Source organism: Colossoma macropomum, unplaced genomic scaffold (genome assembly GCF_904425465.1).
Source record: "Colossoma macropomum unplaced genomic scaffold, Colossoma_macropomum, whole genome shotgun sequence".
In the NCBI taxonomy this organism is placed as follows: Eukaryota; Metazoa; Chordata; class Actinopteri; order Characiformes; family Serrasalmidae; genus Colossoma; species Colossoma macropomum.
This window is the reverse complement of record NW_023494790.1, coordinates 16,807,024-17,095,381: the sequence shown is the minus strand read 5'-3', so window position 1 is coordinate 17,095,381 and position 288,358 is coordinate 16,807,024. Positions and strand designations below refer to the sequence as shown.

Genomic DNA, 288,358 nt, shown 5'->3' with positions numbered 1-288,358 from the left:
GTTAGTGTCACTGCAGTGCTGAGAAAGATCCACCACCCAAATAATACTTACTCTATGGTGGTCCTGTGGTGGTCCTGACAGGGTAAAGTATGCAGGAAACAGATGGATTACAGTCTATAACTGTAGAACTACAAAGTGCTCCCATATGGTAAGCAGAGCTGATAAAATGGACAATGAGTGTAGATACAAGGAAGGATACAAGTGCTCAGTAAGTGTATATATGTAAATGATCTCCACTCTGATTGGCTGTGCTCTATTGTGCCTCATTCAAAAAGCAGTCCAGGTTGAAACACTATTTATAACTTCAGCATGAATAGGTAGAGCTAAACTGCTGTAGCATTAGTTTTTGTGACATCACAAAAACAGTTACTTTGACTGACTACAATGACTGTTTTGCAATTTAGTTTACATACATCATATATTTTTTTACATATATATATATATTGTCCAAATTCTTCAAAGCTGCATTAAAGAGAATGCAGATTTAACCACCTTTAATGATATACAAACTACTTTGTGTCTGATTCGTGAAACTTTCATATGATGTGGAAACAAGCAGAGATTTGAGCGCAAATGATGAATCAGTTTTGGTGCATGAAATCAAGTGCCGGCATTTATATATCATTTACAGGAAGCCAATGTTTCAGTAGGGAGCCAATCAAACGACAGCATTCAGCACCTCATGAGCCAATGGCTGTGCTCATAGGCGGAGTTTGAGGTCAAGCAGTAAGTGCCCTGCTCCCCCTATTGACCAAACTTTATGATGTTAAATCACAATGATAGAAAAGAATAAAATGTGAACTTTTATTTTATTTATTTTTTATTGTGTTTTAGGATGGTGAAATGATGTGATTGTGTAGTCTAGATTATTTCACTAAAATAACATTTAAATACTGTATTATTGCAGTGTTTGAGATGTTTCTGCAGTAGCTGTTTTGTATTTGTTATATTTTTTTGGTTAGTGTCAGTAGTATAACTTAAAGCACAGTGGAATATGTCTTTAAATTGAAGATGTAATAGTTGAAGTGGTTGTCTATACCAATGTGAATTTAAAATATGTACATCATTTTTGTACTAGATTGCCATGTGCACAAATGATTAGTGTTATTGTTATTTTCTATTTTAGGTTGCTGATGCCTGAAGCACATGCACAGGGTATTTAAAGGCAAGTCAAGTGAGCTGAAGACTGAAAACTACCGCTAGAAAGTATTCATCAGCTTTTAACACTGTTAGCCAAACACAAGTTTACGTAACTTGTTAAGGCCTAAAGTCATCCATATGATCAATGAGATTATTAAAAGGAGCTTACAAATGTTTATAGATTACTCAAACATAATGTTCAAATATTAAAATATATTTAAAGATCTTTACTAAGGAATTTCTAATTTTATTCAGTTACTAATTTGCCAGAATATAACTGCAATGGAACTTAGTCATTCTTAATTACCAAAACCTAACTGTTCTTAAATGTTTACAAATGACCTAAAAACAGCTTCCAAAGAACTGGGTACTAATAAAAGGTCTTTAGTAATGAGTTTATAAGACCATAACTAAAGTAGAACCTTTTCATTTGTAATAACTGCTGTCTTACCCTCTTTCCCAAAATCCAATAAAATAGTGAAATTTAAGGAACCATGTTATTGTAAATTGTATTTTAAGTTACTATAACATTGTTCAAGTATCTGCAATTTATGAAACCTGATAGTTTAATAGTACCTTAACAACATTTCTATCTGCTTTTGACTGAAATATTACAATTGATTAACATTTAGTTCATATTTAACTCAGTAACTACTTCTATTTATTATGACATTATTAATTGCTTGATAACAGTTAATAAATTGTTTAGAAGCAGAGCTTAAAGTTTGAGTTAGTTAACCACAAATCAAGCATTTTTTTTAACTCTTACGCTGAAATGTACACACACTCTTACCAGATGTGAGTTTGATCATACAGATGCAGCAAGATGAAACTGATGAACAACAAAACTAAAATTTGTTTGCACTCATTTTATGATCAGATTTGGCCATACACAACTAAGGGTCATTGACTGTATGGACTGGGCAGTGAATAGCATGTTTTCATACCATTTTATTTCTTTTGAAAAGTGAGGAGATTTCAGTTTTCCATGATATGGGCCCTTTAACTGCAATATTCGAATGAACACTTCCCCTAAAGGATGAGGAGAGTGAGTTAAAAGGAAAGTGCACACAGAGTTTCACAGGACAGTCATGATTAGTAGCTACAAGACAGCCATTATCTCATTCCCTCGCTCTGTTGGGGTAATAATCAAATCACATTTCAAAGCCAGCAGATGATGCCCCTTTAAAAGTTGCTCGGTGTCAACTCCCTGGGCATGAGTAGAAATGAAGCAGAAGAGAAAGCACCCTCTGCTTGTGCCAGGGAGAAATGTCAAGGTTAAAGAATCCGTAATGACATGAGCATTTAATGTGAAGGCACAGCACAGTGCAGTGTGCAGCCGTGAACTGCTCTCATCTAGATCCTCATATGTGAAGCACAGCTCTTTCCATGCCTCACAGCTTTCCAAAAAATGTCAACGACTCCCTGCAGACTGCATTTCACTGCAAACATTAAGACTTTTCAACGACCTTGAAATTAGCCACACAATAGATCACTAGACCTGAAGAGCAGAGTGTTTAATGCAAAAAGCAAATGTATATGTTAAAAATGTATGACATACCTTTCTGCTTGTCTCCTGTCTCTGTGGGCTTCATAAGGCAATCAGTTTTGGGATTTTCACAAGCACTGATGTGATCACTGAAATGATTTGAAGCATTTGATGTCTTAATCCACCACACTACACTTTGATACTGTTAAACAAAAAAGTCTGGCCATGGATTGTGTAGGTGATGCAAAGCCTGCCCATTGATTCTTCACGCACCTTCATTAAAATTCCACACCTGCTTTGTGATGCTCACAGCAAAAAGACTCAGGGAGAGCAGCGAGCCCCCAGAGGAGTCATTTTTATTCTGGTGCATGAATGCCTCTGCCAAGGTGTCACCTAATCGGGAAGAAACAGAGAAAACAACTGGCTGAGAATCCGCAGACTTCCGTGGCCCAAGCATCCCAATTAATCTCATAATGATGATAAAACCTCCCTTTTCAGCTTGCTGGCTCATTTATGCTGGGCATGTTCAGGAACGCACAGTGTCAGGGTGTTCTGCCATAGGCAGCTATATTAAAGTCTCTATCCTTACTGTCTGAAAGCTGTCTACTGTCCATGAGCGTCTGACTTCTTTTTAATGCTCTCTGCATCAGAGGATGCAATTGGAGCTCAAACTCATAACAAAATCTTTTTGATGGCATTTCACTGTACAGACAGAGACGCATTTCTGCGTAATGCTTTGCCTTCCATTCTGAAGCCGAAAAGTTCTATTTTATTTTCAAGCTCTCTTACCATGTTCTCTGAACTCTTGCGTAGTTCTTCATTTCTCTTTGCTGGATATTCTTCATGGCTTTTGAAAGCTTGTTGAACTAAGGGCTTTGGTGCTTTCATCTGAATGTTGTCTAATTTCTCTGTGTAATATGCTCTGTGCTCTAAGTACAGACAAACCAAAGTATTACAGAGAATAATTGTGCTTTTAATTAATGTTGAACCCTTTTAATCCATTAATTCATCTCTCAATTAACATATGCACTTTTAACCACAGGCGTTTTAATGCAGCCATATGTTATCATGACTTTATTATTGTGTGCAACCATGTGTTATTATGACTTTAATACTGTGATTTTTTTCAAACTTTCTGCTTAATTCGATTGTTAAGATGTAAACAGAGTCATTCTGAGTGGTTTGAAGATGAATGTTCATTCTGGAGTCAGAACTGTTCACAATGGTGGTGAAAGGAACCAGACATCAAAAGTGAATATGCTGCCTGCTGTCTGCCGTCTGCTGTCTGACAATAGTTTTGAGGTAAGATTTTGGCCTAGAATGTGTTTTTTAAAATCCATTCATGGTGGAGGGGTAAATCTAAGGTGCTGTATGACAAAATAGCCCCCAATGAAAACTTATTTTTTCAGATTTACCACTATTTTACAATTGTCAACATTCCATATAAATTCATAAGTCGTAATAAAAGGGCTATATTTGTTTAATAGATATTGTGACTCCTAGTTCCTGTCAGGGCAGCACGGTGGCATAGTGGGTCACGCTGTCACCTCACAGCAAGAAGGGCTTGGGTTTAATTTCCATCCAGAGTCCAGGGTCCTTTCTGTATGGAGTTTGCATGTTCTCCCCGTGTCTGTGTGGGCTTCCTCCGGTTGTTTCGGTTTCCTTCCACAGTCCGAAGACATATAGTCAGGCCAATTGGCGACTCTAAATTGCCCCTAGGTGTGAATGTGCATGTCTGTGTGTCTGCCCTGCAATGGATGTGATCTGTCCAGGGTGTTTCCTGCTTTTGGCCCAATAAATCCTGGGATAGGCTCCAGCGCCCTTCATGACCTGGGAGCTAATAAGCTGCTTAGAACATGAATAAATGGTTCTTATCACTGTTAAGAAATCTGAGTCTGTGAGTTTCTCTACAATGAACCATTTCACATCGAACCACTCTGAATGACTCTAGTTTCCATCTCAACCACTGAGTTATGCAGACATTTTTGAAGAAAAAAACAGGTGAAATCCCTTTTTTTTCTGCCATTCTTCACTTAGACTTGCCTCAGTTTCATACTTAGCCTTGATCTTCATGCTCACATTGACTCACTTTAACTTCTTAAAATCTGTCACCAGAGGAGTCATTATGTATGTATGTTTGTATGGTGTATGCATGTTTTACATTAAAATATAATAGCTCAGCATGTGGAAATGGAGTGTTCTGTGTTTTTCCATGTTTTCAATTATCATATAAAAGAAGCGCTAAGCTGCCGTTATTGGTGGACGTATTGTGACTGTTTCTGAGCCAGCATACGTGCGCATTTAGACTGCAATTGAATATTTGCCAAAAAATGATGACACAGCTCTCAGTCAATCACAATTGTCTCTTCTTCTGTCAAGCTAAGACAGACTTACTCAAAACAAACCTGCGGTGAGAACAACAGTGGTTGTATTAGTCTGAAATACAAGACTAATGGATGGTGAAATGGATGGTGTTACTGTGGAACCTGTAAGTCAGACACAAGCTATCCTGGTCATCTGTAGGACAATGCTGACAAGCGCACCATGGCCCTCTACTTTGAGCTCTACCTTCAGGAGGTGTTGGATTGGTTTAGAAATTTCACTTTCAGTTTGTTTCCTCCCACACTTAGCCCAAAATTTCTCACTGTTGTCCCCAAACGTTAAAAAATCACATATGGCCCTGAAGGATGATGCGTTTTCTTGTCCTAAAAGGTAGTTGATGACACAAACAAAATAAATCAAAATCTGGCATGTAACTAGACACACATTAAACATACATTCTAAAAGACTGTGTGTATCAAACCCCAGCTAACAGAAAAGTTAGCTACACATACAGTTAAAGAGACAAAATTCAGTCTAACGTATCTGCTGATTTCTTAATAATGTTGGCTACTTTACCATCAATATACAGGTTAACAGTGAATGTTCTCATTACAATTGTAGTATGTTATGTATAGGTAACAAAAAACAGCTTTAATTTCTCATCTAATCATTAATACAGCCAACTATGGAGGCTGTAGCCTAAACTGAGCAGCTACTGTAACTAGATTAAAGCATGCTGATTTAGCTAGCAACAATGTGAGTGCTCCAAATAAAAAAAAAGAATAATGGAGTTTGCATTTTACAAACATAATATGTAAATTATGCTTATAAACTCTTACATTTTTACCATAGCAATGTTATATAGTTGCCTATAGCATGTGTGCTGCATACCTGAACATCTCAAGAAGTCAATGTTACTCTGGTACTCTAGGCAGTGGAGCATCTCCTACAGAGATGAACAGTGCAGGAAGTTAAGTCTAAGGTGGATCCACAGCTATTATGAGGTCAGTTGAGAACCTGTCACTGCTCACTGTGTAGTTTCATCGCTTTTTGAATCTCTCACTGAATCTCATAAAAACCTTCCAAAAGACCTCGATCTCCCAATGCTAGTCAGAAACATGATGGGTGCGGATAATGTACTGAAGAAATTGTGCATAGCAACGGTTGCTAAGCAATGATTGGAGCGTTGAGGAGCTTGGCAGATTTTGATTGGCCATAACACAGTCTCATGAATGGAGGAAAGTGAAAACTCTTCTGAAACAAGATCTGGACCTCGGTGTCCTCATAGTTAGTTATTGCCATGATCATAACAGAAATCTGATATTCAGATAGATCTTTACATATCAAATATGTTCAAACATCACTGAGAAATCGTGTTCATGCAGAAACAAATGCTTTTTGGCATTGGCCTTAAAGGGTTAATGGGACATAAATGAGTGTATATATCATCCATAAAGCATTTTTAAATACATCTGCCTTCCATTGTAAAAAAAATGACAGGGCCAGTGTGTTTTACTGGTTAAATATGAATGAGTGAATGAATTAGTAGACTTGCATATTGCCATCGCAGATTTCCAGGATGAAAGCCATCGAACAGACAAACACTGGCCTACTGTTTCTGAGCCTCTGGCGTTGCCCCTGGTCCTGCCACAGCATATATAATTCAAAGTATCACAGTACTCTGCTATCACACTTCAGTGAGTAGAGAAGACAGTGTTTGCTCACTTCAAGCAATCACAAATATTGATAGTGAAGCATCTGTGCAAGGAGGTTGTGTCCTCATCAAACACGCACGCACACTCACGTCACGCATTCAGAAACAAACGAACTGGAAGCCGAGGTGGTACTCCTTGGTTGCAACAAATCCAAGGCCCTAGTAAGGAGACAAGAGAAGAGCTGTGCGGTGCAATACAAAAGAGCTTTTAAACTCGGCACATTGAGAGAACAAAGCCCAGTGCTGAGATCAAATAGCCTCTAATGAGGACTCATTCAGGGTTGTTTTGAGTCAGATTGCGACAACACCTGCAAAGCAATTACGGGAAGTGCTATGCTGTCAGACTCCATCACCCTGTGCACCTAGCCTCAGTAACAGAGATGGAAGCTTGAGCTGGGGCGTCTTTAAGGGCTCATCATTAATTTATATTCATGCATTCAAATATTCCCTCTTTTCCAGCTAGTGGTGCATACTGATCTTGTGGCAGAAGTGATAGTTTCATAATGAAAAATCCAGCTCAGGACCGTGATATTAGGGTGCACTGAGTGCATTGTCTAGATTAAGCTCTGCACAAAAATCATACAGTTTTGATCTAGAGGATGCAGTCTTACTATGGAGCCCATTACAGAGGCTAGAATAATAAAATGTAGTATAGATATGAGCCACAAAAAGGAACTGGATATAAAGTTACTATGGTTTGTATGTGCAGAGTGAATGTACTTCCCACATGTACTTCCTAAAACATCCCAAAACAAGATAATGTTTGACTAATCCTATGTTATAAACAGAGGCAGAGCCAAGAGGGCGACTGAGGAGGTGATTTCCCCAGTCCTGGCCCTTGAAGAGGCCCACAGACTAAACCATTAGTAAAAATGATCAGTAATAAAATGTATAAAATATTCTTAACAGAATTCTGATAGGAGCTAATAAAACGGTAATATAAATGAGAGAAAAAGGCCCAATTCCATTTTTTATTCTTACCCCTACCCCTTGTTTTCAAGTGTCATCCGTCCCTTGGAACTAAGTTACAACAGGTAGTGTTGAAACCTTCTGCAATGAAATGGGATCCTCAAATGAAAAGGACATTACTTCATTAACAGGCCACTAGTGGTGCTCTGTAGGCAACCCTGCCGGTCTGCAGTGACAGCAGAGGAGGGTAAAGTTTAGCAACCTATCTGCTGGGTTCTAGTTACATTTAGGGCATCATATGCCTTCAAAGGGGGTGGGGGGTATGACAGTTATTTATTATCGCCCAGCCCCAATTCTTCGGTCATATGTAGCTGAAGTCAGCTATCCTCCAGCTTCTTGTTCGAATATTCAGCAGTTCTGATGCCTGAGGCACCAGAATGTAACTGCTGTAACATTTAAGGTGGAACGGGAAATTTAGCTAGCTAGCTTCCTGAGACATCAGCAAAGTACAAGCAATTTTTATGCTTGTTATGAAGAAAAGGACCATATTACATTGAAATGACATTAAACTAAAATAATGTAATGGTTATCATTTCTTTGGTGGCTTGCACAGCCATCTAGCCGTTTTTTCTTTTTTTCTCATAACGTTTGGAGTGTGCCTCTGAAAAACCTCCATCTGGAGGGCCACATAGCCCTAACACTTCGCCCTAGCCGTCTATCTCAACAAAAATCAGGACACCTACCCCTAGACGTGGATGCGCAAAACGGAGGGATAAGGGCTAAGTGGTAGGGGCAAGGGGTGAAATGAGATTGGGCCTACTAATAGTGTGTGCTCAGCAAATCTGAGGTCCAGTCCAGAACACATGGCAGTGTAATGAGGGAACCAGGCTGCTGTAATACTCATGTGGAGCAGCAAAAAATGATTAAAAACCAGACGGGAAGTTGAGCGAGCATTTCGGACTACAGTTACATGTTGGCTGACTTGTGACTCAAGTCGCGTGTTGACTGACTCATGCCTCAACTGAGACATTCCCTTAATTGATCATGACTTGACTTGGACTCTAGACTTAAATTTCAGCAAAAGAAAAACCACAAACAAAACAGTTTAAATTAGTAGTGCCAACATTAATGCTGTTAATAAATGAAACCATTTGTTTCCAGTCTTAGGTGAGTGATTGTATTGTACCTGGCAGGTTTGATGTGGTTTTGTGCAGTCATTCCTGCAAAGCTGTTCTCCTGCAGCTTGCAGTGGGGGAATTGCATGAAATGGCTTCAAATAAGGAGCCTTTCATTACAGAAAAACCTTCAGTCTGATCGACAGAATCGCTGAAGTGCTGCATGCAGTAAATGCTATGTTTAAAGGAAAGAGGCAAAACAACCTGAAATAGCTTGGCTAGATGTAGTTAGGATGGCAAATATTCTAGCTAGTGCAACAGCTAATACAGCTGAAGTTCTCAGATCATGAAGTTTTAGTAAGTTACAGAATGTCATCTAGACTGACTATTATTCTAGCCAGTAAGTGTAGTTGCTGTACAAATTACAGTCTAACCAACCACTTCAAGCTGTTTTGCCTGTTTCCTTTAAGCACTGCATTTCTTGCATGTAAATGCTTCAGTTCTGTCCTTGAAAGGTTTAAAAAACATGTTAAACCTGACAGGTTTAAGTACGAATTTGCTTTAGTACAGTGCTGTGCCTGCAACTACTAACAGCACAATCCAGACGAAGGACTTAACCTAAAACACGGTCACAGGTCAGAGACTCAAGACTTGTCTTGAACTTGCATGAAGTGACTCTGGGTTAAATGCAAATTAGCAGTGCTGAAGAGAAAAAAATTAGAAAAAGCTCACCTAACATCACTCACTATTTCTTTGAATCAACCAATAATTTCAACAGCTTCGAATTCCAGTGAGCAAAAGGAAAGTGACCAAGATGAAGGGGCAGATGTAGCGTTGGCCTTATCATCAGGAGTTCGCAAGTTCAATCCTCAGTGATGCTAAAGCCATCCCAGGGGACTGCGCTCTCTTGGACTCCTGGTCATGGTTGGCCTCAGTTGGCCTTGATCTCTCTGGGAGGGTAGAATGATCCTCCCTCTTCCCCCATCACTCAGCACAATGCTAGCCAGTGCAAATGTCTGTTATCTGATGTAACAGAACTGGCAGTTAGCATTCTCCCTTCAAGCATGTTCAGCTGTCCAATTGTTCAGCTGATATTTGGATGGGAAGCTTGTGCTAGCCTTCATTCTCCCAGTGTTGGTGGTATCGTGTGATTGGAGGAGACCTACGTAGTGGGAGGGGTTGGACCTGACCAAATTAGGAAGAAATTTGGAAAAAATGCCAAAAAGAAACAAAAGATAGAGTTTGACAGATGAGAAAATGACCACGAATTAAGTGAAAGAAGTGAGAAAGGAGATGAATACAGCTTAGAGGGAGGCATAATGAGGACGACCTAAAAATGAACTTTAATAGCGAAAAAATTTTAAGATTAAGATAAATTTCAATGAGATTGATGAGTTTTGTTCACTGTTTTTGCACATATGGCTCCTTTTGTTTATGCGACCTGGGTAGCAGTCTTTCTGCACAGCGCACTCAGTTAAATCTACTTGAAGCTGTCACTGCCTGCATTAGAAAACAGCTATTATAAGACTTTAAAGTGTCACGTTGTCAATGACATGATTTATTGTTGTTTATAAAAAGTATCACATTAAGAAAACACACCGAGAAAATCTTGATCAAATCAAATAAACACCAGTGTTTAAAATCTAAACGGATTAAAGTGATTATTTCTAAATAATAGTGTTTTTCTCTTTAACATTGATGTTTATTTGATTTTACTGACAAACCTTCCCGATTTCTAAACACTAACTCATTTAAAGTGTTACTGATATGTGTTTCAAACCTGATATTTTACCATTGTCATAATTAATAATTACACAAGTGTAATTAAAAGTGCTTGGTTATGAAAGCAAGCATGATAATAATAACTCTTAATATTTGTGTAGGTATTGTAATGTGAACAGTTTTTCTTCTTACCTGCCCTGCATGCAGAGAAGCTTTGTATTTAGATTAGCTTGTGAGCAGTGTGATTTGTCAGAATGCTTGCAGAGTACTCAACCAGAACATCAGAGATTTATTCATTCATTCAGGCTTTTATTTAAGGAGGGGAACCCAGAGGAGACCAAAGGCTTATTTGTAAAATGCATTGCTGCAAAAAAAAAAGAGTATTTATCCCGTTGAGGTTCAAAAGGAGGAAAATTTGCGTGGGTTTCCATTTTGTCAGTTTATTGTTTTAATTTTTTAATCTGCAGCCCCAATTGAACTGTGTGCAAAGCTCACTCATGCATTGTACATGTCAGTTTTCAGAGCTTTATATTGGTTTTCAGTGCTGTTTCAATTTGAATGCAGTAATTGGCCTTTCTCAGATAACTAATTGGATAGGGCAAAGCAGTGATTATGATGAATATAAAATTTCACAGCCCTAAGTTTGATAGCATTGCCACATACTCCAGTTGACTGATGAGGAAGAGCCATCATTAGCACAGTACAGTGTGTGAGAGAGCTTCATGTCCAAGGTTAAATGAGTAGGATAAAGTTCTACTGTTATGCTTCTGCAAGGCACTGATATTCAAATACTTATAAGGAAGTTCTTAAGGAAGTTAAGGAAAATCTCTAATTGTATCTATTTTAAATTAGATTCAGTTTAAGTCATTGTGCAGTGGAACTATTTTGTTGTTTAGGGTTTCTGCTACAGCATATTGGATTTGAAATTAAACATTTATTACTATGAGGCTAAAGCCTTAACTGAAGCGTATTTACATCCATTTAGGGGCAGAAAGTACTATATACTCGAGTATTGTTTAGGAACATTTATATGCTATTGGATCTAAATACTTCTACTTGTCTTCAGTTTTGACTCCTTTCATTTTTTATTCAGACCCTCTAAATACTCATTATAAATCTCAAAGACTAGGAGAAAATGATCTTTTTTTTTTCTTTTGCTAGTTGAATTCTGGCACATTTAAGTTTTTTTAACTTCAGTGTGAAATGAAACTGCCCACATTTGCAATAATTTGCAAGGACCAGTACCACACATTTTTAATACTTTTACTTCAGTGTGGGTTGAAACTACTCTACCCACATCTGCAACAGACAAAAATCAAGAAAATATTTGCTGAAGGTAAACAACACAACGTCCATTATTTCTAAAAACAATCTGAAAGTTTGACTCATCAGACCACAATATGTGTTTCCACTGTGCATTAGTCTTTTTAAGATTAGCTCGAGCCCAGAGAAGTTGGCAGCATTTCAGGACGTTGTTGACATCTGACTTCCACTATGCATAGTAAAGTCTTAACTTTCATTTGTGGATGTATAGACATACTGTGTGTATTGATAACAGTTTGGCAAAGTATCCCAGAGCCCATGTGGTGCAATCCATCACAAAAGCATACAAATTTTTAATGTAGTGGCATCTGAAGGATCAAAGGTTACAGACATTCTGTTGTGGTTTTCAGCCTTGCATTTGCAGATTCCTTCAGATTTCCTGAATCTTTTGATGTTATTGTGAGCTGTAGAGGATGAAATAACCAAAATCCTTGCAATTGATCACTGAGGAATATTATTGTTAAACTGCTGGCTTTTTTGCTGATGTCTTTTGGTGAGCCTCGACCTGTCCTTGCTTGTAAAGGACTAGACCTTCCCTGGAACATTTTACATGTTCCTAATTGCTCCTCTCACAACTTTTTGAAATGTGTTGCAGGCATTAATTTCAAAATGTGTGTTTGTTTACAAAAAAAATGAAGTTGATCAAATAAAACATTATACATCTTTTCTTTGCAGTCATTTAATTCAAATACAGGACAAAAGAAATTCATAAATCACTGCTTTCTGTTTTTATTTGCATTTTACCTACAATCCCAACTTTTTAAGAATTTGCTTAGTAAGTTTTTAGTTAAAATTCTGTGACAGTTTCAGTGGTTGCTGGCTGATGTTACTTCGCAATGTTGCGGCAGAGTGTCTTATATGATTGGCTTACAACTTAACAAGGTCTGATATGATTGGCTGAGCTGGGGGTTACACTTTTCCCCAACGCTGAACAGCAGAGGATTGTCTTTTCCTCTTATATTATGTTAGAAAATCGGTGGTAGCACAGCTGATGCAAAGCTGGACAGCAGCATCCTCCAATTCGCAGTCTGCCATCATGGTATATTGTGAATTTGGAGACACGATGGCACAGTTGAATAATGAAGAATGAATGAGAAAAACTATTGATGATTTGATAATGTACATTTGGAGAGAGGCTTAATAACATTTAGTCTGAGCTAAAGCCCCCCTGAAACTGTATTTGTGTTGCCCCAGAGCTACAGTAAAGCAGAATCCTTATTTGGGATTGGGAATGATCAGCTTGCACTTAGCGTTAAAGCCTCAAAAGAAAGCTCTGACTCTCAGTTTTACATGTTGAACCATTTACTTAATTCATTTTGATGTATTTAATTATGTTTAAATGTCTATATTTTTTATTTTCACTCAAGTATCTTTTTGGCTGTACTTTTATTTAAGTAAAGTTTTGACTCACTCTATCATTTTTCCTTCCCTGAATCTGTTTACATTGGATGATACAGGAATAACAGGTGTTTTATTACATAGTACCCAGGTTTCGTGGAAAACCAAAAAACTGCCAAGATCAGTAGCGCAAAGCATCATGAGGCTAAATAAACACAAACTTAGCAAACAACCTGGTACAACCTGACAGACCAAGGCCACGGTAGCGGATAGCTAAAGACTAACTGAGAGGAAATAAATAAATAAACATTGCAGAATGGATAAAAAACACAGTGGATGTAGATGCATGAAAGGATTTTATACACCTGCATCAACCTCAGAGGGTTTATCACAAACCACTGGCAAGTTATCGTTTGCTGCAAAGCACAGGCAAATGTTGAATATTTGGGAAAAATTCCTTATATCTAGTAGAGAGTGAAAAAATGCCTCTTAAAGCAAACACGGTGTTCATACTGGTGCCAGCTGACAGGCTTCAAGCCAGTCCAGATTGCTAGCTCTAAATTATTCATTCTTTTCATTCAATTTAATTAACCTCTTTCTGCATGATTGGAATCTGCATGGTCAGGTTTTGCACACCTTCCTGTAAGTGACCATTTATCCAGTTCAATCAGGGTTAAGGAATTTGCTTTCCTTGTAGTATGGATGGACCATGAGATGCAGCAGATACAGGCCCTCAGAATGCCCCAAAAAAGATCAAGAGCCATGTGCTAACATACTAAAGCCTACAGTGCAATGTATCTTATCCTCTCTGAGCACAGCTGGAAGTCATCCCCCTTCTCATTACTCAAACTGTCCAAGAAGGCCCTGAAAACCCTGCACAGTGTATTGGAGGAGACACACAAACATACACACACACTAGCCCCATTGCGGAGGGCACTGACCTCATTTCTAAAGGCACAATGCTGTGTTTAGCAAAGTTAGCTTCTTCTGTCCTGATTTCAAAAGATGTGATAGGCACCTTATTTGATATGCTTTGATTTTCTTAACACAGTTAACTAACAGTTTTTTCCTTATCAGTGTTCATTTTAGCAGTAACCCCTACTTCAGCACTTTCACCCTTAGTAGTCAAGAATTGTAATTTTTTATGTTGCTATAATATTCAAAAATAATTATGTAATTAGATACTTAATTGGCCGTTTGCAGAGTTCTGGGAAAGTCCCATCTCCCTTAGTTATCTATGCTACATCCACCAAACTTCAGCTCAGACTGCCTGGTAGGATATATAACATTGTACTAACAAATGTAAAAGTTCAATATTACAATAATTCTGAAACGTTTTGCGTTCAAAAATGAACTGGCTTTATAAGATGTTCAGTGTAGACATACATGTTTGAGAATCAATAAAATATGCATGTAGGCTAGATGGATTCTGGAAACCATGCTTACATTAATCAAACGAGGGAAACCGTTTAGTAACTCAATATTAAAGCTGTCGAGTTTCATATCTAAGAATGAGAAGGTTTCAGATGACCTGATGCTAAAGCTAACACCAGAGCTAGTCAACAGTGTTGCTGCAGCTGTCATATTTTAAATGAGGTCTTTCAGCAACATGAAACAATGCAAAGAATGGCATGTGTACAAGGGCATTGACACTTATCTTAAAATTGATGTTTATCCTTTATCCATCCTGTTTAATGTGACTGCTTTATCAAGATAGCAGTCAGCAGCTAGGTTAAGACATGCTCAATAGTTAGCTGACTGATTTTTCTACAACATAATTTATTTAGACATCTTATTAAATGACTATTTTTAGCAAATACAGTAACCGAGATGAAGTTTGTCATGCTTTTGACCCGGTTTAAGTCTGTCTGTTAATAGTTTTGTCAATGAGCTGTGAGTTTAGCCTTCCACAATTTAATCACAGTTTAATCCAAAACTATTTCAGCTTCACAAAGGAAACAAAAACAACACCATCTTCCAGATAACCAGTACAATGTGTGTCAGGCATTATACGCTCCTCAGTAACAGCTTTCCACCATTTCTTAGTCTAAAAATTCTGATGCATTTACTGCCACAGACGTTCTCGCTGCAGGTTTGTTTTGGGGAAGTCTGTCAAAGCAAGGAACTTTTAGAAACGATTCATTTACAGTTCCATTTACATTTTATATCAACTGGTTCAGGTCTGCACTTTCAGTATTTCTTCTGCTTGCTTTCAATGTCATGAACTAAAAAAAAATGATAAAAATATAAAAGTTGTTCTTTTTTCCTCAAAACTGGTCTGTAAACTCAATAAAATTTTTTTTTCAAATTCATCATAATAAAACATCTTTTCTGTGAATTGAAATCTGCACTTCTGACAAAAAATTCTCTGCTTGTTTCAGTGAGCTCCGAGTGAGGAATAATTAAGACTGAATTTCTCCATGCTTTTGTCATTGTCAAAAATGGAGGATGCCCAAATTGCTTTTAGAACAAATATTTGTTCCCCACTTCTACAACAAAGGCCAGATATTGTGTTTCATGAAGAGGAAGAGACTCTGCCGGTGCTGCGTGCTATGACTCAGATGTCTCCTCTGATTGATGGCGAGCACTTAGCATTCCCACAAGGGGGCCGTGAGCACCTGAGAGCAGTGAGGTGGCGAGACAAGACTGATGCCTCATCCGAGCGGATGGATTGACCACTTCTCCGTCGACGCCCCCTCTCTCACTTCTCTGTGGACATGTAGAGCAGGGCAGGGTAAGGAAAATACGCCCCCTTTGACATTGCTTCTGATTCCAGTGAGGCTATCAAACTCCCATCTGTCAGTGGTAAGATAACACTTTGCGATGGCCTTGATTTACTGGAGGGTGTTGATGCATTGATTTATATCTCATCCCCTGTCTGTAGATCATCCATTAATGTATCAGAGGTACATTATCTCTATGCATGTCTGCACTGTAGACAGCAGCAGGAAATAAGATGGCATCTGCTTCACACATTTGCCTCTCACTGCCCCCTCTACTTTTTTCACTTTCCAAACTTGCGCACAAAAAAAAGCTCCCATGCGAAGGAAGCAGAACACTGCCTAGCATATCAACACGGAAAACTGTAACCTTTCGATGACCCATCTTTAATGAGTTTTAACTCGCATCTGTCATGGAATATGTTGACAATGACAAATCTGAGAAGCTTACACTGAGAGGAATCCTAAACAGTCTAGAGGACCAGCCATCAAACATCCATGTGTTGGTTATGCACAAGGGTTAAACTGGGATTTTGGAAGAGGGCAAGCTTTTCTTCTTTCACGAGTGCCAACAAAATGGAACAAAACTAGTTCCCAATGTATCTAACTATATCTATATTTGTATCTATGTCTATATCTACAGTCTTAAAAATAAAGGGGCCAAAAGGGCAAAAATATTCAGGCAATAAAATTTCCTGAAAGTCCATTTACCTTTTAACTACCTTTTTATCGACAATTATATCTGGTTATACAAGCTAACCTTATGCAAATTAATGGTTGACATGCCCCTCAGCCAACTGCAAACATGTTTAAGTGTTACTTCCTCTATCAAGCGAAGGAAAAACTCAAAGCTCCTCAGAACAAAACAGAATGAGGTGGGCAATAAATTAATCTAGAATTACTACACCAAAATATGGTGAAAAGGTATTTCTGATAAACATATAATTCAGACACATGCACGTGTTTTTATTTCATTCCTGAAGCTATTTTTGGATTAAATCATGTGGCAGATCATGCTCACAGTTTAATGTCAAAACATTGCTCTAAGGTAAGCTAAACTATATCAACATTACTGTAATTGTTAGTGCTCATATTAATAGGATATCTGACAATAAATAAGATTACAGAAGAGTGTTAAAACTAGTTCAGTTAGCTATATAATTTAGCTTTTTCGTAACTTAACTGTTGACAGTTTGCTTGAAAAAGTAACCAATATACATGTACAAAGTATGTCCTGTGCCCAGTAAATGGTCATAAATGGTCAAAATTCTCTTTTGAATTAAATTGATTTCATGAAGATTACATTACAAATGATTTATATTTCATCAAATTATAGTAGGCTATATTCATGAAAATAAAGGTTCCTAAATGGTTCTTGTCTTGAATGTATGGTTGTAGGAAAAATAATGATTGCTGTAGAACCTTTACTTTGTGTGGAGTTTTTTATAACTTTAAAATATTCCACAATTTACAAAAATAACTCTTAAAAAAAAAAGTTTTATTCTATGGCATCTCTCCAAAGAACCCTCTCTTTATTTTAAGAGTTTTGTAGATTTCAACTCTATTTGTTGCACGTATATAACATGCTTTAGCATTAGATACATACTGATATGATTCTCACAGTCACACAGAAATTTGGGTCACACTCTTGCAGCACAATGTCAGTCCTGAGGAAGAGGCAGGGGGATCTATTAACCCATATTTCTTATGTCAAGTAAACAAGGTGTTCATGGCACAGAGTGCAGTATTTAAGTGTCAGTAGTGAGTCTTTAGAGTGTTCTATGTCATGCCTTTGGCAGATGCTGTATTGGGATGATGCGACTGGCTTGTGCTGAGTTACCCTCCTGTCATACTGGGGGCTGGCCACTGCGTGCTAGAGACTGAATCCTTAAGTAGGTGTTGTTCAGCTGAGTTAGAGTAAAAGAGCTCAGGAGATGAAGAGTAATCTCTTGAGCATTTTAGGCATTGTAACAGAGAGATCCTGAAAGGGGTATAATTATGTCTTGCATGATTTAGTGGTGTGTTAAGAGGCCTTTGCAGCTTATGATGAGATATACCTAATCTAAGAATATCCAAATTACAAGTGCTTTTTATTCACAATTAAATTAATCAGATGAATGATGTTGTATATTTAATGCAGGGCTTGATTTCAGGGGGCTACAAGGGGATGCCTCATGCCTGGTCCAAAGAAAAATAAGAAAGGAAAGCAATTATTCCACTTGTAAAACCTCCACCCCCTTTGGTTCAATATCCTTATGTGATAACACATTAGAAGTTCATCTCAAACCAAGTTATGTCCATGGCAAAGCACATATGCACTGAGTAAAGAGGCGAGTTTATGAAATGCACACTTTTCACTGGTCACTTGGATCCACCATCCCTCTTAAAATGTTGTTAACATATTATTTACAGGCTAGTTACATAAGGATTTCATAACAGCTGCATAAGCTTTGAATAACATGTAAAAAGCAATACATGAGTATTCATCAACAGCTAGTAACTGCATGATAGCATAAGCTGTTTTATATAAAAATAAAGTGTATTGACATAAGGGGCCCTAAACTAAAGTGATAGACATTGTTCCATTTATAACACTGTTATGATGCATCATTCTAAAGTCATGGAGCTTAGAAGAAGAAGCCTAGTTAAGAACAACATAGATCAGTTCTATGAGGAACTGTAATGCCCTAAAACGTAAGTGATAATTTTCATACTAATTTTGCTTTGTGTAACTATTAGTGGTGAACAAAGTACAAAGATTATGTACTTGAATGAAACTTGAAATACGTTTGGTAAATATCTCAATTTCAATTTTGAAATCTATTTTTTTTTGTCATTTGCATTATTTGAAACTTCCAGTTACCCTTTGCATTGTCCTAAAATTTAACTGACCAACAGAAATTGTCCAATAATTATTTTGAAAAAATCTTGTTACATTAACCTACATTAAAAGTGAGATTGTTTTTCCTTCTCCTGCAAAGTTACTATTTTGGAGATCAAGTTTTGTTCCAACAGCGACAATGTATGTATTATCAGTCCAGGTACTGAGTTACAGTTTTTATGTCATATTATTTGGATGAATAGTTTCTATTAAGGAGGCCAATATAGTCTGCACACAGGTTTCCTTCTCAGAAGTTATACTTTTCTACTTTGTCTCAAGTACAAATATATAAAACTGCTAAATCATTAGAACTGATAAAATGCCCCTTATAACAATACAGTGTCATGTGTCTTATGTCATCATGCAATTACTGGCATAAGCTTTGTAAGTGTGGTAGAACAAAGCATAATTTGGAAACACCAGCAGACCTTTACATCGTATGAATTTTTTTTGATGAACAGACCAATTGAAATGATCTGAAATGACATGAAAGAAATCTTTTTACATTAACCTCCATTGTAAACTATAAATATGTTTTGTTTTGTTCTGTTTAATTCCAACAGCAACAACATGTTTTCAATGCTTACACACGTGTTATGAAGTTTCTATATAGTCAAGTTAAAGTTTACTTATATAGTGTTTTTACAGTTGTCACAAAGCAGCTTTACAGAAAATCCAGGTCCAAGCCTTAATGAGGAAGCCAAGGGCAACAGTGGTGAGAAAAACTCACTAAGAGCAAAAGGGAAACCCATCCCCCTCTGGTCAACACCAGATAGCAATACAATAAGACAACAAGAGCAATATGAACAGAGGATATGATTTTAAAATTAACATACAATTTTGAATGTAAAGAAGAAAAAAGAAAATCATTTTGAATCATCTAAATCTGAAGTGTTTAGATTTACCAGTGATAGTCATTGACTACTGTTAGAGGCCTATCAGAGTGACACTGAGAGATAAATCTGTGAAATCAGCCACTGTTACCAGTGAAAACCAGTGACTACTGTTAGGAGCGTACTGCAGTGAAAATGAGAGTTAAATCCATGAACATCGATGATTACCGTGAGAAGCTTATCATGATGATAAGGAATGAATATGGGAAAAGCTCAGTGTATTCTGAGGCAGGCAATGTCTATGATTAAGCAGTTTGAGTCTGTGCAGGCATAAGTATCATCAGGAGGGTGAGTGGCATGCAGGTAAGGCTTTCTGCACAGCACTGGACAGCAGACTGCTCTATGGTGGTCAAACTGGCCCAGAAGGCGAACAAGCAGGGGCATGCAATCAACGCAGATGAAGCAAAAGCATCAGACTCCACAGGATGAGCAGTTGTTCAGCTCAGCGAAGAAAAAGACATACAGTTAGTTCTGTTTGGGTTGACTGAAAACAATATATAGATAGCTTTAAAAAAAAAAAAAAAACTGTTACCTTTTTCTTTTTTTTCTTTTTGATTGTGTGTGTCAATAGTGCAATGTTGGTACATGCAAAAGGTAAATGTTCTCTTTCAATCTTTGTGTACAGGGCCTCATTTTGATAAACAAATTGATTTTCAGTGTCAATTTACATTCATCTGTCTTCTTACTTCTGTGGTGGGTCATTTTTTACTGCAGACTCTGACACTCCATTCTGTGCCGCTGTTTCCTTAGCGTCCTCCGGAGGCCCTGTTTCCACTTAAATTCACAGTGAAGATACCAATCTGCAATGGCTCCAGGTGTTTGCCCAAACCTCTCTCCTCTATCATGTGGACCTGTGCCACAGTTACCTACGACGCTGTCCAAAAACCAGTATGAGTTGAAGTCAGAAACATAGACTATGTCACGCAGTTTCAATAAACAGCCTATTGTGCTCCCAAATCAATAATGACTTATAAACAACCCAACAACCACAAAGTTAGTGGGGAGTTAACAGGGCATGAAAACTTTTACTGGGGGTCCAGTGAGAGGGGGAGAAGCCTTTGTGTAAAAGAATAATACAGTGTTGGGAGCTTGTTTTTCTGGTGTTAAATGTGCTGTTACTGCCACTGCAGAGCTCTATAATGCCTTTTTGTGTGCTCATGTGTCTTCACACAAGACAACTTAACTAGCTTTTTTCCAGCCCACATTTCACTTATAACTAGCTCATTCCTGAATTACGCTAAACACTTAAATATAAAATGCTGTTTCATAAGTAACTGGGCACTGGCTTTTTTTGTTAGCTTGGATTTGAAAATGAAATGAAACAATGACTGTGAGGTTAAACATCTACATTGAGTGAACTGCACTGGGGACAGTGTGTAATTAGTCATTTGGCTGCTCAGTTGTTTCTTTGCCAGATGTGTGTTGTTGCATCATTATTTCATATACAAGAGAGCCTGCTGAAGTTCTACAGTTGATTCTAGATGTGGTATTTCAAAATGAGGACCAAACACAGTGTCAGTGGTGGCTAATCAGAACAAAATAAATTAGTCACAGTCAAAACATTAGACATTTCAGAAACTGTTTAGTGCTTTGTTAAGAGGCAAGAATGTGTTGGTAAGCTTAGTGATAGTAAACAACCTGGTAAATCACTGAAGATTACATGTCATGCTTAGTTGATTTTTATTTCGTAGAATCTTCTTGCTTGTTGCATTTAAACTCTGTAAGTATTGTAGCACTACTGTTATATCACTGTTTTGATTGCAAACAATGTCTGTGATTAAATAGTTTGAGTCTGTGCAGGCACCAGTATCATCAAGAGGGTTAGTAGCATGCAGGTGAGGCTTTCCACACAGCCCTGGACAGCAGGATGCCCCATGGTGGTCAAACTGGTACAGAAGTTAGGCAAACAGGGGCACCCAATCAAAGCAGGTGAAGCAACAGCATCAGACTGCACAGTTACAATCAGACCTTGAAACCACTGTTGTACCTTTGAGGGTACGTTTACATTGTTTGTACCTTGATGAACCAAAAATGTACCTGCACAGAATCTTTATTTCTAACAGTGTAGGTGGACACAGCCAAACTAGCTCTCCCATTGGTTACAACAGGAGCTGGACATATCCCCACATCAGTCTAACTACTAACATAATTAGGAACTGACTGTGGAATCAAGCAAGTACTTGTGAGTTTTAATGGGTGAGACCAATTATGTGAGATAAAATGACACTTTAGGCTTTCTGGAAGTCCTGGACACATCAATGACTGTCAGTTCGAGTAGTCTAACCAATGCGTTTCAGTCAGTTGTTAGGAAAGGAAAATAGGAGCAGCTCTATGCCTGTGCAGTGCCAGTCCTGGTTTGCCACTGATTGCCACCAGAGGAGACCTGGTAGAATATCACTGTCTGGTGATGTCCATGGCTTTTAGATTTTAAGCAGTCATGAACTCCAAAGGACTTACAGTCAGATACTGATCAGAACAATTTTACTTTACATTATATTGATGTTCACAGTTACTTACGGTGTCCTGGGACTATGCTTAAAAACGTCTGTGGTTCCAATATTCGCCTTCTGTTTCCAAATCTGTGGATCTGCATTTTAATCCTTTAATCATTATTTAATTTTAAATCAAGTGTCCTGGAAGTACAGAGCCAAAGCAATAAAAATGGTGTCACTGTCTAATCATGGATGGACAGCAGTGTAATTTGCCAGTGGAATTTTAAAACTTTTGCTAGAAAGGAGAAAATAGAGACTTCTACAGTGATAGCGGAACACTAGAGCTGACATCTTCAGGCATCATTCCCTTAGAGGCCAACTAATGAAAGGAAATAGTGCTTGTTAATCTATAGGTGTGATTAACCTTCTCTGATTGGCCATGTTCACTCCAGTGTCAGGGTAGTTTCTGCAAGACATGGGCTTTGACTAGACACTCTTTAACATAAAAAAATGCTGGTAAAGAAAATCGATTACCTAAATGACAAGCTACAGGGAGCAGGAACAGACTTAGAATAGAAATGTGTGCATAACATTATGTGTAAGGCATGTAAGATGCAGAATCTTTACTTTTTTTTGTTCTAAAGTTATAATCAGGATTATTCCCTGGCCTTGATCTGTGTATTAAAATTCATCAAAAATCTACTTAGTTGACTTTTCTGTATTCCCTGAATCCTCTACCAGCTTGTCTACACTTGTGTTGTCTACTTAAGGTGTATTGACAGGTCTGCATGAAGCTAACCCAATGATTTCCCTTGGTGTGTAAGATTAATATGTGTCATGAATTGGCTATGGTCACTTAAGCTGGCAATTAGTAAACCTAAATGGGTAATTAATGCTGTTTTGGACACAGGAGACTTCGTAAACAGATTATAGCAGCACAACGGTAATTAGAGCTTTTCTTTGATGTCGTCCTAAGGTTCACTCCATCAGACATATCCATGCTAATTAAACGCAAAGTGCCTTTAATTGTGCTAAACAGCTTGAGTTCACCATCTTTTAGATCTGTATTGTAACTGAAGTAGAATTGGCTTAACGTTAGACAGCATGAATCAGACAGGCCACTTTCTAGTCCCTATCATGTGACACATGCTCCATGCCTCACCTCAAAGACTTCCTGCATATACAGCATAGGGTAGCTGCCAAGGTGAGTTTTAGTTTATAGTAGTCAATGCAGAACCAGGTACCTCCTCCTCTATTGTGTACCACAGGGGAAGCCCAAGGGGATGGTGATGGTTGGATTACCTTCTTTCAAGCATGGCCTTGTCCACCTTCTCAATTAGCCTCTTAAATAGCCAGGGACCAGAAGGCCCAAAGTTTTATTACACACTTCTATAACCTCAGAATAGCTCAACCAGTTTGCACTGTAGTTACTGAATAATAAGCCTTAGTACCTAATAAGCCTGGGATTTTAAGGGATTCACTGTCTTTCCTCTTGGGATACTCTGCATGGTTATTGTCTTATTGGCACTTCATCTGTGGTGGTAATTTGATGAGTGATGATGTGGTATCTTCCAGCTTGTTTGTACAAATAGATGGCCAACTAGATAGAATTTGCTTGTGTGTTTCAGCTCTGTCCACCAACCCTTTTGTCTGTAGCTGTATTTCTAGATCCCTTCCACATATAGCATCAAAGGCCAGATATAGTGTGTTTGAAGCAAACTATCTTGTTTCTTCCAAGCATCCTAAACAGCATTTCAGGAATTTAAACCATACATGCTTACTGCTAGTAAATAATCTGAAGCATTAAAAGCATTGGATACCATGACCTTCAATCAATCATGTTTTAACCAATCATGTGACAGGCAACAGTGTTTCCCCCTACACTAATTTTATTAGTGGCTGCCATTAGTTGTTGAGGAGGTGTAATAATACACCAAACACAACTTTACACTTCAAGACTATTTTCATTGCATGCTCTTGGTAAATGGACAACAATCAGTCTATCTGTTGTGGTTGCAGTGTGATTTCCATTGAGGAAAATATTTCCGCTGAGGAAAAGAAGAAGAATCAATTATAGGATTAATGGTGGGTGATCAAGGTTACTCAGTGACCCACCCACTAATTTCTATGGATGACAAAAACGGCCTAATAAGGTGTTAGAAATGTGTGGGGAAACCCTCAGGGGCTTCTAGGCCTTTAGACAAGTCCTAATGATTTCTGGAAAATGCTTGTAATTTTAGTTTTAATTTCAGTACAAAGATTGGAATAATGTTTTTGTCTCATCATTAAGTTTTGGTTGGAAACATAAGGGTTAAGGTCTTTAAATGGAACCAGGATTGTCCAGGATTTTTATGCTTGGGGTATCTAGGAGGATAAATCTCTTTTGCAAGCTTCAAATCAAAATGTGGAATATCTTAAGCTTCAGATGTCCAAATTTAATTAAGAATGACCAAAAAACTGTTTACACCAGCATTGAAATACTGCTAGCATACTATTAAAATCGCATAGAAGAACTGACAGAAATTAGTATTATCAAAGATTTGTTTTATTTTTTAATTTTTTTACCGAGTCTTGACATTTACAGCCGGGCACTAATAGTCACGGTTTATGATTCTTCTGGTATTACAGTTTGGTTCTAAATCATTACTTAACTTTCTGCATGAATACACATAGAGAGAGAAGCACAGAGATAGAGTGAGCCCTGAGGTTCATGGCCTTTAACAGAGGAAATGCAGATTGTTTGCAAGTGGCTGCTACTTCAGAGGAGTATTAGTGAGTCAGTGACTACGAGGCAGAGGAAGACTTTATTACACATTCCCAGGATACAACAAAAAGCATCTCCATAATCTTCACCTCAGAGCGGCACAGTGAACAGACTCATTTTCAATCATTTCTCGTGGCTCTATGCAAAACAGGCTGTCATGAATAAATGCATTTCAAAAGGGAGTTAAAACACACTGCCACACATGCAGCGATGGGATCTCACCAAGCTTTCCAAGAGAAGAAAATTGCTGGTGTATACACAGAGATAAAGGAGTGGGGGTTGGCTGGGGGGGGGCAGACAGTAGACGTTACCTACGCTGTTACACACGAGCACTGTCAAACAGGCATAGAACCATTAGCGATAGCGCTGCTTGTTGTGTGTTTTGCAAAGAAAAGGTTTGATGTCCACAAACGCATTGTTGGCATGTATGAGGTGTCTTCGGTTGAATGACTTCAGTGGCTGTTTTAGTGTTTTAGAGGAAATGTAGATGACTCATTACAAATGCAGGATGAAAAATGTCAGTGGATTCGTTCACAGCACTTTAGCACAGTTTCTAAAGCTGCTGAAAGACTTTGTAAATGATTTGCTAGATACCTTCAAGGAATTTAGTCTGAGAGGGTATAAAAGTGCCATACATAATTCAAATGACTGTCTACTGTTCCTTAAGAGATGGTAGGTTTTCATATTTGCATAATATAAAAACTCTACATCATCGCTTTTGTAACGAAAGCTTGTACCTTGAAAATGTTAACAAAAGAAAGAAGAAATGGTTTTAAGTTTAAGATAAGCTAATGTAAGATTTTACTCTAAGAAGAAAAAAAATAACAGCAATACAAAAAAATTGTGTTTTAAATGTAAGTGTTGTGCCAAGAATGATAAACAGAGATTATCCAAAAATTACTGCATTAAGTTATAATAAAATTAATATCCATAAGATGTTACATTTCAAAGGTGACAACCACATCACAAGCTAGATAAAAGATCTTCTATACTTGTATTGGAACTTGTTGTTCCAAAATACTTGAATTATTGAATAAAACATCTAAAAGTCCTTTTTGATTTATAATTTACAGTTTGTAAATGTATTGTTTTCTTTTGTTCCCTGTTCTTTTGAGCAGTAGTGTATAGTGCATGAATATTGTTTTTGCAGTGAGGTCCTTCATCCTTTTTCATGCCTTCACTTGAGTCAGTCAGTCAGCACCTCATGATTATGACAAAAGCAAAGTGACATGGACATGGACTAGATCTTTCTCCGTATGATTGCACCTTCTCTGTAGCGATGAAAGACCTCTAACAGGTCACATCTTAGTAAGACTTTTTCTCCCAGGAGTTAGAGCCACTCACTCAAAACACACTTTGCACACAAAAGGCAGTCTATGAAGAGATTGTGAGAAAAATCCAGGGCCAGCTAAAAAGACTATTCTAACAGAGGTTCCAAAAATGTTGTCTTTTTTTAAAAACTTTTCACACCAAATATTAGAAATTGGACCCACTGGAATGAAATCCATCATTTTCTAGATTCACACATTCTTTCAGTCTTTTTACATAACTTGCCAATCAAAACAAATGATTTAAACCTGATGTGCTTGGCAACCTCTAATGTGTATCTACAGAGACTGCTGCAGTCAAATGAGTGAGACTAAAGAACCATAATCATACAAGCAAGAGTGTCACTGACAATATAATGCAATTCAGAGATAATTTGTTGTTGTTTTTCTTCTTCTTCTTCTTCTTCTTCTTCTTCTTCTTCTTCTACTTCTTCTTCGTTTTCTGCTTTTTGTCTTCTCTTTATGCATTCTTCTTCTGCTGCTGCTTCTTCTTCTTCTTCTTCTTTGTTTTTTGATTCTACTTCTTCTTCTGTTCCTTTTGATTCTTTTTCTTCTGCTTTTTAAAATCTTTTTCTTCTTCTTCCTTTATCCTTCTTTCTCTTCTTCTTCTTCTGATTCTACTTCTTTTCCTGCTTTTTGTCTTCTCTGTATGCTTTCTTCCTCTGCTGCTTCTTCTTCTTCTTCTTTTGGTTCTTTGTCTCCTCCTTTTTAATCTTCTTCTTCTTCTTCTTCTTCTTCTTCTTCTTCTTCTTCTTCTTCTTCTCCATTTTCATCATCATCTTCCTCTTTATCTCCATTCATCATCATATCTTCTTCTTCTTCTTCTTCTTCTTCTTCCTTTGCTGCTGTTGCTGTCGCTGCTGCTTCTGTTTCTTCTTGTATAGCTCTTACTTCTTCTTCTTTTTCATATTCTTCTTCTGCTGCTGCTGCTTCTGCTTTTTTAATGCTAGTTTAAGTGCACTCAATCTGATATCTCTGTGCTAAACACAAACAAAGCAGTTTTAAATGTGTTGAACAGTCAAAATATTTTTTTCTTTGACCACAAATTCATACAAACTACAATGGAGATTTTTTGTTAATGTTGCCTTTAAAACAAATTGTAAAAAAAATGTTGTGCAATAAAAGAAAATCTCTGAATAAATCAGGGAGAAACATTTGTCTGAGGGCAGAAATGCTACGCCTGCAGAGACAGTGAGAGAGAGGGAGATGTGTGGGATAGTGAATGAATGGGGGACAGTGCTCAAGCATTAAGACTCAGGAGATGTCTGAGATGTGGATGAGAGTTGACACAGGTAGGGATGGGCTGGGGACCCAGCAAGCTCCTCAAATGGCTCTACTCCATCACCACAACAATCTCTTAACCTGTCAGGGTTCATCCACTCAGTGGGGCTGATCATGAATATTGTAGGGGCGAGTGGGGTAAGGCTGGAAACAGTGTGGCTGGGAGCTGCATGTTTAAACTCTGGCCTTGCAGTCTGCTGTTTCCTCTGCTCTGAGGACACAAAGGCCTCAAATGCTGCTTATCTGTTTAATTCAGAATTGAGAATTAGCTATTGCAACTGTTACAGCTGCGTAAGTACAAACAGTGTAATGGCATGCAGACTGCAGGCTGAATATTTTATAGGTACATAGTGTTTGCAGTGTTTTCTATGTCTTCAGGGCAGGGAGTGGGAACCTACTGGTCTTTTCTGGGAAACATTTTCCTACTTAAGCTGAATTAATATTATGTATAGAAACAAGGCTTTTGTAGACTCCACATAGAGATGACCATGTAATATACTGGTTATATTACATACATTGATTTTAAAAAAGCCCAAAGCACATTGCTAAGCATATTTATGTGGCCCTAAGCTGTTTTAATGAAGTGTAGAAGGCAAATGAAACCACTACCACATTACTCTCACAGTACCACGAGTTCCTCTTTATACATAACAGGCTCACTGTGCAAACCCTCACCTACAAGCATCTGCCAAGATATTTTTGGCGACGTTTGAAGAGCATGTTCTCAGGGCTTAAGAGTGATACATTTTAAAGCACAACTAAAAATGAAAAGGTAAATGAAGGATGTGGTTGCTTGTAACTGGAGCTCTACCTCCAAAAATCTTCCATAAAAAAGAAAGTACCTGGGTAGGTCAAGCGGATGATATGGAGTGGTCAGGAACCTGTGTGACTTCATACATTCCAGTGCTGCAGTGCAATTTTGTAAGAATGTAGGAAAATACTCAGTAGTTTATAAGTCACTAAAGTGCTGTTAGCTTGTGAGGAACTTTGTTGTGAGGAACTGAGCACAGATACAGACGGTGGTGTGGTGTCCGAGGATGCAGGGTATGCACTTTGTAGGTGGGGTGGGGGAGGGAGGGTGAATTGCCTCTGCTTCTAATGTTATCATTGAACAGTTGATCAATTCCAGGCTCCACTTCCTTTTCTTAAGGCTACACACATACTGGAGGCATCTGAAAATTTGAAATCATTATTTTTGTTCAATGTGCACACATCACCAATAACGCCACCATTCAGTGACTTTCAGTACTGCTGTGTTTCTCTGAGTGCCACAGTGCACCACTCAGCATTTTGCCATCAGTGCATTAAATGAAACCCAGAGAGCCATATGACTTAAATGTATATTGGCAGTCAGTGTAAGTTCTTTAAGATGAACAGACACATTGTCACAGTCAAGCAAAAACCTTGTATTGTAAAAGAAAAAAAAACTTTGTTCCATAATTTGAAAAGTTGCTTGTGCTAAAATTATGCAGAATTACAAGTTAAGAACTTTTTTTTTCTTTGGCTTGACAACAGCGAGTCTGTGAAGAGTTATTAGGTGAAACTAAATGTGATTAATTCACTACGATGTTGCAGGTTTTCTTCCATTAAATATGGAAGAAAAATATGGAAGAAAAATATGCAAAAAATGTTTTTCTCTTACATACAAGTAGAGGGTAAAATAAGCTCAAGTTTGATGTTTATGAGTGGTGCTACACTTCTCCTCTAGTGCGCTTCAGCCCCCAGATCACTGCTTAGCAACTATTGCTATCTGCCACTTTTTTGGTCAAGCTTTCAGTTCACAGCTACCAGGGGTTCTGTATATGGTCATTAGCCTTTCAGCAAACACAAGACATGTTTGCTGAAAGGCGAGTCATTGAGTCACTGAGGCTGTTTATGTTGTTTAACTTTGTTGCTATTATGGTTTTGTTAAATGCCTGCGCCCTTGTGTGTTTTGCAGTAGTGTTTTTTGTATAATAATGTGATGAATAGGAAAAGGCAGGAAATGACCTAAACTGGCTCGAAAAGAACTGGAATGAACTGTCCCTTATTGAACATAACTACTTTCATTGTTATGGTTCTGTTCTTTTTACCTGATGTGTAGTTGTTGAAGTGAGTTTGAAAAATGCTCGCAGCACAATGAGATTATGTGGGTGTGAAAGCTTTCCAGTGGAACTGATATATAATACAAAAAAAGTCTTGCTGGACTTGCCATGCAATTTTTTGTATCATGGATTTAAGGTGGGAGCAGTCCAAAAGATTTGTATATGGTCCCAGGATATGGGTGAATACAAAAATATAACTGGTTTTTGTACATGTAGTGTGGCCTACTGGTGCATTCAGGCATGGGGCAGGGATGCACCAATGACAATGGTCATTGCAAAATATACATATCTGTATTGTTGTAACAGCAGTCTGCAATGCCATAAGACACAGCAATGTTCCTGATCCAGGCACGGGACAGAAAAAAAAGTGCATAATGGCCATATATGCGTTATTGTTTATAGAATACAGAAAGATATGAAACTAATGATACTGCTAAAAACATCAATTTGGAATGTAAAAAAATCAAACTGGGAGTGTCCAGTGGAAGTGTACTGAATAAGTCCCATTTCTTTTATGACATGCTCTTGGCATGTAGCAACAATTATATTTTACTATTTTATATAAAACACAAAGCACCTAAACTGGTTTTACTTACACAAAAAAGAAACCTTAACTTCTTACAGACTGTCTACATTTTTTCTTAAAGCTGTATAAATATTGAATTATACATCAACTTTAAAAGTACTTCAAACATTATACCTCACCCAAATCTGTCTGTGAAAAAAGAAGTTGAGACAGCAAAAGGAAGAATTTTGTTAACATATAGCAACATCATACAGTTCCAAACTGACTTTTATATTGTAATTGGCCAAAAAAAATTAAAAGGAAGTGATTGTTGCCAAAAAGCAAAGTCATTGGTGAACGGTGATTATTAGAGCTAGGCCTTCAGTTTGAACCCTAAATGTCAAAACTCAAAATTAGCATATGATAATGCTAATTTCTGCTAGCGGCCCTATGGGATAACAATAGTGTGTTAGCGCTACGCTAATGGCAAATCACATTAATACATTAACATTCTAGTTTAAATGTAGACATTTAAAGCTCGTAAAAGACATTCTATGTTTTATTTTAGAGGCATATAACAGACATGTAAACATGTATTTTACCTGTTTTTCAGGGATTCATTCAGTAAAGAGACCAGGCATCGAGCTGCTGCTGTTTTCCATTTCCACCACTCATACTTGCAGTCAGTGACGTATGTTGGACTTTCAAAAAGACTAGAAGGACATTGTTCTCACAAAAGTAGTCCCACCCATTGGAAATCAAAAAGGAATTGGTTAGCTCCACCGTCAGTTCTTGATTTAGTTAGTGGTTAATCTGACATGTTAGGCCTTCACTTCAACTTGTAAAGACCTAACCAATGGGAAAGCTAGCTTGGCTCTACCTAGATAACAAAGAATAAAAAAAAATGATCTTCCAAAACTTAAGAATGCAGTGAGAGCACTACTACAATACTTGTCACAGACATATTTCAAAGAAATCATTAGACCTAAAAGGCTCTGAGGATTGACTTGACAGGCTACATTGTTTGCCAGCTTGGTCTGTTGAGTTTACCTGTTATCAGAGAACAAAATGGCTTGCTATACATCACAGTTCAGATAATATAATTTGCCTGAGTTTACCACTAAAACTTGCTCAGCTGTTTGCCATTTATTGCAGCTTCCTTGTGTTAAACTGTGTTTTCCTTGTAAGGAGTGAAGCATGCCACTCTTAAAAAGACAACTTTTCAAGGGTTCTTTGGTAAAGACAATGGTTAAATATAGAACCATGAATACTCAAATGATTTGCATACTGAAAACGTTTTTTGCATGGTGAAATTGTTCTGCAGGTTGACCGAGATTGTGTTGTATATGTTTCTATATAGAAGCAAAGAAACCTTTAAGCATTCAAATGGTTCTTTCAGTGTTCCTGGTTCTTTGTAGAACCATTGTCTTTACTAAAGAGCCCTTCACGAACTATTTTTTTAAGAGTGCGAGTAAGGGTAGTAAGACTGTCATCAGTACTTCATAAGTGGTCTGTGCACTGTAGAATTCTGAGCTTATAAGAATGAGACACTTACCAGCTCCTCATACAGGCTTTAAGAGTTCATTACAAGTTCGCTACCTTATTGTAGCCCACACTGGCATACAAATAGAATAATGACAAATCAGATGTCAGATCAAATTATTCTTGATTAATCATTATACAGAGCTGAAATTAAGTGTGGCTGAGATGACAGGAATACCACTACAGAGACCTGACCTCAGGTTTGGCCCTTAATAAGAAGACATTAAATAAAGTGTCGCTTCCCTCCTGCGAGCTGTGCTTTGCACATAAAGCTGGGTAATTGTATCGTTATTTGTCTCTTTCCCCTCTTGCTGGTTCCCAGTGTTTGAATTTTCCCTTAATTGAATATTGATTTGTTTGTTTCACTTTCTTTTAGATTGCATTAAATATTTTGCTCAGAAATTGAGCATGTATGTTCCAAATGTGTCATTTATCGTAACAGTGCCCGAGGGCTTCGGTTTCTGAATTCCACCATCAAAGAGATCAGATAGCATACTTAAGTGTAAATGAATCAATTCAGTAAAACTTAATATTAGAGTACACAAACACTCAATATTTTTTCCCCATAGTGTTTGTAAATGTTGTTTGAATGTTTGTTGGATACATGAATCAAATGAATACCATCCTTAGCTTTCTGTTTACTTGTTTGATTTGTTAAACACTGATCCCTTGACACTTCCCTTGATTGCAGTTTGAGCTCTGTGCCCAGATGGCCTTGCACTTGGGCGGTGGCAAATGACATGCCAGGAAATGTGGATGTGTCATGGCTGTGTGCCAGTTCTGATTGGCATCGTTCCCGTGGTGGACCCAGGTGTTACGGGCTGCGGTTTAAATTAAAACTGTTTGTAGCATTACGCAAGGACAAGTGGAACATATAGGTTCACATATTACAGGAACATGGCTCTTCAAACACATGTGCCCATGACCTTTTCAACATGCTTTGAGACCGGACAGTTGCATGGTTAGAGTCCTCCCATGAAGGCATCTCATCGACTAGGATGTGTGTGGACGGCTTAATGCAGAGATGGAGGCTTTAAAATATTCAGGCTTGGGACACTCCATATCAATTATTCAGAGATGCTGTTCTAAGACAAAGTGTCTGCCATATGTCAAAGATGAAATCTGTCTGCTCCAAATTTAACTTCACATCAACCTGCATAGGTTATCTGGAGGATTTTCTTTTGAGCTATTTTCTCTGTTACCTATTACCGTTGTTACCTCTTGCCTTCCTATAATTGATTTATTTGGTTTAAATTACTACTTGAATACAGAAATAGGTGCAAGCAAGGGTTCTTTGGTGTGAGACCCTAAAATACATGCTATGGTTGACACTTTTAATGAACAGATCCAAATGGTTCTCTAAAGAGCCATTTTATAAATGAGATGTGTGAGTGTAAAATGGAGCTTTAACCAGGCTTAAAATTTTGTCCAAACCTAGATTTAGCCTCATAATTTTCTGACCCAATCCAAACCACATCACTGAGTTTTGAGCTGGCACCTGACCCAAGCCAGACAAAATGTTGCCCAAACTGATCATACTTCAAGTCAAGAACCTTTTAGCAACCATTATTTTTAAATGTGTAGCCAATATTTTATCGAAAAATCCTTTAGAGCAGTGGTTCTCAAACCAGTCCTCGAGGACCCCCGAGCAGTCCACATTTTTGCTCTATCCCTATGCATTGTGAGTTGAGTTGAAGCAAAAACATGTTCATTCCATTGTAAGTACACTGGCGCAATATGGCTGCTGCTTTACACCAGTTTTTTATTTGTTTTTTGTTTTGTTTTGTATTGTATTGTTTGTGTGAATATTTTGATGTTTCCCTGCTTGCTGAGAAATTTGCCATCATTCCACCAAGATAGCAGCTGAGAGTGATTTTCCACCTGTGGCTCTGAGACTTCTCGGACTGACTGTTTGGGTGATGCTACATCACAGCTACAATGCGGCCCGGAGCAGTCTCTTGAATGACATTGTAATGGGGCTACAAGGCTGCCTGGTCCAGGGATCTGATCGACGTGACATCGCAGATACGTGGCTGCTGTGCTGGCTGCTTGGATGACGCTGCACTGCAGCTGTGGGGCTGCCTGGACCGGCAGTGTTCAGCTGTGTGAGCAGCACTACACTGCGGCTACAAGGCCTCTTGTGCCGGCTGTCTAAGCGACGCTACATTGTAATCCGCCCCTCGCTAGCTGTTGGAAATGTAGAGGTGTGTGTGTGTGTGTGTGTGTGTGTTGTTTTATTTATTGTTGATTACATATTTTGTTATTTTCTGATCTTTTTGTAAAGTGTCCTTGGGTTTGAGAAAGGTGCTATATAAATTGAAATTATTATTATTATTATTATTATTATTATTATTATTATAAAAAATCTTATGGTCACCAAGAACCAGCTTTAGAAAGTCCTTCACAGCTACAAAGAATGATCTCATGCAGATGAGTACTAGATGTTATAGATTCAGAGCTTGGCCAGAACTTAAGGAGGGTCTGATCAGACCAAATGTAGACTATAATTAGTGAAAGCAAGCAAAGATAATGCAGAAAAACACATATTGAATTTTCTCATTGCTCCCAGCTAATAATTACAACTGTTGGAAACAAATTAGATTTTCACTTGTAAATGTTTTGTGAGGTAGAACATCAAAATCTGTATCAACAAGGAAAATTGGGGAGAAATCAATTACTGTCATAGCTCCAAGCCCATTTTAGCTGCTCAGAAGAGAAGGCTTCAGTTTGGTCAAGCTGGTAATGAAGCCACAATCAGTTTCTGTGAATGACTCAGACAGTTTTGCTGCTCTGCAGTATTGGCTCTGTAAGTCGCTAATGGTTTCTTTGGGTGTTTCTCACACACTTATATTGGGTTCTCAAAATAGGATATTAACCTTCCTACCAGACTTAGGTGGCATTAACATGAAAATCCACAGAAAGAAACATACCCTCAAATTTGAGGGATGATTTTCATCCATATTTCCCTGCATGTACATATATACATATGCACAAATGGTGAAAGTAGAAATGAAGAGTCCCATTCCAAAATGTATTTTATAAAACAGATATTTCTGGTCCTGAAATCTGATTGGCTGATCAGATTTCAGCTGTATACAGAATACACAATATACGCAGACTGATGACAACCTCACAACTGAACTCTGTATTACTGTACCATGGCACAAAAAACCCTTGTGCTGTTAGTGTAATCTTTGACTCTGATGCTGCTCACAGTAACCACCGAGTGCACTGATGAAGTGAGAATCTATTTTTGTTTAAACTGAGGGGCTTAAAATATTTCCTTAACTAGAACTATAGACTGGTCAGCTAACAGCCTAAATAACCCCAACATTAATATCACAGGCTTGAATTAAAGTACTTTTGATATGATTCAGTGTGAAACTGCTATATAAAAGTCTAAATAACATCACTTTTATGGCTTACAGGCTTCAAATGTCTTGATTTTTAGTCAGAAGTTGCATCAAACCCAGGCTGAGTCCCAAACGCCTTACGTACTCCCTAAATAGTGTGCTACCTACAGATGTTTTGAAAGTCTAGCTTCTACTGCCAAATAGTGCACTATTTATTGAGTATGGCTGTGGCTGAATTCTAAACAACTACTTTTAAAGACTTATTTTGTAGCTATAATATTCATGGTTGGGGTGCAGAGCCAGTGTTTTAATTCCTACAGAGTGCACTATGCAAGTAGTGAGCAGGGTTCCATTTGAGATTCAGCCCCAGCACAAGAAGAGGGTGCAGTTGGATTGGAGCTATTTAAGAATCACGGTCGTAATTTGGTGACCAAAAAGCACTTATAAAGTGAAGGTTAAACCATGCTGTGTTATGATATGTTCATTAATATAAGACAAAAAGTTATAAAATTCATGAAATGACTGCAGTATACAGTGATGGGCAACCAAACATTCTTCTCTGCCTTCAGCAGTCCATGGTTGCTTGGCAATGAGACCACACACTAAAGGAACTACATTTCTTGGCAGAATACTTGTTTATGTTGATTATTATTAACGATAGCCTAAATTAATTACTAAAAATTGTGTATTTTAATCATAATTTATGTTGGCCACTAATTTATAAAAGCAATAAGCCACTTGAAGCTTATATAATTAAAAATTGCAGTAACGCACGACATCTCATGGCTTATTGCTTTAATAAGACATGAAGACATGAAAAACAGAGTTGATATTCGTAGCCACATAAGTCTCTTTATTAGATATTGCAAAATAATAGCAAGTAGATTTCAAGTAGAAATACATAGTGTACAATACAAACTGTGTTCTTAACTACACATCTGTCTTATGCTTTATTATTTAAGAATGGTGCTTCATGTTGAAAATGCTAGAAAAAAAAGACTGTCAGTTTGAGGGCCCTTATGTCATAAAGCCCTTTATGTTAATGCAAAATCATTAAAAAGTATGTGGTGTTGCGATTACTAGTATAAGCTGTTCAAAAATCGTAACCTTTTGTTTTATAAATGTATTATTTAATGTTTATGCATGTGTTATAAAGTCCCTTTGTAGGGAAAACACTAATGATGCCAGCATTCACATTGCCTAGAAAATAACAGCCATTATATTGACTCTTCTAATATATACGTCTTATTGACAGAACAAGAGAAATATTAACCTTCTATTTGATGTAATAATGTAAAAAGACAATCACCGCCACATGACCTAATAAAAAATAGATGTGCTGTTATTAAAGGCTTGCCATTTTAAGCAACAAATTACATTAGCTTATAACATGCAGTACATGTCCTTATACATTGTAAGGAATCTATAAGAAAAAAAGAATTGTTGAGGACATTGAGAAGGATTGATGACTGCAGTAAATACTTCAAGTAGCTGAATATTTAAACATTACACAGTAGTTCTGATGTTAGGTCTGTTCACAAGCAGAATGCAGTGTCCCAGTGACTTCTCTCCCTTTCCTTGCACTCACTCCAATACCAGCCTCTGAAATCACCAGAGTGTGATGAGGTCAGTCACCAGATCATCTAATGGCCATCCTGTGTACTTGGTTGACCTGACAGTGTGGGCGTCAGATACTATTGAGAATCACACCTCTGTCTGTGCCACTCTCTCATTTCCTCTGTATTAATCAAACGGCTGACAGAGAGGGGAAGCTTGAAGCTAGTGACTAATAAAATGTCACTGTGACTCTGATGGAGGTGCAAATCTGAAGAGATGGGATCTGAAGAGAAGTGTGAGGAAGAAACCAATGTAGGTTACATATACCGTACTCGCTTTAGTCCTCGTTTCAGATGTGATTCCCATAAATAGGTCACATATTTAAACATTTCATATTGCTTCTGGCTAATGTTTTTGTATAAATTATTATGAAATAATTGTAATGAACACAAAGATTTTGTAGTAACAATTTATGGGAGGTCTGCCTACCCAGGGAGTTTGTAAGACATGCATAAGCATATAGTAACGTATTTATAAAGCAATAATTGAACATTTACAAATAGCTTTTGCCAGTAATCTCAAAATGATATGAGAAGTTTGAAGAAATTACATGACATTATATTGACATAAGAGGCCTGAAACTAAAGTGACAAACATTTGTTCGATTTATAACAGTGTTACGAAGCATCATTCAGTTATGGAGCTTAAGAATAGAGGCCTAATTAAGAACGATATATATCAGTTCTGTGGAAGATTATAATTCCCATAAGCTTAAGTGATATTTTCATTTATATATACATGCAACAATCTGGTACTAGAGTAGAAGTAGAAGTTCCATCTCTGTGTTTCTAATTGAGTGCAAAAGCCTAGATGTGTTTGCTTTTAAAAGTATTTAAATGTCTAAAGCAAAAACAATATCAAAAATAAAACAAGAAAATTGGCAGAAATGAAGATGCAAGGTTTTGTCCTGACAGCCATAATATACATAACTCAAGACATACATAATACTGATATACATTGTCCTCTATGAATATTGGCAGCCTTCTAATCATGATCAAAATGAGCTGCAAAAAATATTTTAAGTTATTTATCCTTTCATTCAAAATACTAGCAAAAATTCTAACCTTTATTTAAGGTATGATGATTGAAAAAAAAAAACTAAATCTGGTCAGGAAAGAAATATTTTTCCTAAATCTATTTGTGACAGATATGATTATTAGAAATTCTTAATACTGAAATCTAAATGAAATATATTCCCATTCATATTTTATTTTTAGAAGTTCATCTGAGTGAATAGGAACACTTAAATGATGAGCCATGACTTCCTGATTCACTGGGAGATATATATGAAATGAAACACAGGCCAAATGCCCTCAGTCATCCATCACATGAGAAAGACTGGAGAATACAGCAGTGATGTGTGACTAAAGGTCATTGAGCTAAACAAATCAGGAAATGGCTACAAGAAAATACCTAAACAGTTGAAAATGCGCATTTCCACTATCAGAGCAATAAATAAGAAGTTTAAAACAACTAGAGATTTTAAGTATCTGCCAGGAAGAGGGCCTATAGTGACCCCGTGTACAGTGAGGAGGATGCATCGAGTGGACAAAGAATCTATAGGGATCACAGATGAGGAATTGTAAAAATTTGTTAGGTGTTGGGGTCAGAACGTCTCCCACACAACAATTAAACACCACTTATATAACCACAAGTTGTTTGGGGGGGTTGACAGAAGACGGCCTCTGGCTGAGTGCAAGCACAGTAACAGATATTTGACGACACTGCTGTATATCAAATTTAAGGTAAGAAATAAATCTGATGAATGTGTAGAGTCCCGTCTGACTGGAAGCCTCTCCACATTTCTTCCACGAGTCTTCATGAGTCATGAGGCTCAAGCCAGATTCAAAGTCTGAGTCATTGGTGTTCGAGTCAAAGTCAAGTCGCAAGTCCTTCTCGATTCTGAGTGACTCAGGTCCACACCTCTGCAAAACAGATCTGAGCCACTTTCATATGTGGATGCATATCGGATTTGTGACAATGTGACCTTAACGAGAACAGTCTGATCAGAATTCACGATTTTTCTTTACTGCACATGCACCTTCATTCAGTGTTATCATGGCAGCAGTGTCCTACCTGTAGTTAGTGCCAGTAAATGGTGCAAAAAATCTGACCTTGCTCTAATCATAAACAGCTGAGAGCTGTTCAGAGCAAATTATCTTTGTGGGAAGGCCTGCTTTGCTAGTTAGTTTGTTGTTAACACGTGGTTCATGTGATGTTACTGATTAGGCCGTGTGCATGCAGGTTGTTTCAAAACACAGGTGTGTTCACATTTATAACAGATTTGAGTCACATACCTACACAACTGTGAACCATCACGTTAGAAAGATCAAACAGTTGTCGCTCTTAAGACATGCCGCTAGCATCTAATGTTAAATGTTTATGTTAGACTATCATAGGGAATGAAGCATTCTTTACACTGGAATGTTTAAGAGCTATTTACTGTACTGTCATTCTTCATGGATGGATATCCTTTAGGTATGCTTTTTGGTATCACACAATACATATATACAGTTTAAAAAGTTGGAATCACTTATAAATAAATTATAATATTATCATATAATACTATTTTGCCAAAGTTTTAGGAATTGAGGAAAGTTACATGTAAAGCTATTCATCTGTGTAATAAGTGTTTATTTATTAAAAAAAACTCATATTGGAAATATACAAATAATCCATTTTAATTAACAAATTAAGTTAAAGCTCAGTAATACCTTTAATCGGCCCGAGCAAGATCTATGACTGTCAGTATGAATGCGCAGAAGTGTTACACATGATTGCAGACTGTTCTGTTGGGTTCTGTTCCTGTAAAATCATTTGTAAGCTGGGTATGCTAGAAAGCACAACTGGGGCTGTGTTTGTAAGCAAACACCAAACATGCCAATGTTATTGAATTCTGTTAGCAGACAGAGTCTGAAAATCAACCACAGAGGTTATCTCAGTCAGTGATGGATTAGTTTGATATTTTATGATAGAGGGAAACAGCCTACAGCAAAAGCTAACTACAGCTCCATGCTCTAGTTTAGTTCACCTTTAGTACAACTGGCCTAGACGTTCCAAATCTCCTGGTACCCCCAATGGGCAGTCTGAGCTTTGAGGGACTCACAGAAAAAAATGCTACTGATCACAAGGCCCCTTATGTTAATTCAGTGTTATTAATAAAAGATCCTATATGGTCATTATGTAAATACATTATCCAATGCTTATGCATGTGTTATAATGTCCTTATGAAGGTAGCCTTCAAATAAAGTATTACTAAACATTCTAGTGATGACTGTATACAGTGTGAAAAATACCCCCTGGTATCCGTGGGTCTCATGTTGGCTGGCTACTCCAGTGTTGGCTGGCTGCGAACTCACTCACCATAGCAGTGCTGATGCTAGCTTAACCCCTTAACATTCCAGGTTTATTTCCCACAAAGACTTATTATTCAGTAGATACAGGGACTTTAATACAAACTAATGGAGCTATTCTTAGGTTATAGAAGTGTGTAATAAAACTTTGGGCCCATCGATGAGCCCATAGCTTGTTTAGCTTAAATGACAACAAAAGATTTAATTTAACAATTCTTCTCTTGGAAATACTCTTTTCTAGTTTGGTAATGCTGTCTTCCACACATTCATTGAGATCTTACACGTCTCCTCTTTTGTCTTTGTTTTGAGAAATGAGAAAGAATTAATTCTTTCCACCAATCTCTTTTGAAATTGGGTAAGATTTCAGATTTAAAAATATGCTTCGGTGTAAAGTATTTTCAGAGGTAGCCTGGGCTTAGTTACAATTGCTAGACTATGAAGGACCAACTGAGTTAACTAATTTGCTACAGCACCACTCTAAGACAGACCAGTGCTGCATCTCTAGTTAGTTAAGAATACTGAAGACAGAAGCTCACAGACTGTGGGTGAAGCAAACTGACCATTCCCTAATTTGTATTTGAGCATCTATTTCTCCCCAGTGGACAACATAACATCATAATAAGTTTATTTTTAGAAACCCCCCAGAATTTTGATTTTGAGAGTTTCAGGGAGTCCAAGAGGTTAATTAGGGGGCTCCAGGCCCACGAGTACACCCTGTATTTTGTACCTTGAATGTATAGCTGGTAGCTTCTCTGTACAATGAAAATCTCTGTCACTTTAGTTTAAGGCCTCTTTGTCAATGATGTAATTTAATTCATAATACATCTTATGTCATCTTGCAGTTACTGACATAAGCCATTCATAAATTCTCAGGACTTGCTTTATTAATACACTATTCAATGTGTATGTACATGTTATAAAGTCCTTATGTGGCTAGCCTTCGAATAATCAATTTTACATATGGTTATTTGAACCTTATGTCATGCTCAGTAGATTAAAATGATTTAATCATGTACTCAACAAAAGTCAGCACAAATACTTCATTCTGCAGTGGAAGAAAGAACCTCCTGCTGAAGTTGCAGACAACTGGTTTCTTATATCTCTGGTTCCAAAACAGATTTACTGGATGCCTGTTATATAAACCTGTTGAGTCAGTTGTCCTGCACAATATCTGTTGCAGAGGATCTCCACCTCTGCTGCTACCTTAAACTCCTTCCAAAGACCTTTAAGCCTACTGGCCGTTTGAGCATACAAAAACAATTTGTAGACAAAATTGCTGTGTTTTTCTGATCTCTGCTGCCATGAAGTTGAAGGATCAGAGATGTGAGATTACACATCACTCAGTCAGATCAAAACTTGCTTCATTAATTTGCATTTCTCTCAGTGCCTTTGAAGTGTAAAAATCCATATTTTGTCAGTTGCTTTTGTTTTTATGTCAAATTTAGGAGAAATCAAAACAACATGTCCAGATTAAAAAGTGCAAATATTCATGAATATCTTAGTAAGAGAATCTAAAAGGAATATTTGCTGCATTGATTCTACCGTCATCCAAAGCATTAAGCCAATATATTATGTATTGACCAGTGTGAAGGTTGCCTGGATGAAATGATTTTGGTGAATGCATTTCTTTTTAAAGTGTCAGCCTGTTGCTCAGCTATCTTGTTAAGAGTAAGCTGTCCCTAATTTTTTAAAAGCAGACCTCTTGCTCACAGATGAGAATTCTCCACTAGGTAAATGAAAGGTAATGAAACATGTGGTAGAAGTTATCTTTAGCTAAGGGCAGAGAGGGGAACATACATCTGAGGCATTACTGAAATCTAGGACAGAGAGCAGGTCCTGTCCATTTGCTGATTAATCAAGATGACATTGTTTAATGGCACATAAAAGGTTCTGCAGAGTTTCAGTACTGGATTGTAATGAGAGAGCAAACAACATGGCCTCAGAGCACAGATGTTAATGTCCAGCCTGTTTATATTTAATGGTGTAGAGTTGATTTGGAAAGATGCATAAGCTCTGCTCTGTTTTTAGATGAAGTGGTCATGAAACAGCACTTAGAAAGGCCTAATAGTATATATAGAGCTCTTAAAGAATAGTAAGCAATGACACATTTCTTTTTGTTGCAGTCAAATAATAAACAGAGGGGGTTGTTTGACTTATAAACTAAAAATACAGTGGTATTAAATAAATGAATTGTGTTGTCTTTAAGTAACATGAAAGGCACAAAAATTAATGATATAAACTGACTCTACTCCATTTGTTTGTTGAATGTAAATGTGTGGCATAATTTAATTATGTTCATACAACAATTTATTTTTTTGAGTTAATGCTGTTCCTTGTACCTGATTCAAACAACTAGTTTCCAATAGTTTTACTTACAGATTTTTATTTCTCTATTGTATTTTGTAACTTCTCAGATTTGTGTTGACAGCTGCACCAGGAGAATTTCCTTGTACATCTTGTGGATTGTTATTGGATAGATTCTGTTTCTGATTCTGTCATGTTGAAAAGAAAGTCAAGGTCTCTTTCTTCCCATCGCAAAGCAAATCTGCTTGGTTAAGTTCACAGCTCAAGGACCATTTTCATAACACTTTTCAGCAAGAGAGCTGATCTAGGATCAGATTCCTGTCTTATTTACTGTGACTTTACTGACAAGAACAGATCCTAGAAGCAGAGGTGGGTAGAATAGACTAAACCCAAGTAAAAAATAGAGCTTGAGTAGATTTACAGAAGAAGAAGGTCAAAAAATCTTTTCAAGTACCAAATAACTTACAGAACTGCCACAAAACTTCAATCAGTGGACCATGTCGGGGGAAAAGTATCCACCCCTTTCCTGATTTTCTCTATTACTGCATTTTTGTCAGAGTTGATGGTCTTTGAACAAAATGTAATTAAGTTTGTTTAAAGATAACCTTAAAACACATTTTCAAATGACTATTTAGTTAAGGAGCAAAGATATCCAACATGTCTATCACCCGTGTGAAAGTAATTGCCCCTTAAACTTAGTAACTTGTTTCTTTAGCAGCAACATCTGCAACAAACATTTCCTATTTGATATCAGTTTTTCACACTGTTGTCATGGAATTTTAAGCCCACTCTTTTTCTTTGTAGAGTTGCTGTAATCCAGATATATTGGTAGGTTATTGAACATGAACTGCTCTCTTGAGGCCCTGCCAGAGCATATCTATAGAATTCAGCTCAGGGTCACTCCAGAACCTTACTTTTGTTACTATCCAGATGTGGATTTAGACCATTGTTTTGCTGTATAACCTTATTATGTTTCAGCTTCAGCTCATGGACAGATGAACAGACATTCTCCTTAATGATTCTCTGATACAGAGCAAGAATTATAGTTCCTTCAATAACAGCAAGTTGTCCAGGTTTCAAGGCAGAAAAACCTCCCCAAATCTTCCCACTATCACCACGATGTTTGAACACTGGTATGATGTTCTTGTTGTAAAATGCTAAACTTTACAACAGAACTTTATGGATCTGCTTTATAGCAGGTATAAAGGAACTTGTGCTGTCCAGAAAGTTGTAGTTCAGACAGGGCAGCCCTTAGAACAATATCCCAGAAGGTTGGTGTGTTGATGACTCACAAGAAGAAAAAACATTTCTTTCCTCATTAATATTGCTATTATTTGAATAGTAATATCATTTGAAATCCGACAAAATTTTACTTGAGTAGATGTAACTGAGCAAATTTAATTATTTACTACTGACCTCTGTTGAAAGGCAAGGACTGAATAATAAACCAAACTCTTTATAATAATAATCAAAATCTTTAAAATAAACAAGCTCCATGCCCATTGACTGATTTCGAAATAGCCAGCATTCTTAAAATCAGTTACACAGTTATTACAGTTAATGTGAGTATTATATATTTAACATCTGATATCAATTATATTCCTTAAAAAAATAAATCACTGTGGTCCAAGCACTATAAACAGGAGGAAAATGAATCAAGGAATGGATCAGTGTTTAGGGTTAGGATGTAACATACAAAGAAATTATTGGGAATATGTATTCAGAATACAGAAATCAAGCATCTGCATTCAGTCCTGGTTACATTTTGTAAATGCAGTATGCTGAATAAAACAGTGGTGAACATGTTCGTGGGCGATAAGCTTAGTAACAGCATTGTACTGGACTCATGCATGTGTTTCATAACTGAAAATTACATAGCTACATACTTTATATGGATATGTATAATTGTTGGCTTAGTTCTTAAGATAGCAGTGGGATTATTGGAGCAGCAGTGGACTAAAGCAGGCAAAAAGTAATGGTGAGAATTTTAAATAAGTGAATTTTTCACAGCAGTTTTTCCCCGTGTGCCTTTTGAACATGTATTCTGAATGTATTCTGAATATTTACTTTTTTATATATTATAATGGAATACTTTGCTGAATACATTTAGGATGGTGTATTCAGCCATCGCTACTTTTTCAAAGCATTCTGCCCAATCCTGTCAGTGTTCTATACTGATTTATCAAAGACATTTTTAACATTTTAGATTGTATAATAGCCCCTCAAGATAAAAGTCCCTTTGTAGGTAAAAGCTTGGACTCCTAAAAGGCTGCAATAGGAAATGTGATGGCAAATTCAAACCGCAGAGAGTCTCTGGTGTGTGATGATGCAGCACTCTCTCTGTCGTAGAGGTGGTAGTGTAAACATATTTCAGAGGAATGTCCCCCTTGAGGTCCACTAATTACATGTGAACGAGATTGCAATTCATCACTATCACACATTGGATATTGTATTACTCCTCTATGGGAACAAAATGTGAAACAATGTGGCATAAATTAGATGGAGGATTAGTGTTAAGTAATCGCATTAATGGGTAAATCTAGGGAAAACAATGGGGAAATGAATGTTTACTCAAATTGTCCTGACATTGTGGACCTTTGGTAGGAAAAAAAAAAAGAATTAATGGAAACCCAACCTGCCTTTGTACATTACATGATGCTCCCTGGGCCAATGTTGAGATTTCCACAAAATATATCTGCATCTCAGCAAAAATAAAATGATCAGTTATATGACACAGTTCAATATTATTCAAATTCAAAGTTCAAATTCAAGTACTATTTTGAAGTATTAATTGCTTTCGTTCCTTGTTTGCAGTGCGCCATTAGCTATTTTAATGAATCCTGGTTCTTCTGGTCTTTAGCACTTGTGTACGGTGTTTTACAGAGAGATCTGGACTGAAACATTTAAAAATATTCTTCCTTCAAACGACCTGCACACCATCTTATTCTATATTTTTTGCTAACTGCCCTCTATCATCAAGTCTGCCATCAATCAAGCAGTTGTCACCATGACAACTAAAGGCGACACATGACAGAGATCTTGTACATTGGCACAGTGATAAATCAATTTAAGCCCAGCCATAGCATATGGATGAAGAGTTAACTCTTTTCCCATGTGTTTACCAGATGAAGGACTTGCCATCTGAAATCACAGTGCTGAAAAACCCTTATAGAAATGTGAATTAAAACAGTCAGTGGTAATTGTAATTTTAGAAGGTTGCTTCTCTGAAGGAACACATAAAAGAATGTCCTTATGCTCACAGCAGGAGCGCAGTATTCACTGCCTATCACAAATACGAATAGAGCAACCCATAATGCAAGTAAAATGATGGAATTTTTCTTCCACATATATTCGAAGCATTGGCATTTTCACAATCTACATCTCAAATATCATTTGGAGATTAATGTGAAATGTCCGTTTGGAGGCATGGCTGTCTTATGTTATTGTTGGATTCACTTGAACAAAATTTCACTCTGAATATGGTTTCCTATGAGAGCAAACGCTTAAGAAAAAAGGTTTCTTTAGAGCAATGCCAAAGATTCTTTACTAAACTACACTTTGGATCCCTGAAGAACATTTAAATTGATAGTTTTTTAAAGAATCAATTGAGATATGTGAGTGTGAAGAGCAGTTTGTAAAAGAATCTACACAAAATGTAAATTTATGCTGTAAAATAAAATAATAACTCTAATTGTGGTTCTATTGGGTCCTTAACCACTTACTCCAGAAAACTCTGAAGATCTCTGCATTTTGTGCCATCATTTTATGCCCTAGGTCAGGACTCGGCAACCCAAATGTTAAGAGAAGCCATTTTGTCCTTTCAAGAAAAATCAAACCACCTTGGCAGCCACAACTAATACTAACGTGCTAATGTACTAGTATAGGCAAAAAAATATAATCTAATTGAAAATGCAGAGTTACTTTGCTCTGCTTTAAGCTTTTGTTCAGCACAGCCACTTTTCTCACATCTCTGGCAAGAAACTTTTCCTCAAACATAGGATAGTTTCTTGTAAAACGTCTCTCAACATTAGACTTTTTGCGAAGCTGAAGTCTTTCATTCGGATTTTGACTTCATCTTCATGACTTTTTAATGTTTGACAGTTTCTCCCTGCAGATTAAACGTATCAGGAAACCAGCTGGGCTGTTCATAAATAAAAATGAGTCTGTCTATTTGTCTTTAAATTATCAATGTTTGTCTTAAATCTTTCTCTTTTCCTTTTCGTTAGCTACTAGCTAGGCGAGATTGTTGTCTGCATTGCTACGTGACCAGTAGTTTCCGTGCCAACCTTCAGGGTTAAAGGGTGAATTAACAGATATAGACTACATTACCTTCAGCGTTTATGACCATTTATTGTTAAAACGGTGCTAGAATGATCAGCAGAGCTTTATTTTACTGCAAAGGAGGATTATTTTATTCTTACCTAAAAATTGAATTCTGCTTTGGAGCCACAACAGGACAGTAAAAGAGCTGCATGCGGCTCCAGAGCCACATGTTGCAGCCCCCTGCCCTAGGTACTTTCTGATTGTGTTTCTGATTTTTTTTCCAGCTTAAAGTGTAACATTACACTGAAATTAGATGTGTGTTTATACTAACCACTTTGTTCCTTAATAATTTTGAGATATACTGCTATGTCCTTTATCAGCTTAATAGCTAGAACCTGTTAGGAATTTCATGGTAGGTTAGTTCTACTGTACTGGTACATATCATCACTTTGTCACAAAATAATTACCCAGTACTGTATTAACTTACTCAGTTAATACATAGAACCTGATTGGCATTTCAGTGTACCTGAGCTTATTGGAATCATGTTACCCAAAATAATTAACTAGTACTTTAGAGTTTGTACATGCTACTTCTTTAGTTAATACATATAACTTGAAAGCAAGAGTGTTGCTGGTGTTGATTACCTGATGGTTGACATACACTCTATGGACAAAAGTATTGGGACACCTACACATTACACCTGCAGGAATTTGTATGACATCCCATTCTAAATCCATAGGCAGTAATACGGAGTTGGTCCTGCCTTTGCAGCTATACCAGCTTCCACTTTCCTAGGAAGCTTTCTACAAGATTTTTGAGTGTCTGTGGGAATTTTTGCTCATTCATCCAGAAGAGCATTTGTGACGTCAGACACTGATGTTGGACAAGAGGTCCTGGCTCGCAATGTCCGTTTTAATTTATGCCAAAGCTGTTCAATGGGGTTGAGGTCAGGGCTCTGTGAGGGACAGTCAAGTGCTCACCTAACTGTGCTTTTATGGACCTTGCCTTGTGCACTGGGGCTCAGTCATGCTGGAACAGAAAAGGGTCTTCCCCAAACTGTTCCCACAAAGTTGGAAGCACACAATTCCAAAATGTCTTGGTCAACTGAAGCATTAAGATTTCCCTTCGCTGGAACTAAAAGGGCTAGGCCAACCCCTGAAAAACAACCCCATAGCATTATCCCTCCTCCACCTAACTTTACAGTTGGCACAATGCAGTCAGGCAGGTAATGTTCTCCTGGCATTCGCTAAACCCAGACTCATCCATCAGACTTCTAGATAGAGAAGCGTGATTCATCACTCCACAGAATCTTAGGCTTGTGTGGAGCTGCTTGGCCATGAAAACCTATTTCATGAAGCTCCTAATGTGCAGTTCTTTGGCTGATGTTGCTTCCAGAGGCAATTTGGAACTCATTAACGAGTGATTCAACAGAGGATAGGCACTGTGCGCTTCAGCACTCAGCAGCCACACTCTGTGAGTTTCACAATATTTGCCCTTACAGTTGACAGTGGCAGATCTAGCAGAAATTTCACAAGCTGACTTGTGGCAGAGGTGGCATTCTATGACAGTGCCATGTTTAAAGTCACTGAGCTCATCAGTACCACCCATTCTACTGCCAGCATTTGTCTGTCAAGACTGGAAGGCTATGTGCTTAATTTTATCCACCTGTTAGCAATGAGTGTGGCTGAAACACCTGAACTCAATTATTAAGAGAGGTGTCTCAACACTTTTGTCCATATGATGTACACAACATTCCTTTATCATGAATTATTTAAAATTGGTTTTCCAGATAGAGATAGTAGTGCAGGTAGTCCAGATTTAGACTAAAAAATATTTTTCAAAAATATTGTTCAGTGGGTAATCCTCATTGGTATTTTTAATTTACTATGTTTTTAGCATCTGGAGAAAACAATAACCCATAGAACAAAAAATGTGACTCACAGCTGATGATGAGAAGCTAATGCATGATGATAAGAGCTAATGCATTCCTTTGTTATGTTCAAGCTCAGGTAATAGACAAAGCAGACCCTTGTTAAAAAAGTAAAATGGCTTGTTTTCAAATCTTTTGAGTCTCAATGGAACATCCCTGATACCCTGTTGTTATTAATAGCTTAGTGATCTGAATGTTTGGGATGATCTCTTCCGTGTGGTGCCAATAAAGCGTAAGTAATAGAAAGGGGAGTGAAATGTTTCAGTGTAGTGTAAAAGGCTGTTCTACTGTAGTTTGACATGTTCTGAGCAGAATGTTCTTGTTCTACTAAATATAGATTACTACTTAATATAATTAAATTCACTGCATGTCAATTAGGGCGTAACTCTTGCTTATGTTTCCCCAAACTGGCAAAATCATCTATCTCTCTAAAATATTAGCTCATGGGGAAAAATGTGTTTTGCCAGAAAACAACAACCAAAAAATGGTGCCTGTTATTGTCATGCAAAATATTGTGCTTACAGCATAATGTAATTCAAGATTGCTGTTCCCAGCTGAATCTGTGTGTATCAACGCAGATATTACTAAATATTATAATAATTTGAGTTGCAGTAAAAGCCCTTAAGCAGTCTGCTTAGCTGTCCACATATCTTGCGACTAACTGTGGCACACCATGTGTGCAGTACATATTTCATGGCTTTATAATAAACAATATAGTTGGCATTACCTGAAAACAAAGTTTGATATGGGCTTTATTAATGATATTAATGCACATTAATTATACAGTGTCAATGTTAGATACACATTGCAGTCCATTCCTAAATGTCTGATTCAGTGAGCCACCCTATTAGGCCACGTTCTGAGGTGCGTGAAACCCAGTGCTAGGAAATGATCCAGGCCAGTGGCTGAGATGCTGCCAACACCATGTCATAGTGAGGTTTGCTGCTTGTATTTATGTCTTGATAATTTAGAGTATTGTGCTCTCACTCACTGTCACCTCTATGCTCCATTATGTGCAGTGTCCTCTCTGTTTGAGTGTGGCAGGATTGAATCCCAAAAGTCATCTATATTCTACGTAATTGCCTTGTTTTGAATTGCAGATAAATCCAAATCCTGTATGTCAAGTGTTTCGGTTGGGTGGTGGGTGAGATGCAATCTATTTTCATCCTCCTGAAGTGTGAGGTCAATTTACACTCTAAGAAGAACACCAGGCTCTGAAGGCGCAATGTGCCACAAATAAAACAACACTGGAGTTTAGGGTGGGCTTTGGGGAACTAATTGCAAGAGCTAACATAAGAAAGCCATGCGTGTTTTCTTTCCCCCACAGGCTTAAAACAAACTGTTGAAGAAAAAATATAACACAGTATGTTTCAGTGATTTTGGTGTAACTAACATCTACACCATGTTTCTAGCATATTGTTGCTCTCGTAACAAAACGGCATCTCTCTAAAATGATAACCTTACCAGAGAAGGTGAAAAACATGGCTAAATTTAATGTACAGTTCTGTGCAAAAGTCAGAGACCACCCTTTATTTATTTAATTTACAGTCAAAACAGCCATTGAGTACAAGCTACTCATTTTTCAGCATCTCAGAAGCCTCAGAACTACATTTAATATCATGTTTTTTCAGTAGCGTGTCTGCCTTTTGCCTTTTTTAGCTTCTGTTGTTTTCAAGAGACACTTTCAGTTTTTCAAAGAAATCTGCAGGAACATTTTTCCACACTCCAAAGTTCAGTCTTAAATGTTGGTTGCATTTTTTGCTGCTCAGAATCCAAGTTATCCTGAACACATTCAATGATGTTAAGGTCTGAACTTCAGTTCATTGTTCTGAGAACACCAGCAGTTTCTTTGTTTGTCTGTTTCTTTTTCACACATCCTTTCAGACCCATAACGTTGAGTTGAGTCATCTCACAGTGGAAGCACGTACAGAAACATATGTGTTTTTTTCTGATCTGAAGCAAGAGTGAAGCTTGATTTTCTCCTCTTTTTCAAAGATAAAAGCTTTAAGTGCGGTTTTTCTGATGGTGACAGTTTTGGTGGTCTATCAGGTCTTGCATGGTTGTTAGTCCCATTTTCTTATATCTTTTATTATAATTTTAAGCTCCAGTTTTGGAAACTCTTTTTTTCTTTGACTTTCCTCTTCCTTTTACAAATGCATCGTCTTATATCTATCCTTCTCAGATAAATAAATAAAACCCAAGGGTTTCTATAAGGGTTTCTTATGACAGTGACAATATGCAAGTTAGCTTTATGTGTAGGCCTATGAGCACAGCAGTTCAGAGGAAAGCAAACACTGAGATTCCACATCTTCCCTCTCATGTGGTCCTGACAGTACCAAATCATAAACACCTGCCTGAACTGAACAACTTTGCTTCTCTTGCATCTTACATTGTCTTCAGCACTGCACAGAAAGGAAAAGGAAAGCTCAGCACCCCTTTAAGGCCAAGGACAGGGACGAGGCTAGATTTGTTGCTTCGACTTTTTATAGCTGCCTACATTTATGGCCAAGCCTGAGAAGAAGTGCTACACTCAGTGGCAAAAGCTGCATTGTCAAAAGTGATTGAGAGCACTCTGCAATACTTTGCAACTAAGTATGCTTTTTGGCTCTCTTATAGAAGCTGGCATACAAACTGCATGTCTGCAGAAAAGAGAAAATATCAGTGGGGAACCCTTTGCATGGTGCAGGGACTAAATTGTTTAGGTGTAATAGCTCAGATTTGGGCAGTATGACTAATGTAACACGAGAAGTAATTTGTTTTGAACACTTTTTAGTTCTGATCATTGTATGTCGTCATATTCAAAACCTTGGGACTCCAGCGCTCTTGTTTGAAAATCTAACCACATGAAACTAGCGTTCCACATAATTGCCACTTCCCGAGCTTCACGCAGAACTAATTAGCACCAAATTTAGATTACAGCCTCCTATCTTTATCTTTAGCTTTAGAAGGAGAGGTCAGTTTAATTGCTTGATCTTTCATTGGCCTTATGAAATATACAGCTAAAACAATTAGGTTGATCCTACGAGCATTCAGATCTTAAACTCAGCTTTAGCTTTGTGATATAACATGTCTTTTCTTATATCATGCTATTGACATCTGGAGTGGCATTTTCAGTAGAAGAAATGTCTGAGTCTGAAAAACGTTTATATTATGGACTTATTGATCCCAGATTTTCACTGCCTTCCTCAATTATTAAGGCAGTGATTTATATTTTAAACCTAATATGCCTCTGTGCAGTTTGTCTGGCCCTGTATCATTTACAGGTATATTAACTTTATGACTCTGTGCTCTATGCTTCGAGTTATGAAACTGAGCAGTGTTTTGGATGTCATTTGGTCACCACCTGTAGACGAGATGGATTATGCTGAGACTGAAAACTGACAGTCGTGGTAGGGTTGTTGTCAAAGGGCTGCATACAAACAAGCTATATGAAGAGTTTGGCATCTACATTATCTGGGTAACATATTCTTTTCTGTGCAATTAATGTCTCGATGCCTGTAATCACTCTTTTTCCATCGCCTAGAATCAAAAGCTCCCCTCTTTCTCGCTCTCTTTCTCTCTTGGGAGTTTTGGTTTTGAATTAATTTTGTCTGCTAAAGGGTATTATAGCACAGTTTTCCCTTGTGTTCTCACAAAGATCATTTGTGATCAAAAAAAGAAAAGGGGAGAAAAAACCCTAGTGCTAATCATGAACAGGGAAAGAAAATCTGATCCTTAGTGAATGTGTTGAATATGGTACCAATGACATAACTTCTTATGAAACGCTGGGTTTTAGGGGATCCATTATCCTTGTACGTATCCTTGAGTCGGATTCAGGTTGGGACAGAAAAAAAGTGTGAGCAGAAATCTATTTCGGGCCTGTAATTAAAAGCTTCAGAATATAAGCACTTGTCTGGGCTATTAAGTAAGATGTCTCTGTGGGACTCTTTTGTTGACAACCTTGCTTAACACATTTCTTTATACTGTGGGGTAATTACAGCCAGAGAAAGAAAACCTCTTTCTCCCTTATGTGTCACCAAAATAACCATGCCAGTCGTCATCAGACCACATGGGGTGGCGAGTGCATTCAGAGCAACTTCTTTCCCTCGACGTTCGCCGCACATCACCTGAGGTGTGACTTGATCAGAAAGTGAAGAACTTTTCCTTTAAAACACTTTATCTCACTTCATTAGAATGTAATTGTACAGCACCTGTTTAAGCCTTACAGCTATAATTAGTGCATGTGTCTTTTGCTGCCATCTGTTACATTAAATGGAGCTAAGGGGGGGGGAAAGGGAAAAAGGAAACAATCACCTCTCAGTGCTTGGTGTCTGAATGGTTCTCACTCTATACATCTTGATGTAGTTATGTCATAACTGAAGTTTTAGGGGGGAGGAGCATGCCTGAAACCCCTCCTTCTTCCTATCTAATGGCCTCTAAATACACATCCTCACCTTCCCGTGACGAAGGGCTCGCAATCCCCACTCCCACCCCATCTCCTCCCTGTTCCTCAGTCCTACATCAGTCCTACTACAGCTATGAGGGGGGGGTCTGGCCTTCTAACTACGGGTAGAAGCTGCCCAGACTTCCAGCTCAAGTTCTAAAAGTTCCCCCCCACTTCCTCAATCAGTCTTCCCTCATACCACCACCCTGAACTCACATACTAGCAGGTATCGCCTACAAATTGCAATGCAAATAAATACAGAATCTCAGCATTTGCACTCATCATGGCATTTCAGAGGCCTGCAATGGGCACATGCATGCATTTTGTAAAGATGCCAATTTTTTTGCTCCCTTGGTTTGACATTTGACAGTAAGACTGATTTAAATTACATTCGAACAAACAACATCAAATAACACAGAGAAAAAAATTCCATAATCATCTTAACCTTCATCCTTTTTCAAGAGTGTTTACAGGATATGACTACTTCTCTAGCTCATGGTTATGAAGTAATTAACATTGAAGGCTACGGGGACCAGGGAGGAAGGTCTGAGGGAGCTCTGAATAATGTTGATGCAACAGCCCATTAAATACTTGCATCTATTCCATTGTGAACTATTTCCATTTTTCCATCAGTGCTACACTAATAGATTTAGGACTGATAAATCATGGCTGTTTTTGAGTTTGAAAGGTTTATTCGTGTAAGAAATTTTATTTTGGCCCCGTTTATCATGCTGGACCATCATCAGATTCTTTGACATTATAGCATAAACCAAAGTCAACAAGTAGTGACATCATTTTTGAATTGTGAGGAAAAAAAGGAAATAAACTGCTATCACATTAGTCAACACGGCTCACACCTGCACCTACAGCATATGGATCAATGTATTGCTAAAGGGACAAAAGTTTAGAAGATTTGTTGAGTTCAATAAAGCAGTTTCCAGTATCGCAGGAGCCAGTATATGCTGGATAGGGTGGAAGTATCAATCTAAAACAAATGGTGCCACTTTTGACTCCATTATGGGCAGGAAGCCTGTGCTGGCAGCACCCACCTGGCGCTGAAGACCCAGACAGTGACTGCTTTAATCAGTGAAAACAAACCTGCCTCCTGACATTAGCTAGTAGACATGTTTCATAAGCCGGCAGCGAGGTCGAGCTGAAATGGAAGAGGAAAAGAGTGTCAGGCGGTGCCGTCTCAGAGAGGTAATTATGAAAGATAACAAGATTCAAGAACAAAAATGCCTTGCCATGATGGAAATGAAAACAAATGTACTTCTACCCCAGTTTTACAGCTACTGATATGGTAACTATACTGCTCTTGTAAATGAATCTGTTGACCACATGGTTAGCAGTTTTTCATTGATCTATTTATGCTGAGCCCATAGATGCATTCTTTTGTAGCAAGTGTTTCAAGGTTGATCAAGCTTTACAAAACATTGATAAATGTCCCATTTATACTAATGAGAAACTGAAGCGAACAACTCAGTTTTGGTAGTAATGCATACATCTATAGTGCACACAGCGTATATTGTATATACAGTGTATTTTTTACAGTTTTGTAATTGAGCTAACATTAGTATAGCAGCCAATTCATCATCATTTGTTCCTGCTTGGTTTCAGTTAGCTACAACAGTATATTTGGTAGCGCAGCATTCGCAGTTGTAAACAACAATCGCTGTTTAAAAACAAACTGAAAACTGATAACTTGAAGCCTGATTACTCATTTATTTGGGCAAAGTGTACAATTCATGTTTATTGTAATGTTTAAATCAAAATCAGCACAGACTGATGAAGATGTGTCCACTTCATCCATGGCACTATCTGCCTTTATGCTGTAACAAAGACTCAGCATTCCATGTCTGGGGGATAGTTTCACTTGGTGCAAATTTTGCTTGTGTTAGGAATTTCTAGCTGTCAAAGTCAGCATGATCCAGGCAGTCACCTAATGAAAATGACATATCCTGTTATATGTCATCAGTATATTCTGAAAAATAAATACTACATTACAATGTATTGAAAATATATTACTTTCTGTGTGGGTGTCAAACTGACAGACTGGCAAGCAAGTTAAAAAAAACACGTTTTTTTAGTCTATGGGAAAAATATCAGGATACTGAAACCACAACATTCAGGTTCCAACATATACAGTAAACCAGCAGTCTTCACCTCTAAACAGTCCTAGATTTTACATTTTTTATTTTTATTAATATAGAATATATTTGTTGATTTTCCACAATAACAGGCACATACATACACACTGTTACTGCAATAAAATAAAACAAACACATATAAACCTCACAGACGTTTATAATCAAGGTCTTTATGATCAGCCAGGTATTTACAGTCAGGTGCGTTAAGATTAGAACTGAAATTAAACCCTATATAGAGGAATTAGCCCTCTGTGTTTAATCCGTCCATGCAGTGAAACACCCACATACATGCACACTAGTGAACACGCACTATCCACAGCACCTGGGGAGCAGTTGGGGGTTATGTGCCTTGCTCAAGGTCACTTCAGTCATGTCCTGTCAGCTCAGGGGATCAAACGGGCAACCTTCCAGTGACAAGGCTGGTTCCCTAACCTCCACCCCTTGAGTGCCCCCACATGTACCCATAAACAAACCCTATATGTACCTATATACCGACACATGTAGTAACAATGATTTAAAATAGACAGAGAAGACATAGAAGTCAGTGTCTCACCAAGTGTCAACAAGGTATTTAGCAAAGGAAATAGCACTTTACCAAAACTCCTGCACAGATTAAAACATCTGGCTGTGGCCCACTCCTGCACAAATAGAAGACTTAAATTAAAGACTGGTACTTATGAACTGAACTATTGATGTAACTGATTGGCCACCTAGTGTCATACATTCCTATGACTGAAAAAATCCAAGACCATTACATGCTTTAGCATGAGCCACAGTATGGCACCTCTCAAATTCTGAAAGAGAAATGCTGCCTGTCAAGCCAGAAATCCACTCAGATTCCTCTGAATTATCACATCTTAATTAAAACCAGCAAGGTCCTCACAGGGTAAAATGGAGAGGTATGTGAAATGACATCTGGCTTCCTGGGCAGCAGTACTTACACAGCACAAACTGGGTCAATGATCTGAGTCCCGGGTTCTGTGTGACTGAACGTGGTAAAAATGCAAACATTCTGTGGAGCGCTTAAGGGCACTATTGATGTTACATACAAATCATAGATAAATAAATGGGAAAAATAGTTCATTTCTGCCTCTGTTTTGGAGAGTCAACTCTCAGAAAAAGATAAGTGCTGAAATGTGCAGTAGAATGTTTTGAGGTTTTTAAATATGTTCAGCTTCTTTGAACAACACAAGTTTGTTATGGATTATGCATGGCTTCCAGAGAGAGGCACTTTAGCTCAGGATGCATCCTCAAGTGCCTGTGTCCAAGTTGAGGACTTAAATGTCAAAATATGCTGGTTTTGTAGAGTTGTGGTACAGAGTGTTCTATAAACATTGGTGGACCAAGTTTGTAGTAGGAAAGTGTTACCTATAGATTAGTAGGACAACTGATTTGGGTGATCAAGCTCTTCATGATCAGCTGAATATTTTTAGGCAGGTGCATTAAGATTATGGCTGAAATCAAACTCTGCAGGGCATTGAATATTAATAGAATCAAAACTATACACATAACTATTGCTCTATTTTCTTATTTCTGGCAAGAACTGCAGTTTGAGTAAGCACCAGGAGCAACATGGCATGCTTCAGAGAACAAGCCATTAGCTGTGGTTGTGCTTTTCACAAGATGTAGACCACTGGTCACACAGTCTTATGTTGGAGATGACCATTAGCTTGACCATAAAGTGCTGTGAAAAAGTATTTGCCCTCTCCCAGATTTTCTCCATTGCATAATTGCCACCATCAATGCTTTTAAACAAAATGTAATATTAGACAAAGAGGACATTATCATAAAAAACATGATAATGCAAATCACTCATGTGTGAAAGTATTTGCCCCCTCAGTTACTCAAGCAGAAAATTAACCAAATTTAATAGATAATGAGATTTAGCTTGTATAACACAACCAGACATGAAAGCTGGCAACTTCTCTGAATGAAAACATCACTAATATAGATATTTACCATCAGAGTGTCACCACAAAGTTTTTTCACACTAGAACATGATCAAAAGAGAGATGAGAAAAAAAGCTGTTGAAATGTATCAGTCTGGAAAGGTTTACAAAAACATTTCTGAGATTCTAGGACATCATCAAGAGAGCAATTATCTACTAATTGAACACTGGTGAATCTTCCCAGGAGTGGCCGGCCTGCCAAAATTTCCCCAAAGGCACAGAGGCAATTCTTCTTGGAAGTCACCATAGGTTCCAGTAGAACGTCCAAGGAACTGCAGGTCTCTAGCCTAAGCTGAGGTCAGTGTCCATGACTTCACAGTAAAAAAAAGGACTGGGCATTCATGGAAGAGCAGCAAGGCAGAAACCAGTGCTAACCACAAAAAACATCATTTGCAAAAAACAGTGTCTGAACAAGCTTTAAGCCTTTTTGAATAATGTTCTATGGAAGGTGAGACTAAAGCGTCATTTTCTGGACAACACAAATAACTTTATATCTGCCATAAATTAAGTTGTGCATTTCACAACAGGAACATCGTAACAGCATTCAAACATTTTGGTGGTACTGGTGGTGCTCTTATTGAAGGAACCATGAATGCTGTTCTGTATCACATAATTCCTAAAGATATAAACCATAAGCTGAAGTTGAAACATAATCGGGTTATGCAGCAAGACAATGATCCAAAACAGAAAAGCAAATCCACATTGTATGAGACTTGAACCCAGTAAAGATCATTTGGTAAGGCCTCAAACAAGCAATTCATGCCCAAAAACCTACCAATATGTCTGAATTAATGCAGCACTGCAAAGAAAAGTGGGCTCAAGTTCTTCCACAACAATGTGGGATGTTGGTATCAATGATATCGCAAATATGCAGTAGTAGAGAAAATTAGGAAGGGGGCCATTTTTTTTCACAGCATGTAAAAGATTCACATGATTATTGCTGTGAAGCCCACTAACATGTTGGACGTGGATGCCACTTGCTTGTTGGCCAGAGATTTAGATAACAAGAACAGTACCTGTGAAAAGAATTACTTTCTTATTGATGTGAGTTCTGCTAGCTGGTCTAATATGAAGACCACTGGCTTGTTGGTCATACAGTTATGTTACAGAGATAATCATTTGGCCATAAATGAACAATTTACTTGTTGGCTATGAAGTCTGCTGCCATTGGGGAATTGAACACCCTGTTGGTTGTGCAAGGGGGAAAGTCTCAAGGTAGTGCGTATAAAACAGAATAGTAAAGTTAGATTGAAGCTTGGAGAAATGAGTGTTCAACTCTCCAACAGTACTTCTAAAGAGCTGCACTACTGCAGAGATAAGTGTTTTCCTGCTCCAACACACCTGGCTGAGCTAGTGAAGGGCCTAATGATTAGCCAATCACTGAATTAGGTGTGTTAGAGCATGGAAAATATTAATCAGTGCAATACCCAATCCACCTCTGGGGGCTAACTTCCATCTAGAAAAAGGTGACGCTAGGTCTGTGGGTCTCATGTAGAGATCTATTTAGAAAACCCCAAAGCTAGCTGCTCTTTGGGCTTACCTGAGGTATTCAAGATAGCCTTTGGTGATAGCTTCAATAGTGGTAAGACATCTTCAAATATGCCAAGAGGAGACCAATATTTCTTAACTTATAAAATATATATTATATCTGCCACGGAACCAAATACGCTGATCAGGCATAACATTATGACCACCTCCTTGTTTCTATGCTCATTGTCCATTTTATCAGCTCCACTTATTATATATGTAGTTCTACAATTACAGACTGTAGTCCATATGTTTCTCTGCATACTTTGTTAGCCCCCTTTTACCTTGTTCTTCAGTGGTCAGGACCCCCATGGACCCTCACAGAGCAGGTACTATTTGGGTGGTGGATTAGACACAGCAGTGCTGCTGGAGGTTTTAAACACCTCAGTGTAACTGCTGGACTGAGAATAGTTCACCAACCAAAAATATCCAGCCAACAGCGTCCTGTGGGCAGCGTCCTGTGACCACTGATGAAGGACTAGAGGATGACCAACACAAACTGTGCAGCAGCAGATGAGCTATCGTCTCTGACTTTACATCTACAAGGTAGACTGACAAGGTAGGAGTGTCTAATAGTGGACAGTGAGTGGACACAGTGTTTAAAAACTCCAGCAGCATTGCTGTGTCTGATCCACTCGTACCAGCACAACACCTATATAGTAAGTGGAGCTGATAAATGGACGATGAGTGTAGAAACAAGGAGGTGGTCATAATGTTATGCCTGATCGGTGTATATTTAGAAAAGTCTCTCTTTCTTGGTCAGGAGCACTGGTGCAAATTTAGTAGGAAGACAAGGGGGCATGTCCCTCCCATGTGAGATATTGGGTGTCGCAGGGTGGTTTTCAAAAAAGTACATAGTTAAGTTGCCAAAGAGCTGTCATAACAATTATGATATTGCTGTCAATTCAGTTACTTTCCAAAATTCTAATTGAAGCCACCTTTTTTAGCTATAGTTGGTGAAAAGACTGAAGAACTAACCTGTCCTTAAATCATTTTCAACATGCTATGATTGTATATTGACTATGCAATTACAGTTATTAATAGTCCTGCCGTTTTCTTCTTCGTTATCATCAAATTTATTATTATTGGGATTGGGATAAAAATATGTATAATTCAGATCAGACTAAGAATGTCACTGACACATTCTTAAGAGAAAATGACATTGTAATCGGCAACTAAATTGAATCTCTAAACTGAATGTTTACAGCATTCCTATTATTTGGGGGTTTAATAGTGACATATAAATCATCAGATATCAGTATCATCACTGTAATGGTAAGCATACTCTGTTCACCCATTTTTATGTTCGAAATGCTATTTGGACCATAGACTGCCAGCATTGCCCCCCACCCATGCACAAAAATTGTCAGACCAAATTTGCACTCCTTGTTAGGAGTGTGGAGCCAGAATGGCTATTCATAGGCATACTGTATGTACCCAAGAACATCCACAGTTTTATTCTACTCTGTTTCCTGTGACTCTACACTTGACATCCTCAGCATGAGAAACTTTTTGCATCTTTCAAAAGCTAAATACCTGCATCAACAAATTAGCATGTCTGTTGATTACACACTTAGCTGCCTCACCGCACATTAAACAGAGCTGACATCCTGGTATCCTGGTCAACAGCACGCAGCGCAGTTTCACAGCACACTGTCACCACTGCCACTGTGTTAGTGCTTATTGGAGTAACAATTGCTTTCTATTCTTAATGGTTATGTATGTAGCATGATTTCGTCCAAAAAATGGTTTATTTTTTATTTGTTCACAGCATCATTCATATGGAAATTTCATAATGAATGGACCAACAAAAATGCTGCAAAATAGCTTGAAATAAAATCTCTTTACACTAACTTACATTTAAAGTAAAGAACATTTTTGCTTTCTCTTGCAAAGTTACCTTTTTGGAGGTACTTTTTCATTGGACATTTTGGAATGTGGAATTTGCTTTCTCGTCTGAAAAAGCTGTCCTCATCAATGAAAGAGAAAAAAAGGGGTAGATAAATACTACTTTTTCATGTCTGTTACGACACTGATACCACAACCTTGAGCATCTGCAGATACTGATGTCAATCTGATACTGTCTTTTTCCCTCTCCTAAACAACTAAGCTGTTAATAATACATTAGTCTGGATGCACTTCGCTTAATCTAGCCATCTACAAAACATCATTCTCAAACTGTGAAACAAGTAGTCCATCGCAAACTGCAACAGTTTATTTAAGCATTTACATGATAGTTTAAGCTACTGGATCATATTGGATTATACTTTTTTCCCTTCTGATATCTGATCCAGTGATTTTGGCCAGTATTGGACCAATCCCAATACTGAGTGTCTTATCGGCTCACCCCTAGAAAAAAGTGACTGGAGGAGTTCTGATTGGTCAGAAGCCTGGCCTTGATTGGTCCAAGAGCTTTTTTATGATCAGAAATCCCAAACTTCACCCGCCTGCAGCCGGTGTGGTGTGCAACACAAGTTGCCATGGTGATGTGGCCCAGTAAAAAGTGATGCACCATCATGAAACAGAACATCCAAGGTTAGAATGAACTAAGCTAAGTTAGTTGACTGAGCAAAGGATCCTGCTTCATAAGAAAGAGCTGTATGCTCCATGTGATCAACCTCAAAGCAGTATGTTTTCTGCTTCTATGAAATCTGGAAAAATGATTACCTGTAAAATAAATAAATAAAAATACATTAAAATCAATTTAGTCTAAAAAATGAAAATGTAAATGTGTAAATACTACTACTACTACTACTACTACTACTACTAATAATAATAATAATAATAATAAAAAATATAATCTGCCTGAATTGATCTTATGTATAAATATGCCACAAAACACTTTTTAATTTTTTTTTTAACTTTACAAAGATTCTTCACAAAAAAAAAATCATTACAACAAACAAATTAAAAACAAACAAACAAATTAAAAACAACGAAAGGTTCTTTAGGGAACCAAAAAGTCTGTGTCTGTGTAATATCTGAGTGATGGTCCTGACTATGCACTTCATATTCTTCATCCGAGAAGAAGAAACAGTGTCATATATGACTAAAGGTAAATGCATGGTGAGTCATGAACCTTTGCCCTCATGCTTGTAGCCACTCTGGTCAGGCCAAAGGTAACAGCGTGTGTGAATTATATAGTTACCTGTAATCCTCCCTGTGTCCTTTCTGTCATGAGGTTAAAAGCAGATAATCTGCTCTCATCATTTAATCGGACAAAATGTTCAGAATTAAGGCAGGTGTCCCAGCTTAACGCCACTCTGTGTGAATTGCCAGCAGGAAATAGGTCAATGTCACCTTACCTACTTAACCAAACCCAGGCTTTTTGGGAACACTGATAATTGACTGTTTTGGGGACATTTCCTTTTGTCTGTCAGAGACATACATATAGCAGGTAGAGATGTGTGTTAATGTGCATGTTTAATGTAGCCATGGATGACCGCGCAGCATTTCTAGGCATGGAGACGACAACGGCAAGTGCCATTAAAATCTCTAAGAGCAGATTCAAGGGGCCACTGTATATCTCTCTTTAATGGAGATGTAACATAGAGCTCATTGTGTTTCTTGTTTTGAGAGACCAAATGGTGTGTGGGTGAAACACATTTTTATCTGTAGGTGTTAGAATTCTCTAAAAAGCAATGAGTATTAGGAGCCCTACAGGGCGAATAACTAAGGGAAAACTGCCCACAGTTTCCATGGTGCATAGAAAGAATACTCATAAAGAGTAATTGCGTAAATCATGCGACATTATGATTCACACTGTATATGTTTGCCATATGGAACTGCAATGAGTGTGTCAAGGTGTCACTTTATTTGCTTATCTGTTTTGTCATGTTTCAAGTCAATAAACAGTTGGTTGTATATTATCTTTGTATACTGTGTGACTCATAACCACGCTAGCCATTACTGGGGCTAATTTTCCAGACATAAGAGATAAAATATAACAGGTAAGATGAAATAAAATTGTCAATGTTGACAATTCTCAACCTCAATAATTCAGGACACGATGTTTGACCAAGAAACTGAGCACGTGAAATACTAATGAAAACAGAGAGCAGTGATTAGTAAATTTGGTTTGACCTGTATTAAACTGAAAACAATACAAAAACACAGAATTTGTTGTTTTACCGTTTAAACTTTAGTTCTTTTTTGTAAAAAAAAAGCAAAATGTTCCAAAAAAAAGGAGCATGTTTATCACCGTGTTGCATCACCTTTCCTTTTAACAACACTTAATAATCATTTGGGGACTGAAGACACAAACTGATCCAGTGTTGAAAGCGGATTTATTTAAATTCTTCCGTTATCCTTAAGCTGTGCAACTGCACAGAGCCTTCATTGATATATTTTTGCTTCATAATCCTCCACACATTTTCAATGGGAGACAGGTCTGGACTGCAGACAAGCCAGTCTAGCGCCTGCACTCTCTGATTACACAGTCATGCTGATGTAACACGTACAGTATGTGGATTGGTGTGATAAACACGGACATCCCTGAAAAAGACCCTAAAAGACATCAGCATGCAACATGCTCTGAAATGTGTTCTTTCATCATTGATGTTGTCTTCACAGATATGCAGGTTACCCATGCCATGAGCACTGATACACCCCAATACCACAACAGATGCTGGCTTTTTAACTTTATGCTGGTAACAATCTGGATGGTTGTTTTCTTCTTTGGCCCAGAGAACACAATGTCAAATATTTAATAACAATTGGAAAGGTTGACTCATCAGACCACAATATGTTTTCCACTGTACACCAGTCCATTTCAGGATGTTGTTGGCAAAGAGCTTCCACTTTGATGATATTATGCATCATAGAGCGTGAAATTTCTAAAGTCCTTGCAATTGCTCATTGAGGAATATTGTTTTTAAACAGTTGGATTATTCGCTTACGCATTTTTTGCTAAAGTGGTGAGCCGAGCCTTGATCCATCCTTGCTTATGAAGGACCAGGCTTTTGCTTGATGCTCCATTTATACCCAAGCTGCATTTTTATGAAGTTACTGGACATTTAACAATGTTCCTTCTCTCAAATTGCCCCTGTTCCAACTTTTTTAGGACGTGATGTAGGCATCGTTTGCAGAATGAATGTATATTTACAAAAAAAAAACAAATATATAGGTCAAATTGGGTTTACAAATCATTGTTTTTTTCTGTTTTTATTTGCATTTCACAAATTGTTCCAAATTGTATTGTAGTAGTTTGTAGGTTTTTACAAACAGTTACAAAATTTCATATGCTGTGAAATTAATAGTCATACTTGACCTGTATGCTTGACTTAAATATGCTATGGTATTGGTAATAGATTAAGTGGAAAACTTATAATACACACCTAAACACTTCTCAAGCGTACCGGGATATCAAGCAGAGCAAATAGCCATCATGATAAAGGATAATCAAAAACTGTTTGTTAGTCAACCATGTAATTGAGTAACCACATGCTTGCTTTCACTTCAGTTACTGAATGGTAGCCTTAAAAAAACTGTGCAAAACAAATGAGGCATTTGTGTGGATGAAACAATTCCCATTAGTGTAATCTGATGGGCATTAGGGCAGGGGCTATTTTTAAGCACGCTGCAATTTGTTGATTGATAGAAGAGCCTGTATTTATAGAGATTTTTTCTTCCTTTATTTGATCAACACTCAGTCATTGACAGTCAGCCCACAGGGGGCAAACGAACTGAAACCGTCTCCTGCAGAAAATAACAGTTCAGTCTTTCTTTGGGTTCAGTAAGGACACATTATAAATTCTGAGTTGAGTTTGTGTGCAGTACAAGTCAAAGAGGTTGAGGCGTGCAATCTTGACTATAAACCTTGTTGTGTCCTGCGATTACTCTCCCTTTGGAGGAAAAAATGACTTTCATTATTTCATTTAATTTTTAATATCTGTAAACCCACGAGAGGTGTCTCGACAAATACAACCTGCATTTTTATTATTCAACGCATTAACAGATAAGAGCAGTGCAGAATGTTTTTGATTTGCAGTCCATGCTCGTACTTTCCGTTTATAACCCTCACTCTCCAGCAAATAAGCGCAGCCGAATGAATGCAAACACATCCTATTATTGTGTATATCATGGGAGATGGAACGCTAAGAATGAGTGACACATTAGGTCTTGGATCCAGTGGGGAAAATATTAATCAAAACAGAACACAAATTGAGTCATCTGCATTTCTCACAGTGAGTTTTAATTATTAGTAATTTTATCTTCACACGCTGCACTTCTACAAATACAATTTCCTTTTCTTTACTTACTCCTATAGAGCACAAACTCATACAGAAATGCTGCTCTTATTGACACCTTCTGTTTTTACAAAACAATGTATGGACGTCAAATACTGTCTGAAGACACTTTGATCATTTTAGTTAAGAAAGTCAGTCCACTTCCAAAAAATACAGTACTGCGCAAATGTCAGAGATCACGCTTCATTTGTTTACTTTTCTAGTCAAAATGACCGTTAAGTACAAATGATTCATTTTAGTGTCAGGAAAAAAGAGCTGTTATCGACTCAGACAACAAAAATACACAGACACTTCAAAACTTAATACCATTTATAATTAAGTATAATTATACGGTGTGTCAACTCTTTGCCCTGCATTACAGCTTCCAAGGATATTTTTCCACACCTCCAAAGCTCAGTCTTAGATGTTTGGTGCACTTCATTCATATGCTCTGAGTGATCCCAAACACATTCAGTGAGGTTGAGGTTTGGACTCTGATGGTGACATTTTTGGTGGTCAGGTCTTGGCATGGTTGCTAGAAGTCCCAATTTCTCTATCTTTTTCTATCTAATCTCCTGAAGCATGAATGACTTGTACTTAATGGCTGCTTTGAATGGACATTAAATAAATGAAGGGTCAAAAAATACAGTGCAAAAACCAAGAAATTTGTAAAGCCATTAATTTGGGCAGTATTGATTTATTTATTAAAACAATTAAAAATACATAAAAACACTAACTTTAGACTAAACATGAGCAAATTAATTAAAATCTATTAGGATTATATGAGTGTGAGCATGCTAGCTTAACAATTTCCAAACTTCTCCTAGAGGAAGTTTAGTATTTACGGTTGCCATTCTATATCTAGCTTGGCTAATTAATTCTAAATGAGGTGAGCTGCTGATGGAATAACTCTATATTAATGTTTATAAATGCTTATTCCAATAGGCAGCATTTGCCATACAGGTTACGGTATCACTTTCTATGAATGTCACCTTTGTAAGCATCTATAAACACATTCATAACATCTTATAATGCATTCATAAGACATTATAAACATAGCTATAAATATTTATAAAAATGCATTATACATTATAGCCATGTTTATTATGCATTATGAATTGTTAACAATTAGCATTTTAAGTACTGTTCATAACAAATTATAAGAGCTCATAAGTCCTATTTGTCTGCTCTAAGTAAAGTGAAGCATATTGTGCTAAAGCCACCTCCAGTGTTAAGAGTGAGGCTTCAAGTTGAAGTATTTACTGAAGAATTTACTGAAACACTAAAACATACATAATAAAGCACTTTACAGGCTTCAAATGCCAGATTTTAAACTAGTGCTGCCATCAGTGTTTTACCCAATGTGGGAAAGTTAATGTACACCACCGTTAGCTTGGTATTTGTTTTTACTTTACGCTCTCCAAGCTGGGACTGACTTCTTTCGCACTGACATTATAACATGTTATTAACACTATTTATAATGCATTATTTTGACAATTCATAATGTATAATAAACATGGCTTTAAAGTGTAATTCAGTGTAATTCTTTTTTATAAATATTTATAACCATGTTTATAATGCCTTATGAATACATTATAACATGTTATAAATGTGTTTATAGATGCTTACAAATGCGACATTCATAGAAAGTGTGATGCCTTTTGAAATAAGCATTTCTAAACAATTATGTATGGCTAAGTCATGTCATGGTTAGCTTAAGTAGGTGACATGTAGCCTTATGTACAGCACCCTACCGTAAAGTGTTACCAAATATTGTTACATTTTACTGTACTAATGTTTAATTGTATTTATTGTAATGTATAGTGTTTTTACTGGCACACTCAGTACCAAGATAAATTGTTTTTAACAACTTTCAATTTGCACAATACTGTGTAGAATATTTTGACAAGAGAAATAATTAGAAATCTATTCACTTAATATTTCTTTTTCTGATGTTACTGTAAAGATGTTATAATTGTTCCTTCTTCTAGACTTCACAAAAAATACTTGATGTGGTAACAAGTGGTTGAACTAATTTTATTAAAATAAATAAACACTTTGATAAAGCCAAAGGTTCATTTACAGTATTTTACCAGTTAATTCACTTGTTACTACATGAAATAATGAATTTATCAGGTTGAATGGACAAACCATTTTTCACAGTGTTGTTTTATTTTTTCCAGTGTAAGTGTCTTATTCCATCTGCCAATAATTGTGCTTTTCATCTTGAAACAAACAAAATGACCTGCATTGTTTCTAGGTAAAATTATCTGCCAATACAATGAGATGATTTCCCAAGATAAAATTACTTAAAACAAGCAATAATGTCAAGCAATAAGCTGAATAATAAGAGAATGAATATTAATTAATAATATTCATGCTGCAATTTCATAATAAGAAATATGAGATATATTGACTAGAATGATTTCACTTGCCAGGTTTTTACTTCTTGCATTCTGCACTGGTTTGAAAAAATTCTCTATTCATGATTTATTGCAGTTGTCTCTCTCGCTGTTGTTTCACAGCTGCTAGATAAAGTCCACTTATCTTTGAGAGGATGAGGTAGGAATCAAATCATATGCCAGTCCTAATGTGTTTTGATTTTTCCATTAGAAGTTCAGTCGTTCTTGTCCACACAGGCACGATCGTAATTAGCGTCGTCCATCAGCGAAATCTCAGCCAACTGAATAGCTGAAGCAGTGAGCGTGGCTGCGTGCGACATGTTAAAAGACTGATCCATGTTGAAAGTCAGAGCTGGTTTATGAACCCTCAGTGTGTTAAACTTGCCTATGTCAGTGTCACTTCCCATTTGCAAGCGTTGTGTGCGTGCAACCTCGCCTTATGGCCGAATGGAGGATCAAGGCTGGCTTCTGATCAATCAGAGCTGTTGCTTTTTCCGGCTGCTGGTATACGTAGATGCCCTCATGCCACAACTCTGACCCTGGAAACCTGCCCCCAGCAAAGCAGCCGCTGAACTCAGAAAGGTCATCCTGCAAAGCCACCCTCTAAATAATGCTCTACCCCCTTTCTGTCACTCTTCACGTTTTCTGGGTCACCCACCAGTGATACAATGTGGCTCAAAGCCAGGAATCACTTTTGTCCTTAATAACAGACAGATGACAACAGCAGAAAAAAGACACCCTGACTTAAAGGAGCATGGTAAGAATGACTTAAGAGAGATATCATATCTAGATATCAGTTGCTTAGAGTTGCGAAAAAAGGAAACTTCCATCAGAGCTGCCAGGCTTTTCCTGATTAAAGCATATTAGTACTTGCAATATAGTAAAATTATAGGCCCATGTTGTACATTTTTGTTATATTCTTTAACCCTAAATTCCACTATGTAAATAAATGTCATATCTCCAAAATGATAACTTTTTGATTGTAACAATTATCACTTTACTTTTAATAAGGAAAATATTTTAATGGAATGAAATTTACAGACAAAAATGGAGACGAGGTTTTGTTCAGACAACAGCAATATATATATTTATATAGTCTATAAGGAGATATATATATATATATATATATTTATCTCCTTATAGACTATTTAGTCCTGCTCCTTCAGTGTGAATGAGCAGGGCTACATTGCTGTAGGCTGAATAGGTAGATGCTTGCAAATGCACTGGTAAATGCATTTAACTGTAACAATGTTCACAAACTATATAAAAGTCTTTTACGTCAACATAAAACAAAACAAAATAAATCAGTTCTCCATAATTGTCCTTAATAAATACTAGTATATATAAAGTCAAAATGTTTTCAACTAAGTAAATAAAAGTGGATATACAAATTCTAGGCTATCATAACAAATAAGCTAGTGAAATGTCTGATTATCTACTCAAATCTGATTGGTAGAACACAGACAGTGCATATTATTGAAAGTACAGAGATACTGTGGTGACAACAGCTATAAGGCTCTACAACGAGTCTCCTTACCGCAGAGACGGTACTGATCTCCTGCTGTGTGAACTGTGCTAAACCACATCACTATATCACCTCTCCAGTTAATACACACTACGCAATATATCATAACTGCTACTGTCATGAAACTTTCACTATGCACTTTACATTGTAATATTGCTGCAACTCCTAGTTATGTCTATACTCATTGTGCTTTTAGTTTACCTCATACCACTCAGTGCCTGCTATCATGTTAATACAACAAATCTGTCTCATATGCCATGTAAATATGCAAATAGATATACTTTATTTCTACTCTTATACTTAACTTATGTCTATTTTTATTTCTATTTTTTATTTGTATAATAGATCTATCTCTCTCTCTATCTCTCTCTCTCTCTCTCTCTCTCTCTCTCTCTCTCTATCTATCTATCTATCTATCTATCTACAAAGTTGACATGTTGAAAAAGATTGAATTATCAATGCAGCTAAACTTTAGGAGCTTTTATCATCTGCTTTATCAAAGCATACATTCATGTAAAGTCTTTCAACTACTTCTTCTGGCAAAAACTCCCTGTTCATGTATTTGTTTATTTATAATGCGTGTCCTTCTCTAGCTCTGCACAGCTCCACTCCATTTTTCTTCCTTTCATAAGAGGGAAGTGTACAGATTCATAAAAGGGAAGTGTACAGATGACACCTGTGTATTGCAGGCTCTTCTCAGACGAGACTCGTGGCTGTGAATCTATGGGAGCGTGTGGGAGGAACAGGCATTTTTCTTGCTCGTCTCTGCTCTGTCTCTAGAAAAAGGCCACAACAAAATACAGTTAACAAAAATCTTTAACGGAGACCATTACAGACACACTACAGATCCAGACCTGCTCATCCAATGTTTCTTCTGAAATCAGGGTTTTTAGAAAAGAGCTTGTCCTCCTTTTCTGCTGTAACAGTCTCCACTCTCCTTAGCAGGCTAAATGTTGGAAAACTGCTGTGAGGATTTGATTGTATTCAGCTCCAAGAGCATTACTGAGGTCAGGTACTGATGTTGGAGGATTAGTTCTGGATCACAAATGCCTTATCAGCTCATCCCATTGGTACTGGATGGAGTTTCATCACTCCAGAGAATGCATATCCACCGCTCCCCAGCCACTGCTCAGGAGCTTTATACCCCTCTAGCTGATGCTTGTCATTGGGCATGATGACTTTAGACTCATGTGCAGCAGCTCCAGAGCATCTTAATTCAACATATCAATGGCCCTGTAATGCTACTTTTCATTGTATCTGAAGTTAGAGCACTTCTATGCTTGTGCTTCAAGGCAGAGCTTGGAAGCGATATAAAAAACATTTAAACGCTTCTGTTCTCAAGGTTGTTATGATAGTGTAGAAAGCCTTAAATGCAATAATGTAACTACCTTCTTTTAGACATTCAGCTTTTGAGATGCTGCAATATGTGTAAAATGATCCAGTGAATAAAAGCATGTGAGACCTACTATTGAACCAAAGACATCTGAAAGTTGAACAGTTGAAAATTTCGACACCGACGCTACATTTCATAAATGCACTGCAAATTCAGAAAACACATGCAACTTCAGAAACACTGATAAGCCAGTCACAACACAACAGACATGTTTCTGACGGGCTCTCAAAGAGGACGGAGCCATTCACGCTTTTAAATTCTACAAACATTCACCTGCAAAAGTAAGTTAACTATTATTTGAGGAGATTACTGACATCACTGTATCGTAATGGGAATTAGCTGTAGAGTAACTGTAAAAGTTAAACTAGTAACACAAGATAACTCCCACAGTACAGCCTTGACACATCATATAGCAAATTAGCCAGCCAGGTTAACCATGAACTTGGGATGTGAGTGTCTGTGGTTTTATCTATTTCTGTCTGTGATTTTCCATCAAAGATATTCAAACCCCTTTGAGTCTTTCAGAAACATTTCCATTGTGTTGTGACTGGCGTTGCAGTGTTTCTGAAGTTGTGTGTGTTTTCTTTATTTGCAGTGCGTTTGTAAAATGTAGTTCCAATGTAGTCATTTTGAAAGTGTTTTCTGTATTTGCAGCACGTTTTGGAAATGCAGTTCAGGTGTAGTCATTTAGATGAAAGTATTTTCTGTGTTTGCAGTGCGTTTATGAGTTTGCCAAGTGTTTTAATTGTACTATGCATAGGGTCTTGTCAGCCACCTCAAACATGTAAACATTGTCAAAGTTTCAAACAATACTATTTACTACCCAGCTGATACACTCCATATATGCAAACAATGCTGTTTTTAACTCACAATACAATCATTTTAGTGATGTCACAAAAAGCAGCTATCCATCTATTTAGCCTACTGCACTTTAGCTCCACCCATTCATATAGAAGCTCAGCTCTGAGTGCTTTTTGAATGAGACGCAATACATGGCGACCAGAACAGAGCTCATTATCTTAGATCAGTTTAAAGGCACAACAACAAAAACAGCCTGTTTAGTTCTAAGGTATAAAGAGAGATCAGAAAATAGTCCATTATTATTTAAATATTATTTTTGACACATAAAATCACATAAATGTATAAGTGTGCCTCAAGAGAAAAAAAAATACAAACAAATATGTAGGATGTAAGTGAATGTTTCTGCTCTGGAACAGTTCAAAATGATTACATTTTCTTTTCTTTTTTTTCGTTTGTTTTGTTTTGTTTTTTTCCTAAAATAAAGTTCATATCTGGTCTGCATTTTTGTTCTTTGAACCAGTTAGGAGCCCTGCTGCTCTAAGGACAGCTATAGTATATGTGAGGCTGCAGTGTATAAAATCATTCACTGGTTTTATACCCTTCATTGTATTATGCCCCATTGATTTTTTTGTCTGTATTAATCTTTAGGTTAAGTCTGTAATATAAAGAAAAAGTGACCTCAATAAGAAATTCAAGTGACATGAAAGCTCACAAGTTATACCAGACAGTAGTGATAAACAGGGAAAGAACGGAAGTGCTACACAGAGAGGTTATGGGCTTCAAAATCTGTTTGGGTGCTAAGACACAGCTACAGTAGATCTGCCGGCATCTTATAGCTTTTCAAATCTCTGCCTTTAAGCAGTGTCCTATACTACAAAGGAATTTCAATAGAGAATGACTACCGAAGGAGGTCCAAGGCTTGGACTGTGTCTGGAAAACCAGCTTCAACTGTGCTATTTTGGGATTTGCCTAAATGTATATTCTGACATGAAAGGCCTCAGAAGCGCATGGCCTAGATCTACTATTATCATGTACACTAATAGAATAGCATCAATTTGCTTGCTACATTACTGCTGTGAGGTAACACACTATATGAAACAAATTTGCAGCATCTAACAGAGGCTCCTTGTACTCATTTTAGTTCAATCTTGAATCTTAACCACCTGAGACAGCAGAAGTGTTGTTATGGGAATATGAATAATGCTTTTTGGCTGTATCCTCAGCCACCCTACCATCTCTCTATTGTTTCATTTGTATAAGATGGTGAATGCAACTACTGCAAGCACCTGTGCTTTGGTACTGTGATCACTTGCTTGTTTCTGTTTTTTGTTTTTGTTTTTGTTGTTGCTGTTGTTTTTGTTCTTCTTGTTAGAGTGAATTTGGGTATTATAGGCAAACAGGTAGGAGACACTTTGAGAAACTTTATTTATTTATTCCTATTTTAGCTAATGTTTACTGATGTATGCACTGAAAATGAATAAAATGAAAAAGTGGTTCATGCTAATTACATTACAAAATAAAAAATGTCATTATCATTCAGGGTCAATGACATGCATGTCCCATATTACCTGCTACACTGTATTACTGTATAGGGCAAATTCACTGAATGTTCTGAATAATTGATCTCCACAATGGTCTGTGAATGTTGATAATGGTAAAATAGTGGTAAATCTGAAAATATGTTATAGTGTTAAATCTGAACTAATTTTTCTTTGGGTGCTATTTGTGCAAATACTATGTGTATTTGTATTTGTACAATGTACTATCAGCAGCTGTACTGTTTGTAAACTTTTCTTTGGGAACTACATGTACCTCCTCACCCTGTATGTGTTGTAAAAATGTGTTTTAGGTCAAAACTTTATTGCAAAACTAACATAAAAATGTCTCAGGCTTCTGGAACTCATAACCATTTCAAGTAATCACTTTCTGTGAAATAGCTTGTCATTAAAGGAACATTGTGTAACAATTTTACCTTAAAATAACAGCTTCAAAATCAGTTTGATGACACACTTACTAAAATAGGGGATAGTGATGTTTCTGTTATTGCCACTCTGGGCCAGGAATGGCTGCTATAGCACTATGTAACTTTGGAGGAGCGAGTGCAAAACCTCTCATGAGAGCTACGTAATGCTTTACACGACCAACAACAACTACTGAACTTTAGCTAGTTATAAGAAGGTTTAGTATTCCCAGCATGGACATCATGGCAGAGGCTGCGAAGAGACTGAAGAAGATGTTGTCAGAGGAAGCGAGGAATGCTTTCTGAACAACAGACTGGACAAGAGTAAAACTCAGGCTAGCTTCAACTCGTTGGCGAGAGCTAAAAGAGATAGAAGGATGCAAGACGAAACGGAAACCGACAGCAGAGTGTCAATCGCTGCCAATGTTATTCATGAAAGACTGTGTCATAAGCTGTAACCTTATCTGTGTCATCCCTGTCTTGTAGTTTTGTAGTTTTTCCGGATGCAAAAAGTCATTTAACCTCAATCCTGTTTCAGGCTAAGTTAGCATGTAAAGAAATAAATTTATCTCATGCCTTTGGTCAGTCTTTGTCAATCTCATGCCAAATAATCCCTGAAAGTTTACAATAAAATCCTGTAATATTACTCTGCCTTGTTGACGGATACAGAATCCGAATCCACTTCGCATGCATGCGTGTCATGCAGGCATATTGGCGCTACAGATTACACTTGCGATTTCGGTTATTTACACATAGAAACATCTGAAATTACGAGTGTAATCTGTAGTGTCCATAAGCCTACGTGATGTGCGTGCACGCGAAGGAGTGTTGGATTCTGTATCCCTCAGCTAGTCAACAAATACATGTGTACAGCTGTCCAAGCGGGGGGCTCACAGGGCGATCTTTATTTACAACAGTGGTGTACACGTGAAATACACTTTGCAACAATAGGGAGAGCCCAAGAGCAAAAAAAAAAAAAAAAATCTTGCATAATGCTGCTTTAAAGGCTTCACACTCCTATGACTCACACCTAAATTATGTAGAAATTGTGAAAAATTGGTGGAATTTCCCTAATGTAGGTGTTTTATTTGTTAATGACGTAAGCAGGCCAGGTAAGACACTCCTTCATTATATTACTGACAAACATGGCAATTACCTGGCCTCTTGTATTAGATATGAAAGTGATGGCTTACCCTTTATCTGTGCTTTGAACAGACTGCTGAAGGGGGTGTGAATTTGGTTTGGAGTTTGCGTTCAGTTCTCTTGGCTCTCCAGGCTGCATTAATCCCACTGCCCCTCTACAGCAGGGCACCATGAAGCAGTGCAGAGCAGGCTGCGCGCGCATTATGTCTCTGAGTGCGAGCGCCGGGGTGTGGGGCTCAGCGGCTCTGACATCAGCGCGCCCCCTAGCAGCTACAGCGAGGACTACATCACTGGTTAAAGCCCGCCTGAGTTATAACACGTCGCTCTCTCTCTTTCTATATCTCTCACTTCTACTATCTCTCTCTCCTTAGCCCTCTTCCTTTCTTTCTTTCTTTCTTTCTTTCTTTCTTTCTCTCACTTTCAACATTAACTCTCTCATTTTCAGCATTAATTAGCCTTCCAATCTTTCTCAAATAGTTCTTTCTAAATCCCTCAACCTTTCTAACTCTCCCATAGCTTTGTCTCTCTTTCTATATCTCTCACTCCTAAAATCAATCTCTCTCTCTCTCTCTCTCTCTCTCTCTCTCTCTCTCTCTCTACATCACATACCCTTTCTATCCTATTTCCTATTTCTATTCTCTCTCTCTCTCTCTTTCTCTCTCTCTCTCTCTCTCTCTCTCTCTCTCTCTCTCTCTCTCATACTCACGCTTTAGCCTCCCTCCCTCTCTCTCTCTCTCTCTCTCTCTCTCTCTCTCTCTCTCTCTCTCTCTCTCATACTCACTCACGCTTTTGCCTCTCTCTCTCTCTCTCCCTCTCTCTCTCTCTCTCTCTCTCTCTCTCTCTCTCTCTGTCTCTCTCTCCCTCCGTGTTGGATCAGATGAGCGGGTGCATCATGGCCGTGGCGCGCGGGCTGCGTCTCGCTTTCCCGGGAAGGTAAAGGCTCTGTGGGGAGCGCGCTGCTTTTTGTTTGAATCGCTTTTTTGGATGGAGGTTTCTGTGGGACGAGGCGAAGCGTCGTGTGAAGTGGCCGCGCTGAGGATTTCTGGTCGAAGTTTTGCAGTGTGTGGATTTTAGCCGTGGCTTCAGCAATGAGCCTGCCATGTGTGTGCTGAGGAGAGAGCCTGGAGGAAGGAGCGCGCGCCGCATCTGCCACTGATCACCCCGCCTCCCCGTTCCCGAGCGCGATGTACCTGGAATGAAGAGAAACCATGGATATTATCTGGGAACTATTTCTTATTCTGCAAGCCAATCTCATCGTGTGTACTACAGGTAAACTTCACACAGCACACGCATAAACCGCTTCTGTGTTTCTGTTAGAAAACTAAAAAAGTTCAAATGAACGTAAACAGAGTCCTAAATGCGTTTGAGAGGTTCGCACCTTCACAGTGGACTGCGGAGAAAACGCACCAACTGCTGCTATAATCGCAGATTAGGTGGGATTTTTGGGGGGATGCGTCAATCACTCACATGAACAGAGCAGAGGGAAATAATGGTGTCTTAAAAGCACCTCACAGCCTTAAACTAAGAGAATTATTATTTTTAAACCGTGTGTAATTAGATGAATAGACGCGTGTTTATGTGCTTTATTTACTTTGGCACGGTTTAAAAAAACTGAATCTACATGACATTATTTCTTCTGTGCTGTGACATAAAGTCGTTATTAGGGTCGCCCATATTCTGCATTAGACATTAGGAAGTTGGCTGAAGACTGTAATGCGTTCTGCCCACTCGGACACTAAATCTCCACAGAAGTTGCTTTATCGATTTTTATTTTTATGCTATAACCGTCAGTGGAGCTAAAAGCCAGACTTCCTCAGGCTTTTGAGAGCCTACTTTGTGTGAGCTCGTGCCGCATCACTCTTGCGGTCAGATGCTGTCCGGTCTGCCGGACCGCGCTGCACTGAAAACAAAGGCAGCTGCGGTCACTGAAACTACTTCATGTGTGGACAGAAGTCCAAACGCGCGCCACGAGGTCAGTAAACAGGACTAGGGAGCGACTTGCGTTTAATGAAATGAACTGAGACTCTCGGGGCTCGAGCGTGTGGAGAGAGAGGCGGTGGTGTTGGAGGGCAGATGGATGTGCTGCACGCCAACATTGGCACTGCCACTCTCTCACTCTCTCACTCTCAGCACGAGCGGCACTGCTAGGACTTTTTAATGGCTCTTGGAAGACGGTCGACTTTATCTTAATGTTGTCACAGGATTCGTGAGAAACGGAAAAAAACGGCAAAAAAGACAAATTAGCTGCGTGTGTTTTGATTTTTTTCCGTTTCTGATTGACGTCTGTTTTTGAGGGGGTTGCGTCACGCCACACGTAAGCTGCTGGCCAACCCGAAAAGGGCGAGATTTCATGGCGTCGTTAGTTTAGCCCAAAACGAATGGGCGGCTTGCTGTGTTTACAGACTGTCAGAATCACTGAAGATTCACATTCATGCCAAAGTTACACTCAGTGAATCACACGCGTGTGAGTACACCTGCGATTTTCTGCTTCATGTTCCATGGTTGTACACTGTTGGTTTACGCCTGTTAGATTACTGCAGGAAATTGCTCTTTCTAGCCTTGCTGAGAGTTTCTTTACTCCTCTGCTACTTGTCGAGAGGGTGGGCCTGCTGTGTGCTAAAGGCCTTCGTTTGTTTGTTTTTATTCACTTTTGACTTCTGGCATCTGAGAAGGCCAGAGTCTGATAGCAGCAGGGCAGGAAAGCCAAAAGCTGCCTAAATAAAGCATAAATCTTGGTTCTAAATTCTGTTCAGTTTGCAGATGGATGTGTAATGAATGATTAAAAACGCAGATGATCACTTTTTATGACTGCACACTAAACCTTTGGGGAAATTGTTAAGGAAGACAGATGTGCTGCAGATACCTGTGCTCATCCAGCGTTTCTTCTGAAGTCAGGGGTATTTGTGGGGAGTTTGTTTGCCCTCTGCTTTGCCGCAGTAACGGCCTTGACTCTTCTTGGATGGTTTTAGATTAGATGCTGGAACACTGAGGATTTGATTTATTCAGCCACAGGAGCATTAGTGAGGTTGGATGGGTAGTTCTCGATAACCCGCAGTACTCCAACTATTTCAAAGGCTCCGTCACTCTGGAGAACACAGTTCTGGGGGGGGGGCTTTAAACCCCTCTAGCAGACGCTTGGCATTGAGCCTTGGTGGCCTTGTGCAGCTGCTCCAGAGTAGCGGTTCCTTTCTAGGGAACAGCTGTGTGTGTGTGCATTTGAACACCATTGTCAGCAATGGGTTTACCTTCAAGTATGAATTCAGTTCTCTCATTCTAATGACTATTTCTCTTCAGATTGGTAGGAGAGACCAGGTTACCACTAGTATGCGAAACTAGTAGGTCTTACTGCATTTATATGTCAGAGAGGTCTATTAAAAAGAGTTATATTCCAACATGCCTTACGTGGTTAAGGCAGTTGTTCTACAGTTTATAGTGTAAAGCATTGCTCTATTTCAATGTGGTAGTCAGATTACTGACAGTCATTGCATGCGCAAGGTTTTTGTGATAAAGGCAAGCGATGTGTTAAATGGGCCTGATAGTGTTGGCTCTCTTGTGTCAGGGATTGTATTCTGAAGTGAGTCACTGTATAAGGCATCCTTGTCTAGTTAGTGGGAGTATCTCTCTCGTTAGCAAGTGTGGTCACTGAGGTTGTACATATGAGCTGTGTTAAGTTACTTCTCATGCATTTTCAGTGCACACATGTAATGGCCTCCCTAAAACCCAGCCAATCCCAACGAGGTCCATGATAAATATAAATAGATACTAATGCTGTGTGTCTTGTGATTTAGGCACAGTAAAGACATCACATTATTCAGGTATATTCTGAGTGCTGTCACACAGAAATGTCCTGCTAATGTCTTTAAGACTAGGAATGTCTTGACAGTGAGCTGATCATTTTTGTTCTCCGTCAGGTCCACGTCATCTCTAGAACAAAGCTGTTTGTCATGGCATCCACAGAGGTTTTTACACAGTTTTTTTCTGAATAGATTTTTTTATCGTTTCTGGGTCAAAGTAAAATTCTCGGATTTAAAAAATCCTATCTGTGTTGTTTTAATGCCAATGTTCAGTTCTTCTGTAAATAAGGGCTACACGATATCAGAGGCTGACATCTCACTGGCCGATAAATGGCAGATTCAATTATTATTATTGGTCCAATAATCAGCCAATTATCAAAATCAATAACTAGTGTCAACTATGTACTTTTCAGTTTTTGGCATAATTTAAAAGTGCCTGTTGCCCTTTACAATGTTTGTAAGCTTCATGATGAATGAACTAAAAGAAATGGCCCAAAATTACTTGGAAAAAGCTCTGGTTCCATTGACTTACATTAAAAGCAAAGTAGGTTTTTTCCTTCTCCTGTAAAGTTATCATTCTGGAGATACAAGGTTTTCTTCCGACAACAGTGATACACAGAACTGTGCAGAAGTCTTAGCCACCTAAGCACATTATTTAAACTGTTTGCCATGGCAATAAGTGTGTTTTTTTGTAGATATAATTAGAATAAATGCAAATAAGCCTGAAATATGCTAAAAGTAATAAGAATTTAATGGAATTTTATGTCTTTTAGGCTAGTTTGAAGAAAGTTTGATTCCAGATTTCTTATCAGTGCCCCCAGCTTTTGCATGGATTTGATCAAATCCATCACCAGCACACATGATTTAACTTAATGATGTTAAGACTAATTAAACCAGGTACTGAATGATAACTGCTGTTAGTACTGGGCTTCCTTGAGGAGAGCTTTGAACATGGTTAACCAAACACATTGACATACATAAAATCACTGGTGCCAGTTCTAGAGGGAGATGAGGGGTCATCCCTACTTTTTGAAATTATGTGAGAATTTTGGTGGTTGTGAGATGGTTGTTCAAAAAGATCATAGTTGAGTTGTAAAAGAGCTGTTAGATATCAGTTATTATGTAGACTAGCTGTTCATTACAGTTTAAAACGTTTTGCAACAATATTTATAACAATATGCAGATAAGACTAAGAATTTTAGTGACACAGTGCCAGTAGGCAACAAAACAAGAACTGTGTACTGAATATGTGTGATATTACTATTATTATTATGAATTGTTTTTGTGTTTTAATATTGACATATGAAGTATCAGATATCAGTAAGTATATGTAGATGTATTTTGTTTATGCATGAATTCCTGTAAGCTGTAACCTCCTGACATTGGTCCTCCCTGCTTGCCAGATCAAATTTGAATAAAACACTGCACTACTTTTTATATGTTTTTTTTTATTTATTTTATTATTTAGGCACCTAAAACTGAATTAATGTCTAAATCAGCTCTGTCAGACTGAAATTCTAAAATTCATCATTAATCCTCTAGAGTTTTAACCCTTCATGGACTCATTGCACTTCATGTATGGATTATAGTGTGAAATTGTTTTAAAATGCAAAATAACTACAGGTGTTGGTTATTAGTATTGGTATTGGCCATAACAAGATGTTAGTTATTGAGTATTGTTATTAGGCTAGGTATTCCACAGGTAAATCCCTAGTGTACATAGTTAATTCACTCACATTTATGTAATCAGTGTATTTTTGAAAAAACTAATCACATTGAATCAGATTGTGGTGAGATTTTATGATGCATTGAATTGTTTCCTAAGGAACAACAATCAAATTGAATCGTTGTGAGGAGAGCAATTTACACACCTAATAAATGCAATTTATATTGGCTTAGATAACACCTAGTACAGCTGAAACTGACTAAATAGAGTTTAAGACACACTAAAGCCTGTATAATTGATTGTGTTCATCAAGCATAAAAGAAGCAGACGGGGACTTTCTACCTAGTTATATCTCGCTGATTAATTGATTTGTGATTAAAAATAATCCCTACTTTTCATCGATAACTAGAAACAGTAACTGTGGCAGTAATTGCTCAACGGTGCTGCTCAGAGTTTAAGAAGTCAGACAGCTTGCTGTGACTGCAGAGGTCATGGATTGGACCTCAAATAATGACTGCTGCCACTGTGTCCTTGGCGACGTGAAAGAGCTCTTCTGCAGGCTCTACTGGATCAGATTACCTTTTCTGATTACTTTGGACTGTGCTTTCAACTAAATGTTATGTATTTAATAGTTTTGATCAGGCGTCTCCAACCCTGCTCTTCAAAAGCCACCCTGCAGAGTTTAGTTGCGGCCTTAATCTAGCTTTGCCAATCCAGCTAATCTACAGGAGCATCCTAGAGAGAGGCATGTTAGATAAATTTGAACTGCACTTTTTAAGACAGTCGCTCTCTAAGAGCATAGGTGGAATCTGAGAATGTCAATTGAGATTTTTACTTGTATATACAGCACAACGCAAAAGTCAGAGACTTTCCAGTTAAAACTGCCAGTAAATACAGGTTTTTCATTATTTAGCACCAGGAAAAAAGCAGAAAACATGTTTAACAGAAAAGTCTCAACAAATAAATGTAATGTTGGCAGCTCTTTGGCTTTCTTTCAGCTTCCATTCTTTTCAGGAGACTTGCTTTTAGTTTTGCAAAGAAATCTGCAGGGATATTTTTCTACACCTCCAAAATTCAGTCTTAGAAGTTGGTTGCATTTTCTGCTTCTCACAATCAAAGTAACCCCAAACACATTCAGTGATGTTGAAATCTGGACTCTGGGGTGGTCAGTCCATTTTTCTGAGAACACCAACAGATTCTTTGTTTGTCTATTCTCTTTACTCAGTAAAAGATTTGTGACAGCAACACATCCTTTCAGACTCATAGCGCTGGGATGTCTTCTAATAATGGAAGGACGGACAGAAACATCTCAGGATTTTTCAGATCTGAGGCAAAAGTGGAGCTTATTTTTCTCTTATCTATCGAAGATGAAAGCTTTATAGTGGCAGTTTGGGTGGTGTAGCAGGTCTTGCACAGTTATAAAGAGTCCCATATTCTCTGCATATTTTAATATTTATATTTTAATTAATTTATTTATTTATTTTGAAATCCAATTTTGGAAACTTCTGATTTTTTCCTACTTATTTTACTTTGACCTTTCCTTTATTTATGCAAATACATGAGATATTATATCTAATATTAGATATATCCAATATCTAACAACCCCTCAAAATTGTATAACTTGTCCTTAGTAGAGTTTTGACTGAAAATTAAATAAATGAAAGGTGGCCTCTAACTTTTGTACAGTACTGTACAGCCATACTTTTTATCTCATTTTTGCAAATATTGTTTACTGAATGTGACAGGTGAAGTTGCATGCTGAATGTAGGTTAAATTAAAATCGATGAGAAGAGAAGCCCCAGTATCATGCCTTCATTTAACTGGATGATGGACATGTTGTTTGTAAGTTGGTTTGTTGTAATGGTCTGGCATTTTGAGACAATTGAAAAGAAAATTGAACAGTAATCATTGACCAGTCAATCCATTACTCCTAGAGAACTTTATGAATTACAACTGAAAGCTTCCAAGCAAGTGCAATTACAGCACAATTCTGCAGTAGCAAACATTTAAACACAGACGGGCAAATTACATTTTTTGTTGATTTTGTAAGTGCATTAAAAAACCGTCCTCCACAGGGAACAAACTAAAATATGACATCTTTCTGCAAATGTTTGTGCGCAGTTTGCTGAGTTTAACATATTTGAAAATATATATATATATATATATATATATATATATATATATATATATATATATATATATATATTATAAAATGTGACATAACTTCTGCACAGGCCACATTTTATGTTTTATTTTGCCAACATGTTTAGTTCAGCAAATAAACAGTAATTGTGCATTAAAAAGTGCAGGAGTGTGTTCTCTGTAGAGGATGCGTTGCTTATTTTCCCTTAGAAAATCAACAAAATATGTCATTTGACTAAACCTTTGCATATGACTATGTATGTTTACATATACCATAAAATTGTTTTCCTTTGTATTTTTAAGTAGCTGTAGGTGATTTACTGAATCCTCCCTCTTATATTACACCTGTGTGGAGGCATATGAATGTTCTCATTACTTTGCAGGATTCTAGTGTGTTTTAGTGCCATGTAAAAGCAGAGGTAGTTTAACTTGCTGTACAAGTAAAATATATGAGCTGCTTTCCTCAGAAAGCCCTAAAGCAAAACTGCAAAACCATTCAACGGGAGTGTGAAGTAATGGCTTTATATTTTGCACTCGCTATGTATCAAATGACTTCTTTTACCTGGCTTTAATCCTGAACTTCTCAGAGTGAACATTTCATTACATTTAGGTTTTAGTGCCTGTTGATTAGAGAAGGTATTAAACTCACTGCAGCAAATTACTAGTAGCTGTCTACTGGTGTTGTTAGCAGTGTGCATGTTCTTAACTGGGACTGGGAACAGTTTTAATCAAGTTGCAGTTGTGTAAAGCTATGCGTAAGCTGTTGCTGGTAGTAGTGGTGGTTACCGGTATTAGATGTCTTACGCTGTGTCCACAGTCATTTGTATAAACTCTGCCATGTGCTGCGTGTCACATGCTCAGAGTAGCGCAACGCCATGACATGCTGGCACTGCCTCTCAGGCTCCCTGTAGCTTGTAGCAGCCGCTGCTGCGCGATTCCTCTGACCATGCTTACCTCACTGCAGCCTGACAGCCATTGAAACTCCATCTGGGAATCTGTGCAACTCCAGCTCACGTGACTTTCGGAGTCTGTTTGAAATGCCTAAGCAGAGTGTGGATGCGCTATACTAGAGGGTGAGACGTTAAGCTCATAAGCAAGCACTGATAGCTGCAGTATAGAGGCATTCACTGCAGCTGGACCAGACTGACCACTCGTGCTCATGCACACACAATCTCAGCCTACTAATCTGATAATCCTTTGCAGATGTGTGTGTGTGTGTGAGAGAGAGATAGAGAGACAGAGATAGGGAGGACCAAGAGAAGAAGAAACCAAATGCCTGATGCTGTAACCATGTTGGCAGTTGGTGCCACCACTCAAACACAATTACATAACAAGGGCTGACACTGTTATATATTATAATATAATGTTGTTATAGTCTAATTATTATTTCAACAGTTAACCAAGTAATCAAAGTTTTAAAAAGGTCAAACAGTAAAAATAGACTTAACTGAACAAAACAAACCATGCACAGCCTTTCAAATTCTACAATATTGCAAAAAAAGACATTTAAAATGTATACAGTACACTATTAAAAAGAAGGTTCTTCAAGGGTTCTTTAGTAAAGGGAATGGTTCTGTTTAATAAGTTTGAGTTCTAAATAGAACCATTTATTGCTTAAAATGATTAAAAGAAATGGAGAAAGTGGGACTCCTAGCAACCCTGCCAGACCTAGTAGACCATCAAGAGGAGAAAATAAGCTTCACTGTTGCTTTAAATCTGGAAAAATCCACAGGTTTTTCTGTCCATACTTCCACTGTGAGAAGAAAACTCAACACTGAGTTAAAAAAGGTGTGTAGTTCTCAAGAAAGCATTATAGAGAGAAGGAAATAGAACAACAAAGAAGATAATTTGTAAATCTAAAAGGTCTGCTGGTGTTATCAGAACAATGGACTGACCACCTCAGAGTCCAGACCTCAACATCACTGAATCTGTTTGGGGTTACTTAGGTTGTGAGAAGCAACCAGCTTCTAAGACTGAACTTTGGAGGTGTGGAAAAATATCCCTGCAGATTTCTTTAAAGAACTGAAAGCAAGTCTCCTGAAAACAATTGAAGCTGTACTAAAGAAATGCTGATCACTAGAAAAGTTGATAATATAATTCAATTGTCAAAGCGTCTGTGTAGTTTTCTGTTAAATATATGAATTCTGCTTTCCACACACTCATAAATTAAGGTTCCTAAATGGATCTTGGCTTATATGTATTGTTCTGGAAAACCCTTTAACTGCCATGGAACATTTACATTATGTGGAGAAAAAAAATCACATTCACTTCTTTATGAAATGATTCTTTTGAAAGTTGCAGAAAGTACAGAACCAGGTGATTCTTCTATAGCATCACTCCATAGAACCCTTTTTGGCACTTTTTTTTAAAGAGTGTTAGTGGGTCTGTGTATATCAGGCTCTGTTTCTTACTGTAAAAAAGATAAGGATGATATGAAATGAAGTACATTTTAATTATATATTTTTTAGTGAGTTACCATAAAGAGGCTGTATTTAGACTCTCATTATATAATGATGTGTCTGACTGTGTCCCACTATTAGGCTATGATATATTTCCAACACTTATGGTTTTTATATGTATAGACAGGCTTTATAGTAGTACAAATTCAATTTTCCCCAAGCAGTGCGTTACTCAATCAAGTAGCTGCAAAAAATGAGAAATGCTGCAGTATTATTCTTATTGAACTAATGCAAACTTTTATAATGTTGACAGGGCCATTTATTACCAAGAAGTAATAGGAATGCTGTAGACATTAGGCTGTTTTGCTAATGAAGGATCATTTGATCTGCTCTTCAAAAGTCACTGTGCAGAGTTTAGTTGCAGCTTTAATCCAGCTAATCTATAGCGTTCTAGAGTAAGGCACTTTAGCCAAAGCCTGAAACTAGGTTTTGAAAATGCAGTGATGCTATTCATCTCATTCTTATGAATACTGCTTATTGAATATGTGAGATTGAGCTGCATATTGAAAGTGGTTTTATGCAAAATAGATTGGAAAAGTTGAATTTAAGTGTGGTCACTTCAATTATGTGTGTGGATATAATGAAAGTCTGACTGTATCCCACTGACATTCTTCAGGACGTCATGGTTAATATTTTGTGCTTTAATATTTATAGACTAATGCTTTGTGATAGTGCAAACTTCATTTTTTCCAAGCAATCCAATACTCAAATAAGTAATGGGTGAAATGTTAGGAGTACTATACTTCATTACTGAAGCAGTACAAACTTTTATAATGTTAAGGGCCATTTGTTACCAAAAATGAATACGCTATAGACATTAGGCTGTTTTACAAGTAATGCATACGTTATGGGCAGAGGGTGAGGTTTAATGAAAAACTTTAGTTAAGTCTTTTTATTTATTTGTTTGTTTATTTATTTAAGAGTGGAACAACTCGCATCACATATCTAGCACCCCCTCTTTGCAGCTCAGTCCTGTTCTAAAAAATAATCTTGCTTAGATGACGTCCCTGCTGACAGATCTGAGAGTTGATCATATCAAGCTAAAAGGTTAGCTTTAGGGCTATCTAACTAGAAACGGTGTGTGATAGACGATCTGCTCTCGGCATACTGTCTGTCTCAGAGTGGTTCAGGATGCTTTGACTTGATTGAAAGAGTCCTGAGGGGATGAGGCCTGAAACATCACCCTGGTGCAGCTGCATCTATAATACGGTGACACAAACAGGGCCGGGTGAGAGATAATTATCTCATAAGTCAGTAAGCACAGCTGTTGGCAAGGTCAAGTTTCATTTATGGGCGGCATTTGCGCCGCTTTCTCTTTTCCCACTGCATGGATGAGCCACAGCATTGCTTCACTGCTGTAATGAATACTAATGGCCAACTCTGACAATTAGTTTTCAAACAACACCATTTTGTTTCTTGTGAAACTATAGTAAACCACAGTTTGAAACGCCCTAAAGGGTGGGAATGCTTAAAATGTTTACTTGGTAAATGCATGTTTATTTTCAAAGTAGTCAGTACTCCGAGAGGTCATTGTTATTGCCAAAAAAGAAAACATGTGTGATGCTGTTCCCTCTACGTTAAGTGGTCAACTAATCAGTCATAGCGGTTCTGGTCTAGTAAGATCCGGTGAGTCAACTAATTTCATTTATTTACTTGGCTATTTATTTATTTGTGTATATTTTTTAATAAGTGAATTTGAGTTAAAACTAGCTATTGGTAATATGCTAATGAAGTTTGGACCATGTAGTGAGTCTGTAGATATGTTTAAGCATTGTTTTATTTTACTGAATGTCTTGTTCATGTCAGTCAGTCAGGCAGTGCACTGGGTCCTGATGAGTAGAGCAGATACAACACTGAAAAGTCGTCAATGTGGTCACACTTCGAAATTTGTAAGAAGTCTAAAGTAAATTTTAAACTTTGCAAACACCATCAGAACACAACTTTGGATATGATGTTGACCTACCTAAGAGTGAGAGAAAAATATGATATTGACACTTCTATATTTTCACAATAAATATCATGATATTAAGTTTATCTAAAGTTTGATACAGTGGGAGGAAAACAAGCTTTTTTTCTTGTTATTTAACACATACATACATACATACATACATACATACACACACACACACACACACACACACACACACACACAGTGTGTGTGTGTGTGTGTGTTTGTATGTGTGTGTGAGTGTAAAGATATTCTAGGTATTCAAGGAAAAAAAAACGTTTTTAAGTGTATGTCTTCCGTGTTTGGCCGTCTTTAAGGAAAACTGGAGCTGAGCCAAGCTCTGTCTAATGTGTGTGGAATTTTATTCTACTGTCATCAAATACCTACCATCATAATACTAAAAACTAAAACTGAAACTAATTTAAAAAAAAAACTAAAACTATTACTTTTCAGAACATGCAAATAAAAAAAACTATTAATGCGCCCTTAACACGGAAACTAAACTGAAATCAAAAACAACAATGGAAAACTAAATAAAAATAGAAACTAATGAAAATTTTAAGCTATAAAAACCCTCGTGAGCATCATGATGTTGGGCTGCTTCTCACCAAATGTTACTGGGACATTACATGTCTTAGAACATGAAGCCTAAATGAAGTGATGTACGAGAATATATTAGAGGAGAATTTAATCTTACTGGCCAAGAACCTGAATCTGGGGAGAAGATGGATGCTGGTCATTCACAGATGATATCCACAATACACTGAGAAAACAATATTGTAGAGTTGTATGACAAAGTTATCGTGATAATGATAAATATTGTGATATTGCTCACCGTAGTCCTACTGTGGGAGATGTTCTCCTGGTAAGTTAGAGCTGGCCATGCTTAAAAGTGCAATAAAAACATTCTCAGTAACGTATATGGTGAAAGCAAGCTTCCATTTAAGATTCTATTTAAGATCCATTAAAGTTTTAAGTCTTAAAGTCCAATGTTTTCCAAACTGTGTTATTTATTTATTTGTCTGTGTGAGGAAGGGGATGATATGTCAGAGCTTTTGGTCTTTAAGTTGCAAATCTGGCCTTTTTCTCATGGACAGCTCTATCAATTCATTTATTTATTTAAATTTTAATTATTAGTACTAATGCTGCTGATACCTCCAGTATATATCTCTCCACCACAGCATATTTAGTATGTAATTGTGAAATGCTTGTTCCATGGTTTCTGCAAATTCTTCATTAAAGGCCGTGTAGATTAAGTAGGGAGTCTTTGCATGGAGTATGTTGATCTGAGAATGTGTGTTAATTAGTTTTTGATCTATTGACCTTCACTCTGCAGCCATTCAATAGGTTTGTTACCTCTGTGCTGTGAACCACTCTCATTTATTCATTTGATTACGTGCCCCTGAATAATGCACGGGTAAGCCAGCTGCCAGGAAGTCGCTCCATTTATAAAACATTCAGGTGGCAACAAACGGAGCATTCGATAATTGTAATCATCTTATTATCAGTCACTTTAATTATCTTATTAAGCTGGTTAATTCTTCCATTATTTCATTTTAGCCTTTTTTTATTTGGATGCAAGTCATTTCAGGCTTTTAAATCCAGCTAAGATCACAGATCATGGAAACTGATTGGATTTAATGCTAGGAGTGTGGGGTCATTGCTTCTTTGTGATTCACTCTTTGATTAGTTGTGTGACTGAGTGAATTTGATGCAGCTGTCAGCATCACATCCTGACTGCAGACTTTTGCTGATGCTTTCGCTTCCTTTACTGACTTTATGCTAATTGTTTGTTGTCAAATTTCTTGCCTCAGGCAGGTAAAATTAACGGCATTATAGCTATCCAGGGTGCCCTTATGCCCCCTGAGCCTGAGTTTTCACTTTATGGATTTGAGGTGCTCGGTTTTGCTGATGCTAGTAAGTCATGTTGGGCCGCAGCCAAGCTATGTGGGGAAATGGAAGAGGACGAAGTTGGCCTGCTTAAATTGATATTAGAATTAAATATGTGATGTCTTATTTCCATGCGATTCTCCATATTGGTCTCAGTTGTGCAAAATCTTTGCATGATAAGGGCAGCGAGAAGATAAACACTCTATTTTATCAGGTCCTCTTTCTGTGTAGGTGCACTTTTTAGTTGTAGTATCAAAGATTGAAGTTAAACTGTTTCTCTGCACAATTTGTTAATTTTTTAATATCTTTACCCTGTTCATCAAATATTGCTTAGTTTTAGTATTACAGATTGAAGTTAAGCTGTTTCTCTGTACAATTTGTTAATTTTTTAATATCTTTACCCTGTTCATCAGATATTGCTGGAGTTGTTTATAAAGGTCCAGCCAGCAGCACCTTGAGGGTCCTGACCACTGATGAACAGGGAAAGGTGGTGGTAACAAATTATGCAGAGAAACAGATTAACTACAGTCTGTAACTGTAGAACTGCAAAGTGCACCTTTATGGTAAGTGGAGCTGATAAAATGGACAGTGAGTGTAGATTAAGGTAAGTGTACCTAATAAAATTACTTTGTGAGTGTGTATATATAGGACAGCACATATAGCAGAACACCTATTCTGCCTTTTTATGCACATACCTGTGCACACTGTCTCTGATGTTTCCTGAAAATATCCATCACAACCTCCCTCAAAACCTTAAAAGTGAGTGTGCTGATATTGTTAAACAAGAAATGTATTATCTTGACAGAGTAAGGCTGGCTGTCTCAAAAATGATCAATTGATAGCACACGTTTCTATCTCGTCTCGATGTCAGCCCTACTAATGATTGTGACTTTAAACCGCAGGTATCGAGGCTTTGTTTTCCCCAGAGTGAGAGATGGCTTGATGTCTTTGTCTTGTCCCAGAGCTTCTCTAAAGCTCCCCTGCATTATTAGCCCCAAACCCCTCAGGAGAACACGGCTGATGAATTGTTATTGCCTCTCGCACCATGGGTTCTGCTCGGAGATACTTCCTGACAGAATACCTGAGAGATAGAGAAGACAAATATCATTCTCTTTAATAAAAAATGTTTTTACTTGTAATACAGGCAGGAAGGTTGTTCATCATTGTCTGTCTGGTGCTTGTGAAATCAATGCTATTTCAATTGCAGGTTTTACCCTGTGCTGTGGTTTTAGTTTGCTTCAGGCTTACATAAATGGAAAGAGGGGACATGGCAGATGAGTTTTCCAAAAGCCCTTCGCTTACACTGTGTGTATTGGAAAAGCTGCACAGTTTAATAGAAAGGCCAATTTGCATAGAAGTGCAGCCTCACACTTTAAACTCATTTATTTGAATTTTATTGGATGACGATATATTGAAGGGGAAAAAAATAGTGCTTTGAATTTGATTGATATACAAATATACATTGGTTCCACATAAATAAGCTGCTACATCGACACAATTATTGCCAAAAAGAAGTAAGCTTAGGAACCAATACAATAACTGATACACTCACTGAGCGCTTTACTAGGAACACTATACTATCTCAAAACAGCCTCAATTTTTGTGGCATTGACTCTACAAGATGTTGGCAACATTCCTTTGAGGTTCTGGTCCATGATTTTTCAGGTGCCCATTCCACCATGTACCAAAGGCGTTCTACTGGATTCACATCTGCTGACAGGGAAGGCTGCTGAGGAACACTGAACTCATTGTCCTGTTCGTGAAACTAGTTTGTGATGACTTTTGCTTTGTGACATTATCATGCTGGAAGTAGACATCAGAAGGAAATAAGTCTCTTGTAAGGGTAAATTGTGGCAATGAAGGGATGTACGTGGTCAGCAACAATACTCACTCACTGTGGCATTTAAGCGATTATTGATTGGTATTAACAGATCCAAAGTGTGCCAAGAAAACATTTCCCACACAGTTACACCTCGTCCATCATCCTGGACTGCTGACACAAGACAGGTTGAATGCATAGATTCATGCTGTAGGCACCAAGTTCTTATCCTACCATCTGAGTACCTCAGCAGAAATTGAGGTTCATCAGACCAGGCTACATTTTTCTCGTCTTCAGCGGTCCAGTTTTGGTGAGCCTGTGCCGACTGCAGCCCCAGCTGTCTGTTCTTAGCTTGACAGAAGTGGAACATGATGTGGTCTTCTGCTGTTGTAGCCCATCTTCCTCATGTTTCACCAGTCTGGCCTTTCTCTATTAACCTCTCTCATCAACAAGGCATTTCTGCCTGTGGAACTGCCGCTCACTGGATGTTTTTTCTTTATTGCACCATTATGAGTATGCTCTAGAAACTGTTGTATTGAAAATCCCAGGAGATCAGCAGTTATAGAAATACTCAAACCAGCCTGTCTGGCAACAACAATTATGCAACGACTAAAATCACTGAGATCACATTGTTTTCCCCAGTCTGATAGTTGAAGTGAATGTTACCTGAAGCTGCTGGCCAGTATCTGCATGATTTTATGCACTGCACAGCACATGTTTGGCTCATTATTTATATATACATATTCAAATCTTTCAAAAAATTTTTAGCACATGCTACAGAAAGTGATGTCACACTGTTTTCGTTCAGCAGATTATCACTGGCTCTGACTAAAATAGATGGCTGTTTGCATTTTAGGGCACTCTTTAATACATCGGCCATTTTTCTCTTAGTGTCTACATTCTAAAATGAAATTCCAAAGAAATTTTGAGTGAACTACAATCTCCCACAATGCACTTGTAATTTCTGTTGAACATGCCAGATCACTACATCAACTGAGTCTGTACTGAATGCATTACGATTGTTTTGTCACTGCGTAATGCACAGAGGAATATTGCTGAGCTTAAATCAAACTTACCAGACCCTTTTAGACCCTTTGGGAGAAAACAGCAGCACATGACCCTGCTGTGTTTACTGTGTACTGTTCTTCATATAGCAAAAACACTGAATGATAATTGCTGCAATCATGGGGCCAAGAATTCAGTGTATTAAGTAGTCAGGTTTTCTACTTTACTGTACTTTTTTCCTGGCCTTCTCCTCTGCTGTTTTCAAAAACTGTTGCGCCCAAGTCTGTGGCTAGGAAACCAACTTCAGCCTTGCTCAAGCTAATGTTGGTTTGCTAATGCGACTGGTGAAACCTGATGCAGGTAGAAGTGAACGTGTCTGAAGTCTTTTATAGTTTGATGCATCTTACTCCTTGTAAGCTAAACATAGCACAATAATTAAGAAGTCGGCATCCATTTCAGTTCCCAGCTATAGTTTCAGTAGCATCCTTTGAAGTCTTAAATATGTTTGAGTTTCTGTCAGGTCTACACAGATGATTGCCTGTACAAAAATACACAGATACTTTAATACACACCACAAGGTACAGACTTAAGATAGTTAAACCTTAAAGATGTTTATATATGATAATCATCAAGGTAAAGTAGATGGTGAAATCCTTTGTGCTCTTCACATTTAAGTGCTGTTTCCCTTAGCTGGTTTTCCAATAGATATCCTCAGTGGAGGTAGCATTTTTGCCCCTGTGTCCACCCCCTCTGTCCTTGTGAAATTGAACTGCTCTCCTACATTAGTCCTCGTCCTCGCTGGAAGGATTAACCCACCTCCACTTCCATTAAAAGGCTTCCATGCCACCTCTGGCCCTGCCATTAAGCCATGTTTTTCAGAGGCAGGGTTCAGGAAGTTCAGGTGTAAAAAAAAAATGCAATATCCCAAAACCTTGCCTTGTAATTCCAGGCTGTGACCCCCTTTAGTAGTGGGATCTTTACCCAGTCACCTCAATTATAAACTACATCCCTATTCTAATCAGCGATTTCTTGTCAAGTCTACCCAGTGCACTAGGATTCATTTCCATACTAATGCCTGAGGAAGAGTGGTGAATTTTCAATTCCAGCATTGTTTGTTCTGCATGTGTTCTTCTGTCCCTTTCCACACTCCTGTGTTAGTCTAGACCTCACTTTGAGGAGGTTACGATGATAGAGAAACCAGCAGAAATGGCCAATTCATTCTCTATACTTGGAAATGGTGTAGTTTGTCTGACATTGAGGCCAAATGATACCTATTTTCTTTTTTTCTTTGCCTTACAGCTCAGCCAAATCCAAAAATTCACGAGGGATGGTGGGCATACAAAGAGGTCGTACAAGGGAGCTTTGTTCCAGGTAATGCTTCTCACACATTCACATTTTTGCATTTTAATGTTAAATGGAATTCCCTGTTTTTGCCACAGGAATTTACCTTGACAGGTGCTATTATAAATATATATGTTAAGATATTCTGATGTTGAATTCATTTAAACATTTTCATAAGAACTTAGCAATTATGTAATTCAGTAATTTTGAAGTTGTGTTTTTATAATTCTAGAGTAAATGTAATGACGCTTAAACATATTGCAGGCACTCAAATAGAAAGTGACAGCTTGTGTAGTCACAGTGTATTATCTTCATTATTGTATTCAGGCCAGGGTTTGCTTTACTGTGCCTGAAAAAAAATAGAAATGGGTTAATTGTCCAGGTTATCATGTTGTTGCCTCATTTATCATGTGATGTTATTTGTAAGAACTGCTGAGCTAAGGACTCTGCACATGCAGGTGCATCATGCTTATAGCTGTTGAAATCACAGTTTGCTTTAAGTACACTTGGGCAGTTAGCGGATCTAGAAACCATAGTAACAGCTCTAGAAAATGCAGAATTTTATGTGAACTGCACGGTTCCTGAGCAAAGGTAGAATGTCCAGGCAGTTGATGACAGAGATATTGATTTACTTCAGTGCATATTCATCTTCTGCTTTTTGTTCTGCTTTCATTTTGAAAGTCAGTAACTTCAGAATACAATGAAATCACATAAGAGTTCAACTGCTTCTTTTTATAATGGAGACTTTTGCTTCTCAGCTATGTAGTTTTGCATTTTTGCTTTTCACTCATTACTGTCTGACATGTCAGTCGCATTGGCATTGGGGTAAGAAGTGACATGCACGGTTGACGTGAAATGGTTCATTTGCAGAGAAACTTAGACTTAGACTTAGACTTAGATTTCTATGCAGTGGTGGATCTCTACAGTGCAAATATAGCCATTTTATTTACTAACCAAAACCACCAGTGAACCTACGTGTGTCTTCTGACCTTTTACATGTAGTCAATGATTGTAAAATAATGGTCAACCTAGAAAAAAAAGTTTTTGTGTTACAACACCCTTCATGTATCCCTCCATGAATGGATTAAAAAAATGGATGTTAACTACTGTAAAACAGTATCTCAGACATCAGGCAGCGTATTCAACCGTTTCACGTAGTTTATCATGTTCTAGGAGGGAGCTTGTAGAGGTGTTAAACTCCTTAGACACCTGGTATCTATTACCACCACTGTGAACAGTTCTGACTGTGTAAGGTTCTCTAGCTACTAAACCACTCTGAATGATTCTGTTGACATGTTAACCATTTAATAATGCAGAAATGTTGAAAAATCAGTGAAGTTCCCCTTTAACATTATATCAGCTCTTTTTCTGATATTGTTGTTGTGTTATTATTAAAATAATGATGGTAATAAAAATATATTGTAATCTTTTCGTTAAATATGTACCCCAAGTAAGCTATAATGTCCCATAGGCTTTTATGGGGCATTATGGAAGATGGCAGAATTGCTTTATATATAGTGTAGAGGTGGTTGATATGGCAAGAATGTATCATGATACTTCAATACATTTTCATGACAGATGATATGCATCACAAAATGTATTTTTTTTTCTGGGAAGTTGTAATAGAGAGGAAAAAAAATGCATTAGTGCCACATTTAAAAACAAAAAGAATCAAAAACGGTGAATACAGTGATTTTTTTTTCATACTGCACTGTATTAAATCCAGTTAAACAGGCCTAATTGTTCTTATTCTAATGAAACATGCAGGTGGTTAGTATTCTTAAAGCACTGATGATATCCACAATATGCTTAGAAAAGCATAGTTTGAGATAACATTAATACAGTCACACAGTATTTATCCTCCAACAGTTGTCCAGTTATTTCCTTCTCAATATAGGACCTGATAATGAACAGAATACATGTAATTCATAACTAATATGAAACTATTTTATTGCTTTACGCTCCTTTCACTGCTGTGTTTCTATACATTTTTGCTTCCCGCTGCAGATGAACTTGGAACTTTTTATCTCTAAAGCAGAGGATTCAACTATTATGGCTAGAATACTTTCAATCTAATAGGTAAATGAGAAATTTAGGCAAATAAAATGTGTCAGTATTTTAAACAGGCTGCATTAGCAGTGCTGCAGTGAAGGATAGTGGAAACAGTGATGCTGAGTCATGGTGCTTAGATGGAATTTATTACCATGTCAGAGTCTAGGTCAGGTCATGGAGATTATTTCTCCTGCCATCTATGAGCAATCAGAAAATATACCATGCTTCTTTATATGGAATATATAAGCTCTTTATGGGACACCTGTGTGACCAGGGTCATTGTAGGTCAGCGACAGCGCATTAACTTTTATGATTACAGCAGGACGATGAGCTTATACTTTATTATACTTTATTTATTTTGGTTTTATCCTTTTTTTCCCCCCTAAGGATTATGTTGTCCAAAAATGGGTGGGCTAGGATGGGGAAAGATTTAGAGAGCAATAAAGTCAGTTTAAAAAAAAAAAAGAGAGAAGAAAGAAAATTCTTAAACCAGCATTTCTGACTCAGAGTCACATCCTGTGGGAGCTCATGCTGGGCATAGACGTGCACCATCTTGAGCTGCTAAGGAGGGTGTCGGAGATTGACAATCTGGCTCCCGCTTATTCACCAGTGGTGTGGCAATGAGCCCATGGTGAGGAGAGGATAGCTGTATTCCTCTGATTGTCTAGTGCTTTGTGCCCAGCAAACCCAAGCGGCTGTTATTTCCAAGCCCCACTGATCCTCTCCTTTCAAAAGCAGTGCTGTGTCTTGCATCAGGGCTGGATAGACTGTGCTCTAGGGGCCAAGTGACATGCATGGTGATCCCAGCTGGTGCCGTCTGATGATTCTTAGCATGTGGAGTTTTCTGCTGTGCTCTTCACTTGGCACCAACAATTGCGCGCAGCGCTGTTAATAAGCAGCTTTTGAAAAAGCGGTGGAGGAACAGAATAGTGTTAGTCCCCAGAGAGAAGAGAAAGCCATGCCTAAGAGTAAGGTCTTACAGTCTTGGAATAAAAGTGGCTTGCCTTCTGATAAGTGTAGATATGATGGCTTTTTGCATTAAATAGCAAATATAACTCAAGATGGTCGGCGTAACATATGGTTGTGCACATTCTGTGAGCAGTAGACCACTACACAAAAGCACAGCTGCTGCTTTACTGTTACTACTAGTGTGAAAAATACCCTCTGGTATTCGGGGGGGTCCCATGCTAACTCACTCACCATAGTGGTGCTGATGCAAGCTTCAGTGGCAAGAAATGTTTGATTTAACAAGTCTTCTCTTGGAAATGCTCCACACATTAATTGAGATTCGGTCTGAGCAGTGAGTAACAATTCACTCTTTCTACTAATCTCTTCAGAAATTAGGCAGGTTTATATATTTACAAATATGCTACGGTGTACTGTAAAGTTTTTCAGAGGTATCCTAAGCATAGTTTCAGTTGCTAGTCTGTGTGTCAGGGGGTCCAAGAGGTTAATTAGGGGGCCCCGGACCCCTCAGGCCCCTGTATTTCGCACATCGTGCATATTTCCAAAATGGTAACTTTGTAGAAGATGCATGAAATGTGCTTAATGTTAAAGTGTTCATATCATGAAAAACTAAATTTTACTTGCTTTTCTGAAATAAATGAGTTTGATATAGTATATAAACACAAAGTGTTCCACTGACACCTCAGACCAAGGAAGCCATATAAGCAAAGTGATATCATGAAAACCCAGTGTATTTAAATATATACAGCAGTTTGGCCTCACCCATTTGCACTAAAGTTATAAGGAGTGTTTCGACCTGGACTGCTTTTTGAATGAGGCACAACACAGGGCAGCCAATAAGAACAGAGCTCATTGACATACATCAGTCTTAAAGGTACGATAACAAAAAACATACTGTTTAATTTTAAGGGATCAAGAGAGGTTGGAAAAATGGTCATGTAAAAATGAATTACCACTATTTTTGGTACATAAAACCACAGAAGAATTATAAGTGGACCTGAGTAGAAAAAAAAATATATGAAAAATGTAGGATATGGGCCCTAAAATAATATCAATTGTGTGATGATATGATTTAATGTACATTAATTAGGGATGCACCAAGATTTCAGCCACCAACTGTTCTCAGCCAAAAATGGTCAAAAATAGTTGCTGAAAACTGTTGGTGGCTGAAATCTGTTCAGTTTGCAACCAGAAGAGAAAAATGACAGAAAATTTTGGCAGGAAAAAAAACATCAGTGTCCAAAACTAAGACTTTTTAAATACTAATGAAAATCAGAAATCGTGATTAAACAGTCTGGTCAGTACAGACGCGATCGAGCAGTTTGAGCAGCAGCAGAGTGGAGATGTCAGCTGGTATCTACAAGGGATGTTAGACAAATGATTTATAATCACTGTTCATGTCGAATATCAACAATTACAGGTTTGATTCCTCTTGAAAATATGACATCCTGCTCAATATGCCGAATACAGCAAAACAACAGAAGTGAAAAAGAACTTCTATGATAGCATGCTGATGTCATCTGTAGCCTCACAAATGACAGCACCAAACTGCAAAGTATAGCTAAAAAATAATGAAAGTAATTATCTTTGATCATGAGATGTTCACACAATATAAAGGGTATCTGGCATTTTTAACTGTATTTTTTTTTATTATTTATTTATTTTTTAAAGGCAACTGAAAAAATGGCTAAAATCAACACAACAGATTTTTTTTTATTTATATGGTTTTTAAAGAAACATTATTGCACTGGGTCCTGATACTTGCCAGTGTAGGTGTTGTTGTTGGAAAAGCAGTGCTCTGAAGTAGCTCAAAGCTTCCAATCAGTTTTAAGTTAAGCTCTTTAAAATCAATGGAGGATGCTAATGGGCAAGTACTTCCTGCATGTCGAGCAAGTACAAGCAGTTTACATACTGACAGTCATTGATCGAAACTTAATTAAGGAAACAGAGAAATGACTATAGGGGCACAGTGATTTGTGTCTAAAAGATTATTGGAACAGAATGGATGACCATTAGAGACTTGTCTGACTCTGCTTGTACACACTTGTCTTCTGGGAAGCCATGAAGCATAGATTTAATGTTGATGAGGCATTAGAGTGCCTGTTATACTGTGGGTGGGGTTTCTTTCTTTTGTTGATGCTCAAGGCATAAACCTCACATGCGGTATGTGTATGTTTTCTCTGTAGAGGTTTTGAGAGCTCGTACAAACGGCTGTTTCATTGTATATTGAATCTGAATATGAGCAAGTGTAACCGACAAAAGTGGAACAAACTATATTTCAGTTCTGGTTGTTTTGCTTTGTTTTGCACAGATCTCTTTTCATAGCCGAAATGATTTGTGTGCCAGTCAATTTGCTAAGCCTCCGCTTCCATCACACATCATCTGCGTCCCTAGTATGAAGTGTGCAATTGTCACAACTTCCCAAGGCAGCCAAAACAAATTGAGGGCACTGCCAAGAGGGACCGCAGATGGAGGAAATGGTGTTAAGCTTCTTTTTCTTCATGAATTACTGAAGGAAATCTCACTATCTGTGCATACAGTAAATCTGAGCCTCGTTACAGATTGTGTAATCTGATGGCTAATGCAGTGATTCAGACGGGTATGTAAACCGTAAAAATCATATTTTTCATATTGTGTAATACACTGTTTTACCTCATTCTGAAAGTACTGCAACATGTATGTTTTTTGCATGTATTCTAACAAACAAACTGGGATTAATGGCTGTTCTCTTTAAATTATGAATACTGAAATGACTTGTGTGCTAATAGTGCCCCCTGCTGGAGAAGCTTCAGACTGCTAGATGTGAGCAGTGAGCTCCAAAGACGCATGTCCACATGCTGTACCTTTAAAAAAATGAAGGGTTTTCGGCATTAATGCAAAGGGGTTTTGGAATTGAGCTGGACGTGCCTGTAGCGGGGGAAAAGGTATTATATTTTCCATAATTTTATACATACATTTTATACATAAATATTATATAACAGATTTAAGTCTACAATAATCCATTGTTTGATCGGTAAAAGGAAACATTAGTGTACATATTATTTGATATTAAGATGTTTAGAATTGAATTAGTCTTTTCTAGTTCTCATCAGTTCTCATACCCCAACACAGTGATTATTACCTTTTGAAGCATCGTCACTGGCTTACTTTTTAGTCCTTTTTGTTACAGGATTTCAGCTGCTCAACGGTTCGGGGTCTCTTTTGTACTTTTTGTTTCATATTGCACCAAATGTTTTCAAAGGGAGTACAGATCTGGACTGCAGGGCAGTTTTCTACCTGGACTCTCTTATTACAGAGCCATCGTGTTGTAATACGTGCAGAATGTGGTCTGGCATTGTCTTGCTGAAATAAGCAAGACAAAAAAATAAGGCCTTCCATGAAAAAGACATCATCTGGATGGCAGCATATGTTGCTCCAAAACCTGAATATATTGTTCAGCATTAATGTGCAGGTCATACATGCCATGTGGGTTAATGCACCCCCATACCATCACAGATGCTGGCTAATGAACTGTGTGCTGATAACTTACCGGATGGTCTTTCTCCTCTTTAGCCCAGAGGACACAGTGTCCAAGATTTTCGAAAAGAATTTTAAACTTTAATTTGTCGGATCACAGGACACTTTTCCACTTTGCCTCAGTCTGTCTTAAATGAGCTTGGGCCCAAAGAAGGCAGCGGCTTTTCTGGATCCTGTTTATATGTGATTTCTTCTTTGCATCATAGAGTTTTAGCTTGCATTTGTGAATGCAGCAACAAACTGTGTTCACAGACAGTGGTGTTCCTAAGCCCATGCAGTGATTTCCAGTACAGAATCATGTCTGTTTTTAATGCAGTGCCACCTGAGGGTCAGATCACGACCAGCCAATATTGATTTTTGGCCTTGTCTGTTGCATGAAATGGAGATTTCTTTGGATTCTGTAAATAAATAAAGTTCTTTGATATTTTGTGTTGAGAATTGTTGTTGTTGTTGAATTTTTGCACTAATTTTGCACCTGTGCAGTCAGTGATGAACCCCTCCCCACAGGGTTGGCGCCACACCTCCAAAAGTGGAAGTGGTGGAGCAAAACTAATTATTAACAAACAAACAAACAAAAAAGGCTGAGTGACAAAATACAATTAGGCCACTGATGAAAACTACTTCTCATGTTATGCTAACAGCATGTCTCCATAAATCATTTTATGATCAGAGCAGTGTTTGTTTTGACCCTGCACTTTAGTGTGTTCAGCCCCAGATACCAAACTCTGCTAGCTAACATCTCTGAAGAACATCAGGCTGTTTTCATGCCCAGTTCATTTTCTAAAGTCTGCACCAGTTTTACAGAGAAGGCAGGTGCTCTGTTACTGTCACAAACCAAAATCACACATCTTCGCTATTGTTTTATGCTCATCTTATGTTATTAACAGCAGCTCGAGCTGCAGAAAGGATATGAGCATCTGTAAAGAGTAAACTGTTAAAGCAGGCAGATTGTGCAGACAGTACAGCGCTGATGTGCACTGAGAAAAACACGCTCTGGTGTTGAATTCCCTTGTGAATTCAAGAAGTTCCATAGGTCTGCAGCAACCACGGTAGATCTGAAAGTGATTTTAGCTTAGCAGTGTAGCAGTAAGAAATATTCCAAGTGACATTTAATAAATCCACATAGTGTAGTAACATAAACTGTGACTGTGTATTAGTTTGTGTATCACAGTGAAAAACACTTTTATGAGCTCAGTGAGCTGCAGCTGCACTCGCTGAACATGATCTCACAAAGGCTTTACTGTTTGGGAAATGTCCTGCCTCTCAGCTGAAATGGAGATTCTGATTGGTTCTGCTAATACGTTTAGCTCTTAACATCCAGCTCAACGAAGTGCCTTTATATTGAATTATCATATTAACCATCATGATTATGTTGCATGAATAGGATAAAAATGCCCAGATTTTAGAAAAATCTGTTAGTGAATCTAATCTTTGTTAACTTAGCTGTCAGCTAGTTAAAGGTTAGATATTAGCAATTTTCAGGAATTTAAAAAAGGATATGTTGGATGCCCCCCCAACATAAAAGCTGCGATCATGACATGCTGCCGTGTGAACAGCAAAAACAAAAAAAAATGCACACTGAGTGATATTTAGTCAGACTTCAGAAATGTCCAGCATGAAGTTCTAATGCTGTTTTTTGCAGACTGAAATCGAAGTCCTCATTGAAGTTTGCTGTTATTGTTTTGTTGTGAATAGGATTCATCTGACTCAAGGCAGAAAAGAACCTAGTTTGATTACAACCAACAGAAGACAACAAACAACAGAGCAGTCATTATAGTAATTATAGTGCACCGCACTCCATATCTGAGGTCAGTTTGGCAATGCCAAATAGTCAGGTTTAGCGTTGAGGCAGGCAGTTAAAACAACTGTTTTTCCTTTAAAAAAAAACAATAAGCAATGTTTTTGCATTGGGTTCCATTTTCTTTATTCTTCTAATAAATGAATCAGTCATTTAAAGTCATTTTAGCAACCCACAGTAAGTGTTTTGATAGACTGCCAAGTACTGGCAGCGTGTCATTTTTGTTTTGCACAAAGCACAGGCAAGGTGTGCATAACAGAAAATCAAACAGCATATGCCAATTAAGAAGTCTCTAGAGAAAGATTCTTCATCATCATTTAATGCTCAATTGCCCATTTCCTTTGAACAGGATGGGCCATCAGCATTTCTGAACCATTCACTCATCATTATGACTGTTTAGTTTAAGACTGATGTCCAACATGTATTTTCAGGCACTGTTTACTAGGGCTGGGAGTTATTGGCCTTCTGATGCATCACAGCAGATGATGTTATTGTTTAGCTGGAATAAGAGACATACAGTTTAGTCTTACAGTGCTGTTTCTGAGTAGTTTCCTGGAAGCACTGCTGATCAGTCTTTGTGACAGATCAAGCTACAACAAACAACTTCCGCAAAAATTAGAAAGCTGTTTTTTATTGGTGCCTAACTTTGTAGTTGTCAAGTCCCAGTCAAGACAAAGGCTCTGTAGTTGTTGAGTACCAGTCAAGACTTGGACTTTGTCTTACAATGCCATTTCCAGGACTGGATGCACTACAAAACGGTCTTGCTGGAGATCAAGCTACAACAAACAAGTTCTGAAAAATTAGAAAGCTTTTTTAAATGGTACCTAATGAAGCAGCTGAGACACCAGCAATAATCAAGACATAGACGTTGTAGCGGTCCAGTCTCAATCAACGCTAAGACTTTTAGATATCGAGTCTGAGTCAAGAATAACACTTCGTAGTTGTTGAGTCTGAATCAAGGCTGAGCCTTTTTAGGATGCTGAGACCGGGACAAGACTGATGCCATTAATTTGCAGTCTTGTGAATAATATCAAGATCAAGACCAAGCTGGAGTACTACAACGCTCTTTGATCAGGTTAACCCTTGTGTGGTGTTGGGGTCTGTGGAACCCATTGTCAATGTTTACCAAAAGAAAAAATGTAGATTTTCAGTGACTTCACACTGCACACCCCCTACACATTTATATTGCACCTGTGGTGTTGGGGTGAACCCATGGGGAATAAAAGTGTGGAGGTGCTGTGTCCCTTCACTCTGTTCTTCTCCTACATGGCGTCTGCTAGTGTGTGTGTGTCCGTGTGTGTTTGTGGTTGTGTGTGTATATATATATATATGTATGTATGTATGTATGTATGTATGTATGTGTATGTGTATGTGTATGTGTATGTGTATGTGTGTGTGTGTGTGTGTGTGTGTGAGGGTGGACAACATGGACAGGCTGCTGACTGGCTACAGCTGCTAAAGGAGAACCCTATGCTGGCCACTTGTGATATTTTTAACATCTGATATTTTACATAAATTGTTATGGCTGTATTGATTAAAAAAAAAACAATAATGCGGTGGGTCCACCAGACCACTGAATAACAAAAACACCAACACCATACAAAGGTTAAAGATGATACTGCATATCTTTATTACATTTGTCTAATGTTTGCTTTGTAAAAATGTAACATCTACCTCACAGTAAACCATGTTAACAATGTAAGTATTACAGTATAACTTTTATCAAAAGGTGGCGGTGTTTGAGCACAGTAAAGGTAATGGGTCTGTTGATGGCACTTCTGCATTTTTTGTTGGAGAGGGTGATTAGCCAGGCCTAGTTTTTGGAGTGCTAGTGACCCTAATGCATGAACCAGCTAAATGTGAACAAGTCAGCGAGAGAGTTATAAATGAAGCTTCTGAAGTGTTTTGCATCCAAAAACTGCCAAATAACTGCGGTAGTCTTCTTCTGTGCTACCAGATCAGCCACCTCTGCCTTAGAAGTAGTTAGGTTGATTGCAGTACTAATTAACTGAGTGAATGAGTGTAGGCCTGGCAGTGTACACAGTGAGACATTTTTCACCCACTTAACCCTGTTTGCTCAATTAAGCAGCAAAGTTGGCCAGTCGTTGTCTTGGAGTAACAATAACATCATTGGTTTAAAGGCTGATCCATTCTATATTCCAATATTGACCAAGCCTGCTGTTTACCATCCCTAGTTTTAAGACAGAAGGATTTTTTGTGGATATGGGTAATAAACAAAAAGTCTATTGCTTTTTTCCCCGATGAATTTTCAGAACATTTTCCGAACCTGCAGAGCACACTTGAGGGGTAAACACCTTTGTCTCCATGTTACTGAATATTAGCTACAATATTGCAGCCATCTAGTCATCAAGCAAAAGATTTGCACATGCGCTGATAAAAGGACGCCCATAAGCGATGCAGTCGGTGCTCTTTGTTTGTCAATAGGAGGCAGAGCAATACATTGAGCTCCTGCTTTAATCTCTGGGTTTTGAAGAGGCCCTACAACAAAAAATCACCAGCATAGCTGAATGGTAATTCATCTCATTGACAGTCATCCCAGCTTTCCCCAGAGGCCCACAGGAATGCTAAGTTTAGGCAGCAAAACAGATCCAGAGTGGCTAATTTTCTCTTTGGTGGTGAAATACATCACGCAGCAGATCTGCTCTGAAGGGGTGACAGCTGTAGGTATTAAGAGACTGTGTGATGGATGGGGTTGCAGGAGGAAGCCTCTCATAACCTCCCCTTTATTTACCACCACTTGACTGACAGAGCAGAGAGACGGGAGTGGGAGGGGGTAGATAATGGGGGGGTGGGTAGAGAAGGGGGGGGGGTAGAGGGAGGGGATAGGGAGGTGAGTAGACAGGGAGAGGGGGGAGGTAGAGGGAGCAGAGAGAGAGGGAATAGAGAGAGGAGGAAGAGAAAGAAAGGATTGTAGAGAGAGAGGTAAACAGAGGGACGAGAGAGCAAGAAAGAATAGAGAGAAAGAGAGATATAAGAGGAATAGTGAGAAGTAGGAAGAGAAGAAGGGCAGGAGAAAGAAGAGAGTTAAAGAGGTAAAGAGAGAGAAAGAGGAGTGATATAAAAAGAGAGAGAGGAGGAAGAGAGAGAAAGGATTGTGGATAGAGATAAACAGGGACGAGAAAGAGAAAGGAGGAATAGAGAGAGGGGGAGAGAAGGTGGCATAGAGAGAAAGATGTGGAGAGAAGGAGAGATATAAGAGGAATAGTAAGAAGTAGGGAGAGAAGAAGGGCAGGAGAGAAAGAGAGGTAAAGAGGTAGAGAGAGAGGAGGAAGAGAGAAAGGATTGTGGAGAGAGAAAAACAGAGGGATGAGAAAAAGAAAGAAGGAATAGAGATATAGGAGGAGCATTGAGAAGTAGGGAGAGAAGAAGGGGAGGAGAAAGAATAGAGAAGGAAGAAAGAGAAAGGACTATGGAGAAAGAGAAACAGAGGGGCAAGAAAGAGGATGAACAGAGAGAGATATTGTGAGAGGGGAGAGAAGGTTTAGTGAGAGAGAGAGAGAAAGATATAGAAGAGGAATAATGAGAAGTAGGGGAGGAGAAAGAAGAGAGTTAAAGAGGTGAAGAAAGAGAGAGGGGTGTTGCAGCTTGCAAGGAATGAGAAAATACAGTTGGTTCCAGGATCGAGCTTTGATGGCTCTGTCACTTTCTAAAGGCCCTGAGGTTCAGTTATCAGCCATCAGTCAGGACAAGACCAGGACGGCCAAAGGGATTATCAGCAATGTCACTAAAATATTGAAAGCTCTCTGTTAAACGGACACCCTGGATGATAAAGTTTTAGAGACGCGTATCTCGTCCTGGTGTAATGCGATTAGTTAGTATCTGACACCTTTCATTTCCAGTAAGCAACACAAAATTGATCATTTCACAGAGGTGCAGTGGTTCTAACTGAGCCCTCTCGTGTACCACCACCTTGACACAATTTTATTAGATGTCATCTCCACAGACATTTTAACTCGGACGCCGAATTTACAGGAAATGGATTCTGCTCTATTACAGTGAAGTATTTACAATTTAGCAGGTAGATCAACAGCATCTACTCAAATCAGTTTATCTGGCGGGGGGCTGGGGGGGGTGGAAACCATGCTAACGTGTAAATTGCTTTCTGATGATTATAATAGTCTCTTTTGGAATGAAGAAATGATCGAGATTAGTCGCTCTGCTGTCTTTCATATTTGCACAGAGAAAAATGTAACCTTGCAGGGGTATTTAGAGCTTGGATAATTATTTCAAAATTTTGTGAGGCACACGTCTACACTTATGTTTCCACAAGTGTAGTTCATTACTGTGCTCAAAATTACAACAGCAGATTATTTTCACACATGTATTATTCATATGTATAGAAAATCAACTCTGTTATTGAAAAATGGTTAAACTTGCCAAATATAGAATCGTAGAGTTTTCTTTTACTTTTTCTTTTCCACAGAGTGTTTCAGTATCAGTGAGAAATTGGCCTAGAGTCTAGAAATTGTTCTTCTTATAAAATCTACATGTGACCTTGATGTGGGTGGAGCAGATTTGAGTGGTTTTGCTAAGCAGTTTGCTCCATTGAAAGCAGAAGGCATTTGAAAGTTGGTCTTTGTGATTCATGCAGGATCTTTATCTAGTTCAGATACGTAAAGGTAGGACATTATTGTTAAAAGCGAATACACAGTGTTTACCAAATATATCTTGGTAATCATAAAATTGTTTATACTGTTATTTAAGTGTTTATTAATGCTGTTAATGAGCAGATGCTTCTTGAGTACTTGTACCTTATTGTAGGGCCTTACAAATGCAAAATAGCTTGTTTTGATTTGGTTGTTTTGTTCTATTTCCTTCTCATAAAAATACAATATATGAAAACTTAAGTCAAATGATAAACATTAAGCAGAAAAAAATGATTTCCTGAAATGTGATTTTTATTTATTTGTTTTTTAATTTTATATATTTTGAGCTGTTCACAGCTATCGGAATCACTCAGCTAATTCTTTACCTTGCAGTTGAATGGCAGGTCCTAGATACTATGTGTAAAGAGCACAAAGTAGAGTTTAAAAAGTTGAAAGTAAACTGCTTTGCAACAGGGATTCTGTTATTTTATGGAATAAAATGTCATAATAGATCTAATGCTTGTTTGCTTATTACTGGGGGGACATTATTGAAATCAGTCGATTTTTGCTCCAAACAAGCAATTGAGCAAATTTATTATTTTATTTTGACTTATGTGTTGCTTCTGCTGTATTAACTACATTTGTACCAACATTTCTCAGCAAGATTATGCATGACTCTGTGTGCTAAATAACCGGTTGCTTTAATCCCTTTTATGCTGCACTTTATTTGATTTGTGTTTTTTAAAACAGCACTAAAGATTTGGGAATTTGGAGACCTCTCTGGTGAAATGTGTAATTGCATGCAGTGTGCAGAAGAGTGTTTTGTAATGTGAATTTTTCTTCACTGCCCTTCCCCAAATGGATGAACCTGATGATTGCGAATGTGTTAGAGTTTTCAAAGAGAACTTGGTGAAGGACATGTCTTCTCAGGATGTAAGTGAATTATCTTCTATCGTCATCATGTCTTCATCAGTATTTTGCATTTGAGACTGAAACATCAAGCCTTACCTTCTTTTTAATGACTCTTTCCATGTGACATTAATGTATAAAGATGTATGACGTGATTTGAAAAACTTTTCCAATACTGTCTGTGAGTAAAACTCACAACATGAATAACACTGGTTGTGCTTGAATGGGCCAAACCAGCATTTTATTTTATTATTTATCTATCGACCAAAATAAAAATAATACGTTTCATGTTTGGAGCAAAAACTGGCTGGTTCTGATAGCGGCTGTTATTTATTTTGCAACTTTGGCTGATAAAGTATGCTTTCAAACTGCCATAAACCATTTTATGATCTGTTGTTTGCTGCAGTAACAATTGTCTCATTTGCAACATAAGCACTGAATAAGCAAATGCTTAATAAGCAAATCTGTTGGTCCTTACCTTCAAGGCCTTGCTGCTATCCAGAGACATCATAATCCAAAACATGTGGTCTTGATAACATGGCAAAAGTCAGAGATCAGTTAAGAGATCTGTGAATCAAGTGAAAATGAACTCTAGCCCCTGTTACCCATTGTAAGTAATTCATACAGTTATTCTGACAGTTGGGGAAAAAACCTGAATGTTCCCTTTCAAATGAGGCCAAGATCATGGCTGTAGCCCAAAGTATGTGGGGAACAGTGCTCCTTTTACTTTGGGTGTGCCGTTTCAAGCAAAAATGGGGCAGTTAACCCACAAAAATCCAAAATAATCCAAAAAATCTGCCACTGGCTTATTAAGATGTAAAGAAATTCAATTCAGCCAAACAAATGAATTTTTGCATCTTTACTTGTTATTTATCAGTATCACAATGTGCAACCAATACTGATATACTGGTATTGGCAGTGTATCAGCCGGCACTACCTGAAGAATGAAGACCTCAAGGCTGGAGTTGTGGGAAGTCTGAGATTAAAGACCAGACTAGCCTTATTGCATTTCCTCCTTGGTGTTCACGTTAGAAACTCGGCAGCTTGGCAGTTTGTGGTGTCCACGGTGCCCTTGTGTAACTCAGAAGCCCTGCCCAATGTAAATATGTCTGGAGGATTATATTTGGTGGGGGAGCGTATAGGGAGTTCCATTAATGCCAGTCTTTTTGGATGTGCGACTGTTTTCCTGTTCAGTAGGGCTTCTTGTAGACACGAATGCTAATGAGTACCTTGCCTGGTGATGAAAAATGACCCCCACTGCTCAGGAAATCTTCCTGTCACATCTGAGAAGGACAAGATGATGGCTTCGCATGAATAAAGTTATTGGCTTTGACTGGGAGTGTTGATAATGGCAATTGTATTCAGTTTTCCCTGCACTCCGCTGTGACGGTCATGCCTAGCAGGGTAATGTGTGCAGATAAGAGGGAAGGTGTGTATAAGTAGTGTGTCTTAGAAATCTCAGGACTTCAAAGGGGAGCTGTGTTGAGAGGAGAAAAGTGAGGATACTGAAATGTCTGTATTATTACAAAAACTGCATTTACCTCCTCTGCTCTCTGGGCTGACCTTTTCCTTTCTCTGTGAGATCAAGCAGATATAATATTTCAATAGGACTTAAAAAAAAATAATAAAAAGTCCACCTCTTTGTGTGAAATGAGCAATTGAAAGGCTTTCACTCACCTTGACTTACAAAATAATGTCTTTCCAATAATTTGTCCGTTCATTTGAATATGAGCCATTTACTTTCAAAATCCAGTTATTGTAAAGGTCAAACAATAGCTGTCTTAACAATCTGACTCACAGCAGAAACAATCCAAACCTTTCACAATCCATCCATCTTCATTTCCCTTAGATAACAGGAGAGGTATGGTTTAATATCAGAAATTTGCCTTGTTAAAACTGGATTTCTGAAAATGTAATAATAATAATAAAAGTCTCTGTTGAAGTGTGCAGTAAAATCCATATCACTCCTGGGTGTGTGATATTACAAGATTACCTCAATATGAGGGAACAGTAATTGACTAATGTAATCAATCATGCAGAGCTCTGCAGTTTCATGTTCAGAGAAAAGTGTTCCGAGATTCCAAGTTTGGCAGTATTATAGAGGTTTATGGTTACTGGCGAGCGCACTTTGCTGATCTGGTATGTTCTATTTAATGACTTAACTAGTGCTTATGCACAATTATCAATGTAAAATTTCATTGTTGAGTACTGTAGAAAGAGAAGCACACCTTGCTAGTTTAAGCTATTCCGTGAATTAAAATGGAATTTAATTTAAGTTTCTACTCAATTTAACCATTAAGACATAAACAAAGACTTTCAGAGAGGATTGATGTGTAATGTTCCATAGTTCACAGTGAGTCAGAATAGTTCATAGTTAAATAGTTCAGAATAGTCAGAGCCAGTTTATAGTGAGTCAGAATAGTTCATAGTGGTGCTGAAAGGATCCAGGCATCCAAAGCATTTAATGCCTCTAAAAGCTCCCACACAGAGTTATTACATGACAAAGTAACAAACACGCTGCCTGTTAACCATAATTTTTTAGATAAGTGTTGATATTTAAACTACATTATCAGCGGAGAGGTACATGAGGAAGTTCTTTTCACATTTACTGCTATTTTACCTTTATTATCATTTTGGATAGTAAATAAAATGGATAGTAAATAAAATGGCTTTGTGTTATTGTGACCCCTGGTTCTTATCACCATCATTGTACATAAAATCCAACTTTCTGTGCAGTTCACCGTTTCACATCAAACCACTTAATAATAATAATAGTAACAATAATAATTTATTTATATTATTTATAGCACTTTTCAGTGATCACTTTAATGGTATGAAGACCAGCTGAAGATGACCTGAGAGATCTGATAGGTTTATAAGGGAGAAGAAAGTTAAACAGATACAGTGGTGCTTGAAAGTTTGTGAACCCTTTTGAATTTTCTTTATATCTGCATAAATTTGAATTAAAACCATCAGATTTTCACACAATTCCTAATAGTAGATAGAGAGAACCAAATTAAACAAATGAGACAAAAATATTAGACATGGTCATTTGTTTATTGAGGAAAATGATCCGGTATTGCATATCTGTGAGTGGCAAAGGTATGAGAACCTTGGCTTCCATTTTCTGGTGTGACCCCCTTGTGCAGCAATAACTGCAAATAAACATTTCCGGTAACTGCTGATTAGTCCAGCTTGGTGGAATTTTAGCCCATTCCTCCATACAAAACAGCTTCAACTCTGTTACGTTGGTGGGTTTCCTCTCATGAGCTGCTTACTTCAGGTCCTTCCACAACATTAATATGGGATTATGGTCAGGACTTTGACTTGACCATTCCAAAACATTAACTTTATTCATCTTTAACCAGTCTTTAGTAGAATCACTTGTGTGCTTAGGGTCATTGTCTTGCTGCATGAGCGACATTCTCTTGAGTTTCAGCTCACAGACAGATGTCCTGATGTTTTCCTTTACAATTTGCGGGTATACTTTCATTGTTCCATCAATGATGGCAAGACATCCTGTCCCATATGCAGCAAAACGGGTCCAAACCATGATACTACCACCATCGTGTTTCGCAGATCGAATAAGGTTTTTATGGTTGAATGCAGTGTTTTCCTTCCTTCCTTCCTTCCTTCCTTCTATCTGTCCACAAAACATTGTACCAATAGCATTTTGACTTGGCCATATGATCTTTAGCAAACTGCAGATGGGCAGCAATGTTCTTTTTGGAGAGCAGTGGTTTCTCCTTGCAACCCTGCCATGCACACCATTGTTGTTTAGTGTTCTCCTGATGGTGAACTCATGAACATTAACCACTGTGAGGCAGGTCTTTAGTTGCTTAGAAGTTACCCTGGGTTCCTTTGTGACCTCACAGACTATTAAACGTCTTGCTCTTGGTGTGATCTTTGTTGCTCGACCACTCCTGGGGAGTGTAACAATGGTCTTGAATTTCCTCCATTTGTACACAATCTGTCTGACTGTGGATGGTAGAATCCAAACTCTTTAGAGATGGTTTTGTAACCTTTTCCAGCCTGATGAGCATCAACAGCTCTTCTTCTGAGGTCCTCAGAATCTCATTTGTTCATGCCATGTTACACTTTCACAAACGTGCTCTGAAGATCAGACTGTGATAGATAAATGTTCTTTAAATAAAACAGGGTGGTCACTGACACCTCATTGCCATCTCATTGATTGAAAACACATGACTCTAGTTTCACCTTGAAATTATCTGCTAATGCTAAAGCTTCACATACTTTTGCCACTCACAGATATGTAATGGATCATCTTCCACAATAAATAAATGGCCAAGTCTGCAACTTTTGTCTCATTTGTTTAATTTGGTTCTCTTTATCTACTTTTAGGACTTTAGGAAAATCTGATGAAGTTTTAGGTCAAATTTGTGCACAAATATCAAATTCTAAAGGGTTCACAAACAGTCAAGCACCACTGTAAGTAGAAGCAAGGTGTATGGAGAGCTTTGAGTAGCGCTTGCTTTTACAGTCCTGTAAGCTTTAGCTGTTAACTGGGTAAGTGTGAAGTATGAACTCCAAACTACAAGGTAATTATTTTGGGCAACGTGATGGTCAGTTCCAAGACAACAGAATAAAATTACTCTGAAATTCCCAACTGGTTCTAGCTTAATTCTTAAGCAATGGTTGTCACTATGGATGTACTGGGTCCTTACATTTATTTACAGATATTTACTATTTACTTTATATTTAAACATGGCATTACAGTGGAATTTAGTGTGTGTTTTTATTTACCACATTGTTACTCCAAATAATTACTTAATTCACTTTGTCCTTCTTCACCTTAATATCTAGAACCTGTTAAAAATTACAGTGCAATCTAGTGAGGTTGTCATTTTACGTATCTTCATTTTAAACAAAATAATTACACACTATTTTGGAGTTTTTTGAGAATGTAGAGAATTTCTGTGTAATTTAGCTCAATTGTCTTTGAACTCATTATCATGTTCCTCCAAAATAATTACCTAGTACTTACCTCTAACTTAAAGCACTGTGGAAGGAAGTATTACTAAGCTTTGTACATGGTCAAAAGCAGTTTAAAGTGAATGTGATACTTTACAAGGAACTAATGAAGGTTTTGTAGAAGAGATGTAATGATGCCAGGACAGGCTGTTAGAGAAGAAGAGGAGAGGAACTAATGCCTACAAGAAGAGAATTACAACTGTTAAAATGACAACCGCTTGTCTGCAATTAAGATAACTAAAACATTGAATTATATCATATATTTTTTTAGTTAGTACTTAGCAAGCACATGGTCTTAAAAATGCAGAATAAATCCAAATATCATCAAATGTCATCGTTTTTCAGCTTAGTGATCATTTCTGCTTATTAAATACACTAATTTGTTCTCTCTTGATAGTGTTTTGGGCGAGAGGCCTAGTCGAGTGTTAATGGCTGAGACTAATGTAAATTCACAGAGCAGTTTTACCTTTTTTTTTCTCTCTTTTTTTAATGGGCGCTGGTGGAGATGGACATGTACTAGAGAGAGAAAGATGAGTGGTTTTGCTGAGCTCACGTCAGCAAACAAAGCAAAGATGGCTGCTCTGTATTGATTTATGTCACATTGTTAGAGCTGAAAGGACAGAGCAAACACCTCATTGCTGTGAGTACTCTTTGCATGTAAAGGTGTCAAGACTCTTCAGACTCTGAACATAGTGTGAATAGGCCTTTTTGGAAAATATGCACTGTTGTCTTTACATGCTGATGACTGGAATATGTCGGTAAAGAAATCACGTTGGTTCTGTGAAAGTATGCTTAAATGCATATGTGAAAGTATTCAATGAAAATCTGACCTTCACATTTTATCAAAAAAACTGACATAACTAACTCGCATAAAAGAAAATCCCCTGTTCCCTTTGCTTTGAGGTAGAATGCGATTCAGCAGTCCACCATTTGCATGTTTATAATACTCTCTGTCCCTGGAGGCCACAAATTACCAGCGGATGCGTATAATTAACGGAAGCTAATTCTCCTGTTTGTTCTCCCTGTTTCTAAAGAGAACTTTTGAACATAAATGACCATTCCTATACTAATGGTGCAAATCCAAAGGTGGCTTATTATGGCCCTTTTGAGCCTCGATAGAACCTATTTAGTCACTGTAGGTCCATTGAGCAGTCTTGCTTATTGATTGTTTGCTGGAAAGGTTTAATGTCTTCAAGGCTTTGGAAAAGAGAAGGCTGCTTAGTTCTCCAGTAGAAAGCACTTATACGTCTGTTGTTTACATGCGCGGTTACAAGCCAAAAGCACAAGCTCATCAGCTCTGTCAGTGTCAACAACTGATTAGCATGTTCAACTCTTGCTTTTGTTTTCCTTTGCAGCACAGCTTTCATTAATGGAATGCTTCAATGAACTGTTCTCCTGTGCTGCTGCTGCCTCATTTCACTGGTTGAGATAAAGGCGGCTGTAGTTTTTTGCTGTGCGGCTTTTCTGCTGGGATCGTTTTAAGGGGTTTGTCAGTGAACCAGTGCTCATAATTGCCTTATAAAAGGAAAATATCTCAAAGCCATCTTGGGTCTGTTAAATTCTGCATCAGCGTATCAAACAAGCAAGTGCTGTGGGTTGAAGGGGCGTCTAAACACACTCACAGAATCAGATTCGAGTGGATTTCTCTCTGTGTAGTGACACATGAGAGGGACATGGAATACTATCACAGCACAGCTTTCCACCGCATATCAGCAGTGCGTTTGATGCTCCGTGAGCTTTATCTTCCCTTTAAACTGCTGCCAAACCATGGGCCTCTAGAGGCCCAACTACAGCATATATCTTTGCCTCTGGCTCTGGATAGTGACTCACAGTCCACCTTCTGATAATCTTTGTGTGTCAGTCCAGATATTAATGCACCAAAGAGCCATAAACGTCTAATATTTTTTCAGAAATGTCTTCAGACCGTCAAAAGGAATGAGGACTTGAACTGTTGTAATGTTTCAAATTGAACATACAACTGCATATTTGTGAAACTGTGATATGTCTCTTCAGATGTAATGGTGAACAGTAGGTCATTTATAATATCTGGAGTTGTATAGTGAATTATAAATCCCTACTTTTGACAAACATATTGTTAACCTGGTGTTACTTTACTGTAGGGCAGTGTTCATAAGGCTACATGATGCCTACATAAGCTACGTCATCGTCATGACAAATGACGTAAACCTACATAAACATTTAAAAAGGCTTATTCCGAAATGCATAATCTGTCATAAAGGCTGATGTTAAATTGACATTTGTTGTGTTGTTTATTTTTAGTCGTCATGGCACAACTGACTTTGTGGCTTAGCGTGTATATAAGTGACAATGCTGCTTATGTGACATAGCTTACATATTTATAAATGGTAAAAATGAAAATAAAAAATTAAAATCACTTTATATAAAAAGTCACAAAAATATTTTTAGTGGGTTATACTATCATTCGTCAAGTCAAGACACAATCTAACATCAGAAATAAACCAGCATCACCTGACAAATGTCATGTTAACTGGACATTAGGGTGGCAACAAATGTTCACTAATATTTGATAAACTTGATGATTAAAATATTCATTCTCAGCATTTAGCTTGGCAACCTTAAGAAAGTGTTTAGTAGATGTGTTTGGTTGCTCAATTGGCCAATGAGAAGACTGCATATTATTTTGCTCTGCTAACCTCACTACAGAACATGAGCTTCTCCAGATTCCCAGCTAGCTAGCAGACGCTCAGTTGCATTTATTATGAGAATAAATGAGAGCGTGTCTGCTACCTAGCTGTTAGCCATCAAAGCTGCTGTAGCTGAGTTTAGTCCATGCTCCTGTATAAAGCAGTTTTGCATGGCTTAAAAACCTTCATCACTTCCCTGTTCATTGAGAAGAGTTCACCACTCACTGCTGTTTAAACCGAGCCAGCTCAGGGTTGCCAGGTTGGGCAGGATGCCCATTTAAAAAAATTAAATAAAATAAAATATAGTCAACGATAGGAGTCTGTTCAGTTATTAAAATGTACAATGTCTTATTGTTATAGAATATTCAAATGTTTGAGCTAATATTCTATAGAATATTTGAAAATGAAAATCTTTGATATTTGCAGCCTTACTTGACATCAAAGGTGGCAAATGCAACCTTGCCTTTGCCAGCTTTAATGCCAAGTGAGGCTGCAGCCATCAAATATTTTCATTTTTGAATATTCTAGCGAATATATACATAAATAAATAGGTGTCATTTGTCATAAAGTTTATGACAAGTTACACCTTTCAGAATAAGTGTTTATAAATATTTATGTAGGTCTGTTTCAGTTGTCATTAAGGGGTTTTGTAGGTGTCATGTAGCCTTATAAACACTGTAAAGTGTTACTGTTCAACTTGTCTTGTGGCTTCTTTGTTTAACATGGTGAACAGCTGAATATCATTATCGGTATCTTACCTGTGGGAGGTTTAAACTTGCTGCTCAAGTAATAAGACACTATAGCTGCATTTATTATTTTAATATTTTTTAGTTTGAAGTGGCCAATTATCTTGTTTTTTGCTGTTTTCTCAGTTTGCAGGGTGGCAGAGAAGCTCAAAACTTAAACTGGAATGCTTATTATAATGGTTATTCATTTATCATTTTCATTTAGTTTCTTCTAAGCTTTTAGCCATATGCTTTCTTATGACTGTGTACTATGCAGAATCTGTTTTCTGTTTGACCAGTATTTCTGTGGCAGAGTCATCTGCTCCAATATGTTTGCTACAGAATGTAGGAGTATAACATGATGAACTTTCACACTTTAATGAATGTAATCTTTGCACCCCGGCCATCTGGCTGATAAAGACACTGTTGTGGTGCATTAAGAATGGAAATATATAATTTCGTCCTGAAAAGTATGGGAATTTGGTTAAAGATGATTATTGAGGCCCATATCAGCCCACTCAAATGACCTGAAATTACCATCACTATCCAGTCACAGAGTCCTTAGGGATTTCACTGATGTGTCAGAAAGCCTTCAGATTCATAGAAAACAAACATATCATTAACCTTTAAGAACTAGTGGTTTTAGCCTTTTCACAAATAGCTGCATTATCATTTGAGTTATGGGAATGAAGTTTTAATGCATACTGCTTAGGGAGCAATGCAGTATAACTGCACTTAATGTGCATTAGAGTTTTTTACAACAAAAGTAACCTTAAGTTACTTTTTTTTTTCCTGCATTGTTACAAAATGTTGGAGGGATTCTAAAGACATGTCCTCCATATGTTAGAAGCTTTAAAAGATTATGTAAGGCTTATGTAGTGAGGCTCTTTGGGTAAAGGGACCTGTATTTCCACTGTACTTCAGTTTGTGAAACAAAATAAAAATAAAAAAAGTTATTTGTTTTACATATTAACATGATTATGACAGCACAATGCAAAGTTGATAACTCATCTTCAATCTAGTCAATGTGTCTAATATTTCTCAGTATGAGATTGTTGTAAGAATATTAGAAGTAGGGATGCAATGATGTGGGAACTGTGGGGTGATGCCGATGTACAAATGTACCGATGTGATTTTTCATGTACATGTTTGCTGATGCTGATACCAGTGCTGATGCATAAACATATATAAAATGTTAAAGTGTGTGTGTGTGTGTGTGTGTGTGTGTGTACATACACTATATACACTATACAGCCAAAAGTATGTACACACCCCTCCTGATTGTTGGGTTTGGGGATACACTAACAGGTGTATAAAATCAAGCACACTGCCTTGCTCTCTCCATAGGCAGTAGAATGAGTAATACTGAAGAGTACAGACTTTAAACGTGGTACTGTCATAGGATGCCACCTTTTCCACAAGTCAGTTTGTGAAATTTCTGCCCTGACATATCTGTCATGGTCACCTCTAAGTAATATTACTGTGAAATGGAAGTGTCTAGAATCAACAACAGCTCAGCTACAAAGCGATGGACCACACAAAGTGGGGCCACCAAGTGCTGCTGAAGCATGTAACAAAAAAAATCACTACAGAATTCAAAACTTCTGCTGGAAGCAACATCAGCACAAGAAGCTTCACAAAATGGGTTTACATGGCCGAGTAGCTGCACAGAAGCCTAAGACCACTATGTGCAGTGCCAAGCATTGGCTGGAGTGGTGTAAACAGGTGGTCACTTGACTCTGGAGCAGTGGAAACATGTTCTCTGGAGTGATGAATCACACTTCACTGGCTGGCAGTCTGATGGATGAATCTGGGTTTGGCAGATGCCAGGAGAACGCTGCCTACCAGAATGCATACTGCCAATAGTGAAGTTTGGTGGAGGAGGGATAATGGTCTGGGGGTTTTTCAGGGGTTGGACTAGCAACCTTTAGTTCCAGTGAAGGATGATGTTAATGCTACAGTACACAACGACATTTTAAACAATAACATACTTCCAACTGCCCCTGTGCACAAAGCAAGCTCCATAAAGACATGGTGATGAGTTTGGTGTGGAGGAATTCCAGTGGCCTGCACAGAGCCCTGACCTCAACCTCACTAAACATCCTTTAAGATAAATTAGAATGAGCCAGGCTTTCTTGTCCAACATAAGTGCCCAACCTCACATATGCAGTTTTGACTGAATGGGCACAAATTCCTACGGACACACTTCACAATTTAGCGAAAATCCTTCCCAAAAGAGTGGAGGCTGTTATAGCCGCATGGACATTATTATGGGCAACTCCATATCAATGCCCGTGCTTTTGAAATGTGATGTCCAGCGAGCTCATATTGGTGCGATGGTCGTATGTCTACATACATACTTTCGGGCGTATAGTGTATGTATGGGTGTGTGTTTTTATGTATGTTTTTTTATATTCTATTCTGTGGACAATTCTTTCAAATTAGTTCAAACTACAGTCCCAGTTAAAATATATATATATATTATATATATATATATATATATATATATATATATATATATATATATAATAAAATAAAAAACAATGATGTATTCAGACCTTAGAAATGTATAAGGATGATGATTATGGATTATTTGAACTTGTGAAAATATTTAACTTTTTTTGCATTTTTTTCCAATATGACTTTTTGCTTGTACAACTGCTCAGGCTAGAGTTTTTGGATTATTCTGAAAATTTGCTAAAATTGTCACTGACAAAACAGTCTTGTTCTGCTTAAACATTAGTTTTGGTAGTGTTATGATAATGAGAAAATGGAATTTTCAGTCATTTATTTTAAGAAAGTAATCATAATTAAGTTATAGTATTACTCAAAGCAAATGGATTTTAGTCTAGAGTCCAAATCAGCTAAAACTCTGAAACTCTGACTTTGAACCATTTTTTTCTAAAGCAAATATCTGCTGATACCTATGATTCTAGTATCATTCTGATATCTTAATGTCTAATTTTATCTAGTGACATTCTCTTACAATGTTGGCAGATGAGTCATTGCGTATGATTGCTGCCAAGTGGACATGCTAATTTGTGCAAAATAACAATGAGAATTCTAACCCCATAATATTGAAGTTGTGATGGAGGGAAATGTGACGAGTTTGAATATTTCAGGTTAAACTGGTCACCCACTCCCCCTAATCAAGGTTAGACCTCCTAAGATCAGTTTTCAGCAGTGAATTACGTGACATTTCTGTGAATATTAAAAAAAAAAAAACAGAAAAAAATGTCTGTTTTGTGTGATTAAAAAAAACAAACAAAAAAACAGCTGGGTGTATTATGCTTGATGCTTGATCCTTCTTACAAACATTAAAAAAATAACAAAAACTAAATGTCTTTTCCACTTGCAATAAAAACATTCATACACTATGTTAATGATGAACTTTGAATTCACATATTTAAGCTTAAAAAACTTTAACCCGAGATTTCTGTCTCTAATACAAGGTATCAAATGCTGTGGACTCAAAAGGCTCTCTTTTCCAGAATGACCCAGATAAGCATTATTTCTTGAAACATGTAAAATTATGTCTAATATGTCTTGGAAAAAGCAAAATTATCTACCAAAAGATAAGATGGTTTCACTAAACAAAATGATGTAAAACACGTAAAATATCTTAGAAGCTAAATAATCATCTTACAACAAGCTCAAAATGAGAAATATTAAATATATTGACTATATTTTAGATGTTTTCACTTGCTGAGATTTCGTTTTTGCAGTGCAGTGTTGAGAAATCACATCATTAAAAGAGCCCCTCCTAAGTACATACTGAGCACAGTCATGGTTCTAAAAATGTGTCCATTCTATAGCGTCTAGCTTTTCAAAATGCGTTCTTTGGCTGGCCTTTAAGGTTGTAGGTTCAGTAGAGAAAAAGTGGAGGACATGCATTATCAAAGTATCTGTTCTCACAGGAGTATGCCACTGCTTTCAGTAAGGCAAGGCAAGCTTATTTATATAGCACCTTTCATACGCTGTGGTCACTCAAAGTGCTTTACAAAAGATGAAATGCAAAGAAAATAATTCCATTTTAAAAAGTAACAAATTAAAGGAGAACAGAAATTGGAGTCAAGGGGACCACAGTTGTTTGTGGAGAGGGCCTAGTAGATCGGAGTATCATCTGCCTAGCTGTGATAAGATATCCCCTAATCTTGTAGTAAGAGGCAGCATATATAAATTAAATGAGAGTGGCCCATGAATTGAACCCTGGGGGACACCACATGTCACTGGGATTCTCTCAGAAATATTATTTTCTATTTCAACAAAGTAATCCCTTCCTAGCAGGTATGAACTGAACTGTTTTAGAGCAGTTCCTGAGAGACCAACCCAGTTCTCAAGTCTATCCATGAGAATTTTATGATCAATGGTATCAAAGGCAGTGCTGAGATCAAGCAGTAGTAGAACAGATATATTTCCAGAGTCTATATTTAAGTGAATGTCATTAATAACCTTAATTAGAGCAGTCTCAGTGCTGTGATTAGGCTGAAAACCTGACTGAAATTTGTCTAGACGGCTATTTATGGACAGAAAGCTAGTAAGTTGCTTGAAGACTATTTTCTCAATGATTTTTCCAATGAAAGGTAGATGTGAAATTGGTCTGTAATTACTCAATAGAGTGGCATCTGAGTTTTTCTTTTAAGAGAGGCTACACAACTGCAGTTTTTAATGTGCTGGAAAAAACATCTGACATGACTGAAGTGTTTACTATCTGAAGTATGTCCGCTGCTATTGAGTGAAACACATTCTTAGAAAAGTTGGCTGGTAACATGTCAAGACTACAAGTGGATGATTTGAAATGACTCACTGTATCGATTATAATTTCATTATTAATAGCACTAAAGTGGGACATTTTAACCATGATATCTTTACATGGTAGTGGAGAGGTCTTGGGTTCTTTGGTGGTTGTAGATGTATTCATGGCTTGCCTGATATTGTGGATTTTAAAGTATGCAAACTTACATCTCTGGGCTGATACTAGTTCAGAGCCCATATGTGTAGGTGACTTAGTTAGTTTGTCAGTCAGCTACACATACAGTGGTTGCTGCATCTGCTGCATTGTCTTGTAAAATAAACCTCAGCTGTTCCATTTTCAGCTCTTGGAGCCTGACTCCATAATCCGTCCAGTGCGTTGTTAGCCACAGAGAGCCCAACTGTCCCCTTCACAATTACTGCACTTCATACTGACACACTGTGCATACCACCCTGCGGGCATCTGTCAAGCCTTTCCCTCCTACATGTACAGTAATAGCCCTGCCACCAATGAGAGGTGCGTAATGAGAAATATGCTTCCTTTTGTTTCAGCCCTGCTCCGTCCCCCACGTTACACCGCGTTTTTGTGTTTTACTGACTCATTACCACACACATTAGGACAGACGCTGGAAACTGTAGTCATCATTTGTCTCCCACCAATTGATCCACTGAATAGCTGAATAGTGCTAACTCAGTGCATTTAGTTGAGTTTTCTGGTATGAACTGTGTGAATACCCTGTTTACAGTGTGTCTGTGTCAGAATTTGCACTTTCTGAGAGTAGTTGAATTTAGAAAGGAAGCTCAGACGACAGTTACAGAGAGAAACCCGGCTCTAAGCTAGGGTGCCAAGCACAAAGGTTGTGCTCAGTTTGTTCCATGTCGTACAGCATGGGGAATCCCTATTTACTTGTACATGGTCTCAGATACTCCACATGAGCATCTGTTCTCCAAATGTTGATTAATGCTAACTATAGAAGTACTGGATGCATAACTTGTGAAAATAAAGGAGTTTCAACATGCTTGGTGCCATGTTAGTGCTGGACTATGTTATCTGTACCAGTATTAGCAGTCATATCTGTCATTTGCTGGGTGCTTCAAATTAAATTTAAACAGTTCAAATTATACACTTAATTATAGTAAGTCTCTTGAAATCTGGTTTCTGTCTTATTTACATGTGGTAGTGACTCATTATCACACATTAGGACAGACGCTAGAAGCTGTAGTTATTTGTCTCCCACTAATTGCTTTACTGTACAACTAAATAGGGCTAACACTGTATTTTCTACTTTCTCATATTTGCTGTGTAAATGTTCTTCAACTGGTGTGTCTGACAGAATTTGCACTTTCTTAGAAATCCTAGTCCAGGAAACACTGATAGCACTTTAGAGAGAATAAAAACAGGCCCACAACATTAGCATGCTAAGCTAGAGTGCTAAGCACAAAGATCATACGGCAGAGCTGTAGTTATTGACATGGTCTTATTCCAGTATTATATATGTGGAATATAAAGGTGAATATGTATGAAACCCAACTGAAACTGAAAGGGGTGCTATAGACTCCATGTCTGTGCTTGGGAATATATCGTCTGTACCAGTATACAAGTATTAGTGTCACACAGTGGTATTCATGTAGTAATTTTGACTCTATTTATAGATAACAAAAACATTAGTAACCGCAGTGTATGGGTGTTTCAGAATGTTTTGAAAGAACAATTTAAAATACAAACTAAATTATTAGGCAGTTTCCTTTCTTGAAATCTGGTCTCTGTCTAATTAACACGTGGTAGTGACTCATTACCACACATTAAGACACATACTAGAAACTGTATTCATCATTTGTCTCCCACTAATTGATTTACTGCACAACTAAATAGTGCTTTAGCTTGGTTTTCTGACATTTGCTGTGTGAATATCCTGTAACTGGTGTGTTTATGTCCAAATTTGAGCTTTATATGAGTAGTTGAATTTAACTAAGAAGAAAAAAGGCCCTCGATATTAGCACACTAAGCTAGGGCACTAAGCATAAAAGTGAAATACTGTACTCAGTCTACTCTAAATGATACAGCATGGAGATCCATTTTTTTGGCTGTTTTTATTCCATTATGTATATTATATTGAATGCAAAATCGAAGGGAAAATAAAAGAATTTAAACATGCATTTGAAACTTAATTGAAACTAAAAGGGGTGCTATAGGCCTTGTGTTAGTGCTGGGTGCGAGATATTGTTTATACCAGTATGCTGGCATTGGTGTTGCACAACATTGTTTAATTGGCCTTATTGATGGATTATAAAAATACTGTAGATCATTTGCTGGGTGCTTCAAATTGCTTAAAAAATAAATTATAATAAGCTTCCTCTCTGAAATCTGGTTTCTGTCTGATTAACATGTGGTAGTGACTCATTAGAACAGACGCTGGATATCATTTCTCTCCCATTAAATGATTTACTGTACAGACAAATAGTGCTAACACTGTATATTAGTTTATTTTATTTTCTGTGTGAACATCCTGGAAAGTGGTGTGTCTGTGCTAGATTTTGCAGTTTCAAAGTAGTTTTATTTAGCAAGAAACCTCAAACTGAGGTTAAGAGAATAGAAAAACAGGCCCTCAGCATTAGCATGCTAAGCTAGGGCACTAAACAGCAAGGTGAAATATTGTGTTCAGTCTGCTCTCTTGTTATAAAGTTTGCTTTTTCCTGGCAATTTATCACTGAAAGGGCATTGCACATTTATTAAAGTAACAATAAAATAGTTCATTATTGTTAGAACACAGCTTTAGCACAAACATAATAATAAATTTTACTGTAAAAGTCGGTGGAAGCCAAGTGAATAATACCAGAATATATATTAAAAATTAAACCATAGGAGTGGGACACATTTAGAATGAATTATGTGTGTGCATTTATTCATATGTGCTTGTGTGTGTGTGTGTGTGTGTGTGTGCCTGTGTGTGTGAACAAGAGAGAAATAATGAATCACTTCAGGCAACTAAAGTCTTGTGAACTGGAACGGCCCAGGTTCAGTGATAAAGGAAGGGGGTTAAAGCCCCAGTGTGTGAGCGCCTAGATGTGCAGTGAGTTGGATTCGGGGCTGCTGGTGAACCCCTACTGCTCAGCTTGTTCCTGTGCTGTAAATTTCCCACTGTAGATGAAGCATTATTTCTATTGCACCCAAGCCAGCCCTCAGCCTCTGGGCTAATGTGCTGAAATGTGCGGGTAGAAGTTGGCCCTGGCTGCTGATCTTCGAGCAGTTTCTCAGATCCTTTTATAATGATGGAGGTTGGAATTTCAGTTTATGAAGCTGGTTCTATTATAAGACAAACACAGTATCCATGGGGAATGTCCTGCTGTTCACAGATTTGAAATGTTGTCAATAGTATATCTGAATAAATGGAGCATGCTGAATGTTACATTAATGCTCTAAAAGCTGAAATTAGATTTGTGCTCTAACAGTTTTGCTGCTTGCTCCCTGATATTTAGCAGAGGATTTGCCCTGGTTGTCAGTACTCAATAACTCAGTGACTAGTTTCTTACCGTTCAGGAAATTGAATTCCCTTAAAAAATATGTGGTATGGGGAGGGGGGGCAGAGCCCCTGCCCTTTTGCACTCAGACTGCCCTTTAAGTCAGTGTTTATAATAATTGTCTTTCTGAACGATCCGTTTTGGAAACAGAGCTCTGGGTCCACGAGATTCATCACTCTTGAGCACCCCCTCTGGTGCAGTACCGACTGCCTGTGGAGATTCACATTATTAACTCTAATCTGTTTTGGGTGCACGCATCACCACAACACTGGAAATCCCACCAATAAACCGCTGATCTACTGATAGTGAAGTATCACATTCCATATTGTGGTTATTTTGAAAAACAATCAAACAAACAGCAGTAAAGGCCACTAATAGTTAACTATACCATAACTACTATATGATATATAACTTATATTAGTTATGGTTTATGGTATATGCAAAATATAATAATACTATATCAAAATTGTCATCACAGAATTACTTCGGATTATAGTTGTAACTCTCTTGCTGTTAGTAATTCAGTAGCATAATGGGTAGGGGTGGGAATCTCTAGGCACCTCATGATTTGATTCGATTACGATTCAGAGGGCTGCGATGCGATTATAAAACGATTATCGATGCATCTCGATGCATCTTTTTTCTATAGAGCATTTATATTTTCTCACTGTGTGAGCTCAAGTTTCGAGTTCAAGTTTCAAGTTTATTTGTCATTTGCACAACATGTCAGGACATTTATGCATTGAAATGCTTGTGGTGAGGCTCAGCTAATCACTCTACAGAAAGTAAATAAGTAAAAATAAAAATACAAGAAAAACCAACTGAAATATATTAAATATACACAAAATATACACAGAATATACACAGAATATAGAGACAATATACATTTTAAAGTGACTAAGTTACTCGGTGTTATTGTTATTTAAAGTGACTTGGCAAAGCAAAGTATTTATAATGATCCATAATGAATTTACTTCCAATATCTTTTTTAATAAAAGAAATGGAAGTTATGTGGCAAGTGAACTAGAAGGCTCTCATTCAGTGCTCTTGTTTGGAGCACGAGAAGCTGCTGCTACTCATCTGCGATAAAATGCGCAGTTACGGTGAAATAAGATCCAGTGGTAATGGATGTCCACGCAGCACGTTACAGCTATTCTACTCGTTTTCTTTAGTGATTTTATAACTTCGGTTTTGGTCTCGTTGTAGAGACGGGGGGGTCGCTGTGTCAGTAAAGAATCTTTGAGACGGGACGTGAGCAACATAGCCCTGTTTCGCAACGACTGAGAACTGGTGTGCAGACTGCAGGTCACATAGCAGCGATGCGTTATTCGCATTTATAAGCAGCGCAGTTGGTTTCCTGGTACGTTAAATCTGCAACGAGAGACTGTCACACACTAAAAAGTGGCGAAGCTGAAGTCAGCTTCTCTTTCGAATTCTCCCGTTCCACCTTAAATGGTGCCACATTTACATTCGGCACCTCAGTTAGAATTTAAGGTGGAACGGGTAAATTCGAACAAGAAGCTGGAGAATAAGAAGCGACTTCAGCCTCGTAAAACAGTCGAACGCTGAGCGACATTTAACTGATGTACTTCTGAGGAAAAGTTTTCTGGCGGAGATGGAAGAAAAGCGGCTGTAGCTAAAGCTTAAAGCAGAGTGAAGTAAATCTGCGTTTTCGTTTATATTGTTTAGCCTAAACTAGGACATTATCACATACTGAGACATACTGGACATTAAATGTTGTGGCTCCCAAGGTGGTTTGATTTTTGTTGAAAGGACAAAATGGCTCTTCTTATCATTTGGGTTGTGACTCCTGACCTAACCTGGCTTTTAATGCAAAGGGAGCCGGTCGGATTTCTCGCTCATCCAGTGGTGTTTTTGTTATGTGCCGCCACAGACTGTCTGGGCGCTGCACTTCTGCACTTCCAAGTTCCGCCTTTTGCGTTCCGTCAACATTACGTTATAAATTAAATATTTAGAAAATCGATTTTTGACGTTTGTGAATCGATTCAGAATCGTTCACGTCCGCATCGCGATGCATTTAAGAATCGCTTTTTTCCTGCACCCCTAATAATGGGTAATGTTATATCCTTTTACACTGGACAACGGGGGTCAAACCCAGATAAAGATAGCAGTTTGCTTGCTGTTAGAATAACACTAAACACTTTGCTTCCATCTAAAACATGATTACACTGTCTCTCTTGATGAGAGTGGTTGCAATATGCTGTACATTTAATTACATTTAATTTACTTTCACGCTGCCCTTTATTTTTTTTAAAGTCCCTGCTTTCCAAAATGTGTATATCGGATGGGAAAAAAGTTCCATCTATAACAAGTCTAGCATGAAATATCACAGAACAGGGTTTCCTCTCATCCTGGAAAACCTGCAAAATGTGTCAATTATTTTTGAGGGGGGGATTTCCCCAAGTTTCTTGTGTCCAGTGTCACACAATACCACCAGCACTAGGAAGGCGAAGGACCTGTAAAGCGAGCCACTGCATTTTTTCAAACTGCTGCTAAATGCTGCTAATGCAACGTCATTGGAAAGATCTGTTATGTCAGCTAACAGACACCTGCGCTAACTAGCATCATACTGAGTGGTGGGGAGGAGAGGGGGCTGCCATCCTACCTACCCAGAGAGCAAGGTCAATTGTGCTGTCTGGCTGTAGCATCACCAGGGATCAAACTCGCGATCTCCTGATGATAGGGCCATCGCTGAGACGGTTGCGCCACTTGGGAGCGAAAACATATAAATGTTAAACTTTGTGTGCACACATCATGCAAGCATGTCTTAAGTTCAGCTACACAGTGAAGTTTTGTTCATTTTTAAATCTTACAGTAAGTCATATTGTGTCCTAAACCACATCACTAAGTCTGTGCGACCCTAATGAAAAGCTGGATGTGCTTTAAGTGGGTTAAAAGTTTTGAGCATGTATTTACAGAAAAGATTTGGGTAGCTATGGACTTGTAGCATTGGGTTAGGAGCATTAGCATTGTAGCCTAAACTAAAGAAGTTTATTTTGGGCACCAGACATGTCTTGGCTGATCAGCTACATTTGGGATAAGTGGAAAATTGTGCAAATTTTTGGAACCATACCTTAAAGCATGGTCATTCTTAGTACTGTTTAAGTGCTTTATATCCAAAATAGCTCTTTATATACAATATTAGCAGAACAAAAAGAGTACTGTCATGCCATCTCTAAGTATTGTCATGGTATTGGGCATCAAAAACTGCAGGGCACGTTGATTAAGACTAACTATTTTAACTGTAAAGACATTGTATGTAGAATGTCTGAAAGTAAATTTTATATTTAACATTTTAATTGAAGCTCATTTTAAACTGTTTTAAAAGGGGTGCTGTCAGCAAGTAACAGGGTAGATATTGGTAAAATAATGCCTCATACCCTGTTCCAAACTGCAGCCCCATCCCAGGACTGCAGTCTCAGTAAATACAAGTATGTCTAATCCTGCATTTGTGAAATAAAGCTGTTATAAAGACACTCAACCTTTGTGTACTGACAGCCATTGTTTCAATGTGCGCCTAAAGAAACATTCAAAGAAATCTGACAAGCACATGCAGCTCAGCACACTTATAAGCGGAATCAAGTCACTGCTCCCTGGTGTTTAAAGTGAGCCTAGTGTTCAGGGTCCCAGAGGTTTAATGAATGGAATAGTTTGCATATGATCTGTGCCCCGGCTCTACGAGCTGGGGAATAAAAGCTTTTCATTTCTAAGGTGGAAGGGAAGACATTCTGTTCCAATGTCATGTTATGTGGCCAGAGAGCTTATAATATGCAATTTAAAAGTGAAACCTGAAAAAGCTTATTGTATCTTTATGGTGGAAGTTAGAGGGAGAGTTTAATGCAGTTCAGAATGAAGGCAGTCTTGAATTGTTGCATTCAATATGCTCAAAATGCCTAAGAGTAGTGGTGCATGTTTCGGTAATGAGGAATAATGACCTCTTTTTTGAATAGTGGATGAGCATAATTACCATGTTTCCTAATCTCCTTAGTTCATAAAGGGATCAACATAAAATATGTTTCAAAATATCATAAGCTTTTTGTTAAAAGGCCTTGGCTTTTTTTTTCTTCATTACTCAGTGGATTAAAGGTACTGTGTTCAAGGCGTGTTGCAGGGGGGCTGAATCGTAGGAGGGCTCTGACGTGATTTCAGTTTATGGCAAGAGATTTTTAAATAAGAAAGTCCAACACACCACAGAGTTCTGCAACCTGCTTTTCAGAATCCTTAGGGCTGTATGTGTAAAGGAAAAGAGCTACTGTTTAAATGTGGCAGACAGTTTGTCTCTGCTAGAGGTGTGATATCCCACATATCTTCTCTAACACAGCTTGTGTGTGAAGAGATGCTGGAATGGATTCTTATGGAGATAAAAGAACACTGTATCTGCATTTGATGGTAGTTGGGGGCGTCATAGAATTCAGCCCTAAATACATTCAACTACTAATGAATATTTATTTGTAAATCCTCATGTTTAGAATATTTAAAAGTTTTAAACAAATGTGTCTTCAAATGGAAGTGGGAATGAATATATTTCACTTGGCAGAATCCGAAAGGGCGCATTTTGGTTTGCCGTTGTCTGCTGCGTTTGGGATTAGTTAGAAACTTTATTAATCCCAAAGGAAATCCCAGAGTTACAGACGCAACTAAATTAACAGTGCAAATCACATATCTATCACCATAACCCATAAAAATTTACTAGAAACTCTCATACATATGCTGTGCAAAAGTCAGAGACTGTCATTCATTTAGTTAATCAAAACATCTATTAAGTACAAGCTATTCACAAGACAAAAATATGAAACATATAACTAACATAAAATTATACAGAAGCCTCAACAAATACAGTTTCAGATTTGTCAGTATTCAGTATGTCCACTCTTTGCCTTTATTATAGCCTCTTTTATTTAAAACAAAATCCTCATCATTTTACATGCTTCTTGTGAACATCTCAAAAGTCCTAGAAGGTGGTTCTCATGTTCCGGTGATCCAAAACATAGTCAATGATGGGTGATGAATTAAGGTCCATAAGCCTGACTCCACATCTTGTGGTTCTACCAGATGTGGTTCTAGTGCAAATATTGTTTCCTTTTCTCTAACAGTTTCTTGAGAGCTACACATCCTTTGAGACCCATAGTGTTAAGTTGTCTTCTCACAGTGTAAGGATGGACAGAAACACCTGTGGATTTTTTTCAGATCTGAATCAAGAGTGGAGCTTGATTTTCTCCTCTCTCTCAAAGATGAAAACTTTAAGTGCTGTTTATCTGATGGTTACAGTTTTGGTGGGTCAGTCCTTCCCAGTTCTTAGCATGGTTGTTAGGGATCACATTTTCTTAGCTTTTTTAAGGCCAGTTTTGGAAACTCCTCCCACTTATTTTCCTTTGGCTTTGTCTTTCCTTATGCAAGTGGATTAACTGAGTCAAATGCAAGTTTGGGTACCCTGAGGTTGATTTTCTAAGTGAAAATAATTGAACACATTCCTTTACAGAGAACATACTTCTGCACATTTTTCGGTTTATATACTGTTTATTTTATTGTTTACAGTTTAACATATTGGAAAAAATGAAATAAAAATAAAATGTGGTTTGTGCAAAACTTGTAGCACATATTTTATGCTTTGTATGTTTTGTTTTGCAGTATGCAAAAAAAAATGATACGCTAAAATTTGCTCCCTGTAGAGAATGTGTATTTCTTTCTACTTAAAAAATCAACAAAACGTGTAATTTGACTGGAGGTGTTCAAACCTTTTGCATATGACTCTACACCTAATCTCCTCAGGAATATCTCTTAGCCTTTTTAAATGCTCGTGAGAAGAATTTGCAAGGCAGCCAAGATATGTTTCCTTTTTTTCTGACACAGGAAAGTGAATAACTCATACTTAATAACTGAAAATTAAATTAAAGGGTGCTCTCTGAATTTTGCACAGTGCTGTTTAATATAATTCTGTTAAAAAGTGCAATGCAATGAAAGACATGATTAAAATAATTTGATTCAAATCAGTTTAGCCATCAGGTATGGTCTTTTATATATCTTGCTAAGCTTACCTCTGTGTAAAAGATCATACCTTGTGCATTGTACACTGCTGGTTTGCCACCTAAGATGCACAAGCAGAATCCTCCCTCTGTGCTTAATACTAGTGTTGTACGTCATGCAGTGAAAAGATGTGAGGGAGGTTCTGGTGTCACTCTGTGCTGGTGACAGACTGAAAAAAGTTGTAATCCATTCTGGACAGTTTGTTCCGTACACATTTTCATTTTGTATCTGTATCTGAAGGTACATGTTTACAGAGTCTTCTACAGAGTCAGTATCCTGTTATAACACGTCTTATTCAGTCAAAGCAGACAGTAAAGGACCAGACTGCTAAATAAATGTCTTCGCCTTACATGGGACATGTATTTGATCAGGGGAACAGGTATCACATTGCATAACACTGCCTGTTGTGACAAATAAAGAAGGGACAAACATCCAGCATATGTCTGTCAACACTTAAAGAGCAAAAACAAACAAGTGGATGTTTTTTCCTTTTGGACTATGTGTAGATTCGAGTTTCAAGACCAGTCAGAAAAGTCATTTTGTTTTTTATAAAACTGGCAATTCGTATTTATATTGCTTGCATGACCGGAACAATAGTGTGTAATGCGTGTAGTGTGTGATGTTACAGTTCTCAATGTTTGTTGTACATTTTTACCACTACATCTCTGGAGCAAAAGATTGATCTGCTGACATTGTAATGATGAAATTGTAACTAGTCATTTCCAACATAAAAGCTTTTACTCTTGTCTTTTTGAAATGTCAAACGATATTTGAAATTTCTGTTTAACCAGTATTTCTGCTGCAGATTCATGAGTCAGTTGTGCCTGTTAGTTTGCTACAGAATGTAGGAGTTTAACATGGTGAACTTTGAGGCTCTAATGATTGTACTCTTTTCACCCCAGCCAAGTGTCTGATAAGGGCTCTGTTTGGGAGCATAAACAATGAAAATATATAATTTAGCCCTAAAAAGTGAATAAACTTTGAGTTGGATTTGTCTTACGTAGAGTACTTAGAAATTTGGCAGTCAGAAAACCTTCAGATTTAAAAAGAATATAAACATCTCAGCAAAAGGAACTGATATGCTTGGTGCTTTAGAGCTGTCCCAAATACCATTTTTTGGGCTCCTGAGCTGTGGCTGTAATCGACAGCGAAGGGGGGACAACAGTGGGAGGCTGAGGGCTGAGAAAGTAGTTCAGAAAGTCTGTGTACAACACCTTTGTTGAAAGCACATCCGCGTCTTCATCTGCTGGAAAATCCGAATCTCCAGGATAGCTGCTTTCCTCGCAGAGAGCTGCGGCACTCGCAGCACAGTGGGCTAGGGGGTAATAGCACAGTGCATGCAGGGGTTAACTAGCGAGGCGGATGAACTTGAGGTACAAAGGACATACATCATGGCTTTAGTAAGGGTCCAGTACAGTGGGGATCTGTTTGCAGCTGTCCTGGGAATGCATGCTGTCCAGCACCATGTTAGCTAGACGTTCACTGCTGTGCATGAGTGGGATGTCAGGTGCACGATCTGAGACTGTATATGTTTCCACATTTTAGCAGTGCAATTAAAAAGTATAAATATAGTACAAGAATGTGCTGAAAAAGGCCCGATTCCATTTCTCATTTTTACCTCTGCCCCTTTCGAGTGTCACCTTGCCCCCTTGGAATTGAGTTACAGGGGGTAGTGGTTGAAACCATCCCCTACAAAATGGGACAACCCCCCCTAAAGAAAAAAGAACATTACTTCATTAACAGGATACTATCGGTGCTCTGTAGATGACCCTGCCAGTCTGCAGTGATAGCAGAGGAGGGTAAAGTTCAGCAACCTCGCTGCTGGGCTTTAGTTACATTTAGGCAATCATACCCCCCCCCACTTTGAAGGCATATAACAATTATTCATTATCACTCACCCCTAATTCTTTGGTGATATGAAGCTGAAGTCAGCTATTCGCTAGCTTCTTGTTTGAAGTTTAGCTGGCTAGTTTCCAAGACATCAGCAGACTACTAGCGATTTTTATGCTTGTTATGAAGAAAAAGACCACAATACTTTGAAATGACATTAAACTAAGACAATACATTGTAATTTTTTTACTGGGGAAAAACACTCATATTTGTGTGTTTCTTTGGTCACTTGCGCAGCCATCTTGCTGGTTTTTCTTTTGTTTTCCTCGTAACACTCCATTTGGAATTGCCTCTGAAAAAGGGTCATGAAGCACTAACACTTCATCCTGCCCCTCTGTCTCAACAAAAATTGGGACACCCTACCCCTAGACGTGAACATGCAAAATGAAGGGGTAAGGGTTGAGTAGTAGGGGCATAGGGTGAAATGGGATTGGGCCAAAATGTGTTGTGGCGCTGCCACACCTTGTTGTAAGTAGTATAGTTTTTTAAAGAGAAGAAATGCTTATGTTGGGCTGTTTTAGGTTCATTTGGGCAAGAGCTTTTACAATGAAGAGTCTGAATACAGTGGTGGGGTTTTCAGAGTAGAGCAGAGAGCTCAAAAAACAAGAAAAAAACTTGAATATCTGGATCCCAAAATCAAAAACCGAATACCAACAAATGAATATCTGAATAGTCAAACATTCAGGTCTAGCCCTAGGATGTTTATGAACTTACAGTAGCATAGTCATTAAAATGTATCCAGAGTATGTATTTTGTATTTATATATCCTGTATCTGTGATGTTAACAGTGCAGTGCTGCATTTCCTCAGTCATTAAATAAGCCATGCTGCCCGGCTTGGATGAGATGCTTACATTAGGATGTAACTGGCTGGCTAATGTCTGCTTTGTAGCGTACTGAGTTTGTGTGGTGTGATCGCATTTTTTAGACAGAAGTGAAATTCTCAGTTTATTGTTAAAAACAAACAAAATTCAGGTCCCAAGTTGGGAATGTGGCAGGTTTAGCACAAGCATGTTGGCTTTTAGGTCAAAAAGTTTTTCACAAACTGAAATATTAATTTAGGGTGATTTTATTGACATATGGTGTTGAAAAAATGTAAAACTCAAGCATGATATTTCATCTTTGCTGTTTTATTGAAGAGGAATACCATTGAGAGCTCTACCTCTTGGATGTTTGCAGTAATAAGCAATCAGTTTTGTATAGTTTTTTTATGAAGCCCTAATAACCAAAGGCAAATTTCTCTGATTTTAAATAGACTTGACAGTCTAAACAACATTCACTGCTGGTTTTAGGAACTGTTAACACCATTATTTTGCATTTCAACTGACATATTTGCAAATGATCATTTGGCCCAGTATGAACTATAAAGCATTCTGTCTCACATAAATTCTTCTGATACAAATTAACTCTTAATAATGAATGTGTTTCTGCCGACGTGTTCGTTTAGAAAAACACAATCAAGCAGGTCCAGTCAAATCAAGGACTCTCCTGCACTGCTATGGTTTTTATTTTGAAAATGTCACATTGCATTAGCAGCTTTAAACTCAACAAGCAAATTCTAGCACAACTTTTGAAAACTTCAAATCATATGACATCAGATTTGATAAAAACAACATTTCCTTGAAGATGAGTCCTGAAATACTACAAATGCTTCTTGGGGGCAGTGATGACCAGGCCAAAAACAGTTGAGAGATGTCAGGAGTGTATTGTGGTCCTATACGCCTAGATAGCAATTCATATCATCAATGATGTGGAAAAACGAAAAACGCCCTGACAGGACTGAGAAAAATGCTCACTGACCTGTGTGTGCGCACCACTCTGGTGGGAATGTGTAATAGCTCCCAGTGTGTGGAAGAAAATTTTGCAATTTGAGTTGTGTTTCGGACCCCTTCCCTGATTTAGATGAATCTGATGATTGTGAGTGCATTGAAAGAGTATTTAAAGAGAGCTCAAAACTTGATGAAGGACGTCTTCTGAGGATGCAAGTGAATATACTGGTGTCATCATATCGTCATCAATATAATGTTGATTTTGCATTTGAGACCTAAACATCGAGCTGGGCCTTCTTACTGAGTCTGTGACTCTTGAGTGTGTGTCTGACGTTAACATGTAAAGACCTATGACGTTTTCCAAAAAAACCTCGAAAACTGACCCATCACCTCTGACTTTTAGATTATTATTTCAGTAATTTATAAATATTATTGTATGCCAAGATGACACCATGTACGCACAACAACTCTGGGAGCTGTGAAGGTTCTGCCATCCTAGAATACTGTGCGTAATTCTTAGACTGAAATATGAGGAAATCAGCAAGTTCTGAATAGTAGATCAAAGTATGACGTGCTTCAGTGTTCTGAAGCTGCAGCGTCCCCCGCCACAGCTGTATGTTTGAACATGAGAAAGCCTGAGGACACAGTAGCAGCAATAGAGGGATTCTGTTTGTATTTCTTCAGGTCATAGTTGCTCCTGGGATCAAAAGATGTGGTTGTGTACTGAGCTCTGTATCTACTGATATGGTTTTGCCTAATCCTGGAGGCAAATATGTCCTTTGTCTAAAGGTGCACATAGCCTGGTTGATATCCCTGTCACTCCTGTCACTTCTTCCAGACTATTAGACCCACACAAGCCATGTCTTATTAAATTTCTCGCCTCAGGGAGTTCTATGGTGTTGGGCTGTTTTTTGTGGATGTTTTGTTTATTTTTTTTTGCTTCTTTAGTTGATAAATTTAGCTTGTTTTACGTTGAATTTAGTTGTGGGAAGTTTCTTACATTTCACCTCAGTCATTAGTCAGTGCCACCAGTCTGGTTGGACAATGGCTAGCATACAAAAGTCCTTCAGGCATTGAGTGCCTCATCTCTCAGAGAGGAGTAATAGTCCTTGACCCTTTCTCTAAGAGACTTTGAAGTGCAGCATGTACCTTATGTGTCTGTCTGATTAGCTATAGTAGCTGTGGAAATTTCACATATGAGCCTGATTCTATCAGAAAATGACAGTATAGCGGCTATGTAAAAATAGGTCATGGCCCTCTACTAATCAAGTGGCCACTTACATCGTTTGCTTACAGTATTTAAGGACATTTTCACACATTGCCAGTTCACAATGCTGAGCCCAATACTGGAGAAATAAAGGAACATGATGACAGTTTGTTCGTGTTTCATTGTGCTTCTACAGAGAAAACGAACCTGGGTTTGAAAACAGCTTTCACACTTTGCAAAAAGTACACAACTCTCTGTGCAAACAGTATCAGGTCTGGGAAAAAGCCTCAAGTGTGAAAACATCTTAGGTGTGCTGAGAGGTGTGGGGGTGTGAGGTATTTGCCAAGATATTAATACACCTTTGTGTTAAGGGTATACCGATTTCAGCACAGTATCAGAAGATTGAGTTTAAAACTGTATTGTTGATATGCCCCTCTGTCTCTTCCGAGGGTTTCCCATCTTTCATGGAAACCGCTGTCAGTTACGAAAAGGGAGCAGCTTATGTTATGCACTTACATTCAAATCACAGGACATTTTTCTCAATTCACTTATAAATTCTAGGTGTTCTGATTTTTTGGGTGGTTATTTTATAGAGAGCAGCATGGCAGGAGTTGATAGTTGTATTTGAAAATTTTTATTCATCTGACAAACAATTCTGTGTGGTTTATAATTTGATGAGGCTAAAGCTTACATGCAGCAACTCAAATGTTGTTTACACTTTTGTTAATATCTCAAGCTTTATATATCAATTGTAAAACAAAAATAATGTTAACCGGAATATCATCTTCAGTATAGAGCATCAATTTTGTTTCCAAAATTTTTTTTCCAGCCTTTTTTTTTCCGTTGTGTCACTAAAATTCTTAATCTGATCTGCATGTTGCTCTAGATATTTTAGCAGAATCCCACCAAAATGGTAAATAAGCTCTTCTCAGCATCTTTTTCTTTGTCATTACTGACTATACCTGAACAACTTGTTTTGGATTTAATTACGGTGTTAAACTGTAGTTGACAACTATATCGTAACTGTTACTACCAGCTCTTTTGCAACTCAGCTGTACGTCTATCCAGTATTCTCTCACGTGATTTCAAGAGTTGGAGGGGAATTCGCACCTGTGTAATTAGAGCTCTGTGGAGTCAAGACATTAACACATTAACACATGAAATATTGAATATCAGATTGAATCTTGCCCTCAGAAGCAAAAGGTGTTCCAGACCTGAAACGTGTTGTTACACCCCTAGAGCGCATAGCGCAAGCTGTAACACATTAACATATGAGCACAAAGCATTCAGGCACTCCTTATTTTTTGAAATGTATTGTATCAAGACACCAGCATAGCATATCTAATCAAATTCTAAATTTTGTGTTGCAGCCCTCTGCTTTGCATGAATTCATTCAAATATGTTGAAGTGTGAGGTTATATAAAGACACAGTTATGCTATTACGTTCATGACAGTCAGTCAGCCAGAGGACCGCACTGTCCTTCACCTGTGCTTAGCTAGTTATCAATTCTAGATGTTTTATACCATTTAAATATTTTTTTACTTTGGCTTTGTGGGGCTCAGTTGTTATACTACTCTTTAAAAATATGGTTCTTCAAGGGTTCTTTAGTAAAGACAATGGGCCTCATTCACCAGTTGTCCTTAAGAAGAAACTTCTTAAAACCCACTTATGGCATTTTCACAAAGATTCTAACATTCACTTTTTCTTATTTGGGATTTGTTCTTAGGTAAGAACAGAATCTACACACACTGAAGAGAACAAAGGTGGGAACAGTTCTGCAGTTTAAGAACACGTCATGAATCTGACAGACGTTTTCTTAGGACCTTTCTCAAGAACTAATTTAAGAAAAAAAAAACTATTGTTAAAGATATTGCTGAATAACCCCCAAAATGGTTCTGCTACAGTTACAATGTAACAATAGAAGAAGCCTTTTTGTTGCTATACAGAGCCATTTTCAGAAAGGTTCTATATAGAACCATGTAAAACACATTCTCCTTCAATCTGAAGAACCATTTCACCATTCAGAGAACCATTTAAGCATGTATGTATGTCTTTGAGTGTTCATGGTTCTGTATAGTACCACTGTCTTTACTAAAGAACCCTTGAAGAACCATCTTTTCTAAGAGTGTGTGTTAGAACTGTACTGTCATGTAGTGGCTGTACTTTAGCCTGGGCAGCTCGCACTGTGACATAGTTATATACTTCAAAATGGTGCTTCAGCCACCAGGAGAGTAATCAAAGTAATATCAGTGTGAATGTTTTGACTTCACACAACTCAGTAATCGATACAACTCAGTAATCAAAAAATACTTGTGATGAAAATGTCGTGGTCTTCGCAGTGAATGCTCTGTCTGATTGCTATGAAATTTTTCAGGTGAAGATGTTATGGTAATATAAGTGACTAATCATGTTTTTATTTGAATTTGTTTAACCACATTTTACTCCATGTTAGGTTGTGCCCCTAAGACTGACAGTAGAATATTGAACCAAATAGACTGACAGTCACATCAAATTGAAGTAAAATACACCATGCTTGTTGGAATGGATAAAGATGGGCATGTTATGTCCTTCCCTTTGTGTTTGGACACACCATGCATTCTTTAGATGGCACATGAAAGTGCAAGCGTGATGACATTAGGATAGAGCCACAGATATTTCAGCTCTAAATACCTTTAAGTATAAGTCTCAATGTCCAGCCATTCAAGAATAATAAAAATAATAATAATTGTATAAGTAAGTGTGTGCAAGAGCAGAGTATAACTGTCACCATCACAAAACAGTATTTCAAGCTTTCGTCTTTGAGAGACATGGAAAAAGAATGCTCCTCTCTTGCTTCAGATCTGAAAAAATCCACAGGTCTTTCTGGCCATCCTTCCCGTGTGAGAAGACAACTCAATGCTGTGGGTCTGAAAGGATGTGTAGCTGTCAAGAAGCTAATACTAAGAAATGAAAATAGGCAGAAAAGTAGAATATTTGCTAATCAAACAAGGACACTGCTGATGTTCTCAGAACAATGGGCTGACCACCCCGGAGTCCAGACCTCAAGATCACTGAAAGTGTTTGGGATTACTTGGATTGTGTGAAGCAGAAAATGCAGCCAACTTGACTGAACTTCGGAGCTGTAAAGAAGACTGAGCTTTGGAGCTGAGGAAAAATTTTAGATTTCTTGCTGAAAGCAAGTCTCTCAGAAAGAATGGAAGCTTAATAAAGGCAAAGGGTGAACACACTAAATACTGAAAACTGTTGTTATATTTATATGTTGAGGTTTCAAAAAGGAATATTATAAAACATATTGTTGTGGTACTGGATGCCCTGCGATGGACTGGCGGCCTGTCCAGGGTGTATCCTGCCTTCCGCCCAATGACCACTGGGATAAGCTCCAGCACCCCCCTGCGACCCAGAAGGATAAGCGGTTTAAACAATGTTCAGCCCCAGCGTGGTAAGATGGGTGCCATTGGATTGGTGCTATACAAGATTTCAGGTGGTGATTTGATGACCAAAAAGTACTTATTAATGAGGGTTTTTTGCGTTAAACAGTGCTATGTTATCATATGTTCATTATTATACCACAAAAGTTAAAGTTTGTGAAGGCCCACTCCCATTTCTTATTTTTACCCCCTACCCTTTCTTTTCGAGTGTCACCTTGGCCTATAGAACTGGGTTAAAGGGGTAGTGTTTGAAATCTTCTCCAATGAAATGGGACAACCCTCAAAGAAAAAAAGAACATTTACATCATTAACAGGCTACTAGCGGTGCTCTGTAGGCGACCCTGCCAGTCTGCTGTGATAGCAGAGGGGAGTAAAGTTCAGCAGCCTCACTGCTGATGTTTCGTTAAATTCAGGGAATCATATACCTTCAAAGAGCATGAGATGCAGCAATTATTTATTATCACCCACCCCTAAATGTTCACTCATATGAAGGTGAAGTTTCCATTCGCCAGCTTCTTGTTTGAATTTTCCCATTCCACCTTAAATGGAGCAGCAGTTCTGACAGCTGAGGCATCAGAATGTAACAGCTGCACCACTTAAGGTGGAACGGGAAATTTAGCTGACTAGCTACCAAGACATCAGCAATCTACTAGCAATTTTTTTATGCTTGTTATGAAGAAAAGGACTATAATATATTGAAACGACATTAAACTAAGATAACATAATGGTTATTGTAATTTTTTTAACTAAAAAAATACTTACATTTGTAGGTTTCTTTGGTCACATGCACAGCCATCTTGCCAGCTTTTCTTTTATTCTCATAACACTCTATTTGGAGTCTGCCTCTGAAAAACCTCCGTTTGGAGGGCCACGTAGCCCTGACGCTTTGCCCTACCCCTCTATCTCAACAAAAATCAGGACACCATACCCCTAGACATGAACGCACAAAATGGGGTAAGGGGGTGAAATTGGATTGGGCTCAAATGACCGCAATATAAAGTAATGGGTGACCAAACGTCATTCTCCTAATTCAGCGGTCCATGGTTGCTTGGCAACGATACCATACTCAAAAGGAACTACATTATAATAACATAATTATAACAATTTTTTTTTATTTTTCTTGATAAATTTGTATTTTATCATATTTTTATGTTGGTCGCAAGTATAAATTAAAGCAACAAGCCACGAGAGGCCATGTGTTACACTGATTTTATCGTGGGGAAGGGGTTTCCCCCTGATAAAATCACAGCAACAGACAGCCTCTCATGGCTTTTTGCTTCAATTTATACTTAATGGCTGTTTTGACTAGAAATTAAATAGATGAACCATAGTCTCTGACTTTTGCACAGAACTGTACAACAAAATGAGCGTGTGAGGAACAAAAAGAGTTGAATTATTCAGTGAAGTTATAGTGGACTTTGCCAAGAAAGACTGTTTCTAAATGGAGTTCAAGTCTATCTCTAACGCATTTATACACTTTCATCAATTATTCATTCTTCTCTGTCTATGCATTTGGACACTTTCATGTGTGCACTCGTGTGTGTGTGTGTGTGTGTGTGTGTGTGTGTGTGTGTGTGCACAGTTACGCATCCAGGCATCCACAAGTGCTGTCACTCAAGTGATGTTCTGCGATTGTACTTGAGATCTACACCTCCCACTCAGTTTACTCAAAGCTTTGATATGCTGATGTTTCTTTTTATAATCTGCAAGTTAAATAAGTGAACTTTGCCACCTTTTAAGCATGTTTGTGTGAAACTGATGTCTGTTGAGGAATAGTGGTCTTAGGTAGAGGATTGTTTTCCTTGTGGAATAAAAAGATGCCTTTAGATTGCGTTCATTAGACTAGGGGAGATGGACGTCCTCGTTGATTTAGCTCTGGTCAGAAGAACGTGCACATATCTGGCAATTTTATCAGCTCTTCTATATACGGAAGACGAACCCAGTCCTCAGCATGATGGCCATTTTGAAGGAGCTGCTCCACTCTAGTGGATATCTACTTCGGCGAGGCGAGGCGAGGCAGAGGAGAAGTGTGGGTGGGAGTTAGAGTCTAATATGAATGAGATATTCCATAGCTGTTCATGGCATATTTCTGTGCCTAGTGATTGCATCTACAAGGAGCTATTATTCCTTTATCATACAGACTAATGAATGACGCAATGGCATCTAACGCAGCGCATGAGTCAGTGTAGTCATTAGTGTTATATTTTTGTAGGTGGAAATCACATGACCTCCCGTTGATTCTGTGAGGAATTAACAGTATTTTCTAATAGCTTCATTTAGATGAGGCGATCATAATCACCGTTATACTAACATCTTGCATTCTTTTGTTGTTATTAATGCGTTGGTCCCAACTGTCTTGTCCTCATTCTTACTACCCTTGAACTCATTCTGAAATCAGCACCCTGAGACTGAGGCCTAAGAAATACTGCTCCTCCCTCTAATGATTGTATCAGATGCAGGAAGCACTGATGCGCTCTCTCTCTCTCTCTCTCTCTCTCTCTCTCTCTCTCACACTCACTCTCCCTCCTCCCCTCCACAAAAACAAGTATTTTATTCTATATATATATATGTATGTATATGTATGTATTACAAACTAGACATCAGAAGGTATTTTAAAATTTTAAGAAGTGTTTTGGAAACATGAAGTTATTAAATGATGAATAATATACTGTAATTATGTATTTATAATAATTTCTTGATCATTTATTAGTCTTGTGAGGCCAAATTTGTAACAAGGAAACACGTCTGGGGACTTGTCAAACTTTTGTTGCTGGATTGCAGCCAAATTTGAAAAACTATCATTGGCACATGAAAAGGCATGCATAATGGAACTGTTTTCCCTTACAAGAGGTATTGTTTATTTTTACCATGTGTTTTCTGCACCTGTGCCACTACGTTATACACTATCCTTCAGTTTGTTTTTTTTTTACCAGTGCTAAGGTAAGTTACATTCATGGGCTATTGACAGGCTCGTTAACCACTGGACAGTGTTAATAAGAGCACCATCACCATGTACATTGAGCTCCATCTTCACAGGCCTTTGGATTGGTTGAGAAGTTTCATACTTTCTCACTATAAATATTTATATTACCCACATTTAGTCCAAAATTTCTCAGGGTTGTCCCCAGACATTTTCCTTTTAAGATTACGATCTTATCTGGCCCCACTAGCTCTGTTAATCATTCTGGATACATCTAACTTTTTTCTTTCTTTCATTTTATTTATTTATTTATTTATTTATTATAGCTCTTTACTCATTAGGCAAGTTTGTAGAGTAGTAGCAATTACACATTTCCACCAGAGAGGTCTCCAAATCCCCAAATTGTCTGTAGTATAGCTTTAATATTTGATTTTGTAGACTTTCATGATTATTAGAAAATTCAAAAGAATTCAGTCATCTGTAATTTCTGCAATAAAATGTGCTTTATTACATAATTTTAGTAATGGGTTCAGCTATGCTAAGAAGGCTCTTTTGAGAGATCTTTCTTTAGAAGAATCATAAATGGAAAATATATTCAAAACATAGTTATGAATTTACTGTATTATCATAACCTAAATGAGCGCTGCTGCTATAACCTTAGTGTATAAAGGTGGTTATTTCTGTATGGAGAGAGCAGAAGCAGGGCAGGCTTTTAAAGTTATCTTCAGAGTAATTGCAGTGCCGTTTGCAGACGGGACTTCAAACTAAGCTCAATAGATAATCACAAATGTTTAAAGCTCAATTTCACTCTAACTCGGGGGTCAGTTGAGCTTTATTGTCACTATAAACCTTCACAGTAACTAGCAGTTGGGTTGTGCGGTGTAATTTGAAACGAGTTAGGATTGACTATCGCTGATTACCAGCATGTTATTAACCTGTGCGCCTATCGCAGTGTTTCCTTATGCACTGAGGTAAACATTATTATTACCCTTCCATCTATCAGAGTGAAGCGCGTGCAAGCCTCGCCGTCTCTCTCCATTACCGTGTCCTCAGTCACGCCCTGCTCATTTGCTATGGTGTCATTCTTCTCGCTGCAATTAATGAAAGAAAAAGAAAACAAAGCAGCGGGGGCTGTTGAATTATTTGATTAAGTAGCTGCAGCTAATGGAGTTTCAAGATTTAAGAGCAGATGATGAATTGCAGATGACTCATCAAGGCATTTAATTCATCCATTTATCTGCTTATGTATCATCTCATTCATAAGCCTATATATCTTTATTTCATCTTTTCTCTGCACTCTTTCATGGGCTGGGGGAGGGGCTTGGAGGGAGGCAATGGGGTGGTCACTGTCTGCCCTATTGATGTGTCAATTTTGGGCTGCTTGATGTGGCATATTTGAGATATTATCATGTGTTTTCTACAATTTCGTTCCGCTTTTCTTGATGGTGTTTGAGTACAGAGGCAGCTATAGCACTCCAGATTCATTTGATGTTCCTCTCAAATCCGTTCAAAGACCACATGCTTGTTTACTGCTTCTAAGCTTAAAGGATGACTAAAGCATGTGCCTTTACACTAATCAGTACACCAATCAAGGCACTAAACCCACTATTTCCTCTCGCACGCAGCTGTTTTACACAGCACTCTCACAAATCACAGTGATTACACGATATATCATAATATACGTGCTGGAGGTTGTATGTTTAATGAAAGCATCATTTCCAAAGCAGATATGGTTACTCATTTAGAATTAACGACTATGTGCAGCGGCTTGTAATTATACAGGCCTTTGTACATGCATGAGGTTTTTGTGCTGCTGAATGCTACTTAGCTTAAGCCTCTGTATTGAGACTTTGAGAGGTTATAAGATATTATTTTCACTGTACATGATTTTTAGGGATATATATCTGATAGAGGATTATGTCTATGATATAACACCAGTGATAGCAGTGTTACTGTTACCCAGCGATTTATTTTTTATTTTTCTATGCACTTATAATACACAAGACTTGACAGCTAAATATAAAACAAGACGTTCACAGGGTGCTCCAGATTGTTTTGAGAGAACAGTTTAAGATCTTTTGAAAATGAGATTTTCTTCCTGGAAATCTGGTTTGTGTCTAAATAGCGTTAGTAAAGCTCTGTAAGGTTCGTTTTAGTTACATTTTAAGAGAAGCAGAACAGAACAACCAGTCCAATCAAATCAATTTCAGGTTTATAAGGCAGTCTTTGAGCATGAACTAGCAGGACTCAGCAGACCCAACAGCAGAGTTATTGGGAAGGAGGGACTTCTATATTTATCAAAGATTGACCGCCTTTAATGACGTATGGACTACTCTGCATCTGATTCGTAATGCTTTCGTACGACGTGGATACGAGCAAAGATTTGAGCACAAATGATGAGTCAGCTTCAGTGCATGAAATCAAGCACCAGCGTACCAGTACCTCATTTACATATCTTTTACATAAAGTATGTCCTAATTCTTGCAGATGTTTCACTTGGGAGCCAATAAAACGACAGCATTCAGTGGCTTATGAGCCAATAGCTGTGCTCGTTGGCGGAGTTTGAGGTTGAGCAGGGTGTGCACTGCTCCCCCTACTAACCAAACTTTATAATGCTAAAATTACAACTATGGGTAAAATATGTGTGCCCTCATTTTAAAATGAGATGAATAAGGGCCAGTGTGTGTTCATGAATCCTCATCCACAGTTTTAACAGAGAAATAATGAAATGAAAAACAGAAAAGTCTGTGTAGAAAAGCACAAAACGTTTAGGAACAGTTATGCTGTCTTGCTCATACACGTTCTGCTGGAAAGACCACACTAATTACTCGTATGCATTTAAATCAGCATTTTAAACACGGCTAAGCTCCATTAACTAGCCCATTGGTTCTCAACCTTTTTGTGCCGAGAAACCCCAAAAATGTAGGCTGGGGTTCACGGTCCCTCCCTTTCTCGGGGCACTGGAAGATCTACAGTCCAGTATTCTGTTTTGCTAGTTTTGTTCTTAGTATATTTGAGGCCAAGAGTTATATTATTACACAGTATGGCTACCAAACGCATGACATTGCTGACCATAAATAAACCGAACAACAGATCTTACATGTTTTGATGGATCTTCTGGACATGTTGATATAGTGAGTAGCTTTATTAAGCATGCCTATGAATAGTCCTTCAACAGATTGGTAATATTTAGGCTACTAAGCTAAATGTTGCTTGGGAGGGCATAGAGAGAAGTCACAAGCTGGCACAGTGGTGGTCCAGGGTGGGTCTGGCCTCCTAATGTCTGCCCATGGTAACAGGGCTGGTAATCTGGAAGCATGGGCTTATTAACCTTGTTAAAGCAGGCAGAAATGTAATTTTATATCATGGTATATTTGGGAAATACAGTAATTTTTATCAGAGCTGTTCAGCTTTATTCCGGCTTTGTGTTCTTACATGTTGCTGTCAGAACAAAACTTTATACACAAAAAAGTGCTGTATTTGCTTAAAAATGTTATATTAAGTGGTTTCAAGCAACCTAAAGTAGCTTTTAAGATTTGATTGAGCATATGCACTTAACGAATTCATTGAGTATATGTACTTAATGTATATGCACTTAACGAAAGTAAATTATTAGTCAGTTTTAAGTAGCTTTTAAGTTGCTCGATTGTGTAATTTGTACTCAATTGTAAATGCTTATGTTCTACTAATCAAATTAGAAAAAGAAGACAAAGCTAATAGGTTTAATTTCATCTATATAATCTTAAGTTATAACTGTGCTGCTGAGCCGTTGTAGAATTACATTCAGCAGTAAGTTATGTGGCTAATCTGTTAAACATGGAGTTTAAGGAAGATACCATGAAAACAGGCAAAGTGATATGCAAACAGGTGATGCCAGGAGCCAATGGGAACAATGTCGAGTTTTACTCAACAAGATTACATTGACCAAACAAACACTTATGAAGTAAATCAGAGACCTTTTTGAATTGCATTGAAACAACAGAACTAACTCAGTTTCATTGACTTACATGCATTTGTAATATTAACACTGATTTAAACCAACAACAGAGTGATTTAATCTAATTTTTTTCACGTTTTTTATTTTCTTTTACATAATTTGAAAGTGCCAGCGGTCACATACATTGTTTCAAAATTTCATGACAAATGAAATAATAAAAATAGTCTAAAATTACTTGAAAAGTCTTGTAATATTAACTTACATTGAAAGTTAAGAACGTTTTTCCTTCTCCTGTAAAGTTCCTTTTTTTTGGAGATAAGAGGTTTTATAACGAGGATGTGTTTCTGTATAAATGCTGAGTGCATTCATACATGTTTTTATACAGCACTTTGAGTGTAGCGCATGACGAGCCCTTTATGAGCCAAAATTATTGATGATGTTATTGATGGTTCCAAAGAGTAGATATTCCACATTTGTCTGAATTTTTCACTGAGCAAATGATTCAGAACACTTCTGCCACACAGATCAAAGTAATCCACCATTGGTTGTGCAAACGAACATAATCCATGCCGAAATATGATTACAGATTAATTAAGACTAATTAATTAATGTGTTTACTATATGAAAGATGTTACTTGCTTCTTCCAAACCGTATGACAAAGTAAAGGAGCTGGAGGTACATCAGAGGCTTCGAGAGATCACTTTTCATAAAGTGGCCTCCTCGCTCTCTGGCTCTCTGTGAAACATGGTGGTCAAATATTAATGGGGTTCAATGCACAGATGTAGATGTGTAGACGTGGCCCCTTTGAACAGGGCTGCGGTGTTTTCAGCTGTTGCGTATTCCTAGCACATAGCCACAACCAAAAGCAGCCTCGGGCTAGCCTCTGGCTTCCAATGCCATGCGCAAATGCAGAGAGACTCCAAAAGCTACACCCTGGGCAAGCACACAAAAGGAGTTCTCCCACTACTGAGCAACCTTGAGCCATGACTCATCCACTTTTCATCATCATTCCGACTTCTCTTACATCTCAAACACGGTTCCGTCGGCACAGCTACAAATGAATTTTTTACACGGCGCCCATTGAAACGGCGACGCGTTAACAACCACCTGAGGAAGATGTGGTAGAAACGGGTCATATGTGCCAAGTGCTTTAAGCCATATGCTCAGTTTGAGTTTGTAAGATCATGTTATCCATGGTTCATCAAAGTCTTCATGCATGCATATGCAGCGCTTCTGGAATTTTTTAGTGTTTGGATGAACTGGCCGTATTTTTTTTTCATAGACTTAGCAATTATATGTTTATCCCACTTCAGCCCTCGCTGCAGTTTCGCAGCCCATCGTGATCCTGCTCACTTTCTGATGCTCTCTTTCAGAAACTTTCCTTCAGTTTTATCCAGTAATGTTCAAATAAACAGTTCTATTCAAATAAACAGTCATGACAAGAATCAGTAGCAATAAGAACAATGTGTTGTAACCAGCTATATGCCCGATTGCAGTTGTCTTTTTTGGCTAAAATCAGTTTAACATTGTTGATTCCTTTTCGCAGTTGCCTAGCAGCTAGGAAAGATAAAACCATTGGCTCCAAATGCATTTACTGTTGCTGGTGTCACTAATGCTGACCACGGTCAGAATTGCACTTATAAGTCAAATCTGCACATCTGTCACTTGCAGGCATGCAGTCCGGATTTGTCCTTGTAGTTTAGACCTGATTAGATTCTGTTTCTACTTATTTCCACTGTGTTGAATAACAGGATGTTCCCAAAATCAGTTTACTGTCAGGCTGAAACTGTTCCCACTCCTTTCACAGCCAAAGTGGCAAATACTGTTGGCATTTTTTTCTGATGTCTTTTTTCTATATTTGCAAAAACTGAAATGTTTAGATCACTTTTAAATCTTAAGGAATCAGTTATCAGAAAGTGTGAACCTCAAGTATTATAATCTCTTTGTTTGTGTTTTTGTATCCGTTTGTTATGCACGCCCACACACACAAATACATATAAGACATTATACATTATACTTGATTTTCACACTAATCTACAGGAATGTTTTTCCACACCTCCAAAGTTCAGTCTTAGAAGTTGGTTGCATTTTCTACTTTTTACAATTAAAGTAATCCCAAACACATTCATTGATGTTGAGCTCTGGGCTCTGAGGTGATTAGTCCATTATTCTGTGATCCCTTCAGAACCATAGTGTTGTTGTCTTCTCACAGTGGAAAGATGGATGGATGGTGGATTATTTCTGATTTGATGTAAGAGTGAAGCTTGATTTTCTCTCTCTCTCTAAGATAAAAGCTTTAAGTGCTGTTTATCTGATGGTGATAGTTTCGGTGGGTTACTAGGTCTTGCACAGTTGTTAAGAATCCCTTTTTTCTCTACATCTTTTAGTAATTTATAAACTCTAGGTTTAAAAAACTCCCATTTGATTTTTTTTTTCCTTTCTTCTGCAAGTAGACAGGTACTGTGAGTGAGATAAAAATTCCTAAAATTTCCACTCTTCACAAGGAAAGGTGCTCAGGCCATATTTGCTTGGAAAATCTTTCAGAAGTTTGGATTAGCTATTAGTCCATCCAGAAGTTGTGATGTGGTTATAAAGTTTGTATCTTACTTTGGTCTTTCTGCTTTCGTCTGTACATGGCTGTGTTCCTTCCTGCGTTAAAAATAAATACTCTCCATGAAACTAAATTTGAAAAACATCAAACAGTGTGGTGTCAGTACATTAAATGCTAAACATCTCAAAATGTTGTCAGTGTCCCTGCAGTGTCAATAATCCACACAGAATCAAGGCAGAGGAAATTACAAAGATGTGAGAGCAACCAATGAATCCCTTCAAACTGACTCATTTGGAACAACACAAGGCCTATATGTGTGATCAGTTAAGGTTATTCATACTAACTAAAGCTGCCTTCAAACAGTGTAATTTGCCAGCTGGTAATTCACACAAGATTTATATGCCCTTCATGAGAGAACTATTTAGCGCTTTTGTCCATTTGCATCATTTTGACCTTTTAAAACAGTTTCTCACTCAGAAAAACAGTGCGGCTCGCTCCAATTTGTAGTCATGGTGGTGGAATAGGGCCTAACCTCTCTCTCCACTCCATGTTTCAATGAGTGTTTAAAGCACAAAAAGGCACCCACCCACGTACTGACACACTCCCTAGCATCATGGAAATGCCTTTCAGAGCTGTAAAGCGAAGCTGTGTTGGTTTACGAAGCAAAAACATCCAGAATATGGGGACACGTGGAGGGAAGGTAGCTGGGATTTGAGCCATGAGGGAAAGCGGATCCTTAGACTTTGCTTGAGTCCTGCCGCAGTATAGTGGGGCTCAAGCAAGTATATGCAACTTCAGTTGTTTGTATATATAAATTTTACATTTTAAGTTTTCATTGATAAAGAAAAGTCTTGCTCCATAGTTTTGGCCTTTATGGCTCTGTCTTAGGAAATTCCCATTTTGCCATTGTGGAATTCTTTGCATCCCTAGTGATTTTATTCCTAAAAGTGTTAGAAGAAATAAACTCACTCTCCAAGTCTTTTATCTAGACAGAAAGATTGCAGCAAGACACAGGAGAAAAGGAGGTAGTAAATGCTTTTATTCCATTTCATGTCACATTTAAGTCTTTGGAGATATCCAACCGAACCAGACATGTCACACTCTCTTACCACATTTAATCATGTTTAATCATTATGGCGTACGAGGATCAGTAACACATGAGGCCTCTCTGTGGATTGGTGCGTTCAAGATAACAGCCTGATGACTGAAGGAAAAGAGATTATTCATAGATTCAGTCAGAAGTTTAAGCTAAACTCCTGTGCTGACATGCCTGATGCGGTTTGGTGGATGGCCAAAGAGCAGCAAAGAAATACAACCAAAGACACAAGCAGGGAATGAGGAAATTCATCCAGTGGTGCAGCTGATGAAAGAAATGGCCTGAGGATTTATGAGTATTTAGGAAAGTTTTGGTGTGAAATGCTGATTGATTGCTTGTTCCTCCATAATTATTCTGTTCTGCTTCATTTTTTACCCAGTTATTGTCTAGACTGATACATGAATTAACATAATGAAATTAACGTAATGAAACTGGAAAGAGTTATTTCTTTGAGAGATTTTCGTTTGCAGTCTGGAGATGAGCCGAATCAATTCAGGTCAGGCACATGCATATTGCGGCGATTATTTAGCTGCCTGCTTTATCTGAACCGGGCCAGCAGTCTTGATGGCTGTTAGCTTTTTTGACTATGTGAGAAATTTGAATCTGAATACATACGGATATGATTTTCATCTTCAAAAATACTTCATTACAGCACAAGAATGTTTAATTTCGCATAGCAACCAGTCATAAGAGCTCAAAATCATATTGTATTTATTGAAGTAGCCTGAATCTTCCAGAGATCAATGGCAGTGTTTGAAAGGTCTTCAGTACACTTTTGTAAGGAGTGCACCAATCCAACTTTTTTCTGTTGATACTGATTGCAGTGTGTGAACTCGTCTCTTACTTTCAATGCAACTCTTTTATTGATTTGTCATTTAAATAGGTGACTTATTTCATTGACAAATTTAAAATGGCAGATTAGTTCATTAAAAAGCAAGCAATGTTATTTATATTGCGACTTTGGCTGATACAAACTACTAGAAATGTCCTGCTGTGTGTGCCATGTTCATTTAGCCAAACAGTGTGAGTTCTGAATCTTACAAGTTGGTTGCATTTTCTCACGATTCAAGCTATCCCAAGCACATTCAAGGATGTTGAGATCTAGGCTCTGTGGTGGTCAGTCTGTTGTTCTAAAAGCACCAGCAGATTCTTTGTTTCTTGATAATTGCTTTTTGACACACCCTTTTAGACTCCATGTGTCAAACACAATGGCCGTAGGCCACGTCAGATCCGCGACACAATCCTGTCCGGCCCGCAAAAGCATTTGAATTTTCTTTTCACAATGTGTTGCACTACAGTCCCCAGCGTGCACTGCAACATAATGTGTGCTCTGACTCTCCTACCCCAACAGCAATCTATGGGACAGCGGTTACACCTCAGTTCTACACAATTCCACACAGTTCCACACCGGTCATTTCAGCTGCAGTTCGACCAATATAAACACTTAACATCAGCTCAGCAGCTCAGACATTGAACCCAAGTATTAATGAACTTGCAGTAAAGAAAAGATGCCAGGGGTCTAGTTCAAGCAGATAGGTAGGTTTAAAAGACTTAGCTCCTGGGGACATTTAAATTTTGAATATTTCAAATATTCATGTAATACTTCAAGGTCTACTACAAGTGCCTATATTGTACTGCTGAAGTTTCTGCATATTTTGAATAAACAGTGGCCAGTTCGGGTTACAGCACAACATTAATTAAAAATGAAATAAAAACATCTTTTATACAGCCCCTTTAGTGGTTGAGTTTGACACCTCTGTTTTAGACCAGTGGCAATGAGATGGAGTTTGATTTCCTCCAGTCTCTCAAAGATGAAAGTAGTTGTGGTGGTCTCCTACGTCTTGCACAGTTTTTAGGAATTCCATTTTCTCTATAACTTTTACTACTTTTTTCAACAGTTTTGGAAACTCCTGTTTTTCACTTACTTTTCTTTTTTTCCTTCCTTTATGCAAAATGATTATTGTCTTGTATCTCATCTCCTCAGAAATATTTCCTGAAAAATGAATAGCTTGAACTTAATGGCCATTTTGACAAGAAACTGAATAAATGGTGGGTGTCCTCTGACTTTTGCGCAGTTCTATAAATCTGAATATGCAGTAGAGGTAATAAAAGATACATAAAATTTTTAAATTATATGTTCCTCAGGATAAGGTTTCAAGAAGTGCGCTGTTACTATCAGTGCCAAGACTGGACCAGTGTTTTGGATCAGTGTGTCATTAACTTTTTATTTCGCTCCACAGTGCGGCCGTTGCTTTGAAAGTGGTTATCAGCACCAAAGAAATGCTCTGCAATTGAGTCACATATCAGCATATCCCAGGGAGTCTATCAGTTAAGGACTCCCTGGAGACACAAGCTGCCTAAACAAGCACACAACAATTAGTGTGCTAGTGGACTAGTCCCTGCTAAGCGCTTTGTTACTGCCTCTGCCCTGCTCGAGCTGGTGCACAACTTCTGCCAGTGGAGAAAGCAGAGACAGAGCAAAGCCATCAGTGACCGCCTTGGTTCAGCTTGACCCGCTGCTGACGGCTCCTTTGTGTTTAGCCCACCATGATGGATTTGTCTGCCGCTTTGCACCCGTTGGTGCTCCGCTTTGAGAAGCCTCAAACCGCCAGGTTGGATATCCCTGACCATTAGCAAATGACAGGAGGAGTTAGCGTGACTGACATGTTTATTGTGCTCTGACTTGAGTGGCCTAATGAGGCCCATCAGCCCAGGGTGCTGAGATTACACTGGCATTAGAGGACACGCTGTAACAAGTCCAGCTGTCGTCAGCCATTTGAACAGAGGAGCCCTCCGGTGCTCTGTATAGCTCTTAGCGTCCCTTTTTACCTGCACAAGTATTTACCTTTCTAATGAAAGCTTTTGAATGATTTGCAGGCTTGACCACTAATCATCAGCAGGGGGCAGGTACTTCTGTTGGCACTAATGCTTCCACTGATAAAGTGCTGCTTGATTAAGTGCTCCTATTAGGTTGCAGGAGGCCTGAATTACCTTAGCCACATTCTGACCTGCCAAATGCAAGGCACGTAGAATTGTTGTGTTACAGGACAATTTAGAAAACATGGTGAAGTAGTTTCGCTTCGATTGCTAACCATGCAGCCAGAATAGAACAATGTAGAGTACGATCCAATACAACAATGCATAGTAAGAATAATAGTAATTAACATCGTAAACAATTTATATTTCCTTTTTCTGATTTTGCTGTTTTCATGGAGTTGTTTTTACTTAATCAATAGAACAGAATAGATCAAGTCAGAATGTTTGTAAGCAAAGGTTGGCTATACGTCCGAGTGGATAACTCACATCCAGTCAGCATGGAAACATAATTAATTCTACTAACATTTCCCATGTTTCCCAGCTTTTGAAAGCAGGTGAAGTTGCTATAAATAGTATTAATCAAAGCGAGGGACCCTATATATTACCCAGTGGGGGTAACACTTGCAGCTGAAGCCAGTTCTTTTCTTTTCCAGTTGAAGATAAAGATGCTAAGCTCTATCACAAGACTAGTAAGAGCACCAGAATGTAAACTCAGATGATATGATGATGTGTTGATTGCTATTTCTAGAATTCTTACTTTGCATAAGGTAAGGAGAGTTTGCCATAAGGTGACATAAGCAAGTTAAGAACTGAACGCTTAGTATTTTTGTTAGCAGCCACAGAACGAGTGTTTTTGCTCATTTTTTCCCACTCAGTGGAGAAAAACCCTGCAATGAAATGTGGTTCTGGTTAATGATTATATGACGACAATTAACTACACACAAGTTTTTACTAAGGATCAATTTTAAAAGGCTTTTCGTTTTTCCAATATCTTGGTTAAATATCTCTGCGGATTAGTACATAATGCTGTTGTTCCAGTGCTGCACTGCCTGCCTTATGTGGTGTAATGCTGATATAGAATAGAACTGCGGAGTAAAAAAGTATCACGACAGTAGCTGTGGTAATGCAATGCAAATTTCAGTGTGCAGAAGATGTATGGGTATAGTTTTCAATTAATGCCTCAATGCAGTGTGATGATTGTTTTATCAACCTAAAATTTAACCTCAGCAAACTGATGTTAGGTTCTTCTAGCTGGCCATCCTCTGATAGTCTCCACTCATGAATCATAATAGCTATTCCCCATCCTGTAGCTCTGTCTGACTGTAGTTTGTCCTTATTGATTTTAGCTGCTTAAAACAAACACCTGTTTTCAATGACATAATTTTCTCCTACTACAGATGTCTGTGATGAAATGAGCTTAGTAACTAAGCTGACTATTACATAATTGGGAGAAACTGAAAGCTTGAGAGCTCCAAATGTTCATCTATAGAGCTTCAGCCTTATGTTTTTAGGTAACGACACTTCCCAAATGATTTTTTTTTAAACCACAGTTTGTCTCAGGAGTAATAAAGCATCTCAGTACTGTATTAATGAAAAATCCCAATATCTGAATTCTAATCCTAACGTAAGCAAATCAGTGTAAGAAGATCTGGAAACAAATGAGAAAACTGTAAGATCTCCTTCCACACTGATAGATTCCTGAAAGATTTATGAGATGTAGAAGAGAGCTGTATGAGAAAATGATGAACAGTATGACTCTTGTTCACCTTAGCTGTCAGCTTGACTGTTTTCTGAGACTTTTTTTGTTCTTATAAGAAACGTGTTAGTTATGATGAACAGTATGTAGTATGTTAGTGAATTAGCAAAATAGTGGAAAATCCACTGCAAAGTCAACCATTTAAAATATTTTCTTAACACTTGCACATTATTCATTTTTATTGATGTGTTGTTAGCGCATAAACTCAATTATAGATTGTGTTGTCCAAAATCAGTAATACCGGTCAGCAGTTCATATGGCTATCATGTGTTTGGCAAATCAAATCATGAGCTGAATGTGCTGTTACACCCCTCAACTGAATAGAATAGAATAGAATAGAATAGAAAACCAATTAGCATTATGAAGAGTCTGTGCATTTTGCTTTGCTCTATTTTCATCTGTTTAATATGTCTACCTGGTGCATGATGGCCAGGAGCTTATCAATTTATCCATTTGGCCATGTGCTGGAGAAAAAAGTAATAAATAAATAAATCTTCCAACACTCTGTACTGATGCTTGGAAGTGCATCTGCAGTACTTCAATTTTAGAGTTAGCTGAACAAGTCATACATTTTAATATATCTCCGAAACATTTATTATCATTAAGATGTTATTTCCCGTACTTGCTTTAGTAAGCATTTATTGGCAAGCTCTTTGATTTCCTGCAGTGCAGAAAAAGCAGCCATAACATTTTGCATCAGCATATCAAAACAGACGGTAGCTTTTTTCTTTTTTTGATGCTTATCCAGGATATCCACAAATTTAATTGGATCCACCTTGTGCTTTTTGAAGCTTGCTTGCACTGTGCATACTGTATCTCAAACTTGTTTATTCACTTATTTATTGCGGGATTTTTTTTACTTTTTAAGCCATCTAAAGAACCGTTATTACTCCGGCACTTCTCATTTAAATGTTAAGTGGGTAGCTCTGCTGCAGTCAATTGCATCTTGGGGCAGAGGCTTTATGATTTGTGGTGAGATGTGGAAGAGGAAGTAATTAATGGGGAGCCTAATTGGTGTGAGTGTGTCCTCTCAGACCCAGTCCATGCCTTCAGCTCAACCCTGAACTCGTAATAAACCATGGGGAAGGCCAGAGGAGTGGCTCCTGTTATTGCAAATTGGAAAAGAAATCATTAGACTTCACATGCACTGTGTTTTACGCCTCTTACACCTCTCCTTGGCTCACTAAAGTGAGAATGAACAGTGTGAGACATGGTTGGGTAAACCCAGAAAAAAAATTATGGTTTGTGCCCATGGTGCTGTCTTTTGATTAAACTGAGTAATTCACTGATTAAAAGTCCTTTACAGTTTGTGTGGTGAAACAGCACACTGTTCATAACAAGGTTATCAATGGTGAAGTGAAACCCCACTTGCATGATATTATTTGACATCATTGACGTGTGTATAGTCTCACAGGCTGTGGAATAGTCTATGCTCCTCCATCCACAAATGCATTATTTCATAGAAATTGTTGCCAAGTGGACAAGCCTTAGAAAACTTTCAGCCTACAAATTCTCATGACTAATTTGCTTTATTTGAAGTTGCTATATAACTCTAAGTTTCCAGTTTAAATGTTTTGCTAGCAAGCTAAACTCTGTTGGTAGACTAGTGGTAGGAGAGGTGAGTCATAAACTGGAAGGTTGCCGGTTCAAATCCTATAACTGACTAGGTATACCTGGTTGTGCTCTTGGGCAAGGCACTTAACCCCTGACTGCCCCAGGTGGTGCTGCTCTGCTGGCGATGCTGGGCTGCTTCCAGATAGGACATAGTTAGGTGACAAAATGTCACATTTCCTTTGCAGGACCAATAAAATACATAACAGTTTCTAAATTAAGCAATATCAACAAAAATCAACTAATATCTTATTGAATGTAACAAGATTTTTTGATCACGTTCAGAAAGCTGAGCACCGTTTCTTATTGGGTTGAATAGACTTCAGTAAAGCTTGATTAACCTCACAGCTGCTGTCAGGAAGGAACACATTTGTGAGCAGAGCATGGATAGCCAATTACTTAATTATTAATAATTAATTGTTGACCACAGCGACTTCTGTTTAGAGCAGGGGTCACCAATCTTACCCAAAAAGGCTCTGTGTTGCTGCAGGTTTTCATTCCAGCCAAGCAGAAGCACACCTGGTTCCAGTTGTTTAATCCGTTGGTCTCACTCTCCAAACAGCTGAGAAGTTATATGTGGTGTGCTGCTGCTTCATTGAAAACCTGCAGCGACACCGGCCCTTTGCAGATAAGATTGGTGACCCCATCAGCGTTAGAGCCATTTCAATAATTTAGCAAGTCTTTTAAAACAGTTTGGAACAGTTATTTTTGCTGCGTTAAATCGCACTATACATCACCAGACTGCGGGAATCTTCTCTGGTGGTAGGTCTGTAATGCCGCCAGTTTTAGTTCTTGACTATTTTGGGTGCTTTTTGCAGTGAGTCTTTTCTTGGGTGTATGAAATGTGCTCAGTGGGGTTCAGAGCAGGTGATTGACTTGGCCATTCAAGAACTTTTCAGCCCTGAAAAACCATGTAGTTGCTTTGGTACTATGTTTCGGTTTGTTGTCCTGTTAAAGGGTGAAACCACTGTTTTAAGGTATTTGTGTGGGTCTGAGCAGTCAAGATGCTTCTGTTTGCTTCAGAATTCATCCAGCACTCATACCATGTCCATGTCTTTGTGTTTCTGAAATGAGGTGGTTTGCAGTGGATCATAGTAAGTTCCTTTTTTTCTCCATACTTTCTTCATTCTATTATTCTGAGTTTTGTTGTGGTGGTCTGTGACTGTGTCTTGTAGTTTACTGATCTGTTCCACACTATTTGTTTGTGATTGAAAGTGTTCTTTGATCACCTTCTGTGGTCTTGAGTGGTCTACCAGGTTTCTAAGCTTAACTAATTGTTGTTGTTGTTCTTGCTTTTGAATAATTGTTACTAATGTTTGGCTGTTTCTATGGTTGGGATTGATTTAATTGAGCATTTTCAGGCTCGTGTTGGTCTATTCTTTAGCGTTTTCACTATTTTGGTCCTCATGTTGAGAGACAACAGCAGCAGACTCAGGGTGAAAATGACACTTTTTGAATCAACACCAAAACTTCTGTTAGCTATCTTATTCATAGTGTTTAATTATGTCATTAAGAAGACCACGTTGCCATGTTGGTAGGTTAATGGTTGGTAAGCTGTAACTCTTACTGTGCTCTGATAGAGCCCATCTCTGCAGCTATAACCCTGCAGGTGGATAAAAACCAAGCAAAATAGACCAAAATGGCCACTAAAAAGATTTAAAGACATGTAGATGCGTCTCCAGAAAATGCTATGACAAGATCAGCTAGATTGGTGGACTGGATCTGTATAACCTGCACATCCTGAGAGTTCAGAACATTCCAGTCTGTGATGTTTTACAAAAACTAGTAATAGTTTAAATTAAAGCTCTTAAATAATAAACTCATACATGTATATCAAGCTCAAGTCAGCTTCTTATTCGCCAGCTTCTCACTCAAATTTTCCAATCCACCTTAAATGGTGCTGCAGTTACACTGAGGTGCCTTAAACGCAGAACGAATTTTGAAAGTTAGTGAATACAAAGCTAACATTGGCTTACCTCAATAAATGCATTAATTTACCTTAATAAACAATCCTTAATCAACAAATTCCATCAGATTTTTGCTTGGAGATGTTTAACTGTTACTGAGCAACTAATGTGTAGCACAGTAAAGCTGTAATCAGCCACTGGAGCTGTTGAACGCATCTCACAGGCTGGTCTAACGCTGCATCCCAAAACACACACTTCTGTACTTCAGCTACTACACTAATGAGTGCACTTCTTATGGTATATACACTATTTTTTGCATGCTATTTAGTGTGCTAGTGTGTGGTTTGGAACACAAAAATAATAACTCAGCAGGAAATATCAGTCATTTAGATTACAGCTTTCATTTGTCATCATTACAACCACAAATCAAATGAAACCAAGATAGTACACTCAAATAGTGTTTTAAAATTTTAAAACAGTTTAAAAATGTGTTTTATTACCTTTGCTGGAAGGTTATGGCTTTGTTATCCTATTACAAACAGCCACAGCACTGCTGAATAAACTTAAAGTTGCCATCCAAAATGGTGGCAGAGCGATTGTGACGTCATCGTCAATACATGAACTAATGATGTAGTAACACTCAACCAAGCAGTCAGTGGTTCATTCTCTGTACATAGAAATACTCTAATATCAAAGCTGACGTTCTGTATTTTAACCCTCAATAGCCATTCATTCATTTCAAACTTATATTGTAATGGCTGATAGCACTGAGAGCTCTTGTTTTTCAGAGATGTCCATCAGCCACATGGACACTTTGGTCTTGGCCTCTGACCAGTCAGTCACTGTTGCTTCCGTCCAACCAGAATGTGCCCTTAAATGATTTCTGGCTACATTCCTACACTTCTAGGTCTAATTGGTCTCTTCCACAGAATGACCCTGAAGGACACCTTTACAAAGAAGAGTTTATTTAGGTGTATATAGAAGTGCATCTCTGCTCAGTCAGATGATTAGTTTGAGTGCCTTAGTTGTATTTTGTGGCTAAATTGAGAAAACAACATTAACATGATAGAATAGTGTAATGAGTAATATTAGTCATTGTAGCAGCTAATTGTTTGTGTGGGGGGGGAAATAAGGAAATGATTCAATGCATCATGAAAGCACAAAATGTCAACATGACTGAATTAATTTAGTATGATTCAGAATTATTTTTAAGTACAATAGTTCAATAACGGATATGAGTACGAGTGCAGGCACAGTGCAACATGTGTTTTGATGTTACCAAAACTGTGCATAGCTCTGCCCACTAACTGTTCGCTAATGAGGCACATAGAAATAATGTAGAGAACTGACACAAAACCTGAAGCTGCATGTTGCTCATACTTTACCATAGAGGTGGGTGATATGGCAGAAATATAATATTGCAGTAGTTCAAGAAACTGTCATGATACACGTCACAATGTTTATTTTTTCAAACATCTGATCAGTTGGAACAGAGACAAAAAAACAGTAGTGCTACTTTTGAATAAAATGCTATAAAGAACTGTGAATGAAATTAATTTTTTGGTATTTGGTATACTGTGTTGCACTCAATCTAATCAAATGGGGCTCATTTTGCTCTCTTCATAATAAAACATGCAGTTGGTCAGTTTTCTACAAGTACTGACAATATACGCAATATGTTCAGAAAGGCATATTGTATTGTGACATTAATTTATCATGATAACTGTATATATTGTCATATTGTCCAGCTACTTTAGTAAATCGAGTATAAAATGTAATCAGCTGTACATGTGATTTCTCCACTCGCTTTTTGCGCAATCCTCCTACGTTTTGCTTAGTCCTCCCTTGGATGCGTATGCATGAGGAAGAGTACCACATTTTGTATTTAATCAAGCACACGGCATATAACATCAATGTTAAGGCTCATTATCCAGTTTCATGAAATGTGTCCAGTTTGCAACTGAAACTGGTGCAAAAGGCTTTGTACATCAGACCCTGTGTATGCAGATGTAATTTACACAGCAGTGGAATATAGTGAATAAAACCAATACACCAAGCTTTTTTTTGCACATGGAAATGACCCACGAATTTTATTTTGGCAAAAAACTTAGCACATATTTTATTGAATATTATTCTAACCAATTATAATAGATGCTAATATTCCAAACTTGGTGTAGCTGAATTGCTGCCTTCAGGTCAGATTTGCTTGTTTACTTATTTAATTGCTAGTTCATGCATATATAGAGACAGAATACCAAGCCACCTAATTTTGCTGTTGCTCTCAATAGGTTCCCCTTAAAGGTTATGGAATTCACATTAAAAAAGATCTCCAGGTTTTATAAGTGCGTGTTCACATTAAACAGACCATTAAACAGAACAAGCTCCTCAGTCTTGTCAAAGACAGACAGACCTGAGACCAAGTGGCAGCTTTGCCACACCTACTTGATCAAGAGTGAGAACATGGATGGTAAAGAAATGGCGCACAGCCAGAGGTGTAGAGTTCGGAACGGGTGAAAGCTGCCTCATTCTTGGAAGTGGAAGTGTCTATTACGTGAAGTAGCATGTTGATCATATATAGTAGTATCCTCCCTTGCATGTTATTGACAGTAGTAGATGGTGTTAGTGAAAAGTGATGCTGGCCTTGGTGGCTGCAGTTGAGGGGCTATAAATGGGTAATAAGTATGTGTACATTTTGACAAAAGGTCTGTGTGTAATGGATCAATCCCATACACTACAAATTCCCAATCTGGCTATAGATTTTCTGCCATTTCACCGAATGATATAGATGCATCTGAACTATTTGCCATTTTCCCATCAGCGTGCTGCAGTAGAAGATTACTGCCCAATTCAATAGCACCTTAAACAAGAGATCACTCAGCGGTTCCCTAATGTATTTTCATTCTTTTTTTTTTTTCTTTTGCCCTCACAGCACTTTTGTCCAATACAGTAATTTGTTTTTTGACAGTAAGGTGGAGTGGAGCAGCAGCTGGCGGCTGAGGGGGAATGAGGAGTGCCGCAGTGATGGCAGCCTTCACTATCCGGGCGTGTTTTTATTAATCAGAATCAACTTAGCTGTCTGGGCCTCAATTCTGCTACACTCATATTCATCAAGTGTACTTCCACTTCAAAGCGTTCAGACCACTTTAGGATCTGAACAGGTTTAGTTACACAAACACGGTGTGTGTGTGTGTGTGTGTGTGTTTCTGTGTGTGCGTCCATGCTGGTACTTTGTCTAGCTTCACTCTCATTTTAAAGGAGAGTTGTTGAACGCTTTCACGCCAGGAAATAGCAGGTGGTGCCTGTATTGGAAAATGTGGGCCCCCAAATTAAGTCTATTCTCAACATGAAAGGACGATGTGGATACCACCTGCTTCTCCATACTCCAGGACGGTCTCTGCAGTGATTTATGAATTCTCCAGACTTATTTGGAGAGCTGCTTCCATCCCTGGAGGACCAAAGTGCTGATACTATCGTAGTGGACTAAACATTAGTGAATTGTATAATTAATCTTCACCCTCCTCTACTGCCAATGGCTTCGAGTGATCAGATTGAATTTCTCTCTGGTGGAATTCACTTTTCTAGGAGGTGTGACTGTGGAAGCTGACGAGTGCTGGAATAGTTGCCTGCGAAATCATTAATAAGCAATCTCATTATCTACAATATGCTGTTTTGTCAATAATCTAATAGGATTTGCTGGATTTAATCAAAGCAAAGTGAAACCACATGGTTGTGTGTTTATTCATACATGCCTCTTAGGAATCATTTGTTTCTGTGCAAATGTTAAGCGATTCCTTTTGGGTTACAGTGCTTTATTTAGTGTTGCAAAGATCTGTTACGATGATGCCTGATCATGTTCTGATTGCATGGCGTTTTTCTTTTCGCAGTTCCGTCTTTCTGGGGGCTGGTGAATTCAGCCTGGAATCTGTGTTCAGTGGGGAAGAGGCAGTCTCCAGTGAATATTGAGACCAGCCATATGATATTTGACCCCTTTCTGACACCACTGAGGCTCAACACCGGGGGCAGGAAGGTAAGCAGAATTTTTACTGTCTGCTCGCTGCTACAGTGGGGCTCCTTTGCCAAAAGGAACGTGTTTGCACTTCAAAGTGTTGAGTTCTTCAAGCCGTGCTTTTGTTAGTTCTAGGCTGAACTATGATAATGTATTCTTGGCTAAACGCCTTGCTGTGCTCTAAAACAAGCTTGTTTTAGGATGTACTTGACAAAGTACTCAGCGATTCACTAAAACCCTTCAAAATATTGCTCATATCCTGCTTTCTGATCAAATTTGATCAAATTTTAATAGTCGACAACTTCAGTACTTAAATGACCTGCCTCCTCAAATCTCAATGTTTGGGCTTGCTGTCAGCCCCTAGATTAGTGGAAAAAAGTTCTGCTGCAGAGCTTTCTGCAGACACACATCTACATGATGAGTATGAGGCAACATCACTCACTACATTTAAATATAGACTGAAAACATGTTTGTCAAATAAGACAATATAAAATGTTTTTTTGCTTTCACATGAGTTTTAATGAGTTCTTGAACTTATTTCTCTTTATTCTTATTACTGCTTTCTGTGTCTTTTAATCTAGTTGACAGTTGGTGTCGGTATTTCTCTGCTCTTTTTGTCTTTCCATATATACTTTGTCATCTTTACATTTTATTGAATCTACTTTATTCGATATGTTAAAAAAAGACATCAGTGTATATTAACTGTTATGACGGCTGTGGGTGAACTATTGAGAGAAAATCTTTCATTACAACAGCACACTATTGGAATAGATTTTATAACAGCTACTTATAATAGATAAACTTTGTATATCATGATTTCAGATAAATCAGTTTCAAGAAGTTAGAAAGTTTTCCATCTTGTATTTTTATTCATTCTGCTTGATGAAGCAGGGCATTCTCAAAGTAGCACATTTAGCGCCAAAGTTTACTCATTAATTGACCATTTGCAAATACCTGCCTCCCTTAGTTACTGTTGCTATTAAGTGGAAACAAGTTTCTGACTTTTTGGTAGGAAAAATCCATTTCAACATCATTTCAGTGTCTCACTCGGAAAGTCTGACTTTCTCAAGAGCTCCGACTTCTCCAAGTTTCTGATTTGTGACGTTATTTCAGTGAGGAAGCACCCGAAGAACAAGAAATAGCTTTGTGAACAGACTTTTGAGTGTCTGTTTGTGTATAATAAGCTGTTTGTGTATATTATCCATAAGCACGTGGGGATGTGTGGATAAGAATAAGGTTAAGACATTATGTACAAGATTTTTGATCAAACTGCTTGTTGTCGTGTCAATTTTTGACGTTTATATTAATGGTGAATTGCAATAGCTGACATCCATCCATCCAACCAAACAGCTCTTTAATTCATCTGTAAACGTTTTTAAGGACCTTTTATTTACAGCAGCCAAACAGCTTAAGTGGCATAAACGCTTTTAAGTGGGAAGAGATTCTGAATTGGAAGATTCTGAGCTACCAGCTGTCTTGAACGCATCACGTGTCCATCTAACTTTCAGCTTAGGCGACATGGTAGCATTCATAGCACTTGTATTAACACTCTTAACATTTAGTAGCAGAAAGAAAAAATTACAATAACTGAAACACATTTGAAACATTTTATTATTTCAAGCTCCTGGTTGTCATAAACACAGCATATGTCCATCTAACTTACAGCTTAGACCTCCTGATAGAATCCGTAGCATTTGTGCTAACATGTTGAACATTCAGTGGCTCAAGCTAACACTAAAACTAACATCGGAGCAAAGAAACATTAAAAAAATTCTTCTCTAATGTTATTTGTTAGTTATGATATTAAGATAAGTATTTGGAAAATCAGTAGCCTAAATAAAGTTAAGCTTATCCTTAAAGCCTGTTAATAGTTTTGCTGTTGAGCTGTGTTTAATCTCAAACTTTCACTGTTCTCACCACAATTCAGGACACAGCAAACGACGTTCCTCAGCAACATCTCTTAACTGACTAATTTACTGTTACTGTACTGAGGCATGTCAATCATTATTTTACCAATGGGCAGTGAGAGAGAAAAAGAGAGAGAGATTTGCAAAATCCTGTAATGTCACTCCTTAGCGGTCAGTATGATGATGATATTGGACAGCGGAGCATTAAGATGGGCAGGCCTGTGGCAGGCTTTGAAATTAAGCTGCGTTTTTGTAGGCATTTTACCGGACTATTCAGGATGTACATCACTTCTCTTCTAACACGTTAACAGCAGGTCAGAGGAGGGCCAGCTTTGGGTCGTGTAAGTGGCAGCGGTAGTGAGAGAGGCCAGACAGGTTCAGCTCAGCCAAATAGCACAGAGCAAGAGAAAGAGGACAATAACCCACCACATGGAATGTTGGTCAGAGTGGAAGAGATGTTGACAGAGGTAATCTTACCAAATACAAGAACTGTTTTAACAGAAAGGTTATTATATTACACATCACATCATGCAGATGTAGAGGACTGTGCAAAAGTCAGAGACCACTGCAAATATACTTAATTTTCAGGCATTAAGTACTCAGCAATTAAATATAATATCAGTTTTTTTCAGTATTTTATTATGTCCACGCTTTGCCTTTATTCCAGCTTCTGTTTTTTTTTAAGAGACAGATATTCTTCCACACCCCCAAATTCAGTCCTAGAATTTGGTTGTATTTTGTGCTTCTCATGATCCAAGTAATCCCAAACACATTCAACAGTGTTGAGGTCTGGATTCTGGGGCGGTCTGGATTCTGGGGCGGTCAGTCCATCGTTCTGAAATCACTAGCAGCTTCTTTATTTGATTTGCAAATGTTCTTGCTTGGCTATTTTGTTTTCTCAGTAACAGCTTCCTAACAGATACACATCTTTTCAACCCACCGTGTTGTTTTTTCACAGTGAAAGGTTGGAGAGAAACACCTGTGCATTTTTCAGATCTGAAGCAAGAGTGGAGCTCATTTTTCTCCTATTTTTATCAAAGATGAAAGCGTTAAGTACTGTTTATCTGATGGTGATAGTTTTGGTGGTCTACCAGGTCTTGCTTGGTTGTTAGGGGTCGCATTTTATCTTTTAATCTTTTTTTTTTTTGTATTTCTTTTTTGGAAACTCTTGTTTTTCACTTATTTTGCTTAGACTTTCCCCTTTTGCAAGCAGGCTTTCTTATCTAATCTCTTCAGAGATATCTCCTGAAAAATGAATCCACTCATATTTAATGGCCATTTTGACTGGAAATGGAATAAATGAAGGGTGTTCTGTGACATTTGCACAGTTCTGTAGATGATGCATAATAATAAGTAGTCTGTTTTTGAAGTTCTTGCCAATTCAGAAACAGCATTATTGTTCTTTTCACAGCAAATAATATGTGCAAGACATTTCTAAAGCAGACCTAATCAGCTGGACAGTATCTTTCTGTGCTACACCCTGTTGAAAATAAGTCTGCTTTATGCAGCCTTTAGACATTGTTTGTCATAAGGAAGCAGGATTATAGCTGAAGAGAATGAAATATTTCCAGACATTGTCCTTGGCCGGAAACCGACATGTGTTTTTCATGAGTGTGCTCTACATAGTCACCCCTCCATCTTGTGTTTTACGTGTAGGAGTCGCTCAAATCATTTTCACACACTAATTTGCCAGCTTCAAGATGCCTGACGCTCAGCTGAACAAAGCCTGCTTCTGTTCACAATACGTGCTTAACCTTCCCTCACAAGAGTTTACATGACTAGACGTTTTCATGATTTATAAATAGACTGAAATCCTCCCCAATATGGCTTTTCTTTTTCTTTTTTTCCTTTTGGCTGAACTGTACTTGGGACTAATGAATAGTTAAAGCAAATTAAAATGACCTTTGTATAGAAATGCTAATTAATCAAGAGAAGACATGCATCAAGGTTATGTGCAGTGGGTTGAAGGAATCACAGTTATTAAATTGTCGGTATTAATTGAATATTTGCTCTGCTGTAGATGAGCTGCAATTACTTGAAGGGCTTCTAATGAATTTAATCACTCTGGCTGGGGAGAAAGCCAGCAGGTTCGTATCACCTTTCAGCAGTCCTGCAGCAGCAAAGTGGAAGATTTGAGGCCCAAATATGAGAATGTCATTAGTTTCAGTGAACTGTCCGTTGTGTGAAATGCCTACGTTAATGTAATGAGTCCTAGGTGCACTGTAAGGTGTTTAGTGTTGGTACTTTAGTCATGGCATATAGCGTCATATTCTCCTAACAGGGTGTTTACTGCCTTGGAATCAGACTTAATCATGCTCTGATTATGTATGCATAACCATTCCTTTTGGTCCAACCGTGCTAATGCCTAGATGCAATCTTTGAGTAGATCTCATTTAGTCGTTTGAATATATTATCAGATTTGGGTGCTCTGTCATTGAATCAGTCCTGATATTGGCATTTATTGACTTGTGTTGCTGACAGCTTATATAAATAATCAAGATTAGACTGACTGCTTGAATGTACAGGTTGTTTGTGTCTGTTTACAGCATTCTTTTCAACAAATCTAATTAATTTTAAAGCTTCGTTCCAGTGCTCCTGATCCTAGTGCAGTTTCAAGTAACGGATTCAGAATGTATAATGCCATCCCATCATTGCTGCCATATCAATAAAAAAATAAATAAATAAATAATATATATAATAATTATGTTTGGAATGCTAGCTGGCTTTCACATTGTGTAAACATTTAGTGACAGACCAGTAGAAAGGTTTCAAAATCACTTTAATATGCGTTAAAGTTAATATTTTTTTCTTGGGATGTTTAAAAGTGAGTTTCCGTCCCATGGGGTATGTGGACTTATACTCTTCCAAAGCCAAAAACAAATTTTAAAATGGTACTGTCATCAGTTCTCTTAAAATTTGGTACTTACAGTGCTCTTTTACTAAAAAAGCTGAACTGGTGACAATGTCAGAGCAAATGTACACTGTTACTACACCAATAAGACATCACAGGTAAGACATAAATGGACCACAAGTATTTTTGCTGCTGTGGCAGTATTTTTGCAATGATTAAATTTCGTAAGTTTATTGTGTTGTTTATGTCAGCTGTCTGATTTTATCTGTCATGTCATGCTCTTTGGGTCTGTCCACTGTGGCAGTATGCTTAGCCTAGAAAGATTAGGTTTAGTTTTGTTTAAGTTTGCTGTTATGTTTCATCTTTGTACATCTCAGTCTGATTTTCCTTTGTCTTCTTTAGGGAAGCCTGCCTGTGGCGAGCAGATGGATGTTTTACAGTAAAGTGTGCTGCAGTGATGTTTATGCGAATCCAGGATGCTGGTTGATGTACACAGTCTTGCTGTGATTTTTTATTACTCTAGGGTGGAAGAGTTGGAGTAGGCAGGGTGATGACTGCACAACTGTCAGGAATAAGCTGTAGCCTGATGTAACGACACTCCGGGACATTAACGCGTTTGGAAATTGTATCTACCAAGTTGGCCTACCCACTTTTTCACAGGCCTACGCAAAAATGTATTTCTGTCAACTGCACTGGGCTACAGTGGCGGTATCTGACATAGATAGACGCACAATTGTGTAAATGTTTCTGTCTTGACCAGTGGATGACTGGAAGTCTCTGTGAAGCGTTTTAACATGCAGGAGGCATGTATGGCCAGATGGGGAGTTCTTATGCCACAGGGACCGAACACTCTAGCGGTGGTACAGGATCAGTATAATTACCAGGAGAACAAGGAGAAGCGGCAAGCATCAGGCTGTGGGTTGACATCTGTACTCATCTGCAGGGGGAATACGCTGTCTAGTGTGTCATCCTGCTTCCTGCTCCTCTATAGCTTTCATTTCTCCCTTCATGTTCTTCGCGTAATGATATGTTCAAGCTTGCCTCGCTCTCTTTGTGCTTCTCTCTTACTGTCCCCTACTTATTTTTTGTGTGTGCCTGTGGTTTGTATTTCTGTCGGTGCCTTGTATTGAGTGGTTCATATTGCATGACCACTAGAAGGCCCGACATTATGCCAGGAGCCTCCTACATGAGAATTTGCCTCCGAATGAATGCGTGAGTAGCTCTGGCAGGCCCACCAAACATTTTGCTGGGAGCCATGACTGCTCCATTACCTTGGCAATTATCTTGTCTTGGCAGTCCCAGTAGTGCGTAAATGCACAAAGCGCATGTATATTTGAAGTTTAGCTGGGCAGAAAGTGCTCTAACTCTTTTGTTATCTTTCAAATTATCTATTACACTCTATTTGAGAAAGTTCTAAATACTTTGCAGAGAGACAATTAATATTGTCAAACATCGGCAAGGTCTTTCATTGCGAATGTGATATCTGACAAAGGACACAGATGTTTATTGCTGAGGGTGAAACGCCTTGTGATTATGAGAATTGATTTAGTTATGCAAATTACAGATTCAAATTAATTAGACACAAGTTTGTGTTGGCTGAATCTGCTAAGCTGCCACCGTATACAAAGCAGTTTGTGCATGAATATCTTGAAAACTGCAATTACGGCTGTCTTGCGCAGGCCCCTCGCTTGTCAAGTCACAGGATTTAATTATGGCTGGATTGCGAGAGCTTCAAGCTCTGATTCATTTTATGTCTCTACCATGGAGAGCTGGATACGTAACAGAGAGGCCTAAGCCAGCGTTTGTGGCGTGTCCATCTGTGTGTGTATGAATTTGAATTACAAACTATGCGAGGAGAAGGGCTGAGGAAATAATTAAATTGGATCATTTGTGTCTTCAGTGGGACACAGAGGTGCAGGGGGTTGCGAGGCAGTTTTTCGGTTGCATGAATTGGGGGAAAATGGGTCATGATGAAAGGAGATGGCGAGCAGCAGCCTCCTGGCCTGCGTTCTCTCAAGAGAGCCACTGGAGTGGGCAGCCACGCAGTTAGCCGGCTACATCAGCAGACCTACTAGTGTCAAGCATTTGAATCATGAGGTGTTATGTGTGTTGGTTGTGCTCACCATTACAGTACGTTCTGCACTGATTTCTTTCAGTGGTGTGAGATCATTAGTCCTAATTGTTAGAATTTTAATTACACAGACAGATTAAGTAGAAAACCTGCCAGATTATCTCGAACATTAACTACAGTGTTTTACAGCACTCTGCAAAAGTCAGAAACCCCCCTCAGTTTATTTAATTTTCAATCAAATTGGCCTTGAAATACAAGTTGTTCATTTTTCAGAAAAAGCTGAAAACATATATTTAATAGAAAAAAGACTTAATTGAAGTAATATAAAATTGCGTATTTAATTTGTCCACTCTTCACTTTTGTGACCCCACTGTCACTTTAACTTCTCCATCCTTCCAAACTTAAAACCAACCTCCAGCAAATGATTCCCAAAGGTGTCACTGACATTTTGTTCCCTTTCAAAAAGAGACGCTAACATTCACACATTATTAAAAGATATTGAGAAAATGAACTGAACTGTGCAAGACCTGGTAGACCACCCAAACTCTCACCATCACAAACAGTACCTAAAGCTTTCATCTTTGATAGACAGGAGAAAATCAAGCTCCAGTCTTGGTTCATCTGAAAAAAAAACTGTGAGAAGAAAACTGCAGAATAGAAAAAAGACCAAAACTGGACATCTGAGATATGAAGTAAGGTTTGATGGACTGATGAATCTAAATTGATTATTGGGATTGGGGTTATTGGGATTACCTGGTTCGTGAAAAGCAAAAAATGAAAGCTGTAATGTATACTGATTGGACAAAAATGTGTAAAATTGAAGAAACTAATAAATACATCAAATTTAATATATATTAAACAGTTATATTATTTAGTTGTTCAGGCTTGATTAGATTTCATTAAATGTGTTTTTTCTGGCACTGACAAAATGAATAACCTGTACTTGATTGGCAATTAAATAAATGAAAGGGGTGTCTTTCGCACAGTACTGTGCATGTGAAAGTTATCCATTTTAAGTAAGTGCATTTTAATTACATTAAGAGGATAGAAAGGCTGTTACCTTTTGTTGGTGCCTGTTAAACATGTGTAAGGCGTTAAAAGTATGCTATGAATCCCCTTTCTGCAGTTGTCTAATCCTCCGTCACAGGGATAAGCTTGTTAAAACCTCCTCCTTGATCTCATGTACCAGTGCTAAGTCACTGGTAACTGTAAATTGGCCAGTCTTATCCATAGTGTTTATCTGATTTGCCTTTATCCTCTCCAGTTTTCTGTTTAGTCTGTGATGCTGTATTCCACACTGTTTGGCATTATCATTTTAATTTGTGTCTCTGTTCCTTTTGTTGCTTCTTGAAGTTGTTGAAGTCTTGGATTGGCCAGCTTTTGAAAGAGTTTGATTGAAGCCGGCCAGGTGGGCTGTCATCTGAATAAATATCAGAGCTGTCATAAGGCAACCTCCTGTCTCCAAAACAGTAACTTTTTCAGAAGATGAGCGAAACATCTGGTGTTTCTACTGTTTTGGCCTAATTTTCATCACATTTCAAGGTCTTTAGAGATGAATTTTAGCTCCCAGAATGATAAAATGCCTGGAGGCCCTATGGAAGTGTGTCAGCTTTCAATTTACATGGAAAAATAAAAATCAAAACAGTCAAAAATGGAGATGAGAGAGTTTCTCTCTTTGGTGCTGGTACAGCTCATGTTGTCTGAACGTGGCGATGATATCAGATTAACAAAGGGAATTAAAGATTTCAGTGTTAGTTTATTTTTCAGCACACACTGTTGGTAGTCCATGACACACATGGCAGCCATAGATGTGATCAAGACTGAAATGTAACATATGTTAGCGCCGTCTGTTTGTCAACACACTGACAGTCAAAGAGAATGAAAAACATAACCACTGGTGACAAAGGGCTAGCCGTCATGGAGGCAGCACTGCTGAGAAAGTGTTCATTGTCACACTGACTCTAGGCATTAATAGTTGAAAAGTCTGGCTGATTGGCAGCAAAGTCTACTCCCAGTTCCCGCTTAATACGGCTAGAGCTGAAATCTAGACCGTGACTTTCAGTACTGGAAAGCCAAACGAACAATCTTCAAAAATCCTTGTATTTCTCATTATTAATTATACTAGAATGAATCTAGTATTATCCGTTGTAAACGATGAACATCATTTGGTTGTGTATTGGCAGTTTTATGGAATGGTCTATATTTATTATTTATTTATTTATTTAGCTAGCCATTCTTCTGTTATACCAGTCTTCAGCTGTTTAACTGTATGGGTCCTTCATTGTCAGATTTTGTTCCTCATAATGTGCCACACATTTTCAATGGGACACAAGTCTATACTGTACACAGACCGGTCTAGCACCTAAACTCTGATTACACAGCCATGCTGTTGTAGCATGTGCAGAATGTGGATTGGCCTTGTCATGATGAAATAAACACGTACTTCTTTGAAAAAGATGTCAACTAGAAGGCAGCATTCGTTCTTTCAAAATGTGAATATATCTTTTCAGTCTTTTCAATGCCATGAGCACTAATACATCCCCACACTATGACCGACCCTGGCTTTTGAACTTTAAGCTGGTAACAATCTGGTTGACCCTTTTTCTTCTTTGGCCCAGAGAACACAATGTCCATTATTTCCATAAACAATCTGAAAAGGCTGACTCATTTTCACTGTGCATCAGTCTGTTTCAGATGAGCCCAGAGAAGGATGTTTGTGGATATTGGTGACATATGGTTTTCACTGTGCAAAGAACTTGCATTTGTGGATGCAGCAATGAAAAGCATTTATTGACAATGGTTTGTCAAAGTATTCCCAAGCCTTTGTGTTTATATCTGTCACCGAAACATGCCGGTTTTTAATGCAGTGCCATCTAAGGGATTGAAGGTCACAGGCATTCAGTTGGGGTTTTCAGCATTGCTCTTTATGCACAGAGATTTCTCTGGATTCCATGATTCTTTGTTAATGATAATATGCATCGTGGAGGGTGAAATACTTGTGCGATCGTTGCAATCGCTTGTTGTGCAGTGTTGTTCTTAAATTGTTGGATTATTTACTGAGGCTGCTTTTTTTTGTTTGTTTGTTTTTTTGTTGTTTTTTTTGTTTTCTTTTGCCAAAGTGGTGAACCTTGACCCATCCTTGCTTTTGAAGGACTAGGCCTTTCCTGGATGCCTCTTTTCCGCAAGCATGATTGCGTCACCTGTTTAAGGTGTTTTAACATTTTCACAATGTTCCAAGTCTTAAATTGCAACTGTACCAGCTTTTTGGACGATGTTGAAGGCATCCATTTCAGAACAAGCGTGTATTTACAAAAGCAAAGTTGATTAAGCTTTTTTGAAATGAAAATTTATGTAATACTGTCAGTACTGCCAAAAGATGAAATTCTCTGTTGGTTTTGCAGAGATTTGCACCCTCCACCTCATCAGCATAAACATTTGGCATCGACATGTCGTATCTGCACCCACCTACTTGACCAATATAATCTGGGAATAAATCTTTTGTCATTTGCATTCTTACTTCTAGAGTCATACATACTTAGCCTCAGACTAGAACGGCTGGTGTGTGTACATAGAGGTCTGTGCTTATGTAAGCAATTTATAGACATGCATTTAATTATGTAAATGAAGTTTCTGTAAGTAGACCATATATAATGAGTTATGATTACATAAACCTTAAATTTCTGAAATGTGATGCCAAACATGAGTAAGCCGTTTCCAATCAATGTTTATTTGCAGTTGTATTCCTGTGCTTTGTAATGTAGAGCACACTGGGAGATTGTGTTCCTTAAATGAAAACTTGCAAGCTAAAACTGATGTATACCCTCAGGGTTTGTAATAATTATCTTCATTGCTATGTAAAGAAACACACCATGATTTGCAAGTGTTAATTAGAGGTTGGAAATGATAATTTCATAGGCTTTGCTGGGTACACCACAAGCGAATTATCCATATTACAATACTGAAAATAATCAATGTAATGTACATATATATTCTTGCCTGTTGTATTTACATTGTTCCTTCTGGCCACTCAAGAATGACCATTGTATTGTGAAATATTCAAAGGGATGTTCTGTACCCTTGGATTGTACTTTGACAGTCTGTAATTTTAACATTTATTGCACATTTCTACAGGCTGTACAGTCCTTTTTTTTATAGACAGTTTTTGAGTGGTCTTGGGGGAGAATGCTGTGGAGGAGGCTTCATTGCACATACTGAACATAATCATCAGTGTTTTGCACCATTACATTGCCAATGACACTTTAATTGGTAGGCTATTGAGCTCTGGCCTTATGGCAGAGAACACCAGTGCACTGAAAGACATTATGCACTGTACCCAGGCAACATAACCATGTAGATTGCATATATTGTTTATGATCTTTGCTGAAAGTAGTATTGATCCTTCTAATGCACATTTTTCGCCTGCAGCTGTTGACTTCAAAAGCATTAGTGATCCTTTTGCAGTCTTGTTGTGGTCATGGTAACTTTCATAATCATCACACTTAAACACTTATGAAAGTGATTCTTATGAAATAAACAAGCGGTGAACACTGTCATGTGTCTGTACATGTGTATCTTGTCGTTTTGGAACCCTACCTTTACAGAATGTAGCATATATTGAAGTAACTGAATACCACAGAAAATGTCCATAGAGTCCCTGTGAATGTGAGTGAAAGAGCGTGAGATCATTGTCTCTCTTCTCCCTTGACTGATACATGAGCAGGAGCCCTGTGGCCAGCTGTCAGGAAGACTGATTGATCCTGGATAAATGGAAGGGCCTTCATGAAAATGTAAAGAGCGGAAGCTTCCTGCATACATCATAACATACTTCACCACAGACTGCATTTACAGTACTGTCTCCCTACAGGAAAAAAAAAGTGCTTTATGCATCTAAAATACACACTAGTTAAAGTTTTCTTGCTTTTCTTACTTGCTTGCTTAGCATATGTTTAATATTAAAGACTGATATGGATATGAATTTAAATAAGATTGGAAAAAAAAAAATTATAGGCACTATAGTTGGGTCATTCTGCCCTTGAAGTGGCAAATAGGGTATGAATCTTAACACAAGTGTATAACGTAGTCATTATAGTGAAGAACAGCAGTAAAATTTGAGCTTTTCTAAAATGTAGTCCATTGCCACTTTAGCTTCGAAGTCACATTATGTATGTAGAAAAGTATTCTTTTTATTTCAGTTTAAAATCGCTTAATATCTGTTGCGTAATGCATCCTGTCCAACGCATGAATCTGTCTGTATTTTAGCCAAATTTATTAGTAACATTAAAAGAGATTCCACTAACCAAGCACTTTTTTCAGAGTTCAAAAAGTAATTTAAGAAGACCTTTCTTTTTCTGTTCCTCTTTAAATGACATTTTGTTTTTGTAACACCACTGACAAAAATCTTGGGAGAATATTTATTACTAAAACTTATCATTTTGATTAATTCTGAAAATCAAGCATAACATTTGTTGTTTTACATGAAAATAATATTTCAGAATATGTGAAGCCATGGGTGTAACATGCTGTTTGTCATGCACGACAAGATGAAAAATCGCCAAAATAAAAATATAGAAAGAAGAATTGTCGTTTTTTGTTGGTTAATTTAGGAATATAACAAAAAATAGACATCAACTTTCTTTGTTTGTTCTGCAAAAATCTTAAATTCTTCAAAATCTTAATGTTAAATGTTATGTCTGTTCTTATTTCCCATGAAAATAGATTATTTAAAATAATTGGTACATAATTAAGCCCGAATTTGTCTGCTTTTTAAATTCAAGACCATTTTCTCATTAAAAGTACTGAAATTTATGTCCAAAAAAAGTTGTTTTTGTTAACCCTTGAGAGTATCGGATAATGCCACCATGTTTCCACATAGATATTAAAAAGTAATTATGAAAGACAACCTTGCCATTTAATTAATGACAGACAGCCTTGCAGAGGTGTTTTTTTGTTCTGTCACTACATTCGGCTGAGGATTTCAGGCAATTACTGAAGTCATTAAGCTCAAGGTGGATGGGGGCTTTATTATTTACGTTATGAAAGTGTTTGTGCAATATGAACTTAAAAAGGCTTTGAATTCCATCAGTAGAACTGCTCCACCACCACACCAATAAAATGAGAGCTTTTATGTTTCCTTTTTTTCCCTCTATGTTGCTGCAGCAAAAGATGTTCTCTGTATACTCTTTTCTATTCATCTGTAGAAGCAGCTCTATTGACCCTACTCATGGTGGAGGCCCATTTCACATCTCTTTGGGAACATATCGCATAATAGCGCCATTGTTTATACCCTATAAAACAGCAAGCAAAAACTAACCACGTAGAGTACTTTCTATTTCCTGTGGTTGGGCCTTTCCTCAGCACCTTACAAATAGTGCATAATGACTGCTGAAAATGTCCATTTGGTGCGAGAGTATGGATTCTGAGGCAACACGTAGTCCACCACGTAGTCTTCAGAGAATTTTCCAAAGAACATCTAGCAATTTACTTATCTGCTGTATCTGTAGCTTCATTCACAGTGTTTTCAGTTTAGCAGAGAGCCCTATTCAGGGTATTCAAAGGACTACCCTTAAGATTGCCTGCACTCTTCTGTTTTTTAGAACTGGACGAAAGCTATTCAGCTTCCATTTTGTATAATCTTACTCTTGGTAAATATGTGCCATCTGTCCTAGCTTTCTATAAGTTTGGTATTTTTCCTTCCATTTGCGAGGTTAGCCCGGAAACAGACTGAAAATGTTTTACCCGAGCTCTCAGAATCCTATTTCAGATGTCCATCTCTTTTGCCTTAATGTCTGTGAACGAAGAGTTCCAGGAGGAGGCAGACTGAAAAGTGCTTTTATCCCTAATAAAATATCCCCCTGTCGAAATATTTGTCATATCAACCCTCTCTGTAACCTTCTCACTCAGTACCAAAGCACTCCCTCGCTCTCTGCAGTTCTTCTGTCTGTCATTGTGTTCTCTAAAGACTCTCCACCAAGAGCCTGGCAACTGATACATCAGTGTCTGAGACGCAAGCCGACAGTAATATCTACCTTACCACTGTTTTGTTTTCTCCATTGATGTGTTTCACCCTGGCGTCTAAAGAAGAGTTTAAAAGCTGTAAAAATAACTTCCAACAGATCTTTTAACATGCAAGCTATCACCCATAAGAAATCACTATAGTCTCAGATTTGTAGCTTCCTGTTCTAGAAAAAGCTCTTTACTGATGGATCAAATGCGCTCATGGCATGTAAGTTTCCAGTGCAGCCGTAAAGTTCAATTTCTTCCACAAAAAGAACTTTTCAGACAAGCGGGGAAAAAAACAAAACTGGAAATAAGTCTAGAGACGAGAGCCAGAGTGAGACAAGTCACGTTCCTCTTGTTTGAGGCAGACACGACCAGGCCCTCAGACAAAGCCAGGGCACATAAGCCAAGCCCTTGATGATGCAACAGCGCTCTTAAGCTCTTTGGCTGGGGGGCACACGAAAGCACCTCCCTGTTTTCCCGTGCCAAAAGATCAATACTGGACCTGATGAAGGTATGCACAATAGATTTCTTCTCTGTCATCTTCTTCAAAGATGCCATATTTCTTCCGCTAATGATGCTTAACCCAAAGTTCTTATCTTCACTACCTTAATTTCTGTCCAGCCATTACAGGCAGACAGTGACTTAATGAACTGCAAATGGAAGAGGAGAGGAGTATAAATCATCTCCTCCTTGTTCCACATGGAATTATTATTGTGCCTCTTTTCGACATTACCATAATCTCAGTGCCTTTCCAATACACATTTGAGATATGCATTGAAATGGAAAATTGCCCCTAGGTTGAAGTGAGCTGATCCCCCCCCCTTTCCTTTCACTTTACACCATCATTTGTCTGTGTTTGAGAAGTGCCTGTTTCTAGAAATCTTTCCAGTGGTTAAAGGTCTGTTCACTCTGCTCCTCCTTTGGGAGGACTGGGTTTCTAACATTGGCAGAAGGGTTAGAGTAGTGTTGAGACACATAGGAAGTGCTCACCCCATTATTTCTAGATGACTGTGTGCTTCCACAGCCTACAACTCTCACACTGTGTCCATGGAATGGCTTTGATAGCTGAGTACAGTAGTGGTACAGAGGAATTTTAAGGAGCTAAAGAAAGAGCCTAATAAAAGAAAGCGTGCCAGGTGAACGACCAGTTAAGTGCACTCCTCGGGTAAGCGGTAAGTCTGCATATTCTTTAGCTGTCTGTCAAGTGCCACCTTGTTGTGGTTGACTGTAGCTGGTCCCATCTCCTGCTGAGATCTGAAGGAGATCTGCTGCTTCCCAGATAACAGCCTGGGAGCAAAACCAACCTAGTGCATTGCTATAAAATAACACTGCTTGCTTCACATGTATAGTGTCTTCTACATGGTAAGCTATATCAAGTCTGAAATATGTCTTAGAAACCTTTTGCTTGTTTTACTATTCAAATGTGATTACATAATTACATAAGTAATTACTTGGTAGTTACACAATTACATTTGCATTTGATTTCTGAATCAGCAGGTTAGTCTGAGCTTTTTTTCAGTTCAGTTTCTGTTTAGAGGCCAGGAGATGACTTTCCACAAAACAATACTTCATAATAAATCACAATAAAATACCTTCTTTTCTGCTTATAAGCACAAATATGGTATCAAAAAGTTTAGAATCTAAACTTTCAGCAGAATATCTCCACTTCTTTTTATGAGTTATGAGTAAGAAACTATTAATATTAAATCACCCAGTGCTTTTGTTACCATCTGCAGTAACTGGGACTTCTAAGGGTTAATCTATTTTGTAATTTTTCCCATCTTTTATGTTCCATAGACAGATTCAGGCTACTATTTGGCAAGTCCAATTAAACTAGCACAAATAAGCTTTGCTAACTTCAGGCACTTTCAGTTTTTTGTGTGTCCAGAGCCAGGAGTGAAGAGGTTGAGATCATCATTCTGTTGGGAGCAGCCCTACTAACATGCAGCAGTGCACCATACGGCATGATGGGGATAAAAAAAAAGAGATTTACAGTCTAGACTGTGAAACATTTTCAAGGTTTACTGTAGCCTGAGGCACAGTATGCCTAACCATGCATTTCAGGCTTCTCAGGAGCACATGGGCCATATTTATTCACAGTATTTATGACCTGCAAAAGCCAGCTTCAGCTTTGATTATATAGTCGATTACACTACAAAACAGGTGCTGATGAGCATGAGAATGGGATTTCTTCATGGTATATATCTCTCGTCTCTTGTTAGAAAGAACATAATAATATTGATGTATGTAATAAATAAATCGCTGCTGTTGGGACAAAACCTTGTTTCTCCAAAATGATATCTTCACGGGAGAAGGAAAAACCATACTTTACTTTATTATGTCAAAAACTGAACAATAACAAAAATGGAGATCTGCGGTTTTGTTCTGACAGCAGCAAAATACTGAAAATAAAAGATAATATGTATTATGTAAATTGATTCTAATGGTGATAAGACTGAGTAATAGCTGACCTGCGGATCAAAGGATGACCTATTTGTAATGGTCCACATATTACTTCCCCAGTGTTATGCTGCTGTTAGAGATAATTGTATAATTAGCACTATAATCTACTGCACTCTTTGCTCAGCTCACATTCTTTTACATTTCACCATCCGTATAATATTGCCTTGTCTTGTGCATTTATTGTGGGCTTTGAGTAAATCTGTGCCAGTACTAAAAAAATTATAATAGTTAAAGCATTTTATCACAGTATATTTTTATTATTATTGTCCACACAATGGTGCCCATGCAGGACTATTGGCAGTCAAGACTGGAGTTGAAAACCCTGCTGTAAAATACTGAGATCTCGACCAAGAGCTACATAAATACAATAAATAGTGTATATGGATGCCATGCCAGTCACTTTTACTTTATTAGCAGCCTCTGTTTATCATATACAGTTATAACAAGAATGCTTGTTTTTGCTAGCAGAGAAATGAGATTCTCCATTCTATGATAGAATCAAGCTAACAATTTTATTTGTCTCTCACTGGGTTCAATATTATATAAATGGACTGCAGACAAATGAATCTTGTAACAGACATTCAGGGAATCCTTTTTGCTTTGTATGCTGTACATACACTGTGAATCGTTCAGTAAATATTTTAACTTAATGCTGAATTATTGAATTTGGCTGTTAGCTCAAAATGCAGCTGTCTACTGAACAGCTTAGGTCAAGTATTAGAAATCCCATAGGGATGCTAGCAGAAATTAAAATTATCATAGAGGAGTTTTTTTTTTTTATTATTTGTTTTGTTTTTTGTTTGAATTTTGCCATCTATGCCTCAAACTGAAGGCTTAGTTGTCATGGTCACCACCACATAAACAATTGTTGTCAGGCTGTTCATGTCTGACTGATTATAACTGACACACCTCTAAGTCAATCACAGTCATCTCTAAATGATCCTTCCTCCGTCAAGCCAAAGAAAAACTCCACCGGACTTCTCAAAACAAACCAGCAGTAAGAACAGTGGTGGCAGTAATTTAAACTTGCATCATTAAATGTGTTTACATGCACAAAATAATCTGATCATAACGCTAATCTGATTATTCAAATGGTCACGTAAACAGCATACTCCCGATTTCTTAGGTCAGAGTAAGGTCTAGAAATCCGAGGTGGATTTTAGCTCAGAAATCGGATTCAGCACATGTATACTCTTTCTCTCATGTCTTTTGGATTTCTCAGTCTGCGCATGTGCGAAAATATATCACAGTACTGAAAATAAGTGAGGAGCGTATAACTATCGCTAAAACTTTCTCCTTATTAGACCTGAAAATCTGATGCTTTATTGTCAAGGGCTAAATGATTTCCCTGGTTTGTCTAATGTGAACGTTGTTTCCAGAAACCTCTTTTTGTTTAAATTGGCCAACATTTATAGTTTGTTAGTTCTCAAACGTCTGCACTAAACATCTTTCAAAGCCAGTTTATTTTGGAATGAAAAAATGTTTCAGATGTGATTCTCTGTTTTCTTTATACTGCTGAGCTGTTTAGTCTGTTAGTACAAGAGCTATGGATGCTATCAGGCAGCCTGAACTGAACGTTTGATGGATGTACCAGCAATAACTAAGGGAGGCGGGACTTGTCGGAACTGTCAATTGCAACATGGATCAGTATGATATAATCGCGGCAGTAGTATTTTGTCCATGTTGTGCAGCTCTTATTCCTGCTAGGGGCTGCTCAGCGTTTGACAACAGAGATGGAGGCTGAAATGCCTTTGTTTGTCTTTTTTTCTTTAACCAGGCATCTGCCTGAGTTGCATTAGTCAGTCTGTGTTTAAGGGACAGGCAATGTATCTGAGTTCTCTTGGCAGAGGATGAAAGGAGCTCTGTCTTGTTTAGAGACTGCACACACTGCCCTTTACACTTCACGGTCAGATCATCATGCCTGGCTTTGCTGGTGCAACCCTAACACAGGCCTCAATGCCCAGTCAGCTCTGCAGGGCTGCACTGCACCGCACCTTCAGGGAGTTTCCTGTTTGTTTGTTTGTTTTGTGGAGAGAACTGCTGTTCCATCTCCACAAACAAGCAGCGATGGTTGTTTCCATTATCTTGTGTTGTCATGTTTTGCTCAAGGACAGTAAATCTGAGAGAACGGAGCAACGCGATAGGGGTGCAGTGTGACGGAGAGGGAATCAGAGTTATGCGTGCGAGACCTGTGCATACATCATGTCCCACACCAGTTTGGATCTAACTTCGCCAAGAGAAGGAACAGTTTCAGTACAAAAAGCCTGTCATAGTTCACTGCTGTCCATTAGCTCAAGGACAGTGAACTCAGAGGAGGAGCAGGTGAGTTTCTGCTTCAGCAGCAGAGCTGACTCGGGCTGGGTAACACTTACTGTTTAACAGCAGGTCTAAAGGCTCAGGGAACCAGGGGGCGAGCCCTCAGCGGCTGGTGGTGCTTTCTTTCCTCCTCTTTTGTTCCTGATTTCTCCTCTCTCCTTTCTCTGCACTCCTTCTCTCATCTTATATCCTTCTCTCCTCCTTTTCCCTCTTTAATATCCTTCTTTCATCTTTTCTCCTCTGCTCTATTCTTATATCCTTTTCTCCTCCTTTCCTCTCTTATTTTATATTCTCTCTTCCTTTCTCCTCACTTCTCATTTCCCTTTTTCTTTCTCTCTTTTCTTTCTCTCTTACTTTCTCCTCTCCTCTTTTATCCTTTTCACCTTCTTTCTCTTCTCCTATCTTCCTATATCCCTCTCTCCTCCTTTCTCCTTTCCTCTCTTGTATCTTTCTCTCATTTCTTATCTTTTTATATCCTTCTGTCCTCCTTTCTCCTCTCTTCTCATTTCCATCTTTCCTTTTTCCTCTCCTCTGTTCTTGTATCATTCTCTCCTCACTTCTTATAGTTTTCTCTCCTCCTTATTCCTTTCCTCTCTTCTTATATTCTTCTCTTCCTTTCTCCTCCCCTCTGTTCTTACATCCTTCTCTCCTCCTTTTTCCTCTCCTTTCTTCTTATATCTTTCTCCCCCTTTCTTCTTTCCTCTCTTTTTATATCCTTCTCTCCTTCTCCTTCTTTCTCCTAATCCTCTCACCTCATTTCTTTCATCTGCACTTTTCCCTTCTCTTTCTTGCTTCTCTCCTCCTTTTTCCTTTTCTATTTTCTTCTCCTTTCTCCTCTCCTCTCCTCTCATTTTGTTTCCTCTTTTCTTCTCTCTCCCCTCCTTTGCACTCTTTCTCCTTGCTAATTCTTCTCTCAGTCTTTCTTATCTCCTCTCTAATCTTTCTTTGCACAGTTCTTCTCTTTTCTTCGCTATTTTCTTTTCCTCTTCTTTCTCATCTCTCTCTACTTTCTCTTATCTTCTCTAATCTTTCTGTCTGCATGTCTCCTCTTTTCTTCTCTACTTTTTTTCTTATCTACTCTCTGTCCTTCTCTTTCATCTCTCTCTTTATTTTTGTCTTCTTTTTTCTCTCCTCATCTTATGCTTCTCTCCTCTTTTCTTTTTCCTCCTTTTTCCTCTCCATCATTCTTCTCTCCAATCTTTCACTCTTTTTAATCCTAGACTGTTTCCTCCTATCCACTGTTCTGTTCTTTATCTCTCTCTCTCATCTTTTCTTCTCTGCTGTCTATCTCTCCTCCTTTTTCTTCTCTCTCTCCTCATTTGTCCTCTTCTCTCTTACCCTTTCTTTTTCCTTGTCATATTTTCTCCACTCTCTTTTCCGTTCCTCTCTTATCCTTCTCTCTTCTTACTATTCTCCTTTTTTCCCTCCTTTCTACTCTGTCCTCTCCTCTGCTCTTTTCTCGTATTCTTCTCTTCTGTCTTGATTCCTCTCCTCGACTGTCTTATCTTTCTCTCTTCTCTTCTCTTCTCTTCTCTTCTCTTCTCTTCTCTTCTCTTCCTTTTTCCTCTTATCTTCTCTCCACATTTCTCTCTCCCTTCCTCTCTCATGCTCTGCTGTTCTCTGGTTTTCTATGCTGCAGTGTTAGCCCCCCTGGCTCCTCTCCACCTCCGTAACCATCACAAATTAGCTCATGATGACTTTATCTCCCCTGCTTTTCTCACACAGCTCTCTTCCCTCTTCCTCTGTGCTGCTTTCGCGTTTCTTTTTTTGTCGTGTTTCAATAACGTTGATTTCGTGTGGGCATGTGAGCCCGTGAGAGACACAGCACTTTGGCCATCAGAATCAAATTTTATCCTCAGTTTAATGTTCACTATTACATCATAAACTGTATTGAAATATATTGAAACAATGTGCTGTTTTGTCCTGTAAAGGCACAGAAGAAGAGCCCACTGATTTCTCCGAACACAGTTTCCAGTAAGCGCAGCAGCTGTGAATGGGCATCAGCTGCTCCTCTCTCATCCAATCAAAGTTGTTTATTAAGCATTTGTTTTACCTAATTTCCTCTCAATTTATTTTTCTGTCAAATCTTGTCAAACATTCCTAGTGATTTGTTTTACTTTAGTCATCACAAACTGAAACAAATTGACAAACACCATTGACAAACATTGACAATTTGTCATGTTTATATATCACGGTGGGCGGCTGGCCTGCGGGTAGCCTGGCACCTCTAATGAATATTGCAGGGCTCTCCTGTGTGCTGCTGTGCGAGGGAGCGAGATGAGGCGGTGTTCTATATCCACCGTGACCTTTCCCTGGCCGCGCTTGCCGCAGCAAGCCCCGAGCCAGCGGGACGCCTGACACTTGCTGATGCCAGGGGGGTAAGGGCTTGCTCCTGGGGTCAGCAAGTGAGGCTGTTTGCGGGTGGAAGTGGGGCTTAAAGGCCACGATCCCTTGGAGAGACCTGAATGCATTTCCGCCACACTTATCAATGATTTACCTGCAAATTAAAGCATACGACAGCGTATGCCACAGTTGTTTAGCCGAGGCAACACCAGAGAGCCATGTAGCTAATGTGCCATGTGCCCGAGGAGAGTAGGGATCGATTTAATCCTGTGGGATGATGAAGGCCGAGGGTCATTTAAGCTGGGCCGCTGCTTACTGATGCATCCAATGAGCATGGCGGAGGGTCGTTACTAACCGAGATTGTTTCTGGAAAACTGAGTTTCACTCTATTAGGGCCTCTCATCCCCTATTCTTGACTCTTAACCTTCCCTAAGCCATGAAGAATTAAAACGCTCAGGGCTTATTTTGTGTCAGCACAAATGTAATGAAAAATATAAAGCAGGTAATGTGTGGCTGGAGATTTTTCACCACTTTAATTTGCATTGCATACCTAAGCAAGTGTGGCGGTGTAATTGTACCCCCCTCCACCCCCCCACCCCCCTTCCATCCCTCGCACTGGCGCGGCTCTGACTCAGTGTGCTGCTGTGTTTTGTCCACGTGTATGTGTGGGACTCTTCATTTGTCACACTTATTAAAAATCCTTGGTAGCACAGCATATTGTTGGAGCTTGGCTGAGCCATTTCTCCTGCACTTCACACAAGATTAAAAGACTGATTCCTTATTGGAAGCAAGTAAGGAGCTGGCATTATTTCCATTTTACTCACTGCTGAGACAGGGAGTCATAGAGCATTACCCAAGTTGTCAGGTCACAATGAAAGCATCATAAATCTTGCACCGCCTTTCAGTATATCAAGGGGCACTTTGCAGGAGCTGTCAAGTCAATAAACCCCACTAAAAACCCAAAAAAAAACAAAATAAAAAAAATAAAGTAAAAATAAAGTAAAAATTGCTGAGCTTGACCTTGAGCCAGTATGATTTGTTTGGTTGAAAAATGGAAGTAATCTTTTAACATGGATTTGAACAATGTCCTGAATTTCAGCAAACAAAACCTGTGTGAGGTGGGAATGAAATGCTTCTTCTCTTCAGATCTGCTCCTTTAATGTCGAGTAATTGGCCATGATTCACGGTAAATCACAGCCTTTACCTGCTTTCTGCCAATTTTTCCTGCGTTTATTGTTTGACATAATTAAAATGTAAACCAGCTCCTTCAATGGGCGACTTCTCCGCTGACGTTCAATCACTCTTTATTGCATTGGGCCTTGGCTATACAAAAGATTCTCAGAGGAATCATGGGAAGATTGAATAGGTCGGGAGCTGAGCTGGGCTATTTCCTCTAATGTGCGGGAGGCTTGAAGGCTATCCAGGAGATTAATATGGCCTCAGTCTTTTTGGAACAGTGACATTTATTCTCCCCAAAGTTTCCCTTGTTTGGAGGCACTTCCTCATTTCCCAGTGTCCCTCTGCCCTACTGCAGTCTCTCACCTCTCTCTCTCTCTCTCTCTCTCTCTCTCTCTCTCTCTCTCTCTTCTTTTCTCTCTCTCTCTCTTTTCTTTTTCTGTCTCTCCCTCCCTTCTTCTCAGTCTCTCTCTCTCACTCTCTCTTTCACTTTTCCTTACTTCCACTTTCCCTTTCCTTTCTCTGTATATGTTTTTATACATCTTTCACTTTTTCGCATCTCTCTCTTTCCCTTTCTCTTGCTCTTTCTTTCTCTCTCACACCTTTCGCTCTGTCTTGCTATCTCCCCCCCTCTCTCTCATTTATGCTTACTTTATCTCTCTATATATACATTTTTATCTTTCTCTCTCTTCTCTCTCCCTCTGTCAATCACTTTATTTCTCTTTCTCTGTTTTCTCTCTCTCTCTCTCTCTCTCTCTTCATCTCTCTCTTTCTTTTCTCTCTTCTTTGTGTTAATCTCTCCCCTATTTCTCTTTTTTCTCTTTCTCACTTTTTCTATTTCTGATGCCTTCTTTCTTTCTTTCTTTCTTTCTTTCTTTCTTTCTTTCTTTCTTTCTCTTTCTCTCTTTCACTTTTACTTTCCCTTCCCTTTTTCTGTGTCTCTTTCACATCTTTCAGTTTTTCACATCTCTCTCTTTCCCTTGCTCTCTCTCCCACTCTCTATCTTTCGCCCTCTCCCCCTTACCTTACTTTATCTTTCTCTTTCTTTCTCTTCTTACTCTCTCTTTAGCTCTTTCTCTTGCCTACTTCCTTTCTCCCCTCTTTCTCTTGCTTTTTCTTTCTCTCTCACTCCATTCTCTCTTTTTCTCTTACTTTCTCGCTCTCTCTTGCTATCTCCCACTCTCTCTCGTTTACCCTTACTTTATCTCTCTATCAATTTTTATCTTTCTCTCTCTTCTCTCTCCCTCTGTCAATCACTTTATTTCTCTTTCTCTGGTTTCTCTCCCTCTCTCTCTTCATCTTTCTCTCCCCCTCTTTCTTTTCTTTTGTTTTCTTTCTTGCTTTTTTCTTTCTTTCTTGCTTTCTTACTTACTTACTTTACCGTATTTCTTTCTTCTCTATTTCTCTTTTCTCTCACTCTTACTTTATCTTTCTCTGATGCTCCTTTTCTTTCTTTCTTTCTTTCTTTCTTTCTTTCTTTCTTTCTTTCTTTCTTCCCCCCCCCCTCTCTCGCTCTCATCTATTTCTCATCTTTCTCTCATTCTAGTTTTTTGCTGCTTCCAGCATTGGCGAGCTCTGTTCCCCTCCAAAATCCTGGCTTTCACAACCGCCCTACCCTGCAATCTGTCATTTCTGTCACACGCTCCTTCATTATACATTGTATCTCAAAAATGCTAGCATGGAATGTATAAACAGGATTTGAACAAGAGCACACGGGACATTTGGTCTGTTTTTTTTATTGTTTTCTCTGTAGTGCTTCTCCATAAGCCTTGTCAGTATCAGCAGTATCACTGACTTCATTTTTAATAAATGTCGTCTGCAGAGACGTCGGTGCGCAACAACAGGCCTGCTGGCATGTACAACTGGCTTGGCTTTCCACATAGTAGATCCAGTAGCTCTGCACACACAGGTCAGATTCACTCATGCATACAATGCAGTGTATTGCATTCTCACTGTGAATCTGTGAAGTCATTTGAGACGCATGTTTGTTGTCTAGTTATTGTTTGTCACTGTTAATGTCGGGCTAAATTCAGTCTTATGTGAGAGGTTGAATTTATGGACTTATCTTTCTGGAGCTGATTCTGTAGTAACATCAGAAATAGTACTTATTGTGTAATACCACAGATATGACTCACTTAGCCGGAGGAAATTCAGTCGTATCGCGAAGCAGCGCAATGTGAGCGCAGACCACGGCCGCCCACTGACACTGCAGCATTCTCGCATTTAGCATTTCCATGTCTGATTACGATAAACTGAACTTTTTTCTTTCTTGTATCACAGTGTTTAATTGGGAGCATTCTTTTAGGTGGGTGTGGTGAGTGTTTTGAGGAAAACTTTAGAGTAAATCCATTTTTCCGTACTTAGTTACATTCATCATCTGCCTCTGTGGAAATTATCAGACATAGGACAGAAGTGTCAACTGAAATGAATGGGTTGCAGAGAAGGCCACAGGGTTTATCAGAACATGTCTGAAGCACATCCTGGCAGAACGACAGGAAAATCAGCACTACCAGTGAAGTGGAAATCACTCTTTTCCCTGCCAGGACGGACCCATTTCTTTCTGCAATGCTAGCATCCTACAAAATGTAGGATGAATTTGAGGAGGTTCATGGTGTACACTGTTTCCTGGGCTCCCATTTTACAGTGGTATTTTTCTCTACTATGTTGCTACCTAGCTCTGGCCTGAATGGAGAGGCATTAGATGTTTCGCACTTTTTCATCAATCAAGTGTTTCAGGCTGCCGGAGCATTTCACATCAAAAGAATTTTTCCACCGAACCCTATTATCCAGGGTCTCCCGTTCCATGCAGCTGCCTGCTCTGAAACGTCTTAAGCACTTAACGTTTTCAGGTTTGCAGTCCTTCTCTTCTTCAAAGAGCAAACTTAGACGTAGATGGTCCATACGTCTATCAGAATTTGGGACACGACTGAGAAAGCAAGCTGTCCTTGTTGTTCAAAGGGATTGTGTGAACCATAGAAATCGATTACATTGATAACAAAAAATAGTTGGCAGTGAATCTTATTGATTAGTTGGCTTGACTGGAAAGGATGTAGCTTCCCATCTAACTTTGCATCATTTCCTTAAAAGAAAGTGCAGACATTGCAGACCACAGTACAGCGTTATGCATGACGCAAATGGTCAAAAAATATGCCAGTATTTCACTTTATCATCTGAAACAGTGGTTCTCATAGCAGTCCACAGGACCCTGCACCCCCAGACATTCCACATCTTTGCTGAAACGTAACCGACAGTGCATGGGGATAGAGTGAAAATGTGGACTGTCTGGGGGGGCACTGAGGACCAGTTTGGGAACCACTCAAAAAAAATAAACGTCTCTTGTAAATCAGGATAAACTGAGCTCACCTCGCACATCAGCACGACTGTGAGAGCAGTAAACTCTCTGTATCCATGACAGAAGCTCCGCATGTTGAGTAACTAAGATACTAAAACTGTAGTCAGAAGTCAAACATAGCCTGTCAGTGTCTGATTTTGGGTTAATTCTGTTTTAGTCTAGCCAATAATTGACTACCTTGACTAAAGGGATGAGATATTTTGAAATAATTTATTTAAACTTGCTCGGCTAAAATATGCTGTTCTCTTGCCACATTTTTTTTTTTCTTTTGCGTTTTGGCCACCTGTCTGGGCTAAAACAGTGCTTCAGGTCAGTGAAAACTGAGCTTTTAGAAAATCTCCACAGATTTTTACACTTCAGTTTTCTGTGTTTTTGTTTATACTGTTCAAATGTAACTTTTTACAGTTCAAATCTGTTTGAAAGTGCTGGCCACATGCATATGCTCAGTGCTGGTTTGCTGTGCTGAGTTTCAGGACTGTGCATGACTAACATGGGTAAAAATGTCTGAAATAAAAATGCATGTCTGTAATTTTTAGTTCTCATTTCATTGTTAAGCTTTGGTTGGAAGCAAAAGGATTACATTTCTGAAACAAATTTTCCAGGATATGTTTTTTTTTAGTAGTGTCTAGGTAGAAGCAGCCAAGCCTCTCCCATTGGTTAGGGCTTCAGGAGCTGAACTGAAGGGCCTAACCTGTCAGATTAAGCACTAACATAACAAGTAATAATAAAGTAGAATTTACCAATCATCATTTACAGTGGGTGTGACCAAAAAAATGGAAATTGGAGATACATCACTGTCTATGAATGTGTCAGTGACTATACTGATAGCTCTGTGCCACAGCTCTTTACTGAAGGAGTCACAGTAAAACTGCTACAAGATAAAATATGTGTCAAAATGTTTGTTACAAGCGTCTGATAAAATGTGGAACATCTTTTACGAGCTTCAAATGTCAGTTCATGTGAATTGCTGTTAGCTTAGTGCTAACAAACTATTAGAATCCCATAGGGATGCTAGCAGAAATTAGCATTACTGTGTAGGAGTTTTTCTTCTATTTTTACATTTTTTATTCAATTTATTTTGCCATTTATGGCCCCAACTGAAGGCCTAGCTCTAATAGTCATGGTTCACCACTGGTGGTTGGTAATATAAGGCTTAGTTAATGTGGGCAGAAACAAATTAATTTAAGTTTACTTTCTTATTAGATGGAAAATAATGGTTTCTTTATTGTTTTTGTACCTTTCATGCTGATTAAAATAGTATTTTCAAGTACAACATAGAATTTCTGTTTCTATGCCCTGGATAAAAGTTCTATTGTTATTCTGTAACTATGATTTAGAAGATAGGATTTGTGTTTTATGTTTGAAAAATGATTTTACATATATATGTGTGTGTGTGTGTGTGTGTGTGTATATATATATATATAATACACACATATATATACATATATATATATATATATATATATATATATATATATAATACACACACATATATATATATATATATATATATATATATATATATATATATGTATATATATATATATATATATATATGTATGTGTGTGTGTGTGTGTGTGTATATATATATATATAATGAAACATTATGTATCGTTTTAATTATTTATTGTTAACTCATAACTTCACTATTTCTTTTCCATATTAATCATAATCATAATGGACCAATTAATTGATTATTAATTGATGGTTCTTTGAAGCCCTAGTGTGCATGTTCTGTTTTCCTTCTGAGAAGTTTGAAGAGTTTTCTGTTGCCAGTAGCAGCTGTGTCTCAGTGCGTGTATTTGCTAAGCAGCTTGTAGTGACAGCTAAACTGATAACTGGCAAATCCATACTAGTGCATATTGGATGTTCCTTCATATTCATTTCTGTCCATCTCGTTTTTGGCTGCTTGGTCTTTCAGCCCACTCAAGACCCCCCAGCGAGAAAAAAACAAGCGGGCGTGTGTCCAGGCCTGCAGAACCTCGTATGCATTGTTCGGACGCTGAAATCCCCAGGCTTTGGATTAGCTGTGTGCTCTCAAGCTGACTCTGGATCAGAAGACGTGAGTCCCAGCTCACTAATCTGCCTGTGTGGGGTTAGAGGCGCACTCTCTAGAGTCAGTGAGCCAGCACTGTTTGGACTCCTGCGAGGGTTATTAATTCCCTTTTTGCCACAAGGCGCTCTGTCAAGAATCGATTGTGCTGAGAAATTGACAGCAGAAGCCTTCGCTTTCTCTCGCTCTGTCCCTCTTGGTCTCTGTCTCTCTCTTTTTCTCTCTCTCTCTCTTTTTCTCAGGCTCTGTTCTCTCATTTCTTTCCACAAGGTAATTGTCAGACTCTCTTTCTGCAAATCTCAGCTTTGACTTGGCCGTCTTGCTGCCTTGCTAGCCTCGCTGTTCCTCGCCATTGTGCCGGGATGTTGTTAAAGATTGACACTCTGCTTCTCTTTGTTGCACCACTCCTGTATCTGCTCAGAATAAAGGGCAGGCGACGGTGACCCGTTCTGTCTCGCCCCCTCCCTCCTCTCCTTTCCTTCCTCAAGGGTTTGAGAGTGGTCAAGGTGAGATGTATAAGACAGCCGTCCTCTCCCCTCCATTCATCTCGCGGTGCCAAAAGCAGAGTGCACGCAAGCAGAGCAGCACGTGGCAGCGCTGACGGGAAAACGCACTGAAGTGTTCCCGCTTCCATACCCCAAACCTTTTTCCTTTCCTCCGCAGCCTTTGTTCTTGGAGTGCTTTGAAAGAATGAAGTCCTCAGAATATCTCCACATAACGCGATCTCAGGAAAATCGCACTTGCACGCCCACATCGTATACATCGTCCTATATATAGACAAGATAGAGGCGGAGTGCAACAGTGGTCCAAGAAACCAAGTGTGACAAGTGAAATTAGGACATGAAGTTTGCTTCAAAGCACAGCTGAACAAAAGCCCGGGTCTCACAACCGAAGTGTCCTTCACCTCTTCGAGTCAGTGCAGAAACTGCCAGAGGCCACTGTTAGTGCACGCTTTGATCTTCTCCTACTCCAAACTTCGTCCTTAGTGACAATAATAATGATGTTTGGTGAAAATACTTCTTCTTTTTTGAGGAGGGAAAAGGACTTTCATGTGTCTGCTCTGACGCACTGCAGTGTATCAAGAAATAAACAAGTACATGGTGCAATCTTGGAATAGTTTTGTCTAAAGGCCAATTTCTAAAGCAGCTCTGTTGTGAAGAGTAATCCCGGTGGACTCATGTCACAAACCATGATAAGAGAACAGCAATTGGCAAATTGGCCACATGCATGAGACTATTCTGTATGCATGGTGAGCAGGGCCAGCTCTAGGAATTTTTGGAGGGCTCCCATCTTTACTGGCTGATATATTGTAAAAATAGAGGCTGACTAATAACAATGACTACTAATCTGAGTTATAAACTGACTAAATTATGTACAGGTATAACCAGACAATTGTATGTTGCTAATGATTAGATGCTCATTTGAGGTTCTAATAAGTACAGTTTATTTACAGATATCCTCAGCCTTAAGCTTAGTCCCATCTAACTCTGCTGGCAGTGGTGAAAGAGTTGCTTTTTTATTGTCATAAATGCTTTGCTTTCTATATATTTAGGTAGTGTGATTTCTTTTTCTTTCGTAGGAGACTTCGTCTCATGTGTCATGCAGTTGGCTGTCCGTCAGTATAGTCAAGCATTCATATGCATGTACATGGAGACTAATTGTAGTTTGAGTATCTAATCCTGGATTTGCGGGTTAGGGTTAGGTTAGGTCAACCATTGTTGACCTAACCGCCAACTGCGGCTATGTTTATTAGGTTTTGTGACGCTCGCGTCAGAAAGCCTGGTTAAATTGAGCCCACTTCGTTAGACAGACCCCAGATCCAGTACTTTTTATTGTCCAACTACAAGCTACGTATTATGGCATAATATTAAAACTATAAAAAACAAAATGCACTTTATCTTAAGGATATTTCTCTTTATCTTCTCTGTTTCCTTTTCGTTTTGGCTCCAAATCTATACCTCATTTTGTTTATTAATTTTTTTAAACTTGATTAACCAGTCTCTTTTTCCCATCACTAAAGCATCTTAGACAACATAATGGCACAGTAATATCACAGAGGTTGCTACGGGGCCCCATGGTGGTTGTTGTGGCCTAAGCAGCTGCTTGTTTTGCCTATTAAATAGCACTGACTATGAGTGCTGTATGGATTTAAAGTTTGCTGGTACATATTCTGTATTGTCACAGCCATTACAATTTGCAATAACTTTTTGGTTTGTTTTTTTTTTGTTTATTTGTTTTGCTTTTTTAATTTTAAAACACCAACTGGCTGTCACATAGTTTATAACACTTTACAAAGAATGATCTGTAAGCTGTCAGTACTGAACATTCCCCGTATAGTTTTTATATGTGGGTCATGCTGAACTAACTTTTATTTAAACTAAATATGAGCTGCTCACCAGCAGCAAGCAGTTTGTCGCTGCACGTAGTGACAACGAGTCTTTTGGTGCAAGATATATCGGTTATATTGAAGATGAAGTTTTTGAAGTTGACCTGAAAAATTGTTTAAGAGTTTGGTTTGAAGCTGCTGAGCCACTGTTTCTCATGGGTCTGCTTTGCTCTAGCACTGTAACACCTGCCTGTGCAAACAGTGCTCTGTAGTTGGTCGCATTGCACATCAGTCAGATTCCCTCTTCCTGTAAAAGAAAGTGTTCCTCGGCAGAATTAAACAACAAACCCGTGGAGTCACAGGTGATAACCAGAATGGTTGGTTTGCAAGACTTCAGAACTAGACTTCACATGGTTAGTTGCTGTTTTTCAGTAATAGGACGCAGGACAAATGGATTCTGCTTTAGTATGAAGTATTGTATCCAAAGTAGACATCATCTCTTGTATTTGCACTTGATATGTGATTGTTCTGTTTTGGTGCCTCTGCTGCTTGGGGTGGTCAGTGTAGGAAGATTCAAACTGAAATTGCTTTTCAACAAATTTTACAACAAACTAGCAACAAAATAGCAAAGGGGCTGCAAATTAACCTGTATTTTGGTTTGCTTAAAACAAGAAAGATAACATAAACGTTGGTCAATTTGAAAAATGAGAATTCATGTGAATGTCTTTACAGTGGACTTTGCACCTTATCATAGGAAAGTGTAAAATGTGTTATAACTTCATTAAAACTGTTACTTGGTGCAGCCATTTAAATTTTAATAGCTCCCAAACTCAAATGTAGTGGCAGTTTATGTTCAAACTAGGCTACAAACTTATGTTCAGCTGGACAGGGTTGCACCAGTTTTGCATTAGTTTATAGCAGAGATCGCTAATAGGCGGACTGCGGTCCGAGTCCGGACCCAGACGCTGTCCAATGCGGACCTGGACCTAAAATCGATAAACTATGGATAATTATTTAATTTCGACAGGGTGGTCCTATTTTAATCTGCGTAACTTTTCTAACCTTTACGGTACCTCTTTAGCAGCCCGGGAAACTCACAGACCAATCAGATGCGTTGTAAATATCACACATGATGCTACTCAGCCAATCAGATTTGTGCATTACGATAGGCACTGAGACTCGAGTGAGTGGTGCACAGACAGTGGAGGGACAAGGTGAGAAACAGCAATCAGAGGGAAGTTATTTCACATGACGCGCTCTAAAAAGAGAAAACTAACAATAAATATTGAAATATTACAGAATTGTACTTTATTTGATTTGACATTCAGTTGTTAACTGTATAAGATGTTGATATAACTACTAGGCTACTTCAGTATACAGTATATGGCACTGAATCATGATGCAAGTTAGACATTATGATTTTCCGGACCTTTGCCTGAGAAAACTTTCTCTGACTGGACCGTACTGAATTTTAATTAAAGACCCCTGGTTTATACTTTAGTTTAATTGTAAAGTCTTCACTAAGTCCTTAATTATCACTAGTTTGTTTCCTACTATCCGTTTACTAAATTTGGTTGTCCCACAAATCCTTAAGTCATTCCTCAACTAGTAGCAACTAACTAATCCGTACATGGCTTTAACATCCCAATATCACGTTCAGAACGTATAATCTATAAGTGTGCTACCGTGCAAACGTGATGGCAGCTTGAGCTGATTTAAAAAAAGATTCAAGTACACTATCAAAACAAAAAAAAGATGGTTCTTTTAAGGTTCTTTTAGTATGATGTTTTTCATGTAACATGTCTTGGTTTCCATTGTTTTCCCCTGCACCTACACCAGCTTAAGAAGAGGAGTCAATATTTAGCAACTGCTAAGCTCAACATCAAAGCTAGTTTGTGTGGTGCAACCCATTATGATTTAGTAATGCATAGACCTGAACTTAGTAAATACATACATTACAACTAGCCTGTGTTTAAACGTATGTACAGCTGCTGCAATCGGCCCCTGATGCAACCAGCTACAGATGCATATTTTATTTCCATCTCGGAGCCGCAAGGTTTCGTCACGACAGCAACAGCAATGTGTACGCAGGTGTTGGTGTGTGCATCGACATACTATAAGCACATGTTTATCACGACTCCTTTTATCCCCTCTGCAGTTTAAGAGTGTAGTGAATGTGCAGAAACGGTAGCCTTTCGCTCTGCCTCACTCAGCTAGTGAGGTGAAGGAAATTGGGTTAATACAGTATATAAAGTATTCACACACAAATAAAAATAGCATTGTCATGTTCCATTACCTAGCAACACATACCTCATGCAGTAGTGCAGATGGGGACTGTTAATGTGTACAGTATGTGCGTGCACACAGGTTTTAGGCACGCCTCCTGCGTTAGTGATCAGAGTTGTGTATGACCTTGATGTGAAAATGGAGAGAAAACAGAAAAGGAGCTCCTCTTTCCCCGTCTTTACTGCTCGCAAGATAATGTCTGCGGTTGAAATATGAATAATAGATTTGTGTTTCTTCTTCTCCTCTTATCTGCTAAGTAAACAATTCATCTCACTCGCAGCCCATCAAACAATCTCGGAAACAAGAGAGCATGCAATGCTCTGGCTAGTGCTGTAGGCTTTTGTATCTATTGTCTGCTATTTATCTCTACTTGCAAGTGCTCCCTCTCCCTCGCTTTCTCTTTGTCTCTCTCTCTCTTTCCCTCACACATGCTTTCTCTCCCTCTGTCTGTCTCTCGCTCTTTCTCTTTCTATGTCTGTCTCTCTCACAAACTGTAATGTAAACCTTTCAGATTGCTCTGTCCACATGCTGCAGCGTGATGAATTGCAGCAATACGAGCTGCAAAGTGCATCCTTGGTGCTCCTTGAAAGCTTTTATCTTAGATTCAGCGTAAGTGCATGCTCGATAATCAAGCCAAGCGTGGAAACCTGTTTATTCGGAATCCAGCACGTGGCTGTCTGAAGGAATTAAAGCTGAAATGGAAACATTTCAGGTTTAGCTTCATGACTCCCATGAACACAGAGGCTGTTTTTTTTTTTTTAACAGTAAAATATGCCCTTTGCCTGAATGTTCTAGACTGTTTAGTGGAGCATTGGGATCATCTCCAGCTTATGTAAATGTAGAAGTACTACATTTTTTCAGAGCGTTGAGAATGTCTTACGTTTCCACAGAGGCCAGTCTCGTTTTCATGGCATTTTATGTCGTCGCTGTCAAATCAAAGCCTCATAACTGTATAAATACTTTTTTTCCAGTTTCTGTTTGTTTATTCATTTATTTATTTATTTATTTATTTATTTAAACTATTTGATACCAGTTTTATACATTATATGGAGATCTTATGAGAATTGGGTCATTATAAATTGTTCAACAGAACTTGGAATAAAATCTTCTTACGTTAGTATGTACAGTACTGTCCACAATTAATTCACAATTATGTACTTAATTCACAGTCGAAGCAGCTTTTAACTACAAGTGGTTAATTTTTAGTGGAAGAAAAAAAAAACAAAACATGTTTAACAAAAAAATGCAACATAACTTCAACAACTAAATATCAATCATTATTTTCAGTATTTAGTGTGTCCATTCAGTGATGTTGAGGACTGGACTCTGGGGTGGTCAGTCCATTATTCTGAGAACAACAGCAGCTTCTATGTTTGATTTGTAATTGTTATTTTTTTATCTATTTTCTTTCCTCAGTAACAGCTCCTCGACAGCTACACATTATTTCAGACTCATAGTGTTGAGTTGTCTTCTCACAGTTTAGGAAAGACAGAAACACCTGTGGATTTTAATCTGAAGCTTGATTTCTCAAGGATGAAAGCTTCAGTACTGCTTATCAGATGGTGACAGCTTTGGTGGTCTACCAGGTCTTGTATGGTCCATGTCTCTTTTAAGATGTTTTTTTTCAGCCACATCTGTTGCTAAAAGGTGTATAAAATTAAGCACAGAGCCTTGCAGTCTCGATAAACAAACACTGTCAGTAGAATACCACTGGACTTTAGAGCAGTGGAAACGCATTCTGTGGAGTGACGAATCACACTTCTCTATCTGGCAGTCTGATGGACGAGTCTGGGTTTGGTGAATGCCAGGAGAACGTTACCTGCCTGACTGCACTGTACCAACTGTAAAGTTTGGTGGAGGAGGGATAATGATGGGGTTGTTTTTCAGGGGTTGGCCTAGAACCCTTAGTTCCAGTGAAGGGGAATCTTAATGCTTCAGCAGTCTAAGACATTTTGGACAATTGTGTGCTTCCAACTTTGTGGGAATGGTTTGGGGAAGGCCCTTTTCTGTTCCAGCATGACTGAGCCCCAGTGCACAATGCAAGGTCCATGAAGGCATGGTTGGGTGAGTTTGGTGTAGAAGAACTTGACTGACCCGCACAGAGCCCTGACCTCAACCCTATGAAACACCTGTGGGATGTGCTAGAACAGAGATTGTGAGCCAGCCCCTCTCGCCCAACATCAGCAAAGGGGGGACCAACTCCATATTTTTGCCTATGGATTTAGAATAGGAGTTTACTTAATGGCAGTTTAAATAAATGAAAGGTGATCTCTGACTTTTTCATGACACTGTAGATTATATATATATATATATATACATATATTATTTGTTGTTATGACACTGAAAATTATTTTCTTTATATATTTGTTTATTGGATATTTTAGCATATTTGTTTACGTGCCTTTGTTGTAAGCTCATTTGTATTGAATGACAAATTCAATTTATGGCTGCTTCACTTAAAGTGATGAAACCAATTCAACATGTCCATAACTTTATTAAACCACCCCCCCCACACACACACACACGTACTGTTTGTAGTAATTGGCACATCAAATCAATTTCCATGCAACAAAGACATTCTCATTTCCTCTTTGTTAGTCTCTAATAGTTTCCTATCAGTAAGGTAATCACCTCAGTCTGTCTGATACAAGCAATGTAAGAAAGTCAATTGACATTTTGGTCTATTAAAAGCTTTTTCCAGGTGACCTTTGGACTTTGATTGGCTGGCTGATAGGTTGCAGTCTTGTGTGACATTACATGGATAGGATGCTTTAGGATTGCTGTAGTGAGTTTATTTGGTGGCCTTAGAGGAAGAATGAATGGGACCTGCAGGTTGAAGATGTTCTCCCAGACCAAGGCATGGCATTTTGTTTGCCACCTAATTCCTCTGTGTGTGGTTTTAAAGCACCTCTGTGGTAAATTATCAAATTGTGTATTAGTTTACCTACTAAACAGTACATACTTTTTTCCATTGTTGAGCCAGATTGGCTGATTACTATAACATATTTGCAGCATGATTTCCATGCTTTTCAGTTACCCATCATACAACAGCCCTGGCAAAGCCACAATATTTGCAATGCAAGCATAATCAAGCATGCAAAGTTCACCATTTTGATGTTCACGTCAGTGTAGACTTGTTACTTGTTTGTAACACAGTTTACTTTATCGTACATTTGCCTGTAACTAGGTTCATGTATGTTATTGGAGTGGGTGAAACAGTCTAAAATAAAAGTATTGATTTAGATTTTCCAATAACAAATCACAAAGAGAAAGAAATGGAATAAGAGCATCACGACATCAGAAATGCATGCAAAGTTTGACATGGCATATGATATATTTGTGACATTTGCTTTTTTCTTTAGTCACCAACTAATTCTCAGCCAGACTAAGAAAAGGCATAGACATTTATGGAGCTTGTGTCCGTGAGAATGTGAAAATGGAGGTTTTGCAGAGCTCCTGCACAAGGTCACCACACTTCTCAGTGCTAGGATGAATCTTTTCAAATGAATCTGGGCTCCTGAATGGCGTAACTGGCTTGGAGAGTTGCATCCTGTCACTGAGAGCCAATTTCCAATCCCGCCAATGTCACAGCCATCCATGGCCGAGAGGCAAAGAGAGCCCAACTGGCCCTGCTGCTCTCTGGGTGGGAAGGCTTGGTCCATCTATAGTGTAGTGGTTCTGGCCAACCTCACACATATATAGAACTTGGCAGTCAGCATTCTTCTCCAAGTGTGTGCAGCTGAACTATGATGTTACGCAAGCAGCAGCTCGACAGCAGCTCAAAAAGATGCTGTGGAGGCTTTGATGTCTCAGAGGAAGCATATACATGCCTTCATACTTTGGACAGCTGGTAACGTCTAACACTGGGGAAATAATTGGGTACAAATGAAAAAAGTAAGTAGATTGATATATAGGGCACAACCAATATTAAATTTCTCTCAATGATACTGATTTTAACGAGCTAAAGATTCAGAAAAGTGATGTATAATGATATGTTATCTAAATGTCAGCTCCTTAAAACAGTATTTATTAAATTGATTAGATTATTTACACCAAACAAACAGATTAAACAGTTCTTATCTGACTAAAATGATTCAGTTAACTGTGAATTAAGTAATTTGATTTTCATTTCAAATTCTACTGATATAAGCACTTTTGGCTGGCCAAATGTTTGAAAAATGGATGTCAACAAAAATAAATTTAGGTGTCACCGCCTGTGATACAAATAATGAGCTTGTAGGGGTATAATGATTCACAAAATGAATAATTTAGTTTAGTCCCATACAGTGGTGTCTTGGTATGAGGCATTTTTCAAAGCAGAAAAAAATGGGCAGTGCCTAAAAATCCACCGTATGGTAGTATTCTAATGTTTCCATTTCCAGCTTATTATAGCATTCAACGTTATACGAATACAGTATTTTATAATAACTTGCTAGCCACACGTTAATATGTGCCTATGAGGAGTGTGCTGGATTTTTAATGTAAAGAAGCAATGTTTATGCAATATAATAAGTGTTAAATGCAGTACTTTATAGTTTGATAGCTGTGCACATTGAATTGAGAGGCTCATATTGAACTACACAATTTGTTGAATTGTTACGCTCCTATACACTGAAAGTGTTCCTCTGACTTTATTTGATTCGAGTGTGTACACTGATTACACTTGAGTGAGATATATTACATCAAACTGTGACTGTCGCTCGTTTTTCCTACTTTTGGCAACAATTGTGTTGAAGTCTTTTATTTATGTGGAACCGAAGTGTGCTTGTGAAACAAAGTATAATCAAAGGACATTTTCTTCAGTATGAGCCTTACAAAGTTAAGTATGATTTTAAAAAAGTCTGATCTGAACTGAATTTACAACTCTGAGCTGTTCCGATAGGGAAATGTTACAATAAAGACTTTTGCACTTTTGGGTATAAATGGCAAATAGCATGGTCTGTTAGATTGACAGGCAGACTTGCAGCTTGTAATATATTTATTTTAACTTAATGTGATATATATAATGTGACGTGTGTGTGTGTGTGTGTGTGTGTGTGTGTGTGTGTGTGTGCATATGACACTTAAACAGTGCAGATTCTGTTTTTTTTTACAGTGCATTTCTATGTAATCTTTGGAGTTTTAAGTGTAGGACATGAATAAAACTGACATTTTCACACCCAAAATATGCTTTATAAATTACATTAACCCATTATATTTATTTATTAATAATACTGTATGTGAAAATGTGGTATGTGGCTAATAAAATACTTTCAGTACTAAAAATGTAACCATATATTCTGAAATCCTAAAAGTGCCTGTAGTTGCATCCATAAGTTTGCCTACGATAAGGGCAGAGCTTCCTAGTTTTGTTTAAGAACAAAATGAGAACAACTCTCCTTACAACAATATCTGCTGATTTAACCTGAAACTCTTGCTTCTACAAATTCTGCTCTCATTTCTTTGCTCGAATCCTAGAGCTGACATGAACACATTTCATCCAGTATCTAGGGTGTCAACTTGTGGCTGATGAACTCATCATTATGGTAATGATGATGCAGCAGATTACATATTGGCAACTCTCCTGCTTACAGAAGCAATAAAGATTTTCAGGACGGCTACACATATCAAAATATGCTTATCAAATATGCATCTTCAAATTGGTAATCAAAAACCCATCACAAACTGCAAGTGAGGTTTTCAAATTCATACGACTCTCCTTAAGGGAAAATGTACACATCAGCTCAGTCTAAATAACCGCAGAGAGCTGGGGGCATCGCAGCTGAGAATCACCTGGAATGATACCATCTGTCTGTTCAGGTCCCAATGAGTAATGGCTCGGTGTAATGGATTAAGAGAAAATCCTTACAAACGTAAGGACTGAAAAAGACAAAGCTGTAGCCACCTACAGTCAACTGTTGCCTTGAGAGTTGCATACAGAAACTTTTCATTTGTGACTCATAGCGATCTCTGTTCATTACAGCTGGCGAAGAGCATTACCAGCTGGCATTAAGCGTATTAGCCCACTACCACCAACCACGGTGATCATTATGAGTATAAACTGCACTGCACTTTCTCAGGAATGCTGCAGTCTCTCATACGTGGCAGGTGTTTGTATGTGTTCAGCAGAGGTGTATGGAGGAGCGGTTGTATACATGCTGAAAGGAGGGAAAAAAAAAAAACCTAATTTCAGACTCCTGAGGTTTTGTGTATGGGAGTGGGAGGGCAGAGGAGGAGAGGAGCCATCCTTGTGCTTTCAGAAAGGCTAGTAATTAATGAGGCAAGTGGGCTCTCTGACCTCACGGAGAATGGAGCGGATCTCTCTAGCCCAGCCGTGCTGCGAGCAAACCCACGCAGGGCTTTTGTCTCCAGCCCTCAGTCCAAGGCTGCAAGCACCAAGTACTGCCTGTCAGCCTTGCCTGAAGAAAGCAGCGAAGTATGTATAAAAAAAAAACAAAAAAACAACAAAAAAAAAAAACACGCTTGGCTTGTGAGGCGCGTCTCCATTTTTTTTAAGAGTGTTCTTCCTTAACACTTGGCTTTATTGCAATTCTGCCTATTTAGGCTCTGTTGTCCTCTGTGAGCCGCGGTGTGCGTTCTGCTCTGATTGCTTCTCCGTACAGTAGCTTTGATACAGGAAATGGCATTGACACCGTCTCGATGATGATTCCTGGCCTTGGTCTGTGGGCGAGCCCGGATACGAGATAGCCAGACTTTGATGCCTTGCTGTGTTTAAAGAGAATATTGCTTCCAACTGTATTCTTCTCCGCAGTACATATATTTCCATTTACATCAAAGGACCTAGCAGGGCCGGATGATGAAACCTCAGTGTCACCAGTGAAGACAGCAAGTCTTCTCCTTCCTCCGCCTTTCTCCCGCTGAGGTGTGCTTTCTCTGCAGTCTGTAACCTTGCATAGAGTTGTTGAGTCCAACTTTTTTCCCCGCATTGTTTATGCCGTGTTATTAGTGCCAGTCTCTCTCTGACGGACAGCTGACAGATGCCTGTTGAAACACTGTTTTACTATTGATGGAGGAGCCAGGCAGGCTGAGCAATCTGCCACTCAAACTGGCCGAGAGAGATGAGAAGAACTGATCTGCTGGACAGGTTGGGATGGACTGTGTTAACAGCTCTACTTGGTTGGTTTATGGAGGCTACCCATCAAGTACTTTAGTGCTGTGGGAGTGGAATCTCTGGAGTGAGTGGTTCAGGCTTCATTAGAGACCCTACTAAGGAGGAATGACTCACTCAGAAGCACATCTATCTCTGTGGGCTCAGATGATGCAGCTGTGGGAGTTTTTACTGTTTTTTTTTCAGTATCTTTTTGCAAAGAGCATGCTGGACCATTGCTTCCCATTAGTATTTGCCTGCCCTCTTGCATACCTGGCTGCTACCTGTGGTAGTGCTAGTCAAACAGTCCATTTGTGAATACGAGGTGAATTACAAAAACATAGGAAATGCAGATCCACGTCCATGTTTCAGACTCTTTCATCACAAAGGCTGCATTTGTGGTTCAAAAGGACTCCGCTCGAGGGCTTGTGGATGTACAGTTTGAGAGAAGATCTGTTGGGGATATGTGGTCAGATACTGTTTCCGTATTGATACGCAACTTGGCCTCGTGTTGGCCTCTGCAGTTGATGGGATTTGACTGAACTAATCCACGCAGCACTTTCATCCATAGCAAGGTGTAGTAATGAGGTAATTTGTCAAAGTTATGGAAAGCGGCCCATTCCAACATGTATTTCCATCTCGCTGAAAAGACGCGTGTCTCCAGACAAATTGCCTCCGAGTGCTGATAGCGGTAATCCCTTAAAACAGACGTGTTTCAGTGCCTGAGGCATCACTCCATTCTGGCCAAGGTGCAAAAGCCATTAAAAGTTGAGAATGTGGTTATAATGTGCATCGAGAGCAAACTTGTTCCCTCCGTTCCAATAACGACTTCCACCTTCCACCCTGACGTGTTTCCGTAACGTGATCCAGAGGCCTGTCTGTCCACCCTTTTGCGTGTCCGCAGTCCAGCACCAAAGGGCCGAGACACAAAGAGCTTCACAACTCACTTACCGTAAACCGTGAGTGATAAAGAGAAGGGAGAAATCAATAGGAGGGAGACACCACAAATCTGTCGATGGAAAAAAGAAACACTGGAGTCTGCCCAGATTAAATCCGCAAAGCCCTGTACTGTTAAAGAGAGAGAGAGAGAGAGAGAGAGAGAGAGAGGAGCGCCTTTAGACACTTTTCTTCCATTCTCATGCCTTGTCTGTTACAGTACAGAACTCTGACTTTTTAAATTATGCCCTGCCTAAATTAGAGGGATTTAATGAGGAAGGCTGAGATGGTGAAAAGAGAGCTAGAGAGTGAGGAGAAGCTATCATCAGGAGCTAGGTTGTCTTACAAGCCAGATTTGGGTCTATCATCAGAGAATCTGGTATGTTTCATCACTCAATATGTCCAAGAACTGCCTACTTTGATTGACATGCAAAAAAAACAACCACTAACCATTGTTTTTTTGGTGAGATATGGGGACAGGTGATCTGTCGTGCCTCAATTTGTCAATGAAATCGACTGTATTGTCACTGTAAATACACCACTTTGCATATTTATGGTTAATTTGTATTCTTTCTTCCTTTATTTATTTCATGCGTAGAAAAAAGGAGCCACAAATTAAAGGCTCCTGTTTTCTGTCTGAGAGGCTGTTCCCAACACTAATGTACAGACTGAGGAGCCTCTTAATCAATATTTGTGGCACCTTTTTCCAGTAACTCATATCGTCATAACAGTCAGTGTGTTAGTGTTAGAACACTGCTTCAACTGGAGAAAATAAACATGCTTGTGTTTTTGGTTAGAAGTTCTTAGTAATTATTTCTTGTTATGTTTTGGTAGTTCTCGCTATAGTTTTGATAAATCACACTTTAACAGCCTATAAATTGTTTTTATTAAAGTAATAAAACAGCTAAAGCGTATTGCATTAAGTTATCCTACAGGCTACGGATATTGCTGCCTATTATTGTGATAATGCTATTAAGCAAGTAGTTTTCAATTGTTTTTTGTGTATTTTACAACTTTGTTGTTACAACAGCTTAAAAATCATAAAGTTCACATTCATGATTTGCATGTGAGGATGTTATGTGCATGAAAGGCTTCAGCACGTTATCTTTATCTGTGTAGCAGCGGCTGTTACTGAAGATGCTCCATGTGTTAATGAGCTGCTGAAGCCACAGTTAAATTCTTTATTGGAAAAATAAAATGTAAGTGAGCTTTATATTGTCCTATAGCTTAATCTTCATGAAAACTAATCGTTTAGATCACAGAAAGCGAACTGCCGAGTCCAGCGCGGTGTTGTGATTTTCCTGCTCTAAAATATCAATTAGTCAAGACTTACTATGTGTACTATGTGTACCACAACAACACTGGAATTATTTTGTTTTCACTCTTTGAAACTGCCTTCCATTCCCTCCCAATCACACAGAAAACACCCCCAGGATTGACTGCCCAGCAGAGTTGCTTTACAGTTTACTAGCATTATCAAGGATTGTCTTGACTTCAGTTTCTAGCGATGAGCGTAAAAATTGTCATGAGTTCATTTCCTAGCGAGGAGGCTGTTTATTAACACTGTAGTCTTACTTTGTCCTTTAGTTATAGATGATAAAGTATGACATTATGCTATCATTGTCTGAGAGGAGATCAAAATACTTTATAAAGCCTACATTTCAATAGAGCACATTGAGTGGGGTCCTTTTCATAGCTAAAACAACAATTTCACAAGTTGTTAACAAAAGATATAAGCATGAATTTGGCAAATTATGATGATGTATCAATACATTTCACTCTTTCAGAGAGACTCTTCACCTGATTATGTTATACAAGTAATTTCCAAGTACTTCTTTGTACAGTTGCACTGTTTGGTCAGAATGAGCTTTAAACTCCCGTGTCTCTTTTGTCTGGGAGGTGTGATTATGTTAGCACACCTGGTGTTGCTCACTAGGAAATTCAACTGCTTGGTAGCGAAGTCAGGTCTGGTCCATAGTGTAGTTTTGCAAATGGGGTTTCTCAAGTACATAATACACTTGTGCTGATACCATCGCTAAAAACTATTTTTACATATTTCCTAGGTTATGTATGCTAGTCAGAAAAAAAACTTAAAGTTTAATAAAATTTTAACACACCCACTAAACCTGGCAGTTTTCTGTAAGGTTGAATCAGGTGTGTTTGAGTGGGAAAAATCCCTAAACTGTGTTGGAGACCAGCCCTCCTGGACTAGAGTTTGCCACCACTGATCTAGATATAATGCTGCAGTAATAAAATAATCTATAGATTAATCAAATACTTGGCTGTAGTGATGTCATTTACTCTGGATATACCATACAAGCTACTAAATACTTCAAATAAACATTTGAAGAGCCATTAAATAGGGATCCACCAATAAAGGAATAGATATCGAGTATTGTTCTTATACATGTCTTCTAATGCTGATACAAGAACATTTATAAAATGTAGAAATTGGGACTGAATGTATCTATTTTATGAGTACACAGAAATAATACATATATTTCTGTTGGCTTGTAAATGCAGTAAAGTGAAGAAAATACAGATATAGATACAGAAGCCTAACATTGTGCTCTTCTGGAGTACAATAAATACAAATAAATCTTCAAATATCGGTTAGAAATATCAGCCAAATTGTCTGATGTTGATTATTTTTAAGCAATTATCTGCCGCTACTAAAATGAATATCATGCAGTCTATTAAAAGATTTTTCACTCTGGCAAAATTAACCAAAAGACATATTCCTTGCAATAGCACCCCTCCTTTGATCTAATAGAAAGCAGTGAACAGAAGTGTAACAGACAGAATTCAGATGACTGTGACCGTCTTTATACAGAATGTTCATGTACTTCTGTGTTGTAGCATCTGAGGTAGAGACTGGGTTCTGTTAAACTAGCCTGATGGGTATCAGGGTGGGTGCACGGTGTTATTTCACATCGGGAGAGATACGATAGATTACAGTGGATGATAGCCCCTCTCTGGACCCCCTCCTCTGCCATCTCGGCAGTGTTCCCAGGAGGGTCTGGAGAAATTGCAGCCACGCTGCTGAGTATCAACGGCTTCATGTAAGATTCAGCAGGGCTCCAACTGGCCACCGCCTCACGGAGAACTCTCCTCCTCCAGCCCCAGCCTCGCACCGCCTGCTCCTGTGTCTGCCCTCATCACGGTAGGTGACTGCTATGCGAGAGACAGTTGCCAGAAACCTTTTACCTCACCTTCCCCCCATCTTGCATTCCACCAGGCCCGCCCAGACGTGAGGTTCAGCTGGGAGCCAAGACCCAGTGAAAATAGCCAGCTACTCCAGATGGCGGTTCAAAGCAGAGGAGGGGAGGGGAGGGGAGGAAGGAAAAAAACTTGTATTTGTTCACAGCATGGAAAATGATCCAGTCTACCCAGGTTGGATCACTTGACACTGAAGGAAATGACGATTCTGCTGTCTGCTGTTATTATTTCACAGATCAAAGGATTTAAATAGAACCTGCCTGTTCTGCATATGTACCTTGCCATGCTTTTCTGTTCCCTCTTTCTGTTGTTCTCTCAGGCTTCAAGAAGTTTGCTTCTCCTTCAGAAATTAGTCTGAATGCTCCCCCTGCTGGTAGCCAAGAAGGAGGATGAGAGGAGGGAGGGAGATGGTTCTCTGAGTGAAAGCGCGCATGCGAGCCCAGAGGGAAAACCTGTGCCTCACTACAGAAGAGACTCCGAATGATGAGGCCCTAATGATCAGTGAATCAGCATTTCTAAAAGGTTTATGGCAGATTCTGAGTCAGACGATTTTCTCTAATAGAGTGATTAAAATGAAGGGTCAAGTGCTCACCATGCTGATTATGACTCTCCTATTGACTGACTCTCTGAAACTCTGAGAGGTGATCTGTAGCCCAGTCTAACACACATCAGATATCATAAATATCACAAAAGTGTCCTGCTTTTGGCAAGAATCAGAACATTTTCTGACTTCTTCGGTGATCTTCAGGCAAGAGACCACCGCTGTGCTGTATTTCATCCATGAGATATTTCAGATCTGAACTGAATTCAGCCTCTACATGAGGTGTGAATGCGTTCTGCTTGTCTTGCTAGTTTGTCAGCTCGTTCTTTGCTCGGCTGTTCTTGCTCAAAGCAGCTGGGTGCCTTTTTGAAGTTCCCAGGTGGGCTCACTGAGCAGCTGCACTCCCCCCTCAGCCAGAATCGCCAAGATGGAGAAAGATGACAAGTTGAGAGTCCCTCATGCTCTCGCTCATCAGCCTTTCCAAGAATTCCTTTTTTTTATTTGCCATTACTTCTTCTTTTCTCGCCTTGTCACATGGACTCTCACAGAGATCTGTCTTTAAAAGACAGGCAGATGGGCTTCCCAGCAGGTAGATAAGCGGTACTTGTGTCTTGATGAGCACTTAGACAAAACAAGGGGTCAGGCAAGAGATGGGAGCTCAAATGAGCCAGAACAGCTGCTTTCCAGTGTCGGGGTGGAATTGAATTGTTTCATCCCTTTGTGGCCTTCACCTCCATTCTCTAATTTGCCAATCAGCCCCAGTGTAATTGCATTTAAGATCTATGCCGCTGCTAATATGGCAGTGTTTTGCACTTGAGTGGTGCTAACAACCCAGAACCCCTGTCACTTGCAAAAAGAAAGGACCATTGAATGGTAAAGAGGCATTCTCTCTAAATGAACCTCTCTCAGATTAATTAGGAATGCTTCAGTTCTTTGGTTCTTTGATGCAGGTAATTAAAGACAGATTAATGATCATGCTAATACAGTCATCTACTCTCGTGCAGCAGCGGGATGTGCTTTCAGCACCTTGGATAGCGCTGTTGACTCTTTAGCACCATGGACAGAGGTCTTCAGCGGCACTTTGACCAACAGGGCCAGTGTGAATAGTGTAATAGATCCAGACGAGGAGGCAATATTGGGCTGCCTCATACTCACTGACACGCTCAAATAAACTGCTCCTCCATGCTCCCAGCGCTCATCTCTCACAGGTAGTTTGTCTGTTCCCTCTGCGGATCCTTGGCAACATCCCAGTGCTTCTCTCCAATCTGGGTAGGGTGTGATGGAATAAGCCTGCCACTGCTATCGGAACAGCATGGCAGATCGCCACATAATAACACTGTACTGTGACCAGCGATTCAGTGCCATATTAGATCATCACCATAAAAGTACTCCATTTGTAGATGCACTTTTCTTTTTGTTTTTACTTTCAACATTACTCCAAAATTCAGTTGAATGTGTCCTTGACAGGGAAACTGGTCAAATAATAGTCTCTCTACAAGCTTTTTTTTTTTTTCTTTTTTTTTAACCTACCTGCAGGGCTGTTCTTTGGAATTGCACTCCTTACTCTTCTGGGAAGTGGCAAGAAGCCCGGCAATGTAACCAAGAAAAAAATAAACAATTCAAGGAGGTCAACTAATGGCCAGGGATTATACAAAAGAAATGTATTATAGGTTACCACAATGTCTGAACCACCGTGCCCTGTAAAAGTGCTGGGTCAAATTTGAAGCCTCCCTCTAATTGTTTGTCTAATTGTGAATCTTCCAGTTACTTTCTAGCCTGTCTCTCTAATCTCATGCTAATACTACAGGAAAGAGTTATCCTTTGATTGTCTGTGTTACATTTACAGACAGCAAAGACATATCTGACGTCTTTACAGTCTTTACTTAAGTTATTAGATTGTCTACCCTCATCCTCCAGCATGGATCTACAACATACTCCATTGTAAAACTCTATGAATGTAAAGATACACATATTTTAGGTTTGGTATGATTTCAGAGGACAATATTTAATGTGAATTTCAATTTTTTTTTAAAAAAAACATTCTACACATGCTCTAATTTCACACTACACAGATGGATTTGGTTCAGATTTCAAATTAAAAGATTGCAAAGTAGCATATCCTTTTGCAAAGGACAGTGATCATATAAAACAATGCAAGTGAGCTACTGTATTGAAACCTGAACTGTCTCATATAAAACCTTAAACTCAACATAAACTATAAATCATAATGCATTTTCTTTCCATGATGAATTTTTAAGTGAAACATGTTTTAGGGAGCAGGCTGATGTCAAGGGTATGATGTGAAAGGTACCCAAACATGTTGCTTAAAATGTATACAAAACTTGGTGATAAATTAAAATATTTTAATTACAGACACCAAAGACTAAGAGATTTCATCTTGCATTGTATTCAATGTGGACACATTCTTGTTATTGTTGCATTGTAGGTTTGGATAGATGATGACTGTGCTGCTGTCAGCCCTACCCTGTAACCTGATGTAAAGACACTGTGGGACACAGCATGTTCAGAAATGTATGAAATGTGCACTGAACCCCTCCCACCAGCCACTTTTTTGTGCCTTCAGTGTTCGATCAATGGTACAATGAAATGTAGTAGTCTGAAATAGTATGATGAAATGCCTGTGCGATATAGTTGTTCTGGCGTTTGGGATATTAGTGCAAGTCTCTGAGATTTTTTTTTTTTTGTCTATTCATCCCATGATGGGTGGATGTGAACCATGATGTTATTGGTTACTATACTTCTCCACTCATTGGTGCATGGATGTTTTCAAGACGGGCAAAAGTCCGATTTTTGGTGGAAATTTTCTTTTTTCTTTATTTCTTTTTTAAATGATATGGTGTGATAAATCATGCTTAACATGAACTGCACGCTTATTTTTAAACAGCATATTTCTGTTTTCAACCCCATAAAATGGAAATATCAACGTGTGCAAAATCAGTCCGACACTAAACCTTAACTACGATCAAGTTACTCTTTCGAAAAAATAATACTCTTTAGAAAATAAATTAAAAAATTAAAAAATGTGACCTCAGAAGAGACTTAGGAGTGTATCAGCAGTAGATTTTTTTTATGTCACACTGTTTTGAACAGTTGATTTTCAGGTGTTTGAAGCTGTATTGGAATGTTTACACCTTTATAAGGCTGAGTCAGTAGGTGCAAACCTTGTGGGCTGTAGAGTTTTTTCCTTGCTGTCAATTAAGTACATTTCTGCATTGTACAAAGTCCAAAAGGGCAGAAGCTGATTTGAAGTGGTTTGAAATAATATCAAATGTTGCTTTTGTTCATCTAAACTACAACCCTAATTCCAAAAAAGTTGGGATGCTGTATAAAATAAAATGTAAATAAAAACAGAATACAATGATTTGCAAATCTCATAGACCCATGTTTTATTCACAGTAGAACAAAGAACACATTTCAGATGTCGAAAGTGAGCCGTTTTACCATTTCATGAAAAATATTAACTTATTTAGAATTTGATGGCAGCAACGCATCTCAAAAAAGTTGGGACTGGGCCATGTCTACCATTGTGTAGCATCCTCTCTTCTTTTAACAACAGTCTGTAAACATGTGGGAAGTGAGGTGACCAATTGCTGGAGTTTTGGGAGAGGAATGTTGTCCCATTCTTGTCTGATGTAGGATTCTAGCTGCTCAACAGTCCTGGGTCTTCTATGCTGGATTTTTCATTTCATGATGCGCAAAATGTTTTCTATTGGTGGAAGGTCTAGACTGCAGGCAGGCCAGTTCAGCACCTGGACTCTTCTTCTGTGAAGCCATGCTGTTGTGATGGATGCGGTATGTGGTTTAGCATTGTCTTGCTGTAATACACAAGGCCTTCCCTAAAAGAGACGCTTTCTGGGTGGCAACATTTGCTGTTCTAAACCTCTGTATACTGTTCAGCATTGAAAGTGCCTTTCCAGATGTGTAAGCTGCCCACGCCATAGACACTAATGCAACCCCATACCATCAGAGATGCAGATTTTTGAACTGTGCACTGATAACAAGCTGAATGGTCCCTCTCCTCTTGAGTCCTCAGGACATGGCGTCCGTGGTTTCCAAAAGATTTTCAAATTTTGATTGAATCTGACCACAGAACAGTTTTCCATTTTGCCTTGGTCCATTTTAAATAAGCTTTGGCTCAGAAGTCGGTGGCATTTCTGGATCGTGTTGACATGTGGCTTCTTCTTTGCATGATTCAGCTTTAACTTGCATTTGTGGATTGCACAGCAAACTTTGTTCACAGATAGTGATTTCTGGAAGTGTTCCTGAGCCCATGCAGTGATTTCCAGTACAGAATCATGTCTTGCTGAAATGCTGTAAGATGCTTTTATACCCAGTCATGTGAGTTAGTTTGCAAATTGCTCCTCCAGCTGTTTTTTTTAGTATCACTTACTTTTCCAGCCTTTTGTTGCCCTGTCCCAACTTTTTTGGAGATGCGTTCCTGCCATCAAGTTTTAAATGAGTTAATATTTTTCATGAAATAGGAAAATGTCTCACTTTCAACATCCGATGTGTGTTTTATGTTCTATTGTGAATAAAATATGGGTCTGAGATTTGCAAATCATTGCATTCTGTTTTTATTTACATTTATTTACATTTTGCACAGCATCCCAACTTAAATGTTGCTGTTTAATTCAAAGTATGAGCTGACTAAAAACAATTGATTTGCTTGTTACCACATGAAGTGATTTTTAGGCTAAACTGGCAAGCCATTTTTTACAGCATAGACTATATGTAGAGATATTAGAGACACATATTTTACATTTAATAGCCAGTGTCACCAACACTGAGCACAACAGAGTCTGATCCTGCAGCGGTAGAGAAAATGACACTGATGTTTGACGTTGTTTGTATCTTCTTTCAGGCTGAGATGTATGAACCCGGAGTATACATATTGCTTTTTCCCAGGTCGTCTGACAGCAACACTGTAATATACAGGGCCAGTCTTGTTATCGGAAATCTGACTGACTGTCAATTTCCCAACTAAATTATCCCATCTGTTATTCATGTGCGGTCTCCGGGGGCCGCTAGAATGAACGGACAAACAAAATCAATCTGCAGACCTTATCCTCTACATGCTTCCACAGATATTTTGCTCTGTGTCATGTCATCACTTTTCTTGGTCCCTAAAGTAGAGGGTCCATTTGGTAGAGAGATGCAGTCAGAAACGTCACAGCTGAGCAAGTGTAATGAAATCTGTTATGTTCTACAGCAACGTGTAAAGCCTTTGAACAAATCAAATTTCCATGGTTGGTCAAAAGGTATTTCAGAATGTGACTGTGCACACATTACAGCTTGTGAAGAGCATGAGAGAGCTGCTCTTTTATGCATTGCATGTTAGCTCATTGTCAGCCAGCGATTTGGAAAGAATTGTTAGGTTTTAATTATTAAGCATATTTTTTTTCCTACTACTGTCCAATTTTTTGCCTCTTGGGCTGAATATGTCCCAAATTCTTCTTGTAACATCTGGTTTAGAAAATTCATCCACACTTTGATGTTCCCATTTTTATGTGGATCAGCAGGGCTTCTCCCTCTTAGCACCGTGTTTCCAGAGTTAACCAAGCCTTCATTAGTGCTTCTCAGTGTCCTTATCCTGTGTTCTCATGCACTAAAGCAGCTGCTGCCCTTGAGACCCCCACACTAGATCCACTTCGGGCTACTTTTCTCCTTTTCTCAACCCAAGAGACAGCTAGAGCTCCGTTTTTTCCTCTCTCTCTCTTTCCCCACTGCATAAGAAGGTCCCTCCAGGGAATTAAAAGCAGAAACTTTAGAATCAAAAGGATGGAGTGAGAGGAGGATAGGGAGAATGAGGACTCAATCCCTCATAAATCCCCTGCCCTGCCTGCTCGGTCTTTAAACAATCACTTATCAGATGCCTGGACGCCATTGCTCTTCCTGCAGAGCACAGAGCAGAGATGGGAGAAAAGCTCTTTGTTTTGGATCAAGATAGTGCAGCAACACAGAGGGACATCAAATGAATATACATGAAAGAGATGGAATTGCATCCCTATCCCTGATGTTTTGTTGATGTTGTTAGAACATGTGGTCTGGTGCAGCGCGCTGCAAGGCTTAAGCTCGTCTCAGTAATCTTTGTCCACTTCTGCAAGGTTGCTAAATGTCATGTGCACTCGGTGTGAAATTGCAATTAGAAAAATAATAAATAAGTGGAAAAAACACAGAGTCAACCTTCACATAGCCACAGAGGGTAATTTATGCAGGGAAGGACATTAATATGATAAAGAATTAATGTCATAACTGTGTCAGCTATTGTCAGGAAAATGGAGATATCAGCAGAAAACGACAAAAGGCGCTGCTGAATTCTGGCAGAAATGGCTCAGGAATGTTTCAGCTGTCTTTTCCTTCTCTATGCACACACACACACACGCGCGCACACACACGCACAGGAAAGAACTGTGAAAACTGTATTATACCCATCATACACCATTGGTACAGAAGCACCCCATGCAATACTGTGCAAAAGTCAGAGACCACCCTTCATTAATTTCCTTTCCAGTCAAATTGGCCTGTAGCTCAAGATTCTTTATTCAACATCATGAACTAAATATATCTTTGTTTCCATATTTAGTGTGTTCACATTTTTGCCTTTATTACAGATTCCACTCTTTTTGGAAGACTCACTTTCAGCTTTTCAAAGAAATCTGTGGAGATATTTTTCAGCACCTCCAAAGTTCTTAGAAGTTGGTTGCATTTTCTGCTTCTCACGATGAACCCCTTAAATGGCCAGGGTCCACAGGCAGGCCCAAAGTTTTACTACACACCTCTATAACCTAAGAACAGCTCAGCTAGTTTGCATTGTAGTCCTTTTAGTTACTGAATGATAAGCCTTTGTATGTAATACGCCTGGAATTTTTGAGGGGTTAAAGTAAGCCCCAGTACCATGATGTTGAGGTCTGGACTCTGGGGTGGTCAGTCCATTGTTCTGAGGACACCAGCTTCTTCTTTAACTTGAAAATGATCTTTTTTTGTCTATTTCATTTTTTAGTAACAACTTTTTACTACACATCCTTTCAGACTCATAGTGTTGACTCGTCTTCTCACAGTGACAGGATGGACAGAAACACCTGTGGATTGTTTCACATCTGAAACAAAAGTGGAGCTTGATTTCCTCTCAAAGATGAAAGCTTTAGGTACTGTTAATCTGATGGTGACAGTCTCGGTGGTCTACTAGGTCTTGTTAGGAGTTCTATTTTCTCTTCATCTTTTTGAACTCCAGTTTTGAAAAAAAAAAAATTTTGTTGCTTATTTTCCATTGACTTTCATCTTCCTAATGCAAGTGGATTGTCTTATATCTAATCCTCTCAGAAATATCTCTTGAAAAAATTAAAAACCTGACTGGAAATTGAAAAAATGAAGGGTGATCTGTGGTTATCGCACAGCACTGTACATTAAAAGTAGGCCTGTTTAGTATGATTAAAATAATTTATTGCAATTAACTGCAGTATTTTGTCTGGTTAATTGAGATTAATCACATTCTTTGTTCTATGAGAATGATTGTCTTCCATTTGCAAAGCAGTGCATTGTGTTGTAGCTAGTAATTAGAAAATATGGACAACAAGGCATCATCAGAAGATATTCATTACTTTTAATAGTTCAATAGCATGATGAACATTATGAAAATCACGTGAACACAAGGTGAACTGCTTCTGTTTGCTGATTCTGTCATACCAACATGCAGCACAAGCAGCTGGGCTTCAGCCTGAACTACTACAGATGGTTTGAATGTTCAAACAAAGAAAATGCAGTAATGGTGGTAAAACATTAGTTAATCGTTTAATAATTTACCTTGTTAACTCATTAATTTTGGCAGCTCTCATGAAAACACATTGATGAACTTTTGATATGACACAAAGCTTAGCCTGCGACACCACATTGCACTGACCAAAATCATTTATATTTCTTGGATCACCTGAATGCTTTAATTCATCCGAACATCCAGACACATTCATTTGGCTCATGTGAGGTTGGTCAGGATGCTCACAGCACAGTAAAATAAATTGTCTCCTTTGTCTTGTTGGCTTCAATGGTATCAGTGTTTCAAACACCAACATTGTGTTAGCAGTTAATAAATAATATGTTTTGTAGTTCTAATAGTATAACTTTTTTAGCATAATGTCAGTTGTGCAAATGCTTATTTGCTTAGCAGATCAGGACATTGGAGATGGTGTGCTATTATGGCATGCTGTGAACTGTTTCCTCATTCAGACGGGGGCTGTCTGCTCTCCTATAACAATGGGGTTCCACCAGTTGTTCTCACCTTATCTCGCTGGGAACATAGGAGAGCAATCAATTTCATTGCTCTGTGAACGGCTCAGTGTGTTCGGCATGCTGTGCAGCTGGTCAGAGACGAGCACCATGCAATAGCAGAGCCCCAGACTGATCTGCTCCCATGGTGGTTAGATAAAAAAAAGAATAATTGTGTTTTACAGGATACGCAGGTTATGTAGAGTTTCTTGACAAAGGAATGGCAGAGATTTGTGGGGATTGTTAATAAAGTTTGGAGATTATAGCTTATTAGTACATCCCCCAAAGGCAAACCCTGCAGAACAAGTGCTGTGTTCTTGTTCAATTAAAGTGCAGTTTGAAGTTAATTTAGTCCATGTGGTATTTTTTAGTTAACTGGCCACATCCCTCATTGGCTGAATCAGTTCTACAACAGTACAACACGGTTTTCTTCAGGTTTGTGTAAATCACTGCTGCAATATTCCAACCTTTAACTGCACAGTGTTTGTAGGGGTGAGAATGTTGGTGTGGATTTCTATACTTAAAACAGTCACAGTTAATTTTCACATTTACATATTTAGCAGTTGCTTTTATCCAATAGTCCAATAAGGACTGTTATTGGTGTGATTTTGGTGGTGTTCCTGATTCTTGTTTAGATGGTGAAATGAACCTCGGCCTCTCATGTGTAGGGTGATGGTGTTGTATATGCTGTCCAATCATTTGTGCCAACAGCACCAATAGTTTGTACCAATGGTAAACTGCAAAGAAGACATTTTTGGTATCCCATTAGTCTACCAGTAAATTTACAATGTTTTCCCAATTTTACTAATAATAAGAAAGAATAATAAAATACCCTTATTTGGCTTTTTTGTATCTATACTCTTTATTTATATATTTTTTTTTACCCAAAGTATCATGATACTACACTGTATGGACTGTTTGTCTCACCTCTATTGTTTAGTAATGTTGCAATTTCTGGAACAATGATTTACCAGCTTTTTACTAAATTTTAATTGCATTGCTGCTCTTTGAAACTTGCCTAAATAATATAAAGTGTTTAGGTGCAAATTTCAAGAATTTTCTTTTTTTTTTTTCTTTAATTATGTTGCTGGAAATGAAATGTATAATGTAGCATAGAGCACTGATATTTCATGTGTGTGACGTGCTCTATGCTACATTATGATTAGTACAGTTTTAATGAAAAAATTAAACACTGATAAATTAAATGTTTATCAGTGTTTAATTTGTAATTTTTAATGTAGTAATTATCAGTAACATAATGCATTATGCTTCATTACTAATGAATGAACATGAGAAGGAATTTGTTGTTCCTGCTGTAATTGACATCAGACAAAGTACATTTACAGAATGGAGAGACAGATGAACTACTTTAATAACTAATATAGCAACTAGTAACTACTTCTTTTCTCATCTGACTCTCTTCTGGTTCTTCGTGATGATTGAAGTGTAAATGAAGTTCTGAACATTCTTATTTATTAGATGAGTTTCCTTTGGTTTTCTTTAGCTTAGCCTCTGGCCAAATGGCATCTGAACACACTATTTAATCAGGCCCCCAGTAACACTTTAGTACATTTTAGTCTTTGTAAAAGTAACTGTAAATGCATTTTCTGCTTTGGTTATCTTCATCACACACATTTACTTCCCTACTCTTGTTTGTACTGCTGTGCTGAGGTGAGCAAAAGGGACTAAATGAAGACTAAATTCTGTTTCCTGAGACTTTGTAACTTTAATGATATAATTGACTTATTGGCATCTTATTTGTTGATTTTAATTAAACTACCTTACTGTTACTGACTTAATGCATGTACCTAGGTTCAGTGTTATTTAGAAGGGCTCAGGGTTGCTTTTAGATTTTCTTACTCCATACATAGCCCTCAGGGAACAGTTTTTGGAAGTTATCCAGATGGATTTTGCCATCTCAATTGGATTAACCTGAAATCAGGTTATTTTATTTGCTGTTCCAGGAATTGAATAGAAATCCTCAAGGCGAGTTCCAATTGGGCATTGTTTGAAAAACTAGCTCATGACATTTGCAGTCTTCTGACTGTTCTGGAAGTGCTGTCTTCCAGTAACCACCAAGTGGCTTTATGTTTTTGTGTTCTATATCAGAGATAATTATTTTGTTATTGGCTCACTTAGTAAACTGTGGTCCTTTTTGTGGCATTTTTCAGGATGGAGAGGTATTTATTTACAGTGAACGTGCAGAATGGTGGCTTAAATCCCTTTTGACTTGACTTCGTTTTCTCTGTATGCATTTGCTGCGGTTGTGTCCCATGTCTTCCTGTAAAGAAACTACTGAAATAACCCTTATTTGGAGGGAGGGGTCAAAGGGCCATGTACTCGCTGTGTCAGTGGTTTATAAACCACTTAACTGTTTATTTTTAAATATACATGCAGCGTAATGAAGCAAAAAAGAAGACAACATTGAGTGCAATAGACTGTGGTAAACGATCCTATATATATGGAGAGAGTCAGTTATTGTGCAAAAGTCAGAAACCACTTTTTCATTTAATTTTCAAGCAAAAAGACCAATAAGGACAAGCTATTTTTCAGAAAAAAAGCAGAAAATGTGTAGTAAAGTAAATGTTATTTGATCTTTTTTCATTTTTTATCCTGTGCCTTTATAACAGTTGCTTTCATTTTTTAAAGAACTCTTAACCTCCATAGTTCAGTCTTAGAAGTTGGTTGCATTTTCTGCTCCCCAAAACCCAAATAATTCATAGTAAGAATACAGGGTGTCCCAAAAAAATCGACATCATTTCGTAGTTTAATAATATAGCCAATTCTCCCTCAAATGATCTCAAATTTTAACAAAGTGTGTAAAAACTAACCAAGTTTAATTTTTTATGTTTTTTTTGTTTTTGTTTTTGTTTTTTGTTTTTTTTCGGATTGAAGAATCATGTTCACTAGAAATGAAAAGGCATTCTGTGTGTTAGAATATGCTCAAACACAGTCAAACAAGAGTGTGCAGCGTGCATTTTTGAGAAAATTCAATAGAAATGCACCAACTGGAAAGAAGATTTGGACATGGCACAAAAAATTCAAAGAGGAAGGCTGTCTGTGCAGGGCAAAGGGATCTGGACGACCACCGGTATCGGAAGAGATTATATTTGTGAAGCTTTGTGAAATCGGTTCTAAAATCTACATCCCTCTGAATTTCTTGTTCAAATTTTGATAAATAAATCTTGTATTGTTCAACATGAAGCCTATTTAATTTCGTTTACCTAGGACATGTAGCTACTCAGATATTCACATCTCAAATGATGTCAATTTTTTTGGAACACCCTGTATATAGGGATGGATGGATGGACAGACAGATCGGCAGACACATAGTTTGACATTTTGGACAGAACAGCGATGTTCACTGGAATGTTAAGGGTTAATTTTATTGTTTATCATTATATACTATATAGTGAAAAACCCAAAATGTAACGACACAGTGCTTGGGAACACGTTAGAAAAGTCTGGATTTGTTACAATTCAGAAATGTATTTCTCACAAAATATGCCAGTTACTTTAAAAAAGCTAGGAGAAGTAGGTCATTCAACACCTGCTTAACCTGGCCTCATACACAGTATGTATGTCAAATGCATGTCAGAAACTGCTGTTTGGTGTCAGGCTACAGTGAACTAAGTGCTGTATTTATTATTCTGTGGCGCGCTGGAGGGTATGAGACCTATTTGTCCTCAGACATTCCTCTTGCTCTCGCTGGGTATTTTGGAGTGTTCTGGTTCTCTTGTGCTCATTAAGCACTTGCTTACACCCCCAAATTTGGTCACGCACGATTGGATTAGATGTTTTTAGCATGCTCCCTTTTGACATAGCTCACGTCATGGCCTATGTCACAGCGTGTTTCCTGTGTGGGTTTTTTTTTCTTCTTTGCTGTGTTTGGAAATAGCTTTTCATTGCATATAATCCATCTCCCATTCCCAGAATACTCTGCAGCTTCGCAATCAACAATGTGAATAAATGCGGCTGAATAATAAGAAATCAAAGAAAACCACTGGCCTTGATTACCCTCGCTCCTCTCCACTGAGATAAAACAAAGGAGCAGCAGAACATACAATCAACCAATTTGTGGACTGGTTGAATCCATGGTTGGGAAATTACACAACTGACATCCATTTGATTGTGGCAATTAAACCATTCACTGAATTATGAACTCACATTGTTGTTAAGATAGCACAGCAGTGTGGAACATGAAGAATGCAATTTTGTTTTCTAGGGAGAGAAAACAGTCATTAGGCTCAAACATGCATACCTGTAATTTAGAGGGATGGAGAGCAGAGTTATTGTGACAAGACCAGTCAGACACAAGCTTATTAACAGAAACATTTTAAGCTAGAATCTTTTTTCTTCCCTTCTTTTTTGTCCAGTTTCAAAGGATTGGAATCACTGGTTAGAATAAGAAAGTGAATGCTTTGAAAAACTCTGGCGATATTTGTCTTCACACTGTTTAAGCCTAAGACAGAACTAAAAAGGATCTTCAATGTATAATCACCACTGCCAGTAAAATGAAGTCCATAACTAGTCTTCTGAAAAGTTGTCAGGTGTAATTGTTAGCGTCATAAAGCTGGATCATTCTCCATTTGGAATGGGAGTTCAAGTGGATACATTTTAAAAACATAAATTTCTTTCATCCTAAATCTAAATCTTAATCCATTGTCCATTAACGTCTTGTATTGTCATATATGTATGCAAAAAGGAGAGCCTAATTCCAAACATATTTTACAGCGGGCTTATATGAATATGGTGTAATACCAGTGACATTCTGGTTAAAATTGAGGATTTTGTAAATTGGCTGACTCATTGGTGGTCAGGTGACCTTGTGCAACTGTTGAAAATCAGTGATAAAAATGATAAATGGCATTATTTTAACAAAATTTTAATTACCCAGCCATTAAAGCACATAACACCGGTGACACACAGAAGTTATGTGCTGCCTAATAAACAAAATTATTAATAAATTCATGGAAAATAGTGACCAAGTGTGGCAGTTTAATGGAGCTGAAAATACATGTTAAAATGTAACACGAGTCCTGATAACACCAGTGACCAAAATCTCATACTTAAAAATTATGTATTTTTTAAATAAAATACATACTTTTTAAATGTAGTATAACATTAATAATCGAAAAAGTAGACATGATTTACATTTTATACAAATTTCTAAGGTAAACCTCTTAAAAATATTGTTTTATATCAAAAATGGTTTCTCCAATGTTGAAAATGTGACAAGCTGTTTTACACATGCAGCAACTATGAAACAGGATAAAAAAAGAAAAATCAGAGAAATCATAGGGGAAAAGTATTATTCAATCTTAGGTCAGCTGTGTAAATGTACATACGGACTTTTGGAGCTGACCCAGATATGCAATATTTCAAATCTTAATGTTTCCTTAATTTTTCCAAAGTTCTAAGAGGGGAACTTTGATCCATGTTTGATCCATGAACTGCTTTATTCCTTTAATCAAGTCAAATTAAGAGGTCACAAAATGTCGTTCTTCGGGCCACATGGTTCAACACACAACTGCAGTACATTACACAGAACTATTAGAGTGGACATGCACAACAGTGTGAAACAAGTGCAGAATATACATAAATACGACAGACCGTCAATATACAGAACAGTAAATACACAAGACAATAAATACTAGACAGGTCTACAAAACAGTATATGCGATTGGGCATAGTATGTATGTATATACACACAAGCATGTATATGCATGGATTGGCATCAAGCAGCATGTTAGTGATAAAGGAACTAGTGCCAACGTTGTCACTGTAAACTGTACAGAAGGATTGAAGTCGCAAAGCAGATTAACTTAGTTAAAGAATTTAAACTGCAGTCTATGGTGGATATTGAAAAGGGTCATGATTAGTCCAGGTGTATGTTGGGGGGCATCAGTGTGTTCAACAATCTGACTGGAGAAGTAGTTATTGTGGAGTCTGTTGGTGGTGGAACGAATACTCAGGAACCTACTGCCATCTGGGTAGGTGAAGGGTGGGAGGGGTCATCCACAATGCTGGCAGCCATGTGGATGCAGCGGTTGTGGTAGGAAGTGTCGATGGTTGAGAAAGACACCCCAAAGATTTTCTCAGCTGTCCTTACAATCCGCTGTAGGGTCCTGCAGTCCAAGACAGTGCAGTTCTCATACCAGACAGCTGGTCAGGACACTCCCTACTGTCCCCCCTGTAGAATGTAGTGAGGATGGAAGGGGGGGGAGTTTGCTCTCTTCATCCTTTGCAGTAAGTAAGTCGCTGCTGGGCTTTCTTGACTAGTCAGGTGGTGTTGAGCGTCCTTTATTTCCTTTATTATGTACTTTGTACAGACACTCCTTCACTCTTTTTTTTACAGACAGGTTGTTCTTTGGGTTTGCTTGTGCTGCTCAAAATCCCATTGCCCATCAAGTGAATAAATGCATATAAACTAATCCTTAATTATTTAAAAAAAGAATTAAAATATGATGATTTAAAGTACAATTTGATACTGAAGCTCTTATTTTTAGAGGATCTGTGTCTCTGCTTTTAAGAGGATTGACAGTACTGTGTCAGAGAACACCTATTCTTTTACTTAATTTCCAGTCATAACATCCATTAAGTACAAGTTACACAAAAACCTCCAACACTACATATAATACCCAGCCTTTCAGTGTTTAATCTGTCCTCTCTTTACTTTTGGGCACTCTACTGTCACTTTAACACTTCCATCCTTCCAATCTTAAAACCAATAAGGTTCAGCTGTGTCTTCTCAACAAAAGCTGTTCCTAAAGGAGTTTCTGAATTTCTTTTGTGTGCATCTAAACTGCCTAAAGTAAATATCTCTGAGGATGTTATATGTAATATAATCCACTTATAGAAGGAAGAGAAAGTCAAAGGAAAATAAGTTGAAACAGGAGTTTCTAAAACTAGAGGTAGTTATTTATTAAAAAAAAATGATTGAAAGATATAGGGAACATATGATTCCTCACAACAGTTTAATACTGGGTAGACCACCAAAACAGTCACCATCAGACCAACAGTACGTAAAGCTTAATCTTTGAGGAAAAAAAGGTGTTTCTGTCCATCCTTCCACTATAAGAAGACAAGAAGCTGTTACTGAGAAAAGATAAGATAAGATAAGATAAGATAATCCTTTATTAATCCCACAACGGGGAAATTTGCGGTGTTACAGCAGCACAGAAGACAGAGCAGCAGGAAATATACAAACAATATATAAAATAGAATAAACAATAAAAGTATAAAGATATATATGTATATCTATATAAGCAATTAGACAATAGATATTTTACACTAGAACACCAAGACTGGCCATGTGGAGTAAGATGTGTAACTGTGGTTACTTGGATCAAAACAGAAAATGCAACTAGCTTCTAAGACTAAGCTTTAGAGGTGTGGAAAAATAACCCTGGAAATTGAAAACAAATCTGCCAAAAAGAATGAAAGCTGTAAGAAAGGTGAAGAATGGACTCACTAAATTCTGAAAATGTTGACGTTATATTTAGTTGTTGAGGCCTCTGTGTAATTTTATGTTAAATATATGATCTGCTTTTTTCCTGGTTTTGAAAAAATGAATAATTTGTGCATAATGGCCATTTTGACTGGACATTAAACAAATAAGGGAGTGATCTCTGACTGCAGCTTGTTATTTTTGAGGGAACAGAGTTTCAGCAAAGCGCCATTGATGCTGGTATGATGTCATTGCTATATTAATCTAGGTAAGTCACAAAAGAGCTATTCAGTTCTGGAAAGTAAATTCAACCTTCACTTTCTTCTGCTTCACTTTGGAAGGTCACAAACAAGCCCAGAGAAGCTCATGGTGGAGAGTACACTTTGCCTGTGTAAGCAGAGACGTTTTCATAATCTTTGCACAGTATAACAGTTATCGTGACGCACAGCAGATTACACTAACCTCGAGGCCTTCTCCTGACTGGAATAGAATGCAGGCATACACTGTAGAGTCTTTCCATTTTAATCTTGCTAATTAAATATTTAGTTTTGTCTATTAATTGACATCCCTGTTCGGTCCCTTTATACCTTTTTGGAGGGCTTTTGGAATGTCTTGATAATAAGCTGGAATAAAACATGCCTGAGATAAGTAGAGGAATGGAGGCGCTAAAATCGCCAGATAGCTAATTAGAAGGCGATGCCCCGAAGCGGAGTCGCTCCATGCCAAATCACACATCTCCTACACAAGCCTGCAGAGGACCATGGGCTACCATCATGGGCTGCAAATTCCCATTGCATGAATATGCTAATATGATCTGTGGCCACCCCTCCTCGTTACCCTGTTCCACTTCAGCTTTAGCTCGCACTGGCTGTCAATGTCACCGCCACGCGATGAGCTGACCTGCACTGACGGAGATGTCATAGCGCAAAAGACAGCATCTGTTGGCTACAGAGCTCTGACAAAGTGTGAAGTGTGGTCCACTGGAGGAAGGATTCAATATGGATTTGCTGTGGATTTGCAGTAATTGAGTGGTTAAGGCACACAACCACAAATCACTGCCTCTGGCAGGCCCCTTGTTTTTACTATAATCAGAGCCAACAACAATAACAACACAGGACGATGCCCACTAAGACAGCTATTACATGCGCTAGTAAATTCGAATGTGTTTTGAGGCAGCCGTGGTGCTTCTTGACACTCTCTTAAAAATAGGTGCCAAACAGATTTTTTGGAGTGATGCCATAGAAGAACCACTTTTGGTTCCCTAAAAAGCCTTTCAGGGCTGGTGCATGTGATTTTGCCACTCTAGGTGATTTGTAATATCACAGCCAATAGGCAGCAACAAACAAAAGCCAAAGCTCCTCACAAAAACACACATTAAATATTAGTGAGTTAGCATATGCTTTCAGTATTCGTTACACAGGCTAGTCCAGGGGTCGGCAAAGCTCTGTTGACAGTTCTAACACAGTTTTAACATTACATGATCATAAACGCTGGAGCTCATGTAGCCTATATCTGTTAATTCACCAAACTTTAATCTTGAAGCAACATACCAACATTGCACAGCAACAAACAACAGCAAAGAGAAAGATTTAAGACGAACTTTAATAATTTAGAGACAAATGGATTTATTTGCATTTATAAGCACTCAGCTGATTTCCTAATACATTTAATCTGCAATGAGAAACTGTCAAATACTAAAAAGTCACGAAGCTGAAGTCAGCTTCTCCTTTAGATTTTCCCGTTCCACCTTAAATGGTGCCACAGTTACATTCTGGCACCTCAAGCACCATTTAAGGTGGAAAATTTGAACAACAAGCTGGTAAATGAGAACCCGACTTCAGCCTCATAAAAAAATCAAACCTTAGGAGACATTTTACAAGAAACTATTCTGTTTTTGCAGAAAAGTTTCCTGCTGGAGATGTGAAAAAAAGTGATTATAGCTGAGCTAAAGCTTAAAGCATAGCAAAGTAAGTCTATTTTCATTTATGCTATATTTTCTACCCTAGGCTAGGACAATAGCATGCACTTGCAATTGAGACATATTAACTATCAAGATGTTAAAATGGACATAAAATGTTGTGATTTTTGATCTCAGCTGACCCTTCGCTTGGTTATGGAGCAATAATGCCATCATGAAATAATGATCTGCGTAGATGAGATGAAGAAACCAGAGCAGACTGTTCCTTGATGGCAAGACAGATAAATACATGTTTTAAGTGTAACATCTAGTGTGCATGAATGTAAAAATTTAATTTAGCTCCATGTGACACTAAATATCATTATCAGCTTAGCCACATAAGACATGCTCTATGTATTTTTTTTTAAAGCAGGTTTAATTTGGTAATGCTTTGTCCAACATGTTTAATCCGCAGCATACACTTCTCCTCCTGCATCTTCAGTTTACAAAATGAGTAAAATTTCGCTGTCTTCTCCAAACTCTTGTCAAACATGCCTAGTTACAGTTGCTAAGCTGGGATGTTTAGGGATGGATTTTAGCACAAGGTCTGAGCAGCAGCTGACACATTTTTCAGCCAATCAGTGCACTTACAGAATGCACTTATAGAGAGCTTGGTTAGATTGACGTACTCTTTAATCAAGTTCCTTATAGGGCCGCTCTAGGCAACTGCCTAGTTCTCCTAGACATCCCGGCCCTGGAGCCTTTAAATGGATGCTTTTTAAAGACTCATTTTTAAATGTCTGAGTGTAAAGTACCTTTTTAAAGTTTAAACAGCTTCCACAAAGTAAAGGTAGTATACCAGTCAAAGAAAGTTTTAGTCCCCAGCCCATTTTAATGAATTGCTTTTATGTTGTCATGAAAACATGGTAGCACTTTCTTTTACAGTCCTCTAAGTTCTATATATAGATATTAACCGAGTAAGTATGAGGTATAGACATCAAAGTGCTAGGCAGTGCTTTTGAGTAACATGATGGTGAGTTCCAAGACAGTTTAACTATATTACAGTGAAAGGCCCAAAAGGTTCAAGTACAGGATGAGTCATCTGTGTATCAGTAACGGCCCATTTTCAGCCCAAGTATGCAGCCGGCTGATATTTCTTTAACTTATCCGATCCTGAGAGCTGATCAGTGACGTAAAACATATGAGCTACATTTCCTGAGTTAAGGATTGCTGCAGCCCTGCGCGAGGCCTCTTGGTCACAGGACGCTGCAGTTCCTCATTCAAATAGTAGATGGAAATATAGACCTTTTTACTTTGGGCTGCAGGAGTCTGATTTTTACAGACAAATAAAACACACATCAAGTTTTGGAAATGAACATGTCTCTCTCACATCAGGTTCTAAACTGATGGACTGCGACGCTGCCTATTTTTAAATCAGAGCCTGCTCTATGTTCTGTGTTGTACGAATGTGTTAAAATCAGGCTGACCAGTCAGTGCTCTTCTGTCAATGTTGCAGTTTAACTAATCGTATGTTAGGATGGCAGCAGAACTGTTGCTTGTAGCAGAGCACAAAAGCTTATACAACTATGTACCTTTTGCCCGACCCACAGGCACCGACGACGGCCGCGAGAGAGGACGGGAAGGGGGTGCCCGTAGGTCGGACAACTGGTACAAATAAGTAACACACTGACTATAAATAGCATTCCCCTGAATCCCCCCCGACCTGTGGAAATACCTCCAGAATCGCTCAATATACACCTATAGTTCTTGTAAGAAGCAGTGAAACTCGCTGTGTTGTCTTTTTTGTAGAATGTGATGGACCCAGTATATGCACCGTTTAGCTTCAGTGCTTAACAGAGAAAAAGTTTTCAGAGTGTTTAGACAGAAAAATGCTTCAAACTTGACGTGAAAGTCCGACAACATTAAAATCGCATCTGTTCTGACATCCGAAAAATCGTTTTTTGGTGTGAATAGGCCTTAACAGCCCAGCCCCGCCCTTGATCGGTATTGGCTATTGGCTGATCGTGCAGAAAAGTGATCGTTATCAGCCCCAAAAATACTGATCGGTCCATCTGTAGGTTCTAGCTATTGGTTAGGTGAGTGTGAGGTACATTCTTCAAAGTGCTATGTAAAATACCTTATAAATGGACAAATGATTTGGAATAATAAGATGCTAAGTACAAACAAACTCTTACTAAATTTCATTGTAATGTCACATGTTTGGGCAGAAAAGTAAATTTGAAAAAACTGTAAGCACCCAGTAAAACTATAGTAAGAATCATTGCTTTCTTTCACAGCCCAGTGTCAGTTTCATTTTTAGGTATGTACTATTAGTAAGACTCTAATCACATGTATCACATAATAATGTATCACCTTTTTAAACCATGTAACTGCAAGGCACTTGGAGGTGTTTTAAATGTACTTCCCTGGTTAAAGATGTGACATTACAGTGAAATTTAGTGCAAGTTTGTTTGTATTTAACAAGAATGGTCCAAATACAGGATACTTTACTATGCACAGTTACACAGTACTGTGGAGCTGAATACATAGAACCTCTTGCGGATTTCAAACTGTCTTGGCAAGCAACATAATGTTACTCAACATAATTAAATACCTTGTACTTTGGAGTTTGTACCTCACAATCACCAATTTAATACCTAAAACTTGGAGAACTTACTTGGAAACATTACTGAAAACATTTACATACAGTACATCTGCAAATTCAGCCTACTGTAGTGTATCCCCCATTTATGCCGAACTTAGAAGTGCCCTGGACTGCTTTTGTAATTCTAATGCTGCCTGTTTAATTCTAAAGGAGAAAGAGAGGTTGGAAAATGGTCAAAAAAAGATTAATGTTCTTGGCACGTAAACCCACAAAAATATAATAAGTGAAATGAGTATAATAGAGAAATAATGTAGCATGTGGCCTATTTCGTAGAACCGTACATCCAAGCCAAGAACCCTTCGAAAGCCTTTATTTTTAAGAGCATATGTGTTTGGAGTTTTAAGTCAAACACAGTAACCTGTTTATGGTGATGTGGCACTGTAACATAACTCCTCAGGCTTTCTGGGACTGAACCCAATTACCGGTGAGAAAGGTTAGGCCATTCTCTATTCAGAGCACACCATCATTCATTTGTTGGTAAATGTCTTATTATGGGTATTACTGAAGTGCAAATGCGTGTTGAGTGGAAAGTCTCTGCGGGCAGGCCTGTGTGGAATAACGATGGTGTCAGCGCGGGGCTGATGGCCAGATGAAAGAGCGAGAGCGCTGCACATACTGTATGTTTCTGTATGATAAGCATGCAGTGTGCTATTAATCTGCATATGGAGGGAAGTCAGTCACATGTCAGGCTGTCTATCTTTTACTCTCCTCTGCATTATTACCGCGCAGGCCTGGCCAGGAGCGGCCGGGAGCTAATATGATGTCTCCACACAGTCATGAGGTAAAACTCCTGGGCGATTCTGACATTAATAGGGCAGCTTCTTTCAAAAGCAACAGAAGGATGATGACTACCCTGTTCAACAGGGAATGAGACTCACAATGCCATGTCTTCTTCATCAAAAATGAGTTCCACAGGCACATGAGGCCTAGCATACAGATGAGGACTCCTCCTGAAGTCCCTAAAGCAGAAACCAAGTAATGCGGAATCATATAAATAATGTCTGTAATGGAGACTCATGACTGAAAGTTGGCATAATTTGAGAATCTTGCACGCACTTGCATGTGTTCATGTTCAGGGAAAAGTTTCTTTTTTCTTTTTTTCTTTTTTCCCTTCTGAATCTACAGTACAGCCGCTGTTGTTTCTGAGGAGCGAACAAGTGCAGCACTTTCAGGAGTGAGCAAGCACAAAGGAAGTGACACTTCAGGCTGCATAAATTTTATAGTGCAAGACAAAGCATAACATTGCTGTTCTGTGGCAAATAATTTTGTGTATTATGTAATTTTTCACTTAAGGTGGCTGAAACTTTTTAGGCACTGCTGGGAGCGCAGCACACACACGCACAGACACACATACACCTTGCCAGAAACCACTAGCCACTGAAGCGTAGCTGCTACTGATATTATTAGAAAACTAAGCCCTGTGGTCTCCCTTAAGACGTACAGGAACTGCTGCCTCTATCGCTCACTCACTAGTAACTACAAACTGGAAAATGGGAAATGAGAGACACAAACTGAAAACGGAATGCCTTTTGTCCGCCACTGTCTCCAGACCCTTTGCGACACATTGCTTAAATAATGTAAATAGGCTACCTTTAACGTACTGTAACGTGGGCTTCATTGCTATCACCCTGTATTAGAAAAGTGTGTTTGGATGAAATAGCTCCAGTATTTTCCCCCTTGGGTACAATAACAGAAAAGAAGACTTTAATCATCTTTAATGCCTACCCTTTAATCCTTACTCAAAAGCTAATCCGTAATCCTGCCCAGTGCTGAACAGCCCTTTGGAGGGGGGACATGTTTTCTTTTTTTTCCTTTGAGAAACTATAAAGATTCAGCTGTTCTGGCTCGTAAAGTACCTTTCAAGTAGAGTGTTAAATACATTTAAGCAATGTATTGTTGTTTATTTGTGAATTTTCTGGGAATTATGTAATGTTATGTTAATGTGTGGACGGATAACTCACAGTCTTAGTTTTTCTTCTTTCGTGACGTCAGGCTACTGTTCTTTGGTCTAGTGCTGGACTATATATCATCTGTATCTACTATTATACCAGTATTGGTAACAGTGAACAATTTAGATGATCAGGTTTAGTGAGATTGATTGATTGATTGATTGATTGATTGATTGATTGATTGATTTAAAAAAATAATTTCCATTCAAAGCTACCATTAATTACAAGTTATTCATTTTTCAGCATCAGAAAAAACAGAAGAAGTCATATATTTAACAGAAAAGTATGTAGAAACCTTTGCAACTAAATGTAGCATCGTTTTTTTTTCAGTATTTAGTGTGTCCACCCTTTGCTTCCATTCTTTTGGGTGACTTGCTTTCATTTTTTGCTTCTCATGACCTGAGTAATCCCATACACATTCAGTGATGTTGAGGTCTGGCCTCTGAGTTGGTCAGTCCATTGTTTTGAGATCACCAGCAGCTTCTTTGTTTGTTTTGCAATTTTTAAAAATCTGTTTTCTTTTCTCAGTAACATCTTCTTGACAGCTACACATCCTTTCAGACTCATAGTGTTGAGTTGTCTTCTCACAGTAGAACGATGGACAGAATCGCTTGTGGATTTTTTTCAGATCTGAAGTAAGAGTGGAGCTTGATTTTCTGCTCTCTCACATAGATGAAAGCTTTAAATACTGTTTATCTGATAGTGACAGTTGCTCATCTACCAGGTCTTTGTTAGGAGTCCCATTTTCTCTCTTTTTAGCATTTACTTCAGTTTGGAAACCAATTTTTCACTTATTTTCACTGACTTTCCCCTCCCTTATGCAAATGGATTATGTCTTATGTCTAAACTCCTCAGAAACATCTCTTGAAAAACGAATGGCTTGTACCTCATGGAATACCTCATGGCTGGAAATTAAATGAATGAAAGGAGGGTCTCTGACTTTTGCACAGTACTGTATGTCATTTGCTGGGTGCTTCAGATAGTTTAGATAAATAAATAAATAAAAACAATTAAAATACATCAAAGCCAAATAAAAGAAATGTGGTTTCTGTCTGGTTAGCATTTATAATACTGTGCACGGTTCCCTTTGATGTGAACAGACCAATCAAAACTTTACGACTTAATTAACTTCATCAATGCAGACTTAAATATCGTCTGATACTGTAATATTGTGATATATTTGATTTGTCAAATATTGGCATTGAATTGTATTAGTACTGCCCAGCACTGCTTTGGTCCATGATAAGCAAGAAGCCTTCGCTCAACTGTGTGCACTGATCTCTAGTGGATTTGGGCTCCATAATGAGAGTTTAAACAGTGTTTGACTCAGAGGCCCTCCATATGTAGCCCGTGACAGCTCCGAGTCCCTGGTGAGGGCTGTGTGTGAGAGGCAGCAGCAGGGGGGTAGTGCGCAGCTGGGAGAGATGGGGAGTGGACAGGAACAGCTGGCTTGCGCTTGGCACTGGCTCTGGCATGTGCAGAGGAGAGCTCAGCGAGCAGGAGCCAAAGCTGGCTTTATGTTGCCTCTGGCCTCCAGCCAAGCCTGCAAGCTGCCGCTGAGGACTCACAGTCACTCAGATGTGTAATGCTCTGTCTGTTTAGCGCATCAGGACGTGTGCAAACACATACGGACACTCATGTGTCCTGTAGGTACGCAACACAGGCATGTAGGGATGTGCTAATCTAACTCTTTTTCTCCTGATACCGATTCCGATATCATAACTCAGGGTGTCGATAAACAGCTTATCATTGGTGTCACAAAAAATCTTGAATCTCCATTTTTGATGTTTTTAACTTTTTTGCGTAAATTGAAAACTCCATTTGTTGTTTGCATTGTGTTCAAATTTCATGGTGAATAGACTATGAGAAATACTCCAAACTTCCTTGAAAAATTTGTTTTACATTAACTTCCATTACAAGTTAATAAAGTTTTTCCTTCTCCTATGAAGTTACAGGATACAAGGTTTGTTCCAAAAGCAAATGGCATTTCATTGACACACTGTTAGAAATAAAGGTCCTGTGTAGGTACATTTTTCATTCATCAAGATAGAAACAATGTAACTGTTCCCTGAAAGGTACCTCAGTGGTTTTAAGGTCCAGTTGTGCACCTTAAATAAGCTTTTTCCAGGTGAAAAGTACATACTTGGAACTTTTCACAACCTAATGTTTTAAAACAGAACAATAAAGCAAAAAGCCTGACGAGACGGGGTGTCTGGGGTCACTGCAACTTAGAAAATATAGTTTCAATGGAATATGGTACAATTATGTTCCCTGACTAAAGGTACTGAGATGTACCATTGAGAGAAGGGTACTGCCCCAGCGACAGCTTCATACCTTTTTTTTTGAGAGTGCATAAGGGCCATAAACTAAAGTGACCGACATTTGTTCCATCTATAACACTGTTTATGAAGCATCATTCAGAGCACTACATATTAGTTCTATGGAAGATTTTGATGCCCTCGAACACGAGTGATATTTTCATGCATATTTTAGCATATTGATAAATAAACATATTGCAGTGCAAAACTTGAATGAAAGTTTAAACGCCCGTGGAAAAATAATTCTCCAGTTAAAGTTCCTGTCTGTATTACTACTTGAGTACAAAAGTACAAAATGACTTGCTTTTAAGTGCACTTGAGTATTAAAAGTAAAAGTACTTTGACTTATTATAGGTATTATGTTATATTGTTTTGATTAATCTATTAATGCCTGCAGACATAAAGAGTAGAGTGAGTTGTTCATGTCTGCCGCCGCTCAGGTCTTCTTAATTGAAATTGTACTTTTGGACTTTTAAATCGAGTAGAAATATTTACTATAGAACTGGTAAATGATGTTCTTAACTAGGCATCTGCATAATAAACTCCAATACTTGAAGATGGTGCTTCATAACATTGTTATAAAAACAGCAAATGTAACAAAATAAATGTTGCTTCAAATAAAGTGTTACCATTTCTCTCACTGATAGCAATGCAAAAGATCGTATCGTCGCTGTCATGAGAAACCATAACTCCCTTTTTTGTTCTTTTTGCATAATTTGAAAACTTCTGTTCTTATTTATAGTGTGTTTAACTTTCATGATGAAGGGACCAACAGAAATGGCCCAAATTACTTGGAAAAAATCTTCTCGTGAAGAATGTTTTTTTCCTTCTCCTGTTAAGTTACCATTTTGTGCACCAGTGATGATATGTGTGAGTGCATTAATATTAATCCTCAAACAAATTTTACAGGCTTGCTCAGAAATATATTTTCGAGCTGGTAAACAATCACACCTAAATCCTGTTCGAATAAACAAAGAAACACATAAATATACAGTAAAGGCGGGTCAACCATAGTGAAGACAGACAACAGCATTGTTTTTACGACTGTAGAAGGTTTATAACATTGCAGTTTTACAGTTTCGTAACAACCCTGACAAAGAAACTATATCAAATGTGGATCAGTCACGTCTGCCTGATATGCGATCCGTTTAACAGGGTCCGTTTCGGTGCCGCTTCCGTTCCAGTATATTGGATCTGTGCATCACTACTGGCATGTTATCAGTACGTTGTATTTTGTGCTTTTGAAGACGGGGCTTGTAAAGCAGCCAGGATGCTCTTGTGTTTGCTCGGTAAATCTTGTTCTGTCTTTCTTCTTTGCTGAATGAGAGTGCTCTTCCTTGACGCTCCTGACTGTCTATACTGTAAATACAGCTGCCTCCCACTGAGACGGACTCCCACCGCTCTGCTAGAGAGTGCGTTCAGTCGAGCATTTCAAAACGCTCACGCTGCCCTTGGCATTTGAGATTGAATAAAGCATGGCTTATCCATCTAAAACAGCAGCTCGCTATCTCCCAAGAACATGACATGGAGAAGTACAAGAGAGGCAGCTAGTTAATCTTTCACCTCCTCTAGAAAGGCATGGCAAGCATAAACCAGTGCACCTTCATGATGGGTTCCCCTCTCCTCCTTCGTCCTGTGTTTTTTGTGTGTTTCTGTGTTGGCTTTGCAGAGTAGATGGAACACACAGACAGAAGATTTCCCAGAGGGTTGCTGGATGACATGGGCTGACCCTCGTCTCTGCGCCCCCCCCCCACTGATTGTAAGCACTGAGCAGAAAGGAAAGGAAGATAGAGTCTCCCTGCTTCCAGGAGTTAACACGTAGAGATGCTTTAGTGTGCAGCTTAATGGTTTTCTTCTCACTCCTTGTATGGTGAACACATCTCAGTTGCTTTAGCGTTGCTGTGGCCAGTGGAACCCGCAGGAAATTGCACTGTGGGTGGATTGATTCTTGACTAATTCACAAGACTGTTTTAAAGGTTCAAAGCCTGTTTACCCCCAGTGCACTTCTACTCGAAGGAGGTCACAGATGTTTTATTTCGTGGAGAGAAATAAACAGAGGCAGAGCTCAAAGTGCATGCAGCAGGAAGTGGAGCAACAGAGAGAGAGTCCATAGTATGGAAAGTATGACAGGATTTTTTTAGATGCAAAGCGCTTCTTGGACCTGGCTTGTAACTCACTCACTTACGTTTAAGAGGCTGAAGATTCTCCACAAGAGGGTGCTCTTAGCACTCAGGTAGCTTTTTGCGCTTCATGAGCATGATTATTTGCGTCAGTGACAGTGTGTTCTTGTGTGTAGATAAAATATTGTTTGAGTGCGTTTGTTTAAAATTTAGCACTTGCACCAAAACCCAACCAGTATGAATTTTTGTCACTGATGCCGTACTTATTTTAAGGAGCCAGAAATTGTAATAACTGATAGTATCAGCCAATATAATTTTATGTGGTCAAAAACTAAACTGACTCAAGGGTGAGTTTGATCTCCGGTGATGCCACTTCCTTCCATGACCAGGACTCCAATAGAACATAATTGACCTTGCTCTCTATGAGAGGGAGGATGTCCCACACTCCTGCAACCACTCAGCCTGACGCTAACCAACGCATGCATCTGTTAGCTGATGAAACAGGCCTGGCAGTTAATGTTAACCTCCAAGCATGTTGGGCTGTCCATTAACGATGCATTAGATGCAAAAGGATGTGGTGGATGGCTCCACATGTGTTAGAGGATGCTTGCGCCAGCCTTTATCCTCCTAGTTTGGTAGGGGCATGTGGTGGGCGAAGACCCAGCTAGTGGGAGAAGAATTTGGTAAAAATCACAGTGCCTTACTGACTGATGCACTATATGGCCAAACATCTGTGGATGTCTAACCATTACAACAATACGAGCTTGTTGGACATCCCATTCCAGAACCATCAGCATTAATGCGGAGTTGACCCCGCTCCTTTGTGGCTATAATGAAAAGGTCTTTACCAAACTGTTGCTACAAAGTTGGAAGCATATAATTGTCTAAAATGTCTTTGTATGCTGTAGTATCAAGATAACTCTGCATTGGAACTAAGATGCTGTGCCAGAACCCATGAAAACAGCCCCAGACCATTATCCCTCCTCCGCTGAACTTTACTGCTGGCACTGTGCATTTCAGTAGGTAGCATTTGTCTTGGCATACACCAAATCTAGATTCATCTGTCAGACTGCCAGATAGTGAAGTGTGATTCATCACTCAAGGGAGCACATTCACCCTGTTCTAGAGTCCTGTGACAACATGCTTTATGCCACTTCAGCTGGTGCTTAGCACTGCATATAGTGAACTTAAGCTTATGTATAGCTGCTCTGCCATGGGAACCCATTTCATGAAGCTGCTGATGCACAGTTCTGGTGCTGATATTGCTTCCAAATGCAGTTTGGAACTCTGTAGTGAGTGATGCAACAGAGAATAAGTGTTTTTTATATACTACATGCTTCAGCACTCTGTGGACCAGTTAGCGTGGTGTACCACTTCATGGATGACACTTCCCTTTCACAATCATAGCACTTACAGTTGGCCAAGTCAACTGAATTGTGGCAAAAATGGCATCCTATGACAATGCCATGTTTAAAATTACTGAACTCTTCATTATGACCCATTCTATGCCAGTGTATGTCTATGGAGATCGCATAGCTGTGTGCTTGATTTTATACACCTGTTAGCAATGGGTGTGCATGAAACACCTGAAATCAATAATTAGGAGGGTGTGTCCACATATTTTTGGCCATATAGTGTGATTGCCAGACATCCACTCAGGATTTTCAAGTATGACTATCAGTACTGTAATTTTTTAACATTTCTTAAATGATATAAATATTGTAAGATCGGCCAGAGGAGCATAATCTAAACCCTGGGGTCAACAAACACATCTGCATATCAAATTTGATGTTTCTGTATATATGTCTCTATGTTTATGGTAATACAGTGCAGAAATACATCCCCTGAATCTGATCACAAGATCGTACCTGACTCGTATTGAGTTATGAGGCTATGAAGAAGGGTTGAGATACACAATACCTGCCTCTCACCATATGTAATTGCTGGATTTCTGTGTCCTTCTACATTTTGTGTGAAACTGACCAATGGACAGTGGAAATTACTAAGGACCTACTATCATGCCAGAAACACGTCATTCTAAATAAACTTTGATCCATGTTAAAATGTAGCTGAGAAACTGGTAATAGTGAATCTCATCTTAATGGCTTAACTTAGGCCAATAAAGCAGCCATGAAATATGTATTAATGCACTTTTTAGCTTATCGATAAAGGGAAACTGAACTGTCTTTTACGTACGTAGTGTGTCAGTCAGACACCCAAACATCAGCCCTCGTGTTCTATCTATGGCCACTGCTCCGTCTCAGTCAGTGAACACCAAAATGATTATACCAGTCCCTCCCCTGTATCGATCATTCATCGGACACAGTTAATGCCACCATTAGTTTCTCTCAATCAGGGATTGATTGGTGTTAATTTCACTGATGAAAGCAGCATACCAGCATTGATCTAAAGGATATTGATCACTTTTGCTCACAGCTCCTGGCACAGTGGATTTCAGTGTCTTCCCGTTATGTTCATTCATTTCAGACCATGCCCCACATTGTGCAGATTCTGGCTGAAAAAATAACTGATGCGGTGTAAGAGCCCTTCAGCCCATTAAAGAAAATGTGTCTCATAGCATAAAAATGTCAGGATACATGAGTCATGCTCATACAACAAAAGGGGAAAGACATTGATTTCACTAGAATGCGCACAGAGTACGGCTGGTTGCTTAAAAGCACCATCCCTAAAACCTAGCCCTGAATCAGATAACAAACTGCTATTTTGAACTCAAGGAAATGTATGGTTCAATTCTCTCTGCTTGTGTTTCTCAACACGTTTGATTTGCGTCAGAAAAGTTATGTTTTACAAACTTTGAGAAACTCTTTTAAGAGAGGCTCTGTGAGTATGCCAACCTGATCTCCACTGTGACATTATGTTCCACAACAGGAACAATAAGGGCTCTCTATGAAAGGTCTGGTAACACTTTATTAAAGGCTACCTAGCTCAGCACTTTATAGTACTTGCATAGGCCTTGAATAGCATATTTAAGACATATTAATAAAGCAATACTTGAGTATTTATGAACAGCTAATGTCATTAATCACAAGATGATGTAAGATATATTCAGTATATTACATTGCATTGACATAAGCGTTCTTAAACTACAGTAATGGACATTTGTTACATATATAACAATGTTATGAAGCATCATTCCCAAATAATAGAGTTATTATTGATATGGTAAATTATTACTACATTTACTAAGGAGAACTGTGGAGAACTTCTGCAGCCAGTTGAAACTGTACTTTTATACTGAACTGTATAGAACTTACAAGTTCAGTTTCGAATTGATGCTTCATAACAATGTTATAAAGTCTATCATTTTAGTTTAGGGCCATTTTAGTTTAAGGCTCTGTAAATACAATGTGATATACATCATATAACATCTTACATCATCTTGAGTTTACTGTTATAATCTGTTCATAAATGCTCAAATGTTGCTTTATCACTACATAATTCAGTGCTTATGCATATGTTATGAAGTCTCTTTGGTAACACTTCATTTGGAGGCTACATACAAAGTTCTTTATGCTAATTATCATATCCATAGTGTTTAACAAATTGCTAATAAATATACTGTAAGCCAGCATTTTAAGTTGCGCTCAAAGGCATTTGATTAGTTTTTAACTGTTTTGTTTGCTTCAAAATGGCCTGTATCTACATATAAAGGGTCACTTGTTTGCACAGAGGTCAATCCATCCCATCCGATTCACCGCCAACTGGAAGAACAAAGCAAAGCTGTCGCTTTCACTACTGTTCAGCATATCTGTGACTTAGCCCTTGAACAAGTACCCAAACACAAGCAATGCTAGTGGCTGGAGTTGTACGAGTTTGTTCTATTCCTCTGTTTAATTCCCACAAGATTGTCAACATTCTCCCACTCAAAACAGGCCAGTATACTTTACTGCTGCCTCTGAAAATACCCCCAGGCCAAGTATGGCACTTCCTTGAAGAGAGAGCTCGATGGAACTGCAAAACAAATAAATAAATCAAATGCTAAAAAATGCAGATATTGGAGACACTGGGTGTTTTCTCATTTTGCTGCATGTTGTAAAAAAATGTGAGAGTCTTATTCTGGATGTGAAATAATACTGAAGTTCAAAACAGAAGTAAAGCCTATGTGTGTGATTATTAATTGGCATGAAAACAGAGAAGATAATGTTGAATCACATTTTTAATTTTATTGTTTGTAGATTTTTTACAGAATGGATTTTTTCCCAGAAAGCCACTCAGAAAGACAAACAAGCCACTCAGAACGGCATAACAATCCATATCTTGTTTGTGAAGAGGCATAGTTTAGTCCTAATTGAGCTCTAAAGAACCTTCTTTACTTTACACTTCTCTGTTCATCAAGGATGCCTAATCAAAGCTTCACAATATCTCCATGTTGAAGACGATGAGATGCTTACGCAGTGAAAATAGGTCACTTGTTCTATATGAAGAAAATACCATATGGTGATTATATTGCTACATGTTGTGATTAAGACATGCCCAGCAATATACTAAACACACCAGCGCACCTTTAACTTTTGATAGTTAAGGGGGAATTTCACAAATCTTTCACAATATCTGCATAATTAAATCCTTATAATGTAAACAGTGGTTTAAATTGAAAAGCGTGAGATCTAGAGAAACTTACTGAGACAGAATTTTTCACATGTCATTATCACCTAAAGTAAATCTAGGTTGGTAAGTTTCTCTGCAAAGCACTGCTTCACATCAAACCACTCTGACATTTTTTTTACATATTGATAGTTTAATAACACAGAATTTTTTGAAAAATTCATGGAATCAGTTTAAAGACTGGCCTTCAAAGACTGGTATGCATTATTTTTGACCAAAATATTTACAGTTGTTGGATCATAGAAATGATTTGATGCATCTAAGTGCCCACAAAAACATCTGTGATTGGTCAGGACATACAGCGTTTAGCAGTTGGTTAAAGCCCATGTGTCAAGTGGCATGATACTATTGGCCCCACAAAATTATTTAAAATTTCTATTAATATTAACCCATTTCACCCTGAGCTGCACTACAGTTCCAAGCATGCACTGCAACGTAACGTGCTCCCGCTCCTCTCCCCAACAACAATCTAAGGGACTGCACCACAAAAACAAAACAAAACAAACAAAATAAAAGATGCTACGTGTCTAGTTTACCTACTGTACACTGGGGAGATTTTAAAAGGTTTAACAGTTATCTGCACCTAATGTAGTCTATTGTTTTATATAAAACAATTTGTTTTTATTTGAAATTATTTTTGAATTGTTCAAGTATGTAGTGCCCCTTTTTTGCCATTGTAGTTTTAGCATGTTTTAAATGAACAGTAGCCAGTTGGTGTCATGGCAACGTGTTACGTAAAAATAAAGTAAAAACACAGCTGGCCCTCAGATTTGTTGAGATTTTTAATATGGCCCTTTTAGTGGTTGAATTTGAAACCCCTAAGTTAGAGGGTCATTATCATGATAATGATTAAGAAACAATATATTTTGCAGCACTGTACTCTTAACTCCTAGGTCGATGCAGGTTTCTTGATGGTTCTTGGCAGCAACCTACGATTTTAGAATGTAAACTTTAACTGGAATATATGAATCACATAATGTGAAAGTTCTTAAAAAAGGTTTTTTGGTAGCACTTTACTGCATTACATTGACATAACCATGTCTTATACACATCAGGATAGATGTCGTTCAGTTACTATTACTGGTAATTGTCATCACTGATGCCATATTGTTTGATGTCATGACGGCTTATGTCACATGCAATTGACATAGTCTGTCGTAACATAATGTTACCACTTTTGTTGGCTATTGGTTATTTTTACTTGGCCTAATTATTACCTGAATGTTGCTTAGACATATAAAGACATAGTGGACACAAGGGGAGGTGGTGGGGCGGTTCACCAGAGCTTCTGAAGCCGAGGGCTGCAACCCAGTTGTGCCCCCCGCAGTCCTGTACAATAAAGTCTAACTGTAAAAACCCTGGCGAAAATGTGTTCCTGCTGTCCCATCTCACCATGATATGTGGCAAGACATCGGTTTTACAGCTCACCTCGGCCTCTGCATCCTAATGAGGACGTTTCACTGACACAGGCAAGGCTAGGCTGCACACCGCGGATCATGGAGTCGCCCGACTGGCTCCTCGCTCCTTAATTGGATCCTCCCCCTCCTTTAAGCTCTGACTGGCTAGGAGTGAGCCCAGGGTGTGTTTAAGTGTTAATTTGTCACCTGTGGCGGGGTGCTGTCCGGGCACTCGGGTCTGCCTTGGCTCGGCAGGGACACCGCAAGAACAGATGGTGCCGAGAAGGGGCTCCGGAGTCGGCTCAAAGACACCCCAGGTGCTTCTGCTGTTAACATTCACTTCTTAATCATGTGCATAAGCACTGCCTCCGCCACCTCTATCTAAAGACATCTCTTTGAATCAAATTTCATTTGGTTGATTTGCAATTTGCATGCGCCTTGAGTCGCTCCGTCTACACTCTTAAACCTCATTCATCAAAGATGAAAAGGTTCTAATCTATTTCCGCTGCATGGACCTGACTCTGTTATGAAACACTGAGTTGTGCCTCCTCTAGTTTACTATTTATTCAATCCATCAGTCATCCATTACTGTTTAGGTTCCAAGTTTATCTGCTTGAAGGTTTATTTATTTAATTTGTATTTGCATTATCTCTCACATAGGAAAATTACAACACTGCAGCTTTATTATGTTGGCTTTGAATTGATAAAGGCTCTCTTATACCTAAGATTAAACTCAACCCCAGTTCCAAAAAAAGTTGGGGCAGTGTGTGACAAGCTAATAAAAACAGAAATCAGTGATTGGTAAATTCTGTTTGACCCATATTAAATTGATTAGATACAAAAACATGATATTTGATGTTTTACCTTATGAACTCATTCCAAATTTGATGGCTGCCACACGTTCTAAAAATGTTGGAACAGGAGCATGTTTACCACTTTATTATATCGTCTTTCCTTTTAAAAGCCCTTAATAAATGTTTGGGACTGGGGACTGTAGTGTTTGGCAAACTAACCAGACGCTCGCGGATGTAAAAGTTCAAAGAGCAACAATACATACATGGGCGCTAGTCGAAGAGACCAGGTCAAAAACATGCACGAGTCAAAGCCAATACAGCAAACAGTCTGAAATAACAGGACCAAAAAGGGAAATTCAGAAACGAGAAATTCTTCTGTTATACTAGTCTTTAGCTATACATTCATACAGGGCCTAGTTAAAAAGACAATAGGAGACAGTTCTAGACTGCAGGTGGACCAGTCTAGTACCCGCACTCTCTGATTACTCAGCTAAGTTGTTGTACCACGTGCAGAATGTTTCTTGATGTTCTCATGTTGAAATAAGCACAGATGTCCCTGAAAAAGACACATATGTTGCTCAGTATTGTACTCCGTGTTAATGGTGCTTTCACAGATGTGCAGGTCACACACCAATGAACACCCATAGCATAATAGACATTGGCTTTACAGAATGAGCCTATGTTTACCAAAAAAAATATATTTTTTTAATAAAACATTAGGTATCTTTTATTTTTTGTTCAAATATTGTCCACGGCAGATTTAGAAATCACTCTTTTCTATTTTTATTTGCGTATTACCTACTGTCCAGCTTTTTGGCTTTGGCTTTGTGTTTAATATGTAACTCTACTTGTAACTTAACGTTTGTATGGGGTTTTCACGATTTTTGATGTTAATATCCAAACATTGCATCACAATGCTTGAAACCAAACCATTGCAATGGCATAAAACTGAAAGCTCTTGCTGTTGTCTGAATGCCCAGTGTTTTTGCATTGATTACAAATTCATATAGCTTAATTAAGATCTCTGTTTTTTAATTCAGTCTCTTTTTTCAATACAAAACTCTTCAGATGTTAAATAAATCAGGCAAGTCACTAAATAATTTAAGCATTGGCCTCATTCAGCATGTTCTACAGGGAGATTTACTAGTGAGATGAGGTTATTCTCCAAATTGTGTTAACAAATACAAAGTGGGTTATATTTAATGTAGATTGTTTCTTAGAACATAATGTCGTATGTTACTGAAGAAAACTCCTCACCTTTGGAGGTGTTTTGATTCACCTATAGGTAGAATATATCAGTGTAGCCTATTTAAATAATTTTACAATATGAAAAGCAGTATTTCACTGATTTTCACATTGTAGTATTGAAAAAGCAGCCAACTTTAATACATCTAATGGCGTTAAGCAGTGGTTTAGCAATAATCGCTCATTTTCTGCATACCTGTCAGTCTTATCAAATATTCAGAAGTCTCACTGAAATCCTTAAAAATCCTTGCCTCCTGAGTCTCTTCAGCTTCTGTGAACTACATTGTCAAAATCTGAAAAACATCTTTGATGTGGGTGAAAGACCCCTTTTATCCTCCACCTTAAAGTCTTCAGTATCAGGACATATTGCGAAAAAAAAGAGGAAAATTGCACGTTTAACCTAGCAGCAGTCCCAGAGACAACTGATGCAACACCTCGACCCCATCATGTTCTCATATAAATCTCATATTTTCCTATCTACTTTACGGTTAGATTCCTTTAATATACTCTTAAATATAGAGGTTCCCAAAATTGGAGTGGAATCTTTACATTATGTGGAGGTACTTTAGCCCTTTTGCAAGTATGTTTGGCACTGAACTGGAACAGACCAATTTAAAAGAACTTTTTAATGATGTAAACAAAGCATGCACTGTTTGTTTACATTGTTGTGAGTTACTGTGTTCTGGATCTAATGACAGCCATGCTATACTGAGTATGTGGCGAGATGTGTAAGTTATCCTATTATAATATCTACAGAAGCAGCATTAACATACTTATTGCGATTCATAACACTGAATCAATACCAGATTCGACACATCAGCATCACGTAAGCGCAGCGCATGTGAAGCGTGAGCATCCACACGTCTGCATCACCATCGCATAAACACTTCAGGCGGGAATATGAGCTCTTTTTTCCTCCATATCCCTTTGTAGTTAAAACAGTCTTACAGCGGTTTTAATGCTGGACGTCACAAACAGCAGATTTTTTGCAATGAAATCACAAGTTTTCACTGCTGATCGTGTCAGATAAAAGCTTTATCTTCTAGGAGCTGCTCAGTAACTATTAGGCCAACAAGATCATCACATTTTAGTAAATTATGTTAAATATAGTGTAGAATGCTGTAGAAAGTGGGTGAGTCTAATATGACTGGAGTTTACGCTTCACTCATGCATTCATTTAAAATAAAGATGAAAAAAGGCAACAGTTTTGAAAGACTTTTTGATGGACGTAAGACGCGCCTCTAGCGCAGATTGAAGTAGAGTAGATTGAAACACTGATTATAATGGAAGCGTATCTGTTCCATCAGACAGGCAACTAAAAACCGTTTCAGAAATGCATGTGAATTGGCCCTGAGTTTGAGTTGGCAGATCTCATGGCCATTTGCATTCGGCTAACTTAGTTAAACTTTGGCAAGCCTGCTGAACAGAGCATAGAACAGCTCAATTTAGACAAGCTTGTTTTGAATCCGTGCACAACAACGATGACCAAGCAGTTTTCATGATGCTTTTTTTCCCCCCCAAGTAAAATGAGTGAAAGACGCTGCAGTAGATTATTTTGTACATGCTTCTAAAATACATTGTAGGCGCACAGTATAAGAGTGCTGCCACAGTGCCCGCAATGCCCGCCCTGTGACAGGTAAGAGGACTAAAGGCAGGTCTAACTTATATCGATTATCAAAGACGTGTACTGCAGGTCTCATTGTGTTTTGGCTGCAGTTTGGGAGCACGCTGCATGTTGTGAGAAGACCGATGGATTAGATGAGCAGGTAGAAATAAAGCTGATTGTTGTGTCAGTGTGTGAAGATGAACCGTCTAATGCTGTTCAAACGCAACAGTAAAACATAAAATTTGACCTGTGCGAACGATACAGCAGATTTTATATTTGGTGTTATTTTTATTTTTATTTTTTTTCCAATATGTTAAACTCAAATTATGGAGCCCCACTGGTGACATCCTGTATAAATAAAACTAATGCGTGGGCATGACTTACTAAGACATGGGAACAAGATGACTTAGAATGACTTATTAAGACATGGGAACAAGATAATTAAGTCGTGGCCATGACTTAGTAAGGCATGGGAACGAGATCCTAATGCATGACCACGACTTAGTAAGGCATGGGAACAAGATAATTAAGTCATGGCCACGACTTAGTAAGGTGTGGGAACGAGATCCTAATGCAACAACTTAGTAAGACATTGTCATTCCCACACCTTACTAAGTGGTGTAAGTGGATGTCACCATCAGGGCTTCGTAGCAAATAGATACTGTCTGCTGAAATCTGGAGAAAGTGCCATATTTAAATGTGTCCTCTGTACAGGATGGCTTAATGTATTTCTGCTTAGAAAATCAATAAAACATGTAATTTGACCTGCGGTGTTCAAACTTTTCCACGCGACTCTATGTACATAAAAAAACATCGGATATCAGCTTTGTCCCACACTTCCTGTAACGGTGCAGCACTGATTTAAAATCTCATTTGTAAAAAAAATGATTCTTTTAAGAACAGTCCATTGAAACCCAGAGTTGTTCCCCTGTGTCATTGCTCTGGAGAACCCATTGTAGCACCTTTATTTTTACCTTATTATAGATAACTGAACTGAACTGAACTGAACTGAAATTTGGTCAGTGGGGCTCTTGTGTGTACTAATAGTTACTGTGCTGTTGCATTGCCAAACATTAACCCCAAAGGGGTTTATTTTGTGGCGCTGAACCCAATTTGGACATCTTGAGCTACTTTGTTTTACAATCCGAACCAAATTGGCAGACTGATCTAAGAGCTTGGATTGAATTACGTTCCTTTGGGAGATTCCTTGTGATCTGAAATAATTCAGCACGCCTTTCTCTTTCACAGCATATTCTCTTTTCTAACAAAAGACTATAATAAGCTTACAGTGGCAATGGGTGATTTGTGAGTGGGGCGTGTAGGAGGGGTTTGTATTCGCATGCGAGTGTTTGTACACATGCGCTTCCATGTCATGCTGAACCATATGCATGTTGCTAGCAGTGAGTCAGTAATGATCGCAGAAAAGCAGTGACAGTAACAGAAGGATCAACTATTCAGTGAATCAGCAACATCCAGACACTACAGCCCTCTTCTTCATCCTCCACCCTACTCCTCCTCTCCAAACAGCCTACTTTTATTTCTTTTGAACTCTCTCTACAAGAGATGAAGCAGTTCTCTCAGTGACACCAGCAGCAGGCAGTCTTGCGCGTATGTTTTCACCCCATTTGAATAAATGTGTATGCATGGTCTGTGGGAGTGCAAGAGATAATCAAATGTTAGCATGACGGCATGCAGTGTGAAGAACTCTCGCCGTCAAACAAAAAAGCAAGGCCATGCACAGGGCAACGCCACACTGTTCAAATTAAAAAACTTGTGTAGAGGATTTTTACTATTAGCATTATTGTTTTTACACAGCAAGCAAAACACTGTAGAGGCAGCACAGAAATGAATCGCCATCATGATGTAGCGATGTAGTAATGTTCGTTGTTTTCAATTAGAAATGCAAAGCTGGTTCAAGTCAAATGACCTCGCGTTGCATATTTTGAATGCAGTGGAGCGGAAGTCTAGCTTTAGCTGCTGTCTGATCCACTCGTACCAGCACAACACACACTAACACACCACCACCATGTCAGTGTTACTGCAGTGCTGAGAATGACCCACCACCCAAATAGTACCTGCTCTGTGAGGGTCCATGGGGGTCCTGACCACTGAAGAACAAGGTAAAAGTGGGCTAACAAGGTATGCAGAGAAACAGATGGACTACAGTCTGTAACTGTAGAACTACAAAGTGCACCTATATAGTAAGAGGAGCTGATAAAATGGACAATGAGCGAACAAGGAGGTGGTCATAATGTTATGCCTGATCAGTGTGTGTGTGTGGTGTGTGTGTGTGTGTGTGTGTGTGTGTATGCATATATATATATACACACATAATTTATATTCATCCACTCATGCCACTCATATAGATTTACCTTGATTTTTTTCTTTAGCTATTCTTTTAATACTTTTTAGTAGGGCTGTGAAAGTTAAAGGATAATTCCACCGTTTTTTCCCCAAATTTCTGCATAATTAAACAGTTAAGAAGTAATCAACGTAAGAAGTAGTCATTCAGAGTAGTTTGATGTGAAACGCTCCATCCCAGAGTCAGAATTGTTCACAGTGGTGGAAATAAGAACCAGAAGGCTGGAGAGTTGGATGCCTCTAAGAGCTCCCTCTCAGAAAGTTATTATATGAAATGGTTATAAATGCACTGTCTTGATACCTGAGGCATTGTTTTACTGCAGGTAATAGTTTTAAAATACAATTTTGGCAAACGATTTAAAAACGATTTATAGTGGAGACATACATACAGGGCATTGCAAGGCAAAATAGCACCCAAAAGAACTGGATTTACCACTTTTTTGTTATCAGCATTACATAAGTATAAAACTAAGAATACTCATTTAGGTTTACTGGTCATTTTGAACAGCAAATAAAATGGCTATGTTTGTATTGTATACCTAATGACCTCTGGTTCCTATCAGCAGCACTATAGAAAAGCCTGAGCTTCTCTACAATTAACCATTTCACATCAAATCACTCTGTAAGACTTTTTTTTTTTTTTACATCTCAACAAATGATTTCTTTAGAAAATTATAAAAATTGGCAGATTTCCACTTTAACATGTTAATAACTGTTGTGGATCCTTCCTGTGAAGACCCTGGATGTGATGCATTAGTTGTGCCACTCTTTCCATTGTTGTTGTTTTTGTTGTTATTATCACATTTTCCTAGTTTGAGCATTCTAACCATCTGGAGTAGTACAGGCTGTAGTCCAGCTGCTTGAGCTGTATGTTGTTGTGATAGAATCTGTGATTTAAGCTCTCAGATTCAAACACAGCTTTTCAATGGCTTTTAAAGCGATGCCTTCAACACCTTTAGCAGATGACACTGTACAGTGCACACAGGAGACCTATGAACAAATCAACAGCATTGAAAAGTGGAAAGCCACAGTCCCCCTGGAGAGCCTCCACTGTAACATGAATCCATGAGCTGCACAGTCACAGAGGAGTTGGAACCATTGACTGTATATATGATATATATGATGTACTGTACTGAATGCACTCATTGGAACATGCGGCCACTGTTGCTCTCACTGGACATTGGTAATGAGAATTGGAAGCTACGTTCACTCTATGGAAGTCATGCGATTTATATGTTCGGGTTCATGTGAACATAACGTTACTGAATAACTTAAAGTAATATATATATTAGGAGGAACCTTATTTTGCCCGCTTAAATACCAATAACCAATTGCACTGCTTTTTAAATGACAAAGATCTTTCTTAATGGCTTATTTGAGCAAATAAGACAAAATTCAACTCAAGATATTCAATCCAAAATGATGTGTATTCATTTGTAACAGTTTTAGATATAACAAAACAGCTAGAGAAGACAATTTTATGTGTAATAAAGGTGGTATTACTCATAGCATTAATATTTCTTGTATGTGTAAAGCCCACTCCCAACAACGAATATCATGGAAAAATGGTCTGTAATGCATTTTGGAATGAGACCCTTTAATTGATTGTGGATAACTAAACAAAATAATGTGATTTACTATGATTATTTTACTCGTTTAACAGCCCTAACTTTTAGGTTTTTTGCAAGTCAGAGTGCACAGAGCAGGTCAGTTAAGCAGGTAAGTGAATTTGTACTGCCTGAGGCCACACTTGCTTAGCTGTTCTTCTGTGTCTGTTAGTGGAGTTAGAGTACAAGTTAGTAAATTGCCATCATTTAGCTGTTTCCACCTAAATGAGGCTGAGTAGGATTTTTGCCTCTCTGACCTGTTAATTCCATCACTTAGAGAAAGCTCCTGTAAAGCTCTGCTTGGAAGCCCTTTTCAGCAGCCTGCAATTAAGTGAATTGCTTAGCTAAAAAAAAAAAATACATTGTCGGGTGTTTCTGTGAACGTAGCAGAGCACTTTAAGTCATATTTAATTGTGCAAGTTTGGTTATTTCTGGCCTTATGCGTTTTACATAGGGGGGTTCCAACATTAAGCAGTGCGTTAGCAATTAAAACTGTACCGGCATTGGCATTAATGACAATTTCCAGTAGCTGGATCAATTCTAAATTGAATTGTGTCTCAGGGGTCAATTTGCATTTATGCGTGATGATGCGTGGGCAAAATTGAAAACTCCTTTTAGCTTACTCCATTTTAAAGGAGTGGATCTATAAAGGGAAATTAAATGGGAGAGGAGGCAGACTGGCAGACCAGAGAGCAAGACTCTGTGAAAGGAAACCACGCAGCATACCAATGACATCCAACTAAAAGACATCAAGGCATATCAGCTTGATTATCGACTGTCATCAAAGGAATAAACAGAAATGCGCAGAAGGATTTCTCCAACTTTTAATCAGCACGCCGCCTGTGTCGTTTTCGTCATGTTGCTCTTGGTTTCATAGTATTTCGTTGTTGACATAGTAAACAGGGCTTAAAAAAGCTCCAAATGCATAGTGTCACCCAACAGCGTCCCACATCTGCTTTGACAAAAACAGGTTACGCGGAGCTGGAAATTAATTTGACAATTCAGAGGACTCATCTTTCCTTTTTGCCTGAGACTTCACTCGGCTGAGTCAAGCACCCGGAGGAAGCTGATATTTTATTCATCAGCATCACGCCTCTATCACCTTAATGAAAAAACACACACATCTTGTCATTTAATCAAATACATTACGCTTTAACCTTGATTCAGGTGCGCGCCGCAGGATGCCGGCAATGGTGCTAAAATGTTTTTATGATTGCTGCAACCGCAAGACCCGCGAGGAACTTGGAACAATCCACCACAGCGTTTGACCTTCTGTTGTTTTCTAATCAACTTTAGACCACATGGGTGGATGCCATTTTGATCCCGATTTTTTATTCATGTATCATACTCTTGCTTTCAGGGAGATGGATGATAATTTAAAGAAATGGAAATCACAGATGCCTAATTTGTACTGGGTGAAGAGACATTACCCAGATGTTTTCTTGTGTCTTTTTTCCTGTAGCTTTTAATTACTTTGGATGTCTTACTTTGCTTTATTGTTGCCTCTACTGCTGAGTATTCTATGGAGGATCTGCAGAACATTTACAGGAACGCAGTTTCTTCTGTACGTCTGTTTAGCTCACCGCGCGTCCTCTCCTCCAAGTGTTCTTAAATTTTACGTCCGAGAATGAGACGATGTGGAATGATCTTTAATGTTGCAGTGATGAGTTGTATCATTACCTGCTCTGAACACGATCCAAGGCTCATCTTTTAATGATGGATCCATATAATACATTGAAGACACAGTAAATTGTTTTATTTTCTCTTTAAACCAATGTTACAGTTTCAGATCATTTCAGTGCCCATAAAGCCAGTCCCCGCTGACAGATCATACGCTTCTCTAATATCTTTATTTCATTGTTCTTTCTCCAGAGCATAACAATTACATGATGTTATTGCATTTCAGACCATGCAATCATCATTACCTGCCCAGTGAGTATTACCCACGTTTAATGACTGGCCTTTGGCTTGCAGATTTGCGGTATCACTGTTCGACAAATTAAAAACATGTTTACCAGAATCAGACTTTTGGCTTATTAATCTTTGCGAAGTTGATTTTACGTAAAAGCTTGTCTCCAGTTCTGTGGTGCTGTGGGTGAAGAAAGAGTGTATACCTGTCATCTTTTCTTCGCTACATTTGCACATCTGTCCCTGTTTAGAAAACACAGACTTAACAGATAATTACACAGAAGCTGCTAAATATAATGTCAAATATAATACAACAAAATACACACACACACACACACACACACACAATCTAAGCCACTTATCCTTCTGGGTCGTGGGGGGGGTGCTGGAGCCTATCCCAGCAGCCATTGGGCAGAAGGCAGGAAACACCCTGGACAGGTCACCAGTCCATCACAGGGCAGACACACAGACATCACACCTAGGGACAATTTAGCGTGTCAAATTGGCCTGACTGCATGTCTTTGGACTGTGGGAGGAAACCGGAGCACCCAGAGGAAACCCACACAAACATGCACAAACTCCACGCAGAATGGACCCTGGTCGCCCAGCTGGGGAATTGAACCCAGCCTCTTTTTGCTGTGAGGCAACAGCGCCACCGTGCCGCCACAATTGTCAAATGTTGTCTAAAGCATTCAAATGGATAGTTTGGCAAAAAATCTAATTTAACCAATTTTCCACTTACTCCAGATGTTGTTAATGAGCCTAGACATGTCTAAATTTTGCCTCTTTAGTTTAGAACTGGAGCTATGAGGCTAATGTTAGTAAGAAGCTCTAAACTCAATAGTCACCCAAACAACCCAAATCATTTCTGTAGTAATATATCATCAAAACGTCTCTAAACCTGCTCAAACCACATCCAGATCTTCATTAAGGTCACCCAGACCATGAGGCCATTTCAGACAACAGGGCTGGTATTCAGAAAGCCGGATTGACCTTAGATCAGTTTCCTCTGTATTTATGACGCTCATTGTCACATATCAGTATTGATTCTAGATCAGCACTCCTGTTCCTGTGGTGGTCTGTAAATACAGACCCTGTTGTCTAAAGTGTCTGCCTGCAGTTTTGTTTATTTTTATTGTTCACAGTAAGTCAAACTGTGCCCTAATCCACATCGACAAGTCTGCACAACCTTAATGGAGACCATAGTGCACTTTGAATGGGTTGAAAGAAGTTTAGGTGATGTATTTTTACAGGAACAATTTGGGCTATTTGGGTGATTATTGAGTTCTAGTGTTTTGTTAACAATGTTACTCTCACCAATCCAGTTCTAAACTAAAGAAGCAAAGGTAAGACTACTAACATGTCTCAGCAGACCAATGACATCTGAGCTAAGTGGAAAATTGTGTGTGTAAATTAGCTTTTTCCCTGGACCAGTTTTCTAACAGAGAATAGCCTTGATTGGCTCCATCTGCTTTGTACAGGTGCCACACCAACCTGAATTTAAAAATTTAATATACATGAACAAATGAGATCTGATCAGTATCTTAAAGCAAAAGCTATAAATGTAAACATGCTGTGTTTTTGTTTGGTGACAACCTGATCACTGTGATCAGATGTTAATGTCAAGTGTAAACAAGGCCTCTGGTCCTGTAGAGACCACAGACACAGTGTTTGGCACTCCTTGTGCTCAGTGTGATCATGTTTGTACAACTTAGACCTGGCATACTCCTCAGTCGTAGCATACAGTTATGACTTAAATCATAATACTAACTGTCAGCTGCCTCCAAGTGGATGACTCACATATTGTTTTGCCATGGCTAACAGCCACACAGCATTGCAATGGCAATAACATCATATGTCTGGGAACTGTTTTTAATACAAGTTAATAATCTCTGCCAATTATATGTAATGCCTGGTGTGAATTACCAAGCATGTGTGAGATCCCCCCAGCAGCGTGGGGTCTCGGTAGCCGTGCTCACCAGCTCACTGACTGTTTCCATCTTCAACACTGAGCGTGTCGCAAACAGCCCCGCTCCCCGATGTAATTCCAATTGTTGTCAGAGCAATGTGGGGTGTTATACATAAAACTGTCAAGTTAAGAAATTAAAGTGCAGCAAAGCATTTACTCTCATGATTTTGAATGCATTAATACAAATTATGCTGTGAGATGCAGAGTCAAACAGCTCAATGCATTTAGCAAGATGAAGGAGCTATAAAGTTGATGACACAATCCTCACAGGATGGCAGCTTATAAGAAACCGACGGCATGCGAAGCTGACAATGAAGTGCTGACCTGCGTTGGTCTTCTGCTGAGAGCTGTGTCAAGATGGCTGTACATTACGGAGACGCCACTGTCAAGTGCAATAGTTTTTCAGCGTGCTTGTCCTTTCTGAACTTCAATACGTCATGAAGTGTTTAAAGCAGGTTGTGCAATCAGTAGGTGTGTGAGCATGTACAGTAAGCTGCAGTACATCAGACAAATGAGTGTGAATATTTCTATATGTAAAGCGTAGCAAAAAGCTGAAGACCAATCTCTCTACGGAAAAGTGCAGCGCAGACCTGTTGTATTTGTAACAAAACAATATTTGAATGCACAGGATACACCTTGTGGAGGAAATGTTCAGTATGCCCTTATATTGCCTTCATTCAACTCGAGCACAAAGCATGTTATTTTCCCTCCAGCTTTAGTTGGCCTACAGATACATTTTTCCCTCTCTCTATTTTCCCTTCAAACCTTGGAACCAAACAATGAGGGGTTTTCAATCTACCTTAGACCATCTGTAGCTCATGAATAATCATTGAAAAATGACCTCTTCAGGGTTTCTAAAATGTCTCGCCCTTTTCTTGGGTAAGTCCGACACCCCAAGGTAACTCTGCGCGTCGGTAATCCTTTAAGTGCTGCCACACATTCTTTGCTCTCCCTTTTTCGCCTTTGGCACTCGAGCTAGTTCTCTCTCTCTCTTTCTTCTGTACACTCATCTACACACAATCTCTCTCTCTCAGTCTCTCTCTCTTTTCTCCTCTTTTTCTCTGCTTCCCTCTCACTCTCTCTTCTTTCAAATCATTGATTTTTCAGAGGTTCTATAAAATATTTACGATGTGTGGGCAGGCCTCTTTCTCTGGGAATTTGGAGAGGGAAAATCATTTTGAAGGCAAGTGGTAAAAGGAAAAAGAGAGAGAGAGAGAGAGAGAGGGAGAGGGAAGGGCGAAAAAAGAAAAGGCAAGATAAGAGCCATGGAAGCCTTTCTAGAGTCGTGTTTGGAATATCAATGCCTCACTTCGAAACTACTCCTGAATATAAATAAATAAACATGTACACTGATAAAGATTGTTATCCAGGGCTCTTGTATCACTGTGCTCTCTTCTTAAAGCCTCATGCCCAATCAGTTCCAGGCTGATTCCGGCCGGCTGGGGCTTTGAAGACCCAGTTCTTTCGCTGTGCCTTCACTACCACTCCAGTTCCACGCTCTTTGTACTTGAAGTGGTTTGTGTTGATGATACAGTACCATTGTGTCACTCGGTGGTTTAATTACGGACTTTAAGCCCTTACCCTGTGAATCACCGCCATACTCATTCTGTAGTACAAAGTAAACAGGCAACAAGGTCAAGAGACAAAAGGCAGAGGTTTGTTATGTACACACCAAACTACAAACTTACTTGACTCCTGTTTCAAGTTTTGTATTATTTCACTCTCTGTATTTGGTTTGGTGCCTCACTGTGAGCTTCTCTGACCATTTCTCTCCATTCATCTTTTCGTCTCCTGAAGGTGGGAGGGACCATGTACAACACTGGCCGCCATGTCTCGCTGCGATTGGATAAGGAACACTTGGTGAACATCTCCGGCGGACCAATGACGTACAGCCACCGGCTGGAAGAAATCAGGTTACACTTTGGCAGTGAAGATGGCCAGGGCTCTGAGCATCTCCTCAACGGCCAAGCCTTCTCCGGGGAGGTAAGCTGAGAGAACCCTCTTTGTGCTTTACAGGGCTGGACCACAAGACACATCAAAGTGTCCCACATGGTTCCCAAGAAATTTCAGCTTTCATACTGATCTGTTGAGGCCATTAGCAGAGTAAAGTGAATGTCACAGTAGTCAATAGCAGGAGCTGACAGGACACAAAGCTGCCTCAGTATTGAGTTTGCTCTTGTAAGCGATATATACACATAAAATATAAATGCAACATGAAACATAATTATAGTTTAGATTTTTTTTTATCCTCAGAGGTATGTTGGCTTAAGCTATAAGGTTAAATCTTGTAATGATTATGCAGTATTTTCTTGTTTGTTTTTTGCTCATTTCTTTGCGTTTTTGCAGTTAAACTGATTTTGTCATAACTGTTACACCAGTGTTCCACAGAAAAGCACAGATAATGTGATGTACAAGCAATGCAGACCACACTAATGCTAGTCTATTTCGCTGAATGGCTGAGCCAGAGATGTTACAGTCACATTTTAAATGAAAATGAAAATGCAGCAGACACTCAGTCACCTCCTGCTGTCTGGTCCGTTGCATAGGAACTAGTCCACTTTGTTTGCAAGGCAGCGGACATAAAGACAAATAAAATGCCGCCTTCAGCCTTATAGAAATTCAGATGTAAACAACATAAAGCAGCATAGATAGTGTTAAAAAGCACTGTTGACATGGGTTTATCTATATATTGTTCGGTTGTGTACTATTTTGCACAAGTCTTCCTGACTTACTTTGGTTGTTAACAATGGTTCTTATGAAGAAGTGAAAAAGACATTCTACAAGAATGAGCCACTGTGAACCTAGAAAAATAGATTTATGGAAGCATCTAAAATGGTTTTATTTGTCTGTATATGTGTGTGTGTGTGTATAGGTGTGTATGTGTGTGTATGTGTGTGTGTGTGTGTGTGTGTGTGTATTATATATATAAAAATATGAAATATACCGAAATCATCAATTTTAATTATGCCCTGATGTAAATTATTTGCCATACCACCTGCAACTACTTCACAGTGGCAGTGCTAGGAATCTACATGTGTCTTCTGAGTGTTATTTATATGTAATGTTGATAATGGTTGAATACTTCTAAATCTGAAAAAAATGATTTGTCCTCGGGCTCTATTTTGCCTTACAGCCTCCTTTACCTCCTGTACCTCTCTTTGAGGAGGAGATAAAAAAAAAATACATTTTAGACCAAAAACATCAAAAGTATCTTAAGACAATGTCTGAGGCATCAGTGTATTGGTAACCATTTTAGTGAATACCTTTCTATGAAGTAGTTTTAGAGTGATTATGCTTCAAACGTTTGGTTTGACCTATTTGAACAATTCTGACGCTGCAAGTTTCTCTAGAGCAGAGCATTTCTCATCAAACCGCTCTAAATGAAAGAAGTCTAATTTTGTAGAAAGTTTGAAAATCAATGGAATTCCCCTTTAATGTAACACAATTATATTCCAAGTCCTTTTGCAATTTCTGTTGGTTGATTCATCATAAAATGTTCACACATTATAAAGATCAGATTGCATAATCAGTCATGTAACAATAAATAAAAAAACAAAGCAGAGTTATGAGATTTTGATAAGACAGTGATGATGTGTTTAAGTAAGCACATACTGGCGTACTGTAGGGAAGGCATTTCATGAGATGTTTATCTTGCAGTATGTTGCATCAGGTTTAAAAAACACAAACTTGAGATTGTTGGTCCCTGCCCAGAACAACAAGCATTATAGTGAATTGTTTATTGGCCATAGCAGAATATTTTCCTCAAAACCTTTTTGTATTTATGCTGCGCTGCATTTCTGTACCATTATTTTTTTTACTGAAATGATCTCGGTTGCCTTTGTTAATGGGTGATTGTGTTCATATCCAGACCACAGTGCTTTTTCACAAAGCCACAATAGCTGGGTAAAGCATCTCAATTAAGCTAACAGTGTAATTTTAGAAGGCACAGCACTGCAGCCTCCATCATTTGATAAAGTCACCAGTCAGTGCAGGCCTGACATTTCTCTTTGGGAGTAATAAGACCAGCGATTAGAACGGCAACAAAATAACCGTGAGCCTGACAGGCAAATCCGCCATAATTAATGATTATAATTTCTTTCCCCTCCCCCTGTGGAAGGCAGCCGATATTTAAATAATAATAAAACAAAGTGGAGACAGTCTATCAGGGCATTGCAAGCTGTGACCCGGCCACCGATGCCCAGCTTTGTCTGTTTACTCTTCATTACTAAGCCATTATCGCTCTTTGCTTGACACTAGCACATCTTTCTTCGGCCTTCCGCAGTGCTTCTTAGGAAAGCACGGCTGGCCTTCTGTGCTGCCTTTAATGCTGCAGCGAAGTAACGTGAATATGATCAATATCTTTCCAATGGTGGCTGTTTTGCATTCAAAATCAACCAGGCTTTTAAGCCTTATTTAATATCTGCCTGGGCCTCATGGAATACATTTCTCTCCCCCTCTTTCTTTTCCTTTTACCTTTGTTTGCTAATATCAGAAGATTGCATTTGAGTCCTGTTTGCTTCGGTTAGAAAGACGCTGCCTCGCTGCAAATGCACTCTAACACCTTAGGGTTAATTTACTCTCCCCGCTCTCTGATCCAGGCCTTCGTACGCTAGCCGAAAATGAAACACCACTGATGAAATGAGCAATAAAACATTCGAGCTGTTACTCGGAAACTTCTTCCAAAGCCTGCTGAGCTAGTTTTCCCACATCTCTCAGGCTGTATAGGCTGGAAAGAAGATTAATCTTTAAAGCAATATGACCACACATGTAGTGGAAGGAATATATAGGAGTGGAGGTGGTCTTGTAAACATGATCCATTGATAAAGGAACATTTACAGAGAGCTGTTGGGGTCTCTTTCATATAACTCACTCTGTACATCGTATCACATCATTGCTGTTTGATTTGATATGTTTGAGTGCTGGTGTAATACGGCGGTTACACGGCCGGTTATCAAGCCGAAAATGCTGTGATCAATCACCAGATAGCACAAACATACAGGAACACTATACAATACACAATTATATTAGACAACTTATCACACATCTCCACAAGCCCCCCCAGCTTTTATGAGATCCACAGTGGCACCTAAATTCAATACATTTTCACTGCTGTTTCGAACAGAGCTGGTCCTGAGGAGGTGCACGCTACACATACACCCTATATACAAATAAAAGTTTCTAAATGGTTCTTGGTTTAGATCAGGGGTCGGCAACATGCGGCTTTTTTACTGCCTTGTTTCGGCTCCACAGCAGAGTTAGATTTTTAGGTAAAAATAAAATAATCCTCCTTTGCAGTAAAATAAAGCTCTGCTGATCGTCCAAACACAGTTTTAACAATAAAAACGTTGGAGTTAATATATAACCGCTAATTCACCCTTTAACTCTGAAGACTGGTGTATAGACTGCTGGTCACCATAGCAACACAGACAATCTCACCTAGCTAGTACAACGTTGATAATTTGGAGACAAATGGACTTATTTGCATTTATAAGCACTCAGCTAGTTTCCTGATATGTTTAATATGCAATGAGAAACTCTTAACCACTAAATAGTTGTGAAGCTGGAGTCTCATTCACCAGCTTCTCATTTGAATTTTCTTGTTCCACCTTAAATTGTGCAGCATTTGCATGCAGGCACCATTTAAGGTGGAACAAGAAAATTAGAACAATCAGCTGGCGAATAAGAAGCTGACTTCAGCCTCGTAAAAAAGTTGAACGTTGAGGGACATTTTACAAGAAACTGTTCTACTTTTGAGGAAAAGTTTCCTGCCGGCGATGCAAAAAAAGTGGCTATGACAAGCTAAAGCTTAAATCAGAGCAAAGTCTGGATTTTCATTTTTATTAGATTTTCTAGCCTGTACTAGTACGTTAGCACACTTCAGTGAAATGGACATAAACTGTTGTGGCTCCCGAGGTGGTTTGATTTTTGTTGAAAAGACAAAATGGCTCTTCTTAACATTTGGGTTGCCAACCGCTGGTTTAGACGTAAGATTCTGGCAAAACCATTAACAGATATAGAATCTTTACATCATGTGGAGGTTCGTCAACTTTAAAAAGGGTCTTCACACTCATATCTCATTGACAAAATGGTTCTTTAAAGAAGCAGCCTTTGAAAAGTTCCTCCATGGAATCCAAAGAACCTTTAGTGGCATAAATGTAAAGAACAATTCTAATGTGCCGACTTCACAGGTTTCACCTATTTAGTAGGAAGCTAGCAAAGGAAAAGAAGCTTTTACTTGTTTCCAGAATGATGAACAAAGCTGTACAGTATATGTGTATTAGTCTAAAATGACAGGGACAGCTGTATAACATCAAAAATGAAACTCTAATTAATTAACAAAATATTATAAATAAATAAATTACAGTATTATTAATCATTTAATGAACTACTCATTGTTCCCAACTTGAAATTTTGAAAAAACATTTAAAAATACCTTTTGGTGTCTAGTTTATGGTCTTTATTATGATATCTAGTTTATGATATTGTATATATGGCAACAATGATCAAAATGACGATTGCTTACAAACTTTTGAATGGTAGTGCACATGGATGAGGAACATTATTAAACTTTACTGTTGACATATTTGCTGTATGTCAGCAACCCTGCTCCTGAAGATCTACCTTCCTGAGGAGAATTCCAACTACTGCTCCATGTAATTACCTTCTTCAGAGCTAGAGAAGGGGACTCAAGTCAGTGATTCAGGCTCAAGTTTCTTACTGACTGACTTGCGTTTCGATTTAGAATCGCTCTTAACTGAAAATTGAAGTCTGAGAAAATTTGAAATTTCAGTCGGGGGAAAAAAACTGATTAAATTAGGAACTACAAGTTCAGTTAATGAGTAAAGCCTTTTTGTTTGCAGTCTTATGTGTGGGTCTTTGCAGGTCAGTTTTGCTGTGGTCATGCATGGTTATTTCTGCTGTGCAGTTTGCCTGCAGCTCACAGCGACATCAGGTTCAATATGGCTTTAAATAATGAGCCTTTCGTTGTAGAAAGACCTTCAGTCTAAAGGACAGAACTGAAGCTGTGAACAGTACAACACAAAGTGTTCAAAGAAAAGAGGCAACACAACTTGTCTGTAAAATCAGTCTTTCCCTTAAAAAATTGAGTTCATTGAATTTCAAAGAATAAGTTAACAGAATAATAATCTGCATTTTACATTCTGTTAATTTATTGTTGAGTTATCAATGAACTCAAATGTTTGAAGCAACCAGGTTACTAACTTTTTAAAATTAAAACATCAAATCAGTTTTTACATGGGGTTTCTGGCAAGTGTTGGAGCTAGCACAAAGGCTAATTTAACTGAAGTTGTTAGCTCATCTATCTGATGTTTTACTAAATTACAGGTCACATTCTCTTAAAACTTACTAAAACTACAACTGGATTATCAATAATGTAATGCTGGCATAATTGCTGTACAAACTACAGGCTTACCAGCTCTTTTAAGTTAGTTTGCCCCTTGAAATTCTGCACTGTAGCACTTCAGTTCTGTCCTTCAGACTTTTTTATTGAAAGGCTCATTATTTGAATGAACCTGTCAGGTTTTCAGTAGGGCTTTACTTTTGTACAGTGCAATCCCTGAAGCTAATAATGAGACTAAACCAAAACTGTAAAAGACTCCACTGAAAAAGTCAATGATGTTGGTTAAGGGGGAAAAGCGTGCAACATGCAGGTTGAAACTGAACTCTACAGGAAAGATAATCTCCAGAGGGAGAGTTAGTGACCACTGCTGTAGGTGGCTGTGTGCCGTTTTGTCCAAATTCAGAACGCTACCAGTATCAGATTCAAAGCATGAATACACTGAAAATTAAACACTCACACATAAAAATTAGAATGTGATGTTCTTCTAATAATGAATTAACACCAAAACAAATCACATTCTGTATTTATAATTATTCTCCACACTTCTGTTTCAGCAATTTTTCTCCCTTAATATATTTCCAGGAAGTTCTAATTATCAGTGGTAGAAAAATAACACATTAGCATCTCAGTTCAGTGCTTAGATGCTGGAGCAAATTTACTCATTAAAATCACATTTTCACATTTGCTAAATATGGCAAAGTGCTGAGTATAAATAGGAAATCACTGAAAGCCGCCATGGTCTGTGCGTTTTCACCCATACGCAGTTATTGCAAGATGGCATGAAAGCCTGTGCATGCTGAAGTAGGACTTGGTTTAAATAATGAACACCTTCCTTCTAGAGGAAACGTGGAGCTGGAGAGCAGAGGACATTTAGATCAGCCTTTGTTTTTCTGCTGTTTTCGTGCTTCTTGTTTCGTAATCATTTGTTTTTCAACCATGGAGGCGATAGCACTTTGTCTTTGAAGCCAATTCCAGCTGTAGCTACAGTAGTTCTTTCTTGCAACAACAGACTAAGAGAGTGAGGCTACGTGCACGTCTACAGGCTAGCTTAATTCAAAAAGCCTGCTTTACTGTAATCAAATTGGATTGCAGGCTGTAGTCTCAGGCTGTCTGTTTATTTGCTTTATGAGCGTACGCTCTGATTCATCCGCTATTGGATGGTGGTTCCAGACGGCCGCTTTTCATTTGGCCTGTTAGCGCTGTCCACCCCTCTTCCTGCTATCGACTTACTGTCTTCATATTTCGCCCATTCTCAGGCCCAGACCAGCTATCACACAATAAAGAGCTTGTCGGGTGGGGGGGCCCAGCAGAGGTACAAGCTGTCTCCCGTCGTAGCGTAGACACCTCCTCTCTGGCTGAATGACAGGTCCGGCTGTGTGCAGGTTCAGCTCCTCTGTCAGCACATCCTCTAGCCCCTCTGGCTCCATTCAGATGAGCATCTGGGCTCTTAGCACATCCATAAATGTGCGAGAGCTGGAGAGGGTTAGAGAGTGATATTCCAGAGTTGTTCGCAGTTGACCCCGCAGAGTTCGGCCTCATTCCGGGTAAAACTTAGATGAGTTTGACTCTCTTCTAGGTTTTGCCAAACACAATAATTGCGTGCGGACGTGTGTGTATGTGTGTTTGTGTGTATTTTTCACCCTCGCTTCCGTGCTCCTCTCCAGAACTCATTATTGTGCTGTCTGCTCCTCTACACTGTGTATCTCCTGATCTTTTTGGCACGGTGTGGAGCTGTGGCCCAACCCTGTTTTCCAGCTCAGGCAATTTGCTGGTGTGGGAGTTTGGGAAAAGCGAGCACTGGCTGCTTTTCACCTTCAGGAAAGAAAAAAAAATCTAATCAAATCAGCATTCGCTCAGTAATCACTTCCTCCACCCTTGATTAAGTTTATAGACGATCTGTCGCTCCTCGACTCCGCTTTTGCATATTTCATAATTACTATGAACCACAATTTTTATTGTGATTATTTATTTCTCCTTCAAAATTGTGTGGGTAAAGAAAATATTCAGGAATGGGTCTTCTGGCTCCAGCTGTAATCTGATTTCTGAGGGTGCACAGATATGGGCATATTGTGGTCTAGATGTGAGCGATACAGCAAATATAGCAAATAAAAATATAACCTCACTTGATACTTCAAGACATTTTCATGATGTATGATATGGATCACAATATTTATTTTTTTTGCTTGTGAACAGGATGGACTGGACAAAATTTAACAACAAACCATGAGTATAATGATTTCTTATAATCCAACATTTGCATAAATGCAAACTGTTTAATAGAAGAAAAGAAATCAAACAGTTGGTCAAAAAAATAAATAAGTTAATGACACAATGGATCAACATTCAGTCTTGTTACTATGCACTTTATGCAATTGCTGTACACTGGTTGTTGTTGTTGTTGTTGTTGTTGTTGTTGTTGTTGTTGTTTATAGGCTCTCTACAATTGGTCTTTTTATAATGCGCACACTCAGAAATAAAGGTATGAAACTGTCACTGGGGCAGTACCCCTTATCACTGGGGTGGTACCCTTAAGGGTACATCTCGGTACATTTAGTCAGGGAACATAATTGTACCATAACCCGTCTCGTCTCCAGGCCTTTCATTTTATTGTTCTGTTTTAAAACATTAGGTTATAAATAGGGCCAAACGTGTACAAACCTATTTAATGTACACAATTACACCTCAAAACCACTGTTGTACCTTTTGAAGGTAGATTTACATTGTTTGTACCTTGATGAACGAAAATGTACCTGCACAGCACCTTTATTTCTAACAGTGCATGCAGTTATTTAGTGTTCTAAAGTACTCACAATATACTCAGAAAAGTGCACTGAGACAGAACTTATCATGACAGCTGGGCTGTATGATATTGACAGAAAATGCAGTGGTTAATAAACAGGATAATCAAGATCAGAGTGTAATTCTGAAGTTTGGAAAATATGTAGCGACCTGTTACTGGTTGAGATTTGGGGAGTGGCTATGAAGACGGCCATGCGCAAAGGCTCATGGTATGTGCACGCTTTCCGACAGAGGGACTTATTGTGTTAATTTAAGTTGTTGTTAAGTCATATGTGTGTGTTGTTTGTGTAATTATGTGTTGGGATGTGGGGTTGGTTTAGTGGGTTGAGTGTCTACCATAGATAGAAGTAATATGGTTAGAAGTGGCCTCCCGCTATTCCGGTGGTCTATATGTGCTTTTCTGCTGGTGTGTTGAAAAAAGAGCTCTTACTTGCAGCAACCCCAGCTATCAGTACAAGCTGGTTATGTGCAGCTGACGGTATTAGAGGAAGTGTGGCATCTGGTCTATTGTCCATGTTAAGCATAGGCTAACTCAAAAGACTGCCCATTCCGTTATGTCTGCTGCCTCAAAAACAAAGTGAACTATTTCAGATGCAGTGAACTAGACAGCAAGAGGTTATTGATAGTCTGCTGCATTTTCATTTTCATTTAAAACATAATTGAAATCCTCCTGACTCAGCCATTCAGCTAAAGAAGATAATGCTAGCGTGGTTTGCACTCTTTGTATATTACTTTATTTGCATTTATTTGTGGCATACTGGTATAATGGTTATGACAAAACACACACCTGAGGAAGAATTTCAACTGGTATTCCACCCTCTACTACTGCCAACCTATGCCAATGAATCATTTTCACACTGTGCAGAAGAGTGAAGTAATTTTGCTCTGTTCATGAAATCTGATTAACAATGTGTTTATTGGGGACACTCACATTGTGATGATGATGGAAATATGGTTAATCAAACACCCCTACTGAAACCAATAACTTATCACATTGCCAAAGCCTCTTGTGGTCTTCTGCTTGTAAACTTGAAAAACAGCAAGAACGAAAAGCTTCTGCACTCTGAGAAAGTTGTTTTAATATGAAAGTGACTAATGTTTGTTGTATCTCCTTATGAGAAGTTTATGATGAATTTCTGTAAGCTCCCATATCTCTCTCTACAACACCATTTCCAGCACATAGCTCCTGAAGAATGCGAGCAATTGCGGTCTCACCTCCGCTCGAATTCTTAGTTTCAGACCTTTGTTGCAGGCTTGCTGTGTGCTCAGGTAATTCACAGAGAGAAGATTACTTGTGCATCACAAAGGATTCAAATTTAAACTTGACAGGCATGTTCAAACAAGGAGAGAAGCCAGCTGTATACCTGTGATTGGGGAGCGGAGCCACCTGACTTGACAGGGGCTTGGCATCTCAACCAGATGAACACACAGCTAGGCGCAAGAAAGGCTTGAAACACACAGACAGTTCTAATTATTCAGGACTGTTGCAGCAACAGTCATGCAAGTTATTGTATAGACCCTCCTATTGTGGCTCAGCAGTATATGTTGTTTTCAGTCTGTACTTCAGTGCTGCAATCTCTTGAATCATTGCTGATGCTTTTGTTTACCCCATTTTGTTCTTCTTAAACCCAGGTTCAACTAATACATTACAACCATGAGCTGTATACAAATTATACGGAAGCTGCAAAGAGTCCAAATGGGTTGGTGATAGTGTCTATATTCATGAAGGTAAGTACTTCTGTAAATCAAGTAAAGCTGAATGCAAAGGGTAAACATTTCTGAAGGCAGAAATAATAGAAAGTATAATCGCCATGCTTTTATTGCGTTCAACTAAACATCATCATTTCGAAAGCCTTCTCTGCACAGCTAAGAAAAACACAATTTGACAGGAATGGCTGCATGTCAATAATCCTTTTGTGCATAAATAAATTATTCCTCCAGTTGAAGGTCAGTATGTTTATTCAAAACATAAAAAATCACAGTAATAATTAGCTATGCAGTTACCAGACTGCAGCTGAGCAAGTCGTCCTTTATCTTCCTGTCAGTCCAGGAGCCAAAAGTTAGGAAATGACCTGCTCCCTTAAATAGCTGTTCAAAGAAATGTCTGCACAGCTATGATGGACCTTCGCTTTATTTTCTCCCTCAGGATGAAAGTTCAGGCTAATCTAATTAGATTGCCAATGTCAATCTCAGGCTCAGTCATCGTTGCCTGTACGTGACCATGAGCGAATCCCATCTGCCCTTAGTTCGTTCGGAATGGTCACTGCACTGCTCTGTTCGTTCACTGTAAGAAATAGAGGCTAGTTTGCCTCAAGCTGCAAAACGTGTAAAGGCACAATTGCCCAACTCTTTTCACTCTATGTAGTGCACTCATACTGTTTGTTCAACTATTCTCCAGTGTGTAAGCTAGACAGCAAGAAACATTACCAGCACTCAGGGAACATATGATCAATTGTTACATACTATTTAGCACATCCGAGGTCTATAAGGACAATATTAATGTAAAGCTTTATAACAACAGATGGTGTTTAACATTATTTATCCAACTGTTTCTGTCTTTTAATTGTGCTTTGATTTACCATTCATTTCAGTCTTATTTGACAACTCATAACACAGTATAGAGCATCAGTGCCATGAAGTATTAGTGTCTAATGCTGTTCTGCTTCCTTTTCCCCTTTTGTCATATCATGTCCTCCTTTATCATTGCTAGATTTTTAAGGGATAGTTTGGTGAGTTCAGTGGCATTTTCCTGCAGGCAGCATAGGGAGCTTATTCCCATTATAACATGAGTCAGCCTCAGAGCCCCTCTCTCAGCTGTCTCATGCTGTGTTCCCTGTCATGGCACCAGCCTGCCAGGAAGGACTCCCTCCTGAGTATAAGTGGTATGAGCTTGCCTTAACAAAAGCCAAGGATGCCAAAATGTGCACCGTCACCGTGCAGACATGTACAGAATGGGGAAGCGAGCTTTGAAACGGAGTCAGCCATTTTCTTCTATTATAAACAACAAGCGGTTATTTATATGTAAGTAGGGGCTGCACCATTAGAGGAGGTCATGTTTGAGGCCAGAGCTGATTTCCTACAGTATCAAAGAAAGTTCTGTTTAGCTTCTCTTTGCACTTTTCCCCCCACCTACATTTCATCCCAACAGTAATTATGTCTGAAAATGAGAAACCCTTCATCATTATGCAGAATCGTCTTTAAACCAGCCTTTAGTTCTCAAAGGCCAGTTGCCTAAATGAGGAGGTGAAAAGCTGAGTTGTAGCAGTGCAGCACCTTTCGTTCTGATCAGTAAAGCGCTTTAAGACTTTCAAATTAGTGAAGGAAAGAGGATAGTAAGACATCAATTAATGGCTCTGTTTCTCAGCTCTCCTCAGATATATGACTGTGGCAGTATCAGTAGCTAAAAGCAAGCACAGCATTTGAGAACTTGTCAGCAAGCTTGCGTGGCTAACACTTCACTCAGCAATAAATGAACATGCCAGGTGTTGTGCTATGGTAAATCACTAATGCTGTTACACTCACATCAAAGTCTCTCATTCACTCTATCTCTGTCACTCCCCTTTTCCCCTATCCTTTTTCCTTTTTCTAATTCCAGATATCCGAGACTTCAAATTCATTTCTGAATCGAATGCTGAACAGAGATACCATCACAAGAATAACATACAAGAGTAAGTGAAAGGCCTCCAGATGAATGAGATTATGAATGACATAAATCATTGCGGGCTCACTTGTGTTAAATGTAATGGAAAATCCAAAGATGGGTCTTTCACTATGAGTACTTTGAGGACCTTGCAATAAGAGGTGAAAGCTATTTGAGTGTGAGCCACTAGACAAAACACTGGTTACAAATGGAACTGTGGTTCTATGAATTTTAGATGATCAGAAGTGAAGCACAGTGCATAATCCTTGTGTCATGCAATGATATGATGGGCAGAAATATATTTACCCTGCTCTCATGGAAAATGTCCTTCAGGATTCTTCTTGCAGAATCTAAATCACTGGCATCTGATAATGATCTGGAATTCAGTGAAGCACGTTTACAAGTGTTGTTTTATTTCCACGGACCACCAGAAGTGGGGTGAAGCACAATGGATACCAACAAGGTTATGAGATCTTGCAAGACTTTGGACTATCTTCAGAGACTCTGTTGCATTTTGCAGCTTAACATGGCCAAGGACCACCTACTTTAACAGTACAGGTACAAAATAACCAACCACTGGTATGACATGCAATGTTTCAGCATAATGTATAAGGGCAGTTAATTTTCAGCATGTGGCTACAACAAAAACATACCCTAGGGAAACAAAGTGGTTTGAGTCAACAATCGTAGAAAGATATCTAACTTAATGTCCTCCAGGAATTTTATTGCAGACTCTGAGTCACTCACAATTCTGGTAATCTTCTGGAATATACAGTTACACTAATAACTAGTGTTTTATTTCCACTGACCGCCAGAGATGGATGGAAGCCATGAGGAACGCGGTCTTGCAAGCCAGCCTTCTGCCTATCATCAGAAAGTGCCTTTTGCAGCTTGACCAAGAACTGCCTGCTTTGACAGGAAACCAACCACAGATCTTTGTTTCAGCATGACATACAGGAACAGTTGGTTTTCAAAATGGGGCTGGAGTGACAATATGCCCATAGGAAACAAAAATACACCAGTAAACATGGGAAGATGTCCAACTTAATGTCCTCCAGGAATCTTATTATAGATTTCGATTCACTGACATCTCTGGTGATCATCTGGAGTGCATATCTAATTTAATGTCCTCCTGGAATCTTATTGTAGATTCTGAGTCATTGGAAACACAGGTGATCATCTGGAATTCAATGTTGAAAATCAGTGTAATTGATTTTCGAAACAAGGATACAACAAAAACATACATGTGGGAAATGAAGCCAGCAAACACAGAAGGAAATTTTACTTCCCAGCTTCTCAATGCTTCAGAGAAATCTGTTGAATAACCATGTGATACCATGGACTACACACATTTTTCTTGCTGATCACAGTCCACAGAGAAGATAACTTCATCAAATGGTTAATAAATATTAAATGCTTCATGTCCGACACGTCTGAGGCTATGAGACTGTGAGGAATGGGACATTGAAGCGGAGACACTCATGTTGTTGAACGAAGGGAGCATACAAAACAAATGGCAAGTCGCCACAGCACTGTCCTCTACCAGTGAAACCTCCTTCAACACTGCGCAGGAAGATAATATGCTCTGACTATAGTGGCAAGACATTGATCCCTGATGTCCACTACTGGATGAACTTATTGGCCAGAGAGTTCACCTCCACCACCCATTGTGAAAGCTCCTTTATTATTCCCACTGAATCAGACAAACAGCTGGTCTGTCTGATGAATGCTGGCAGTTAAGACCACATAATGCCACAGGGGCCAGACTGGGCACAACAGGGAGCGACAAGCGACCTGCTTGTCAGTGAAGGAAGCCAGCTCAGTATGCTGATTCACAAATTGAGAGGATAAGACCTTGGAGAGGAACACTGCGTTGGGCCATAGCGTGATGCCAGAACCATCTGGACTCCACTGCAAGTAGCACAAGCTCACAGATACTGTAGCATACTCATGTTTAGCTAACAAAGAAGGTTTTCCATAAGATATGGCTTCAATCTAGTGGCCATAGCCATAACAGGAGACAGTGTGGATGAGGGCCACACTCGGACCTCTCTCTTAGACAGGTGGTTCTTACAAGTGGAAACTGTAGTGCATCACGGGGCCTAGCTCTGAATTCTGTGTGGCATGTTCGAGGATGAGAAGGAATAGAGGAAAGGCGTAAAGCAGCTTTTCTAGCCAGTTCTGTGCCAACATATCCAGGCTCAGTGTGCTGGGCAGGTTTGATAGGGAGAACTATCAAAGTTAGAATCTCACCCCAGCAGCGAATCCGCTTCCTTGCTGGTCTGGCAACATAGATGAGTAGCTCGTCGAGAGGCTAAGAAGGGAAGCAACCATGTCAGCAAAAAGTGTGTAAGATGTAAAGAGCCTCTTGTAAAAAAAAACCCACATTGCTATGCTTGAAAAGAAATGCAAACCAAAGGATCTGTGGGTAAAGACCTTGCTCCACACTCAATAATGAATTGTTCACTTTATTTGCCAGTTTGTAGCCATAGATTTCTTATTGTTTTTGTACCACTTGCTGTGCTTCAGGGATCATGGCTAGTCAGAATGTGGTTTTCTTGGGGTGTAGACCAGCAAGACTTGCCAGTCTCTGGGGCATTGATGTTATGCTTGTCATACAAGATCAGCCACTGCTTGTAGCCAGGCACATCTCAGAGTTCGAACTGGTTTGAAAAATGAAAGTGAAAATCATAAACTGATGATATATTGCAAAGAACAAAAACAAATACATATTCATCTGGAGCAGAAACATTAATTTCATATCAGTGAAACAGTTAATAACTGGAGTTCCATGCACCCATGTAGTGATGCCATGCAGGTTATTACAAGCCTACACACTTAAAATGATGGATCTTCAAGGGTTTTTAAGTGAGATAAATGGTTATATGTAGAACCATGAACACTCAAAGAACGCTTTGCATGATTAAAGGGTTCTTTGCATCATGAAAGCTTCCTTCACATTGATGGAGAATGTGCTGTAGATGGTTCTGTATACAACCTTTTTGAAAATTGTTCTATACAGCGTCAAAAAGGGTGGTTCTATCATTAAAAGCTTGACATCATAACAGTTGAAGAACCCTTTTTGGTGTTATAGAGAACCCTTTTCAAAATGTTTCTCTATAGAATCATCCACAGCACATTCTTCATCAATGTTTTCTTTACTGAAGAACCCTTGAAGAATCATTTTAAGAGTGTACCCAGAAAGGTATGAGGAGAAATATTATTTAAACTGAATCTTTAAGATCTTGAAATTTGATTTGTTTTCTGTGAGTGGCATTGTTTTTTGGCCAATCAAAGCCAATCTTTGAAATCTTAGCCCTCCTTCGCCCTCCAGTCACTGCTTAGCATGTCAGTGTTTTCTGTGGACATTTTCAAGTTTCAGGAAAAAAAGGTAAAAGATATATATATAAACAAGTTCTAATACCCAAACAGAATATTTTCTAGTAATTTTCAAAGCCAAACACAAAAAGGCAGCTTCTCAAAGAAATGTTGCTAGGTTGTTGTCAGGTACAATATCCTTTTACAAAAATGTCTACATCCAGTCCTTAAACAATTTTCGAGCCATATGTAGCATTATGCTTTTAGGACGTTTGATGTTTTGAGTTTTGATGGTGTTATTTTTCTTGGCTGTCTTGTCTGTCTGTCTGTCTGTCTGTCTGGTTTGTCAGTTGTCCTTGTTAATTCATGGTGTCTTAATTGGGGAAAAAACTGTGCTTGTCATTAGTGGATTTTACTTTATATAGAAGGGTGTTTAATTGTTGGTTGGGTTTATGTTAAGCCAGCGTTCTCATTGATGTTTCATTATGGCTTGCCATTTTTTCAAATGTATTTCTGGCAGAACTTATTGCTTATGTATATGCAGGCTTCCTAAAGTCTTGGGATCAACAGCTTGACTTGCATGCCTCCATTTACTGTATCATTTGATGTGTGCTCTGTTAATTGAACTGTAGGAAAATCAGTCACACTTTACAGAATGGTAATAAGTGGGTAATGATATGGTAACATTATGGCAAACAAGTTGTACCAACCTAAACATTTCATGCTAATCTTGTAGTTATTACTAAATAATAAGTTATTAATTATCTTAAGAAGCTGGTAATAAAATGGTGAGAAGTTATACTAACCTAAAAATTACAGCTCTCAGCTCTTATAGCGTAATATCTGCTTTATGCACATATCGGTCCAATTATTTTAAGTTCTTATTGAGTTTAGTGTTAGGGTTGTTACCCCAAAAACTATGATGTAGTTCTGCTGAAATGATGTGGTACTAGTGCTGTAAAATACTAATGCTTACACTTTGTTTACTGTATTTCCGGCACAGTATGATGTACAGACATAATTACAGGCTGTAATTACAGTGAAACTAAATAGTATTGGAGCTGTAATAAGCAAACTTACCATTTTCCATTTTGTATCTCAGTTACTGCATCTCTTATCAGGTGAAAACATCAGTTCTTCTAAAGAATGTGGATGATAACCTTTACATGTAGGCCCACCTACAAGGGTTGTTACCCAAGAATGGTTGAAGTACATATATATTGAGATTACACCGAATCAGGGCTGGAAAACACATCACATGCTCCTTTTGTCTTACCTGTTAACAAAATACTGTTACTCTGTTACAAAGTACAGATCTGACAAAAGGCTCAGTTCAGGAGTAGAAAACACCGCACCAGATAATATCTTTCAATAACCTGTTTATCTTAACTGTGTTAACTTATTATTAACAAGTAGAAAATTTGCATGCAATTCACCATTTTATTACCAACTTAATACTGTTATAATTACTAACTTATTATTTACTAAGAACCTAAAATTTAGTATGTAATTTTTTGTAAGTACAGCTTGTTGCCATAATATTACCTTATTATTACTCATGTATTACCAATCTGTAAAGTGCTATCAGAAAACCAATTTTAGGAACCCAAGCTAGTAGTTAGCCAGTTAGCAAGAGTGCTGTATGGAGAAGACCAGCAGTAGGACAATCTAAGCTAGTAATGTCAGTCCTAGTGTTGGGGCTACTCTGGTGAAGTGACTGCTTTCACAGCACGTGGACAAGGACATGACACAGCAGCTGGAGCTTTGAGTTTCAGGGCAGGGTACAGGCAATCCAAGCTGTCGACCTGTGTCAGTGCACAAAGAGAAAAAACATCTCTTCTGTATGAACAGGGTGTTTCTGTGACTAGCTGTGTCACACACCGTGTCACTGTGTTACATTGTTTGTGTAAGATCTCGACCTGTGTGAGGACCCACAAGAAATATCCACTGTGCTTCACAGCATCCCTGGTGGTCAGTATGAATGAAATAAAGCTATACCTTACGTTGTTCTCTAACAAGAATTTTTGCCAGCATGACTGTATTATGGTCAGCCAGTTGGATTGATCAGACATGCAGTAATTTATGTAATTTCTGTAAATATCACTCATTGAAACAAATACAGAGAAAGCACTACATTATTATAGTAGTATCTCTATGAGAAATAAAGCTCAAAAAGGAAAAAATCAGAGCAGATACTGCTGTTCTTCTAAGAATACTTCATAGTCTGTACAGACGCCCACGATCTCTGTGGCATAGTGCCTTGGCTCTCCTCAGGGAGCTGTGAAAAAAGAGCTCCCATAATTGAATTAATAGGGGTGGCAAAGTGTGGGTGAAGAGAGGAGTATGCTGACCCCTGGTGGCTGGTGCATGCCTCTTGGGTCTCAGTGGTGCGTGAACGTGGGCAGGCCAAGCAGAGGGAAGTCTCGACGGCACTACCAGGGGTATGGCAAAGAAGTGTGGGCTTTGACAGCTGTCAGAACCCCCCACCCAGACCAGCAGCCTGCCCCCGCCTGAGGCCTTCCAACCTGCTTCACCGTGCCGTCAGCTGAGCTAGCATGCATTTTTCAAGCCCAGCCCCCTCCTCCACATTCAAAAGGAATTATTTATGCCACCAAAGCTATCAAAGTTCGATGCGATAACAGCACTGGAATCACAAACACGCAGGGATTTTTACATAGGCTTGGAATGAGTGGTAATCAATGGGATAGGGGGAAAAAGTAATGAATTGTTTTCTCTGGCTGGCTCAAGTCAAAGCCTATTACATGTCTGTTGTCAGGATAGGAGAGTTCAATATGTTTCACTTGAACACAATGCTGTGTTATCTTATGAAGGCCTGGTGTTGTGAAACTTGTCAAAACAATGTAAGAACATTCACCAGCCATCCAGTAAACTACAACCAAAGCACAGCCTGGGGGAGTAAAACGTTGACAAGCAAAAATGCAGGATTGAAAAATGATCTGTTCATCAAAGCAAAAACATGTTATTCCTAACAAGATGGAGGTCACTTATATAACAGCTGTCCAGTCAGTAGCCTTCTTACCTTTTTTTTCACTTTTTGTAGATGATGCTTATTTACTGTCGGGGCTAAACATTGAGGAGGTGTATCCAGAAACATCAAGTTTTATTACCTATGAAGGATCGATGACCATCCCTCCATGCTTTGAAACTGCAACTTGGATCCTTATGAACAAGCCTATATATGTCACAAAAATGCAGGTAAACCCACTCAGGCTTCATCACCATTCAGAAATCAATCATATGTACCACATAAAGTACTTTTGCTGACATATACAAGCCTATAAGCCATATATTGCATGGTTGTCTAATAAGCTATGGCATCTGGAAGCACAGTGGTGCTCATGTGTACTGTAGTCGTCATTTAACAGGTTTAGTGATGTACCAGTCCAGTTGTGTGCAGTGTTTTGCTGTATTGTCCCTGTAGATGCATTCCATGCGGTTGCTCAGCCAGAATCAGCCCTCGCAGATCTTCCTCAGTATGAGCGATAACGTGCGTCCGGTCCAGCCGCTGAACAACCGCTGCATCCGCACCAACATCAACTTCAGCATGCAAGGGAAGGACTGTCCCAACAACAGGGCTCAGAAGCTGCAGTACCGAGGTCAGTGTCTTTGGAGCTTCTTGTGATTTACTGGTTTACTGGTTTATTTGCACACCCGTTAGCCATACTAAAGTCTACAGCTAGTCTCCCTGGGGTCTACATGAACATAAAAAAGAATAAAAAGATACACAAGACCACATACAAAATGACTTTATAAATTACAATGTAGAAATCAAGATGTTTAAACTGCACTCTATATAATATAACAATAAACAATACTCATTCATTATGCTGGTATGTTTCTCTGTTTAGTTTTGTGAAGCATCATCTTTTTCAAATTTTTAGCTTAGAAAAAATTTCATCATCAAAAGCCTAATTGTTACTGTTGATACAGTTGTATGCAAGTGTTTGGGAGCCGCTGGTCAAATTACACGTTTTGTTGATTTTCTAAGTGAAAATATGTTAATACATCCTCTGCAGAGACACACCCTTCTGTACATTTCAGTGCATACTTTACATTACTATATATTGGCTGAATCTAACATATTGTAAAAAATAAAACATAAAATGTGGTCTGTCCAGACGTTATGACTTATTTTATTTTTGTTTTATTATTTTTTTTTTTTTTGATATGTCAGGCTCAGCAGAAAAATTGAAATTTTTCACTGAACTTGCTTACTGTAGAGGATGTGATAACTCATTTTCAGAACTTGTTTGTTTGCAAATCAGCAAAACGTCATTGGTCATGGGTGTTCAAATTGTTGCATATGATCGTATGAAGGAAAATGACAATAAATAAAATACTAGATGGTTTAGCTGAATGTCATAAATTCATTCTAGACATCCACATCAACTCCCCTCAGAGGACAACAAACTGCACCACTTTCCACGTAATCACTGACGCTAAGGAGCAAAGATTCCTTAGGAAGAAATCACACGTGTGGAGCATTTTAAATTATTATTATCATACAGTAAAAAAAATTGCAGTTAGAAGCTGTTACACCGTAGATACGCAACATGTTTGATGACGGCACAAACAGATCTGTTTATTGCACTAACAAAAGTTTTTCCTACTGTATCAGAGAGGAGTTTCCTCCATGCATTGTCAGTACAGCACAGGAGCTGCTCTGTAAATTTCACACCAACATCACAGTTTACTTTATTTTATACATACTTCACAACAGTATAGAAATACACTCATGCTCAGGCAAAAAATAAAATGTATGCATCTTCACGGATGCAAGACGTACATCTAGTAAGAACTGTGTAGATTGAAACACTTTAAAATCCATGCCTTTTGAATCTTTGCACCAGCCTTAAACATAGTATAATATAAAATGTAGTACAATCAACAATTACCTTGTTCTCTCTTAGAGACCTTCTCCAAAACACAGTGCAAGAAAAGAGGTTCTCTGTTTTAGAGAACCTCTTTTTTCAGCGATGTATTGTTCAATGCCTCATGGCAACCAATGGCTGCATAAAGCATACAAATATTGCCATGATGACAGCATTACCAGTGAAACTGGTTGACTTTCAGAGGAGAGCTTTAGCTATATTGATGGCTTATTTAAGGTGGGGAAAAGCATCAGGGTGTACTCTTTTTTTTGTTGTAGTACACTGGGTGTGCCTGGATTTCAACAATGAAATGTTTGATGCCCATGGCTCCCAAAAAAACTTAACCACCACAGGCGATGGCAAAAGGTGACGGCAAAATCTCTTGACCACTGCAGTACACTGGCAGTGGCAGAATATCATGATGCTGCTCTTTTGAAAACAACGCAATATCCAGGTTGCTGTCAACCACCTATTGCTAACATTTAAATGCAGCATTACAGATTGTAGTGCTATGTGCAGCTAGACATCAACACAGTAAACAAGCATCTTCAAAAACCTCTATTAACATTTCAAATGTACAAGTATTCTGAGAGGTTTGGGGTTTAAACCACATTCATCAGAATGTGTGCAGAAAATTACTAATAATCTCCTCTCGAACAGGAGACGTTCGTTTTCAGAGCTTGCGTGAGCATTGAGAGGTCTCAGTTATGTACCTGTTTGCCTGGAGAGTCCTTTGCTTCCCCACAAGTTGTCTGCGGTCTGTTTACCCCCTTCCACAGCCAAAATACCTTCAGCAAAAGAAAATTAAAATTGCATTTCACCCCCTGAAGTAATACACTGAGTGCCAAAAGTAACTCCTATTATCTGTTGTACTATGATCACAGGATTTCATTGTACTCAATTTGCTTGAGCTCTTTGATGAAATTCTAATTGTGTTTCGTTCGAGAGGTTGAACCCTCCACCCCTGAGAGTAAACAAGAAAGATTTCCTCTTTAATTGCATTTGTTGTTTAAAGATGTAAATATCTTGACAGTGAAGGAAATAGAAAATACGTCTAATTAGACTTGGTTATGCAACTGAGGTTCTGAGACAGAATGAATGTATGATTTTGTAAAACTAACACAGTGAGATGTCTTCAGGCTAACTGAATGTTAATGTTTAGCTGGAGGTGATGTTGAGTGTGTTGGAAGCAAATGTAGTGCAGTTTTGGAAATGAAGCTTATTTCTGAGTTATGGATGGATTTTTCCCTGATTTGATGACTTCATTCCCTCACATTCAGTTGCATAAACATGTAAACATTCTTAAGAAATGCCAGATCCTCTATGTTTTTTTTCAGTCATATCTTTGTAATAACATTCCTTTTCTCCAATGCAGTGAATGAATGGCTGCTGAAATAGATCCCTTTCATGGATAAACCCAAATATAAGACATATAGGGAAAGGAATGGAGAAAGACATCGGAGGACCAGGAAAGACTCGAGACTGCATCACATTTGTCCTGCCAGATTAAGTCATGACATTGTAAAGAAAAAAAAAATACATAAGAAGAAAAAAGAAACCTCAGCGATAAGAGACTTTGCACTGTTGGCAAAGAGACTCAGTTTCATACATCAACTCAAAACCAGTGAAGTACAAATATAACTATACAAATGTTTTGATACTTACCTTTTTTTGGTGGAAAGAAAAAAAAAAAGTGAAAAACATACAAAGTTTGAAACATTTATTTCATAGTCGCTTCACAAAATGGAACTAAAGATGACTTTTTAGCCTTTGTATATATGGATACCTTATTCGAAGCGTGCAAAAGGGGACGGACAGTGAGCCAACGTTGCAGAATGGAAACATCCTTGATTCATAATTGCATTGTCTATCATAATTCTGGGGCACAGCGGAGAGGACGGTGGAACGGCAGCCGCTCTGTGTCGACTTTGAAAGATGAAAATCATGTTAAAGAAGAATGTGCGTCGTCTGTACGACAATGCGTGTCCTGGCTTGTAAATAGAATTATTCATGCTGAAGATTAATATGTAAAGATACAAATAAACATTTAAAAAATATATCAGAGGGGAAAAATAAATGGAAAAAAAAAAGTTGAATATTTTACGCTTGGCGCACTTTGAATTTCTGGAGCAGAGCTGATGCCTTTTTTCTGTTTTATTGTTTACAATGGTCATACACTGTGTTTGTTTAATGTTATCGGCCCAATAAATGTGTTTGGAAAGTCCGTGTCTGTAGTTATGCTTCAATGCTTTCAGAGTGGACAAGCTGTTTTGTAGAATGTTTCAAATGCCTGTGATTATGTTTATAGATAATATTTTGTCATTTGTCCAGAAAACATATACACAAATTGATGTGTTCATGTTTACAGTGCTGTTTATTTCCACTGAGGGAAACCTTTGATCCAAAACTCATGAAATCCCAATGATCTTTGGGGTATAATGCAAAGTAATGAGATGATCTTGATGGAGTGGGTTTAATGAGGCCCACGCTCGCTGAAGAAACAGCCCAGCATGCCTTCCTGTGTTGTTGATCTGCTGGAGCTTTCTAGGGGGATGCAGCATTGATTCCGCCCCCTTTTGGTTTAATTATATCCCAGTCAATGAAGGATACCTCCTGTTTTAACCCTGATGTGAGCAAGACCACTGAACCCTGGTGCCAGGGTTTCATCCCTGTGCTTTATAGCTGGGTAATAAAAAACGTAACGGGGAGGAAAAAGTTCCCACAGCTGGAGTTCACAGTTATTGTGCCCATCATTCTATCAGGTGAGCGGGCGGAGGAAGCTATATTGAGCCTTTTGATAGATAAATACTCTCAATGCCTCACTCCAGACAAAATAATCATTCCCAGCTCCACAACATCTCCCGATACTGTATATCTCAGCGGTGCAGGCGCATTTGCTCTCTGCGTGATATCCGTCCGTGCCAAAGACTATAAACCTCATAAAACTGAAAACGGATGCCTTCATATGTTTCAGAGGGGTATTAATGATAATACATTAAATAAGGCAATAAAAAAGTTCTCTAGCTGTAGGGTAATCTAAGTTGAGTGCAACAGCTGTTGCGCAACATAATGCGTGTGGTCGTAGGGGGGAAAAAATAAAAAAATAAATAAGTGTCCATTGTGTCGGTGCAGACCTAGACATCCAGATGTTGAGATATGTGCGGAGTGCTGAAATAAAATGCATCTAGTGGAGAGATTTTTACCTCCACCACAGCAAACAGGCCTATGCTATTATGAGGGGGAAATTTATGTGACATCTGTACCGATCTATAGCAACAGTGCAAGAGACATCTGTTGTTTTGAAAATACTAGGAAGATATTTTTTCGGGAAAGATGTAAATAGGATCACTGATGGCTCTGTTGTTGTTTTTTTTCCACCTCCTGTAAGGTCAAAGCGCAGCTAGCTTTCTCTTAAACCATCCTCAAACATACCTCTTTATCCCATCATCCGTGATAATCCTGGGTTGTGCTGTTTCACTGGTTCAGAAGTTCCACTTCTTTTCCCAGCCCTGGATTTGCTCTTTCTGCATGACTTTGCTGCTGTTCTCTCCTCCACCTTCATCCCCTACAAATCGCCGTCATCTCAGATACCGATATCATGCATGGGCCCACCTGCATATACGCTCTGTTCGCATGGTGATTATTGTTCCCGACATCCTGAAATCCTGGCCTTGCGTAAGAGGGTGATGTCAGCTTTTCCTTTCCATTTGCATCCCCTGAAGACAAACATCCCCTTACCATCTCTGCTTTTTAAGATCATGAACACATGCATAAAGCTCAGCAACTGTCTAAGGCCTGTGAGGCTATGAATACAGTTTAGAATAGATCAAAGGAGCAGCTTCGTGCTGCAGCATTGGCGTTTCAGAGTAATATGTCCTCTTTCACTGCAGCTTTTGGAATCCCCTGCTTGATTTTCTCTCTCTCTCTCACTTTCTCCCTTACTCACTCACAAACGATCCCAATGTGTCATGGTTTATGAACTCAAAAATGGAAAAAAAAAGTGCAATGTGCTTTTGTGGACTTGACTGTCTCATTGTTATTTGCTTATACATACCTTCTGTGTTCGACAAGTGTACTGTTACTATTGGAGCAAAACTTCATATCTCCGAAAACGGTAAGTTAACAGAAGAAGGAAAGAACATTCCTGCATTATAATGGAAGTTAATGTAAAAAGCAATTTTCTAGTAATTTTATTTCTCCATTCACATAATGTAAAAGGCAGCTGGCATTTTCAAATTTTAGTAAAAGAAAAAGTATGTAAAGAATACATAACATCTTAAACAGTTTTATTCTGACAGTAAGGATACAAAAAGATTAACAACTGAGAAACCATTTTTGGTTTCTCTAATTTTTCATGATATTCTTTAAAGAACTAGACATCACATTTTGCATCGTAAAGAGCAAAGAACAATTTAAGCATCCAAATACTCCCTTGAGTTGTGATTCTATACACAGTACTGAGCAAAAGTCACAGACTACTTCATTTCTATTCATTTCCAGTCAAAACAGCAAATTATTCATTTTTGCCACTGTGCTGCATCACATCTTTTAACAACACTCTATAAGCGTTTGGGAACTGAGAAGACCAACTGCTGTAGTTTTGAAAGTGAAATGTTTTCCCGTTCTTGTTTGATACAGGATTTTAGCTGCTCAACAGTTCAGGGTCTCCTTTGTTGTATTTTTCATTTCAAAACCCTCCAAATGTTTTCAGTGGGTGACAGGTCTGGACCGCAGGCAGGCCAGTTTAGCTCCCGGACTCTTTTAATACGGAGCAATGTTGTTGTAATACATGCAGAATGTGGTTTGACATTGTCTTGCTAAAATAAACAAGGCCTTCCTTGAAAAAGACATCATCTGGATGGCAGCATATGTCGCCAAAACATGTATATATTGTTCAGCATTAAGATGTGAACGTCACCCATGCCATGTGCACTAATACACCCCTGTACCATCCCTCAGTCCATTTTAAATGAGCTCAGGCCCAGAGAAGGTGGCAGAATCTTGTTTATATATGGTTTCTTTGCGTTTTAGAGTTTTAGCTTGTATTTGTGGATGCAGTGATTTTCACAGACAGTGGTTTTCAGAAGTGTTTCTGAGCCCAGGCACTGATTTCCACTACAGAATCGTGTCTGTTTTTAATGCAGTGTTGTCAAAGATCACAACCAGCAATTTTTTTTGGTCTTGTCCCTTGCATACAGAGATTTCTCCAGATTCTCTGAATCTTTTAATGTTATTATGTACTGTAGATGATAAAAAGCAAATGTTCTTTGCTATTTTACATTGAGAAACTTGATCATGCAGTTTTTTACAGTGGTGAACCTCTCCCCATCTTTACTTCTGAAAGACTCAGCCTCTCTGAGATGCTCCTTTTATATCTTACTGACCTGTCGCCAATCAACCAGCAGGTGTTTTGAGCATTACACATCTTCACCAGCGTTTTGTTGCCCTGTACCAACGTTTTTGGAACATGTTGTTAACATCAAATTCAACATGGACAAATATTTTTCAAAACAGAATAAAATTTCTCAGTTTCAACATTTGATATGTTGTCTTTGTAGTATTTTCAATTAAATATAGGGTTTAAATGATTTGCACACCATTGCATTTGTTTTTATTTACATTTTGCACAGCATCCCAACTTTTTTGAAAATGGGGTTGTAATTTTGTAGTATTTAGAGTGTCCACACTTTGCCTTTATTACAGCTCTTTTTTGGTGGACGTTTTCAGTTTTTCAAAGAAATCTGCAGGGATATTTTTCCACCTTCCAAGTTTAGTTCATTGCATTTTCTGCTTCTCACATTGCGAGTAATCCCAATCACATTCAATGAAGTTGAAGTCTGGACTTTGAGGTGGTCGATCACATGTTCTGAGAACACCAGCAGCTTCTTCATTTGATTTGCAAAATTTCCTTTTTTTAAGTAAAGGCTTTTTGACAGCTGTGCATCCTTTCAGACCCATAACATTTGAGCTGTCTTCTCACAGTGGAAGGATGGACAGAAACAAACGTGGAGCTTGATTTACTTCTATTGTCAAAGATGAAAGCTTTAAGGACTGTTGTGTGTAATAAACATTCCTGTTGTCTGTTCATAGACAATCCAAATTGTGTTTTTAGCACAGCTTGGAGAGGAGAATATGGCAATGTGGTTGCGATTACAAGATTACAGTGAATGTGAGGCTGTTATACTGTGCTAATGAGAGGGGTGGCTTTCTCAGGGGGTAACACACCACATCCTACAGCACTTGTTTTAGATTTTATATATAAGGAACAGATGTAGCATCCTTCCTTAGCAGCCAATATGTTGTGGAAACCATCTTGGCCCAGAGCTTGACAGCAAATTCTTATCTCCAGCCTGTTGGGATTTTTATTTGTACAGCCTGGCAGTGCGGCGGTGTCGGGGATCCATGTGCTGCTCTTCACCTCTGTAAGTGTGGCAGGAGACGAGAGGGCCAGCAGGCCTGTTTTTCTGTGCAATTCCCTCTCCTCCCTGTCTTCTTCCTGGCATTCTCCATCACTCCCCTGACTCTGCCTTTCGCTCCTCCCTCCTGCAGCCCCCTTTCTCCCTTTTGTGGCGCTCATTATTCCACGCAGGACCATGTTCAGGCAGTGGTAACTGTGGACAGCCCTCTACAGGCTGCTGTGTTTTTTGTTGTTTTTTTCTCTTAACAAAGTTAATTCCCAGACATTGCAACTAAGTGCTTTGATGCAGCGCTAGTTCTAAAGACTAATACTCGCAGGGGTCATGCAATAAGCCGCAAAAGTCTCCTGCAGACAGCGAATGCATGTAGAGAGATAAAGCCTCAATTAGTCATAAGCTTGTGTAAATTGGATGCATGTGCGATGCGAACAAGGTCACTGGTGAAGGAAACAGTCTCCTTCAATGTCGCCCTCGTCTCCGAACCCCCTGATGGGTCTGTGTTACCCCTTTTACATGTCAACCTTTCAGCATGTAACAAGTTGGCCAGCATGGATTAATGAGAGGGGTTGGAAGGGAGGATGCTATTAGTCTACCTCTCAGACCATTTCACTGCACACAGGCTGCATGATAATATTTTATCCCCGCTCTCCCCACTCTCGCGCTCTCTTTAAATCCAATTAACTAAAAGAAAGTGCTTTGTGGCACCACGCCGCATCAATTATTCATTTTAGTTTTTACACCCAATCCATGCGGGTTCCTGTGCATATTAAAGAGAAAGTGGAGCGGCCTGCCAGATGTGCTGATCCTGGTCGTTTTCATCTGTTGCCTCTCCCGAGAGATTCAGCCCCAACCCCCCACTCCCAACACACACTCTCTCTCACACATAGACACACATAGCACAGGTGAATCCAAAGCATGTCAACAACAGAGAGCGCACATCAAAACCACAGCGTGTGACAGGAGAGAGAAGAGAGAGAGAAAGAGATCTGGATCTGTCCTTTATTGAATGTGCACATTGTTCTAGTAGCTGTTGTATTGTTTTGCATCCCATATCAAGATACAAATGTTTAAATCAAAAGAATGGTTGCTAAGGAACAGGATTTTGGAAAGGGTTTTGCTTCAGAACATGTCAGTAAATCTCGAATCATTTTTAAAGTGGAAGAAAATGTGCTGTCGATGGGAACGCTGCAGCCTTGCAGTGATTTCAGTGTAACCTCCCTCAGTCTACCCATTACTGGCAAGCAGAAGGAAGCCATATATGGTGCGATCATTACTTCAGTCCTCTTTAAAAATAAAAATTGACGCAGATCTCTTGGGCTGCTGGGCTACTTTGCAATAATATTTTATGCACCTCAAAGCTTTAATGGCTTGAACGTTAAAAGGAAGGAGAGAGGTCACAGATAGATGTGCCGGCTCCTTCACTCATCGCGTGGTCAAAAGTAAAGTCTTTAAGAGCTTGTCAAAATGGCTCTTAAGATGAGTCTATCCTAGGGACATGGGCAACCTTTGGCCAGGCTGAGGAAAGAAAGTGTTTCGAACAAGGAGTGGGAGGCAAAAACATGTCACTTTTGCTTAATTTGGTTTTCACTGCTGCTACCATGCCCCACTTCCACACTTCCAAATCGGTCTCTCTGGGGCTTTCATCCAGCAGGCTGTACATCCAGACTGCTGCCCACTTTCTGGGCTTCAGCTCACTGGAGAAGTTTAAGGCTTCATAAGGGTGATCTCTCACCATCTGATCAAAGAATTACTGCATATAGATGAGGCAGAGCCCATGTTGTTTTGGTTCAAAATAAAATGTCCTAAATAAACACACGACTCCTTCTTAAATTTTTCAAATGGCCTTTAAACTCACCATGTTTATCGTCATCGTGTTAGACTTTGTAATTGTGTCATTGTTCTTGCACAAAAAATGCTTCAAAACAGCTTTTCAGAAAGAGAGAAAACCATTTGGGATTTCCACTGTTGTGGCCTAATTATCACGAACATTTAAGGTGTTTTGAGCTCTGAGAGTTAAAGATGCTTAGAGGGTGCACATGCAATACTTAGATTTCAATATAGAGGTTAAAAAAAGCCTTTTTTTATACACTCTTTAAAAGGATGGTTCTTCAAGGGTTCTGTAGTAAAGCCAGTGATTCTATATAGAACCATGAACACTCAAAGGACTGTTTGCATGCTGAAATGGTTTATGTGGCAAAGTAGTTCTTCATATTGAGAATGTGCTGTATATGGTTCTATATAGAATCTGTTTGAAAAGTGTTCTTTATAGCACCAGAAAGGGTTTTGCTTATTGTTACTATGTCAACCCTGTTTGGTGCTTTTTAAAAAGGTTTCTATATACAACACATTCTCTATTAATCTGAAGAACAATTTCACCATGTAAAGAACCATTTAATCATGCAAGTGGTTCTTTGAGTGTCCATGGTTCTATATAGAATCACTGTCTTTACTAAAGAACCCTTGAAGAACCATCTTTTTGAATATGTTCTGTAGCACTGTGTAATGTAGAATTTCAGAATAAACCCTAGCAAGAACATCTGGTAACTTTATTTAAAGCATACACACGTAGGGACTTCATGACATATGCATAAGCATTAAATAACACATCAATAAAGCAATACTAAAATATTTATAAATGCAAGTAATCTTATGATGACATCATATATTTTATGAAGTTAATAATATTGTATTGACATAAGGTGCATTGTATTGGCGTAAGTGTTTTCATTTAACCCTTAGAACTCCGTGGAGACCCTGATGTTGCCAAATTTTATACAAATTTGGTAAAATGCGTGAGATTCTTGAGCCTCTAGTAGAAAACACTAGTGGTTTTCAGTTTGTTGGGCACTTACACGAGCCAATGAAATCTTGTATTTCACTTAACTGATGTCATTGCTTTGGTTCCAGTAGCCAGTGGGAATGACAGAGCAGTATATCCTTGTTTTTCAAATTGCCTGATCCTGTAGAATATTTTGCAGCAGACTGCAGAGGAATGAACAAAACTTTTAGTGCCCCCCTGTAGGCCTCTATGAAAAGCACATAGGAAGACCGTGCCAGTACATTAACGTTACTTCCTGGAAAAATGTTTTTCAGTTTTATGAGACCTGTTCGTGCTTATACACATTGTGCTTTAAGAGATTTCCATCTTTACGTTCACGTTAAAAATAGTTTTTTTTTTCCATTTATATAATTTAAAAGCGTGCCATATGATCCCTGCATATAGTTTAGATTCTGCACATTCTACAAATGTGCAATGCTGACATACTGCAGACATTTATCCAATAAGACCTCAAATATAAAGATAGCAAAACACCCCCAGGAATGGCTTGGGGCTTTAAATGTTAAGCTTCTGCATAATAAGTTCCATGACCTGGAAATAATGCTTTATAACAGTATTATAAACAGAGCAAATATCTGTCACTTTAGTTTAAGCACCTTTGTCATTACAATGTCTTTTACTTATGAAACATCCTAAATCATCTTGCGATTACTGACATAAGCTGTTCATAATCATTTAAGTATTGCTTTGTAGATGTCATTCAATGCTTCTTCATATGTTATGAAATAGGTAGCCTTCAAATATAGTATTTCAGAGCAGTTCAATAAAGAAACCCCACTGACTGGATCAATGAATAATAAATCCTGAACATCAGTCTGCGATAGGTTTTTTTTTTTGTATTCTAGCTTGTTAAGTTAGAGTAACAGCATGTTTGTAGACTTTTATCCTGAAGAATTATGTACATATTTTGAATATTTTTCTTTAAAAAACTAGGTGTTCAGTCTAGAACAGCTGTAAATGCTCCGCTATGACATACACAAGTGAATGCTACCTGTGCCTCAACATTCACAACCTCCTCCTGCGGTGCTGTATATAGCCTATCATACATTATTCCATAAGACTGTACAGAGTTATACGTTTATGATGTCTGGATTTCACTTTTGCACTTAAAACTTTCTCAATATTTGTCCCCTGGCAGGAATTTCCACTCACTCTTTCTTTTCCAATTCCACTGTGGAGAAAGTAGAAATGCAGGCGCTTGTTTATGGCCTTGATCCTAAAAACAACACAATAATAAAACACTAATAAGATTCATGTCTGGTGACAGTAACTCTGGGTAAGATGGTTACTTAGCAACCACCACATGGAAACAAGAGCAATGCAGATGGGTTGATGTGACTGGAGTATATGTGCACTTCTGGGGGGAAATGTGTCAGTTGTATTTTTCTAAACATTCATTACCCAGTGGACCAGGAGCCTGGCTAAGGTACATATTCTGTAGAGAGACATATCTTCACATGCAGGGCAATAAAGAGAATTACTGTAACACTTAGAACAGTCAGAGGCTCAGTTTGCTCTTCTAAAATGTTGAAATGCTCAATTTGCCTCTGTTTGCTCAGTTACTAATGATTGGAGCTTTCAGGGGAAGTGGCAGGGAGCCCAGCAGTAAAAGCTGACTGATGAGTTGCTGGCCATTATGGTGCATTGGCCTTGTGCTGGACTTCTGGATGAGTTTGCAGTCGCTGGCTATGTAATTATTTGTTCAGTCATGTTGCATGTTTAAGCCCAATTGAGGCTAAATTGCATAGTTATATCAATTTACTTAAGATGTATTGAATACTGAAGAAATGCCTAACATGTAAATAATCATTTTCACATAGATTTGGAATTAACAAATCAAATATGTTGATATTGTGAATAACCTGTCACTGAACTGTGTAGATTTCATGTATTAAAGTGTGCATCTATTGGTCTATTGGTCTAATGGTAGTAGCAATGTCTGTGTCCACAGCAAATTTCCTTTCTGGACAATAGGGTTTATCTAATCTAATCTAATAAATAGAGTGTCTAGCCAGGTCTAGACTAATCTAATCTAATATAATATAATCTAATCTAAGTGTACTGCATAGGCAAGGACTTGTTTTTTGGACTGGGAATAAGGCCAGCCCATCCCAACCCGTGACTGTCTTTAGAGTCCGAATACACTGAGAATGATCCTCATTTGCTGAGGAATAACAATACAGAATATACAGGGACCAATTAAAAAGTTTTTAAAAAGAGAAAAAATAAGAAATAAAAATAAATGTAAAATATAAACATTTAAGCTATGACAAACTAAACTAATCAGAAACTAAAATAAATAAAACTCAGGTCTAAATAACCAATTAAAATTGGTAACTAAAATAATAAAATTAAAATTAATATGCTAACTAATAATGCTAGCTCACTAAGTTCCTTTCAGCTTTTCACCCACTTTCTCAGCATATATCCAACATTCAGCTGAAGCCCCCCAAGTGTGTCTGTATTCTCTCCTTCTCTGGGGCACCTTTACTTTTTCTCTCTTTTCTCTTTTCCTGCTCTTTTCTGTCTTCATATGATTCACATACAAAAATAACTTTATCTTTCAGCAATGCAAAAAGTGATTTTGCTTTTTTAAGGATTTTTAAGGAAAACGCTTGATAAATTTATTCAATTTAATGGATCTTATTCTTTCTTCAATAAAGTAATAAAACTTATAGTAATCAAATGCTGCCCAATGCTCTCTATGAATAAGATGATAATTCATGCTTAACAATTTGCCTAACAAGACTTTAACAAAGTGCTTATTATGCATTGTTACAGCTAACAATGTGACTGTTTAAACATAACAGACCTCCAGTCATGTACTAATAGAGGTCATAATGGATAAAACTGGATACATAGTAAAAAAGTCATTTATGAGTGTCTAGTTAGGGCTTAACTGAGCGAAGAATAAGACCCCAAACAATCCCCAATACGTGTTACTTAAAATAAAGTGTTACCCTAAAAAGGTAAATGCACTCTGTAGAACACTGCCCATTGTGTCAACCAGCACCAGACTCATACCTGTGCTCCAAATTTGGCTAATATTAGCTGACCAGTAACAACTAGCAAACCAGGGCTGCACTTTTGCACCCCCCCTTAATTACCCACCCTGGCTTTGTACAACAAGTATCAGGACATTAAAACCACTGTTTAGCCAAATGTCCCCATATTTATGCTTGTTTAATCCCTTCAAATCCCAAGCTTATTACATCCTATGGCTTATAATTCAGTAATTACATGAACTACCATGCAAACAGACTGAGTTATTCTAAAGTTAAAGAAGTGTGTAATAAAAAATCTGGCCCACAGAAAGATCTTGGCTTTTCAGGGGCTTAAATTCTCATACACTATGTGCTTTTGGCTCATATTCATATTTGTATCTTCTAATCCAATGAGTTTATGTATGCAGCAAAAATAGTTTTGACTCCACTGTCCTAAATCACATACAGAAAACATTTTAAACTGATTGCCGGAAAATTCTTGACTGGGTTTTTAACAGTAAATTTATTTATTTATTTTTCACATCCAGTGGAATCCGGTAAGTCAGTGTGGAAATTAAACAAAAGTGGCAGTAATGGCACACTCAATCAGTGGGATAAATCTAATGGCCGCAGAGCGTTGGCGTACCTGTACGCGGCCATGTGCACTGCTGTGTGAATAATACTCTAATCTAAGTGTTGCCAACAGATGCATTGTACCGCAGCCCTCTGATTTTGGAACAAATCTCAGATTGACCTGATGAAGGAATTAAACAACACTAATTCCAGAGTAATCTAGCATGCCCCTCCATACAGAAAATGGCTGTCTAAAATCCTCATATACTTCGCTGCAAATGAATTGAGATCCCAGTGTGGTGATGCACATTATGTAGTCATTTCTGTTCTGCAAATGAACTTGGCAATGACTTTAATGGTACATTGAGAAGAGTTACATACTGCGTTTTGCACATGGGGTTCTTTAAGGTAATGCACAAATATGTGCTGATGTACAAGTGCAGTAGTTCTTCAGCAGACTCATTCACTACACAGTGCACATTGAAGAAAAATGGCCTTCATATCAGAAAAAGAATGCAACTCCTTAACAGACTACTGCTTTCTTTTTTGTCCTTTTCCATGTCCTTTGAATAGAACTGCTTTTCCAAGATATTTCCACTTAGCACACGTTTCTATAGTGCGGAAGGTCTCCGGATGAGGTGTTATTATGAGTAAATGGAGACTGCATTTGGCAGTTTGTGGACAGGTTTCGGCTGACTTCCCTATGAAAGGTCAAGGCTGAGATGAAAAATGATCATGTCCTTGGAAGCGAATAGCTTTCACCATAAATCCAAAAGGGTTTTAATCAACCAATAATAGCTGGACTTAGACAAATCATGATCTCTTTGGAAATTGTTTAGTTTTATTATTGATTTTCTATAGAGCACAGCAGATCTCAAACCAGCAACCTTTAAGAGCCCCTCCCACGATTCGGTGCAGTGTTGAACTGTGGCCTTGGAAGACCAGGACCCCTTTTAGTGATGTTTTAGGCATCAGTACAAATGGATCACTACAGGTAGACTGCATCTGAGTAGAGTGAAAAGAACACTGAAGTATAATTTTAGACAGTTGGATATTGTATGTTATGTTTCAAGGTGGCTTAAAGAGGAATTCCATTGATTATAAACATTTCTTCAGTTCAACCATTAAGATGTCAACAAAGTCATTCAGAGTGGTTTGATGTGAAATGCTCCATTCTAGATACAATTACAGTCATGGTTGTTCACAATGGTGGTGGTAGGAACAAGATGGCTGAATGGTTCAGTTCCTCTAAAAGCTCACTCACAGTTAACACATGAAATGATTGTGAATATGGTGCCTGAGGCCTGAGATATTGTTTTATGATAGATCTGAGAGAAAGCTTTTGCCTATATGTTTTGAAAAGCATAGAATAATTATGCTTAATGTATTTCAAATGTATTGTAATGAGATACTATTCTTATTTCATTGTTACATTTTGATTGGAAACAAATGGTAAAAATCTTGAAAGTTGTCCAATGAGGATTTTTTTTTTTTGGGCCAAAAAGAATTTCCAATGAATGGGGCCAATTTTGTGAGGAAATTTTTAAATTTGTCCCTGACTGTGAATATGAGTCTTAATATAACCAAGTTTCAGTCAGTTGTTAGAAATGGAAAACAGCAGCGGAACCTCGATGCCAGGACAGTTTACTGAAGGAGTCCCTGAAAAACTGCTACATACAAAATAAAATGCAAGTTACATGAAATGTCTTTTACAAACTTCAAATGTCAGTGTGTATGCTAGGATGGCCTAAAAAATGTTTCGCCATTATCTTGGTGCTAACATACTGTGAGAAACTTATAGGGTTGCTAGAAGAAACTGCCATTAGTATAGAGCTGAGTTTTAGTGTTTTTGGCCCAAAATGAAGGTCTACTAGCAATAGTCACAGTTCCCTGTATGTGCAAAAATTATGTTTCAGATTTAACACTATATTGCCAATATCAGCATATTACGATTACATATAAAATCTCCGAAGATGTGTGTAGGTTCACTGATCATTAGGAATGGCAAAGAGTATTTCATCTCAAATATTGTAGTATGTAGAAATGATTATATATATATATATATATATATATATATATATATATATATATATATATATATATAATAATAATATATTCCATTATGACAAACCTTATTACTAACGCTTTGCTGTATCATTGGTGTTTTTCTGACCTGTAGCAGAACCTTGCTTGGCCTCTGCGTGCAAAGCTCTAGGTCACCTGAAACACCTGGATAATCTGCCTCAGGTTTAATCCAGCACTCTGCCACCCATTAGAATATTGATGTTGGGGGAAATCCAAGTAAAGTGCCTACTGAGGAGATTTGGTTTACATCAGAGGAACTGAGATCAGAGGAGCTGAGGGGAAGGCAACGGGGTGCATGTGTGCTCAATTTAGGGAAAGATTTTTTTTTAGGTGTCATGTCACAGTACTTTAGTTTCCACTCTGACCTACATCGCAACTATCCACGTCTTCATCTCAGCCGGGGGGACAGGAAAGGACAGCACGAAATGCGAAATGTGCATCATACATCTTGTTAAATAAAGCAAAGGGCTTACCACCTTCCACTGAGCGGAATTTTAAAACTTCTCTTTTTTGGACTCTATACTGGTCTGATTAGTATTCCTGGGTAATATATATATATATATATATATATATATACATGCGTTATTTGTTTGTAATTAATGGATTGCATGCATATGCATATGCAGTTCTGTAAACCCGACCAAAGCCGGGCTACAGATGTTGAAGAAAGTGTAAACTGTAAGTAATGGCATAACAACTGCCCTCTCTGCCCTCATCCTCACACTCCATTCTCGTCCTATCATTATTCACCCTCCAAAGTCCAGAGTCAGCTAAAGAAGCAATTCCCGAGGACCTGCGCTCCTTTCTTTTTCATCCGCTGTGAATTTTAAATATTAATTAACTGCTAGGTGAAGGTCCATTGTGGACCTGCAATTTTTTCTCAGGCCAGACATTTTCCCCAGGTATCTGATGAATATGCACCTCTGTATTAGGCAGCAGAGTGTAGGGCTGCTGATATAAGAGACAATGTTAATCAGAGAGAGAGAGCCCAGCATGTCCAACCAGCGGTGTTACTTTAATGGAGTTTGACATGCTTTTGCTAAATATTTATACGGCAGAGTTTAAACCCTGAGCACCGTTCTCTGGAAAGCCTTCTTTCCGTGTCTGAACCGCTGCCAGAAAAACGTCACATTTCTCCCTCCTGTTTCTCAGAATATTTCACTGTATTTTCACAGTTTGAGATCTCAGCGAGTATTGGCTGTTTGATTATTGCTTGATGAAAGCTCTGCCTTGATATCCAGTTGACATATTGGTACGAAGCATCCCTCAAGTTTCGCTGTAGTTCCCCGTTCTGCTCCCCAAAACTGACGGATTGTATAACAAAACAGCTCTTTTGTTTTCTTTCTCTTCTTATTTTCCCTTATCTGTTGTTCATTATTGCATATGCAATGCGCTGTTTACACGTCTAGGGAGATCCAATTAAAAGGTAGCCAGAGGTAAATGCGTAAACGTGGACATGTTGCATGGCAAGCCAGAGCCATAAATATTTCACATTGTGAAGCAGTCTCACTACTTATACCTGTAGAAGATAAGATCACCTGAGCTGAACACACATCTCTTCAAGGGCTTCTTCAACATCAGTAAGCATAGAAAGTATGGATTTCTCCCTCTGGACATGAAAACAAGCGAAGAATACAGAAGTTTCTCTCTTAAATGAGACCTCAAATAAAAAAAAAAAAGAGCTCAGGCGAAGGGTCTTTAAGCCAGCACAGGCGCATGCACTCTCTCACGTCACCCACAGGACTGCTGCGTTAATGACAGGGTTTACTTTGCATAATGAGATTAATGTACAATCTGCACCTTGCAGGGACATGCCACACAGCAAGACAAACAGATATTCGCCGCCCGTGGCTGGCTGAGATATCCATGTCCAGCTGCCATCAGCAGCTCATTCTGAAAGCACACAGAAAGCTTCACTGTAGGACTGCCCATGTTTCCAGTCATGATGTGTATTGATGTAGAAGTCAACTTTAATAAAATAACAGCCCAGGTCATGTTTTATTCATAGTTTTCTGGTCATAAGCAGGTTATGCACAAGATGTCACCATATTCTGGACGGCTGTTAAGTAGCGTTTACTTGTGCCCAAGACGCCGGGTAATAAGTGGTGCAATATGTGGAAAAGCTGTGAAGAGTCCTCGCGCTGGAGAATGTGCATGTTGAAAAGATACCAAACTAACACCAGCCGCATTAGTCACATGCAGACAAGCTGACGTTCCATTTCAACCTTACAGCGACGTGAAAGAATGTGCTGTCACAGGCACAAACGCATTTATTCACAGATGCAAACATGCTAAACAGGAGGTACTGGAGGTGACGAAAATTAATCGAATCAGCAAAGTTCAGCAGAATTACCATACAGTGTCGTTTGACAAAGGACAAAGGAAACCGACGTTATGAGCTACTGTCACTGAAACATGAACAATCCCAAGATGTGTGAATGCATATGTAAAATTAGGGCAATGCATTTTATACCCAACAAAAGATGTTTCCAATCATATCAGATAATTCGGCCACGCCACATGCTTCTGTGCTTCCTGCTACCTTTCTACCTTGTGGTCCTTTGGGAAAACAGCATGGCTACTGGTGGAGAATTATTCTTTTATTGAATGTTTCAGAACTCCTGGGAGATGTTTTTGGAAGGAATTTTCTTTAACCTTTTTAGAAGTAGCTTTATTTTGTACAAAGGGAATTATTCAGCCCCTTCTGAATCTACCCTTACAAAGAGAGAGTGAGACAGAGTGGTGGGTTGGGTTGGATTTGGGGGAGGGGGGAGTGAGAGGTGGGTAGACAACCAAAATAAATCGAATGAAATATTCAGGAGGAATAAAGGAAGCACCTTCTTTCTTTCATTTCCTTCCTGTTCTCTTTGGGGAGTGTGGAGGAATGCAGGCAGGAAATGGACTGCTGCAGTTCCATCTTGGGAAGGCAAGGATGGCCTGCCAGGTCATTCTCACTGTGACAAATGCAGAGGTGAAAAACAGAGCAGAGTTAGATCAGTGCACTTCAGAGGAGCCAGGTACACTACTGGGAACAGACTGGCATGTTCCCCAGCCACACAATTCTCTTCCCCTGTACCATCACTCTCTCTATCATCAGCCCTGTGTATCCCCACAAAGCTATTTCACATCCTATCCATTCATCTTACTGAATGTACCTGACTGGGGCCGTAAAGAAGGTAAACAAGGTTAGGATGTAACAGATTTTTAGTTTAAAGGAGCCTGATTCAAAGGTGATGTAGGTGCTCTTGCTTGTCCAGTAGGTGGCAACATCAGCAGAACCGTCTCCAAAGGCGAAACTAAATGCTATGGGCAGCACCTCAGCACAGAAACGTTAGCACATAAGTCAAACCAATTACTACTGCTGCATTTCTATTCCGGAAAAAGAAGGCATTCACAGAACTCCCCTCAGCAGTTGCGCTTGGGGAAATCCCTTCTGCCACTCTGAAAGACATTCTCATTCTCAAAAGGATCTCAATAGGTTTCTTCCAGCAACCCCGAACCCTTGATTTGACTCATGGGAGGGAATCTGTAAAGCTGTAGACAGGCAGCATCCAAGCCCCGATGCATTTTGAGTTTTTGTCACAAACCTATGGTGAAGAATCAGTGGTGTAATTTGTACCTCTGTAGTTTTCTATTATGAGGCTCGGCACAAATCAACCTGTTGACCACAAAATCTTTTTTTTTCCCACTAATTAAATGTGTGTGCTTTGATAAATTGAGAATAGATCTATATGCTGATGTGTCTTCTTGTCAGCTGCTCAGTAACAAAGGGCTTGAAATGCACTTTTTTCTTTTATCTTGTTTGAACCAGATAGCATTAGTCACAAAATCATGAATATGCTGCACAGTAATGTTTAATGCAAAAACAACTACAATTGCCTTGTTACCACTGCTAGCATAATGCATCATTTCTGCTAGTGCCCCGTGTGAGACTTCCCAAGCTAGCAGTGGTGAATATTCATATTCATATGAAATATTCTAAGCTCTAGCTTTAACATGGACATTTGA

The 288,358-nt window shown here is 38.5% G+C and overlaps 1 protein-coding gene across 1 annotated transcript; it reads left to right on the top strand.

Moving 5' to 3' along the window:
- Window positions 1–74,676: 74,676 nt before the first annotated feature.
- ca10a (carbonic anhydrase Xa) lies at window positions 74,677–271,677 on the top strand. The gene is made up of 9 exons (XM_036572374.1): window positions 74,677–75,089; window positions 91,843–91,914; window positions 159,205–159,347; window positions 249,242–249,427; window positions 259,236–259,331; window positions 261,199–261,271; window positions 267,623–267,777; window positions 268,004–268,178; window positions 270,829–271,677. The coding sequence occupies exons 1-9, from the start codon at window positions 75,029–75,031 to the stop codon at window positions 270,849–270,851; spliced, it is 984 nt and encodes a 327-aa protein (XP_036428267.1). The 5' UTR covers window positions 74,677–75,028; the 3' UTR covers window positions 270,852–271,677.
- The last annotated feature ends 16,681 nt before the right edge of the window (window positions 271,678–288,358 follow it).

Coding starts and splice junctions, on each gene's coding strand:
- ca10a (XM_036572374.1), top strand. CDS start 75,029: ATGGATATTATCTGGGAACTATTTCTTATTCTGCAAGCCAATCTCATC. Junction 159,348..249,241: donor TCAACACCGGGGGCAGGAAG/GTAAGCAGAATT, acceptor CGTCTCCTGAAG/GTGGGAGGGACCATGTACAA. Junction 268,179..270,828: donor TCAGAAGCTGCAGTACCGAG/GTCAGTGTCTTT, acceptor TCTCCAATGCAG/TGAATGAATGGCTGCTGAAA.